At 41.1% G+C, this 288,358-nt stretch overlaps 4 protein-coding genes and 1 long non-coding RNA gene across 15 annotated transcripts; 2 read left to right on the top strand and 3 right to left on the bottom strand.

Annotated features, from left to right (window-relative positions):
• Nucleotides 1-88,402: 88,402 nt before the first annotated feature.
• On the bottom strand, nt 88,403-147,594 carry CLIC5 (chloride intracellular channel 5). 2 transcript variants are annotated; one of them, XM_041480991.1, is made up of 6 exons: nt 147,256-147,594; nt 120,847-120,956; nt 120,384-120,509; nt 118,936-119,042; nt 99,797-99,978; nt 88,403-97,563 (listed from the first exon to the last, which is right to left on the bottom strand). In XM_041480991.1, the coding sequence occupies exons 1-6, from the start codon at nt 147,316-147,318 to the stop codon at nt 97,396-97,398; spliced, it is 756 nt and encodes a 251-aa protein (XP_041336925.1). In that variant the 5' UTR covers nt 147,319-147,594; the 3' UTR covers nt 88,403-97,395. The 2 variants fall into 2 exon arrangements, with proteins under 2 accessions (XP_041336925.1, XP_041336926.1); XM_041480992.1 differs by lacking the exon at nt 147,256-147,594 and adding an exon at nt 139,926-140,059.
• Nucleotides 147,595-147,686: 92 nt separating this feature from the next.
• On the top strand, nt 147,687-159,304 carry LOC121360867. Of its 4 annotated transcripts, none has more exons than XR_005956259.1 (4): nt 147,687-147,919; nt 148,692-148,744; nt 149,285-149,452; nt 157,331-159,304. It is a non-coding gene; the product is annotated as an uncharacterized LOC121360867 (long non-coding RNA). The 4 variants fall into 4 exon arrangements; XR_005956261.1 differs by lacking the exon at nt 157,331-159,304 and adding an exon at nt 151,651-151,770; XR_005956258.1 differs by having other exon boundaries at nt 147,688-147,919; nt 149,372-149,452.
• Nucleotides 159,305-175,293: 15,989 nt separating this feature from the next.
• ENPP4 (ectonucleotide pyrophosphatase/phosphodiesterase 4) lies at nt 175,294-183,354 on the top strand. 4 transcript variants are annotated; one of them, XM_041480887.1, is made up of 4 exons: nt 175,294-175,465; nt 177,109-177,973; nt 178,908-179,078; nt 181,492-183,354. In XM_041480887.1, the coding sequence occupies exons 2-4, from the start codon at nt 177,151-177,153 to the stop codon at nt 181,854-181,856; spliced, it is 1,359 nt and encodes a 452-aa protein (XP_041336821.1). In that variant the 5' UTR covers nt 175,294-175,465; nt 177,109-177,150; the 3' UTR covers nt 181,857-183,354. The 4 variants fall into 4 exon arrangements, with proteins under 4 accessions (XP_041336821.1, XP_041336823.1, XP_041336824.1 ...); XM_041480889.1 differs by having other exon boundaries at nt 175,294-175,486; XM_041480890.1 differs by having other exon boundaries at nt 175,294-175,615.
• Nucleotides 183,355-185,110: 1,756 nt separating this feature from the next.
• ENPP5 (ectonucleotide pyrophosphatase/phosphodiesterase family member 5) lies at nt 185,111-197,081 on the bottom strand. Of its 3 annotated transcripts, XM_041480908.1 has the most exons (5): nt 196,965-197,029; nt 196,347-196,384; nt 194,257-195,126; nt 190,989-191,165; nt 185,111-189,640 (listed from the first exon to the last, which is right to left on the bottom strand). In XM_041480908.1, exons 3-5 carry the CDS (start codon nt 195,119-195,121, stop codon nt 189,270-189,272), a joined length of 1,413 nt encoding a protein of 470 aa, XP_041336842.1. In that variant the 5' UTR covers nt 195,122-195,126; nt 196,347-196,384; nt 196,965-197,029; the 3' UTR covers nt 185,111-189,269. The 3 variants fall into 3 exon arrangements, with proteins under 3 accessions (XP_041336842.1, XP_041336841.1, XP_041336843.1); XM_041480907.1 differs by lacking the exon at nt 196,347-196,384 and having other exon boundaries at nt 196,965-197,081; XM_041480909.1 differs by lacking the exon at nt 196,347-196,384 and having other exon boundaries at nt 196,973-197,025.
• Nucleotides 197,082-199,119: 2,038 nt separating this feature from the next.
• On the bottom strand, nt 199,120-283,978 carry RCAN2 (regulator of calcineurin 2). 2 transcript variants are annotated; one of them, XM_041480910.1, is made up of 5 exons: nt 283,916-283,978; nt 276,021-276,247; nt 215,287-215,460; nt 212,474-212,645; nt 199,120-205,535 (listed from the first exon to the last, which is right to left on the bottom strand). In XM_041480910.1, the coding sequence occupies exons 2-5, from the start codon at nt 276,243-276,245 to the stop codon at nt 205,375-205,377; spliced, it is 732 nt and encodes a 243-aa protein (XP_041336844.1). In that variant the 5' UTR covers nt 276,246-276,247; nt 283,916-283,978; the 3' UTR covers nt 199,120-205,374. The 2 variants fall into 2 exon arrangements, with proteins under 2 accessions (XP_041336844.1, XP_041336845.1); XM_041480911.1 differs by lacking the exons at nt 276,021-276,247; nt 283,916-283,978 and adding an exon at nt 240,602-240,877.
• Between the last annotated feature and the right edge of the window lie 4,380 nt (nt 283,979-288,358).

Below are 288,358 nucleotides of genomic sequence, written 5' to 3'. Positions count from 1 at the left end.
CCTGTAATCCAGGCACGAAGGCAGCAATCCACATGATCCGTATGGCTCCCTCTGAGTTAACTGCCTAAACTCATCATCAATGGACAATAAACCAGATCCTTCTAGATCATGGGTAGATTAAAAGTAAATTGAAAGAGCCAGGGAATAGGCAGAATCCCTGGCCTATGACTTTTCAGACTGATAAATTGTTAGTGTATAATGATGAATTACTTCTGTCCAGGCCACCTAGCATTGTACCAAGGAGCTTTTAGGCCTGGATCTTGGTGTGGATCAAGGATGTCCCAACAGACTGTTTGGATGTGGCCATCCCGCTCTGGATATGAGTTGAATTGTGCCATTGTGCCATCTTCCACTGGACTTGAGTTCTGTTTTATTTTTTCATATAGCAGCTGTGGAGACTTCACTCAATAATTTTAAATCCTCTTCTGCTTCTTTTTGATCACAGAACATGGAGAATAACATCTTGGTGATGCACAAGAAGTTAATGTCAGCTACAAGCTAAAGCATTCCTATGAGCACACATCTTCTCATAAGTGGGAATGAAGCTTGCTCATTTTACTTTTCATTCCACTAAGAAATGATAGAATGGAATGGCATGGAATAGAATGGAATAGAATAGAATAGAATAGAATAGAATAGAATAGAATAGAATAGAATAGAATAGAATATTTCAGTTAGAAGGGATCTACAGCAACCTTATAATCCAACTACCTGACAGAGGCATGTTCTTACCAGGTCCCCAGAATGCAGATTTATTCAAGAAAAGGTCAGCTAAAGTAAGATAAAATGTATAATGAAACAAAGCCACTTATGATAATGTCGAATCTTTTGATCACCTCCAAGCATGATCACTAAAAATAATGTTGCTGACATGCCGTATAGTTCATTCAGCTTGATGCAGAGCTGATGGAAGGGCCTACAACTGGTCTTGAGTCAGCTCTGGGTCATCATGAACCTAGTCCTGTTTCAGCAAAAGGAAAGTTGTACCAGTGGCAAATAAACCCTTTAAAGCTCTTCCCTTTGTGCTCACAAAGGAGAAAGGTAAATGTTATGGAACCATGGAATAAGGGGACTTGCCATAAGAGGAGACAAAACCTGAAGCACCCCCCCTAACCCCCCACCTGAAAAACTAGGACCAAGTTACATTTATTTCCAAATTCAACCAGAAATGGCATGAAGGACCATTTTAATGAATTCACAGGCTATTCCAAAGATGTTCTGTTTCCTTGGTAAAATAATTTAAGGTGCTTAACTGGTGGTAAGAAGCAAGAACACTTCAGGTGGCAGCACAAATGGTATTGGAAACCTCAGCTAATCCACATATCCCAGGAGGTTTTACCATCACTGCTTTACATTCATCAGTAGCATAAAATCAGTGTACACTGAAAGCAGAGTTCAGCTTCACATTTAAGAAGGGACTTGGGAAAGATTAGCAAATTCTACACTTATGAACATGGTTTCAGGAGCTGGTAAAATAACTGGAAGACAGCCATACACATGGCAGGGAAATAACCACAATACCATCATTGATGAAAGGATGGCTTGATAAGAGGAAGCTGCAGACATCATCATCATTAATTAAACACTGAAACTGGAAAGAGGAGGATTTTGTGGTTAAAGTATTGGACTCAAACTCAAGAGATCTGGGTTGCAGTGCTGGCAGAATAAATGTGGACAAGTGCCTTAACATCTTCTTTTACCATGTCTCCATCTGTAAAATGGGAGCAAACCATACTCCTTTCCTTTGCCGATTTAGAGAGGGATTTTTGCCCCTGGATTAGCCTGAAGCAGGCAGCAATGCACAATTCTCAGCATAGATGAAGGTTCCAGGTGCTAAAGCAATTCAAACTAATAATAAGAAATAACAGTACTGCTGATAGAAAGCTTTGCTTCCTTGAAAATTAGTTTTCAATTCATTTCTCCTAAGGAAGAAATTCTATATTTTTACATGCCAGAAGCTTTTTTTTTTTTTCCCCTCTATTTTAGTGCTCACTATGTGGGAGGTGAAAATAGAGTTCATAATGAGAACTTGATTCTGTGGGCTCCCAATGGGAGCATACAAGTTGCTGGGTAAGTGTCCTGCCTTATAACAACTTTTCCTGCTACTACAGCTGTAACTAAACTGGTAGAGCAGAAATAAGAACATGCAAAATAGGTAACAAGGCTATGTTTTATTTTTTTTAAGGCCTCTGGTGAATGGATGAGAAAATATCATGAGTTGCTTCTCATATAATACAGTTGCTAAATCAACATGAGACACTGTGGATTTCATGCATGAATTTCATGGAAAAGCATTATTCCACATATTTTCTGGAACATCTAAATCAAACATTATTTCTCCCCTAGTGCCCTTCCTTCAGAGTAATTTCATCTCTCTCTCAAACACCTTGAGCACTGGGAGATTAATTTTTGTCATCCCAGAAAACATGTTTTCCCTTCCTTTACAAACCTCCTCTCTTTTCCACATCTACCTGGCCACTAAAGCAGACAGAGCTTTGGTTGTTTGTGACCTTGCTTCATTTTATTGACCCCAAATATCTGGAGATAGTTCCTCAGCTGTAGAACCACATCTGTGTAATGCCTCCCTCTACTGGATTTATGGAGATGGCTAAGGCAGCTAATAAATGGTTGTGGGTCACTGATAGATTTGGGAGAAGATGCATTTCTGTGAACATTCAAAACTGATAGCTTGGTTTGCCTTGATTTTACAAGGATTAAAAGAATGTCGTGTATGCAGCTTGGCTAAAAGAGGGCTGAGGGAGATGTGATAGCTATCTACAGAAAGATGTGAGCATGCTGGAGTTTGCAGTTTACTAGAGTTTAAGTGATTAAATTAGGAAGGGCTGAACTTTGCTGAGTCTGGGGCAAGAAAAGCTCAAACATTTTTTTGAGCGAGTGGAGGATTTGGGAGAGTGGTTCACAGAACTGGTCTTGCTTTGCAAACTCCTCTTTCCACTTGTAATTTAAACGTTTGCTGGTTCCTTCCCCACTTTGAACTCAATTAAAAGAACATGTGTTTTTGCTGCAGACAAATCCATGATGTACAGTGAGGAGAGGAAAAAGAGCCATTTAAAAACTGTGCAGTAGCTCCACTGTGGTATTGACTGTTCTGTTCACCACAAGTGGTAAAAACTCTGGCATAAGACATGGATGACTGCAGATGTGAGTCAGAACTGATGGCATGCTTGTGGTCCACCTGTATGCAGCAGCATGAATCTCTGATTCCTACTGAAACTCCATGCCATACCATGATATTAACACTTCCTAATCTTTCCACTTCCCCTCTCCTTATGCTCCCTTTTTAATCATACCATCATGACAACTCCATTTCACTTTTTAAAAATTCCTCTTTATCTGGACCATCTGCCATTGTATCACCAAAGCTTTGAACACCCTGAACAGTCAGTGGGACTGAGTTCCTCAAACTGTGCTTGCGCCAGGAAGGATTTTCCAGCCAGGTTTAGCCAGCATCTCGAGGGCATGCCTGAAGGGAACTGGGAATGCCATCAAAATCAGCTCACGGTATCTACCAAGTGTGATGGAGGCATTCTTGTACATGATGGCTCTTTATAGCAGAATTGCCCTCCTCAAATGCAGAGATGTTATTTGGTCCTGGTTTAATCATTGGATAATGTTGAACTGTAGCAACGACTGCATCAACAGAGAGATCACAGGGAAATGACACTTTGCATGGAGCCAAATTATCCAGGATGCATCTGGCTGCATTAGTAATCTAAAGTGAGATCATAGTGCAAAAGAAATGTGGGGAAGAAGAAGAAATATCCTTTAGTGAGAGAGCTTAATAAAACTTACACTTAATCAAGAAAATACCTCTGTATGTGATGATGCCCACAAAATACAAAATTACTCCCATGCGAAAGGCCTTTGTTAGAATCCTTTAAAAACAACTTTCAGAAGTTTGGGCAGATAGGATTTCAACAAACAGAAAAACAAACTGTCAAGGGCTGCTGGTTACTGTGTTGGATTGGTAAAACAGAGCATCAGCTGCCGGCAGCCACAATTCCCCCATGTCTTACAACTTGCAGAGAGAAAAGGGTTGCAGAAGTTAAAACCGTGGCAGGTCTGGGATCTTGCTCTTGTTTTTTCTCATTTCTGGGTCTTAATCGTGTGCCCAAACAGAACAGACCCAGCAGTTCAGAAAGTCTGGCCAGTCCAGCCTGTGTCATTTTTCAGGTCACTTTGAGACACTGGTTGATCATTTATCACAACACATAAACAGCTTGAGGTACAAGGAAAAAAAAACTAAAATGAGTAAGTCAAGTTTTATAAAATATTCCCAAATCTTCTACTAAGATGTCTTCCTTTGATTGCAGTCTCTGGCAATTTCAGGGAACAGCCAGGGAGCCTGTGGGGGTATCCTTTTCCCTGCCTTACATAACTTCCTTGCTTCAGTCCCTTCAAAACACGTTCACGCCCTCGCTGGATCTATCCTTCATGCTGCAGAAGGAAATACCTCTGAAGGACTGCTGTCTTTGAAATACCTTCAGGGCCCATCTTCCCTTTTACAAACTAAGAGGATCTAGTAAGTTAAAATGATGTTAACAAAAGCAGCATTGTTTACAGGGGCCTGCTTTGCCAGGAGAAGGCATCGCTATCTGTGTCCCACTGTCAGAAAAATGCTGGGATTTGAGATCAGCTGGGGTGGATCTGGAGTAGACAGTGAGGTGAGAATGTGGATGAGAAGGGAAAAGGGAACACACTGAGAGTTTATTTCTGTGTTTACCAGAGGTAACTTTGTTAGATCAAATTTATAAAATGCTTCCTTTGTCTAAATTTGTGAGCAAATGTTATCCTAATAAAAATCACAGCTGAAAAAATCATCTTCAACTTCTGCAGGAAGGTCTTTAGCTTTCTCTCTGAAGTAACCTCCTCACCTTACCAAAGCAGCTGCAGATGACAGCAACATCCAGGCTTCCACTGACACTGCTTCCCAGGCTGCCTCTTTGCTTTGACCTTATTCCCAGCCCTGGTATATCAAGTACCCTACTCGGCAGAGCTGAAGACCTCCTAAAATCTCAGAAAAGGCTGCCTTCCCTTACCCCAGTCATGCAAAACTAGCCTTAATTCCAGTTTCTTCAGAAATTATTAATAAAAGACACATTCAGGGTCTAAAAACTTATTACCTGCTGTCCCTTTTCCCTGTACACTGCCCATAATGTACGCTCATGGTGGACATCCTATTTTGGACCATGGGGAAAGAACCTTCTTTCCCTGGGGAAAGAACCATATTTTTGGCTATTTATATTAAGGACTTGTTATATAGTAGCAACAGAGATCTTTTATCATGGCCTTGGCTCTCAATGACAAATTCCTTCACTGGCACCTGAAACCAGATGTGCTCTGCGCATCTGAACCACCCATATCTCCATTTCAGCTGCCTTTTACATGAACCAGCTGAGAATACAGATGGTTCAGATGAACTGAGATATTAAAACAGGCTTCAGGACGCCTAGATAGAGCAGAGACATGCGCTTCCATGCGTGTTGCATACTGATTATTGGCATCATGGTTCCATGTAAAGAAATCTAGAATAAGACAGCTAGGCACAGAGAAAAGACTGATTTTAGCACTGAGAACTGAGGCAAGAATTTACAAATTGAGTTTAAATTGTTAAATATTCATGAATAACCCTGTGACTCTCATCACTAAAAAAATCCATTCTGTCTGAAAAGAAAGGTAGGGTAGAAAATGTATTTTTGCATTATAAACTTTCTTCAATAGCATGTAAATGTGATAACAAGACAGATATTGATGTACTTTTGAGGTGTGTGTTTGTTTTTGTCTAACTTTCTGCCATCTAGAGCTGAGCAAACAGTGGAGTTGGTACACGCATTGCTGGGTTTTTCCTTGTGCAAATAACAATCATTTACTGGCAATGTCTGATGCATTATCTCATGTTTGCTGAAGTGGGCGAAACCAAGAGGAAACCAAGATGAATTGCTGGGAGAGCTCAGTGTTCCCCCATGGCACCAGCTACTGGCGTCCTGGCCATATCCAGATAACTGTGCCACTTTCTCTGGAAGTGTCCAAGGCTCCTATCCAAGGTTGGATAGGAGCTGAGCAACCTGATCTAGTGCAAGGTGTCCCTGCCCATGGCTGAGGGTTGGAACAAGATGATCTTTAAGGTCCCTTCCAACTCAAACCATTCTATTACTTTCCTACACAGATGACATCAACTTAATGACTCTGATTTAGGAATTTAAATTCTTATTGAGCAATGCACAAGGCAGAATTTGCCTCAGTTTACATTCCCAGGGCAATGTTCTTTCTGTAATATATGCAACAATTAAGATTTCTTTATCAATACAACTTAAGCATCCAAAAGAGGCCACAACGATGGTGAAGGCTCTAGAGGGGAAGCAGGATGAGGAGCAGCTGAGGTCAGTGGTTTGTCAGCCTGGAGAAGAGGAGGGAAGACCTCACTGGGGTCTTCAACATCCTCACAAGGGGCAGTGGAGGGACAGCACTGATCTCTCCACTCTCATGACCAATCACAGCACTTGAGGAAATGGCTGGCACTGAGTCAGGAGAGGTTTAGGTTGGATATTAGGAAGTTGTTCTTCACCTGGAGGGTGGCTGGGCACTGGAACAGGCTCCCCAGGGAAGTGGTCATGGCACCAACCCTGCTCAAGTTTTAGAAATGTTTGGAAAATTCTTTCAGGCACAATTCTCTCAGGCACATGGTGTGACTCGAGGTGTTCTGTGTGGGACAAGGAGTTGGACTCAATGATCCTGATGGATCCCTTCCAACTCTGTGATTCAATGAATTTACCAGCTAGATAGGGATCACTGTGCTGGCACAGTGGCAGGGATACATTGACCTTAAAGCTGTCACCTTTCCATAAAACATATTAAAAATTCAGTTTGGAAGGTACCTTCCCATTGACTCTGGGGCTTCAGGAACACACTCTGCAATCCCTTTTCTGATTGCAGACATCCTTTAGTCTGCGTTTGCTCTGCTTGGCAGTGATTTGTAATGTGATTATAATGTATATTTACACACACACCCTCTCAGCACTAACTGCCTGGCCACACTAGAAAACAATAAAAGCAGTCAATCCCCCTCCTTCTTGAAGTTTAATGCTGTGTGGTGAGTGAAAGACTCTTAAAAATTGTTTTATTAAGGGAGTAAATGGGAACCAGGAGGTGTCCAAATGTCAGTCACTTCACAAAAACAAACAAACAAAACCCAAACAAAAAAAAACCCCTAGTTGTTATTTTATCTAGTTGTTGTCTTATTTTCTTATTTTTTCTCATTTAGGAAAAAACCTCCATGTTGAAAATAGTCCTCCTCACAGGAAAACAGAGAAATAAATCTTCTCTTGTCAGTGCTCAGCCAGGAACTTATTGGTAATCAAGAACTAGGATATCAGATGGAGTTCAGTCAGAAAAGATCAAGAGTCAATGAGAGGAGAGGAGAGGAGAGGAGAGGAGAGGTGAAGTAGGCAGATGCTATGTGGGAGTGGATATGTATTTCTGGATATATGGGGCTCAGAAAGTCTTTGGTTCCTGGTTTGCAGAACTTTATCTTTTCCTTTGGTGGTAAGATGTCATTTGTATTAGTGGGGAAATGAACATCCAGTTTTTCCAGTATTACTGTTCCTTGGCTCAGTAGGCAGCAGCTTAAATACACATCAGGACAGCTTCAGAAGTAAGACCTGGAGTGGAAAGATCACCAAAGCCAGTGAGGTGCTAGACTGACTCAGGCTCAGGAAGGGCAGTTTTTATAACGTGGGGTTAATTCTAGGCCCAGTAGCAGTGGGAGCCACTGGTTGGCTTTTGTAGTCATGCAAGGACAGGTCACTGGTGAGGGTGACGTCCAGGGAGCTCTGTTCAGTCTCCCAGTATGCCACAGACACCTCCATGACAGGGCCAGATTATAGGTAGGCAGTTCTGTAAAAGTGAAGAAATCATCACTGGGCTTTGAAACGTCACCCAAATGGGTTTGACTCATCATTTCCTCTATTTTCAGCAGGAATTAGTGCTTAAATCTTCTTCAAGAAATTCTTCACTACCCTTAAAGTATGCCCACTGTGTTTCTGGGCTAGAGCCAGGCCATCTAAGTTAAGGGACATAAATTAGCATACTTGCTCTAGGTCACCTTCAGAAGGCAGTGAGGTCTTGGTGGCCTCCTTTCTGTGCTGACTGCAGGCCATGTCTGGCTCATTTAGACTCATCTGCCACCTAAGCTGCACATGCCAGGCAAGACAGAAGAGCCTGGACCTCATTTTCTTTAAAAGAACTCCACCTTCCAAGGGTACAGTAATGATGTACAAGATTAAGTCCTGAGGTCCTGGAGTGGTGGAGACTGAACAAGAACATGAGCTGAAATCACTGTTTAGGACTCAGTTGGCTAAGCCCACTTTTCATCATCTCCTGAGATGCCTGACATGCCCCTGAATCAGCACCCCCAAGGCTCTTTGACATGGATGGGGCCCTCGGTGCTCTGTGACACCTGAGGGCTCTCTGTGGCACTTTGCACGACCCAGCTGCTGCATCCTGGCTGCGGTGGGGACGAGGATTATGGATTTAATACACCCGCATGCTTATCCCCGTGTAAATCAGAAGCAACTCCACTGATTTCTTTGGCATCCAGCCCACCCAGCTCCTAATGGAGCCATTCATAAGAATCCCACTAACTTTCCATAGGGGAGTGTGGATGTGGCCCTTGCCTTGGGAGGTCGCAGTCAGCTCAGTGGGGTTATCCTGTGAACGGGAGGGAAGAATCAGCCCTCAGGCTTTTCCTTTCTAATTCTGAGCATGCTGCCAGGCTTAACCGTGTTAATAATTAACCCACAAGCCTGGAATTCCCTTCTCCTTCTATTCTGTGTGGCAGCCACCACCGAGAAACAAAAGGCAGCAAAAATGTAGGAGATCTGAGCTGGCTGCCCATGAGCACACCTCACAATCTGTGGGATCTAAACAAAGGGGGAGGCTAATTTCCTGTAGAAAACTGCAGGAAATCTTCTCCTCAACACAAATTTTCTGTCATAGGTGAGAAAAATGGGAAGTTTGCAAAACAACTGCATATTTGGATTTTATACCCTGCACACAAATTAACCTCTTTGAATAGGGTTACTCCATTATTATTATTATTTTTAGATATGTAGTTAAAGTTATGGTTAGCTTTATCCCCTCCTGTGTTATTGTTGTTATACCACATATTAATGTAGTGCTTCTGTAGCAGGGAGAAGTATGGCTGAATTACAGTAACATGCTACAAGCAGGAGGAAAGAGCTGTGGTTTGGCTGGTCCACTACTAGATATACACCAGCACATCTGGACAGGAGATCATGTGACAAGTAAGAAAGCCAGAAACATATCCTGGATACTATAAAAAATGGGTTCTGTTAAATTAAAAAGGCTTTAAATATTGGCTCAGCTGGTTTCTGTATAGCGTTTTTAGTAGTTTTGGAATGTGTTGCAAGATTTGTGATCATCAAGAATTTGATTAAATATTACAAATCCATTGTGCTGCTAGTTTGTTCTCATGGGCTCCATGTTTCTTGCCAGTTCTCCTGTACTCTTGTAATACAAGCCATGACTTCTGATTCTGGATGAGAACTTTGTGTCCTCAGAACAACTTCAGTGCAAAAAAAAAGAAAAAGAAAAGAGAAGAAACCAAACACACAGAGCACCACCAAAAAAAGTCACTGCTTTTGCATAACATTTTGGATGCTTACAAGGCTACAGTAGGTTTTCAACTCCTGCAGGATGCTAGACATGACTGCCTCTGGTTAAAAGCCAGTCTGTTGACTCATAGAAATTTGAATCCTCAGCCAGACCAGTTGCTAAATTTCACTCATGTCTATTCATGACCTGCTATGAAGTGCTGTTCTGCAAACATAGCTTTGTGGCTGTATGTGCCATCCTACCTTCTACCTAAATGACCTAAAAAATCCTGGATAGTCTTTGGTTTCAGGTCTGGACAAAGGTCATGTTCTTCTTCTTTCTTATGCATGGAAGCAACACTCTTACTGGAACAAATTGTGGTTCTCCAAGGAGCAATGTTCCAGCCATATTAATAAGTTATTGCTATGGCATCACAAAGAAAAACGTCATATCATCATGTAAATAAAGGGCTGGAAGGGATCACAGAATCATGAATCATAGAATGGTTTGGATTGGAAGGGATCTTTAAAGGTCATCTACTGCAATATCCCTGCCATGAGGGGCTCACCTTCCACTAGATCAGGTTGCTCTGAGCCCTTTCCAACCAGACCTTGAATGTTTCCAGGGATGGGGCATCCACCAACTCCAACACTGTGACAGTGTTTCCTGAATCTCTCTGTAAAAAAAATTCTTCTTTATACCTAATTTAGATTGACCTTCCTTCAGGGTGAAATCGTTATCCTTCGTCCTGTCACAACAGGCCCTGATAAAAGTTTGTCCCCGACTTTCTAAAAAGCCGACTTTAAGTACTGCAAGGCCACAAAAAGATCTCCCTGCTCCAGGCTGATCAACCCCAGCTCTCTCAGCCTGTCCTCCCAGATCTTAAGGGGTTATTGTGTCCAAGTTTATGTTCTGATATTATCTCCTAACCTGTGCAAGGCAAAAACAGGAAGCACAGGAGGCTGCTTGGCTAAAGCATAAGCCCTTGGAATCTCAAGCACAAGAAGTGGGAGTTGAACACAGGGGGCAGATTACCAGGATGAGTATATGGGAAGAGCAGAAATGCGTGAGGGAATAAACTCAGAGAAGCCAAAACACAAAATAGGATTAAAGTTTCAATAAACATAGAGTGTATGAAGAAATCATTCCAAAGATTCATCAGCAGTAAAAAGAGAACCAAGGAGAGCTGGCCTATTACCAGCAGAGGAAGAACTATTGTCAGATGAAGCTGACACAAGGATACATTTAACACCTTTTTCAATAAGTTTTCATTTAAAGACCTAAAATTATCAACATCATGAACAATGAATAGTTCCATGATTTATTTACTCTCAGATTGGTTGAGACTGATGAACTCTCGTCCAGGGTGCTGAGAGTGCAGCTCCACATCCCTTGAGTTTGGTTGGGGAATGCACTTTTATAGAAGATCTCCTAATCAGCTCTGTTTAATGTGCTCTGGTTTTCTTTACAGACAGGCTTAGACCTCAGAATGAAACTAAGCAGGAAGACACACTTTGGGAGTGTTAATTGGTAGCTGCTAACAGGCATGAAGTCCCTGGGACCAGACTAGAGCCAGTCTGAGGAAAAAAACAAATAAGCAGAGTGTGGTCACTAAGAGTAAATGTTTCTTAGGACTGATCGACTGCCCTTGCAGCACAATGCTTGCACAAACAGACACAGCCTGGAGGAACAGGGCAAAGCAGACTTACAAGTGTTAGCAATTATCTTTGACAAGCCTTTGGCGGAAAGGTGAAAAGCTGGAACTGGAAATAGTGTCCATTATAAAAAGAGGCAGAACAAGAAGCCAAGGAACCATAGGCAAGTAAGTTTATATTTTAGCCCCAGAAAAACTCTGGAATGAATGAGTGAACAAATTATTACACCTGGAAAATACTAAGGACATGAGTAGCAGCCAGTAAGACTTTGCCAAGAATAAACCAATCTAATATTCTTTGAAAAGAGGAAAACAGGTCTTTCTGTTTGGGGAAAGTTGAAGGGTTTCACAACTGATGCTTTTTCACTCGCCGTTCTCATAAGCAAACTAAAGATACACAGTTCAGGTGAAATTAGTTCAGATGAAAAACTGACCAAATTATTATATTCATTGAGTAGGTAGAAATCTGTGAAAATCAGAAGACACAGCTTGTCAAGAAGTTTTCACAGAGGTCAGTTCATGAAGTGGAGAGTAGATATATTAAATTTGTGGGGGACACAAGGTTGGAAGAGACCACAAAAACTTCTTGAAAGAACTACCATTCAGCACTACTATGATATTGTCCTTCTAGTCCTCTACTGGGAATTACCACCCCAGGAAATATTGGGGGACCAATTTTCTAGTTTATCCCACTACTCTCATTTAGCACAGCATAGAGACTCAAGGAGTCTTGTTTTTCTCCAGACTTGGGATGGTGCATAAAGAAGACCTCACAGCCCACAGATAACTGCCAAGAGAGTCATGATTCAATCATCCTGAAACCTCAACTCCATCCAAACGAGCACTTATGTCACTTGGTCAATAAACTTACATGGTTGGGGATTTTTTCTGATTCAGCTCTGCTCTCATTTAATCAAGGACAGAACTGAGGGCTGTGAACAACCAAGGTGCCAGCTGAAGAAAACAAGGTCTGGTGATGCTCTGCTTTGTTTCTAGATGGTCTTGTTTGAAAAGCAATGAGTAGGGCAGGGAAGGACACGTTGAGCAGCACATCTATCACGAGATTCCTACACGCGGTGTCTGAGACATTACGGTTACACGCTCCTTTGGGGAACCATCTCACACAGTGTGTGCGTTATGGTTTCTTTTAGGGAAGCTTATGGGAATCATTGAGCTTCATGTATTAGTCACAAAATGATTAATAAGGACCCAAAGGTTCACATGCACATACTTCCATGTTAATGAAGCCCTCATGCTTTATGCATGAAGCAGAACACAAAGCTCCGGAAATAGTTCTCTTCAACGTTCTTTCCAATGTTCCCATTTTTTATGCTATAATAGACATTGATTTATTTGAAATCAGCATAAAATATGTACCAGCTCAATAAACCCCAAAGAGGTTCTCAGACTTTTTTGAGTGTCCTCATCAGGCAATAAATCACAGAAGCAATAAAGTATGTTAAATAGCTTAACCAATCATGAAGTGCAGAGCCATCAAATGACTCATTTAAATACTTGTAGGACATTAACCAAATAAGAGATACTGGAGTCTTTAAACACATATTTCTTTCTCACACTTTCACAATAAGTATGGAGATAGGGCAGTGGAATTCTGGGCCATACATAAAAAAATTTAAAACAAAAAAATCTTTTTCTTATCTTTGTAAATGAGAACTGCTATACATTCTATTTACTTAGCATATATCTAGTTAAATTATTTTGTGGTGAACTACAGTATGTGAAAGCTTAAAAATTTTTGCTATATTTATCTTTGTCATATACTATAGAAAAAGGGAAGTAACCTTTTCACCTTCTTAAAATAGGGAAATTGCAGAGAAACAGAGGACAAAGAGCATTAGATCTATAAATGAGCCACCATTGGAATTTTTTTAGGGTCTACAAAACAAAATCCAGATTCTTGAGAGTGTTACTGTAAATCTAATGTTAGAAAGATATATATTCCCTTCAGAAATGTAGATTCTCCTTCTTACAGGAATGGGAGGCAGTTTGCAGGTTGACACCTAAATCTGGTCAGCTGAATCAGTGTAAAGACCTCGCTAACTCTGCCAACTAGAACTTAATGAACTATACCTGGAGCTTAGACAGCAACTTGCAGGTATTCATCCTCATTTGCAAGTCTTATTCTGAGCCTCCACCACCTCCTGGCAAACATGATACCTTCTAGAATCTTCTAGAACACCCCAAGGTCTTTGAGCAATGAACTTCATTCATGTGGTAGCCTAAAACTTGACTCTCACCAGCTGAGGGATTCCCTTCTTCTGGCTCTGTGGGGGCTTTGAAGTTTGAGTCAGGTCAGTGAGGGAGAAGGAAATAAGGCTGAAATTCTGCCTTGCAGTGTGGCTGTTTAGGGTCTATTTTAGTTTTAGTAACATTTTACATAGTCTGTAATGGAAATCCAAAGCTGAACCATCTCCTTTTTATGCAGAAAAGGTCTACAGGATATTCAGACAGAATTTCCTTCTCTTGCCCTCCCTCAGGTTTATTTCTCTTCTCATCAGACATGTACTTAAGAAATAATATATAAAACAAATATTTCTCATGTTTATGTTATATGAGTGTGTATTATAGGAAAATAAAACTATATCTATTCCTGTGTATACATGGGGCAGATCTGGCAGTAGGTGTTTCAAATGCATGTGCTAACCACCAGACAAGATCATCTCCCACCTACTTTGCCACTTCTGGATTCCTGAATTTGCTCTGCCTGGAGAGCCAGTTAGCTCAGTGAAGATGAGAGTCAGAAAATGAGCTTAACACTGGCACTGATGATCAGAGAGTTCAGGGCTCTGCACAGACTTGAGACATGAGCCAACATGATGGTGCAGATGCACTCAGGGAAGAGGATGGGTCAGCAGATACGTAGCACTCTGCAGGAAGAATAAAAAAAAAGGTCTGGGTTGAAAGCCAAGGAGAGGATTCAAATGTGGGGCTTTCCACACTAACCCCAAATGCACCAACCCAAGCATAATTATATTAAAGGAGGTCCTCCCTCATAATTTCTGTGATAGAGTAATGGTAAAGCTCATGATAAGCAGGTGAAAATAGGGGGAGTTTTTTGTAGTGTGCCTACTCATTGTCCCACAGACTGTTCAGCAGAGGGTTCTTTTGGGGTTGGAGGCTACAGTCTGTTCACCAGTACACCTAATATTATTCCTGGATTTTTGAGTCTCACCTTAAGCTTATTCACACTTCTGGCTTCTGTACAAGACTGCAACAATGAGTTCCTCTGCATAATTACATTTTTGATTAAAAAATACTTCTTTTTGATCTAAACCTGGAGACCGATGGTAGTATTCTCCACGGCCTATCTTCTACATAATGGAAAGCAAATATTTCTGCTTACTTTCTCCATAACCTTCAATTTCTACAAGCCTCTGTCAGCTGTCTCTTTTGCAGCTTCCCTTTTTGCAGATACCATATCATACATGCATATGACCATCACGGACCACTGTTCTCCTCACCTTTCCTGATCCCCTGCTGCAAGCAGATCTGCACAATTTTCAATAAATGAGCTCAAGGGACATGAGTAGAATTAAAATGTGACTTTTCTGATTTATATTGAGTCTTTGCTAACTAATTGTCTATGTCTATTTGCATTTTAGACTGCTGACACCTGTGCTCATATTTTCAAAGACTCCAGGAGCTTTCACTCCTGAGTTGACAATAGCCTGTCTAGAGCCTCTTATTGTTCATGAACACTAAAACCTGCTTTATTTTTCACCAGATGCCTTATTTCATCTACGAAAATCATATATTCAGATATAAAACTTAAGCCTCTTTCTTAAAAACTAATTTTTTTGCTTATTGCAGAATCAGGGTGCTTGGTTGGAAGCACACCTGAGCAGAGGTGTCCACTTGCTGCACATTTTGTATCCTGAGAGCATTGACAGGAGTTCTGTGTTGGCAGTAAGAAATCTGTGACACCTACCTGGAACTAACCTGTGTTACAAAGCTGCATAGTGAGTACAGAGTGCGTTCAACTGACTCTAGGATATGCTAGCACATGGGATGGGAGGGGGTAGTCATGTATGAGAGGATGAAGACAGGTTGGGGTAGTGTCAGAGAATCACAAAATATCTCTAGTTGGAAGGGTTCCATATGGATTAATTGCAGGAATAGCAGCAGCAGCATATCTTGAGTACAAATTCAAGTTTGATTAAAAATGCTCAGGAAGAAAGATGGAAGGAAGAAATGTGGTGAACCTCTGGTCTCTTCCTTACCTTGTACTTATCCCTGTTGCCTCATGAAACCGTGCTTCTTGTGTTTCCTTCCTCCCTTTTCAGAGCCCCCCACAGGCAGCTGCTTCCTCACTCCCTGCCAACTCTCACCCTGCCTAAATGACCCCTTGTCCAAACCCCTCACTTTCCCATCCCCTTTAAACTTACAGAGGTGTTTTTCCATAGGATCTGATCGAAATTAAGTACAGCCGTGCTTTGTTTGTGTGGGGTTGGTTGCCACATCCATTACAATCCACCGGCCCATCAACACTTTTCCACAAACCCTCTGGCCTCAGTCAGTTTCTTCCCAGCTGCTGATCCAGAACTGCTGCTGCACTTGGTGGGTTTGAATTCATGTCCTCTACCCCAAACTATCAATGTCCCTTTCTCCTCACCCCCAGGCCCTGAGGCACCATAACTGACAAAACCATACCTCTTGCCCTGGATCTCTCCATAGAAACAAAATCCCCCTTTTGCTCATTGTGATGGCTTGGAAAACCTGATCATGACTGCTTTTCTGAATAATCCTTCTGGAAGAGATAGAGGTATGAGGAAAAAAGGAATGCATCTGAAATTAGGCTTACAGGAGCATCAGGACAAATCCCTTGGCTCCTTGTGCATCACCTGATGAGACCAATGGTGAAGTCTCACAGTGCAACACAAAAAAAACCTGGGCCTGAGGCTCTGCTCGTGACTACTTCCCAAATCACAGTAGACCTTGGGCTAAACACCAGCTCTTTGGGCTGTAGATGGGCTGACTTAAAGTTAGGAGTAGGTACCTACTAAAGGTCTTTAGTGTTGGACTAAATGATCAGTGTAGACCTCTTCCAAAAGAATCATTCTATTCTATTCTATTATTCTATTCCATTCCATTCCATTCCATTTGTTTTGATTTGATTCTAAATGTTCCATTAAAGGCTTGCTTCAAATTCTCTGAAAATCTGTAGTCACTTCACCCTCAACTCCAGTCATGTTGGCAAACTTTAGTGCCTCACAGGCAAGGCAATATTACTAATTCTTAGCTTGGGGGAAATTTTCTTGGCACTTGCCATTCTTCTGTCCTTCCAAATGTCTCTTAAATTTTGGCTGAAGAATTATTTTCTTCCAGACATGGTTTTCTCTCTGATTGTGAGTGTCCATGCTTGTGTGTGTAGGAAACAGGATGAGTTATTGTGGCTTGATTTCTTAGCCAGATCACCAGCTCCATTTGCACAATCACTGTACATGTTTCCACAGGATTATACAATGCACTGGCCATTCCAAGTCGGCTGCAATATTTGGCATGTTGATGGTTGACTCCTCCTTTTTCCCAAACATCCCAGAGACTGGCTTCACTCCACTGAAGCCAGTGGAATTACAATAAAATAAAAAACAGTGTCGTGGAGCAGAAGAATCAAGCCCATCTGATGATATTTCTTTAACAATCCACTCACTTGGCAGAGTTCAGGTTCTGCCAAGTGACAGCTTGTAGATGGCTCATTACTACCACAACTTGACAAGTCAATACCCACTTCTCAATAGCAGCAACAGGATTTGACACGTACCTGTGGGCTTTTTTGATTTGATTTATCTAGTTTTGTGTGATAACAAGCCCAGAAGAGGAAAAAATATCTAGTTAACCTAAATATTATGTTACGGGTAAAATACAGCTTTACACATGCACTCTGGACACAAAAACCCAAAGCCTGTTCAAACCACCATGTTGCAGATGAGATTTACCACCTACTGAAACCTCTGGGCATGGAAAAGAGCACAGAAGAACCCATTCCAAGCTGGAAGAGTGCTGGGCTCCTGCTTCCTCTCCACACAGCCTTCATCTGATGGCAAGAAAATGAGTCTAATAGTACAGAGGGGGTTTAGCTGAGCAAACAAGCAGCACTTCAACATGGCTTTGTTGTGTTTACCAGTGCCAGGGCAATTTTCAAAAGCACTTCAAAACAGTAGGATGAGCCTCGGGTCAATGCAGCTGATTTCTGACAGATAACTTTTATGTCTCTCCCCTTTCCAGGGGAGGAGCTGCAGAGGGAGCCAGTGACAAAGAGCCAAAGTCTGTAAGGTTTTCCCAAGAGCATGGAACAAACGTAGGAAAACATGAAGGGGGAGACTATAATCAGGATCCAGAAGGATGCACTGTCCACGGCAGCAGCTCTGAACCTTCAACAAGACATTTTTTGAGCAAGGTTTTGGAATTTTGGTGGGCTCTGACCTGCAGTTTTCACTTCCAAAATAACTTGACTTTTCTAAAGTGGTAATTTCATTTTCATGATAATGTTAAACTCAAGCCACATGTGCTTTAATTTAAAGCAGGACTCAGGCAGTGGACCCTGCCAAGAAACAGTAGAGAAACATGCTTATTCTACTAGTTTGCTTGAGGCATTCAGCATTTTTGAATGCCTAGGCAGAAATATAGTTTTTAAATAAGCCAATCCCAGAGAGAGAGAGAGAAAAGGAGAGTGAGAGTAGAAGAGGGAGGGAGGGACAGAAGAAGATTGCAGTACATGTTTGCATTAAGCTTTCATTGCATTCACTGGTTAAATAAGAACTGATGAGCTGGTAACAGAGGAAATATTATTTATTACTTTCACTGGATTTTTTTTTTTTTTTACAGCAAAGGTGTTGTCCAGACCCCTTCTCTTTTTCAGACAAAAACTGGCTTGTTGAACTTCATCATAGCACTGACTATTAGATTGCTTTAAATACACTTTTGGTGGTTGCACAGCTCTTTCTACTAATTAAATCCCAGGGAAAAATATGTTTACAGGCCTTATGGTGGCATTCTTAGGATTATTTTAAAGTCTCCTGTGAGGTTCAGGAAAGCAACCTTGTCTTTTGTTTAGTAAGAAGAAAAGAGAGAGACAAAAAAAAAGAAAAGAGCCAAGAATGAGTGAACAGGGAATGTGAGAATTCCCTCACCCCCTCACCCCCAGAAAGCCAGATGACTGAGCTCTTGGACTTGGGGGCACTATGTGTGGGTGAGAAGCCAGCTTCTTCCCCCCACTAAAGTGACTTCTGACTCTTTTATTTGTCAGTAGAAAAAAAAAAAAATTCCCCAGGTCTCAAACTGCATCACCAAGGCAAGAAAGTGTTAATTTCCTGGTAGAGAAAATTGTACAGACCTGGGTGGATAAAGTCAAAGGTTGTGAGGTCAGATCTTGAATTTTAGTGTCTTCTGCTGGATCCTTTTCTTTGTCAGGCTGCCCTAATTTTATATGCTAACAAAAGAGGTGTAGGTGCTTCACATGAGGCACCAATGGTTGCAAAAAACCCATCAGTCCTGTCCCCAAACAAATTGATTGACTATTGTGAAAACATGTTTCATTTTATTGGCTTCCAGACACTTACGTTAGAGATGCTCTTGACTTGTGCCTCTTGGGGATTTTCCTTCATTGAAATGTGCACAGTTACAGGAATTGGGAGTGGCAATAACCACTGCTTTGTTACTGCCCCAGCTGTCTGTATCTACCCCACAGCGCCTTGGAACTGTGCAGATAACACAGAGCACTCCACAGAGGGATGGTAATTGGACACCTGTGCTGGCAGATGTTGGCCAAATATGCTCATTTTCAGCAGTCCCCTTCTGCTGGCCTTGACCTGACCCTTCCCTTCTGTGGCACAAGTAGGGCTTTAATCCCCAGTCAGGGTTTCTTTCTCTGCTTCCCTCAGCACTGTCCCCAGATGTCCTCAGTGGTTAAATTCTGAGCTTTCTGATCTGTGTTACAGTCCCTGTAGGTGCTCCTAAACTGAGACCCAGCTATTTCCAGCCAAGAAATCTTCCCAGTATGCCAGCTTCACAGTGCAGCATCACTTTTCTGTTCCCATAGTGTCCGCCCACGTCTGAAGTGGAAGTGGGGTCAGCATGGCAGATGTAGCAGGGTTCAGATAAAAGCCCTGACAGACTCCAGGTGCCTGCTGACATAATTAAAATAAACCCCACCCTCATAGGTAAAACCCCAGTGATCCACACTAGTCTGCTCAGGACAAGTTTTTTAAATCCCATGCAATAATAACTGATGTTCTCAAATAAAGTGCATTTTTTATCTCAAAGAAAATAAAAGGTGTTCTAACAAAGAATTTCTAATTTTGAAAGGCTCAAAGTTGCTTTTCAAACAATTCTTCCCTGGCCCTGGAACAGGCAGCCCTAAGACTGGTTGTTTTATGGTGAAATATCTTCAGTAAGAAGTATTTAGAAAAGGAACCACAATGCCTCAAGACAGACATGATTCAATGATTTCCCAAAACAGGGATTTTAAATAAATATTGCATTACATCTTTCTGGTTTTGTTTTGTTTTTATAAGCCATCAGTAACATACATGTAGCAGCTTCCAGGAAGGATGTGCAGGTAGTGAATTATCCATAAGAAATGACCAGGGGCTGAAAGCTCAAAGCTTCCCTCTTTCCTTGAATTACCTGGCTGGCAGGCTATAACAAACATACATGCCACCCACACACTGTTTTAAAAGAGCATTATTACGGTTGCAAATCAATTCTTAACTCAAAAATGAACCTTAAATCATTTTCCTTGTGTGTATGAATTATATAATTCTTTAATTAAATGAAAAGCTTGTATGTTTTCCACCACCTCATTCAGAGTGGATGGTGCTCTCCTAATTCAATATTTTGTTCTCTGCTTATTATCTGAGGTGTGACCCCAGGCCTTATTTACAGTAAAAATCTCATTCTGAAGAGAGAATTATTAATTTCCTTGTGGCTTCTCCTGTGGGGCTCATCACCACAGGATCCAAGGGACTCACAAACATTCACTCATCTCTTCCCAAAACAGAGTAGGGGATGCTGTCGTCCTTGCAGGTCTGTCAGAGAAGCAAAGCACAGGGGGATAGAAAATGGGATTTAGGGAGACACATGCCCTGATCTTGGCTGCAGTTGGGAATGACAGCTGCTGCTGCAGTCAGAATCCATGATCTTATCAGGTACATGGAAAATGAGAAATGCAAAGTTAATGACTTGTAGGAAGAGTTTGGCTTCAGTGACCAAAGATGGGTTAAGCAAACACCAGGATAAAAGTGAATCCAACTCAACTAATTTAAAGAAGAGACCATCCATTCTTGTCTTGCAGCCTTCATTTTCTAGTCTTCTCTCACCCTTTTCATGCTTTGAAAGGACTGAGAGCAGGAATGAAAATGTCTCCTTCATTCAGGATGTCAGGTGCCAGAGCAGACCCTCCTTGCACTGAGACAGAGGGCAGTGAGAAATGCAGGAAGTCCTTGAGCCAATAAAATCTGCATGAACACTACTTAGACACAAGAAACCAAATTGAAGTTGTGCAAACCTGTTAAAATTCAGTGATTCCTAATCTTTGCATCATCCTGCAGTTAACATTTACTGTTTTATTTCCTAGGTTTTTAAGAAGCCAATCTGAAAAAATCGACTTGGCCAAAGGAATTATGCTCCTGGCACCCACAAGGGCCATCAGCAGGGCTGGAGCCTCTCTAGCACCCTTTTGGACTTCTTCACTTGAGATAACAGAAGAATCAGGCAGAGGAAGACTTTGGGGAGGTTGCTTAATGTCTTTAAAACTGTGTGAATTGTGGTTTTCAAAAGCCTGAAACTTTGCCAGTTTTGGGCAGATTCTCACAGGGAATGGAAAAGACTCATCTCAACCATAGCAGCCAGCCAGCTGTAAAAGTTGAGACTCCCATTAGAAATCAAAGGCAATTGTGTCCACAATTTACTGCCAAAAAATAATTTACAAGTCTTCTTGCAAATGGCTGTTTCACCCTAAATTTCTCCAAAAACAAAACAAAAAAAATGAAAAAAACCCAAATAGAACAAAAAAAAAAAAAAAAATCAAATATAAACTAATACCAAAATGGAAAATTTTGGTCCCAACACAGAATCTTGGGCAAGACACAAATAATTGGAATTTAGAGTGTTTTAACAGTATTTGTTGTGCAATTATAAAAGTTATTGTGACAGAGAATGTTTGTAAGTTTTTCTTTCATCTGGAAAGAAGACATAACCTGAGAGGTGATATGTCACATATTTTACCTGTGCTTTGTTTGCTTGAAGCACTGCAGATGAATCAGAAAATGTGATGCATTTATCAGGTGGTTCAGTATCTCTTTTGACTTTGTGGTACTTTGACTTGTTAAAATGTTGAGAGGAGTACCTGCAACGAAAACCTCAGATCATTACTATATCTATTCCCATTCCCACTCCCACTCCTGGCTGAGACCTTGAGTCAGCCAATTCCTTCATGGTTTCTAGTAATTGGTTTAATTTTCAGAGGTGTGAAAAGATTTCAATTCCCTCACATTTGACTAGCACAACTAGAAAATCACATATCTTTGCTGCTCAAATACGAGCTGAGTTGCTGAACTGGAAACACTGTGACTGTAAATGCTTGATCTGTTTTTGAGATGTTCACGGCATTATCTTGTCTACACTGTGAAAAAGCCAATCAGGAATTTAAGTGCTTTTTGATGCCTGGCCAGGTAGCTCTACGGTAGGTCAGGGGCTCATCCATTGTTGGTTGTTGCCACTAGGATTCCTTTAAAGAGCAAGTGTCCCCTCCTGTAGGACACGCAGCAGGGATCAGTCCACGCACGCCCAGGTGCGGCACCTCCCTTACCCTGTCAGCCGCCTGCCAAAATCACCATACAAATGAGACCTACCCTGCACACAGCAGACACAGCAGGGAGCAGAGGAGTGCCAGGAGGTATTTGCAGGTGGAAAAGGTTAACATCTCCCTGTGGGGTCCTGTTGCTTGTTTCTGAACACGGTGCTCAATCCCAGCACAGGCTGGGGTGCCTCTGCTGGATTTCTCTGCAGCCAGAGGGGTGGCTTTCCCAAACCATTGTGCCGTGCCAGCATGGAAGTCACCTGGAAATGGCTTTGGAGCGAGTAGCTGGAGAGCCCCAGGTTGACCATGTGGGTATTACTTTCATTTACATTGTTCTCATACGCCAGCTGATTATTATTGGATGTGTAAAGCACGTTGTTAGCTGCAGCTGGCTGGTAATTGGGTGTGGTTAGAGAGCATTTTTAAAAGAAATCTTTTTGGTATTTTATGGCAGAAATGAGAATTTGTTACAAAATCCCTTTTTTTTTTATCTTGGTGAAAATAAAACACTCCCAAATTCAGATTAAACACATCAAGTGTTCTGAATATTTTCCCCATGATGCAGTTTGCCAAAGCATTTGAATCTTGAGCAGGAATGGGGTTTCTTTTGCCCCCACATTTTCAAGTTGAAGCCAAGAAAAAAAAAAAAAAAAAAAAAAAAAAAATTATTTTGCCCAGTACTATCGGGAGATCATTTAGATAGATGCTCTGTCAACAACATCCATAGAATTTAATCCCTAGGGTGTTATATCTGTGCTTCTCAAGCTCTGCTATATCATAGCTTGCAATATCCTTTGGAAAAAACATAGGTAGACCACTGAATTAATCAGGTTTACTTGATTTCTGCCCACTGGAACTGGAATAAACAAAACAAATACTAATGTCTAAACCAGAACAACTGCATGTCCCTCTGATGGATTGGGAAATCCAAGAAGTATGGTTTTTTAAAGCACGAACAATGGAGAGCTGACATTGCAAAAGGCCTGATAAATGATACTATATTGTTTTCTTTTCATTGCTTTCCACCATTGCCCACTTGCTTCAAGCCCTAAAGACTAGCTCCAGAAAAGGAAATCTTGATGTTAGTGAATGCAACATCTTCCAGTGGAGCTCGATGATTTATTTAGTCACTCTGTAATTAAAACCCCTCAATCTGGACGCCACGTTCTGTGAAGAGCCTTACTAGACTGTTAGATTATTTGTGAGGAGAATCATTCATGGTACTAAAGAGCAATCTTGTGCTAGCAGTGGAATATTTAAGTCATCTAGGCACCCAACAATTTGTTTCCCAGTCATCTGAATTGAATCTGCCAAGATGTGCTCCTGAAAAGTAATGGAATAAAATTTTAAAAAAGACCCCACTGTTTTAATACATGGTTCTAAGCAACCAATAAGATAGTCCATTTTCCCTACCTCTGAAATTCTTGCAAGTTCAGCTCTGTAAAGGTTAAATAATTGGTTTAACCTGATCCCTCTATGACTCTCCTCTACCTTGTGGGAAAACTCCTGTAAGCTTATTGTAAACATAATTATGCTGTGTGGGCTTTTCATTAATCTACCAAAAAACCACAAGATGACATGCATCAGACTGGTTTTTTTTCTCTTTCTGGAACTTGCCTCTACTTGCAGTTACAGCAAGATGCTTATTTGTATAGTCTGAGCTTTTTTGCAAATGTACCGTGAACTAAATCTTTGTTTTTTACATTCAGAGAATTAAACAGGAGTCATCCCAGGATTAATAATAATAAGTTTAATACAGACCCACCTCTGTAGCCATTGCACGATGGACACCAACCTCTCACCCTCCTGTTCCTGGGCTTTGTTGGCAAGTAAATTAGTAATATATGAGGTGACAATGTGAAATCCAAAGAGTGGGAGTTACTTTCAGCAATAATGCTGAGTGAACAGACACATTGCACAGTGCCTTGGTGGCAAGGCAGCCTACAGATTTACATGCAGTTTGCAAGCTCCCAGGTGAGGATCCTTTACCTTGCATGTGGCAGGCAGTTGCCTGCCTACACTGATGCCAAGAGACTCAAAATTGCTACCCCAGAGCCATCTGAGCACCCAGTCAAGGTTATTCTGCAGGGAAGCAATTGGGACATCTGGGAGCCATTGACTTTTCCACCTCCTAAGGACTTTTGGAAAGTACTTTCTGCTTTCTAAAGTATGTGATAAATATCTGGTGGCTCTTTGGGGATTTTGAGTGAAGATATTTGGAAAGGAATGGTTTATTGTACTGGGTTTGTGGTGGGTAACATGGACTTTTAGGGCATGTTCATTAAATATAGGTTAAATCCAAGACTATCCCAGTTTGCACATATCTATAGGCTAGTTGGGCTCTCTTCCTCTGCTTTCTCCTTTTTCTGTCAACCATGCAGCGTTATTCCAATGGCTCAATCTCTCCCACATTCCAACAGTTGCCTGTTGTAGAGTAGCTGATGAAAGACCAGAGCTGGAAATCACCCTGCAATGTAAGACACATTTCCCTTCACTGTCTTCATTTATTAGGGAAAAAACCCAAAAGATTGTAATACTTATTTGGTTGCCTAAAAGGATATTTGGAACACAAAAGGATAACATTAGAAAAAGAGCTTTAAATAGACCTGTTACATATGGCTTTAAACTGAAAAAGTGTAAATTTGGATGGGCTATTAGGAAGAAATTCTTTATTGTGAGAGTTGTGAGATACTGGCACAGGTTGGGCAGAGAAGCTGTGGATGCCTCATCCCTGGGAGTGTTCAAGACCAGGTTGGATGGACCTCTGAGTGGAAGGTGTCTCTTGCCAGAACAAATGGTTGGAACGAGATGAGCTTTAAGGTCCCTTCCATGTCAAACCATTCTAGGATTCTATGATTCTATAATGTACTGAAATAATGGGTACAGATCCTTTTTTGTCTCCAAAGAGGAGAATATCCATTACAAAGTGGGTTTGTCAGCATGGCCCCTCACAGACAGCAGGACTGCAGAATGGCTGTGCCTGAAGCAGCTCTGATGCCAAAGCAGCAAGGGGCTCCCTGAGGACAGCCCAGCACTTTCAGCACGCTTAGGGATCTAACAAAGGCACTGATTTCAAATCTGGGCTGGCTCCTCTCTGAGCCACTGTGCCTGCAAAAGCTGCAGGAAACCCCACAGCTGGTGTTCCTGGGGTGGGAGCAGGGACAGGAGCTCCCTTGCTCACAGCATCCAACAAGATGCATAATCCACATCAGCTGCTGGGGCTACATTAGCACAGATGCTGCTTCCAACCCTACATGACTGAGGTCTAGGTGAAAAGCAGAAAATAAACTCTAAAAATACTCCTTTTTTTAATCCCACATTTGAGATTCAGAGGTTGGGCTGCAGTTGATATTGAAACAACATCCAAATCATCATCTGTAGACAAATAAGGAGAACACACAGGCTTCCAGTCTGCCCATGCTGCTACAGCCCACGTGGATAAGGCAGACACAGAAAACTGTGCTCTTCAGGACCTTCCTCTGGAAATCAAGGTATTCAGGTCTCACATCACATCCTAAAACCAGGTAAATCTGTGGGCCAGAGTTGTTGAGTGGCAATTAAGAGTGCCTGTGAAACAGCATGAGAGGAAAAACTGCTGTTGTGGATTTGTTTTAGAAGAAATCCTGCCAAACCAAACTAAACTTTTTCTGGCACAGCAACACACCTTTTGGATAAGGGAGAAGCATAGATGTTTTATCTTGCCTCTAATAAGCTTTTGATATTGTTTTAAACACTATTCTTTGGATCAAGTCAAAGGGATAATAAATTGGAGAGGAGAAATTGCTGAGAAAATAAAGGCTGCCAATACTACACTCTCTCCCAAGAAATATGTCAAGAGCAGTAGTCTCCTGGGTTAATATTCAATCCCCTCATGAATTAAATGGTGATAGAGGAGAAAGAAAACTCATTAAGTACAAGGCTGATAAATTATACAGGCATCCAAAAGTGAATTCTGAGAGTATATTCTGGGAACAAAGTAGAATTGAAATAATGTTCACAAAATAAAGAAATGACTGGTAAAAAATAGGATGCTATCTGACAAGGACAGTAGGGAATCTTATTAATAAAATGTAATGTACTCATACTCTACTTGGTTTGGCTAAATTTAAATTTAATTACTCTGTGCAGTTTGAGAGAGATGTAGTCCAGATGGCAGAAGACACACAAAAGTCCAACAAGAACAGCAAAAAGGCTAGAAAAATGTGATATATAAGTGGAAGGAATTAGGATTATGTTGACTTTTTTTTTTTAGAAAGATTGCAGGCAGATATGATATCGTTCTTCACATATATGAAATTAAGAGTAAAGAGGAAGGGAATAAATCCTCACGTCCTAGTGCAGGTAGAACAAGAAGTAATAGGTTTAAATTGCAACAAGAAAGATTTAGGATAGCCTGTGGGAAAAAATGTAAACATAAATGTAATTAAGTACTGACATGGATTGTTTTGCAAGGCTGTGAAATCTCCAGTACAGGAGGTGATCAAGAACAGGTAAAACAAGCATTTGTTGAGAATAATACAGCCATCACTTACCTAAGGATGGCTTCCCACAAGAGACTAGATGACTTTCCAATATTCCTTCCATCCTTTTACAATTTTGAGAGGGGATTAAGATGTAATGTGTTAACAGTACTGTAAATATGGAGCAGAGCTCTAAGAATATCCTTATTTGTACCCCTAACATATGACTCGATTAAAATACTTCTTTTTCCACCATAGTCTTCCTTAACTTTTAATTGCTTATTCTCTAAGTTATTGTATTGTACTTCTAAGTATCTTTGATTCAAAAATTTCTCCTGTGCAGATTTTCATATAGCCAATTATATAGGTCAGTCAGCTATCAGCTAGGGTATAAAGTAACATGAGGGGGATAGCAGAAGATGATTGTCATTTCTTAAAATCCCCACTATCCTGAATAACAATTTTATATGAAGACTAAGGATTTCTGCTTTTCCTTCGCCTTTAAGACAGCTTTTCCATTAAAATATTCCAGTTAAGAACAATAGCTTTAGCTCCTGGATAGTACTGTTCATGCCTTTAATTGCATTGCTTAGTCCTTCAGTCTCTCATTTTAAAAATTCAACTTATTACATAGGGAACACTTGAAAATTTGATTGTGTTGGAACAGCAAAGTCTATATAATAAGTTTCAGAAGAAAGAAGATTCAACCCACAAGACAGGACAAAACCACGACAGAGTACCCCAGGATTTTTGCAGACATTGGCAGAAGTATAGAATGCAGAAGGCAATGCATTTTTATAATATTAAACAGGAAGTGACTTTAGTACTATATATATATATATTTATATTTTTATGTATAGATAGATAGATATAGATGATATAGATATAGATGTAGATTAGATCTAGATATAGATATAGATATAGATGATATAGATATGTCTTAGTTGAACATTGGTCTCTGACAATGTTCCTTGGATGAGCTGAATATGGTCCTTCTCTGTGTGATCTGGAGCTCATGCCATAAATTAAATTCCTCTCCTCTTGAGGACTGCTTGCATATTTGAGTAACTGCTTACTGTGCAAACAGAAAATGTCCTGCCCTGAGCAGTTATGAGGAGCGACTGTGAGGAGCAGGGTGGATGCCAAACACATTGCTCTGCAGATCTTTTCCCTGCTTTCTTTTCATTTTGGATGCAGTACTGGTAGATTATAGTTAGCATGGATTTTGAAACTAATTAAGTTTGACTGTTTATTATGTATCTAAAAAGGCAAATGTCTAATTTCCACTTTTTAATATTCTGATTTCATATTTTCCTTAGCGGAACGCTAGTGAAAGCACTTTAACTAGAAAGACTATGACACATCATCTCAAGAAATAAAGATAAGGGAGATTTTTTTTCCCCCACGTTTGCCGAACTTTTTTCCATACATTTCTTTGGATTGAAAAGCCTCATCTTTGGGACACATGCCACAAAGCAGAAGGATAAACCAAAATCTTCCTTGGCTGTTATTGCAGCATGTTGCCGGAATCCCCTATATCCTTTGGGACAGAGCAGAAAGTATTGAAACAACATTTCAAAGCAGATAAATCGTGCAGAGTGTACTACCCCAAAATGAACCTCACCTAGAGTGGCTTCCTAGACCTTAGAGGTGTTCAGTTGCTGTTTTTCATAAGCACCACTTTGATGCCCCCTGTTTCGCCTTAGGTATTGGCTGCAGATCCTGCTGGCTTTGGGATTGTGCTCTTAAGTCAGCACAGGCATTTTCCACTGACTTTGCTGGTTATGGGATCAGGCCCTATAAGAACATATCCCCCTTTGTAAGAATTTCATTAAACCAGTGCTCATGGGTCCAGACCATCTCACCTGACTCTCAAGCCTGCAAGGGTGATGTATGTAGGTAGTTAGGTCAGGCTCCCTGCTGCTGTCAGATTATTTCTCTTTTATAAATGATTCAGTAAACATTGAAGGAGAATACCTCCATTCAACACATCATAGAGGTAGGATGAACATACCTATGTAATACTTGTGCAACTGAAAACCCAGCTAGGAGCTGAGAGACATGGAATCAGAGTGGTTTGGGTTGGAAGGACCTTGTTCCAATCCCTACCATGGGCAAGGACATCTACTAGACCAGGCTGCTCAAAGGACCATTCAGCCTGGCCTGGAACACATCCAGGGATGGGGCAGCAATCACTACAGATGCTACTGTCTCTCTGAAGTAGACTTAGAGGAATTCTCTGGAGGAACTTGTAATGCTTTTGCTAGTCATGCAATATTTTATCATAGAAAGAAATGTTTCCCTAGTGCTGAATGCCTTTAAGATATGACAGCCCCTGTGATTTGTTAATATTTACTATTTTGATTAGTTTAATACTTTAACAGATACAAGGAGGACCAAGGGGGAAAATGACATCCCACCATGGCCAGAGATGAAAGATGCAGTAGTTTAAAATAAGAAATAACATCTCAGACCCATTGTCTTTAGCTTCTGTATTGCCTCTAAAGGCTTATCCTTTTGCAAAACCCTTGCCATAAATTAAATACCTTCTCCACCGGCTGTAAGGAGGAAAAGATGATTTTGAAAGCTGTTCTCCACTAGAAGTCATAGAGAAAATGTATATTCAAGCTGGACACAAAGTTGTATAGGATGGGGACCAGGAGCCAGGTACTTTGGGGCTGCAATATATTGATGCTGATCCTGTCATCTCTGTAATACATTGAACATTTTTGTGTTAGAGAAAGGAAGCCTCTCTTTTTTTAAATGCAAATGCTATAAAAATTAACTCTCATTTGTAATACTGACCCAGCACAGTTTTCTGATTAATAAAAAAAGTCCTGTCTTCCTCCAACATATTGATTGCTCTCAAGAGTAAAACAATTGAATACTCCCTTATCATCAGGAGTGAAGTCATCTAAATTTTGCTTAAGGATGCTCTTACTATTTGCCTCCAGATCCTTTGAACCAAAATTCTCCCTGGCTATTTATTCTTTGCCTAAAACAATGCCTCCTTCAATTCTTATGCTGATGTCATCTGAGGCATTCAGGATGTGCTTACAAAAACTGATGGATTAAACCTCACAATGACCCTGGAAAACAGAGAATTATTATATTTCTGACTTGGTAGAGTGGGGAATTGAGAAGGAGCAAAAAAAAAAACCTCTTTACCCAAAAGACAGCTACATACAGTCTTAGCAGTGGAAGGCCTTAGCAAACAGAGCCATTTTTTTGTTCTCTGGACTTCAAGTCCATTTTCTAGCAGTAATACAACACTTTCCCTCCCCTATGTAATACTTTCCCCTCTTCCTTCAAACATCTGTCCTTGAACCTCCTGCCTCGCTTAAATGCATTATAATCCTCAGTTTCAATATTTCAGTCAAGTCATCCCAAAAACAGACACTTTCAAGAGTAAATAATTCCATTTTGAATCATCCCCTTTTGTATGTGAGTCATTCTTCCCATGTATCATATTTGCAGTCAGATGCTTTGTGCTTTCCAGCTGAAAAGTACCTCTAGTCTCAGTAATTATTTAGGAATCAGTATCTGCTTGCTATATATTAGTGAGGGAAAGCTTCCAGATATTCTCAGAAGCTTTCTTGATTTTCATCACAGCCAATTCAATGGCAAATCTGATTTTTATTCATATAGAATAAGCATGTCAAGTTTTGAATCCCAGTACAGTCTTTACAGCAACCCTATACTATGTATTCAGCTTATCCCATGTTTCCATTGTCTTCAAAAAGCACTGGATCAGGGAGGGAGAGAGCTGAGATTTTGCAACAGGTTTTCATTAGCATAAATAGAGTGAGGTGCCTAACCTGAGGCAGTTTGCATGCACAAGTATCATGGCTATTCAAAACCCTTGGGCATTTGAAAGTCTCTTCCCAATGCCCAGTGCAGTAAAATAACCAGATCCACACCTACTTTGTGGGAAGTGTGTCTGGATGGGGTGGAAGTGCAAAGGGGAGTGTGTGCTGTAAACTCACATCTGAATTTGCTTCACAGCAGCTGCCCTGTGTAGAGAAGCCTCTGAATTTATAGCAAAGGCAAATAAAGGATATTCGCCACTCTGCTGTTTGCTGCAGCCATATTAGATTGGACATTGGAGTTCAAAATTAAGGTCTTGCCTTCCTGTTGGCAAAGTCTTGGCATAAATATGATACTTCCAGTGTCTGTGTGAAACAGTACGTCATGGTTCTTGCGATATTCTATGAAATTATTGTCCCATTCACATCTATGTCCTGCTTTCTGCCTTGTTTTGTTTTTAATCCCAGGAAGAGAATTCACTTAAAGCTTGAAGTTTTGGAAAAAGAATAAGAATTTATCAAACTCAGCAGAGGAAATGGATGCTTTTCCTGTAACCTAAAAGTTTATGTGGGATTTTGACAACTAGAGGGAAAATGATTTCTCTTTCCTTTAAGCCTGTCTCTCATCTCAGTAATTGAAGCTTCAAGGCTTTGGGCAGGCGAATAATGCCAGAGCCTATTGCAGGAGCACCCTGCAGTGACAGAAAGGACACTTGGCACACCCCTATCTCCTTCTCCATCCATGTTAATAGAGGATGCTCAGCTCAGGTTGGCCTTGGTGACTCAGCCCAGAAAATCCCCATCCCTGTTGTTGCATGTATAGGAAAGGCTGACTGATTAAATAATTCTTCTACACCATTTTCCAGGTCCTTTTGGAACAAATGAGACAGAAAGAAGCCCCAAGAATGCCTGAATTAAGAACAGCAAGGTTCAGTACTTGGTACCCATTTGGAGGGAGGGGAAAGTGAAAAAAGATAGCAGAGGCAGATATGCAAAAAGTTGCCTTTGGCATCAGGGAGTCAACAGATTATGAAATGTAGCTCGGGAGAAATGTGGGCAGAGGGAATTTGCTTTAGCTTATAGCTGGGATTAATTTGTGTTGTTGTGGTGTTCACACATCTGAGCCCCACGGACAGAAGTCTGCTTCTCTCCATGCCTCAGTAGTAACTACACAGTGTCCTGTAAATGTAAATGTCTAAGACAGGCTATAATGGTCTATTTGGTGTTTCTAGAGCCTGTTGTTATTTTGTCATGTGTTTGATACCTAGAGGTAATACCTGGAGCTGGTGCCACCTTAGTTCAGGTGAAAGAAGCACAGGGTAGGCTGAATCACGGAGCCAGTCCTTTCCCCTCGGCCAAGCACAGGTCAAGGATTTGCTGATCAACCACGATTTTTGGTTGATCCATTTTCAGCAAGTATCTTTTGCATCAGCAAGTCCTGCCTCTTCAAAAATTAAACTGCTTTGCAGAAGTGTGTCCCTTTTGGTCACAAATAGGTGAAGGTAACTGATGTCTATCCACTGCTCACACCTAGCTTGAGCTGCGCAAAAGCTGTGCTGAAATCCATGCTCTGCCCACTTCACAATTAAGATTTGAACCTGCACTTTCCTGTTTCTTTGGAAAGTTTCCTAGCTGTTTAATTGCTTTTTTCAAATTTTTTTCACCAAAGAGTTGTATCTGCTTAGATGGAGTTAGTGTCCTGCTGCTGAAGTGCCTGTGTACATGTTAATCCTCCTACAACAACAGCTGCTCACATGGCCAGCAGGAAACAAAAAAAGCACAAAAAAAATTAAAAGATTGAAGGACTTCATAAAAGTGACCCAATGAACTGTATGAATCCAGGCAGGTTCTTTAAGGTCTGGAGGGGAATTGAAATCTGCAGAAGAAACACTCTCCTGACAGCTGGGATCTCCCTGCAGACAGAGCGAAGGTGCAGGGTATGGATCTCATCAGAGACAGGTTTGTGCTCATTCATGCCTTGCCAGTTCTGCTCACTTTGATGATAAAATTCCTTCTCACTGCAATTTCAAGGAAATGGGGAGAAAACACACCAAATACTTTGGAAAATGTCACTAAGGCTTTTCGAACAATTTTGTGTTAAGGAGGCAATATTTTGTCTCTAAGGGGGATTTGCAGTGTTTCAACCAATACTAAATAGGAAGCTAAACCAACCTGTCACTGAAAGTAAAACGTTGACTTGTGTTGACATTTGAGCCAAAACTCATAACAGGCCTTGGGAAGAACAGCTAAGATCTCCTGCATCTGCTTCCTATCTGGAGGTAGAGGTTATTAACTTTGCTTTACTTTTGACTATGATAAAAAAAGAAAAAAAAATTAGCACCAAAAATATAAATAAGTTAAAAATCACAAGTCTCCTCATATTTATAGTGCCTCTCACAGAGAAGTAAACTCTTGATAAAACTGTTAATATTTCCACAGAATCACAATGCTCATTTTTTAAACCTTTATTAATCCCATTCAAAGAAAGAAAGAATTCAAAGTATTCCTATTGTTAAATGTGGTGAAGTGGAGAAATGCTAAGAATTCTGCTCCAGTAATATTCACTGTTTGCAACAGCTAAAATAACAACACCCAAACTCATGGACAAATCTGACATGGAGACAACTTTTCTGGCCCTGTAACTGATGATGCAGAGGATTGTAAAGTTCTGAGAGCTGCAAATGATACACATCAACTGTGTTGAGGAGACAACCTAGGAATATTAAAACCTGAAATACACATAACAAGTGACAAGGTAATCAGTCTTCCATAAAACTTAACACAGCTCTCCAAGGAAGAGCTGCAGTCTTTAGGAAAACATCTCTCTAAGACATCTGTCAGGGGAAAAAATAAAGAACAACTATTTCCATGAGATTTGTGAAGGTTAGAAAATACTGCGCTTCTACTAAGTCCTGGAATACATGACCACACAATGGTAATAAACTGTCTGTCTCAGAGCCTTAGTTTCCCAAACTCTGTTGGAGGTGACTGAGACTCATTTCTAAAGCTTTCAGCTGGGATGTTTTATTTAATGGGTTTTGTTGTGTGGGAACTGATCATCACCCTTGATATGATAAGGTCTGCCACTTAATTGGGAAATGGTTTGACTTAATGAATTTGAGCTCAGCCACTGCCAAGTGTTATCAGAGGGTGAAATCAATGTACCAAAAAGCCCCACCAAACATTGTGTTATGGAAATGGGTGGCGGGATCTGCCTGGATCAGATTCTGATGGACCTAATATGAGAATCACATGGTGAGGTTTTGTGGTTGGAATTATGCAGAGAGTCAGTCTAGGTGATCTGAATGGTGCCTCCTGGCCCCAGCAGGTATTAAACCAAGAGATGTTTTGATCTCTGTGTTGTTTAAAACTTATTTCTTGTGTCTGTTTTCACACTATGAGTGCAAGGCATCCACTTGCACTCATATTTGTGAGCTCTTAGCTCTCTAATCAAGATCCTGCAAATGTTGTCTTTGGGAATGGGGCTAAATATATTCAAAAATGTTTGCAGGAGCAGGCATTAATCAGAGCAACGCTTTCTAAAAGGACTGCATTTAATTAAATTAATTATGTTTCTTTGTATTTAATTAATTCCATGCTTCAGGGTTTCCACTGGAGGCCTAGAGAAGCCAGGAAGATTTTTTTCCCACCTTTGATGAACAACTTGGCCGCTGATTTTTGGTGTTTATTTTTTCCCTATTTTACTCAGATTCATCACAGACTGGCAGCACTCTGACATGGGACATGAGGTCAGGGCCACTGCTGCTTCCCTCTTGATTTCTTTTTGCTCCTGTGCTCAGGTTTAAACTGCTCATCAGTTGCAGGGCCAGAAAAATCTTCTCCATATCAGATTTGCAACAATTTTGCGCATTGAGTGGATTCCTTGGGCATTTTCACCTGGCCAGTGTCCTACATTTGAAAGTGCCAAAATCAGTGGTGATGATTTGAGCCTGTTCTGGTCTCATCATGTTCAATACTATAGTTTTAAGGTTGTTTTGCTTTCTCATGTCATAGATTTAATTTTTAACTTTTTTTTTTTTTTTTCTGAGAGTTTGGCAATGTAGCCAATGATGTTTGGATTTGTGCAGAGAAAAGGCCCTTGGGGGACCTCCCAGGCTTAAGCATGTGCTACATCTGCTCACAGAGGAGTAGATTCTGTTACCCAGGTGATGCTCTACAGTCTGATTTCCCTGAAATAGCTGAGCCTGGAGTCACAGCTTAAAATTGTTTTCATAATTCTTGGGGAAAATGCATCTAACAAAAGGCAAACTACACAAATGACAACTAACCACAAATTTAAAGAGATTCTAATGCTGGGCTCAATAAAGATAGGTGATATATTTAAAAAATTATAGGCTCCCATTACAGTTTATAGCAGCCACCATCCTGTTAAGGGCTTCAACACTGATCCATGGGGAAGAGCTGTCCCTTGCTGCAGAGGGAGAATTCAGAGCAGAGCCAAGGATGGAGGGAGGGATCTCCTCATGGCTGGCATGAAAACAAGCAGGAGACCAATTCTTGTTCTCCCCCCATGTGACAGGGCTGCATCTGAGTGCTTAGCTTGAAAGAAAACCTTATGATAAGAGCTGGGACAACGAGGTATCCAGGAATGGATAGGGATTTGTGGTGACCATAATTAATTAGAGCTGTGACAAACTACTTTGTTCAGAAGGAGCAAAGTTCACTGAACTTTGTTCAGTGTTGCAGTGGAATTAGAATACTGATAACAAAACAAGGCTTTATTTTTTATTTTTTTTTTTTTAGAAATAAAGCATGTTATTGACCGTAGGCTTTAAATCTTTAAATGTGGGGTTTCTACTTTGCTTTTAATCTGGTTTTTTGTTTTGTTTTGTTTTGTTGTTTTTTTTTTTTATTTGATGCACATCAACACAGAGATACATTCTTCAGAAAGTCCCAGAAGAAAGGTCAACACCCAAGACTACCTTTGATGTGAATAACACACAGATGGAATTGCAGAAATGCCTTAAAATCACTCTGTGTCTGTACAGGACAAAGCTTGGTTCCCACCGGGACAACTGAGACAAAAACCAATGCCCTCAGAGTGAGGAGCAGGGGCCTGCTGGAGCCTCAGGGCCCAGGCCAATGCTCTGGTTGTCCATGTAAGAGATGTAAGGAGAGATCAGCATAGCTCCTCAACAGTCCATCTTTCTGGGTTCTACTCTGTGGAAACCTTAATTAGCAGGCAGGTCTTGCTGTGAGTTAAGCCAAGACCAATGTCACTAGATTTTCCTTCTCAAAATCCTCTCACCCTCAGGTAGAGAGAGGATGACAGAAATGTTCTGACACAATTACTCTGTGGTTCAGCTCACAGACTGGGTTGGGATTGCAAATACTGTGATGAGGCTCAATGCAGAGTGTTCCAGGGCTTGCTTGAGATCAAAGGCTGTGTCATTTTTGTGCCAGAAATATTGGTCTGTGGGGGAAGGAAAATGATTGCTGTTAGTGCATCCTGTCAGGTGTGACTTGCAGGGTTTTTGTGTTCTTGGGGTTCCCTATTAAAAAAAAAAAATAATAAAATAAAAGAAATACTTTCCTGGCTCAAGTAAATTTTCTGCAATAGAGGTAAGCAGAAAGATTTTTTATCTCCTGAACCAAATTGTGGAATGAATTTCCCCAGGAATTAATGAACATTGCAAGTCTCCCTGTCCTCTGGTGAAATTCAAGGCATCTACCTCTGTGGTACCTCCTTCAAGACATGGGACTTGAAAATATTCCTTGGGAAAGCAAAATCCCCTGTGGCACACAGGTGTGTGCTGGGGAAGGAGTGACACGGAGCAGATGACAAACACCAGTCACATCTCTTGTGGGTTCCTGGAAGGTGGTCATGCATTGTGGTGAGGAGCCCAACACAAAAAACATTCAAACATACCATCCCAGGGTCTGCCAGCCCAGCACCGCCCCAGCTTTGTACCAAAGCCACAAGGGGATTCTGTCTCAGTAACAGGATGCCCTCTTACAGCCTCAGCACTTGTTGCTCTAAAACTCTAGAAGATTTTTGTTTGGTTGTTGCATTTTACTTTTTCCAATAAGTTTTAAAGGAAAAAAAAATATAAAAGAAATTCCTTCCCTTTAACAAAGCTATCTCCCTTTTTTTAGATTTGCAGCTGAGGAAGGGTGTGTTCAAGGAAGAGAATGCCAGTTTATTAGGAAAGCTTTTATTTAACAACAAAACTAACCAAACACCAACCAAAACAAAAGTCAACAAGCTCACGGGTAAACAGTCCAACACAACAAATCAGAAACTAAACAGTAACGTCAGTTTAAAAAAAAAAAAAAAAAGAAGTATTATAATTCTTAAGTAAAAGCTACAGATAGACCAAGCCAGACACCAAACTGATTTTATTATTCTTCTACTTTGGCATAAATAGGCAAATGTCAAAATACAGCATTTTGTCATTCGACAAAGTGAAATTCTAAATTGAATCAAGTTGAACAGAGAGATGACTGTAGTTTAGACAGGCACTCCCTCCCCTCCTGACACTGTGGGCCTGCTTGGCAGAATGCTCAGGTTTCAAATGAAAGAAATGTGTTGGAATAGAGCAAGTGATGAAAAAAATGTCCTTAACAGGAACTTCATTAATTAAAACCCAAAAGGCTGGCAAGCCTTGAGTTAATATCATGCAATGCTGAGGTAAAGGGTATATATTACTCAGATCTACAAGCCAGGTTTATCCCCTGCCCTGATTATCAAGACTGGTAGAGATTTCTACTGTAATTTAAACAGTATTCACTGCTGGAAAAGAAAAGAAAAGAAACACAACATCAATAAAACTGAGCATGTTGTACTTCTGCTAACCTTAGGGCAGTGTGCAGCTCTCATCATTTATAAAATTCTGGCTATCAGTGGGAGGGTGTTATGCTGGGGCACATCACCAGAGTATCTCTCAAAGTACCTAAAGTAGATTAGCCCCTAAAGCAGATTAGCCCCAGACTGGCTTCACAGCAGTTGTCATGGACTTGTTGACTTCTGGCATTTGAAAATCCACCTCAGAAAGGATCATGTCTCAGTTTGTCCATGAGTTTTGAGTTTCTCTTACCTTTCTACAACTCGAATGGACTCTAGGCTGGCCAAGAAGGTAGCTGGAGGGGGATCACCCAAGGGACTTTTGAGCATTTTTTTCTGGAAATAGCAGAAGAGATTTAAGGAAGAAGGGGTACAGCATTTCCTGAAGATCACAGAATCAATTAGGTTGGAAAAGACCTTTGAGATCATCAAGTCCAACCTATGACCAAAGAACACCTTGTCAACAGCTGTCAGATGTACCTTGTCTTCCATAAGTCCTATAAAGCAGATTTTAACTTCTGGTTTGGAGGGTTGCTCTGCCTGCCATAGTGTATAAGGTATTTTTCATCATAGGATCCTGTGTGAATATTCAGTTTGTCCCTGAATATTTATCAGAACTTTTTTCCATGGCACTCATTGCCCTCCAAGCTGTGTTTCTCTGGAAGTGTCATCAAAATATTTAATCCCCTTGCCAGTACAGAGCACAGAAAAATATTTACTCCTGTCAAGCAAAACAAGGAGAGAGTGACTGGAGGGGAGTTTAGACAAGAACCTTGACAAGACAGATGAAAAATAAAACCAAGAACAATTAAATAAGAACTCTGGGGTGAGATGGTTCAGGCTGTGTCTTGATGGAATCTGAAAGCAAAGAGATAGAGAGACTGTCTATAGAGGAAAGTCACATTCCTGGGCATTATGTAGTTCCATGAACCAGGCCTCATGTCTCCTTCTGCAACCTGTGTCACTTTTAGCCTAATTTCAGCATGTGGTGATAAGGAAATTTTGTGATAATGAAGCAGGAACAGTCATCTTTTCACCTGGGGAGTATTTATTCATTTCACTGAGTTGCTGTTCTGCTCACTGACAGAAACAGTGATCCAAAAGCAGGGAAATACCACATCTGACTGGGAAATATGAAATGGACATTTTTCACTGAGGACAATAGAAAGGAAATGGCAGGATTTAGGGTTAGCATCTTGCTCACTGTGCACTTCTTTGCAACAAGGCAAATTAAAGGATCAGTAGACCTTATGAGTCTCCCATCACAATGAGCATCTGTGGGATTAACAGAAGGTAGAAAAAGAAGAAAAAAAAATTAAAATTGCAATATTGCAAAGGAAACCATAAAAGAAACTGGTTTTCTGTCTTTCCTATTTGATATTGATTTTAAATTTTTAATTCAAATAAATTTAATGTAAATTTCACACATAAGAAAGGAGCATATTTTTAAACAAAACCCAAAGCACTTGGAAATTTCATCTTTTCATCATGAAATAACAGACCTTCTTTCTTTTCATTCTGCTGGCCAGTCCCAGCCCAAAACCCAGAGTCCAAAACCCACGCTCAATAAAGTATATGGAATAAAACAATACACGTTACAGTACCAAACAACTGGTAATAATCAGGCTATTGAAATCAGGGGAGTAAAAGAAAAGGAGTTGGACCCATTTGCCAGAGAAAAAGGAAAACATACCCAAGGCTATTGTAAAAACAAGAAAAAATGGCAATGAGAAAAATTTATTTCTTTAAACAGAAATTACTTACTAACTTAAAGGTCTCCTCAGGGCAGAGGAAACGGGCAGATGCCTCACTCAGGCTAGCAGCAGTTAGACATATTTGTCTCATTGACTTTCACCTCCACCTCTATGGCAGTCCCAGAAATCTCAGTGGAGCTGGACAAAACATCTCATGACTCCAAGTAAGTTCTCCATCCATTATTTTAGGCCATATGAATGTTTGCATCCAAATCTAAACACAACTTATAGCCTATGCCTATTTCTATTTAAAACTTCCCTTGACAATAGAGAGCAAAACAGATTTATTTTTCTGTTACTATTATTAGAAACAAGATAAGATTCCAGCTTTGACAGGTGAAGTTAAAGATTTCTGCATGGGATTAGATCACAAAATTCTGGAATATTTCCTGCATAACCTCCTAGTGACTTCATATTTAATGAAATTTTGAAAAATTGGAAGGCAAATCTCAAATTACTAGAAATGGCTTTCAGTGAGAAATTCAAACTCAGTTAAAATTCTTTGGTCCGTGGAGTTTATCATAAAGATAGTTGAGCAGTGATGCAACTAGAAATTTTCACTAGAAAAATCTGTGAAAATACTCTTAAGGTGGGAAGCCTCAGCATGCAATTGGTCTTTAATCAATCAGAGAAAGAGCTAAAGGGAATGGAAGCCCTAAAAATTACTAATAGAACTATGACAATGGAAGTGATTCTTCATAATAACAAACTACAAGGAAAGCAATGATATATTCACCTGAGGAACTTTTCAACAGTCTATAAAATTGTCAAAGATATATTTTCACGAATTCAATACTATGGCTTGATTGAACAAAAATTATTGGAGTATTTAGCCAGGCTAGTTTGGATAATCTGATAGATGCATCTCTATATTAAATGTCTTTTCATTACTTTTCTGGCTTTGAATCTGCTGACTAAATTAGTCTAGTGTGTCCCCAGTTCCAGCCTTGAACATCTATGAAGCCACAGACCTAATCTTTGCAGAATGAGCAGATGGTTGTGGTGCTTTGGCACAGCTGAGGGTGGTGAGGCACTGGAACAGGTTCATCAGAGAAGTTGTGGAGATGCCCCATCCCTGAAGTATTGAAGGCCAGGTTGAACAGGGCTTGGAGCAACCTGGTCTAGTGGAAGGTCCCTGTCCATGACAAGGGGCTGGAAATAAATGGTCTTTAACATCCCTTTTGACCCAAAAAAATCCTGTGATTCTATGGTTATGGTGTTAAAATTTGAAATAAGTTGCACGTGTCTAGTTTAAAAGTTGATGCAGGATTCGTACAGCTCATGTATGTGATGCCCCAAATGAGGTGAAAGGTGTTTCAGCTGCTGGAGAAGGCTGTTAATGCTGTCAGCCGGTGCAGATCTTCCCTCTGAACAGAAACGTGCAGAGCAAACTGCGATTTATCAGCATAAAAGAACTGCCAAGGGAGAAATTAAGATCTTCCCAGTGTCTCACATGGAGCCTTTGAAAAACTGTCTTCATAGTAGGAATATTAAGCAATCTGAGGAGACTGCCTTACAGTCATTCCCAGGCTTCTTTGTGAAGTAGCTGGCAGAAAGGATGGGAGGGAAACAGCAGAGAAAGGTAAAAGATAAAAGGAAAATTTTCAAGTGAAGTGTTCTACTTATTTAACTGACTAAAGTTCACCATCTGTGTAGAGCTGTGTTGAGAGCCAAGGAATTTGCATGTTACAGTGAACCATTTATGAAATACACAAGTACACATATAAATATATTGTAGTAAATTTTATTGTAGCTGGGGTTTTATTACCATTAAAAGACCCTATATACACTAATGTTCATAACTTTACATTGATCACTTGCTATAAGGAATCAGCATGTTTCTAAAAATTCTGAGGATTTCACAGAAAGTTTCTCAGGATTACATTTAACATAGTCTTAAGCATTTACTTGATGTTTTCATTTCACTTCCAAAATGGAGATTTTTTTTTTTTCACCTCTAAACACTCCCATTGCCCTGGTTTTTTTTTTTTTTTTTTTTTTTTCTTTTTTTTTTTTTTTTTTTTTTTTTGTTTTGTTTGTTTTTTTTTTTTTTTGTTTTTTTGTTTTTTTTTTTTTTTTGTGTATATTAGGATCAAACCAGGAAGAATATTGCAGGTGAAAATTTTTCACTTTTTTACACAAAGTGACCTCTATAATCCTTTCTGACACATAAATAAGAAAAATCCTCTCTAGGACAAGGTCACACGTGGTGCCTCTGTGGGTTTGCATGAAGAAATTCAGTTTCCAGCTTAACTTTGTTTATGTGAAAGGCTGCAGATTTGCAACAGTGAAGAATCTGGAGGATCAGCTGCTATATTCTAGTAGATCTTGGCACAAAATGAAGTTCTGAACACATCTGGTCACTTAGTGGCAGAGTGTGTGAGTAGAGAGAGAAACAAAAGAAGATGCCCAGAGGTATCTTGCTCCTGTGCATTCTCTTGCAGTATTTGTCAGTCCAGCAGCATGTACAGTTCTAAATTATTCTGCACTTTCAACATCCACTCAGTCTTCAGCTAAACTCTCTGCATCTCTTTAGGGAAATCATAGTCGTTCAGTGCTATGGAACTCAGTAATTTTTCTAACTTCTCCATAAAAATCAAGTAGATAAAACCTACAGAGCGGTCTCCCCTGGTCTTGCACTTTCAGTATGGAATGGATTTGGATCTTGATAAACTGATCAAAGTGGAGAAATGGTCTGAAAGAGCAAATATTAGCACATGCAAAATTCCAGATTGAAGGATGAATTCTGCACCAGGCAGGGTAAAGCAAGTGAAGGTTGCAGGAGCATGGACACTGCCATTACAACACTTACTGTTGTGCTAAGCAAAGGTACAAATCATAACAGAAAAAAAAGCCTAAACTGCCCAAAAAACTTCTAAAAATACATTTTTATAGCCGAATATTTGATGCAGGAAAAAGTGTACAAATGTATGCAAACAGATGTACTGTACTGGGTAAATTGTGGACACTCCCATTGAAAAACCTGGCTATGACTGACCAGTAACTTCAGAATCATTTGCAAAAATTGTTTAATAAGTAAGCACTAATATGAAATAATTCCAAGGGAATCCTGGATGTTAAAAAATGAGATAGGACTTATTGGTTACATATTTTTGTGAATTATTAGCCTGCAGTCTGCAAATAGCACATATATCTTATTAAAGAAACTAATTTTCCTAGAAAATAAGTCTTAGGATAGACCTGAACTGTAGTGAATATTCCAGATGTTCAAACTGATTTTATCTTCGTGAAAACAATTCCAGCCTCTATTTATTTTTTCAGCTATGCTGTTGCTACTGAACAAGAGAGCTCTGACTCCACGTGTTGTGTATTCACCCATTCAAAAATCAGATTATTGGCATTCCAGTCCCCTTAGTCTTTAGGCAATATCTCCAATGAAAAACTTCCCTATGAGGTGATGGAATATTAGATCAGACCTTGTGGTCATGATCAATCCATGAAATGAAGCCAAACACAAGGGAATTGTTTTTAAACATACATTGAACAAATCATCTGAGGGCATTGCAAACACTCAACAAAGGTGAAATCTGGAGAAGAAAATACATTGTTTTGCCTAAAATCAAGTGAAGCATCTCCACTTTATGGGCAGATGTGTGCACCTACACACACTTGCACGCATGCATAGAGCCAGGTACGTGCACACACATATCCATGTGCATATAAATAGTTTTATGGCAGGTGCCTCCAAATGGCAGTGTTCCCACAGAATCCCCAGTTCTGTTTCTTGGCATGGAAGCAGACTTCCCTGCCGTGTAAAGACATGCTGTTACGCTCTTATGAGTTTTAATTTTCTGGCTAATTGTTGACAGAAGATCATGAAATCTCAGGGCACCCAGTCAACCCTGAGACTGCAAGGGAAAGTGAGGAGCCCAGACACACTTAGCAGCTCTTAATAACTTGTTGAATCTGAACTTCTGTCAACTCTGGCCTTTATTCTTTCCCTAAATCTGCGCTTGGAGCTGTTTTCTGTGTTGAGACATCTTGGGAGCCAACAACCAGCATGAAAGGAAGGATTGCTCTGCCCATCCTTGTAATCCCCTCTCTACGGGAGAGGTGCAGACATCTAAATAAAGAAAATTACACTTTGTGTGTCACCAGGCTCCTCATCCATCATGCTGCTCAGCCAAAATGTGTGCTTATATGCCCCCAGTGAGCTATCTATGGGGGAACAGAAGAGAGAGCAGGAGGGATTGCTGTGTCTGCCTGGTTTCTAAGAAAGCAATGGACTCCCAGCCTAGGAAAAAAAAAAAAAAAAGTGTTCTGATTAGAACACCACAGCCCTTTCTGATTCATTGCCTTGGAGAAGTGAGAGCAGCTTTGGCATATACCCCTGCTATTGTGTGCCAGCTCTGAAAGAAGCCACACTGAGAAGCCTGGGGCTGTACACCATAAGCAAAAAAAAATAATCCACCGCAGTAATTGCTTCTTGTTAGTGCAGCTCAAACCCACAGACTGCAAAAGGTTAAGCTTTTGGTATAAAACTTAAATGGAGTCTGTCATGTTGTTCCCTCATAAATACAGTACTGTACTGTTTAGTTTGCTGCTTAAATCCTAATCTCACTGGTGCCTGGACCTTCTGCAGAAGTCTGAACATGAGAGAAGATTTCTGGTGTCAAATTAATTTTGACAATAGACATTTATTTTGTTTTGTTGGGGTTTTTTTGGTGGTGGTGTTGTTCTGGTTTATTATTGATTTTATTTTTTTTTTAATTTTATTAATGTTCTCACTCTCTTCACTGGAGTCAGCCTCCTACATGTGACATGCAGGAACACACACACATGAGTATGAACATGAAACAATATTGTGGCCACATGCCAAGGAGAAGGTCAGGTCCTCAGGCCATGAGCCCGTGGGTCTACATGTGAACACCTTCACTGTGGGAGCACACCTGAAAGGGTTGGAACAGGGCTCCAGGCTCTCTCTAGGGAGGCCCTGGAGGAGCCACAATCCCCTTGCCTGGGCTCTGAAGAGAAAGCAGATTTCTCAAGCATGGCTAACTCTGTCCCCAAAGCCTCTACGCACAATTAACTTGGGGAACTCGCCACCGCTAGACAGAATTGAAACCAAGGTGGCAGAGCTATTCAAAATATGGCTGCTGAAGAACACCATAGAAACATCCAGAAGTACCTTAGCTTGCATAAAAATATGTACATAGGGAAAGCAGCAGTGAATTTACATTCCTAACAGGCAAATTTCTGCAGTCTACACTCATTAACAAATTGCCTTAAAAGGCAGTGAAACAGTTAACCAAAGCGACATCTCCCTGCAGAAACTGTGCATAAAAATGTGCAAATGTTGTTTTCCTTCTCTGTATCAGCTTGTGTCCCCATGAACTGCTATAAATTATTCTGCAATACAGATTCTGAGTAGTACAGTTAAGCTCATCCCAGATAAGAAAGGTTTGTTGTTTGCAAAGATGTCATGGTTTTACCCACAGCAATAATGTATCTCTAGACACAGGAATCTCAGCCTGCTCGTGTGAATCCTCATGACTTGCTACAGTGGGAAAATATCAGAGTTAAAGATGGGTCAGAAATGTTGAGTGAGTGATCAGCAATTCAGTCCCCTGAACTAACCTCTGAAAATGCTTTTACCAAATTCAGGCCTGAAAAAAAGTTCATCTTGAGCCATTTCAGCATGACCTAAACTGTGCTGTTCAAGTTGTACAGACAGCAGGAAAGCATTTTGTAGCAATTTCTCTAATTAAAAAGTATTTTCATTCAACAGATTTCAAACAGATTCCATTTTTCTATGACAATTTTTGTGAAGCAACTCATTTAAGCACTTATCAGTATGAAAAACAGGATATAAAACCAACTTGGGAATGGAGATTTCTAAAAGCAATTATTTTGCTAATGGTTAAGACAAGAATTTTCATAATACTTTTAATTAAACATATGTTGTAAATAGTCAAATAAAACTAATAATATTGGCAATTGTGCACCCACAAAAATGTATCAGACAACTTCCCCTTCTTTAAAGCAAGCAATTTAAAGACATTTGTTCACCTGCTCTACTCTTTTGCTTGAAGCTATTAAACATTCAGTTACACTGATCTGAGATTGCGATCATGTCTGGTGTGATGAAATGTGTTAGATTAGATTTACTGACTGGAGCCTGGATCACAAGGGCTTCCTATTCCCTTCAGAATGAATCTGAAATTATTCCTTTAAAAATCATTTTATGAACCTCAAACGTAATTCAAGTCCCAGTTATAGGGTGTTTTACAAAAGCATATCTCAATGTCTATCTTCTGTCCTGACACCCCTTGTTAGATTCCTGCTCCACCAGCAGTTGCCCATTAAATTGGGTTCCTCAAGTGTGGTCCAAAGTGTCCTGATCATCTCTGTTGCTGGTCTCTGATTTGGTGGTGGTTGGTTCTGCCCCAGCTTCCTCACTCCTACCCTTCCCTTTGGTGTCTCCTCTCTCTTTTCATACCTGCGCTACCTCCCACAAATAGAACTCACCCCCATCTGCTTCTTTACCACCCCTGTTGGGTGCAGAGACTCTTGGGGAGCCAGGATTTGGCCAATTTTCCTCTTACCCAGTATATTTTCCTGTAATTTTGTTAGTCTTCTAACTAAATTTTTTTAGTTATTTCCAGACAACTCTGCACCACAATATTATCAAGCCCTTCAGTGCAGTTTTCCTCTGCCTCATTTTTGCCTCACCATCTCCACTTTGGAGTTCCATTCTTCTTAAACTTTCACCTAGTCAGATCTCACCAGTGCTTTTAAAGTTACAGCATCACCTTCCCCTGGTTTTTGGTGCCATTTCTTTCGCTCTCTTTCTGTCTCACAGCACTCTGCTTCCCTCTTTCTGATACAAACAGGGGCATATGTGTTCCTGCTTTAGCACTGGCAGCTCTACCCCACATGATGCCTTGTCAGATCCTGTCCTTCTTACCTCCAAATTTTTCACTTTCTTTTCAATTTTATTGCATTTCAATCATTGTTCTCCCACAGCACCTCCAGAGATACTGGTCAGGATTTAGGGTGCCAGCACATTTTGACTGCTGATTGTCACACTGAGCAGCAGTTGTCACCTCACCCCACCCCACCCTTGCTGTCCACAGCCACCTCTTGTTCCTCGCCTCACACCTACAAGACCTTGTTACCAACACTTGGAGAGTCACCAGGACCCACTGAGTCACCAGGAGAGCCCGTGTGTGACCCATTAGCCCTTGGCAAACACGGAGTAAGACATCTAAAGTGGGAACTTTATTAACACAGGGTCTGTATTTATACAGCTCCTAGTTGGGGACCTGACCCCAGAGTTCAGGTTCCCCAGGGGCTGAGGCACAATGACTAATAATAGCACTAATCCCACAAATATCCGCAAGGGAATGTTTTTGATTACAATACAGATGCTGATGTTTGAACACAGGGTTTCAAAATCTGCTTGCATTGTAATTTAAAAGAAATGGTTATGCTGTGGAGGGCCCTTTGACCCATCTATACCTGCTCCCAAAGTGATGTGAAATGCATCCCCTGCAGAAAGGCAGAACAATGAACCAATTAGACCCCCAAGACCCACAAAGGGTGAGTTATGTCCATAGAACACCTACATGTTATGAAAGTAGATTGCTGAAAAAAAGTACCCTAACTCTGTAACAGTCTCTTTGAACACAATATAAATGCTACTGTGGACCACAGGGGTTAATCCATTACAACAAGGCAATTAGATTTAGTGACTGTTTGGAAGATAAAAGCAGCGAGTCATAATCAATCCTGAGAACCCAGACATGATAAATTTCCATAATTTCCTCTTACTTCATAGATCTGAGCATGACAAAGCGAGTTAGGGTGGAGTGGTTACAGTCCCATGTCAGAAACGCAAGAGGAATTTTATTTTTATTAAACAAGTTACATGTGAAAAAGGAGTCTTTCTCTCACTCTCTTTCTGCAGTCCCATTCCAGATGGTGATACGTTTAGCCCTCAAATATTTTGACAATGCTTCTTTTTTGACAATGCTAAGCTTTGAATGTCAGTTTCTGGAGGAAGATGGGAACAAAAGGGGCTTCTTTCCTGGTTCTGCTACAGCCAGGGCACTTAAAATTGAAGGTCCTATTCACCATCTTCTGGTTAAATCCTGATCAGGACAGTTATACTCTGCTTGCAGCTTGTTTCACCCACCATGGCGGGTGGGAAAACACAATTCCAGTCTTGTCTGGAGGAGGGACAGAGTGTTATGCACACCCGGGTGCTTCCCAAGGCACACTTCAGTAGTGGAACTAACAATTTCTGCAACTGAGAGTCCAAATCCCCCAGTCATTGAGCAGTGGGCTGTCCATAGAACCAACACCTCAGGCCAGTGGGAAAGGCTGCCTCAAAGGAAAACCACCCTGGTAGGTTGAGTTGTGCAGGACAGATCAGCTAACCTAGCTGCAGGAGGATCCTGCCTCCCTGATCATGTCCTCCATCAGCTTCTGTGTTGGCCTAAATTAGGAAACTGAGGTTGGATGCCTGCTTGGTGTAACTCCACTGACCTCACTGTTTTGTGATACACCTGCAAAGGAAAAGATTTTGTTCTCACTGGGCATGGTATCAAGGCAATGCCCTTGAAGTGTTGATGTGGAGGGTCACTGCCCAGACTTTCTCTGGAGACTTGGGTTAGAGGAACAGGACTGCAAGTGCAAGGCACTGCCACCCTGCACAGCACAGCTCCTCCTGGCAACGCTGCAGGGGAGCTGGGATTTGATCACAGGCAGTGGGATTCATATCAGTTTTGGCTCTCCAAAAATTACCTAGGCAAGCCATTGAGACTCCTGAACTCTGGGGGAAAAGATCAGAGAGGGATTAGAATCATAGAAGCATTAGGTTGGGAAAGACCTTGAAGATCAGGAGTAGGCAGAGGTTACTGAGGAATAAAATCCCTAAATAGGAGAGATTAATAAATTGTGAAGGTGCTAGCCACAGAACACAATACACAACTTGTTTAGAAAAGAAATTTAACATTTAAAGAGCTAAGCAACTCTTTTAATCTCTAGCAAGCTAAAAGCAAAAAATTAGATAAGATACCTGAAAATGTTTGATACGTCCAACAGCTAGTTAGCAACCTACTCACCTTTCATCCTTTTTCTAAAAGAAAGCCCCAAATTAAGCAGGTTGGGCAGAACCCAGGCATTGTCCTGGCACCTTGTAAAGATGTAAGTTCAGAAAAACCACACAGGAATTCTCAGGAAAAAAAAAAAAAAAAGCTGTCCCTAGTGGGACAACCCTATTTTTTCCTAGGAGAATATCAGAGTTGTCTTCTTCAGTGAGCCCCCAGCTCAGCATCACAGGAGTTGCCAACCAAAAAGGTGACAGAACTCTAAGAGTAAATAAGCAGCATCCTCCTCCTGTCCCCACCCACCCATCAGACCCAGCATTGTGCATCTGCTGGCAACATTTGTGTTGGGAGAACAGGGATGAGCTGCCTCGCTGGCTGTGCTGTTGCTCAGTGACACATAATCCCCTGTTTGACAACTGGCCTGCATGTCTGTGGTGATGTGACCAGCTAACAGCAGTTCAAGCATTCCTCTACTGTGTGTAGCTTATTAGGCCTTTCAACATTTTTTCTTATTAATATAAGAATATGTGAGGAGGAAGAACATGGTACCAATTAAGTACAGCCATGAATTTTATGAACAGTATGCTGGAAACCACATTAATGACTTCATCAAGGCTAAGTGCACACATCAGCCCAGTGATATTTACTTCTTAAAATAAATGTAGAGCTCAGGAAAGACTCCCAGCTGACAGCCCTGAGGACCAAAGCAGCCTCCCAGCCACAGAAAAGACACAGTGAAAGCAGCAATGGGATATACCTCACTGCATTGCCATGCACTTGTGGGCCCCAAGCCCACGCAGAAGGGTCACCTCTAGACTGGCAGAATAATTCAATATTACATCCTTTGCTGCTTATCTGCACTTGGAAGAGGTTCCTGTTTACGCCAGCAGTAAGAGGATCTTTAGTGCTACAATAACCAGAGCCTGGATTCTCCTCTGAACTGCAGCAAAACAAATCAAATTACAGTTCTCCAAGAGTCAGCATCATTTCAATGCACCTCTTTGCCTGGTAGGAAGTAGAGGCTCTGAGCTGCCTGTGGATTTAATCTTTGTCGTCTATTTGCTATTTTTTCCTAATATATTCACACCTTTTTTCCCTTTGGGTTTGGGAGAAGTTTACCATAAATATCCCTAAACATTGCCTATTTTTGTTACTGTGGTTCCTTTCTTCAGCATATCCTTTGCCACACTGTCTAAAGATGACCAACTTTAAAAAAATATCTTATCCCATTCCTTACCATATTGGCCAGCAATGCCTCAGTGACTTTTACTCCAGGGCTACCTGTTGGGTTATTCTCATCCAGGGGGTGGCCAGTGCTCAGCCCTATCCCACTGGCTGATTTATTCCAGCTCCAGACATCAGACACTCCCACTGCATTGGTACACCTCAGGAGTGGAGTCTCAAACTATTCTAATGAATTTGAATGCAGAAAATTGGAGGTTTCTTAAAGACTTTGGGTTTTTTAATGGAAGAAGCCACTTTTAATGTAGTTTATGCAGCGAGAACAGTGAGGTCCAGATCTCCTGCAACAGCAACAAATATTTCAGACAACCCCAACCACAAAATTCATATCCAGTTCAGGATTTGAACATCGATGTACTTTGTTCTTGGTTGTGAAATTCAGCTCAGATTCTCATGGCAAATCATTTCTAAGGACAGTGTCAGAACTGGACCCAGGCCATTCAGTGCTGGGAACTGAATCACTGCACATAGAAAACTGGAAAATTGTCAAGTGAAGAGAAATATACTGAAAAAAATGTTAATGGACACCCCCTTCAGCAAAAGCTGTTACCTGGGTACTCCATGCATAACCCTTTAGGCTGCTTCACCCTATTTTTTTTAACTTTTATTCCAGTGCTGGTGAAATTTATCACATGTTGGTTTTGCACAGGTACTATTTCATGAGAGGATATTTGAGATAAAAAACAAAATCAAGTTTTACTATGTATTCTTCCTCATAGTGAAGGAACTAAAAAAATAAAGGAAATGGAAATAAAGTTCTTCCAAATACATGACAGAAAAGAATTTTTTAACAAACTGAATGATGAATCTGCAAAATTTGTTACTTTTACATAAGATTACCAAATACACCTGAGGACCTAAACAAATAATTGATTTTAAAGTAATCTTCTATATGATCAGAGCAGATTTATCCTGGAACAAAAGCCATCATTTAATTTCTCTATAAAGAAATTTATGGATTTTACTTTTATGGGTTTTAATGAAGTTAAGCAAGTGAGGAAATCGTTCTTCAGATAAATCCAAATAAATATCTTCTCTTCAATGGAATTGCCAAATCACAGAGCTGCTGGGTCTGGAAGGCACCTCTGAAGATTGCTCAATCCAAGTCCTTGCTCGGAGCAGGGTCACCTGCAGTGGGTTGCCCAAGACTCTTTCCAGGTGGGTTTTGGATATGTCCAGGGATGGAGATTCCACAATCTCCCTGGGAATCTTGATCCTGTGCATGGCCACTCTCCCAGTGGAAATGGTTTCTCTTATGTTTAAGTGGAATTTGCTGTGTTTCACTTTGTGCCCACTGTCCTTCCTTCATTTACTGGGCTCCATGAGATGAGACTGGCTCTGCCTTCTTTCCCCCTAGCCCCTTCAAACAATTTATACACAGTGGTACTCTTATTTTTCTGATCTAAATTCTATATCACACAGTCCTGAAAACACATATGTGTGTATATATATTGATTTAAAAATATAAATAATTACAGTTATGTGGCTGGCTTTAAAACTGCACATAGTCCTGATCATTTTATAGTTCCTCTTGTGTGCAAGCCTACACAGGATCAGAACATTTAAAATAACCAATCTGGATCCCAACAAGAAATATTCGTCTGACCTCAGGATGCCGGGCATCTCACAAACATAGCTAAGAATTATGTATGTCAGGAAACTTACGTGGAGAAAGATTAGAAATGGAAACTATGAATATTTAAGTGCCTCCTTGGGTTTTTTAATGTAAATTTCACTGAGGCCAATCTCTTCAGTCCATGTTTTTTTTAAATATTTCCATACTTCCCAAAGTATCTAAGGTATGTTAATAGCCAGCTTTTATGCAACACAAGCAAAACGACACCATTTCAACTTATCAGAGTTCCTGCTTAGCAAAAATGTCACCTTTACACAGTTTTTCACTTATTTTTGTTGAGAAGTTAAGTCTCTTCCTGCACCTTTTCTGAATTAAAAAAGGAAGGGCAAAGGTGGATGATGAAACGTGCTGTGAAACACAGTTATATATGAGGAACCAGGCATGTAATGTGTATTTTCATAACGTTCCCAGCAGCAGCCAAACTTCCACTTCAGAAGAGCTAGCCTTTCACATTTCTTTTTTTCTACGGGAAGGAAGATTTCCAGCACTGTGTTTAGTTTCCATATCACGCTTTTGCTGGAAATGTCCTCTTTCCATACAGTACCTCTGAGTCACGGCTCAACGGGAACGCTGACTATAATCTCCTCTTGACATTAAGATGTTGCTGAGCGACCAGAGGATATTTCAAGCAGTGGAATTCATGTTCAGCCACATGTTTGGGCTGACGACCAGTTAAACCTTGCTAGAGCAATATTTTTCTATGCCGTTAGTTTTTATACCAAACAAGGTCTGTAGTAACTGGATGCCCCAATTGAGCAAAGCTGTTTACAAGAAATAAATCACTCCTGGCATTAGGAAAACACAAAGCCCATGACTCTCAAGCAGAGCATCATTCAGATCTTTATTTCCCATAAACCTAACCCCCCCAACCATGTGCATTCTCCTACATGGTGACTTTGAGTTGTGGTCAGTGCATTTCCATAACACTTTATTACCATGCTTACCTATTCTTGCAGCCTTACTTAGATGCAAATGCATAAGACACAATTTTGCTGCTCAAAAAAAAGGTAAAAAAATGCAGGTGAAAAGGTAAAACATGAACACGTTAGAAGAAGTAGAACAAGAAAAAGAACATGAACAAGAACATGAACACCCCCGACATGTGGTAGAAATTGTATTTGCTTAGTAAACCAAACCTTAATTCTCATGCAAAACCCCCAATGATGCATGAGGACCAAAATTTGGGGCTGAAAACCGTGTGTGGCTGGTGCAAGCCCCTGAGTTTCAGGTCCTCTTTCCACCAGCCCACAGAGGATATGAGTTATTACAACTCCTGGCGCCGCTTTCCGCTCTGGAGGCTCCTGAGTTGCACCCTGACGTGTCAGGTAAGAAGGACCCATCTGACACTTGTGAGCCTCAGGCCTCTGTTGCAGACAAGCTTCCTCCAGGCAGAGGGGGAGTGCAATCCCTGGTGATGTGGAGCTCAGTTTTCAGACAGATTTCAGACCAGAAGGTGGTTGTTCTGTTCCATTTCTGGAGCAGCACCCTCAGTTTTATAAGCCCCAGGGAGCAGCTGCTGCCAGCAGGGAGCACTGAGCAAACGCTTGGAAGGAAAAAAGGAAACAGATCCCAGCAGGTTGCTTGCTTCCCTCTCAGAGGAAGGTGAAAGCGGAGTGCTGAACCAGAACTGGAAGTCAACCTCAAACCCACGAGATATCAACCCTGCCCATGGCCATTTTTGCATCAAAGTGTCAGTGACTGGGCACAACCACAAGGTCATCTCCATCCCTCTACCTTCCAGTGCAAGATCAGATCATACCCAAGAGGCTACAGAGGTTGATGCTCCTTGGAATAAATTTCTTTCCAAGCTGGAAGTTTCTCATCTCTGATAAAATTTATATTCAAACCTCTGCGTGATGCAAGTAGCTGTTAGTTCCCCTTTTACAATGTCAGGAAAACAGTACTTTTATTTTGGTGCCTGTAATCTCATCTCTCCAGACAGTTATCTTTCAGCATCAGAGCCTGCTTCTTCCTCTCTTTCTGTACAACACGTACCATAAGAAGACCTTGATTTTTGACTCAGACCTCTCATTTCCTCGCCATGGAACTGAAAAAAAAGTATCTTGAGACTTTAAACAAGTTCCCACACAACAGAATTTCACTTTTTATTTCCATATAGGTAGTAAAATGGTATCAAAAGCAAATAGTTACTGCTCAAATGTTAAGTATTTTACCTAAATTTTATGTATTATATGATTCATTATTTTATGTGCACTGCCTTTGTCTTGAAACATTTTTTCAAATGCCCTGGTGATTCTCATCCTATTTTACTCACCCCTTAAGATCATCAAGTCCAACCATTAACCCAGCAATGTCAAGTGCACTCCTAAATTATGTCCCTAAGCACAACATCTATAATAATAATTATAAAAGCTCTCATTTCTGCCAACAAATTAACAAAAATATTTGTCATTTAATCTCAAGTGCTTGCATGCAGAAATTTTGGTTACTGTAGGAAAGGTGATTGACTAGATATTAATGAAAGCACTTCTGATTCTAAAAATATGTCTTACATCCACATGAGAGACAATTTCCCGTATTGTTTTCAGGTACTCTGCTAATTTTAAACAATTTGCTAATTTTCCCATCCTGGAAATGGCTTTTTAAAGATGCACATTACAAGACAGGCCGAAGGATCCTGCTCAGAACAGCTACATTTATTAAAATTAATTAAATGGGGTCAAGCCCCTTTCTCTGGTCCTAGGAGGAGATGGCACAGCATAGGTCACATCCACATGTTCTCCTTCATTCCCAAAAATTCCAGTGTGTCATTTCCTACAGTGCTTCTCAGTAACACCATGAAGCAGCCAGCACAGGCCAGGTGAGTGACCAGGTGAGCACCTGGCACAGGGTGAGTTTCAGTGCAGAGGTTTAGCAAAGGTCAATTTTTGGCATTTTGGGGATTTGTGCTTGTTTACAGTATTGAATAAAATATAATTCTAGACTGATAACCCAGAGAGCCTCCTTTTCCATGCTTCAGCTAGGGACAGCCCCCTGTCCATCTCTGCACAGATGCAGAAAATCACATTTTTGGGCCAATTAATGGAAGCAGAGGTGAATGTTCCTGTCCCAGGCTCACTCCCATGAATGCAGGAGCTGGGCTCCCTGTGTGGGCGCAGGTTGAAGCTCGGTGGGCAGATTTCCAGGCTCGGTGGCGAGTGCAGCAGGTAGATCTCCTGAGACTCGTGACGGGAAACTCCATGGCTGTGAAGTGCTTTAAGATGCCTTTGAAGTCTCAGCTGTGAATAATCATAACATTTCCACAAAACTGACATAAATTCTATGGTGATTATACTGAGTTCATGTTGACTGTGGAGCCAGAGGTATAAAGCTGTGGCACCGAGTGGCAAGTGTGCTCATGAAACTGGATAGCCCTCACTGTAATTTGTAAAACTGGAGCGTGTGTTTGGCAGTTGGATAAAATTGGAACAGCTTAACTTTGTGTCATCAGTCCTAATAACATTAATAACACTTTTTTCCTAGATGGTAATTTTGGCCAATATTCCTCAAAGTATTTTACAAAGTGACAAGTAAAATTAACTCTAGTTTATAGGATAATAATTTGAGGCACAGAGAGGTGAAATTTCTGGCATTAGGACTCACAGTCAAAGATCTGAACACCCTGCACACCAGACTGCCTTCTTGGTGGTGCTAAATCCACATTTTGGACCAACAGATACTAAATTCATGTCTTTATATACTCCAATGCCCTTTCAATGTTTTATGTATGATATTTGTAGGTATATATCTTCTATGTGTGATATAAAGGATTCAGGCTAGTTGTGCTAAAGAGAAAACAATTAGTTGTTACTGGAATACTGCTTTGTGCCCAAAGCTGTGTGAGAGAGAAAAGCAGGAGAAAAGAAAGCAGGATAGATTTTTAAATGGAGCAGTATCACTTATGAGGGCAATTCACCTTTTTTAAACTGCTTAACCATCCCAAGAATTGTTGTTCTTCAGAGATAGTCAGATAGGGAACACATAGGCACAAACAATTTAGACAGATAAATTAAGAAAAGCAATTAGCAGGTAGGAAACACTCAACCAGCTCTACTCATCTTTTAAGCTCAAGTGCTGCCTTCACCCTCTCACACAGCAGTAAATAAGAACAGAGCCAGACACACCAGGTTTAAAGGTTCAAACATTACCTCCTCCCCTGCCCAACAAAGAAGAGAGATGTCCAAAATATTTCCAAAGCAAATTACGATGGAGCCAACCACAAGAACATCCTGCCATTTCACAGTGGCTGGTACCAAGCCAGTCTTGCTGTTTTCCCGGTGGAGTGGGGAGAAGAGTCGCAGCATGTTCTTCGACCTCAGCCCCGTCAGCCTTTTCCAGCCTCAGGAATCTCTGGATAATTGATGACCAGCTGGCCTCTGTGGCTATCTCGGTGATTAGCAGTGTACTTGCAGAAGGGTGAGAGCCATGCACTTTGGATCACCCTCCATCACAGGTCTCTTGTTGTGCTTGGCACCAAGAATTAGGATGGACTTGTCATCTGCACGGTACTGCTACACCATGAAAGACACCACTGGAAATCCAGGAGGACAACACCAGTGCTTTTTCTTACTTTCTGACAGCTTGGTTTTCTCCAGAGTTTTTCAAGACCTTTCTCTTGGCTTTCTTAAGAGTGGTTTCCAGTTCAAATGCCCCGTTTCTAGAGGGGACTTTTTAAAAAGAGGGAAATAAGCTTTTTACAGAGGCAGATAGTGACAGGAAATAGTTTTTAATTAAAAGAGAAGAGAATTAGATTAGATGTAAGAAAGAAATTTTTCTCTGTGAGGGTGGTGAGGCCCTGGCACAGGCTGCACAGAGAAGCTATGGATTCCCCATCCCTGGCAGTGTCCAAGGCCAGGTTGGATAGGACTTGGAGGGAGCAACCTGATCTAATGGAAAGTGCCCCTGCCCATGGCAGGGAGATTGAAACTGGATGATTTTTAAGGTCCCTTCCAAACCCAAACCATTCTGTGATTTTGTGATTATTTACAATGCCCTTCATGGCACAGATGTTGGGGCCAAGAGCCACAAAAAGTCTTGGGTGCTTAACTTCTCCTAATTATCCTTCTAAGATCCAAATCCCTGAATTACCTCCCACCTAACTTTGGAGGTGCCTCCAAGGCACCATCAGCTGTATTCCCTACATTTGCCACAAATCCTTCCTCCTGGCACTGCTAAAAAGAACACAGTCTAACATGTGTGTCATTTCTAAATGCTGCCAATCCCCTTTTAAGGGTACAGCTGTATCTATCCAGGAATCTACTCAACACGGGGAGGACAGGTGAATAAGGAAACTCTAGCTCTCCTTTAACACCCCTTGGTGTGGGATATGCCCTCTGTGACAGCACCGGGAAGGAGCTGGCAGAAGCACAGCCCCCTGCAGAACTACATGAGACCTTAGCCCCATGCTATTATTCAGACAACACTGTCTTATATATGGCTTTCATACCATTATGACACTTCTTTTATACATCTTCATAACTTTGTGAACTTTACAATTCAGGCTGAAATTTTACAAATGTGGTTCACCTGTTTACAAAACAGAGCCCAAGGAAAAAAAGTTCTGTTGTCTCACAGTATAAAACTCAACAGAACGCAAATAGGTGTTTCATTAAAAAATTCTCCTATCCCTCTTCTCCAGAGCAGGGATTTGGAATTCAGCAAGGGGCTTACCCTACTGTCAGAGACATGCCTTTTCCTGCGAAAACCTTCTCTGGTGAAATTACCCGGTGAAATTATCCTATGAAATAAGCCTTTGGGAACTCTGAGGTCGCACACACTCCACAGAGACTTTTTTTTCAAGTTTAACAGCTTTGGAGTTTCCTCCAGTCCTGAGCCAAATATGAGTTTCTAGATAATTTGCTGCTCTTGGCTGTGGAAGGGGTGCTGGTAATGCTGGGGGAGCACAGAGACAGGGGATGCTTCTCGTGTGCTCCCATTGCTCCTCCTGCTGGAGCTGAGCAGCATGAGGGAGGTTGCTGGGGAGGGAGATGGGAAAACACCAGCTGTGTGGGTATAACTAGGGCAAGGGAAAAGGTTTGTCCATTAAGACTTTTCCCACAATTACTGAAGTTGGCAATTTATATGATTTTTTAAAGGAAAAATGTACTTTCTGTGCAAGCTTTTTATGCTGTCAGCTGAATGAAAAGAAGTAATTCTAATTGCATGGGGAGATGTAAGCACAAGTGTTCCCAGCACCAAGAGCAGGGACCTCAGCAAGAAAGTAAATGGAGCCTCTTACACCTCTCTTTTCTGTCCCTGTAGTCCCTTGCTCCATTTCTCCACATCCTCTTGAGAGTCATGGGACTGCCACATTTGCATCTCCTGAGTCTTGAGACTTCTGATCCTGAGCACTGGATGAGACCAAGATGGTTTGGAAGAGATAGGATATGATAATTTCATTATAGAGTCACAGAATTGTATAGGTTGTAAAAAACCTCTAAGAACCTTGAATTCAACAATTAACCCAGCAATTCCAAGCTGACCACTAAACCACGTCACTGAGTCTACACATCTTTTAAATACCTGCATAGATCTTCTGCATGTGGAAAGAAAACTGAGACTGCAAAAGCTACCTAAACTGTGGCTTTTCCTAATTTCTTGCTTGCCTTTGAGACCTAAAGCTCTTGAAGAATAGAAAGATGTATTCATGTGTTTGTATGTAATATCCATTTTTCCCAGCTAATTTGTGTCTGGAATATCACAGACACCAGACTATCCAGTGCGAAAATGTACAATATCCTAGGTAAAAATGCTGTCAGAAATTGGCATTTGGCTATGGGCTGCAAAGCAGAGAAAAACCCCAAAAAGGAAATCAAGGAGAGTTTCATGAATCCAGTTGCTCAATAACTTAATGCACTTTTTCAAAGCCTCAGTGGTGGATTCCTGTCTCCAGGCTCTCTTGTGGTCAAGGAAGTGTGAGGAGCCACAAATGACAGCATGTTCTTGGCAGCAGTGTGCTGGCCTTGCAAGTCTTGCAGGACTCTGGTTCTTCAGGTCTTCAGGTTTTCATTCACCACAGAAGTAAAAAGGGCATGCACATGATTTTCTAAATTTTCTTTCCATCTCCTGTACTTCATGCACATCCTCTGGTTCATACGTGTGTGAGCCTGAGAATGAAAGAGGAAACTGACGGATTTATCTATTTCACATCACTTTTCAGTAATGTTATTAGATGGAAAATGAAAAAAAAGAGAAGAAAACCCATCAAGCAATGAAAAAGCATTTTTAGAAATGGAGACATTTCAGTAGACAGAACTGAAAAAACCTGTCTGAAATGTCATAAAATTTTATATGAATATAATTGAAATTTCTCAGCAAATCCTGAAGGGAACACACTTACTATACATAGTTGTATACATAGGGTAACAGATGGATGGATTCACTTTGAATTTCACTATTGTGGTTTTCTAGCTAAGTAGCTCTCACCACTAGAAGACACAATGTCTGAAGTCCTTCCTAATTGTGAAGGTAAAAGATTTTGTGTTGGACACCATATGAGATAGACTTGCCTGTTGAGATCCCTAGTGAAAGGAGGTGCTCAAAAATCACTCCTGGTAATTGGGAGAGGAATAAAGCACCATTGCCTCACCTCAAAAGCAGCTCCTCACCAGGCTGTGCAGGGCTGCTCTTTGAGTTACTGAGTAAGACAAGCTCTTCCACAGCTGTAGAATACCAAAGCTTCCTATAGAGCTTGTACAAAGAAAACAAGGTTAAACTGAAATAATACTCAAAGATCAAAGTGAAAACCCCATTCCTTTAAACCATGTCTTCCTAGACAGGGATACATAACTGAAGTTAAAACTTTCTTTGGGAGACAGAGAAATTCAAAACTTTGCTTTGGACAGTTGAAAAGTTTTATGAGCTTGGACACACAAGGTGCAGACAAGGAGCAAGGAAGGATAAACAAGAAGCGATGATAATCTTGAAATTTGACAAGAACATAGATGTGACTAGAGAAGAAATTTTTTAAGCTAAGAAAGTATATTGCTTAGGAATTCGAGTTTGTCATTACAGGCTGCTTTTTAGAACATGCAAGAATGTCAAGAACAACATGGATGTTCATGTCTTCAACATCATGAAGTCTTTTCCAGTTAATATTCCTCTAATTCTGGTATGTTACATGCACACATGTAAAACTACATTAAAAAGACACCAGTAAGGTAACAAAGCAGGCTTCAAAATGTTCATAGAAATTAGACTTTATTAGCTTTTCCTATCTTCTGCCCCTGCACACATGTGTATGAGGCAGCTAGCAGCATTATCATTGCCTGACTGCCATTTTCATTAGGAGCAATGGCATTGCAGCTGGACAGGACAGGCATGGGGACTAAATACCACGTCTTTCTATTCCAGACCTAAGTGATAATTGAAGGGTAAATTGACCTTTGCAGTGCATTACCAACAGCTGTTCTGGATGTGCTGCTGCCAAATCAGCTTTTTTCTGCTGGATGTTACAGTGAGATGGATTGAAGACCAGTTTTGGAGGTGGTACAGTGTATTTGTGCTGCACTTCCTTGCTGATAATGGTGGGACCAGAGATGTTTAATGATATAAAGAGACTGAAGAGATGCTGTAGACCTTTTAGCTAGTCTTTGATTTGGGTCTCCTTCAGCAGAGATCAGGCAGAGATCACCAGTTCTACCATGAGTGTGCTTTGGGACAGGTCAAGAAGGCCACTACGTCCATAACTTGTGTGAGTAAGAACACAGCTTTGCTCAACTGTCTGTAAGAAAATGCCTTCTAAAGTAGAACTTCTAATTTTTTTTTCTACCAGAAAGAGAGGAATTAATGAGATTACAGAAACTTGAAGGATTTACTAGTTTGCTGGGCAAAACCTTTGAAACGTTTAATCATGTATCAGTATTGTTTCAGTCAAAACAGTAAAGGTGCAATAGCAATTCTGGTACATCTCTATAAATCTTCTAAATTTGAATGTGTGTGAAGATTGCATTTATGGTTTCACAACCAGCTAGAATCTGTAATGCCTCAGAGGAACCACTTTGTTAAAGTGATGACTGCTCAGATGGCTGGTTATAATCTGAGTCAACACTTCCCCAGATACAGAGATGAAGAAGACATCATAGTAATTGTCAAAAATTTATGATCTCAGAATTAGTGGTTTAACTCCCCCTCTGCAGATATTAGCTCCTCTTTTTTGCAACTCTACTTCTGCACTCTGCTTCATTTGAGGCAAATTTAATAAGCAAATCCTCAATTTTTTTTTCTGCTCATTAATGTTCTTTGAGGAAAAAAAAATGCATATGGTTAGATAACTAAAGACTATGATAATTTACAGTGCCAGAAGGCAACATTTAGAACTTGATTGACACCCTTAATTCTGGCATTTATCAGCTTTTAAGTGCTTGATTCTACAGCTATATAAAGTTCTTTCAGGTTGGTTGGATTATTTATTTATTTACTTTTAAATGTAATATCCTAGGTATCAAAAAAAACATTTTCCCTTCCCCTGCATGGCTCATCAGGTGCCACCATGCCAACATTCACGTGGGAAGGACTGGGCTCCATTGACACAGACTGTGGACCAACCTCTATTAAAGATAAAAGAGAAAGCAGCAGTGAGACTAAACTGTCCTCTTCTACCAGAGTTATGTGGAGGTGAGAAAACTTCACCAGCAATTTTCACAGACATTTACTGACTTCAAAGGAATAATGAGCAATAGAAATGCTGGGAGTCATCCAGACTGCAGTGAGCACAAAACCAGGGCTCATTCCTTCTTCCCCTTCCTCTCTTATTTCTCCCAGTCTCCTTCCTACTTCTGAGTATACATAATCCCATACTTCTATGCTAGACAGACTCAAATACAGCTGCTCAACTCACAGCAGAAAAATATCAGGAGTCAATTTAAGCACGTGGGCATTTAACAATTCCCTGGATGGACAGATTGAAGAGCAGCAAGACAGACAAACAAATAGATAAAAGCTCCTAAACATGTAGCACAAGCAGAGGTATGCTTTTGTTTGAAAGGCAAAATATCTGATCTCAGATTTCATATTCTCAGTGTGTCCAAAAACTGCATTAAAAATATTTAGGAACGCATTACACTAAATTTACAAAATCTGGAGTCAGCACTTGTTCACACACATCAAAGCCCCATATAAACATGGGCACATTTGACTCCATTGTACAGATGTTAATGACTTTTTTTCTGTGGAGGTTTACTTTTTGGTCACTCATGTGGTGGGGAAGATAATTTTCAAGAAGCCCAGTAAGTAAATTCAGTAAGGCCCAAGGAAGTGGGTATTGTCATCTGTTAACTACCATGTTGAGCTTTGAAGTGAGGAGAAGCCACAGTGCTCACCACATGGCCATGGTTAATTTTGAGTGGTAATGTCTTCCTCCAGATGACATTATGTCAACCACTGTAATAATGTGCTCTCTCTAACTTTGAAGGGGTTTTTTTCTGATCAGTGCCTAGGATTTTATCGGAAGAGTCATGGACCTTAGGGGAACAATTGCCAAAAACTCATTGTGAAATTTTGCAGGATCAGATTACTGTGGTGGAGAGAGGGTGAGAGTCCAAGGCAACTTTAGACATATCTGTCTAACTCAGTTTATTTGATACAGGTTGTACAATTGCACAAAGCCTTATTTCCCTGTCAATAAGAAAATAATGTTGCTTAATAACAAGAAAATTATATGGTGTTATTTCAGCTCAACAGAATGAATCTTGTAGCAAAATCTTTTTTTTTGCCTTAAGATAGTATATTCTATTAATATGAAAGAATAGTGTAAAAAATGTTTGTGAGAAAGATGTTTAATAATGACTAAACATTTGTCAACTCTTTTTTACTTGGGTATCATGTACTGAAAAGACTAGCGCTCTAATACTTTATATTCTTTATCTTTTTATCCTTTGAGTAACTCCTTTTCAGTAAAAAGAAATTATCTTTCAGATCTGAAACAGTTATGAAATTAAATTAGCTGAATTAGATCCTCATTATCTCAATTAAAATATGATCCAGAGCTAATCAGGCCCCCTGTGTAGCATCCATTACTGCATTACTCTTACAGTACTACTTACCCATGATCAAACAGGAAAACCATGAGATGGCCAGAAACTGAATTTATGTCTCCAATACCTAACTCCAATGCCTTGACCACAAAATCATCATTCTCTTAAATTGGTTGCATTTGGTTTTGGTTATCCCAAACCTCATCAATGAGGTTTTGTACAAGCAGAAAAGCATCAGCATTGGGCTAAAAGTAGCAGCCAGTGGGAGTCTTCCAATCCTAATGGCTTCTGTGGGCTTGAATTGGTATTAATGAGGGCAGGACTTGCCCTTCTGCTACTTGGCCCACAAAAAGATTTCAGTATGCAGTGCTTGAGAGGTAGGGATAACGGGAAAAAGATGGCCAGGATATGGATTTGTGCACATCAGTAACTTGGTCTTTTTGTGCATTTCTTTTTCCGGGAGTTCAATCTCATGGTCAGTCATTCCTCAAACTTACCCATCTCTCATCACCTTCACTACTACAAGTGTTGCACATTGCTAAGAGTAATTCATGTGTCTCATCTTAGAGTCATGTCTTTCAGCCAAGGCCTGCATGAGACCCACATACAGAGGTTCTCCTCGAGCTCAGGTGGTTTGTGGGTGGGGAGAGAGTTTGGATTCCAGCCTAATTGCCTTCAAGACACATGCTCTGGCAATCTGAGGAATTAACAAATTTTAATTTAACAGATCTTGGTTTGCACCAAAAACTACCCGAGAGAGATTTTGGTAGGTTCATACTTATTTTTAATAACCAGAGAAGCTAAGAATTCCTGAAGATCAAAATTCATGTGCAAGTTTTCCAAGGCAGAAAAGTGAGATTATGCAGATAGCTGACTGAGGTGACTTAATTCATGGTAAAATTAAAGGAATGTACTAAAGTGATTCAATAAGCAAAGAATTTAGAAATAACATGTAATTGGGGCCACTCAGTAAGTTCAAATTGACCTGATTCTCTTTGGAACCAACATATTTGGTCTATAAAAATATCTTCTGAGATATATGAGGTACATAGGCTTTTGAAAGGTCAGTTGGGTGTGTTGTCATTCTCCTGCAACCATGAACTTTGCACAGTCTCAATAGCACAGAAGTAAAATGAATTAAGAAATTATTAGCTAAGAGATGTCAGAAATAGGAATGTCAACAGGAAATTAGTTTTTAATATGGTACACCCCCATGGCTCCTACAGAGGTTGGTATTGTGTCATGTCATCCAGTGCTTTGATCATTGTTCTGAGAACAAGTATAAATATTGCTGTTCATAAAGTTTTCAGACTGCACAAAGTTTTCCAGGTGGCTAAATAACAAATGAAGGCTGAGCCTCAATGCCGAATGAATTGGATCAGTCAGTAACCTCATCCCAGTCAAACAAGAGATGTTTTAGCAGGTACAAATGGAAGTATAGCTCCAGAAAAAAAGTGGTTCAAACAGTGCAAAAGATCTCCAGACCAGCAATGGACGCTTTTCCAGAAAATACAGATAGTTGCACTAAAGTTATGATTTGTCCATGCAAGATGTGGGTCAGAGCATTTCCAAATGTTATTATTATTTCCAAATGTTCAGTTTTAGATCACAAGAACCAAGTTAACATGACCACATGACTGCAGAGAAGGTGTAGATGACTGCAGAGAAGTACTCACTCTGGACTCTGTAATCACAGAGTCATAGTACCATGGAGTGGTTTGGGTTGAAAAGGCCCTCAAAGATCATCCAGACCAGCACCCTTTCCCTGGGCTGGGATATCTTCCACTAGAATAGATTGCTCAAAGCCCCATCCAGCCTGGCCTTGAATACCTACAATGATGGAACATCCATAGCTCCTCTGGGCAAGTCATTTCAGGGTCTCATCACCTTCACCACAAAGAATATTCTTCCTTATGTCCAATCTAAATCTCCCTTCTTTCAATTTAAAAGCATTGCCCCTTGTAGACACACTACAGGCACTGGTAATAAGTCTTTCTCCTGCATTCTTATTAGCCCTCTTTAGATACTGAGAGGACACAATAAGTTGGAGCCTTCTCTTCTCCCAGCTGAACTACCCCAGCTCTCTCAGGGGGAGATGCATTTTAAACCCATGATGTATCTCTTCCAAATATAGATAACAAAACCAGACTAGATTAAGCAATTCCCAAGGGATCTTATTTCTTTCCTTTGTTTATAGTAGATGCCTGGGTTAGCATCCTCAATGTTACTTTGTAAAGTTATACAAGGTAAATCCCACCTCAGGTGAGAACAAAGGAAACAATTCCCTCTAAGTCATGAGACATTAACATATCTTTTACTAAATTATACCTTCAGAACAGCATAAATCAGGAATAGCTCAATTCACTGTTAAAAAAATGAGAACTTATATTGGAAGATAGTTTGAGAAATGATGAAAGAGTCCAGTTTTCAAAAACAGTTTCCCAGTTTCACAGCGTGCTTTTTGAATCACAGACTGTGTACCCCTCATATTTCATTTGTATCATGATATTGCAGATTGAGTGAAACGGTGTTTTTGTGGTAGTAATGCCATCAGTTTTCTCTTAGAATCAATTCATCAAAGTAAATTTCAACAATAACGTCAATGTTTTCTGATTGGTGGAGAGTTCAGTGTGTCTTTATCACGAACTCAACCACATCTGTCCTTCAAGCAAGTCTGCTGACATTTCCAATGACGAGGAAGGGAGAATGGCAGGCCTGCTCACCCCTACGTGTCTGGCTTGCCTCCCTGATGTGACATCATTGCTCATACCCTACTCCAGCATAATCGAGCAGGTCAGTGGTTATTCCAAGCTTCACCCATTCCAGATTCCACCCTTAACCCTCCAAAACGAGTCTTTTATAGTTAAATGATTCACTTATTAGGTAAAATAAACACGAAAATAATGTCAAATTAAAATAAAGCAAAGTAGCATGAAGTTAAATTCAGACTGACACTGAGCAAACAGTCTGGCTGGAATCATTATACCCTTTTGGAAACAGGCACGGATATCGGAGCATGGATCCAATTAGTTTCAATTGGGAGGACCCTTCCTGTTCCTGTCTCCCTGAGCTTAAATCTCACCATTTAGATGTTATTTTAGAGCCAGGGACAACTGTCCTGCAGTTGCCATCTACAGGAACTCAAGAAACCTGCAAACTTTTTTCTGGGCTCAAGACAACAAAATACTGAAACAAAGCATGTCATTTATCCTTTGAAAAGATCTTTAAGATCTTCAAGAGGCCTGGGCTTCTATGAAAACTTGTAGAGAGAGCAAACCCAAGCCAGGCTCACCAAATGCAAGAACTGTCTTCGTGTCTGGAGCCAACAGAAGGGCCAACATACACAGACAAAAAACGAGGGGAAAGGGATGTGCAAGGGTTGCTCTGCAATTGTCTCAGAGAAGTGCTCTACCACTATTTCAGGCTGACTTTTATTAATTGTGATCCACAAGGGATTTATTTAGATGCACTACCAGACCACCTACAGCTGCTTCTTGGCTTTTCTGGTACTACCCCTTACCTCAGCCCAGCAGAGGCACAATGACACACAAAGTGATATGAAAGAGCAAGTCAGCAGCACTGGAGCAAGCTTGTGGCTGTAGGCAACTTTCTGCCTTTCAGACACAGCTACCTTGTTGAAGCTGTGGTATCACACAGGGAAAACACAAAACCACAAAATTAACTTGGTGGTGCCAAGTGAAAGTCAGAGAGGAACTTTTTACAAGGTAAGTAGTGATAGGACAAGGGGCAATGGCTTTAAACTGAAAGAGGGCAGAGTTAGATTGGATATTAAGAAGAAATTATTAATATGAGGGCGGTGGGGACCTGCCACAGGTTGCCGAGGCCAGCTGTGGCTGTCCCATCGCTGGAAGTGTTCAAGGCTGGGTTGGATGTCACTTGGAGCAACCTGGTCTGGTAGAAAGTATCCCTGTCCATGGCAGGAGGGTTGGAATTACACGATCTTTAAGGTCCCTTTTGATCCAAAAGTCCCTTTTGACCCATTCTGTGACTCTGTGATTCTGATTCCATGCCAGTTCAGGATATGTTGGACACAGGATTCTTTACTGAGCATGGCTGATGTTGGTAACACTCAAATACAAACCCCAGAAGAGGAAGGAAGCGCATTTCCCCAAACTGAGCTTCCTTCAGCTCAGTGAAACACCATTTTTCAGGCCCACATGGAAGAACAATTCCTGCCATCACTAGTAGATTTTACACCACTATGGAAACCATGCCCAGGGTGTGTATAGTGCAAGGCTTATCCTCACTTGTTTGCAAACATTCCACCACCCTGAGAACTGGCAGTTCCTGCCAACTATGTCACAAGAGGCAACATTTTAATATCCTGACCGAGCAGAACCCAGGAACATCTCAGCAGCTACCTGTCATAAGGCTGTGAGCACCAGAGATATGTGCAGCTCCTGATTTTGCATGCAGTGAGAATAAAAAAGAGTGTCAGGATGTAATTTCAAATATCTAAGTCTTTGTTTATGTTTTAGGAGGAAATATGGACATTGAAAGCCTTTTATCTTGTTCAAATTATTTGTAAAATCTGAAAGCAAATGGAGCCACAGTATTTCTGCTGTGGGCACACTCATATTTTTCTTCTGATTTTTGTGTATTTTGTGGCAAATAGTTTTCATCTCTTTCTCTCTGCTACACCTGGAATTACCAATGCACACAAGTGTGTTATCTACATACTCAAATTCCCTTTCAGCCCAATAAAAACCATACACGTATTTTTTATTAATACACCATTGAATTTGAAAATTGGGTAACAGTGATTAAAAAATAAAAATCAAAGTTGATATCACTATTTCTGCCAAGTCAGGGTGATCCAATCAAAACTTGGCATAATCAAGAAGTAAGAATTCATCCAAACATTCATTACAATCTTTAAAACAATCCTTCATCCAAAAAGCTGATACAGCATCAGTCATCACTCCCAAGAAGCATTAACAAAAGAGGTATAAGAAAAGGCAAAAGCAAGAAGTTCTTATTAAAAATCATGCAAATGGGGCAAGAAAAATCTTAACTTTATTTTTGCTATACTTGCCCCTCAATATGACAGCTGATGTTGTTTACTTAGGCTTGTGTATGTTCAGTATTCTCTGGATTGGGTCATCAGCTTTTCAGCAGGACACTTTACATCCTGGCAGCATGTCACAGCTCTGGCCATACAAATAAAAGCCATGTCTCACAATTCTTGAGAAATAAAACCAGTAAGATGGCACTGCTGTAGAATTTCTCTCTTTCTGTCCCTGGAGGACCTGATGACCTGTCTCAGCATTTGGCAGCTGCAGGTCAAAACTAAAGCATGAATGAAAAAAGTTGGGATGTAAGTTTGGCTGGGCATGAAAAAAGGCATGAAGATATTACAATCTGTGGATGTCACCAGTTACTATTTTATGTAATACAGCATTTTATCTCTTAGTAGTAAGAATGTCTTAGAAACAAACATTTAAGGCTATTTTCAGTGTCATCACACTGTGAGCAAGCTGAGTAGACCTATGGCAGTGTTAAGGTGTTCCCACTGACCTCACAGAAATCAGAGATTAATAAGAAATGCTTCTGGAAACACCATCTTGAAGACACTCATGAATAAAAACATTGTTCATCTTGTTCCCAGTAATGTATTTTTTTACATTTGTTGCCCAGAGAAGCTGTGGATGCTCCATCCATGGACGTGTCCAAGGCCAGGTTGGATGGGGCTTGGAGCAACCTGGGATAGTGGAAAATGGCCTGTCCATGGCAGGGGATTAGAACAAGATGGTCTTAAAAGTCCTCTCCAACCCAAAGCATCACAGATTCCATGATTCTGTGATTTCCACAGCCTTCCCTGGCACAAGGTGAAGTGCACAATTGGGAATCCCTCCTGATGTCTGCTTTGCAGCAAGAGATTGTGCCCATTCTGGCCCCTTGAATTTTGTAAACTGTGCAGTCTCAGCACACTGGCTACTGTTTTGTATATTAAATTGTTGGGGGGTGGTATCAATAAACAGCTGCATGGTCAAATTAGTACTGTTTACTGTCGAATTAACAAGGAAAGTGATACTTTCTGCTCTTTGTTTATAACCCTGCACAGTTGGCCCTGGCATCAGAAAGACTAAATGAAAATGGACAGCTCCCGATGGTAGATGGTCTCTGAGATCAAGCAGAAGGGAAATTTTGTTTGTCTTATAAGCTAAACAGTATCTTTTCAGGTTCATGTGCTCAGAATAACAGCTATTCAGCTGCACCAGCTGTTTTGTATTTCACTGCTAATTGTGTGTCTCATTCCTTGCAGGTCATTGTTTGATTGTTGATGTTCACTCAGGATAAAGGAACAGGAGTCCAGAGCACATATGTGTGCATGAGGTAGAAGAGTGGGAAGATGCTTAAATTCCTGGGTGAAAGTTGTGTACAGATGTAGGTTTTTGCTGTACTGGGCTTTAGAAGATAGACCCTGGCCTTTCAGCACACTCTCTGAGCTCTGCTTTTGGAAGGATGGTGTAAAACCGATGTCAAACACTTGTTTGCAAAAGTTATGCGATACTGCACCCACACTGAGGGTGTTTTACCTCAAAAAATGCCTCAAAAATCTACAAACAGACTTCGAGTCTAAAGAAATCTGAACTTTTCAGTCAAAATATAAATTTTGAACAGAACTGAATCATTGCTTTTATTAAAATATCTACTTTAATAGGGAAAACTTAATTTATTCCAGCTGACCCTCTCTTTAGGTGTGGTCTACACTATTTTGAATCATGAAGATGCTACCTCTTCACACTGCTTCTTGCCATTCACTCACTCTTCTGCCTTTTCTTCCCTCATCTTGCCAGTTACTAAAATTTCTCTTATAATCGTTTATTTTCTATACTCCCTTCACTCAGACAGAAATATGGAAAGGCTGTCATCACATAGCAAAATAAAAAAAAAATTGCCATGAAAAACAGGCACAACCTTTGTTTATTATAGATTTCCCCTTAATTTTACATTATTTCCCTTATTGTCACTTCAAGACAGGTTTTTGCAAGACACTTGCTGTTGGTGTACCCTTCTCTTTAATCCAATAGTAATTCTGCCATGTGTTTACAAGTGTATAGTTATGAGAGCTGTGTGGCCAGCTCCTAGAGCTGTATTTCTTGTCAGAGGAGACAAAACTTGGAGACAATATACAGACTGTTTGCATCCTTCTGTTAAATGCTCTGAAACTATGTGAATGAGTGTGGCATAAATGCTTGGATGCATTAAACCCAAAATGCAGCTCTTCTCTGTCTCCAGTTAAAAGGCTTTTGTGGTGATATCATGTTGATAAGAACTTTGAAATGCTATAAATAGGTAGATAGGATCTCTGAAGAATGTGTTTGAGGTCATTCTAACTCATCTATCTCAAGAAAAAAATTTACTGCAGGCAACATTTGCAGATCACATAAAGTTTGGCAAACAGCTAAAACAGTAAGAGGGGTCATTGTTCCAGAGGGGCAGATCAGTGCCACAGTTAGGCATGAAGGGTGGGATGAACCACATCCAAAGTGCTTTCAGGACACAGTCAGACCTGTGCTGGGCATCTGACCTGTGTTTTAGTCACTGCAGGTTTCATCCCAACAGTCAGTGAGGTTCATCTGGCTGTAGGCACCCACATCTGGTCAGAGGTTCTTTGCCCAAGGTTCCACTATCCAGAGCAATAAGGTTTTGACTATAGTGGGAGTCAAGACAAACAGTTCACTGGTGGATATTTGACATATGCAGACACCTGAAATGATGAGTTAAGGTGGCATCTAAGTAACTTCCCTATGTTCCCTGTGTTAGAGATGGAGGATAGAGAAGTGTTCCTCATTCCACCCTAAGAGGCAACTGTAAAGTAACAGGTAGGATGTCATACTCCACTAATTCTAAGGAAACCTACTTGAGTGATTTACACAATCCACACAGCTTTAGAGAACTTAAATTCAATGGGATGAGAGAGAGGGAATGGAGAAAAGGGATGGGGGGAGAGAGAGGGGAAGGAAGGAAGAAAAAGATTTTTTGTTAGAAAACAGCATCCTGTATTAAGATTATGGTGATCTTTACTGGCATTTTTAAAGAACAAATGTGCTATAAAGCAAGATATCAGGATCCTATGAATTGAATTTTTTCCTGTGCTTTCATCTGGATGTTTAATGACATACTTCTGAACCAAAAGACTCTGTAACATTATTCCTTCAGTATAACACTTCACAAATGACTAAACTTCAGAGATAACTGAAGTTATTTCTGAATGTTTCTGGACATTTTTAGGCTGATGAAAATGTGGAAACACACAGCAAAAGGTGCCCAAATAATATATAACATACCTCTGTTATGCCTTGAACATGGTGTCTACTTTATTTTACTCTAACAGCATTTCTGTTATGTGATGCCAACTAACGCAGGGCAACTGCGAAGTCAAAGAGGATAAAGGAAATCACTTTTTCAAATCTGTGCCAGACTCTTTCAAAAGACAACTAGGAATGTAGCAAAAGTGATCAAAGGCAAAAGAGCCTGCCAGGCTTTATTTACTCTCTACTCTCTGTCTGTTGGGGATTGACATTTTTTATATTTTTGTTTCTTTTTTAAAAACAATAGTTTAGACAAATGTGTCTAGACTGATGGTAGAGCAAATGTGACATTAATTATGGATTCTTACACAGTGGCTCAGCTTATGTGGGCAGTTGCCAGTTCCCAGGGAAACAAGAATTGCCAGGCTGCCAAACTGGAAATAGCTGCTCATCTTACCATGGCCTCATCTCAGTGTGTGACTGGTATCAGATGTTTCAGAAGAGGCTGCTGGCACATGGACCTGGGCAGCTGCAGGGCAGCAGAACCAAAAATGTGCTGCCATAGTCCAGGTGTTAATGGAGAGGAGCCTACAAGGAGATTGATTTGTTCTCACAGCTCTTCAGAAGATACTTCAGATTCCATCATGTGCCAGGTGAAAACCAATTTGGCTTGGAGCAGATTTTTGTGCAAATGTGGTGAGGCTTTTGTTTGCACCCCAACCAGGTCCATTTAGTGAAATCCCTGAATCTGATCAGGATTGGTTTGCTCAGGCTTGGCCACACAACAACAGGAACCCAGGCATTAGGCAATATTACAGATCTTTTGCAACAGTGGAAAACATATTCCTTGCTGGGGACATCTTCCATTTTGGGAAGACTTTTGTGCTATTCTGATTCCATTCCATTGGTGGCTCTGAATAAATGTGCTGTCAGCTAAAAAGCTAATGTCTGTCATGTCTCAGTTGCTTCCAGGTGATGGTTCTGATATTAAAGTATATAATAATAATAACAATTTTAAAGTGAAATCCTTGTGTTTTGCTCTGCTGAAAATCATACTATTTCTGCTTTTCTCACCCTCAGGACATCAGATCTCCCTGCATGACAACCCTTCTCTTTGTGACCATCAGCAAAATACAGAATTACAGAATCATAGAAGGCCTTGGGCTGGAAGGGAACTTAGACACCATTCAGTTCTGAGCCCCTGCCATGGACAGGAGCACATTCCACTATCCCAGGCTGCCCCAAGCCCCATTCAACCTGGCCTTGAACACTTCCAGGGATGGAGCATTTACAGCTTCCCTGGGAACCTCCTACAGAGCCTCACCAAACTCAGAATTTCTTCCTAATATCTAATCTAAACATACCTTTCTTCAGCTTAAAGCCATTTTCCCTTGTCCTATCACTCCATGCCCTTGTGAAAGTCCCTCTCCAGCTCTCTTCTAGGCTCCTTCAGGTACTGGAAGAGGTTCTAATGTTTCTGTGGAGCTTTCCCTTCTCCAGGCTGAACAGCCCCAAGCTCTCAGCTTCTCTTCATAGAAGAGGTGCTCCAGCCCTGTGATCAATTTAATGGCATCTTCTGGATTCATTCCAAGAGGTTCCCATTCCCCTTGTGCTGAGGGCTCCAGAACTGGATGCAGGACACCAGGTGGAGTCTCACAAGAACAGACTGGGAGATCAACAGGCTTTTATGCTAAGATGACCAATTGCCATATTAAATGTGCTCATTCTTAAGAAATGGTTAGTGACAAGCATAATTCTTGGGAAAAAAATCGGATCCTGTAGCCTCCTTTCAGCCAAACACATAACTTTTCTCCTGGCATTCAATATTTCTTTCTTATTGAGCTGATTCCTTACAGATCTTCCAGCTAATTCATGTTGATCACTGATGAGCCACCACATATATTCTGACTTCTTGTGGAGCACACAGCAAGATATAAACACATTGTAATAACAGAACAATCTCATTTAGTGTGGAACATATTGCTGACCATACTCAGTTTATGCTTAAAAGTCTGAGTTGTATTAGCGTCCCAGACCACGCTGTTAGCTTCGACACAAGTTTATAGGTAATGTGTTATCAAGAAAGTTATTTTTTAATATTTGAGCATATGAATGGATCTTAAATATAAAATAATAAAAAAAAAAAAAGAAAGAAAACAATAGGTAAAATTTTCTGCCTTTAAACAAAGACTCGGCATAATAGTTTTTAGAACTTGCCTGTGACACAACCTGTTATTGGTTTGCCCATATTAAAAACTTCCTGGCTCTATATTTAATCAAAAATAGCTCTGACTGGCAGAAGTGCTGAAGGTTGTAACCTTCTGGTTATCCACAGAACTAGAATAACAAGGGCAGCAGGGCAACATCTCCTCACCCTGCCTCTTCACGCTGTCTCTGTTCTCCCAGAGGGTCCAACTCTTCCCACTCAGTGTAGGGCTGTTTTGCTGAGTCTGACACCAAAACTGTGTGACTGAGTTTCCTGCAGGGATGCCAGGGATGAAACCAGAGTCAATGTGTAGCCACAAAGAATCCCTTAAAACTTAAGACTCAGAAAAATGACTCAGACTGGCTGAGGAAGCCAATTCATACAGATAAGTACTCTCTGCAGCACTTGGGCTAGGGTGAAAGAGGTGGGTGAAAACTCCTGCCCTGTTATTAAAAAAGCAATTTCCCTGAATTCTCCCTGCATTGAATTCTCCATTGCCTTAAGTGATCTGCTGGTAAAAGTGCAGCAGTCAGCTCCTCTGGTGCCAGAACCACAGGGGCTGGGCATCGCAGAGCACCGCGCGCGCTCTGCAGACAGCGCGCTTCCCAAAACTTTTAATTCCATGCTTCTTGAGAGGTGTAAATACAAGGCCACTGAAAGTAGGTTGGGTGGGGATGGACCATACTCTTCCCTTCTGTGTGTATTCAACACAGAGAAGGAAAGGCTATGGGGAGATCCTGTTGGAGCTTTTCTGTCCTTAAAGGGAGCCTAAAAAAAGAGGGAGTCTGGGTTTTTAATTGGAAAGATAGAGGACAAGGGGGAATGGCTTTAAACTAAAAGAAAAGAGATTTGGATTAAATGTTAGGAAGATGATCTTTACTCTGAGGGTGGTGAGGCCCTGGCACAGGTTGCCCAGAGAAGCTGTGGCTGCCCCATCCCTGGAAGAGTTCAAGGCCAGGTTGGACAGGGCTTGGAGCAACCTGGGATAGTGGAAGGTGTCCCTGCTACCTCATCTTTAATATCTGTTGATGTTCATTCTGAACATCAGTTCATGGTTCTTTTTTCCCTAACACACACAGAAAATTAGGATGCACAAACTTCTGTTGGAGGATCCATAGTGCAAAGGCACTAAGTGCATTAAAAGCATTTATTTCATAAAAATAACAGGCTAGTGCCTGGTGTGGAAGGAGCTATCAAGAAGGATAGGAAGTAGGTAGGACCTTCTGGGTAGAGCAAGATCTAACAAATGACAGTAAAAGACACTGAATGACATTTTGATCTTCCTAAGTAACCAAATTCCCCTAAGTGACCAAATCCCCATAAGTCCACATTTGGACTGACATCGTCCACCTTCCAAATTTTTTTTCAATTTCTAGGAGAATATTCATTTTCCATTACATCTTGAGCAAAGAAAAAATCCTTTTTCAGCTGAATGCATAAGTAAAAACATCACATGGATTATGGAAATGAAATATCTGCCATGCTGTTCCCACTGTGCACGGTTATATTCATTTACTAAAACTTGTTCAGCTTCTGCCAGTAGTCAAATACTTACCTTCAGTGCACAAGAGGAGAACAGTGACTTTCCATCTACCTCCATTTACGTTTCCTTAAACATGTAAATTTAAGTAGGTGTTATTTTCCCATGGATATTTCATCAGTGAAGAAGCTGGAGATATATTCTAGATATTCTGTAGTTAAGTACTTGTTTTATTAATGTTTTCCTGTGCCTCAGGATCCTTATTCTTAAGCATTACTGCATCCTGAAGTATTATCAACACAAGGTACTACAGTAAAATTAATCAGCTCTATTTATTTAGCAAATTCCAAAAAAGAAGTGATATTCAATATTAGCAAATGTGCATGTAAGTCTAATTTGAATTTTCAAGAATGCCCTAAAGGACTAGAATACTGCAAAATAGTGGACTGGGTGTTGTTTGAAAGGGAATTAAGAAATGTTTTTTTTATTTTCCCTTTGATTTTAAACCATTTTTTTACAGGCTTATATAACTTTCTGGTCATTTCCGTGGTTTTGTTCATTCCTAGTTTTTTGTGTTGAATAAGGCCTATGTTTTGGGCTAGCTTATTTTGCTTTTCCATTTCCAGTATTTTTTCATTGAATTGGTCACTTGTCATAGAAAGTGCTTATCTTTCCCCATCCTTACTGTGATTAAAAAATGGCTATGAGACAGCTGACAATAGGCATTTTCCTACCTTTGTTTTTTTTTTTATATAATTGGTCTTTTGGAACAGAAAATCCCTTAAAATATATAGGATGCAACCTTGAGTGGGTTTTTTCTTTTTATTTTATGAAAATTTGGTTTCTTCATGGGAGTGAGTCTGAGGCTGTTGCTATGAATTATATGCTCCCAAAGATTTTGAACACTCACTGTCAAATTCCAGGATTTACTATTAATATTTTTGACTACTTCCTGCCCCATAAATGACTGTTCCTGATACAGAATGGCTCATATTTGGGATGAACACCACACGTGCAAGACTGAACACTCGTGAAATATACACATTCCCTGTGAAAACAGAGGCAAAGGCACAACAGAGAACAGCAGGGGGAAGGGAATATTATTTAAGTTGTGAGAGGGAAGAGAAGAGCCAAAACACAACAAAAGGAACCTCTTGGATGGCGAGTCCCAGGGGAGGAAGGTGTGAAGGCTGCGTGTGGGATCCCACCAGCATCAATGGGGTACTGATGGCCCAGGCTCAAGGCCCACTGAGCCCCTTGGAAATCCCTCCTGTGCTGGATCCCTGCCCTCTCTCCTTGACCCCCAGCCTTGTAGCTCTTGTCCCAGGCCTTCTTTGCTGACTTTTTTGCTCAGCTAGCTCAGCTCATTAAAGTAACAGAAGATACATCCAACAAAAAAGTGTGGAAATTAGCCATTTCCTGCCATTTTACAGTGGTAGCTCAGCTCACACAGACATTGGATATGGAGTGGAGCCACCCAAGTGAAGATAAAGGACTGCAGGATCCTGGTGCTTGGCTGTCCCATGGATTCCCACCCCACTACCAAAAAAAATCTGCCAATAGTTGTTTGTGATGGATATATGGTTAAATATTTTACTTTATTTTGAACACAAACACACTGATGGCACCTATACTAGTATGTAAACATGGGAGCAATTCTTCCCTGGATGTCCATGTTCACACTGCTAAATTCTCCCCAAAAAGTGGGAAGCTGCATCTGAACAGCTGCTGGAAACAGTCTAAGCTCTCTGTTAGCTCCCAGCTCACAACTGGGCCCTGCTGGGATCAGGCCAGAAGCATGTTGGGGAAAATTTGGGCAATTCAACAGCAGAGACAACAAAGGGGCTGCACATGAAATGCTCCCTGGCACTGGTTAATCTGTCAAAATAGGTGAAGATGCTGTGTCTCTCATTTAAAAAATATAAACAAACAAACAAAGCAAACAAGAAACAAACAAACAAAAAAAAACCATCAACAGCACCAGCAACATAAAAATATGGATCAACCAAACCCACTACTGCTTCTCAAGACACTGTGGGCTCCATCCACATTTTGCTTTCAGAATCCCTCCTAACAGGATGCCTTAAGTCAACAAGGTATTTACTCACTAATTTGTTCTGTATTTATCCCAGGATTGAGTGACCAATCTGTTGTTGATTTCCTGCCCTTCATGAGAGTTTTGTTCCATCTCCCCATCTCCCCTTTGTATCAGATGATGCTGCCATACAAACATTGCCCAAACACTCCCAGCATGTGCACCGTAAGTTGTCATTTATTGAGTTCTGAGCTCAGGACTTATTTTTAATGCATATTCAGGGTGTGGGGCAAGGAGAGAAAAGGGAAAATTTACAGAGTGAATTTATTTCTTTTTCTGCACTAGAACTAGTCCATATTAATTCCAGTTGTGCTGATGAAAGAAAAATTTTTCTTGGTACTGCCCAGAAGGCTCTTGTAGACTACAGACTATTCCCCTTCTTGGTTGCAGACCAACACAACCTCACAGAACACAGAGCTCTCTCTTCACAGCTTTCATCTGGCTCAGCCCTGATTTGCAGAGATATCAATAAGAGCTTTTCTCCAGGCTCCAGTGGGGCATGTCTACGGCTCTTGCCCGGTTTGCTTCCTACTCTTCACATTTTGCTGGCAGCTGCTTCTGCCCCTGGAGGGACAAATGTGTTCTCAGTTATCTCCTAATCACTGGCCTATGGCACTGCAATGAGAGGAAGTTTTGGGGGACAGGAGCAGAATTTGTGCCTTTCAGGGGGGTGTTTCAGTCAGTGGAAGCACAGATACTCCTGGGGGCTGGCTGTAACAGCTGCTGACTGCCCAATCCAGCAAAGCGTGCAAGCCCAGTACTTCAGTTCAGGCCACCCCTTCCCCCATTTGTGTCCACCTGAGATAATTCTCACTTGACTCCATCCATCATAAAGCTAAATGTCTAGTCCTGAGATGGTCCTCTGGAAAATAACAGAGCCTTCCTTACTAGGGGGATGTGTCTACAACAAGAAAGGCAAACAGATTTGTGGGGGTGCTCATCTTACATCACTGGTGGCAGATACACCTTGGTCTGAGGCAGCCAGTGTTAGATGAGGACAAGCCCACCCCAGGGTTTTGGTGTGAGCCCTCATCTCAGCAGGGTCACACCAAGGAGTGCTTGGCTCTGCAGAGGCCACACACAGCCCTTACTGGTATGGTAGTTCCTAAAGATAAATAAAAACCTCAGTTCCCCTCCCCTTCCACATCTCCCTCAACTAAGTGAATCCCATGATTCATAGAATCATTCACATTGGTAAAGACATCTAAGATCATTAAATCCATCCACTAACCCAGCCCTGCCGAACCACCTCTATAAGCACCACACCTACATGTCTTTTAAACCCCTCCAGCACTGGTGACTCCACCTTCCCCAGCCAGGCTGTTCCAGGGCTTGATAACAAAGTAGTACAAATAAATTAGCAGACTGGTGATTCATGGGTGCAAAGTTTCTAAGACAGTTTAACATCTTTCTGATTGAAGTTTTTTGCAGAGTGGGATACCACTGTCCTGGTGGGAGACATCCAGTTCTGCTGGCTGAATTAATTGGAAAATCTGTCCCAGCCTGTAGGTACCAAATGGCAAGAAGTTCAGCTCCTGGATCTTTAGAAAACCCAGGCCTTTGCATTTCAAACAGTTTCTTGTTTATCTCATCCACAGCTGTCACCTCTTGCAGTCCTACAGGGAGTCAGAAGCAATTCAGTGCTAGAAAGTAGTAAATAAAGAAATACAGAGAATTGCAAAGAAAGGACCAGCAGGCCTTATTTTCAGAGCTCGTCTTCACTGGTTCTGCAGACATGGCATCAATTTGCAGCTCTCTGAGACCCAACACTTGCTACTCACAAAGTTGGCTAACCACCTGCTCCTCTCAGCCACTGCATGTGTGCAACCCACACAGCCAAGAGGTTTTTACTACAAAATGCAGCAGCTCCTGGTTTGTACCACTCCAGACTGCCCTTCTGAGAAGCCACACAGCTCCTCAGGATGCTCCTGATGGCAAACACCAGGAAGGGGTTGACCACTGGGTACCACCACCAAACCACGGCCCAGCTGGAGAGGCAGCTGCAGAAACCCAGCTTCACCCAGGTGGGGCTGGACACGCAGGGTCAGCATCAGTCTGAGCCCAGAGCTGGGCTCCTCCCTGCCTAGAGAGCATGTGGGCATGCACCACATTTTTAAAACAAGGAGAGAATGCTTTGGAACTGGCATCTGCACCACTGCCTTCAGTGCCCACAACTATGCTTGCACAAATATATGAGGGGTATCAAGAATTTTATAATGATACTCCCTCACCCATGGTTCCAGTTAAAACCACTGTAATAAACAAAACATACAGAGCACATCACTGGCACCAGAGGCTATAATTTTCTCTGAGCAGAAATATTACCAAAAAGAAAAAGAAAAAAGAAAAAATGCAGGATTTCATCCAATTTAGGAAGAAATCTCTGCAGACCTTTCATTAAACTTCTCAACTGTTATTAAAGGAAAGTCAGTAGCCAAAAATTCTTTGATGATGACATTGAATCATTTGATGACAGAGTATTTTGGGAAAGGCTACAGATGCAGATCACTGGTAAAAACATTGGGTCCCAGGAAGAATAATCTTTCAAATGTCACAATACTTTCTCTTTTGTGGGGGAACACTTTTAACCCTCTTTTAAAGTGAGCTCCACATTTTCTCTGAAATCTTTTGGTCTTGTAGCTATGAGGAAAACAATATGTGACATCTTTCCTTCTGAAGCTGCAAAGATCGTGAGTGATGGCAAAGAGAAAGCAAGTACCAAACAAGCAATCTTGGTACTGCAGGACGTGAAACATGAAACTCTCAAGCATGCTGGGAGCAAAGGTGTTTACTTTCTTCTTTTCCTGTTTAAGACATTTCATAAAGTCACATGGAAAACATGGACTACATAGTGAACAATTCATCACCACATGACTTCTCATTACTCAAAATTCTGTTGTCTATATATTTTATGTTTCAAATATTCCAAATTATTTATTTTTCACTAATTTTTAGCACCCAGCTGTGGGCACTTTAAAGAAAGTACTTTTGAAGGTGGTGGTCAGTGCTGGTCAGAGGATGAAGTTATCTGAAGGTGCTTCTCTTGCTGTGTCACTACTGTCCAGTGATACTGACCTTTTACATGATCTTGTCTTTTTTTTTTTTTTTCATTTGTATGAAATTCTAAATTCTGTGGAAATGCTCCCACTCAGTAAACCAAATGAGCACCTCTTCAAGCACATATTAAACTCTATCCCAGCTCAACAGACCATGTAACTCCTTGACTTCAATCATGGATTTATGGATAAGTGTGTGCTCATGCATTTTTTCAGGTGGGAGTCAAAGAAACAAAGGATGTGATCAGAGCTGTGTCTGGCCAGCTTTGATCACCTGCAAAGCAAAGCTATGGGCTACCTGTGCCCACCCCTCTGAGGCCAAAACAGTGATCATTTGCCACAGAGTCATAGAATAAGTGTTTGTGTTGGAAAAGACCTCACAGGTCATTGAGTCCAACCACTAACCCAACATTGCCAAGGCTACCACAAAACCATGTCCCCAGGTGACACATCTATACAACTTTTAAATACCTCCAGGAATGGTTATTCCACCACTGCCCTGGGCAGCCTGTTCCAATGTTTCACAACCCTTTCTGTGAAGAAAATTTTCCTAATATCCAATCTAAACTGCCCCTGAAACAACTTTCCATTTCCCCTTATTTTCTTGCTTGTTATTTGGGTGAAGAGACCAACACCCACCTCCACAATCTCTTTTCACATGGCTACAGAGAGCAAGAAGGTTCCCCCTGAGCCCTCTTTTCTCCAGGCTGAGTCCCCCCAGCTGCTCCTCATCAGACCTGTGCTCCAGACCCTTCCCCAGCTCCATTCCCTTCCCTGGACACGCTCCAGCCCCTCAACATCTTTCTGGTCAGGACTTGCCCCAAACTGAACCCAGGGTTCAAGGTGTGGTCTCACAGCACTGAGGGACAGTCACTTTCCTGATCCTGGTGGACACACTATTGCTGAGATACAAATGAAGATGTTCACCCAGTCCCCAAGCAGGTGGCAATGACTATCAGCCAAACATAGCCCATTTTGGTGCCCTGGAAGGAACAATTCATTTTGAGATGCTATTTCACTTAAAAATGTAATTTAATTTCCAAATGCTGAATTTCAATGAGGTATTTAACTTTGGTATCCTGGTTAGTTAATGAAGATTAACTGTTTTGGTGGGGTTTTGCATGTGGATCCAAACCAGAAATTTTATTTGGAAAATTTTGAAGGGATTACGTTTTTTAGTGAGAATTTTCTTTGGGGTGAAAAATGTTTTTCATCTGGGATGCACATTGCTCAGAAGATGCTTTAACTGAGAGACACACACAAAAGTTCTATGAGCTGCGCATTCAAATTTTTGGGAAGTGATGACAGCATTTAGCTGTTCCCCTGGGAGCTCAAGTCACCTGTGCAGCAGGAGGTTCCTGACTAGGTCTCTGCAGGTGGTGAACCATGCTCAGGGAAGACATCAGGATTTCCCTGGCCTTGTTACGGAGTGGGTAAAAGCAGGAGAGGAGCGGACCTGTGATGTCCATCCCTTTGGCTGTGTGTTGGTTTGGGCTGGGACAGAGTTAATTTTCTTCACAGTAGCTGGGGTGGGGCTGTGTTTTGGGTTTGTGCTGGAAACAGTGCTGACAACAGGGAGCTGTTTTTGTTATTGTTGGGCAAGGTTTAGACAACACCAAGGCCTTTTCTGCTCCTCAACCCATCCCTCCAGTGAGGAGACTGGGGGTGCACAAGGAATTGTGAGAGGACACAGCTGGAACAGCTGACCCCAACTGACCCAAGGGATATCCCAGATCATAAGGTATCCTGTTTCAAAAGAAAGAAGGAAGGGAGGATGTTTGGAATGATGGCATTTGTCTCCTCAAGTCACTGTTACATGTGATGGAGGCCTGCTTTCCTGGGGTGGCTGAACACCTGCCTGCCCATGGGAAGCGGTTGATGGATCCCTTGGTTTGTTTTGTTTGTGTGCATGGGTTTTGCTCTACCAATTAAACTGTCTTTTTCTTAACCCACACATTTTCTCACTTTTACCCTTCTGATTCTCTCTCCCACCCCACTGGGGGATTGAGCAAACGCCTGCATGGTGCTCAGTGGCTGGCTGGGAAACCTCCACAGGCTGCTGCAGGGGTGGTGGCACCAAAGGGATAAGGGCTTCTTGGTCAGTATTATTTATCTATTGCATTATTTAGCCCCAATGCATGGTGGAGCTCAACCCTCTGCATGAGATGGGAGGTCAAGAACTAAAAGGGAACATGGCACAGGGAGATGGGGCAAACAGCAGGAAGGAAGAAATAGTAATGAAATTATCATGGTTATTCAGTGTCTGGTGTCCTACATGTTCCCAGAAATAATGGAGCACTTGGAGACTCAGGAGGGTTTCAGAGCTGGTTTCAGATGGTCTGGCTATTTTTTCCTGCAGAACCAGCAAATGGCAAAAAGGCCCTAAGGAAACATCATTCTCTTTGGCTCTGTGTCTTCCTAACCCATTGTCCCTGGGTTTGCCTTACCACAGCCACCACTTGTTCCTCTCTTCTTACTTTCTGTGCAGGAGAAAACTCTCCTGTGAGCCAGGAATGGGAAGGGAGTGATTGTCCTGCTCTTCATACAGTGTCTGGGAGACAAACAATTAACTTGACTGTTTGAGTGATGACTGAACATCTCTGGACAATCTCTCTGCAAATGGAGGCTCCAGTATGAAATCTTCCTTTCATTTGGAGTGAAATCCTCATTTCATTTAGATTGCAAATGCATGTGAGTAGCACAATGGCTTCAAGAACTTACTATATTATTTGCATATAGTGCCATATATTTTCATTATTTTATTGCTATTACTATGACAGGATGTCAGGCTGGGTGGAAAACCTTTTCCAAATCTTGCTGGCTTTACCTGCTGATTATTTGTCACCATCCCTTATGCTTCTCTGTAGTTTTTTAAGAGGAGGGGATTAACCAAATGCTCTGCCATCACCTCCTGACAGAGCCAGGCAGGTTCTCACTGCTCACCCAAACTACTCTGGATAAACACCATCACTGAATTGAGTGCTCAGGCAACCCCTTAACCATGGAGAAAGTTGTGAATGTTGTAGCAAATACCTGGGACAAGGACATTTTCCAGCAGCTCAGTATTTGCTTGGCAAGCCAACCTCCATGGTGTTGGTTACAGTCCCCAGGGCTTCTGTAAGTAAAACAAGACCAATGAACTGGGCAGAGAGAGGAGTGTTTGTGGAGGACCTCTGCCCTCTGCACTGCCCAGGGTGGTTGGTGCCACCGAGGTCCCACCTGGCCACTGTGACTCGTGGCACTGGGAAACGCAGTCAGTTTCATTCAGGTTGTGTCTCTCCCAGAAAAAAGCAAATTGTAAAAGTACATTAAAATGTGATTTGTTGAATGGTGACCAACATAACAAGCCACCCCAGATGGCTGCTGTTCCCAAGCCTTCCCTTCCTGACAGGCAGCAGGAACTGATAAAGCCATAATTGCCCCTTCCACTTCAGAGAGCTTCATGGGGAGGGGTGGAGAGAAAGCAGCCTCTGTTCTACCTGGTGGGCACAGGACTCCTGTGCAAAGCAGATCTTTGGGTGAAACTGGTACAAGGGTGTAGAGAAAACTTGTACTTTAATCAACAAGTGTCACAGATATTTATAACACCTGTAGATACTGTGTTCCCTCTACCCTTCCCAGCCCTGGTGCTGCTGGTCTGTCAGGTGCTGGTGGAGAGGATGGATCAGAGCTCCATGTTGCTCCTCCACGGCAGACATGAGCAATCAGTGGTTTGGCTGCCAGAGGAGCCCTGGAATCAGGCTGGTCTCCTAGGAAACAATGGCATTGTTGCCACTGGAATAAACATCCTGGTGGGCCATTTGTGTTTATCTGGTATTTCCATTCTCTGCTGATTAACCCAGCCAAGTGAGGTCTTCATGTGGTAATTACAGCACAGCTCATTTGTGTGTGTTTTACAATGGTGTTGATATAATCCCACTAGAGCACCCCAAGCATGTGCAAGGAGTTCCCACCAGAAATCCAAATAACGCCCCAGCACTGCTGACAGCTTAATAACATGACAAAGTTCAGTCTCGCTGGATGTCAGGGACAGGAATGCAGCTCAGGCTGCTCTGACCTGGAGCTTTCAAAATACTGTACAGTTGAGGCTGAGTGTTTGACAAATAACCTTTTCTTTGCCTGCTCAAATCCATCAGACGCTACCAGGTGCCATGGAGAGGCCACATGCCACTGTTAAAATGTTAAATTGAGTGGCACAGCCATCGAAAGCTCTGAGGAGGGACATTTATCTTTATTATTATTGTTATTAATAATGCAGATATTGCTGTGCGTTGCATTCCAAGGTATTTTTGCAGCACTAAATCATCCAAACGCCCATCGACGGCCCTGATAAATCACACTACAAACCAAAATTCAATACAGCTGTCAGCCCAGACCCTAGGCAAAATCTCAGCGAGCTTAATTATGAAGTTCAGGCAGAGACTTGAGCCTGCTTGCAAGGGGACAAGGGGCAGCCTGGCACTGGGACGAGGGGCAGGCTGGCATTGCCACTCCAGGAGCTCAGGAAAGGCTGCAATAGCCCTCTCCTCCCACTCCACAGCATCCCAGCACTGCCACAAGCAGCAAGGTGGGGATAGCTGCTCATGGCAACACCTCTCATTGTTCTCCTCTTTCTGCTCTTTCTATGCTGCTTTACTTCTGATTTATTTTAATGTATTTCTCTTTGTATTATTTTTATGTTTCTTTTTGCTCCTCTCCTTTCCTTCCATCCCTCCCCTCTCCACCATCACTTGCCTTCTGTCTCACCATCCCTCTCTTGCTCTCTCCCTCTTCTTCCCCTCCTGACCCCCCCATCAAAGCAAGGAAACCGTAACCCAAAGGAAGAACAAGAGTTGAACCTGTGCCAACACAATGGGCCAAGAGGCTACATATGGAACCAGCAAATCACAGAGCCATGAAGGATGTTAGTGATTTAAAGTTATGTATATTGAAGTCTGGATCTTAAAATGAATCCATAATAGTAGAGGTAACTAATGGAGAGACTTAACTGACAGCAAGCAGAGTTTTTTTCTTTAACATTGTTATGTTCCCACAAACTCCTCTTTTCCTGTCCCCACCCTTCCCCTGCTCCCCTTTCTGATTAGTTCAACATCCATGCTGACAATGAAAAGCTAAAGCTGCTGCTTTATGAATAAAGATTTTACCCTATACACCATAAATATGAGTGCTGGTTGCAGAGCAAGGGATCCAACTGACTCCAACATCTGTGGGACTCTCCCTGGGGAATCATGCCAGTGGCAAGGATGGGGAATATTCCCAGTAGAGCAGGAAGACAGACAGCACAACCCTGTGTGTGTGATAAATAACCTTCTGAGGACTTGGGATTCAGCAGAGAGGTGGTGCCAAAGCCAGCTGGTCCTGTGGTGGCTCAAATCCCAGCTGCACTGATTTTCTGCCATCATTAAGGATGACAAGGGAAAACCCAGAACTAAAATGCTGCTCAAAGGGAAGGATGTCACTGCACATGTGTGCATGTGCATAATATGGATAGGTGTGCACATGTGCACAAAGCATTTTACAAAGCACAACTACAGCAAAACATTGCAAAGTCACTCCAGAGTCAGGAAAGATCAAACACTGCTCATCTGCCCCAAATTTGCTACTTTTCATACGCAAGCTTCATGGTGGCACTGGGACCTGAGGCAACAGCTGAGGGGCAGGAACTTCTGAGCAGCCACAGCTGCAAGTGGAACTGTAACCCAAATACCTGCCTATAGTACTTAGTGGATATACATATAAAAATTTATACATTTTTATATATAAATACATAAATATGCATGTGTATCTTGGCTCAGGCCATCTAGTACCCTCCCAAACTAACCTTTGAAATCAGCTGGAAGCTCATTTGTCCAGGGGGTGTTTCTAACAAGCCAATTGCAGGCAGCTATTCAGTAGAGGAGGGTAAACCAGTATGGACAGGAGCCAGTTCATGCCAGTTTGCCCCAGAGACTGGGAATGATCCCAGTACATTGAGTTTATTGAGTACAGCAGTTCCCTGAAAGCACAGCACAGTGTGAAAATCACATCTTTAATAGGTGAAACAGAGCATCTGAAGTGAAAACTCATCTCTGAAGTTTTCAATCTTGCTTCCCCACACTGTGAAACACCATCCTGTGCCCCTTGGGGACAGAGGAAGTGATCTGGTGAATGTTTGTGAAGCAGTCACAAACAACGCTGCTGCAGAAAGCACATGATACCATGACTGTTTTAAAGAGCTTCCTAACAGGCTGAGCAATAAAGAATAAAGAAGGCCCAGCACCACTCTGTGCCAAGAAAACAAATTGCATCACCCATTCAGGGCACTGACGGGGCAGGAGCTGTGCAGGATGTGGTGCAGGAGCTGATGAAAGCTGGTACCACAACCCGTCCACACCAGGAGCTGGATGAGGATTACACAGGCGACCTGAACTCCAGCAGGTTCTTCAAAGTCCTTCCCTTGGCACCAATAATGTTCTTTAATGTTGTTTTAACAAAGGATTGAGGGAAGGGGGACTTCTTGCAATAAGTTCTTTCTCACACTGTGGCTTTCAGTGCAAGGGAATCAGAAGAAAACCCCTCTGTTATCTCTGCTCTAAAATTCAGAAGCATAAGGGTTACAAGGCTTACGTATACACTAAAGAAAACACCCTTTCTTCTTGTTTTTGGCAGTTTAGACTATTCAAACTGCTGCACCTTCTTCCCTATGGCATTAAATTTCCCCTTTACATTCTGCAATGCTGATTTAGGGGGAAACTTAAAGAGATTAAAGTCCCTGGGGTGTACACACAACACTCAAGAGAGAAGGGTTTTGTTTCCCTCTAGCTGCTGAACAACAGGGAGGGTTGGAAATTGGCCACCAGCCACTGGCATGGCCATGCTGGCTTCTGGGATGGTGGAGGAGCCAGTTCCAGTCCTGCTGAGGAGTGACCAGACTGTGGGTTTTCCTTTTCCTCCAGGCTCCTCCAGAGAAAGGCTAGATCCTGTCAACGGAGGCTGAATATTGGCCAGATTGTGGGGCATGTGGGTATAGCCTATATTTATTTTTTTTAAAGTATATATTTGTTTGATGTTTTGCAAGCATCTGCTTAAGATTTCTGTGCTTATCTAACAGAAGGAAAGAGGCCATTCTTCCCAAAGCCAATTCAGTGCAAGAAAATGTCATAACACTGCTGGGCCCCTTCGTTTCATCCTTCGCCAGAGGGACTCCATAGTTCCTCTGCTGCTCCTTGGAAAGCCAAGAAGCAAAGGCTGGCAATTAAAGGCATCTGCTGGGCTCATGAAAGGAAAGGCATGCATGAGATATGAAGGATGGATGACACCTGAAATGTCTAAACTCTTGCCTGGCGCAGACTGGACTGATTGCTGTATGTCGAGCAGGACGTGTGGAGTGTTATGTCAGGTAGTCAGATAAAAAAGAAAACCCAAACTAAACCCTCCTTGACAAAGCTTCCCCCCACCCCATTGCTGAAGGAAGAGGTGCCAGCAGCTCCGTGCAGCCCATCAGGGCTCTATTTTTTACACAGCAAGCAGGGAGAGACAGCAGTACAAATCCTTGTCAGAGAGAGCGATTACCTGGGTAGAAGTGAATTTTCAGAGTCTGAATGACCAAAAAAATGACCAGCAGCAGTGAGACATTGCTGTGGAAAGGGGAAAGCTTTGGCTTTGCTCAGAGCAAATGCATAAGGAATGATAAAATAAAGACAGGAAAAGTCATAAGTGATCCAGGTTGTTACTCACCCCATTTTTCATCATTCAGATCCGCAATCACAATCACTTATGCACAGAGACCACTTATTTTACACAGTGCCTAATGGATCTGATGCACTCAGTTTTACTGCTGTCAAACATCACCCAGGACAGTGTTCAGAGAGCCTTAGACCTGTGTTAGGTTTGTTTGTACAATGAGAGGGGACAGAGTTATAGGAAATAATTTCTAATTAAATAAACTACAAAACCACCAACCAGTGTCAAACATTTTTTGTGTATGGTCAGTAGGTCAAACCTCAAGGGTTGGGGCTCCTGGCAGCCCTGTGTGAATTATTCAGTACTGATCACTGTCAGATACTCATCAGGATGGAGCAGTCTCACATCTGTGGTTCTGGCATGACAGTGACATGATGGAGCTGTACAAGGTGTGTGTTTTTACAGCAGTGTCCCCCATCAGCCACAGCAGTGCATGGCAACCCTCAGCAGCTGAGTGACTGAAGAGCAAAGCTGAACTTCCATTCAGGACTGGCTACAAATTAAACAAAAATAAAGTAGTAATTAATTCTTTGATACGTCTGATGGAGAGTTTTGCAGATTCCCTGGTTTTCTTTCATGCTTTCACGACTGGAGAGAAAGGGAAAGATCACATCTGCTATGAAGGTACACCTGGGTGTTTGCACATTTAGGGCTCAGTCCAAAAGCAATCAGCCAAGGCCCTGGATTTGTACAGTGCTGGACAAGTGAAATGGTATTTCAGCACTAGTTTGAGCAGAAACATTAGGCTGGCACTTACCACCTTGGGCCTGGAGAATTTGAAACAGATGCCCATTTTTATATCACACACCACAGCAAAAGAGATGTGGTACCAGAGCAATGCAGGACTAGAGAGTTCTGACCCATTGGGTACAATGTTTGGTGTTTGGGACCAGAAGAGAAGTTGATATGTAAATTCAGAGAAATCTTGCTTGTTCCTCTCAGCTGCAGCTGTTGGATGATGAATTCAGATGGAATGTGATTCCCTATCATTTGCTATGAGAGGGATTCTGAGCTTCTGTATCTAAAGCACCTCTGGAACTGGTTTGCTTTGGGGAAGCTAAATTTAAATTTCTGTGCTGGAATTCAATTTCCAATACTTCACATTTGTGCATTGTAATCCCAGAAAGGACACCCTGGAGCCAAGGCACCCAGCCCTCCTGTGGCTGTGTCTAATCTCTCACAATTTCTTTCACAGCAGAAACAATATAAGAAATGAGGCAAATGGAAACCTACTTCCTCATGGACTTTCTCTCAGCCCTGGTATTTCAGGACTGCTTGACTAGGACATTGCTTCCAAAGTTTTGTACTTAACAACACTTATGGATCTATTCTTCAGGAGGTTGAACCCCATACTCATTTTGATCTGCACAGCATCATCCAGTAAAGGGCTCCAAAGTTTAATTACACACTGTGTAAAAAGGCTTTTCTTTCTGACTGCTTTAAACTTGATGCTTGATTATTTCATTAGGAGCACATAATCTCTGATATGAGAAATAGTGAATGGTCACCCCCCATTTCACTCCCCCATTATTTTATAGATGTAAATTATAACCCCACCAGTTCTCATATCCCAGTCTTAGAGCAAGGGATGACTACAGCTGTATTCAAGCTCTGAGCACACATTTGGTTTTTTGCAGGCAAAGAAAAGTTGCCTGTTTAAAAAAAAAAAAAGATTAACAAAATTAAACAAAGTTCCGCAATAACCCAATGAGAAAATAAACCACTTTTATTCAAATTATAAGGTGTTAATAACTCTTGGAATATAATTATAAACAGCTCCAATTCAGGAAGGTTGGTTTCTTCATTTAACATATACTCATTTGAAGGATACAAAAGAAGTATTTGCTTATATATTCAAGAGCTTAAAATGAAACAATGAGCAGATACTTTTTTGTGTTTAAAAATTAAATTTAACTCTTTCTTCAATAATAAAATATACTACCTATTATACAAAAAGGACAGTATTTTATTCACAGTTGACAGAGTCTCACAATCATAATATTAAACGTGAACTGCAATGACATTTTAATTATATTTTTCCTATTATTACAGATTATGAGGGTTAGAGCAGCACACAAAAGACCGTAATCAGGGTCTTGTCATGTAAAGAGCTGCACATGCAGAGAACAAATACAGAGTTCCTACTGGAAGAGGTTGCACTCTAATCTAAAATTGCACATTAAGAGAGGATGTTCCTTGACTGAAAAACACAAGTACACAAAGGGATCCTGGCTTGCTTTCTTATCTGATGGAGACCTCTGGATACACAGTTACTTTTCACTCTCAGACACTATAAAATAGTTGTTTACAAATAAATTACTTTCCTTTGAAGCTCACCAGGTCTGAGTTTAAAGGTAATTCCTCATTTCTCCACATGAGTTTCAGATCTTGCATTTAGCCCAGTACTTCAGGAGGGAGCCCTGAAGCCATCACCCATTTCTGTCATTAATGACATTTTGGAGGAGAAAATCCAGTCATGTGAACTTGGATCTTGACCAGTTGCTAAAAATTTAAGTGTCCTTTCAAATGATACCTTTTTTGCCTGTATGATGCCCTGAAGAAGTATCATGTCTGATCATCATGTCATGGTTCACTGCCCAAATTGTGCCTTTGAATATCAGTACAGGTCTAAGCAATTATAGGTCCACTGGGGCAGAGGTTGCTCACACACTGATAGGAAACTTGTCCAAATATCTATTAAGACTTCCAGACTGGCTCCTGCTATCCTCTCTCATTGGGCTCCCCTTCCTCTCTTTCAACCTCAGACCTCCTCAAAGTAACCAGAATTGTGCTCCAAATGAGTCAGGATTTGAAAACTAGTAGGTTTTGGAGAGGAAAAAGCACTTCTGCTCACCCCCAAACCTTACTATGCAACTTGGTTTTGATCTTCAGGCTTTAGAACTGAAAACGGGGTTGCAAAAAAAAAAATTTGATTGATAACAAAATCATAATTTTCTAGGAAATACACAGCAGGACCCTTCATAAAAAAAAAAAAAAAAAAAAAAAAAAAAAAAAAAAAAGAGAAACAGGGGGTTACCATCATAGCTCTGAGGGTTTGCACAGATGAGGACCTGTTCTCCAGGAGCCAAACCAAGCAGCTGTTGGGAATTTGTTCATTGCCTCTGAGAACACAGTCAGGAGTAAAAGCTGTCAGGTTTGCACCAGGAAAGAGGGTTGGGTTGGGGAGTGGGGTTTTTCATCCCAAATTCTTACAGTCAATAATGCCCAGCAATTTCCATCACTAAATAACACAACATACTCCTGGTTTCTTTGAAACACAAGGCTTAGAAACACGACAGCATTGGAAATGAGGAGCGAGGCAGCTCGGTGCACTTAAGGGAACATTTTTAAGCCATTTAGCAGGAGTTTATTGCTCCAGCACTGGAGGCTTTGAGCATTCAAGCACGACAGGGTGTGCATTGTTGTGCCAGAAGTGCCCGCCCTGGGTGTGTGTGGTGTGGGGCAAGGGGCCAAGGGCCGTGTTTAAACGCACCCGCACGAGAAACGCGATTTAGGCAGAACAAAGCACACTCCTGTTGTGCCTCCCCGTGATTATAAAATAGATCTGTGTCATTATAAATAGAAAATGACTGGTGACAAAGATGCTGCTTTGACTCACTTCTGAGGCCAAGCTCCTTCGCTGCGGTTCCTGATGTCAGACCAATTTAGCGGCTGCGCTGCAGGCGAACGTGTCTGGTTTGGGGTTAGCCAGTCCACATCTCATGATGGCTTAATCTCATTTTAAAACAGCAGGGGATTCACTGGGGTCCTTTGCAAGCATCACTCCCTCACCCAAGGACGGCTCTGAATGCCTTCAAACACGCTGCGCCCACTGCAAGGCTCGGATTGCTAAATACCAAATTACCTTGCCCTCCAAGGGACTGCCAGACTTTCGGGGTCTGTGAAGTTGAGATTCTACTTCCACACAACTAATGGTGTGGTTCTTGTTTATTCCAGTGGGAACCAAATCAAAGACACAGAAATAATAGCGCTGTTTCAAAAGTGTAAGTTTTCCTCCTTATGCCACTTTCTATCCCAACAAATTTCACAGCATTATTAAATTAAATAATGCAGATAAATACTCTGAATATATATATATTATATATATATGTATGCATGTATATATAGTTTTTATGTTGTGCAATAGATAATTAAAAAAAAAAAAAAAAACAAACACAAACCCCAAAAAAACAAAAGCAGAAACTAGAACTGAAACCTCTGTTGCAGTATCTGGAATATTCTGTTCATTTACTCCTAAGCATGCTCCTTAAAAAAACCTGCAATCTTTCTGCTTCAATAATTTAATCAGAATCCCACTTGCATTTGTATTTTATATCACAGTTTATTCCCAAAACTGGAGATAACCTCTCATTTCCTGAAAGCTCTTAAAAACTTTCTTAATGAAAGAGAAATCTGCTGTTTGCAAATTCTACTTACTTATTGCTAACTTCCAAACTAAAGTAGTTAATTTAATGAAGGAGGTAAAAAAAAAGGAGTGAAAAAGACTAATTTGGTGCCCGTAGCCATTTCCCAAATTCTTCAGAGTTTATAGACCTAGAGAGACAGGGAAAGAGCAACTTCTCAGCAGTGCAGAAGAATAGGCCAAAATGACCCTGAGAAACCCAAGCAATTCTGGGAATTAAAGGATGTTCACTCCTGTTATGGTTCTACACTGCAAACTGCTTTTAGGGCTCCCAGTAGTACCCATTAGCAATAGCCAAGCTTTTCTGTTTTAATTTAATTTAATTTAATTTCCACCAACAAATTCCACCCTGTGGTGAGAATTGACAGTATCATGTTGAGAACCATTAAAGCATATTTGAATTGTTTTCACTCCATGTATACATAAAAAAAAAAAAAAAAAAAAAATTCCCCCACCCTTCTTAGTTTTCTTTAGACAAGCCACTTCATAATAAGAGTGAGGCAGACACAATGGAGGCATCGTTGTGCTGCGGGATACCAGCCCAGGGAGTGTGGCTGGAGATACAGCAGAACATGCCTTGGCACTACACTGCCAGCAGAGCCTGGGCCCTGCTCCACTCTGAACCCCCCTGGGACCAGCCCAGAGCCTGGCAGCACTGCTCATGTCCTGCAGTTACCACCTGGCGTCCTTCTTCTGCACTAAGAACCTCTACACCACTCTTTTCTGCCTGAGTGTTCTCCGTTCTCTCTGTACTCGAAACATCTTCATGCCTATGCCACCTTTGGCTTTACTGGGAATTCCTATTGGGAATTCCCCCACTGGGAATTCTGCCACCAGATTTCAAAGGGAAGAGAATAATAATGCCCTTCATTAATATAGGCTTTTCTGTCATGGCTTTTAGGCCCCTCTCCAGGCAGGCGGGCAGGCAGGCAAGCACATGTTTAACATTAAACACATCAGTAGTCCCTATTCACATGCTGCAAGCTAGAAATGCTCATTAGTGCTGGATCGTGGCTCCAGCTGAGCTCTAACACTTCAGCCAGGGAGGCAGGCTGGAGGAAAGGCGGCCCTCAAACCTTTCACCATGGCTGCACCATCACTGGTGGAGCAGTTTTGGCTCCTCCAGAGGGTGGTGGGTCCCCTTGGCAGCAGAGGCAGGACCCGCTGAGCTGTGACAATGCCACCATTCAGAGCTGCTCAGCCGATGAGCACAGCTCAAATCCACCACATGCAAACGCATCCTTGGGAGTGCTTTCAGGATTAGCATCCCTCCAGTGAATGGTGAAAGGGGAATGAGCTGGGGCAACAGGGGAATAAGATGATTGCTTTGGTCTCTGAGAGGCTGCTGAGTCCTGCCTGGGGAATGCCTGAGGGGGTCACACGGGATTCTTCGGGCTTTTATGTCACGTGTTAAAAAATGGACATTTCAAGCTTTGGAAAACAGAACTGGATGGGGATTGTGGGCTTTTCTGGGGCCGAGTCTTGCTGGACTGTGGGACAAGGAACTAAAGCAGCTTAACGCTCTCTGCTTTCCCTGAATGTGAGCTGGAAGGGGAGAAAAGGGACCAGGACTCCTCTTTTCACTGCTGAGCACTGAGTGGGCTGTCCCAGTTCAGTGTCCAAGCTAGCACAGCCCTCCTGAAAGGAGGAAATGGGAAATCTGTGACTCAGAGGGAACATGTCTACTACCTGAGAGAAACCCCCAGGCAAAGCCACCTTCAACACGCTGCCTTGCTCCTGTCTGTGCTGAAATTCAATGTCCAGACTAAACAGTTACTTAACTCTTGCTTAAAGGATCCCAGATGAAAGGACACAATTTTAAAAATTATTTTAATGCTGTTTTCTCAAAAAAAAAAAAAAAATCATTACCTCCTTCAACTTCTCAACAAGTATAAACCTCACAGCTTTCCTGCCTCCTCTGGAATTACTAAGTCATTGCAGACATCAAAATTAATGAAGAGATGAAAGATTCAGCAGAGAGGCAAAATCTTACTGGAAAAATAGTTCTTAATATCAAAAACAATTCAAGAAAAATGAATACTTTAGAAAAGTAATAAACAAAGGCAAATTTCCTGATGCTTAAAAGAATACACATGAAGGAGGACACAAGACCTAGGGATTATTTTTTTCATTAAAACACCAATTTTTTTTTTTTTTTTAATAATGCTTCCATGTGCTTCTGCTTTTACAGGAGTGTGATTTCCACTGGCTAAATTTTTGCAATACTTTTGACTCAGCTGATTAGCCAAACTCAGGTGGTGCAGACAGGGGGCTTCATCCCACCAGGTAGAAGGGCTACATTAAAACACAGTTTCCCCTGTGCCCATCCACAAGAATCCTGCTACTTATCACTGAGGAAATGGTTATGGCTAACTTGGAGCTGAATTTGAGCACAGACAAGAGAGGGAGAAAGATGCTTAGGGGTTAAAATAAAATAAATATATATTGAAAATAAATAGTATGTGCAATTCAGCTGAACTTTCTTGTAGGAAACAAAATTGTCTATTTTCTTTGTGCTGTAGACTGTCATTTGCCCTGGCAGTGGCTTTTCAGCTGATGCAACCAGAGGAGTAACCTGCAGTTCTATATTCCACACCAGACCTGATAAAGCAGTATCATTACGTGATTTCTATAGGAAAAAATGTTTCTTAGAAACCCTGGTTTAAATAGACTTTAAAGAGATACTCTTTAGTCCTACCTGTGCTGCAAAATGACCTCTTGGCAATTCAAAGAGTTCTAGCAGAGAATAAGGGTAACTAATCTATGGGATCCTCAGGAACTCCCATAGCACTGCTAATAGAAGAAAAATCAATATTCATTCCAGTATGAATGGAGTGTTGGATTGAGTGAGCAGAGAGCTTTGAAATAAATATCTAAGAAATGTTTGGATGAAATGGACATCTTCACAGACATTTGGTCTGCATTTCTGAAATGTAGATGATTAAATCCACATTGTTGGCTTCTTCCCTCTCTGCACTATGTCTTTCTTTACATCTTACAAAAAAATTTATGAACAAAGTTATTGTAAATCTGCAATGTCTGTCTTGTCACTTAGATTCTTTTCAGAAATGCTGCCTTGCCAATGTAGATATACAATCCTGTATGATTAATATTTATTACTTATAATTCTAAATACAATGGAAGGTCACCAAAAATACTCTGCCTAAAAGAGTCTGGAGCCCTTTACAATCTCATTGGTGATGGATCCTGAGCCTTGAGAACTGAGCTCAAAATCTTAGCAAAACACTTTTCTAAGCAGGATTTCCAGTATTTCCTGCTTCTGGCAATGGACAAAGCCAAGAAGCACAAAGGTGAGTGAAAGTTACACATCTGAAAACATGAGCTTGGATTTCAAACCCAAACAAAGGTCAGGGAATGCCTGAACCTGTCCATGATCTTGGATCAGCCTATAATAGAGTTATGAGCAAAATGCAAAGTTAGGATGCAGAGTGAGAATTGAATTCAGGCAGAAATGGCACCACGGCTGAAAACTGCTCAATTTTCCTCCAACTTCTCATATCCATAAGTATATTTTATCTAGATATTTTGGAATACCATATGAAAAGTGAATATATTTAAGGATATTTTATTGCAATTTATTAAAAGGAAATTAGCCTGGAGACTTTTAGATTTTATTATGAAATCTTAAAAAGTTTTTAAGAGCATGCAAATCATCTCAGAAAAAGCTCATCATTGCATTTATAGACAATTTGCTTTTTGATATGAGCCCAACCATTTTTAAACATTTTTTTCTAAAAAATAGATGCAATTTGAGGTCACTGAAATCAGCTGATTGTGATTTGGCCCTCTTCTAAGAAGAACAGAGAGAAACATATAAGAGAATTTCAGAACTATGAGATTTAGCAAAATGGAGAAGATTCTGAGATGAAAATCAGGGCAGATCCTGGTTTACCTGCCTGAGATCTGCTGCATGTTTGGACAGTCTTCTTTTAGAACATAAATATAATAAGCAGAGAGCAAGAATCTGCATCTGTGTCTGTGTCTTTTATTCCAATATTTACAGAAACTGTGAATAAGGAAAGCTACTGACTGAAGTGCAAACCTGGGAAAAGGCAAATGAGAAAAATGTAGTTTATGTTGATTGACAGGATCATACTGAGAGTAAAAAATCCCCAGGACCACTGATCACATAGAAGACTTTTCTCTAGGAACAAACTTGCAGAGCTTTGCTAATAACACTTTCCTAAACTGACCAAGCCATCCTGACCCAAGTGTTGAGTGAAAACAAAAACCAGAAAGACAGAAAGAAAGGATCGAGTCAATTAAGATAAATAAATAAATAAATAATTGCCAGAATTAAAAAAAAAAAAAAATCACAATAATTCCAATCTCATGAAGAAATGTTTTTAACAAGCCACATGTGCTTGTGCAGATACTTCTAATCTCACCAGATTTTTTCTGGCTGCTATTAGTGTTCTCTGAGCCAGCTGATTTCTCAGCAATATTTTAAGGAGTGCAAGCCTTTGCCCTCCAGTCTAGCCACTGCTGAAATAGCCCATTCTAGGAGAAGACTTGGGAGTTCATGGATTTTCTTCCAAGGTTTTGAAAGTTCAGAACAAATTGACCATTGCATGTGAAACAACAGTCAACCACAAACTCCCTTCAGAGAGCAACATTCTGCTCCCAGCTGGGTTAGTGTGAAAAGTGGAATTATCCCACTAAAGCAAAAGGATGGTTTCAGATTGTCATCAGCATCACACGGCAGAGCCTGGCTTTCGATGTTGTTCCACTTTCCCAGCTCTCTGGCTGCAGACAAGTCTGCTTGGTCACAGCTCACCAGGTTGGGGTTCCCCTCAAATCAGTGCAGTTTTAGCAGCTCTGACCAAAAGGAGAGCCACAAGAAGTTACAGCTCAGCTTTATTTTATCTTTTAAAACAGCAGTAAATCCCTCCACAAACTGAAACCCACAAACCATGTGCTCTCCTGCATGTACTGGAGCACATGAGTTTCAAGTGAAAGAGCTGTCATTCTGAATTTGCTGAGGAAACATGCAAATAATCACCAGTGTAAAGCAGATGTGCCAGGCAGGCACTGCAGACAGAGCAAAATAATCACTTTTAGGAAAAAATGCCTAATACAGAACTGTGGAACCTGAATGGGTAAGGCCTGGATGAGTGGGACTGAGGCACCATGCATGGATTTCTGCTAGCACACTTGCTGAATTCCTGGCTGGAAACATGCCTCTCGCTGTGCCAGCCTGCCCTCTCTGAGGCTCTCACAGCAAACTCCTCCTGGGCTGAGATGATGAGCATCTGAGAGTGACCCATCTGGAGCCCAAGGCAACGAAAGCGCTTCCCCTGCCTGGAATCCGTGTGCAGCGACAGCTTCCCACTGCTGATCCAAGTTTCCCAAGATAGCAATTATAAAGGAACTGGCAACCATACAGTCAAGACGACAATATCCTGCGTGGTTTGCTTTGCTGTGCCAATTCCCTCTGTGGGTGCTGGAGTCAATCTGCTGCCCCTGTTATTGCTGTGTCTGTCTCTCTACCAACCAGCAGATTCACTGGGCATTTTGGCACAGGCCCTGCTCTTCCAAGGGCTGCCTGCTCAATTGCTCTTTCACTCTCTTGCTTTAAACATTTGGATCCAACAACACCATGCAAATTTTATGCAGAGTAGCATCTGCAAGTCTGACATATTCACTCAGGCTTCCCCCTCTTGAGCCAAGTTAAAAATAAATACCCTATAAACTCCTGGGCCTGCTAAGACAGAAGATGCATTCAGAGAGTTTATTTAGATATAACTGCTAAGAGCATTTCTGTTTTAGGGTCAAACTCTTATTTTTTCCCCCTCTCTCTCCTGAATTTTGTCCATACCTCAAGGATCTTAATAGAATTGAAGGGAAAAGTGTCCTTGAAATAACCTAGAGAGGAACCAGTTCTATGTGTTCCTAACTCTCTTACCTGAAATTTCAGCTATTTTTAAAACTCTAAAGGATGCAGGTCATGATGTACCCCCAACACAGAACAAGAAACTAGTCAAGCGGACTCATTTCCAATACTGATTGCAAATAATACTAGTTGAGCTAGATCTTGGGTTAGACTTCAAAGGGTGTCCACCCCCATCCCCCACCCCTCCCCCCACTACAGCTGCCTTCCCTTTTGGCCAGGGAGAGGCAGATTTGTCCCTGCCCAATACACCTGGAACATGTGAAGTCATAAAGATGCCAACCAGACAGCATAACGATAAAGAACATCTTAAGGCAACAAGGAGCAGAGTCTGTAAAAGGGGATACTGAGCCATGGCTGGGGGCAGTTAGGACTTGCTGAGCCTCTTGGCCACATCTGCGTAGGCTTGCTCGATTTCTTTGTCTGCTGCACAGGTGTTGGTGAACTCATCCCTGCTGTACGCGTTCTTCAGGTACCGCCACAGCCCCGTCATCTCCGCCGGGAACTCGAAGTTGCGGTATTTCTTTGCAACAATCTAAAGCAAAGAAAAAGCACCTGAAAAAATCCATCTCACAGGGGATGCATCTCCTTCTTAGGGACCTTCTTGCTCTCTTCTGTCATATAATTAATAGCCAATGAGAGGAATGTTTGGAGAATCAGTGATTTACCATAGAAAAGTCTGAGAAGTGACTGCTGGTTGTCCCCTATCATGCAAGGCTGCTGCTTGGCCTAAGGATACTCTAAAGCTACAACCTGGCTACTGTTAACAAAGTTCAATTTTTATGGTACTTGAAGTGCATTGATTTTACTATATTGGGGTTTTGGGGTTTTTTTTTTGACAAGTCCTGAGTACATCACTTAAAGCTCAGACACCACATAAGAAGAGGCTGAAATAAAGAGCAAGACAGATTTAAAAGAAATGCATTAGTAATGATTATAACGTTTTTATATTAATTACTATATGTAACATTATTTTTATATATGGTATTATATTTTTAATATATGTAATACATTTTGCCTGGTAAATGGTGTGAGAGGATATAACCACCTACAGCTGTTGGAAGGCTGGATCCGTGTTCATGAAAACGAAAAATTCAGGGTGGTATGGGCACCATGATTAGGAAACCAAGATGATTTAGCATATATTAGAAACAGGAGCATTGGGATAAACTGAGAGAAAATGGTTATTTCAAGACTTGCTAGACTAGGAAATTGTCTATCAAGGCAAATTTTCGATTTCTAAAAACACTCATGCCCTTATTCAGGAAAATACTTAAGTGCATACTTAATTTTAAGCACCTGTACAGTCCCATTGAAGTCAATGGGATTAATCTGCACTTAAAGCTAGTTAGTTGGTTAAGTACCTTGCTGAATTGGGATATTTCAGTTTCCCTGTAGGAATATACCATATAGAATAAGCTTGTGGTGACAGAGTGAACTATCTGATAGGAAAGGATGGATTAGCTAATTTAATGAGTGCTTCCAATCTCTAATTTTTCTGACAGTATAAAATTGTTCCTGGGCATAAATTACATACATATGTGCCACAGAGTTCCCCTTTATTTTTAAAGCACATGGTAGAGCTGTTTTCCATCTCAGATTTCTTAGGACAGTCATGTGCTCAGAAACTACTGCGATTTGTTTCTATTACCAGGATCCACTTGGTATATGCAAGTCCAAATCCTGTCCTAAACTGCATTTAATTAAGCATTCTTGCCTTCCATGAGCTTCACACGCATATGGGGAAGATAAAGCCTGCTGGGCAGCTTAAGTCAACATTTTTAAAATTTCCAGCACACATCTTCCATCAGATGAAAAAATAATTCACCCTTCTATCTGTTAAATACTTTTCAGGCAATATCCTATGGCTACGCTTGTCTGAGAAAAATTTTAATTCTCTTTTTACATCTTTCATTTCATCCCTAGGAGACAAGAACCAGTGAGGGGCCACACATTCATTTTGCATTGTCTGACTCCAATGTTGCCAATGAAGACAAGCCAGAATAAGCGCTAAACCTGTGAGGATATTATCACATCTCTTACCTGGTGACTTATGTTAAAAAAAAATTTTTAAATTTTTTTTCCTTTTTGCATGTGTGCAGTCAGCTCCCAGGCTCAGTTTATGTTTTGGCTCACAGAGCCAAATTAGATGCATGACTTGGCTTTAATTCCTAGCTCACTCGCTTGCCAAGGTCTGCCAGGTACTTGCGTTATTCTAAAGCAACATGTCATCTGATAAATTAAATAAATGCAACATTTAGAAGTCAAGATGATGTACATGATTTGCATTATACCAACAACCATAGTACATCTTAAATCCCGGACCTTGGCAATGACTTTGATTTGTTAACATCTCTGTGTGAAATACCAGATGGAATAAAAATTCCCCAAAGAGATGGACTGCAGCTCTTAAGTTACAAATGGGTGGGAACTGACTAAAGTTTTGACATGTTTCTTAAGGGCATTAGGAACTAATTAATACAAAAGACTGCTGCTACTTGCAGCAGAGTAAAAATAAAGAAACAATACATCTAGAACTCAGTACTGTCTTCACCACTAATAAGTGATGGGACAGCTTTCCCATGAACTATGTATAAAGTTCCTTTATTTAACCTGTAGGAAACACTGAAGAGCAAACTGTGTTTCAAACTGCTCTTCTAGGCCTGAAGAACTCTGCTGAAATACATGTTAGCTTTGGCACTCAGCTGTCAGAGCAAGGCACATCATGTCAGATAAGGCTTCTTTGACCATCTCACGACATCTTTTACCTTGACAACATGGAGTTTGGGCAGAAGGTTGCAGTCAGCAAGTGTCAGGTCATCTCCATCCAGAAACTTGCGTTTAGACACTTTTTCCTCTTCTGTGCTGTCTGCATCAATCTCCTCTGGCAGGGGAGTTCTCAGGTAGTCATCCAGCTTCTTCAGAGCTTTCACTAAGCCCCTTTCAAGAGCTTTGCCAAAAAAACCAAAGAATAAGTGATTAGGGCAGAATAAGTATTGTTTATAAATGCTCATTATCAATGGCTATGGTAGTGTCTAGAAAAAAAGCCAAGAACCAATTTATTCGTTGTTAATTTGTGCTCCAAAGCCGACAGGATCCAATGGCAAAGTAGCCCAGCAAAGTATATCTGCCTGAGGATAAAGCTCATCCTGCAGGGGGAAAAGGGACACAGGGACCTTGCTGTACCATGTCTTCTCCTGACAAACAACAAAAGCAGTGAAAGAGATCACAGAAGGAAAAAACAGCTTGTCAAGATGATACACCAAAAAAAACCATACTGCCTATGATATTTCTTCTGGTCTGTTGAAAGCCATCACACAGGAACTGGAACCCTGTACACTGCTCCTTCATTTTTCTAACAGCTGCATAGGACTGCAATGAAGCAGAATTTTCTAGCATTACTTCAGCTCTATCAAGTCTTAATTTTACGTCTTTCAACACCCTTGCAGAGTAATTAAAGGCAATAGCAGTAATTCCAAAGATGCTAACCAGAGCTCCACAGAGCTGAAAGATATGCTACAAATGAGATGAGATATTAGCCAGTGTTAAAATTCCCATTTAACTCTGATTCAACCTGGTTGCAAACACTCTTTTTGAGAGATCTCAAATAGTGTCACAATGGAGACTCCAGACCTCTTAGTTCAGTTACTGAAGATCATGTCTCACACTTCTGCTGGCTCCAACAAATGCCAGTGTTCAAATGCCACCTAGACCTCTACAGCAGAGTGCAAATTTTTCACCCAGGCAAGGAATTTGTGGTTTTATGCTTCATTGTCAGGACAATAGAAAAGATTGCTTGCAATTGCAAGTGCAATTTGCACTTACAGAAAGCTGGATAACTCTCTGCATTACTCAAACTGCAAACACTCAGGGTAAAGAAGGGTCTTTGGTGTTTCTGTCTGAAGGGTGAAAAGCATGATGGAGTCCTGGTCCCCCACAAGTGCCCCAAAGTGCTAAAGCAACATAAATAAGAAACAGCAAGAATTTACAATGTGAAAAAATAACAACATGACCCACAGGCTTAAGGCCAGAATTTCAGCTGGTGAAAATTACCTGCAGTGATTTATACCTACTGCAGATGTGGCCTGGAGTCAGTATTAATGGCCTAATACTGTAAAATCTGGTATCTCTGAGTAACTTACTGCCACTGAACTTAGGGGAGAGTTACTCAGGTGGTATAGCACTACTAGGCCTATGGAGGTAAGTACAAGGACCAATGGATTCAAACTGAAATAGGGGAAATTCGGTTAACTATATGCAAGAAATTCTTTATGGTTTCCCAGAGAAACTGTGGCCCCATCCCTGGCAGTGTTCAAGGCCAGGGTGGACAGGGCTTGGAGCAACCTGGGATAGTAGGAGGTGTCCACAGCAGGGGGTTTGCAATTAGATGGTCTTTAAGGTCTTTTCCAACCCAAACCTTCTATGATTCCATGGTCCTAAATATATTTATGTACCACAAGAGACACTCGAAAGGGCTGCAGCAATCGCCCTTCACAGAGAGCCTTGCTGGCACAGGTAACTCCACAGGCTCTGTTGTCAGCTGCCCCTGTGCTTTTGGCACAGAGAGAAAGGCAGCACGTCCAGGGCTACTGAGAGAGCAGGACCTGAACTCCACAGAACATGATTTCCCTGCTGCCCTAACATCCATTAAACCTGTGCCAGCAGTGGAAGTCAGATTAAGCCGCTTGATGCCTTGCTCCCACTGAAGTCTCTTGGCCCAGCACCAGGGAACCATACCAGCTCTTTTGTGGCTGACTCTGAGACACAGTGGCAAACCCTGGCTTAATTGATTGACTGGAGAAATTACTGTGATCCAACTGAAAACACCCCCACAAACATAGCAGGGAGGGAAGGAATTTTATTTCTGAAAGCAGAGCATCTAAAGCGACTGAAGTGCTGCCATCCATAAAAGAAAAGTGTTGCCATCTTTCATTTAATCAATTCAAATTGAATTTTGACACTGACATTCTGCTGTCAGATGCTGGCAGTGGTGCCTTTAATCGCCTGCAGCTGTCCTGCCTCACAACTTCCACAGGAGGGTAGGAACTGTGGAGTGTGGCAGCACTCAAAGGATTTAGCAATCTCTTTTTGGTTTGACCTGTAATACCTGTTGAATAGACAGTTCTGCTTCTCTTGGTCAGCCTCAGACTGTGTCCTCTTCCAGTGTGTTCATGTAGAGACAGTGGATTTGAATTCCTGTGATTTCATTCAGTTTTGTTCATCTGGGTTTTAGAGAACTGGCTCAACACTGACCACTTTCCAGTATTCCCCTTCACCCAGCAGGATTTTGGTTCTCCAAGTCATCTGAGCAATATTCCAGTGTCAGGAGGGTGTTTGATGCTTTGTGCTAGCCCATGGGGTCAGTCAGGTGTGTGCACAGAGACAGCAGCAGCAGGTGAGGTGTGTTTATGTAACTCTTCTGGAACTTATTAGGTTTTGGGGGTTTTTTTGCTCTCATTGCTCTATCAAAGTGCGTCATGGCTGTCCCAAAAACAATGCCTGGAGTGCAGCCTGTTTGTGACAGCAAGAAAAACAACTGTCTGAATTCATAGTTGGCTCTTGCATACGGCAGCTTTAGGCCAGAAATAAGTGTGTATGTTCAGGGCTCAATACATCTGTGACCTAATTCACAGGCTCTGCTGGAGCCCACAGGATGCTGACACCTCACATTGAAATCACCACAGAATCAGGACCATCTTATATCCTGACAGGCAAGAACTGAACAACTACTTGTGACACCAATGACCCCATTTTTTTAATCAAAACTTTTCTTAGTAAACTAGATCTTAGATCCTAGTAAAGTTCTCAGAACAGCCTGGAAAATAGGAAAATAAAGAATAAGAGAGAAGTGCTCTCCTTCCAATTAAATAGGGAAAAAAATTTTAAAAACTAAGAGAATTAAAATCCAAATTTTGCCATATCAAATGGATTTTAGGTGCACAGGGTCAGATTTTTAAAGCCTGTTGCTGATTTCCAAGGCATTTTTTGAAATCCATATGCAAATATCCATGCTGCAAATCCTACTTTCTAGGTGCCCTAACACACTCAGATCTATCTGTAGGATTTGAAATCTTATGTTCCTTGAGAAGGTACTCAGGGAAATCCCCACTCAAAGTAGGAGGATGTGTAAAAGAATCTAATTTACTCTCTTGCCTGGTAGATATTTAAGCATTATGTGAAAGGTGAAAAATTGTGAATGGAGACCAGGAAATGATCTCTTCAGAACAGCTCTGAATGTTCTGGGACTCTTTCTGAGCAAAGAACTGTCTGGGTTCACACTACTGACCAAACTCAGCTTGGATTAATTCCTTAAACGTGGACTTAATTCCAAACTTCCCCTACTATGGCTATTGCATGAAAAGCTGGATGACTCTCTACATTGTCTCCACTGAGAACATAAGGGAAAGGATGCACTCACCAAGGCAGGGGCCATGTGAACGCCAGTCAGCACCAGACTGGATGAAGACATTTAAAAAGATGTGAAGATCTAAAAAGTTACTAATTCCCCATTTGTGAGAGTACCACCCACAGTGAATTTCAGAAGTGGCTAAGCACCTAATTCCCTTGGCAACTTGTCCTCTGGGAAACATCATTAAAGAACTAAACAGCTTTGCTGATAACAGCTAATGGGTGGGATTAATCTTCCCTGACGTGAGTAAAATTAAAAGAATAGGTTTGAATTAAACACCCTGAGAACTTCCTCTCTGCTCAGTGGAGTTTTCTCTTCTACACTTGGTTTTGGTGACCCCTAAATGAGCTGTGGGGAGAACTTCTGAAGTGTCTAATCACACCCTTGCATTGTCTTGGTAATGTCAGGGTGGAGGATTCAATATTACAACACCAAGTAGAGGCAGGCTGTGGCTCTGTGCTGCTTTTGAAATTTCTACCTCCAACTGCTTCCCCACCCTGCAGACTTTTAGTAGGAACTTAGAGATCCCAAATGTGATCAGCTCTGAGAGAGGAGCCCTGTCATCAGCTTATCCATGCTACAGCTGAAATGTCTGAACTCCTGGAAATCATTTTTCTGGACAGTGGAATCACCAAGCACCAAGGCACCAGCATCATATTGCCTTCACTGGGATATATTTAATATAACCTCGAATTCCAAGAAATTCTACCCATGTATAGACAAAATCCATGGTGGAACCATCTCTCTCAGCCTTCTCTACTTCATTCTGGGCTACTTATGTAGCCAAAGACAACTTCTAGCAATGACAGTTTTGCCCTGTCATCCCACCAATAATAAACAATAATATTAGTAAAAAAACCCTCGCGAGCTTTTTGTGATTTTTCTTCTCCCTTCAAAACTAGGATTTTAAACAACTTTACTTAAGAATTCTGAGTTAGAAGCCAGAAAAATAGCACTTTCCAACCTCAAAGCAACCACAGAACACTTAATGAATGTATTACCATCTGTCAAATGCACAGGGTGAGGTTCAATTTAGCTGATGATACCTAATTCACATTGACGTTCTGTTTTCAGCAGAAGGTTACTTGATGTTGAACAATGAGATTAACAAATTCTGACATGCACAGAAATACAAATAATGTAACAAAAGTTAATAATGGGCAAAACTGTGCTCTCGGTTACACTGGCATAAAAGAGGAGTAACTGCATTGTCAACAAGCTATTCCATATTTACTCCAGTTCAACCAAGAACAGACTTTGGCTCTGTTACTCAACTCTTCAAGCAAAAACTTCCTTAAACTATTACCCTGTGCAACTATTTCCAAGGGATGGAGAGAAACCCTTGTGCCTTGAAGTACTTATACTACATCTGAACAAAACATTGGAAAATGTAATGCATGGAGCGATCCTGCAAGTCAAGCAGAGGGCCAGATGACAAAGATTCATTAATAGGTACTCAGGGTGAAATTTTGGCCATCCTGAAGCTCATGGAAGTTTTGCTGTTGACTTCAGTGGGATTAGGATTTCTCCAGAAGCTTTTAAAGCCAAAAGAGACTATTTTAATCAGTTAATCTGACCCTGAAATAATACCAGCCATAAAACTTCCAGCGTCATCAGTCGTTTCCACCTCTGCTTTCTGTGGGTCAAATGAGGCTGAAGCAAAATGGAAAGTAACTAGAAAGTAGTAAAAGAAAAACGGTTTGGAAAAAGTAAAACTGATTCAGACTGCCCACACCCACAGCATTTGCAGAGGTCAGGCGAGGACTCTTTTTCCCCTTCCTTGAACTCCAAATATTTCCTTCCTTGTTTAATGTTGGGACAAGGAGAAATAGCAAAGCAGACAAAGCACATAAACACCGATCTCTGTGGCCTGAACGAGCCACTGCAAGGCAAATCATTCCATCTTAAAATAGTAGCCTAAGAAAAGCTGAATTACCACCAGAGAAGCCTCAATCTCACTTTCTCTATCTCTCTCACTCTCTGTCATAGGCAGACTGGCTACCTAAATTTAAAATAGCTAAAATGAGGTGAGATGACTCCTTTTTTATGTGCTTGTGTGGAACCTCTTGCAGGATAAGGATTTCACTTGATAGTTATTATGGAAAAAGTTTCAAAGCATAGAGGGCACAATCAGAGTAATAAGAACAACAGATTTTTTTTAAAAACTGAACATAAAAACTATTTGATTTATGTGAAAAGGGAGCAAAAATAGTTAATTTTTTAAACAAACTTTAAGCAAAAAAAGATGCAAGATTTCTAAACAAACACGAAAACAAGGAAGTCATATTTGGGGATGGTTGGTTAAGTAAGTCTTGCCTAGACATCCAATAATTTTTGCATCACTTTTTAAATGGTGACAATCTTCAAAATTAACATAAAATTTCCAAATTATAAGGAGAATAACCTTCTGCTTCAAACAGTTTAACAGAAAATACTTTTACTTTCCAAAGCAAGTTATTATTCACAAAATTCCACCCACATTTGCCAATAAATCAGTTTACTCACACCACCCATGGCATATTTATTAAATAAACCTTTTGTCACAAAACATTTTCTCGAAGTCAAGGACAAGTATGTGTGGTGCTCTTTCCAAGTGATTATCAACAAGGCTTCAAAGTGGCTGAAGCCCAGCAACATCTTGTCTTTTGTAGCCAACATCTGAAACTACCTGAGGCTGATCTCAGCACAACTGCAAGGCTCTTAATTGTCAAGCCCAGGCAAGTACAACAAACCATGATCCATGTACAAAAATGAACGATTCCTGCTGCTACCCTGGATCACTGATTGATGTTTTCCCTTTTTACTGCTTTCTTCCACTGCCCTCCTGTAAGATTTATCCTGTAACACACGCAAATGAACTTGGTGAAATACCAATGAGGGAAAAGGGGGAACAGTACATAAATATTCACAGTCTCAATCAAACCATCTGAGATTTATTCCTCCTTTAAAAAAACAAACCACCTTTCCTGATCACTTCCAGATTCACAGTTTGATATTATATGAGACCCAATACTGTTTTCTGGTAGGAGAAAGGAACAAGCTAAGAAACAGCAATTTAAGGTAAGAAAATAATATCATTCCACTAGTCTGACAGTCTGATTAAAAACTAAAGATTCATATTTTCACTCTCTTTTTTTTTCCATCCTGTCCTCTTTTTTTATTTTTTTTTTCCCCAGGCTGGTTCAACAGAGTATTGTAACTTTAATCTGCATAGATTAATTCTTCTCCATGGAGGAGCTGTGACTGCAATACACGTGACTCTGCACTCTATATTGAACAATTTATCGTCCCCCCCTGTGATTTCAATAAAACCCTCGAGATCTGATTGCTGCCTTGACTTCTTCTGTTCAGCCCTTTAAGAGTCAGGTGTTGTCCAAGCTGGTTCTGTAGGTTCCCTCTCTGCTCAGAGGGACTGAGCATCTCCAGAGGGCAATTCCATCCAACTGCCTGAGACACCTGATTCAAACCTGAGTGACTCACTGCGCACATGCCCTTCTTGCTGCATGAATTACAGATGAAACCTAAAGGACTAGCTCAGACTAGACACCTCACTTTCAGGGAGGTGAAGTCAGGCGAGACGAATCCTACTCTTTGAATATAATTTCACAGTTCACCCAAGTGATCTAGGATAATACCTCCAATTTTTTTTAAAGTTACTTAAATATTAGGGTTTACTCCCCACAGGGCAAATACATTGCCTATTTGAGCATTGCAGCATCCTTTCCAGGCATGTTTCTGCCTCATAAAATCCCCAGCTCTGAGCAGCAAATGAGTGGGAGGTCACTGGGAGAGCCATTGGAAACGCAGAGGAGGATGAAGGTTGTGTGCTCCCATGCATCCAAGGCATTTAGATGCCTAAGTCTGGGCCAAAGGGAGTTTCTGGGGTGATTCAGCTCTCCTATTAAAGATGTTCTACTCCAGATAAATAATTCAATATTCACTGGAAAAGAGACTTGTGCATGTTCCCACAATAAAGGTGAATGCCCACACAGCCATATGAACAAGCTGTGATCTCTCTGTCTCTGCCCACTTAATGAATCAACAAATACCTTGTGCACCCAGAAGAGAAATAAAGTAGTGTCTCTTACTCCTCAAATCCACTCTTTCCTGGTTTGGGGTTGTTTTAGGGGACAGGGGCTCATGTTCATCCTCCAGACAAGTCAGAGCTGGGACTTGAAAAGGGGTTTTTTACTCCCAGTCAGTGCTGGGGTGAGCAAACACCAGGAATGGGGTGAGTCACAAAAACACAGGGGCACACATGGAAACAGACACACAAGTCTGGTCATAAATCACCTTTCAGACATGGTCTGAGGCAGGCATAAACAGGGACACATTTTCCATACATGTAGGTACATATATGTTGTTCTGTGTATTTGCAGTGAGAGAAATGGAGGTGCTAAGCCCCAGCAACACTTCCCCCAGAACTCAGAGGAACATGGAGCTGACACAGCTGAGGGATACCCCAAGCACCCTCAGAAACCCGGACACATCAAAAATCTGTTGATTTGCTTATGGGTACAATTTCCCTTGCCTGATTTCTAATTGTTAGGTAATTAGTCTGACCTAATTGTTCAAGGTAGCAATAAAAGAAAGCCACCTCCAAAGGAAATTCTCCCAACTTTAAGAAAAATCAAAATGCCCTTTAGAAATGTCTCTCTCCATTGATCAGAAATAGGGCTTTTGAATGACTAATATATAACTTTTTGACAGATTTAAGTGAAATGATCCCAACCTTATCATCTCTTTTCCCTTCTCACCCATCTACAGACTGATGATGTGGATTCATTGATTGATTGATTGATTAGAGCTTCACCCAAAAAGTTTGGGATATTTTGACAGTCATGTCTCAAAACCTCCATAGAAGGAATGAGAAAGACTAAAAGCTCAATTCCTTTTGCTACCTTTTCCTAAAACAGAGAGGCACCTTTTCCTAAAACAGAGAGCAATGATCCAAGGATTTAGAGGTTACCTGGATTTAGGAGACCTGAGTTTCTTCTTCTCAAGTTTTCTATATGGCCTTGTAAAAATAATTTAAATCATTTGCCTTGCCACGTCCTATATCCAATATAAAAATAAAAATACTCTTTGGCCATAAACTTTACATTAGTAAAGCAGTAATGCTCCAGCTGTGGAAATATGTTTCAGGTTAGACACGACAAACAGTAAATATAACAAAAAGAACAGGCATCTTGGCATCCTTCTATTTTTGTGATACCATCTGTCCTACTCCCAAATTAAACCTAGCAAAGCAGGTGAATCAATAACACCTTAAATAGTAAGTTAGACATGTTTTTCAAGCATCTAGAAAGACTGTTTTGACTTGTTTCTATTTTTTTACAGAAAACTCAGGTTTCCTCCCTCTCTTTTCTTATCCAGTGTTACTATGGAGGCAAGAAATAAATGGAATACTTGTAACATTATCATGAAGAATGCTGTCAGAGCACCTTCAAATGCTGTTTTTTAAGAAGAAAAGCCAGGTGTTCAAATAACACCAAAGAAAAGCTTCACTCCCAAGTCTCTTAGGAGTCCAAGTGACCCTGAGGGCAGGAAGCAAGTGAATGTAAAACTAGTGGCCTACAAGTGCCCCAGGAAGAACAGCACTGAATCTGCATTTCACAAATCATCGTGACCCTGCAGCAGCACGTAAGTGACAAGCATCATTTCTAGGGCATGTCCCCAAGGGCCTAATCCTGACCTCTGCCACGTTAGTCTTGTGCAGGTGTCCCTAAAGCAACTGCAGACAGCAGCAGCTGATTTGCATCAGGAATTTGGAAAAAAAAAATAAAATAAAAGCCCTGCAGATTTTAAACACACATTATTTTATAGTGTGAGGTTATCCTACCACTATCTCAATTTTTAAGTGTGTTCACTCAGAGTTTAAACTTTTGTTCTACTACTGAAGAGCAAATAAGACAATTCTGGGACTAACAAAGGAAAACTAACTTCATGTATCTGCGTTCAGGTAAGAGAAAAGTGAGATTTTGGTAGCGAGCACAGCTGGGCTTTAGCAGCAGTGCTCTGGGGACCCCTTGTGTTCCAAGACTTAAGTGAAGAAATTTGTTCCTGTACAAGCTGATGGTGCTTGAATCTTTAATACTAATTTCTTCCAATTCCAGGCATGTTGAAGAATGAAGTCTGCTTCTGTTTACACCAGCATAATCCCAACTGCATTCCACTGTTTTCAACTATGTTGTCTTTAATTCCAGCATCAATGAAGACACATGAGAGGCAGACAAAGCAATGCCTAGCTAGCAGCACCTGAGGATGAAATTTTAAAGCTATTAAATTCCCAAACCCCTTCGTTCACATGGAAAAATCTCAGTCTCAAATAGATTTATTTATTGTTTCCAGAATTTTCTGTGTTCAATTTTCCAGAATTTTTGTGTTCAAGAATTGTTACTGAGACACAAAAAGCCATGAGACGATGAGATTTGCAAATGAGTCACGTCTTAATTCCTTCCTTCCCATTGTTTCTCTGCTTTTGAGATTTTTTTTTTGTTTGTTTCAAGCCCCTTGAAATGACTTAGGGATCATCGTGATTATGCCTCAACCTCCCTGAAAGGAGCAGAAGCAAAATCAGTTATAATTAAGTCTGGATGTATGAAAACAATCCAAGAATTAGTAGGGAGGTCACATTGCCTCTGTTGCAACTGAACTGTTGAGTCAATTATTAAAAACATTTTTTCCAGTTCTGGTGTCCCCAATTAAAAAAAGGAAAAAGGCACTGGGAATTCCAGCAAGAGGTCAAAGGAAAACAGTAAGACAGTGCTCAAGGACTGGAAAAAAGCCCCAAAGACACTTCGGTGCACCAAGGACACTTCAGTTTCTCCTGTTCTCTGCTCAATCAAACCAAATCATTTTAAGGATGGAATGTTAACATGTTTGCTCAATGGGCTAAACTCACTGGGATGTGATTTGTAGGAGATGACAGTAAATAACACAAAGATCCTTCTGGCCTCAAAGTCCATGAAATTCGGATTACTTTTTTCTGCAATCAGAAAAACCAGGATATTTTTACAAGAATTATTTCTCTAATTCCCATTTTGTCACCTCATTTCTAGCAGTATTTTCAAGCTGAAAGCCAATGACTTAAGATATATCTAATAAAGAAACTTAGTAACATTGATTTTCATTTACATCTCATTGTTCTTTCCCCTGTTATTTTATGAAGAACATTTGCATGCATTAAACAAATAATAATTGAAAAAAATTCTTTAAAAATCTGCTTAAGGAAAAACAAAACCTGGGTCAATTCTTTTCCCTTTGAAGTCATCAACAGTTTTGCACACTGACTTCCAGGAGCCAGTCACTGGGCTATCTACCATGTGATAGCTTGCAATGGCTAAATGCAAACCTGTGAACAATCCTGCCAGGATATCAAGACCAGTTGGGTGTTGAAACCCAAACATTTGGTTATATAAGATTCGGACACTGAACTGAGCAAGCCCATAACTTCACCTAAGTCTTTGCTGTGGGGAACCCACTTAAGATACACCAAGTCTATCACAACAAAGGGAGTCACCCACCAGGGCAAAACCATAGAGCAATGAAGTTAAAACTCAATTCTAAATAATAATGCAATTTAGGCCTCCCATTCCAGCAGCAAGGCTCTTAATTCCTCCCAGGACTGCTGCTGCCAGATTGCTCTAATCCACTTCCAGCTGTGCTACTGCTCCTGTGTGCGAGCATGGGAGCTCGGCTGGGAAACAGAACAAAGCATCCCAGTAAAGCCAGCAGCACTTGGAGGAATATTCCAACACACAGGGGAAATAATTCCCTCTTAAAGGAGAGTGTCTGCCAACTACTGTTCCCATTGCAAGTGTTTCACTCTAGGCCTGGCCGTGCATACAGGCCCTGACTCAGCAAAGGCTTGAGAAAGTGCCTTAATTTCATCATGTCATTAACCTTGTTGACTTCAGCATGTTCTATAACTTTAAATTATATAAATACATATATTCTTTCTTTTTTCTCTCTCTCCTCCTCCCTGTGGTATGCTCTGTCTTCAAAGTTGCTTCAGCACAGACATGTCAGAAAATTTTGTCTGTTAGTAAATGTATTTAATGCAAATATTTACTATTCCCAAAATGGCTGCATCTAAGAATGTTAACCAGGCATACCAAGTCCTTTGCCTTGGAGAGCCTGCAGTCTGATCACATCTGGACTTACAGAAAATGTTCCTTTTGTGTTGTTTTCAAATAATGTTTTTCACATTTCCATCAGGAAATCTTTGTTCCTCAATTAGCAAGGTATTAGAAGATGGAAAATTCAGAAATATTCCCTTGTAAGGTGCATATTTCTCAGATTAAGGTGATGGTGTGTTATCATTTTAGAAAACTGAAAACCTCTTCCTTTTAATGACATAACATTTCAGTTCTCAGTTTTGGAAGGTCAAAAGATATTGGTCCTTAAAGCTGTCACTCGTACCAGACAGAATATTGATGGCTCTGGGCCTCCAGCCAGCACGATTTTGAGAACTTTAAAAGAAGTTATTTCTCAAGAAAATTTATTTTGCAAACTGCTGTTCCTGGGCATTTCAGACTTTGATTACTGGGCAGAAAGCAGATAAAGCAATTTGGGACAGGTGATAAATGCAACTTGCAGCACTTCTTAACAAGTTAGCACAAAGCTACACCACAGTTTTAGTGATCTTTATATGTGTGTTTTTATAAGGAGACAGAGTGAACAGTTTTATTAGCATATCATGAGTGAGTTATGTGGGTCATCCCAAATGAATGGCAATAAAAGCTTTATATCACACTCACCAACATGTATTTGGTACTTTATGTGCCACAAATGTTGCAGAAAAGCTATTTTACATATGTTTTAAAGACTGGGTATTTTTTATATTAGGGCTGGTTTTGTAAAGCTGCCAAGCACTTTAGCTACCATGAGCCCAACATTATTCAGCTCATGGGGAGTAATAAAAACTTGTTTAAAACGTTCTGAAATAGCTTTTCTTTTTTTTTTTTTTTTTTTTTTTTTTTTTTTTTTTGTGCTTCAAAAGGCCAAAATTAAAGAATCATGGAATCAGCATGGAATAATGGAATGGCCTGAGTTGGAAAGGACGTTAAAAGTCATCTATTTCCAACCTCCCTGCCAGGGACAGAGACACCTTCCACTAGAAGAACTGTCATCCTGACAAGTTCCATCACTAGGGAAGTCCTTTTCTCTAAAACAATTTTAAAAGCTCTTTCTAGTCCTTCCTGGTTGTATGCCAGAGAAAACTTGGTACTGTCACTGTCACACCACAGGACAAATTGTGGCTTGTTGTGGGCCTTGGACCGATGTGGGGTTTGTAGTGGAAAATAGAAATTCTTCAACTAAAGAGAAAGAATAAAAAACATAATGGCAAGTTGATACACAGACATCACACACGTATTTATATTTTTACCTATATATTAATATGGCACCTTGAAAATCTGTTCAAACACCATAAAGCGTAATGTTGGTCCCAAATTAGAGTCTGATCCAAGATCCCTGTCACAGGAAACCTTCCATCAATACAAGAGCATTCAAAGAGATTTTTAAACTTGCTCTGGCAAACTCAAGAGCAGCTTTGCCAGGAATTTTGCTGGGCACAGGGTGAAGCCTTCAGGCATGGAGCAGATCAGAAGGACCAATGACTCAGGAGAAGCCATATCACAGTAACAGCTGTATTATGACCCCTTTGGCTGAGAGAAGCCAGGCTGGAAGGAAGAGGGGTGACTCCCTGCCCTTCCCCACCATGGGTGGAGACGCTCTGGGGAGATGTTTTGCTCTCCTGCTGCTGGAGCCAGACCACACCACGCTTGTCAGGACGCCCCAGGCTGCCCCAGCACATCAAGAAGCTCCTGCCCCTGGCTCAGGTGCCACAGAGGGTCTGACCATGCAGTTGGTATTACTGTGAATATTCTAAGCTGGGTTTGGAGTGAACAGATTTTCTGCTTATGACAAGAGGCATGTGATGGTTTCTAGGAAGGATCAGTGTGCACAATTCAGCCTGTGCACACACCTGTGCTATGGGTCTGACCCTCTGCTTAGCAGGAGTAACTCCACAGTGTAAAACTGATGTAGGGCAGTTTCAATTCCAGGCCTGTGCGTGTGTGTGCATTTCTAGTGCACGTGTACATACAGAGCACACTGAGAGAGACATTTCCCACCTCACGCACCAAACCACAAAGTGTGATGGAGCTACTGAAAGAGGTGAACAGCACTTAATCACATGTGAGTTAATGATTTAAATGTGCTTTTATTTTTGGCCTCTTGATGTAAATCCAAACCAGACAAGCAGAGTCCTCTGGTCAGACGGCTGGAAATTCCTCTGCACGAAATCATGTTGGTGGTCTCCAACTCAGCGCCTTCTGAGGAGCCGTACAGTGAAATATCCTTCCGTACCACTAATGAATGCGCCCACCCACACTGGAGCTGGTGCCCCCGAAGAACTCAATTCAAGAACAACTTTTTAAACTCCTACATGAAATCAAAGGGCTCATTCTGCGAGCCAAAGAACTCACAATTTTAGGCGGGACAGTTAATGGGTGGTTACCCCAGGTTGTCCCCTTGGTTTGCAGCACACAGTCTCGTAAGTAAAAATAACAAGCAGGATGCTGACTGTGTACACAGCATTCCAGTTAATTAGATTTCATCCTCCTCCAATGAATACATAAATTGTTGCTTCCCTGGTGACCGTACAGAGCATGAGTGACTTGCCCAGCATCAACCAGAGGAACCAAAGTAAACACACAAGACCTCAGTTTACTTTCCTGTGCTCAGACAAGACTTCATTCTCGATACTAAACAATCACTAAGCAATCAAAGACTCTCAAAGTGGCCATGAAAACTTGAGCAAGAGCACCCAAGAAATAATTTTCAAGACTACTGCACTGATCCCAAGGACTCCTGTCTATGTGTGAATGAGCCCTGGCCATTTGAGGCACAAGGGGTGAAGCCTGGTGACAACAGCCAGAGAACTGAATAATCTGGTGGTGCTACTGAAACACAGATCTAATCCCACAATGTGGAGATGACTCCTTCAAACAGGCCTGTTATAAAATTATCAAGTGGCACAGGGGGTGGAAGGAATCAAGTTCTGATTGAACTGACTTGAAATAATAAATGCACACACTTTCTTTAAACACAGCTTGCCACATCCTGAGAATCTGGAATCAATTCCTTCCCTTTCAAGAAGCTTAAAAGTGGTGGGACTTTGATATGGCATGAGCATGTTTGCTTCTGGGCTTACAGCCCTCGCCAGCCTGTTCCAAAACTTTCAACGTTTTTATATTATAAGACAGAAAAGTTAGGAAAACAAAGATGGAAAAAAAAGAATCATAAATTCAGGGAACTATTAAATCAGGGCAGCCTTGCTGCCAAATACCTTTGGTAAGTAAATGAATCATGATCACTAACATATTGCCATGTAAACTTACAGGAGAAGGTTATCACCTGCTTCTGTGCCAGGCATAAAACATAATGGTGTGTGGCTGATGAAGTACTGCATGAATCCAGAAAAAAAAAATCACTATTTTTCTCTGTAATGTTAAAGCATTTTTACTTCAAAGTAAATTTAACTCATCCAGAAAAAACATAATTTTTTCCATGAAAACTTTGTCAAAATTGATAGATTACTATGAAACACTTCTCTTTTGGCAATGTTCCATTTGTGAGAGGAAACTGTCTTGATAGAAAGAACCCTGTTTTGGTAAGGGGATGTTTCCGCCCTGATTGCAAAGCTGCTTGTGCAGAGCTGCTTTATACATTCATATGTTTGCCAGCAGAGGGTGTCCCAATCTCAGAAACAGACCTACAAATGTATCCTTTCATCTGTTCACTCACATACAGGACTCAGACACACACTAAAACAAGGATTTACCAACCTCTTGTTGTCCTCACTGACTTTTCCACTATCAGGGGGAAAAAAAAATCATTTAGCTATGTAAAGGCTGTGCTAGCAGTGCCATCCCAGGACAGGAAATACCACAGTGGCACGGCCAGCAGTGGCATCACCTGAAGTGTGACATTTCTCCATGGCCCTGCCTGCAAACTCTGCTAAGAGGGACAGCAGCTTGGACTTCTCTTCGGTGTGCACCAGATTCCCATCAACTCTCACATCCAGTACCCTCATGCTGCACAAATATTATTAATTATCCCAACCACTTTGTGTCACTTTTCCACAGAGCCAGGCTGGGGTGAGAGCTCACGTTGCACACACCACGGGACTTCTCCTAAACAAGCATCCTATCAGGAATGGTCACGCATAATGACACCTAACCCACACTTCTCACAGCCAGAGACAGGCTGATACCACAAATTCCCAGCCTGATATCCCACATGTTACTGAATTCACTTCCCTGACTCCTGAGTTAAGAGAACATAATTTAAGCAACTTGATGTTTGGTGCTTTAGCCACCTTGCTGTCCTGCCCCCCGGACTCTATTGCCAATTAAAAGAAATGAAAACTATTGTTTATATAGCAATCTGGGTTCTATAATCTATTTTTAGTTTACTAACAACTCTTCTTCTATTTGTGTTTTGATCACATGCAACTGATGTTCCAGCCACTGGTGTTGCTTTCCAGATTAACCGGAGCACTGGAATCAGCCAGAGCTAGGAACAGATATAGAGGATGACTGTGAGACACATATAACCTCTGTCTCAGACCTGGGAGCTACAGAAACATTTATGATAATCACAAGCAGCAATCTCTGTTCTTTTTGGGTCTCACCTGCTCAAGTGGAGACAGGGAAAGGGACTTCACCTAAGTAAATATATTTTATGTTTATAAATATGGGGTTTTTTTTGTCACAGAACTATATACAACTACTTCTGCTGTTATATAGGAAAAATAACTATATAAATATGAATATGAATAGAAATAGAAATAGAATACAATACCAACATAATATTAAAATACATAAAAATGAATGTATAAAATTTATTTAACATATAAATATAATGGACTATAATATTAATACAATATAAAAACTATTTATTTAAATAGAAAGCCTCAAGCTGTACTAGGGGAAGGCCAGGCTGGACATCAAGAAGAATTTAGTCAGTGAGAGGGTTGCTAAGCATTGGAATGGGCTTTCCAGGGAGGTGCTGGAGTCACCATCCCTGGAAGTATTCAAGAAGTGGAAGTATTCAAGATGTGGCACTCAATGCTATGGTTTAATTGACAGGGTTGTGACCAGACTGGATTTGATGATTTCAACGTCTTTTCCAGATTCCCAATTTCCAAACTCCAGGTCTTTGGGATTCTGTGATTCTATTCTATTATTTTTAATAATGCAGCAGGACCTGCTGTAAAATTATATGCACCAGATGAGAACTAGAGCCCCAGATCCCTTTTGAATCAGTGTTGCAATTTTACAAAAATTTACAAAATACGAATCAAAAATAAATATGTTCATTATGAAATATGTACACAGTGTTGCTCTCCTTTCCTCTTTGCACAAAGTATTTTTACTGTTCAAGAAATGTAAGACAACTACTTTTTGACTAACTCATTCTCCTCCATCCAAATCAGCCTTCAGAAAAACTGCTGTTGTTCAGATGAACCAGACAGAAGGTGAATAAAACATCCCTGGGATTAGGGAGAAACTATTCTTCCTTAGCCCTTGAAAAGTGACAGTCAATTACTCTGCTGAAATTGAGGTCTGCACTGACAGTCCCAGGGACCTTACTTCATTGACAGAAAGAACATAGTTATAGATAGAAGGATCCAGTTCTGCTCTGCCCATGTCTGCTTTATTCTCCTTGCAGTGCAGCACTCCAGCTACAATAAAATTAAGCTAAAAGCTTTTCTCTACTTTGAAGAGGAAAGTTGAGCATCAGTACATTCAGAGACTGCAGTGTCTGGGTAAGACAGGAGCAGGAACCAGGTAACAAAAATGAAGTGAGGATGTTTGCAGGGAGCAAAGATTGTGTCTCTCCTGCAGCTTAACAGCTCGTGTCTCTAAAACTTTGTGTGCTTAATTGTCATTTACAAGAGTACCTAAACCAAGAGCTTGTTATGCAGAACTAGGGAAAGCTCTCTGTAATCACACTGCAGCTTCTGAAAATGTGGAGTGCTTTGTGAGGTTAGATTCCTTATCTCACCATAGTGGATATCAGACCTTGAATTCCAGCTCTGCTGATTGCCAGATGCAGACACCTCTAGGATGACCATTTATTCCTGGCTGGAGATGCCAGCCCTTGTGAGCCCAGGGACTTGAATATTGCAGTCACTGGGAAGCAAGAGTTGGGACTGTGCATGTGGGTTAGCACAGCTGAAGATTTGCAGTTGCACAGCAGACCATAAAATTTCCTTGTAAATGGCCAGGATATTTTACTTTCATTGTTACATATATTTAGTCTAACTCTTAATTTATCTTCCTTTTACAACTTCCTATAAAGGTTAGCTGAGCATCCCATTAGCATTAGTCAAAAAACCCCCAAGTTTTTAGCATCACTGAGAAGCAAAGCACTATAATTATTTCCTTCTGTTAACAACACAAAAAATATTACAGAGGAGATTGTTATCTGACATAAATCATCATTTACCCACTTTTATCTCATGGGTCAGCCCCAGGCAATTAAATATAATTGCACAGATGAAGTGTGTGGCAGAGCTGGAACCTGCAAAATCTAGTGTTTTCTGAATGATGGGATATAAGCCCATGGTATTCAACATGCTAACTTATGTCTCTGTGAAAGCAGTAATACAAGGGAGGAGGTACATCAGTGAATGACTGCAAATATTGTACTAGATCATCTCAAGGGATAGGGATGTGTAAATCCACAGCTTTATGGAGCAACAGGAGTTCAGACTTGCTGGAGTTTTGCCTCTCTGAGGGGAAAGGAATGTCGAGAACAGCAATTTCATTAAGAAGACAGTGTGGGATGCATATAAACATGAATGGCATCTGGCTTCTGGGGGACTCTTTCTTTTCATAAACAAATGTGAAGGAAAATCTGGAGCTTACAGAGTGCAATTACATTTCTTGAATTCACTTCTGTCTTTTAATTATTTTATATGGACTGTCTCGATATAACTCGGTTTATACGAGCAAATTAGCTGTAACAGCATAACATAATCATAAGATAAGGGGGCCAAGAGCCTGATGGCAACCTCTAATAAAGCATGAGTGCTCTCACAGGTTTGGGTCCAGCCAACACACACTCCTCTAAGCAGTGCTGGGGCAGAGGAGGAGGTAGCACAGGCCACCAGTCTCTTCCAGTAAGCAGCTGGGGATCCCGTTCTGGTGAGAAAACTGGACTGAATGGACAGGAGTCATGCCATGGCTGTTGGTAAAGGGGCTACCAAACACTCTGTGGCTCTTTTATTTAGTTAATTTAGTAGTTAATTCAACTGTGGACATGTGAGTTGAGTCTACCTAACCAGCCACCTGGAGCTGATCAGCAGCAGTGCCTGATGTCATCTGAACAAAGTTTACAAAAAATGATGAGAGAATGGCAAAATTCTCCCACTTCTAAGCACACAAACTCCCTGTCACACTTGGCAATGGTCATACTCACCAGCATTATCCTGCTGCTTGGTGTTTTTGATGTATGCAGAAAATTTGGAAAATATATCGATGCCAGCAGTGTTTGATTCCCGGTGCTTAGCAGCCAGCTTGGGGTACCTGAACAGGCAAAAGCAGTGGGGAGAGCAACATCTCGTTACCAGCATCACAGCCATGGCTACAAATGTAATTTACAAGAAGAGAGAAAAACCTCCTGTGTGAAGAACTGTAATTAACACTCATTATCTCAAAACAACAGCCTGGCAAGACCCTCTTAACCCTATCTATTATCTGTCTGTCGAGGCAGGCATGTGGGGAGTTACACAGGGATGGTGTCAAGACAAAGGTAACTGCACTCATGCTTTATGCTTTATGTAACCACAATCCAAAATTGGCCTTAAATCAGAAGGATACAAAAATTTCCAGAAAGGTGTAGGGGAGTTTGGCAGCCAGATCCCTCCATTATGAATGGCAGTCGTGTCTAATCCTCTACTCTGAAAATGTACTGCAGGATGGAATAGCAAAGGGTTTTTGGATTAGCCAGGTGAAGGAACATAAATGTTCCAGTCACTGCATCACTTTTTACAGACATTTGGTGCACGGGAATATATTGATTTGAAAGATAAACACAAACTAATGACTCCTACTGACTTCAGTGGTTTTGGAGCAGAGTATAGAAAATTTAAATGCCTGATCTCTTGCCTCAGGACTGGCCTGTAGCTCCTGATTCACTTGGAGGTAAAATGCTCCATAAGGAACCAAGCCAAATTTGATGGATTCATAGATTCTAAGGTCCAACTCACAAGCCAACTATTTATTTTTTCCATTATCCTTGTATTAAGTCCAAAATGTTTAACTTAGTAAGGCATATCTGGTAAATCTAAACCTTTCATTGGTAGCTTTTTCATACTAAAAAAATACGGGTCTTACTCCTAATCTGAATTAGTTTAGTTATAACTTCCAGTTATGGGCTCTTGTCATTTCTTGACTAGAATAATGAGCACTTTTTTGCCTCCCGAGCCTCTCGTCCTCTGTAATCAGCTTCCCTTCCAACCTTCCTAAAACACCATACAGCTCAGAAACCTCTAGTTTTTCACTGTAAAATGCTTTTCCTGGCACAGATATTTTGTGTGGCAATTCTCAGCATCCATTCCAAGTTATTTTTAGCTTTGCAAAATGTGGCCACCAGACCCCTACAATTTTTTTCTAGTACTGGTCTCCTTAATTCTGCATACAAGGGCATCCTGAAATGTGTACAGAGAAAACATTCTGCAGTTATTAGTCACATAAGTAACCTTCACACATGGAAGTCATCTCACTGAAGCCAGCAAGTTTCATAAATAAATATTACTCCTGTAAGTAAAGGTTGTAGGAAGCAGTGCTTTTTAGGAACTCTTCTTAGGACATCCTTCATTCCTAGGAAATGGAATATTGACTGAAAAAAATATCCGAAGGTCTTACTTTGGAGGTGCAAGAATCTCTTCCAAGAATTCCTCAATCTTGTTAACATCTGTCTTAACTTCTCCATTAAATGTCAGGAAAGGTGGGTGGGTCCCAGGAGCCAGATTGTGCAGGTCAGCTGGCTTTCTGCAAGCAGAGAAAAAGTCATGAAATCACTAATCTTTATGGTCGGGTAGTTGCACAGATATTTATAGTTCCTACAAAATCAGTCTGCATTTTTTTTTTCCTCTCCAGTAATTTGTGGTTGGAAGACTTTGAAACTACCCCAAGCACCCTGTTTAATATAAAAACATTCCACAAGTGAGAAAAAAATAAAAACAGCCAAACCTGAATCCCAACTATTTTGTTGTGCACCACAGGCTCTCTAGGCCAGATAAAAATCTGATTTAACTTGGAGAGGTCTTTCTATAGTGCAAACACTGGGTCATACACCTATTTTCAATTAAACAGAACAATTTTTTACCTTTTCAGATCAACAGTGGTGACATTGAACACAACTCCTTTGAGCCACAGGATCATGAAGAGACGCTGGGAGAATGGGCAGTTCCCAATGCTTTCTCCATCTATACCAGCCTGGGAGGGGGAAAGGAAAATGGATTTCAGATTTGTTACTCATTTACCTCCCTCAAGATGGAAAACTGGATGGTGAAAGAAAAATGAGCATTTTAAAAATAACCAGCAGTGCTTGTTATTTAATACAGTTTATCATCAACACAAGAATGGTGTTGCTGCAGGTTTCAGCTTTTGTCAGGAGCTCAAGGATGCCACATGGAGCCTCTCCTGAGAACACCTCTAAGGAGATGTGTCCCTTGCTGATGGCAAGCAACACCCAGGGTGTTCTTTCAACTACTCTCATCCCTACAGGACTGCCTGTCCCATGGACAGGGTGGACATGCTCAGGACCTGATTTCTGCTTTATTTAAGTCTGTAGGCTGCCGTTTATATCAGCTCAATATCTGCTTCACTGTTTTACTATCTAAAACATGTACTTTAGAGTTAAACCCAAAAACTCTGGACACTGACTCATTCTTGTTCACATCAACAACTGCCTCAGACACAAACAGCCAGGTCCAGACAGATATCTCCATCTGAATCCTTCTGAGGTTCCAGGCAGGCTTCAGCCACCACATTCAGTCTGTTCCTATCTCTAGTATCTAATGAATTGCCTACAAACCACTACACAACAACACAAAACTGCTAGTGTTAGCATTGAGGAACAGCCTATTTTTTTCCTCCAAAAATTTATGGTCCTTAGCCATGCAAATTCTAGCTTTGAGCCGTGGAGGGATACAAATAACACCAGCTGAACTGAGCCAAAGCTGCAGCCAAGGACAACATCCTTCTACAATAATCATCCTTGTGGCCAAAGCTTTCAGGATGATAATTGTTTTGATAGATTTCCATTTTAATTTGTGGTACCATTGTGTTTAAAAGATTCTTATAATCCTGGTGAAGCAACCAACCTTCCGCTGTTGACCCGCATGGATTGCATAACTGTATTTTAAGCACAGTGTGTGTCCGAAAATGGCTGATGAAAGAGCTAAGCAGATAAATGCCCTTTTCCTTTGGAGACAATATTACTTATTATAATTACAATTATTATATTACTCTGTTGGCTGTCATAAATTTTCTCTTATTAATATTCAAGCTGTGAGGTAGCATTTCTCTGTCTTAAAAAATGAATCCCTTCTAATTATTGCAGCTCTGTGAAACATCCCCAGCACAACTAGAAACATTTTGAGACATGTCCAGTTGGTACAAATTCAGGTCTTGCCTGTGAAATGTTCAGCCAAAAGATTTTCTTGTGAACATCAAGAGTCTTTCTCATGTCTTGAATGCAACTTCTGACAGTTCTGGGTTTAAAAACAAATTCCACATTTCCTGTCACCAAACTGTTTGGAGAGTGTGAATTCAAGGCTTGGAGACAACCTGACATGAAGTTCAGAGCTGTGTAAAGAGATTTGATCTGGGTTCAGATTCAGTTTCAAGCACTCAGACTCTAGAGGTACTTGGATATAGGGGGGAACAGTCTGCTTGCAGTTTTACTTGAAATTAGGGATCTGCAATATGTCTGGCACATGGCATATGCAAGGACCAACAAACAATGTGGGTGAAAGAGTGGTAGAGCATGAGGATGAGTAAGAAAGGATGCATCTTCATCTACCTGAGGTCTGAGAAGCCTGGTTTTACAAAATTTCATTAATTTAATCATTAGCTCTGTTCTGCAAATATCATGGCAACAGCAACAATGTCACCATGGGAATACCAGGGACCACCATATGCATGCCATAATTACTGCAAAGTTCCATTTTTTGATTTGGACTTTGGTTGTTAAACCTTTGCCAGGAGCTTTTGACTTCTTACACTTCCTGAAAAGAGGCAAATGCTATGGGAGAAAACAGCAATATGACACCAAACTTCCCCTTGATATTTTCGCCATCTTAATCATAAATCACAATTTAATCTTTTTCAGGAAAGACACAGGAACACAATTTCCCTGCTCTCTCCATTTGTTTTTTCTCATACAAAGATTAAGGATTATCCAGACTTGCATCTTCTTATATGTTCTCTGTCCTTCAAGGGAATGGTGAAAAACCATCTCCAGACCAGAGGACTGAAGGAGGGACAAAGCAGGTGAATCACACAATCATAGATTCAGCTGAATCACAGAATCTGCTGAGTTGGAAGGGACCCACAAGGATCACTGAGTCCCACTCAGCAAAGGACATCCCCAAGAGTTACACCATGTGCCTGGAAGAATGATAATGACAAGGGAGAAACAGAAGTGATGGGTTGTGTGGGGCTAAGGGATGTAGAAGTCATAGGGAAAATGAAGAGAGAATGATAATGACACGAGAGAAACAGAAGTGAGGGTTGTGTGGGGCTAAGGGATGTAGAAGTCATAGGGAAAATGAAGATGATGTGAAATCTGGAAGAAATAAGATTGACTTGGTGATCAAAAATAAAGTTAATTGTGTAGGTCAAATGAGGCCTCCAACAGCCCCAAATGGTCAAAATTCCTTCTCAACACTTCCAAAGCAATGGGAAACATTTATTGCCAGAGACACATTGGGAATAGGCAGAGGAAATTCCAAAAACAAAAGATAAACTAAAGAAAAAGTACAGTATGATCTCTGTTCAAAGCTCTGGGATCTGGAAGCCAGGCTCATGATTTGGGTGGAGACTGACTCATGGGTTTTGATCTCATGTGACTCGCATAACTGAAAATGCTACCACAAATCACAAGGCTAACTGGTGACAGAGGAGGGAACAGAATCAAAATCTCCCCAGCAACACAATTTATCTATTATTTTCAGCTCTTTTTCTGTGGAAATTATAGGCAAGGCTCTGTCGGTTTTGTGAGTCCTTTCTCATTGCCTCTAACAGCAGTCAGTAATTCAACGTTCAGTACGCAGAAAGAGCAAAACCTTAGTAGGTAACAACTTCAAAAGCTTATCAGAGAGTTTTGAGATCCCTTGTGAAGTCTATTAACTACCAGGAGGAGATGAGAAAGAAAACTTCCCAGGCTTAGTCACTCTCAGCTTCAAAGAAAAAAGCTTTCTTAAAGCACCCCAGTAGTGCCTAAATAAAAATCTGTTACCTATTTGTCCAAGAGTAAGGGCTCAGAAAGGCAGGAATTAAATAATACCTTCATCAAGATCAAGAACTCAAGCAGTGGATGGAAAGAAAAGAACATACAATTGACAAGCTGGAGAACCACCATTTATCCCTGCTGTTTTTCACAAAAGCTTTCTCATGCAGCTTCCCTGAAACACAGTAAAAGTGATGAAGTACTTATAAAATGGAGCAAGTTGGTGACATATGCACTCTCTCTGCCACTAACATTGGATATTTCTGATACAATGATTGCAGCTAAGGACAGTCTGACAATTCTGAATAAAAGACTGCAGCTAGGGACAGATTTGAGGCTTTGTGGGCACTAGGATAAAGGAGATGGAGTTGTTAAAGTGCACTCCCAGCTGAGAAGAGCCTCACCTGAAAAGGCAAATTCCCATAGTGACTGTGGAAAAGTATAATAGATTTGAGGATTTGTTGGGTGAGACTTTTTGGCCCATCACTACTCACCCCACTGAAGTCTAACTGAGGTGCCCAAGAGAAGGTCTCCTGTGTGAGCAAGGCCAAGACGCACATCTGAAAGATGAATCTGTCCACCTTTCACTTCGACTGAATCCACTGAGTGTCTTAGTTTTAACTGGGATGAATATAGACTCCAGCAACAGAAAAGTCTGGAGTTTGTGGAGACAGAATTGCTAGAGTCTTAGTTTCTCCATCTTGGAAACAGCACTTTCTGCTTCCATTGCTTCCCACAAACATAATTTATCAGTCTACCTACTCAAAAAGTATGCCTTTCTACTTAGTCTCCAGCTGTTTCTGTCCTTCACACCAAGTGATGCAAGGTCCTGCCCTCTGTGGAACTCAGTGTAATCACATCAGGAAAAGCCTCCTGTCAGACCAGCTGCTTCCCTCTATCTGAGTAATGGCAAGAATGAGCAAAATGTTCTCCTTTATTAATTATAAGGTGCTCCTCCTTAAACAGTTCAGCTATTTTTAGTGAATTAATTAAACCTTACAAACATTTGTGTGCATGCGTGGGGGCTGCATGAACTCATTATCAATTGAAAAAATTTAGGTGGTTTCAGGAGGGAGAAAAAATAGTCTCAGTGATTTTATGACCTTGTATCAAGTATTTTTTGTGAAGTCATGGAGTATCAAAAGCCTCCAACCACTGCACAGCACAGCTGAACAATGTGAACAAGGAGCTCTTCTCAAGTTCAAGCTAATACTTTGCTACAAATGAAATAACTGGAATAAATTTCCTCGCATATTCCAAAAAACACACCAACTTGTACATGCAATACACACAGACAACTGTATATTATTTTAACTAACCTTAAGGGAGGAAAAAATACAAGTTCCAGTTTTTCCCAAAATACAGAACTTCAGAGAAATACACCATCATTAATAATGACTAAGCATCTAGCTTAAAAATGGCAGCACTGGAAAGAATTGCATATTGCAAAGCACTGTGGTTTTTCCGGGCAAATAATGTATTTGGGCCTATCTATCCTCCTTCTCCTTTCATTTTTCACTGCATTGAGGTCACTCTGCACGTGGTCCAGGGGTCTGTTAGACTGTGGTGTAAAGCAAGGAGATATTTTTGACTACATTAAAACACACTTTTTTCCAAAAGGATTTTAACAAGCTAACAAAAATAAGCAGACTAATTCACCTAAATGTTTCCCAGTAAAGATTAAGGAGGGATTTGATTTCATCATCCCTACAATCAAACTCAAGGCTCACATTACACATGGTTACATCCTCTCTGTTTTACAACTGGGAAAGCTCCTGCCTTTTGACACTTACTCTCCTTACACTCAGAACCCAAAAGGGAAGTGAAAATCCTATTGGAAACGCAAAGCAGGCCAGGAAATATCCTATTTATTGTGCAATTAAGAAAAAAAAAAATCTGTCTTAGTAATTATACCACACACACAATAGCACAAATCTCCATTGTAGGGAAAAAACCATGGGTTGCAACATGAGATCAGACATGCCAAGGTATTGCTTTAGTAAGGGTTATTTTTTTTTTCCATTTTCTTGTTTTTTTTTGTTTTTTTTTGTTTTTTTCCTTCTCAACTTCTCATCCAAATGCAAAAGCCAGTGAGCTTTCTGGAGTGCCACCAACCAAGAGGCAAGCTAAGAACTGTACATTCATAAAGCAGCACTGGTAGGTCTTAGGTAAGAACTAAATCTTGTCTCACAAGCCCTGTGTATCACAGGACACTTGTTGACTGTGGCTCTGATTTAGGAAAGCATTTAAGCATGTGCTGAAATACATCCCAATTCAGAGGAAGTATATGCTTGACTTTAAGCATGTTCTTAAGTCCTGTTGATTTCAATAGGACTTAAGCACATACTTAAGCACTTTCCTGAACAGGGGCCAATGAAAACAATAATAAATTTGCTGTGCAGCATTTCAACTTCATTGGGCTTTTCCTGAGATTTCATCTTGCTAGGAGAAGCTGTGGGCAGCAGCTTTCCAAAGGAGGGCAAGATAGAGCAGGAATATATCCCTAAGCACACACACATGGAAATGGACCATGTGCATATATGTCAAACAAAAATAGAGCACTTGCCTGAAGGGCTGTCAGGGTAGTAAGAAAACAAAAAGGAAGTGGTGAGACTCTTTAGCCAGCTCCCCAAAAGCCAGCCAAAATGCTGTCCAAGTTTGGCATTACAGACAGACATATATTTTAGACGCACATAAGCTGGACTGGTCTGTGCTGCTGGCCAGTTTGAGGGGAGCTGGCTTCTCACACTGGGTTCCAAGCAGCTGAGCAGCACAGCAGGGCTGAGCATCTCCAAGGAGCTGCCACTGCACTCTCAGATCTCTGCAGCTCTGGAAGAGATGCATTTGTACTCTTGAGACATTCATGCCCGTGGGCATCATGCAGTTAGGACATGACAAATATTATTTATAGGTTTGGTAAATCATGATTTTTCAACTTTTTATATCCACATGGAGGGCAGCATGGGCAGGAAGGGATCAGTCCTATAGGTTGGCTTCATCCAGAGAATCCTTTCATGATGGCTTAGGGTATTCACAGCTAAAGATCAGATTTATCTGCCACATCAGCTGAGGTCCTGGCAGCAGAGCAGCTGCATGCACAGGGATCAACCTGCACAAATAGGTCTCAGTTTCCTCAAGGGCTTTGTGGAGCCACTGGCCACTGCATTTGCTCTTGCATGAAACAATTTTTGCTCTGAAATAAACCTTGTGACGTCTGAGAACTCCAATCAGTCATGTGCAGTTTAGATTTATAAAACTACAGACTAGACATGGGTGAATGGTCTGATCACAGGGAAAGGATTCCATGCTATTCCATCACCTCCTCTGCTTTCTTCTAATGTTCCATGACTTGACAAATATGAGTAAAGTAGAAGAGCACGGACTAGTCTGACACCCTGGAACATGATATTATCTGTATTTGTAGATCTGTTACTTCACTTTGCATGTGGCCAACATAATGAGAATTTAATATCAGACAAACAGAAGTAGTGGGAACTATAACAAAACTTCCTACACCAAATATATATATACATGCATAAAGTTTGGTACCAAAATTTTCTTTTTCCAAGAGACCATATTCCAGCTTGCTCTGCTGTGAGGAACTTCTGAACACCAAGACTTACTTTTAGAGGGTGATGTTTAAGGGAAAAGCCCCCAAAAGAGTGAGAGTCACTAAGAACACCAGCAGTACTGTAGAAAGAAATCACATAGAGCATGTATTTATATTCTTTTAATGTCAGCAAAATACAAGCTAAAGGATGGGTGCTAAATGCAGGCTGACATTTTCAGAGTGGCTAACAGTTTTAGATCTTGTGAGACAATTTGAAGGCAGCTGACTTCTCACAAGTATCAACTCTCTACACTTGGCAAATCATGCCACAAGCAACCCAAAATGAAAAGCTGATTTTAAAAGCCTCAGTAAGAGGGAAGTATCACTGTGAGTTTCTTGAGCAACTACACAAAAAATTCAGAGCGTTTCAAAATAAAATCTCCATTGGAAGAATATTCTTTGAGGAACTCACTTGGAATTTGACAAATACCTGATGGAGATGCATGAAAGCTTTGGCCATATCACCTTGGGGAATACACCTGGAGTTGTGGTCTTTGGCCAGCCTCCAAGGACAGGAAAGGTGCTGGGACCACACAAAGCTCGGAGGTCACAACACGCAGCTCAGCAGGACTCACAGGGCTCCTGGCTGCCCAGCAGCCCACCCAGCAGACAAAATTTCGTTTTAAAATTACTATTGCAGTTTCCCTCCTCACAGAAAACCCACCACAGCCTCTGTTCAGTAACGCTGTGAATGTTTTAAAATGAGTTTTTTAGACTTAGCGCAATTCAGAGCAAAATCTTGAAATTCTTCATAACCAGAAATTGCCATTCTCATCATAGTTCTTGATAGCAGACTGGACACAAAGTTCCTGTGTTTCAGAACATAGTGGACTGAAAATACAGATGTTTCATTCTTGGCTTGATGGACAAGCAACAATCATCCTTTACACTGCTTCCTGAGCCTTTTCCAATTTAATAAAGCAATTGTGCTCCCAGCACACACCAGGATCCTGGAACAGGATTCTGGGTACCCACATCAGCCAGTGGATGCAACCTCAGAAAACAGCTTTGAAAAGCTTTGCTTTTTGGGGACTCATCAACAATTCACTGTGAGTGAGACATCACAGGAACAAGAAAATAACTCAAGAAATGTCAGATATATAAGTTTAACATATAGAAAGATGTCAGAACAAATGAGTAACAGTAACTCACAAGTGAATGTGGAAATCTGAAGTTGATAAGAAAAGACAATATGGACATATCAGGAACAAATAACATTAATTAACTCAAGTAAATTTTGTTCTCTGCCAGATTTCCCAGCACTTTGGGTAGAAAAGAAGAAGCAGATATCTAGAGCTGACCTCTGTAAGGTCAATGGCATCAGATCCAGACCATATTTTCATTAACAAAATAGGGAAACTAGACCTGTATGAAACCTCTGCAAAGTGCTTGTACAAGTGGTTGAAAAAATACTTATGGAGCAGCAGTAATCGAGTTTTCTGTTAGCGCATAAACACATAAGAAATAGAGGTACCATAAAGGTCTGTGACAAGATGAGTCATATTTAATGTTTCCATTAGCAAAATGGAGGAAGGAACAGACAGAACCTTACAAAATTTCCTGCCAACAACAAGCACAGAGAGGTTACTGGGATTTCCCAGGAGAGAAGTAGACTCAAAGTGATGCTAAGAGGTTGGAACTAAGTGTCTGAAATCACTTAAATGAAATTCAGCAAAGTAAACCTCAAGGTGTAAGATGTGAGAAAAACAAAATGTGATGTACAAAATGCAGGATGGGGAATAGCTGGTGAGGGAAAAGTGAAGGAGGTTTTACGTAAATCACAATGTGAATCATCAGTCTGTGCCTCTACAGGAAACAGCAGCAAGTTAATGAGATGTACACATGTTGCTCTACTACAACATAACAGCTTCCTCAAGAATGCATAAGACTGCTTCACAAAGAGGATGATGATCCATTGTTGTTCATGCCCACAGAGGATGGGATTAAGTATTTAGCTCAATTTGCAACAATAAAGATTTAGGAGGGGAAAAAAATGAGTGTAATTATAGGCCTAATGAAACACAAGCAGGCTTTCTAAGGAGATTGTGTAATCTGCATTTAGTGGAGACTTTGAAGAAACCAAAAGAAGCTGGTAAAACTGGTCTGGATTTATTTCATCCTGCTGCAGAGCATAGAGGAGGCATAGAATGTTTTAAAAATCCTTTTAAACAGTATATATTAGTGGCTCTGACAATAAAGCTGCTCCTGCTGCCAGTGCTGGATCCTTGGTGGCACAGATTTTTGCCTCCCTCTGACCTGCACAGGATGAAATCTGGCCCCAGTGAAATCAATGGCAATTTTGCCTGTGACTTTGAAAGTACCAGAATTTCACTCAGAGGTTTCATGGCCAGAGGGGACAATTATCATAATCTTTCCTGACCTTTTGCATCATACAAACATAGATTTTGCTCAGCCTGTGGCCAACATCTTGTGGCTGAACTATAACATATGTTTTGGAAGGGTTTTTGGGAGAGGCACAGGCCTCACATAGAGTGGTAGTAAAATCCCCTCTAGTGTTGCCTGTTTGCATTGCAGGGAGAAGCTTCTGCTCCCAAGGAAGTCAACTTCCCTTTTCTGGGGTTTTCCAAAAGGTACCTAATTTGTCACATCAGTTAGACATGCAATCCATTTTTCTTATCTATCAGTTGCATTTATGCACGTGGGTTCAAGCACTGGAAGGAACCTTAGTGACAGGATTTGGAGAGTCAGGACACAGCAGTATTTAGAAAATTCTCACGATTTTAGTAAAATTCAATAGAGATGCTGAAGCATCAGCTACTGCTGGTTGTTTTGGATACAATGGAGTATCTCATAGGAAGAAGTAAGGGTTTTGAACAAGAAAGTCACAAATCCAAATTTTTTAAGGCAAATAAAGTTAGAATCATAGTGGTTTGGGCTGGAAGGGTCCTTAAAGATCATCTATTTCCAACCTCTCTGTCATGGGCAGGGACACCTTCCACCAGACCAGGTTGCTCCAAGCCCCATCCAACCCAGCCTTGGACACTTCCAGGGATGGGGCAGCCAAACTTGTCTGGGCAACCCCTACCAGGGCCTCACCACCCTCACTGGGAAGAGTTTCTTCCTAATATCCAATCTAAACCTGCTTCCTTTCAGTTTGATGCCATTTCCCCTTGTCCTGTTACTCCAGGCTCTTGTAAATATTTTCTATCCATCTTTCTCATTGGCTCCCTTTAGGTACTGGAAGGATCTTGTCCTGCAAGATTTTGATACCAGTGCCTGTTCAGCTCTGCATATCCATAATGCAGCTCCTTTATTTTGGAAGCTTAAGCCTGCAGGATCTTGTTAGGGTTTTTGGCTTTAGGTGCCACACCCATTAATGGGTTATATTCTAATGGAGTAGGTGGTGGATGCCCCATCCCTGGAAACGTTCAAGGTCAGGCTGGACAAGGCTGTCAGCAAACTGATCTAGTTAAAGATGTTCCTAATTACTGAGGAAAATCAAACTATATGACCTTTAAAATGTCCCTTCCAACTCAAATATTCTATGATTCAGTGATACTGTACCTTATTTAATTCCATAACCATCAATATTCACACAAAATATTCCCACTACATTTTCCACTGACTTCAGTGAAAGCAGAGTCATACTTCGGATTCACTAGTTTCTTCCTAATAAATTATTAAAACCACAAGTGCCCTGAAGAAAGAATTTGTGAATAACTCTTATCAAGCTATTCACAAAGCACCAGTTTTAATACTTTCAGATATTGATGATTCTATATCCTGAGAGCTAATTAGATACCCCAAAAAATCATTTCCCCTTGGGGAAGATGCAGAAAATAAAACGAGAGATAGATCAGTGTCAACAGGTGTCATAGGCAATGCAAATTCTAGCCAAATTATTCCTGTTTCTAGTGGAGATCAGGTGCAAATCAGGTGTTTCTCCAAAACAAGATCTGTGCAGAGTTCCCATTACAGCACCAGAATCCTGCATGCATTTTTTTCTTGTAAGAATTAAATCTGCCACATCTGGAATTTGGATGTCTGTTAAAAATCTCTGAGCCAGGGGTATTAATCTGGCCACACAGTATATCCTGCAAATGCTGGTGAACAGCAGCCAAATTTCCATGCCTCTAAGCAGCGTATCAGACTAACAAATAATAACAGCAGCCAGGTGCTGAAAGTCAACGCTGAACCTGAAATAAGATCCAGGGCTGAATTATTTATTGAAATTCCGTTACTTTATTTGCAGTCTTAGGAAAGAGAGTCACTTGCAGGCACTGCAAATAAAGGTCTGGATGGTGGGTGTTGCTGATAAGGGTATTTACCATATCAGCTGATCCCACAAAGTGTCCTGGGGGTCTCATTTTGTACCTTACTAACATCATAAAAACACTGAATGGGTTAAAAGAGCAATTGGCAGCCCTCAGGAGGTGCCCCAGAGTGGGCAGGACTGGGCCTTCTTCTCTCCTTTTTCATCTCCAAAGTTGACAGCCCTGCAGAGGGCAGGGAGCAGCTCCATCCCGAGATGTGATGGGTGTTTCTGTCTTCCACGGAAAGCAGATCAAACTGTGCTGCAAAGCACCAGCAAACCACAGGCCCAAAGCAGTCTTGGGTTTGATGTTTGCACCATGTGTGACTTTCAAGCACAACCCACAATCACTCCAATAAACTAACTGTCAATACAATATTACTGGTATTTGGACCAAGCCTTAATACCCTGAGAATTAAAAAATAAAATGCCTTATAAATAAATTTTCTGGTTTCCAGGTACTCACAGAGAAATAATTACTGAGTTTAGTATTGAGAGGATTTTTTTTTTACTTTTCATATTTTGTTCCTTGCTGTATTTGTTCATCTGATCATCTACACAGACATGCAGTCATATTTAGACATTAGAGGGGTGGTGCACTACAAGGCAGTCTTTTCTGATGCCACTCCCTCTGAATATTTCCTTAAACAAGAAAAGGAGAGCAAGTTCTGAGTTTATAAGTGAAAATACCTGCAGTGAAAACAAGAGTCTAAGACATACACACAAACAGCAAGTAAATGTTCCTTGGGATCCACCTAAAAGCAAAACAATTTGTGTGTTCAATATCAAATGATGGAGAAAATAAACAGGGTGCTTTCCAAAAGCTACTGAGAAATTTTGACTAAGACTGTGTATTAGTAAAAGTAGAATTTAGAAATATTTTTTTGCAGTATGGACTTCTGAATTTAATGTATGATATATATTGCAAACAGAAAAGAACAGATCACAGAGAGAAATCTGGAACACGTTTCTTGTTTGCTCAGTATCCCACTACAGGATGATTTCTTAAATTCCTTTGCACGTACTGTTTGGGCCAGTTTGAAATGCTTTAAAAAGAAACAGTTTTGATAATTTCCTCAAAACAAATTTTTACCTGATGCTCAGAGTGAATTTCCTCTGATTTCATTTTATCCTGTACACAGCATGAAAAACAAAAGCAACCAAACCCAAAACCAAAGCTTAATTAAGTTTAATTCAATGCTACTCATCAAAATAATCAACTGCACTTTCCCTAGCACCTCTTCACCTCTTACTGTCCTTTTGTTTCTAGGATCTTTGATGATGCTGTTAATTCCAAATACCATCTTTTTATTTTTTTATCACTCCTAAGTCCCTCGTGCCCCAAGTGGAGCACCCTCCAAAAGGACGAGCAGCGACTCCAGCATGGCTGTACAGCAGAGCTCTTCTCCAGCCTGTTCTTTCCTCCCACAGCTTTCTCAGAAGCAATCAGAAGACTTCTTCCCAAAATGTCTCTTGCTTGCACTCTTCCCCCCACAAGAAAATAATCACTTTGTTGATTTTATTTCATTTCATTTTTATGCCCCTCACCTTTCAGCCATATTCCCCATTCCCTGGCATCACCACTGATTTGCTGACAGCAGCCCTGAGATCTGTCCCCAGCTCCCATCCCTTTCTCTGACTCTCCACTCTGCTTCTCTGCCATTGTCACCCAGCTGCTTTATTCAAATTAAACAAATCCTTTGTGATATGGTGGAAATGGAGTGTGACACAAGGGCCATGCTCCCTAAATCTCCTCATCCATTTATTGTTAAATTCACAAGAAGGTGCCACCTTCTCTGGAGACAATCCAGGTTAATCAGGTAATTGAGAAACCAGGATTTGGCAAGAGAATTTCTGAACATTTTCTATACATTTGTGTACAGCTGGGCCTAATTCCCTGAAATACCTGAATAAGATCTGAAAAACAAGCTATTCTTTTTAATCTTTACTTGCAATTCTCTCTAAAATGGAGTTTTTCTTCCCTCCCCCTATTATTGTAAAATGTCAAGCACACACGGGTGGTCTTCAAAAAATAACAAGTAAGAGAAATCCTATAATTTCACACTTCCATTGAAATGCTAAACATCTGTTAGCACAAAATCTCTCTTTCTGGCAGAATGGCACAAGGTGATTAGCACTAATGCTGCACTCACTTTCAAAGATCCTGTATATGGCTTAAAATAAAAGTTAAATAAATATTCAAATAATTTTTAGTAAGTTTAAAAATTAATAATCCTTGGTGCCCAGAGTGAAAGAGATGTCATGGGACTAATTATAACTTTATGAAGATTATAATATTTATATAACTTTATTTAAAAATATGTAACTTTCTATAAAAGTTATATAACTTCTCCAAAGTTCCCATCTTGGCCACATCCTTCCCCAGCTCTTCAAGGTTGAACCTGAGGAGTTGTCTACAGTCAGCATTTCTAAGAAAGATTATTACTCTTGAATCATCTGTTTTGAGATAAACTCTGAATCATGAGGGCATTGAGCAGAGATTCAGCTCAGTGAGAGAACGGGGTGTTCCCCCAAGCACAGGCCAGAGGACTGCTGGTGCCAGCGAGCCAGGATGGGCAGGGGATACTCCCCACTCTGAAACAAGTCTTCCCACATCCACGTTCACCTGCCTTTAGCAGAGACTGCTAGAAGAAGACTTATGGAGTGTTTAGAGAAACATGTAATGGAAGATTTGTAAACATGGAATTGAAGTATGTAATAGAAGATTACACTCGTGCACTCTGAGGAGCTCCTTGTGGCTCCCTCCTGGACCAGGCTGAGGACAGAGGGCTTAATGCAGAGGAAAGATCATTTTTGAACCTCAAGCAAGACCCAGTCTTGGATCTAGTCTGGATCTAGAGCTTAATTGTGAGACTCAGAGATATTGTTATTAAAAAAAAAAAAACCCAAAAACAAAAAATCAAATTTAGCTCCTTTCGGTACAAGAAAGAAAATAGAGTTCCTTGTCAAACTGCATGGATGAATTAACACTTAGAATGAAAAGTGAATTAAAATGAACCAAATTCTAATTGAAGACTGAAAATAGACTTAATAATGAAGGGCATTGTTGCACTGAATCCTGTTGGCATGTCCTGGGCATTTAAAAGAACTAAGCACAGAAAAACAACTAAAACTGCCATTCTGAGAGAACCTAGAACCTGCAAGAATATTCCATTATTCAATCCCTCTTCATTCAGGAAGAGCTTTTTAAAAAATACAGTAAATAAAATAAACAAGCAAAACAGGTCTCCAGTTGCACACTGAATCAGCAGCCATGGCTCATCACAAAACACAGGGCAGTGAAAGAAAATAATTTCCCCCCATGATATGCATTTGCATCTGTTTGAAGTTGCCCATTCAGCAGCTAAAAGCAAAAGGAAAGCAGTAACACAACGTGCCTGTTGACCCACACAAATTGAGTCACAATCTAGAAAAACACCAGCAACAATAGCAATGATCCATCGGGGCTGGATTCTCTGATTTCCACTTGTTTGGGACAATACACAGGTACAGGCAAGCACCAGCAGGCAGAACAACAGCTACATGCCCTGGATGTTAAGATTCAGGGGGTTTATTTGGGTGTTAAAATGTCATGAAGAGGACAAGATTGGCAATCCATACAGAGAAGCACCAGCCCAACCTGAAAATTAATTCAGTATTTTGTCAGGAGTCAATCCATGAATATTGGGTAGCTTTTACAGTCACTCAGTAAAGGGAAAAGAGGGGAAATTTTATCTGGACATGCTACTGGACTACACAGATATGAAAATGGATGTTGGGGCAAACATTTCATAGGGAATGAAGCCAAGGTACAGGGTTGTGGCATGACTTAGGCAACAACAGACAGAAAGAGAATTCCACTCTTGTATCTCCCAGTTTAGTTCTTCCTCATCTCATCTTCAAGGTCTGACCTGTACTGGCACATCAATCATCAGCTCAGCCTTTGGAGGCCCTTTCAAAGTCTGGCCCTTGCATAACCAGGCAGGTAAGATAAGCAATCCCATATTTAACCAGCACCTGAATTAATCACATTCCATTATCACACCCAGGACACGTAAGCAGCCTCTCAGCATCATTTCTGTCCGACTAGCCTCAACCAAATTTGTGCTGCCATTCAGAGGCACAGAAAGCAAAGATTCTAGCTCTGTTCTGTTTTGTCAAAACCTCCTCCATAGTAATACCCTGCTGGTTTGCAAACTTTCTGGTGTGTTTATTCCTTTCTTGTCCCTTGCTATGTGTGCTTCATGACAGCATATCTAGTCTTGGTCTGAAGCACAGGCAGACAGGGTATGACTTCTTTGGTGGTTCATTGCAACCTTACTATTAAGCCTACTCCTACTCTGACTACATTTGACCTTAACTATTAATGTGTTGCCCAGAGAAGATGTGAATTCCCCATCCCTGGAAGGGATCAAGGCCAGGTTGGATGGGGCTTGGAGCAACATGGTCTAGCAGAAGGTGTCCCTGTCCATGGCAAAAGGATTAGAAATAGACAGTCTGTAATTCCATTCCAACTCAAACCATTCTGTGGTTCTTGTTAAGAAGTACCATTCTTGTTATATTTCTTACCACTGTACTAAAAAGACCCTGCAGATACATTTAATACTGCAGTCAAGTGATATTTGCTCTTTTAATTAAATGAGAAAGGCAGCCTTCAGGATGGCAATCTTAAGCAATTTTTAAGCCTTAAAATTATTCTTTTCTACTTCTTTTTGAATGTCCTAACACACATAAACTCTGTGTGCTTTTTAAGATAGCCAGTCGAAAGATAATCTAAACTTTGACCCCGCCCTACTAATAGCAGTGGCAAAAAGAGAAAGTAAAAATGCATAGCTGTGATTAGTATGATTTGTGTGTTTGTTATTGGGCTATTTACTGTGAATTACTGAGACTGAGTGGCACAGGAACACTGAATCATGCTAAGTGCTGTACAAAACCCAAAGGACACAAGACCTATTGACTAAAGGACAGAGCACAGGATCAAGGTGAAGTTCTTGCTGGCCCTCCTTGCACAAGGCAATGACTTCTCAGCTTCTGCACCTGTAAAGTACTGACCATGACTGTACAATGCTTTGGAAATGCCATAAAAAGGCATCTGTATTTATTTTTTACCTCAGGGAATGGATTTTGCAAAGAAAGTCATGTTCAGAGGTGTCTGCCAAAGCACAGACCAGCCTGCACAGCCTCCTTTGCAGAACTGGGATCTAAGGATGCTGAATTGCTATCAGCATCTAGGAAGTTTGGAGAATTTCTAGTATCACCCTGTGTTTTACTACCAAGAATTTAAAAAAAACAGAACCCAAAACTCACCAAAAAAATCGATCTTCTGAACATTTAAAACTGATGCTAAACAGTCTTTTCTGAATACAGACAGTTGCTGAACTCAGCTGTCAGATTTCTGGGATGGAGCACACGAGGATTGGCTCCTCATACTTTGAACTCCACTGGGAGCCTGCAGCAGCACAGTCTCTTTAGAGGTGATGAGCCCTTCTCCAAGAAGTAAAGCAGTACACTTATGTCCTTACCTGCAGCAGAAGTTATGAAAAATACTATGTCTGCTTTAGCATCTTCCTGGTTAAGAGAAACAGTAACTAAAGCCATACCTAAATCAAGCAAATTTCCTCTGTGCATAAACCCCATTCCCAGAATCACGAACAGGTTTTAACACCTGAGATACTGGTGAACAGTGACCTGAGTCAGATGTTTTTCTTAGACCAGAAGAAACAAAAAAAAATTTGCCAGGGAAGTTGTGGATGCTTCGTTCCTGAAAGTTTTAAAGGTTAGGCTGGGAGAAGGCTCTGAGCAACCTGGTATTGTAGGTGTACTTGCCCTTGTATGGCAGGGGAGTGGGAATTACAGAATTACATGATCTTTAGGGTCCCTTCCAACTCAAACCATTCTATGTTTCCATGAAATGCAAGAGAAGCAACAGAAATAGTTAAGAAATTGCTTCTTTACAGCAGGATTTACATAAAGAAGGGGGGGGGGGGGAATTACTACTGCCATATAATATCCTTGCAAGTTTTATAGAATTTAAAGTAAATGAAAATCAGTTTCAGCCTTGAATATTAGGCCTTGAGCATTTTAATTACCTTTTGCAGCAAGCACATACAGGTGAATGCCATGGGCTTGTCATCTGCACTGCACACAAAATTAGCATCTATCAAGATGAGGATTTAGAAGAACAAATTGTCACTATCTGAGCACCTTTATCCTCCTTAATAGAATGTCCTTCACACCAGAGCAGCTATAGCAGGGACAGTTTCAACTCCTACTGTCCTACAGATGCATTAATACAACACAACCCTCCTGAAATGCATTTCAATTAGTGCTTTATTTCAGTTGTATGAAGGGTTGCCAGAAATACATAAAAAGGAGCTCTTTTAATTTCTTTTGGAAATCAAATGCACAGGGGGAAAAACTGGAGAAGCCCTTGAGCTCCAGATATACAATACCTCTTAAGAAGTAACCAGGCTGCTTTGGGGACCAGCATGGAAATCATGGGAATTACAAGACTGGTAAAAATTTATGAGTCTGTTTGTGTGTGAGAACAAGCAGGAAAGGCAGAGAAGATGCAACACATGTGCACAGACTTGGCACCAGAGAAGGACTGGTATCAGCATTTTTTCAAGGTGAGGAGAGCCTGAAAAACTTGCCTTAGGTCACTGAAGGAAGCAGAAAAGCACAAAAGTAAAGAAATCCTGTGAAGAATTTGGGTCAAAACCTGGAAATATTACTGAGCTTAACATGTAAAATTCACATCGCAGGATCTTTTCAGTTTGATTAGAAATATATAAAAATATATAAAATAATATAAAAATATATAAAATATATAAAATAATAAAAATCAGAGGGTTTGAATGATTGGAGTTTTGCTGTTGCTTCCTATTAAGATGGAGTGTGGAAGTGCTCATTTGTTCATAGACTGGAAAGTAAAAAAAAAAAAAAATCTTGATTTGGATTTTGACAACACTGGGGCAATCTTAACATGGCAAAGCTTTGCTATGATGGGTTAGAGAACTGCAACTCAGGGGTTTTGTGATCCAATCTCTTTTCTGAGCACATCTCCTCCTATGACACTGTACCCACGGCATTTCTGTGGTGCATCAGAGTCACTGAATCAAAGAATGTGCTGAATCATGGAAGATCACTTCAACCAGTGAACACCATCATTAATAAAATATAGATACATACAGAAGAGTAAAATCATAAACATTCAAAAAATACGTCATTAAATTATTCTTGAGAGGGATAGAATAATATTCATTTACAAAGAATCTTTAAATTTAGAAGAATCAGAGAAAAAAATCCTATCAACTCATCATTCTACATTTATGTGTGTACTGACAATCAAGTTATGTAACAAACAGCAATGACATGTTGTAAATGCAATCAGTTAGATTAAGTTCCACCCTTAGGTATTATTAGATAAAATTACTGGCTTTGGAACTGCAAAACACAGCTGGATGCACTTTGAATTACTTCTGTTCCACTGTAATAATTTCCAAGTCTTAAGTTTAATATAAAAATCATGCCACGAATACATGATGCTGATTAAATTCCTCAGATATACAAAAACCAGATTTTTTAAACTCATAGCCCCAGATGTCCTGCTACCCCATCTAGATGAATTTTACTGCATGTCAGCAACACAGAAGTGCAAAAAAATTGGGAGAACAAGAGACAAGGAAGGAAAGGGAATAAGGAAATTGCCACATGAAATTTTACTATGTCAAACAAATCACTTCAAGCTATTTACAAAGTACCTACTGTAGCACTTTAGGTACCAGCTCTCATTTCCTACATCATGTAAGATTTATAGACTGAATCCAGCACAAAACCAAGCCCTTCCTTATCCCAACTGATTCTCCCTGACTTTAAGTCAACCTTAGCTTAAAAAAAAGTTTATCACTGAAACCTTCTATTATTCATGTACAAAAGTAACACTTAAAGGCACAGCCCTTTAACATCTGCCTAACTCTGTTAAAAAGGAGTAATTTGAAAACATCTACCAGAGCTCCTAGCTGAATAATGGAAATACTACTAACAAAATAATGTTTCTCTTACCTCTGCAGCACTGCTGGGATTATTTTGCTCATATCTGCCACATTTTGAAGAATTATGTGCCACACAAGAACTACATGATATTGTTACTGTGATGATCAATGTGCTCTCCTACACAATCCTTACACAGCCTTCCATTAAACTCTATTTGACACAGGCAGGTGGATTTGATCCCAACATTAAATCCTGGAGCACAGGCAGACGCACTTCCTGCTGGCTCTCCTGGAAAGGCTCCCTGTGTATTTTTGGGATGTTATGTCAAATGATCCCGGTGACATTTGCTGTTCTGGATTAGCCTCAGCAGAGCCACGTATTGCCAATAAAAGTTTCCTGAGGACACTGGAGCTTCACGGTCATTGCTGAACCACGACACAGCAACCTGTGAGCCTGACGGGATGGGAGCTGCTAGAGAAGGAAAAAGAGAAACCTGCAGCTAAACACAGAGCACCCAGGGCACACTGGTGGCTAATTCTAAGTACCAGCAATAATGAGTATCACCCGTTCTTCATGGTTAAATTAAAACACAGTGTTTACCCAGTTTGACTGTGTGGCTCAGAAAAGCCGGAAAAAAGGAAGGAGCTAGCAAGTGGAGTTTAAACAAGATCTCAAATACACTTAGGCAGGCCTAATTCTGCTGCCACTGAACTCAGTACTACAAAACTGACTTGCTTTTGTGGCCATAACCCAAGCTGAATGTTTCTGAATTCTTATTTATTCAAATGGATCCCATTTATAGAAAGTATGCATATTCAACAAAGCATTGAAATATGTTTCATTTTAATCAGATGTTTTGATCACAAGCACCATGTATATCAATGCTATCAAGTTTAATAAAAAGCAAGTAGTCACAGCTGTTTAGAGAGGAAAACCCCCAAACCATGGCAGATCAGGGCATCATTCACCTTTAACCACAAACTAAGGATGAGACCATGAACTGAGGCAGGAGACACAGCTGAAAATCCCTTCTTAACTTGAGAACCAGTTTCCCAGGCAATCCTAACAACATTCCAGACTAGGTTCAAGGTGGCTGGGATAGTGAATATATCCCTGCCAAGTCACTTTATAAACTTGGCCTGCTGAAACAATTTACTGCCTGTCTCTAATATTCCCACCAACGAGGCCCTTGTCTTGACGCAAAACAAAACCTCCAAATGCTCAGAGACAAAACAGACACACAGACACACAGACGCTGGGTTGTATAACTCAGGCTAAAGCTTCTTTAATGTATTGTTTTTCTTCATCACAAGGAAAAACAAGCAACTTGTAATTTTAAAACATTTGCTAGGTGGTTATGTGGCAATTTATTCAATTATTTTTAAGATGTAATTTTAAAGCAAAATCAATTCTTGCCAAGATGGATGTTTTTCCTCTGACTATTTTTTAAATTATTTTATTGAAAATGCTTAATAAAAATAAAACAAAAAAATCAGAGGAGCAATGGTCAGTCCAGACAGCATTTCCCTGATTCAAGCAGGTCAGAAGTGGAGTTGTTACTGATTTGTCACTCTGGTCACTCCTGATTTGATCTTAGCAGAACCACTACATTGAAATACTCGAGTCTCCCTGCAAGGAACTTTCAAAGCTCAATTACAGATGTTTAAACAAACCTAGTAAAATTATTTTCCTCCCTGGTGTCCAGACTACTGGTAGACCTTGTAAATTTTGTAACCTCAATACCAAAGCACAAGGCCAGGATGCTGGAGGAGGAGACTCAGGCTGCTGATCAGGCACTGCCTCACCAAAAGCAGTTTGAAGAGACACAAGCCATGGTGCCCATCACCTGCTTGGCAGATCCAAAAGGTAAAAATTCAAGATACACAGTAAACCCTGTGCTCTCACCACTTCCAGGGTGACAGCTGAAAGGTGTCAGAGACTGCACACATTGTACACATCTGCTTTGTAGGGTGGTTGTGGCTTTTCAAAATGTGAGAGGCTTGGCAACAAAAAAATGTTATGGTCAGTCTTGGAGCACCAGACAGGTCGGACCAGATGTTTCAGTGTCATTATTCTTCCTTGTGCTTTTTTTATCTTTGTTATTTCCTTTTTATCTAGAAAGTTTAGCTAAACACAGGAATGATTTTGTATCAAAGCCAAGCTGAGCTCATAATACCCAGGAAATAACACACACTTCTCAAGAAACAGAAATGAACTTAGAACCCTCCAGGTATGATTCTGATTTCTAACCATCAACAAAAAAAAAACTTTTTGAGGGCAGTCTATGAATCAAATACACTGCAGAGTCTGTCTTGTTATAAAGTGTTAAAAGGTTCCTATCAAGTTCTCTTTCCCTGTTTGCAAAGCCAGTACTGGTTGTGATAACCCTGAAATTCTGAAACTGAAATCAGTTTTCTTATCAGAGTGGCTCTGTCATATTAAAACCACAAAAGCCTTAACAGTGGGGAATGATTTCTTGTAACAGGTTAACACTTTTATTTATATCTTCCTTTAAGGCTATGTGCCAACACTTCACCAGAATCCAAACCAAGGCTCGTTTGAAATCACCTTTCAAACAGAAAAAACTTTTAAAAAATACAGAAAATGCACTCCCAAAAAAAAAAAAAAAAAAAATAAAAAAGGAACCAAAAGCAAAACAAAACCCCACCCAACTTGCTCCTCCCTGAGATAATTTCTGGGATAATTGTGTCCACAAGAAGGGCAGCAACACCTTCCTGAGAGCAGCAGCCCCTGGGGCTTTGATGGAGCACACTGCTGTTGATGACTCTCTGTCCTGGCAGCCAGGCTCTCTGACTGACCCATTCACTTGGAACAGTAAGCTTGGTACAAAATTCTGCCATCACTTTTAGACACAATCCTAACGGGCCCAGTCAGCTTCCCCAGGAAGATGGGGACATGTTTAATGTCTGAAGTAGAGACTGTGGATGTCCAAGGACTCTGAGGTCTCCTTTGATTTCTACACTTGCAGCACCTTCACATTTTCCCTAGAAGGGTGTTCAGTGTGACTGTGGGTGAACACTGAGAAGTAAAGCCTTGCACATTTTAAGCAAAAGCTCTTGCTCACCTAATCCTAGAATGGTTTGGGCTGCAAGGGACCTTAAAGTTCATGTCATTCCAACTCTCCTGCCAAGGGCAGGGACACCTTCTACAACACCAGGCTGCTCAGAGCTCCAGCCAGCCTGGTCTTGAACACTGTCAGGGATTCACAACTTCGGGCAACCTGTCCCAGGACCACCCTTATATACACAATTTCTTCCTAACATCTAATATAAACCTATAACTTTATATATAAAGCTATAGGTATATACAAAAACCCTATAAGTTTATATATAAAGGTATAGGTTTAAATATAAACCTCTAGCTTAAAGCCATCCCCTTTTTATCCTATTTGTCCTTGTGGAAGGTCTCTATCCCCTTTAGGTACTGGAAGGTTTTCAAAGGTTTTCCTGGAGCTTTCTCTTCTCCAAGCTGTTTTCATAGCAGAGGTGTTCCAGCCCTCTGATCCAATTGGTGCCCTCTTCTGGACTCATTCCTGTGGGTTCACATCTTCTTTCTGCTGAGGAGCCCAGAGGTGGATGCAGCAGTGCAGGTGGGGTCTCAGAGGAGTGGAGTAGAGGGGCAGAATCACCTCCCTCGACTGACTGGTCCCTCTGATTTGGGTTCAGCCCAGGACACCAATGAACATACCCACAATATTAATCCATCAGTGCCACAACAATGACTCCTTCTAGAAGCAGCTGCCTGCCAGCTTACCACACATTCTCCTACCACCACGATATCACCATCTTTTCACTATCAGAAATACGGGTTAGGATATATCTTGTTATAGAGTGTTTCTAAAGCAGGAGGATTTTTTAGATGAAATGTAGTTTGGTTCACTTGTGGATTTGTTTGCTTTCCAAACTGCTGAGCAATGCAGTCCTCTTTGCATCATGTTTTGTTTTCCATGGGTACAATGTATCTCCCTTCAAATTAACTTTTCATATTAGGCACTACTCTAATCCTGAAAGGCAAGGAATGCACATCCAAACACCTGTTTCCATTGCAAACAGAAAGAAGCCACAAAGTCCTGTGGTCCTCCCTTATGGGCTTTAATTGTATTACTTCACGTAATAGGAGCACTATTTCAATTTTGTCATTATGTTCATGCATACAGGTGCAAGATTGCCAGGAAAAGCTAAATATATCTTCCAGCAGGGTGTCACTGTCGTTTATACAGAAGCAATTTGCTTCTCCAGCACGCAGAGGATTGAAATCAGCCTGACTTACAACAAGCTGGGTTAAGCACAGAGCAAGCACTACCTCCTGACGTTCCCTTGCTGCTGCTGCCAGCGTCTCGCGACACCACGCATCAAACCCTTCTCTGTGGCAGCCTCCTCCAATTCCCTGTCAAACAAGTTTAGAGAGGGAATTGCTGCTGCAGAGTTTCAGCATTCAGCAAAGGCCTGCTCACACAAGCCGCACATCTGATCAAGGCAGCACCACCTCCCTGGCAGACCTCCCCGCTCCCACCATCGCTCTCCTGGCGTCCTGCCCCAGATTTGGGGGGGTTTGCTCTCAAACACTTGCTCACAAAAAAATACCTCACAGATCCAGGTTAGGGCACCGTTAGAAAACAAGCGAAATCAATGGGGATGATAACAAATAGGTGTGATAACCACTTAACCTGTCCCTGCCACAGCAGCTCAGCTGTGTGCTGGCGGTGCCCAGGCTGTGTGCGCAGCTCCTGAGCCAGCCTGCATTGGGTTACAGAGCAGCTCTTTTGGTTACAACCCCGCTCCCTGCTTGTCTGTCTGAGGCTCCTGCTCTCCTGGTTGACAAACAGCAAAGGGAAATAGAGCAATTGCGTAACACCTTTCTTTTTTTTTAACCTGAGACAGAAAATGCTTTTATTGGGGACACTGTGGCTGGTGAAAAACAGCCCTTTCTGGTTTTTTTGGGCTGGAGGAAGATACAGTTTCTACCAGGCCACATCTACTGCCCTACATTTTCTGCCTTATCGCTGCTTTTCTGTGTGCTCCTTCAGGGATGCAGGACAGAACTCTTTTCCTTGGGTGAAGCATCACCTCTATAAAACTGAAATGGGGAATTGCTCATTGATCCCAACATCCCCCGCCGTTAGAGCTTGCCTCAAGCATGGTTCAGTACATTTACATTTGCCACTGGTCCCAGTATCTCACAGTCCTCCAGAAGGTACCACTTTTCTGTTCTTTCCTGCCTTAAAACAGGCAGAGTAAGTCTCTCCTTTGCAGTGTCTCCTGGATCAGCCTTCCTGTTTACCTCCCCTTACTAATATTCTATTCTTTGCAGTCACCCTCCAGAAAAGTTTGCATCTCTTCATTATTCTTTTATAGTCTCATATTTTTCAGCTTTCAGCTTGTCTCTCCTTTGGATATTCTCTTTTTATTTTTGAACTTCTGAGGTGTATAATTTAATACTCTGGTCACATGCTTTACTATAGAGCCTTTTAAACTTTTAATTAAATTAATGGCACCCTTCCAAAACATCAAGAACTGCAATTTTTCAACCTAAATGGAAAGTCTCCAGGAAGATACCAATTAATTCTTCTGTTCCAGCTCTGAGTTTTATGTGAGTCTCTATGCAATTCTATAATATGCATTATGCAGGAAGTCACATTACTAAAAATGTTCTTTCTGAAGTTATAAATCTTCAGGTGGTGGCATGGCTTGGTTTAATGCAGTGCTCATTTTCCCTGCTATCTTATGGATCCACAGCTTCACACAATGAATCTGGGCAATGACCTTCACTTTAACAGCTGATGCAGTCAAGGAACCACATATCACAAACATCCATGTCAGCCTCAGTGAAATACTGCAAGCACTAAAACAAATCAGTAGCTACAGATTTCCATCCCAGCACATATTTGACTGATGACAGAGTACTAAACAACATCACAAACCCATTTTTTAGTCCATAAACATCTCCATTAAACATAATTTGGTAGAAACAACTTGTAAGAGGTGAAGTGTCTGGTTGTATGGACTCATGCTGGTCCATTTTAGTACATTAAGCTCTCTGTAAAAAGTATGTACTGGGCTCTTATGAACCTGAAATTCTTGTCAAATCTGTTTGCTATGGAAAAAGACCTCACTGCTGGCTCAGTCACAGCACCTGCACCTGAACTGACTGGTTTTGGAAGATGTGTGAAGAGGCTGTGTATACACATCATGGATGTGGCTGACATTTCAACTTACAGCCCAAAATATCCATCAGGGAGTACAAAGCAATTACATACTCTCATCTTGACAGAAGGGAGGGGTTGGAATTTGCTTTCCTAATCATTCAGGGCTCTGTTTGCTAAGGGTCTGAGATAACTCCCACATATTAATAATAATCCAATGGATTTACAGGAATGGATTAGGCTCAGAGAGACCAAACACCTGTAAGTGTTCCAGGCCAGACTGGACGAGATTTTAAGCAACATGGTCTAGTGGAAGATGACTCTGCCTGTGGCAGGGGGATTGGAACAAGATGATCTTTGAGGTCCCTTCCAAACCAAGCCAGTCCATGATTTTACACGGGCATAGGGGATCTCAGCCTCAGTGTGTCTAGAGGCCTTAAAACACTCTGAACATCAAAAAAATCTGAGCTCTTCACTGAGACAGAGTTTGCATGAAGTTTGCTATTAATAAGGTTGTATGTGTCACAGGTTGCAACCATGCCACTGATTTTAATGGTAAGGTTTTCACAGCCCAAGACCAACAGTCATACACAACTTCAAACATTCTGAAACCCTGCCACACAAAAGCTGTAGTAATTTTTCTATATTTTCATCAAGTTGCTTTCTGCTCTCAGTTACCCTTCTATAAAATCAGTATGAGCTTCAGTCTGAGGAAACTGACAGTAAAAACTGATTAAGTTTTTACTAGTTTAAGAAAAAAAAAAGGAAGTATTGCAGTATATAATCAGAAGACTGACAGCTTATCTCAAACCTTATTGTTTTATGGTCCATAAGCATTTCAGACCTGCCAGCCTCTGCTGAGGAACCAAACCCTGGTACCCCCCAGCTCTTCCCAAAAATGGAAAAGAAAGTCAGGATTCAGAGAGCAAAACCTGAAGCCTACAGCCTCAAGTCTAAAGTTAGGACACAGTACATTGCAGGCAGCAGGCTAAGAATAACAGAACAAACTCACGGGGAGAGAATTAACAATAAAACACAGGAACTCTGCCTCTCCCTCCACAACATTACCTAATTCTAATGTCACGAAGAAGAAAGCAGAGTGAGTGTGTGTGCAGGAGATAACAGGCTGTCACAGCACCGCTTCCACTCGGCGCCAGAAAATTAAAGTTTGATTATTCGGTAGAAGCCGAGCCGATCTGAGAGTCACACCAGTGTCCAGTTCACAGCGCAACTTACCTTCACAAAGAGCTCAATTTCAGGGTCCTTCCCTTCCCCATTAGCAGCAACAGAGTCTGTCATTTTTCACCCCCAAGGCTACCGGCTGATCTCTTGATATTAAGTGGCAAAAGGAGGTTTCAACTGCACGGCGTGTGAGTTTCCCTTCTGAACCGCTCCCACAAAGCTGTTAAAACATCACTTGTAATGATAAAGCTCGGAAGCAAGTAAACAAGTTTGCAGGCAATTAAATTAATAATTAAGAAAAGGCAGGCAGCAGAGGAGCAGTCCCTGTTACGGCAGCTCTTCAGAGCAACAAGTGCTGCTGTGCTCTGGTACAGTATCCTCATCTGTCAGAGCTGCAGCCCTCGCTGCCTGCCCAAAATAGCCCAGAGCATAAAAAAACAGAGGGTGGGGTTAAACTCATAGGGGAGGAGACAAGCTCCTGGTACCTACGGCAGGATCAGTCTCTGAACAAATAATTCTGCTCTTCCCTGTTTTCAGCGTTTCTGTGGTTCCCTCCCTCATTCTACAGCTGGGAGCACCAGGGACAGGGAAGAAGGAACTCCTGCAGCCGGGCCGGTTTCGTTGCTTTAAGCAACAGTGATGTTTTTTCTGCTTTTCTGAAGGGTGTTTGTCCTGCCTCTAGCTGTTCAAAGTCCTAATATTGTTATTGCTAAGAAAGGTAAGAGAAAAGGAGCCAGTGCACTGCTGTTGGATCAGTCAAGGAATGGGAAGAAAAGCAGAGCTTTGCCTCAGCAGCCCCCGCCATGTGTGGGGTACAGAAGCCAAAACTGAGTGCTCGGGTGAGAGAAGCACCTGTGATGTGACCACTGCTGATGGAGCTCAGGAGCAGAGGAACGGCAATGTTTGGGTCCCTTAACTATTTCTCAGCATGTCCCTCGGGGTGCTGGTTGTAGAGGGGGGACAGAAGGGCCATGATTTGCTGGGTGGAGCATGGGAGAACAGTTCCAAGGGCCTCAGCCTGCTGCTGACATGCTGCTGTCATCCCTACTCCCCTTCCTTCACCCTGCATTCCTGGCGTGACTCAGAGGGCACTGCACAGCAGCCCTGAGCATGAGGTGGCACCTATAGAAAGTCCTGACGCAGCCAAAAGGCACGAAGGGAGGGAGTGTTGGCACAGGAGGGGACAGCAGGCACAGGTGAAGGGGTCAATGGCACCTCCTCCTCATCCCCATCCCTGCCTGGAGGGACTTTGTGTCCTCCTGCCCTCAGGAAGTCTCTTCCTACACTTCTGCCCCAACCCTGTTTCGGGACTGCCAAAGCTCTGGCTCACAGGTTGTTGGCAGCTCACGCTGCCAGACATGAGCAGTTTTACTTCCCCTTCTGACACAGAGATGCCTTTTGGGGAGGGTTTTCACATGATCAAACACTCGCCTTTCCTGATAGTGCTCTTAGCTGTGTGCTTCTGTGATGACCTCCAGTTCTCTCTGTAGGCATTTGACACAGCTCCAGAGCAGTCACAGCCAACACCTCCATGGCCCTTTGGGTAAGTTCCATGGGAATTTTCCCACAACAGCTGCTTCATGTGCACTACATGAAGGACTGAAATGGTTAACAAGTAAATCTCATTATGCTGTTGCAACTGTAATTACAACATAATCATCATTATAATTACTGTAAAAGTATGCTTATGGTTTTTAGATCTAATTAGCACTCATTCAAATAACTAGAAGGTTAACTATAAGAGAATTAAGTGTTATTACTCCTTTGATTTCAAATTTTTACATGTAATTTTTGGACTAGGCACATTAATTACCAAACATTTAGAGTAGAATTTATTCCTAAGCCTACCGGCAAGTTTCCAAGGGCATGGGCTAAGTGTACTTACATGTGGCAGAAAGAATCATTGCATTGTAATTATGCATTACAGTTATAAAAGTCTGCCAAAAACTTAAGAGTAATCATCGTATCTCTGAAACGCATCCCTAAACAATGCATTATTAACTATACAGTTATAAGTTTTTGGGATTTGCAGAAAAGTTGTTTTGCTCTAGCACCTCGTGGTGACATAATTTCTCTTTAATAGGGGTTCTTGGAAACAATAGGAAATGGATCATCTTGACTGAGGTTACCTGTAGCTCCAGCCTCACTGAAAAACATTGTTTTGATATAGGCAAGTGGTTTGAACAAGTTATATCCCAGGACCATTGGCTCTGGAAGAGAAGATACTGCCAGCTATGAGCACAGTAATAAGGTAATGCTGCTAATGCTAAACCAAAGGGTAGAAATAAAATCAGCTTTCCAAACATCAGCACTTACAAGTTGTGATGTATTACAAGTTGTGACCTATTTAGATGTCTATTTTAGAATGAAAAAATATGTCCTAGAAGTGTCTAATTTTTTCCACTGAGCCCAGGGTAATGAGATAAGCATGTAAAGGTCAGACAAATCCTGCAGTAATTTTTAAGCAGAAGAGAGCTATGGCTTTAGAGCCTGATTCATGTGCCATCCCTCACTCCAGTAGTTGTGTGTGCCTTGCACTTCTGAAAGTCAAACTCTAGATGTAGCAATTTCAGTAGACACCCAACGTGTTAAGACATTCAAATCCTTCCCTCCCAATTACTGTCTGGGTTTAGTGGTGTGTTATAATTAGTAATTAGTTTGCAGATGAAGATTATTGTGCTGAGGCTCAGCAAAGCAGAAGGGAAACTTTGCAATACAAAGGAGCAAAGGTGCCCTGCAGCCATTTCCATCCTAACCCAGATACAAACTGCTGCAGGGACGGGCCAGATCCCACCTGGCTCAGGGTGTTCTGGGCAGTGCTGCCACTGGAAGCTGCCTTCCCCATCTGCTTCTACCTCACCCCCTGCCCCAGGACCTGATATGGGGTGCTCAGAGGCTACAGAAGTTGAGGAGTAAATACCACACATCTGATGTTCCAGCTGTGCTTTTAGGTATCCATGGAAAGAATAAGCCAGCCCACCTAAAAAAAAAAAAAAAAAAAAACAAAAAAAACAAAAACCTCTGCTTTACAAAAATACCCCCATGGAATCCCTAGAATAGACCAAACATAACAGACAACATAACTTGTTCATATAATGCTGATTTTTTTGAAAAAGAGATTCTGGAAGCTGAATTTAGGATAAACATTGTAGAAGGCAGTGAGTAGGAGTAAAAATATATATATCTATATATCTATATGCACTGCTTTAGGAATCTATTCATGCATTTACTGCTTTTCTGTCATATAAAACTGACTTATCACTTACATCTGGGTGGAACCTTTATGACTATAATGGTTTTTAGTGTCTACACAGCTCTTTTGTATGTTATGAAATCAGCTCTTTCTTCAGCCAAATTAAGGGTAAGATACTGATAAATAATTAGTACACTCTCATTTTACTGCAAAGAATGAGTCACTTAGTTTGGCCTATCATTTTCTCACAAGTCAGAAGTAGCAGAGGCTTTGAGTTACACACAAGAACATTAGACACTGAATTATGAACTCCTCATAAGCCAAGTCATTATAGTTTGAGGTTTATGAGATATAGAAATGAATATGAGCACATCATCCCATTAATAAAAGAAGAGGACGGCTTTAGAAAAGGAACAGCCACGTCCCTATGTAAGACTCTATTGTAGGTGAACCCTGGTGCACTATCAGCTTTCACAGGCCTGATCCAGGCTTCACTTCCAGCAAAGATTTGTCCCGAGGGGGTGAAGCAGAGGCCAAGCATCCAGAATGAAACTCTATCAGTTCTCCAGCACACTGCTACCTTACCAAGAAGGATCAGAGCACAAGGCACATCCATCCCCCAGTGCTTCCATCCAGCTCCTTCCATCAGAGCAGGTTTTGCACGTTTTGAACGACACAGACAACATTTTTCATTGTGATGAAAAGATGTAAAAGCTTGGTGCAGCTGCAGTAAATGCTGTAAATGGTATTAAGGGCTATGATTTTACCAGGGAATTATTTAACTACTTAGTTGTCTAAAAACCCCACACCTAAGCAGCAGTCAGGGTAGTTTGAATGGGTTATGGAAACATCTCTTCCAGAGACAGTTCTGAATTACTGGCAACTTCCAATTGCATTTATTGGATGCTAGTAGTTTTGATATGCAACACATGTAACAAGTTAACAACTGCAAGGAATCAATCCTGTAATTTTTATTTTCTTTTGAGTTACAATGTGTCACCATCAACTTCTTGTCTGAAATTCAGAAAAATCAAAATATTTGTCTCAGATATCTGAGGCCAGACAGCAGGTCTGTTCCCTTCCCCAAATGTATAAGACATGCAAGGACAAACAAAGCTCTTCTCATCAGCCTCATGCCAGCACTCGGTGACCAGATACTTTTCCTTGACTGTAAAGATGTACAGTACCTCAAAATGTGTTGGTTTGATGGAAAAACTGTGATTTTGTTCCTTTTTGTAAATTTTCCCACACTCAAGGTAATGGAAGAAAAGACATCAAGAGATACAAAAACAGCTATGCAGCCTGGATGTTCCAATAAATGGGATGGAAAAGCCTAAACCAGAAAACTTTGCACTCTATTAGCTGGCCAGTTTGAGGTAACACCCTCCATACCCACCCCCAGATATTATGAATCCATCACAGCCATGAGCTACAGCAACTTTCCTTTATCTTTTTATTAAAAAGCATTCTTTCAGCTCTAAAATTATCTTGCTGAAACTCTTCTGTTTAACAGAATGAATCAGTTCAGACTGGAGTTTTGCAAAGTTCTAGTCCAAAACCATGGAATTATTTTTATATATAATTATGTTTTCACATGGATAGAGCATCAAACTTTGCTGTAACATTAATAAGCATTAACACCTTCAAGAGAGAACCTGAAGAGAAAAACTGAACCTGCTGTTCAGTGTGAAGAGGGATTGCATTATGGATTATGATCTCAGTGCTCACATAAAGACAGACTTAGGTACCCATCTGTAAGGAAGTGACTTTGAAAAGGTACAAAAGCATCTCCTGATGCTGCATTCAGTACAGAGGCTTCTAGAGGGCAGTGGTTTATTTCACTATCATTCCAAAACGGACATGTCAATTAAAAACAAAAGATACTTCCAACCAGGACTGAGACTGCTCTGGAAAGTGGTATTGTAGGAGATACAATGGAGAGCATGACAGATTGTCCCAAACTGTGAGCCATATGGATAATGCAGCTGATAAAAGGAGAAATGTGGAAATCCTCAGCCCTTGCTTTTCAAAATGAATTCTCCATGCTATCAAGTGTGGTGAAGAAAAACAGCACCAGGTTATTGTCATGTACCCATTGATGTTGACTCACTACTGTCATAGAACTAAAATTACATTATTTTACTTCCAAACAGAGTAAGTAATGCCTATTCCTGTCTTACTTTACAGGAACTCATCATGCAAGTCCCTATTTAGATTATTTCTATTCACTTCTTTGTATGCTTCTTATCATAAATTAATTAAGATTTGAAGTACGAACATGCAAACTAGGATTAAATCCCCCCCCAAACAAAAGATCAGCACACAATACACTACTTTAATCCTGATTTATGAATTATTATTTACAGAAATTGTTCAAAATGGCATGTACAACTCATGCACATCTCAGGCTAGGCTTCAATTGCTCCCAGGAATTAAGGCTCAAAGAATGCACAGTTGCTGCTGATTTCACTGGACACATTTGTGTTTCACACTGTTGTTTAGCAAACAATTTGGCTGAGAGCTGAAATTACTTTCTGTGTTCTGATGCACATTATTTCTAAAAGTTGAAGCCTTCAGCAGCTCAGTTTGAAATTAGCCATGACTCAGGCTAGTCCCCATGGGTTCACACACTGGCAGCAGTACCTGCATGGCAGGTTTTGTGCATGGATCTGCACTGTGGGTTTCAAGAATCCTCTGCAGTGTAGGTACTGTTTGGCTTAAGAAAAGGGCCTCTGGATTTTTTCTCCCTGATAAACTCACACTGGATCAGTGTGAAATAGCAGGGCTCAACATCCTTACGTCCCTCTGTGGCAGCAAAGTTTAACCTCTGCAATGGTGATGCCTCTGGTCAGTGGCAGTGCTGCTAGCCTCGGTTAATGCAGTTGGCTGACCTTGAACCTCGCAGTGAACTGAAGAACCCTTCCATTCTCCTTAATAAATTGCCTTCATTCATTTTTCATCTCACCTTTTGGTACTTCTGTGATAAACTTTCCACAAAGTTTGCCAGCTCACTCGCCTTAGTGCATCACCTCAAGCTGTTATTAAATGAATGGTGGGTTCTTTGTTCTTTTTTTTCTTCTTAAGAACTTGAAAGTAAGAGTTCAACATCTTGCAGCACCTAAAGCTGACTTGGTGATACTCCATTTTAGGTTTGGTTGTTTTTTTGGTTTTTTTTTTGCTTGAGGACCCCTTTCACTGCAGAGTTAATGCAAACAACCAGGATGAATTGAAGCAAGGTGGTGAGTTAAACACAGATGTGAACTTCTCTTCTGCAAATACTCTTTTACATTAGCAGATTTTTGCTGATAACCATCACATTAACAGATTTTTGCTGGTGACCAGCAAACCCAGCTCATTAGGACTTCAAAGAACATATCCCACATCCTTAAGTGAAAGATGGTTGTGGTAATTCTTGAAAAGGTGGTTGGCTTAAGACCAAGAGTAAATTTTTAGTGAAATTCAGCACTGAGCACAGTCTAAATAACAGTGGTGCCTTGTTGAAGTCTGTCAGAACTGGGAATACTGGGCAGTCTAACTAGAAAGACATAAGGGGTTTTTTTTGCCTCTTAAGTGGAAGATTTTCCAAAAAATTTCCATCTTTTGCCAAAATCACAAATTTTCACAGAGCATGTAGCAGGTATCACTTTTATAAGAAAACTGTGGACCCTTGGCCAGTGGCTGCAATACCTGGGAGAAATCTCACCACCAAAATGTCAAAGCCCAGTTTGTCTTTGCAGTGTCACTGCTCTGACACAACTCTGATGCAATTCTGTAGAAAATGGACTTAGGTTTTCCTGTGAGGCCTACATCAGCTGGAAAAGTTCTAATGAGATATGGACCCCTTTACTCATTATTAGCAAATTCTACCCATTTCTAGCCAAGCAGCAAGTCAGAGTTGATACCAGACTAATTAATAAATATATATATAAAGGTATTTCATGATGTTGAGGGAAACTAAATTCCCCTGCAGAGGGTGGCAGCAAACCGAGACTCTCCAGTTAAGCCTTGCCTAGAGGTTCATGCAGAAAATTGACCTTCAGAAAAGAAAAGCAGAGTTCAGAAGGGTGGAGCTGTGAGTGTTGTGAGGTTTGACTCCTCTCAGCTCTGCATCTCGACTAGGTGGATGTCACTGTGAGGGAGTTTCTATCATCTCTGACTGTGCTGGGTCTCCTGACCAGAAAAAGATGACTTTAGGGTACAGAATTATCAAACCAACACACTCTGCAATTCTCTTATATGCCATGAGAGTTCTAGCAATTAAACAACAAATTAAAAGGTAATTGATAGCCCTTTTTAGAGAACTAAGTATATAGAATCAAAACTGAAAGTAAGTTAGCCAGGTCATCTATCACTTTCCCAAGATATTATAAACCTTGCACTTTATTATTGTAAACCAGAAAAAAAAAATTAAAATGCTGTAATGAAAATGAAGGGGAATCTTCACATAAAAACAAAAATTCATAGTGCAAAGCTTCATAAAATCAAAGAGGAGGACTCAGAGTCACTGGAAGTAATACATGTGGGAATAGTTTATTATTGATAGGGCTGATAGTGACACTGATTTTTAATGCTTCCTAATTCTTTTCCCATTTACACCCTGTTTTCAAGTCAAAGAAACTTTTGCCAGACTTTAGAAAGGGAACTTTTCAACACTGGTGTCTTCTTTAGTTATCCAAAGGACTTCAGACACCCAAAGATTTATCTTGCAATGCACTCAGCTGCTGAACTCACTGATTCCCCAGGCAACATCCTAAAACAAAAGCTTGAAAGTGAACAAAAATGCAAGGAAATTACCTAATTTCCCCAGAATCAACAGCAAGCTAAGAATAGACTCCTGAACTCCTCAATGTCAGCTTAGTCAAACCATTGTCAAATGAAAATACATTTGTTTTCCCAAGTGTTCAGAACTCCATTGTCATGGAGTACGCTCTCCATACAGGTGATTATGTGAATATATACACAAGTACAACATTCTTGTACACAGTATTCTACAGGACACATTTCCAAAGACATTCCACCAGCCCACCTGTCACGCTCTGCCTGGAAAATCTGCTTGGAAAATCTGGCCTTCAGTCTGTTTTGGGTTTTTTGTTTTTTGTTTTTTTTAATTAATATAAAACGTACTTGGTTCCCATCCCCATGAGTCACACAGTGCAGTCTTGACAAGTTAATTGTTAAGTGGAGTTAGGCAGCAGGGTGTTCTTTGGTCACATCCTTGCAGGGACTTGGAGAGCACGCTCTCCTGCCTGGCTGGCAGTCCAGCAGGGAATGCCAGGCTGGCGGAGCTGCCGGCCGGCCTTTTGTAGCGGGGCTATTTTTAGCTGTTATCAGCCACGGGTGTGGGGCCAATCCGCGCCTGGAGCCGCACAGAAACTCTGCCCTGGCCAAACTTCACTCACTGCAATCTCCCGGGGGGGGCAAGTGAGTGAATTTGCTGCGCTGAAGTTGGGCTGTTCTTTATACGGGCTCCTGCAAGGCGCCAGCGCTCCAAGGAAGCGCGTTAGGAGCATGAGCAAGTTACTGATTCAACAGATAAGCATCCTGCCTATATTTGGTGAAAATGAGTGAATTTGAGGTGCCTCATGAAGTCCAATAAGTGATGCAATCATTCAGTATGATGTACATATAAATCAATCTGCGGTGTTTTTATAAAGGAGGTGATTTTTATGTCACCGTGTAACTATGTACTGTGTAACTGGAAACTACTTACTGTGATTATTTACAAATCCATAACTACTTACTGTGATTATTTACAAACCCAGCTCACCAAAGAAAGGGAAGACAGATTGGTGCCTCTTCAAAACGGGCCACGTGGTATAATAGACTTTTAATACTGGGCCTTTGTCCAGCTTATTCTTTTAGTAACTTTTCATGGAAATACGACCTTGTAGTGACTTTAGGCTTTGAGAAATTATTTGAAATGGTGAGAAAAATGTGTATTAAAATGAGGAAGAATTTCTGATGACATTAAGAAAAATGAAAATATTATAAGTTTAAATTAGTTCTCCTAGTATTTCTGTTTACTGAGGACTTGCCAGTATTATTTGGGCACCTCACTGGCCATTTCTGGCTAACAGAGACCCTCTTGCAATGAGGGGCCATCCTAAGTATCAGTGTTATAGCTAAGGATTAACATATTTATATACCAAGTATAAATGTGGGCAAATAAAAAGCACTTCTGCTGGTCAGATATTTAATCAATTAGATTTTAAAATGAATCCAAAAATATTACAAATACCTGTGAGCAGAGGTCTGAAGAGTGATTAAATACCTATATTTTCAGATGCAAAGCTTCCACTCCTTCCATTTGCTTCTCAACCAGCCTTCAAATTACAGGGACACAGTGTTGAGATCTCCCAAAGCACAGCAACATAGATATTTCACCTCAAATAGAATTTGTTTACTCAATCATAGGTATCTTAAAACAGGAGGTTATTAAAAGAATCTTTTTGTTGCTTGTTTAGTTTAGCTCTAAAAGCAGAAGCAACCTGAGACAAGATGCAGCTGTGGGAAAAAAAAAAAAAAAAAAAGGTACCTTTATAGAAAGAAAATAGGTGCAGAAGAGGATTACTATGACAACTGGCAGAAATGGAGACAAAAAGGAGTGGCTGGTTTGGCACCAAAACATCTGAGGTTGTCTAAGCCTAAACTGATTTTTAAAAGAGCCAAATGCATGAATGACTACTAATGGACCATGCTGGCACAAGAACAAGGATGTTTTAGCTGCACATAAATAAAGGTAATTTGGAAATTAAAGTGTCAAACCTTTAGAGCAGTGACATTATGAAACAGATTTCCAAAATTAATAATAATAGTAATAGTTTCTAAATAGACTTTTATTTCTTTATGAATGAAGTATTGCATGGTGAGGCTGTAACAGAATACTCAATTTCATGTCCAAAAAATCACATCCAGTCCTATGAATTTCTTTTTCAGATTACCTAGAATCCCCAGAGAAACTATCTTGGTCAGTGTGCAGATTTCTGCCTTTCTGTGCCTCATCTTTTATAAATATATAAGCAGGAAGATAATCATTTTTATCTCAGAAGATGTGTTCTCGAGTTTTACTTCATTAACACCTGCATGGAGCCTGCAACAGAAAATCAATTCACTTTTAAATCAAAATCCTGGTTTCAAACACTGTTGGATGTACTGAAACCAGACCTGTACACTGACAAATTCACTTCCCAGCTATCCCTGAGCACGTCATTGGAACGTCATCAATGTCACTGATGTCTTGCATTATCAACGATGTACCAACAGTACAAGTTCTCCTACAATTGTTTCATTAATTGATATGAAAAAGATCATCTAGAGATCTAAATATAAAAATCATACCTGCAGATGACAAATAAATGACTCATTTTACAGTGACACACTTCCTCCTTTTCTTGTGCTACAGAAGGCAGTTTCATACAGGTTCATAACATTTTCCACAAAAACAGTGGTAAATATTTTTTATATTGCCACAAATACATAAAAATATTTATATGTCTCTTTTCAGCCACAAACAAAGTTACGAGAAGACATTGAATAATTCTAAATGAACTAGTAAATACAGTGGCACAGTGAAAAATTTCCATTCAAGGCAGGGTCTTATGACCCAAAGAAACAAAAAAATTTTCTTTTCCCAATTAAAATCTTAAGCTGTGTTTGAAGCAGTATCTAGGAATTCAAATTCAGTATGTTCAGTTAGCTTTTCTCTTCTACTGTGGTGTCTGAAATAAAATGTCATTTTAAAACAAATACAGCTGAAAGACACATATATGGGGGATTGCTGTTAAAAAAAAGGATAAGACTTGACTGAAGTTAAAGGAAGAGTGCTGGATTTCAGTCTTGGAAAGATGATTAAATGTATTAGATAAATTTATCTGGCTAATTTAGTCAGTAAGTGAACAGCAGAAGTGTTCAACATCACATTGTTTGATCACTATTGCAATTCAGTTGTTGCTGAGTGGGGACACTGAAACAGAAAGGGAAATTAAATAGTCTGAAAAAAGAAATTAATCAATCCAACGTTTGTTTCCAGATGTCCATTACCAGAATTCACTTCTAGTCTAATCTAGTCATCCAAGATTTGTGTTTAAACTGTCACTGGTGGTATTCAGTTTATTAAACCTCAGGTGGCCAGGCCATTGTTTTCAGTGAAAGTTTATGGCTTGATGCAGTTGCCTAAGCCTAGATATCCAGCAGCATTTGGAAGGATAGCTGAGGAAATCCATAAACATATGTGAGACAGGATCTGTGGGACACTCCAGAGGCCAGGAAAGAAGCCTTTAGACATCTAAACCAGCAGGGGATGCCCGTGGCTGGAAAACTGAATTAGGTCCCGCTCCATGCAATGAACAGAGTCGACCTGTCAAGGAACCTCCCTCTACAGGTGGTGCTTGCACTTGGCCACAGGAATTAACATCACATTATGCTAGTTCAGATATTTTTTGTTGCAAAAAGAGCCTAGACACCCTGCAGAGGTATAGTTAATGGCTTACACAAGCCCCTTCAGTGGGATGAGCCAAATCCAATCCTTGATATCTAAAGAAAACAAAGAGCAGAGCAGAAATGCTGCTTTCCTTTTGCAGACTCCAAAATAGTTGACATATTATCATCACCTGTTCCTCTGCAGGGATTATGCATTGTTTTGCAATTGTAAAATCTTAGTCTCAGTAGAGCTGCTCTTTAGGTACTTCTAAAATAACCAATTCGGAATCATACAAATTGCTCTGTTTTGGACAAGATCCATTTAACAGGTGACAATACTGCTACACAGATAAGTTTTCAAGGCCAGCAAGAAGTAATCAGTTTACAAATCCAAACATTTTTCACTCCAAAAATGTAGGTGCTGAGATGTTTCAAAAGAAAAAACCAGTCCATGCTGGGATAAGAGCCTTGTTTTCAGAACATCAAAGAGGGTATCACAAGATGAAATATATATGAGGAAAAATAAATGAGTAAATAAATCCTGTTTTAATTTTCTCTCGGTGTGACCTGCATTATTTACACTGTGTTTGCCATTGCTGCAATCACTGTGCAGGGACAATTTCCTAGGTCTGTATTTTGAAGCTGTTGCTACGCTGTTGTATCCGGACACCGCTGTGGCCAGAGCCGCGCACTGAGGGGGGCACGGGAGCGCCAGCTCAAAATGGATTCACAGATCTTTCCACAAATGCCTGAGTGAGGCACAGACTCAATAAGGGTTGGAAGCAAGACCTTTTACCCTTTGTATCCAAAAGATTAAGCAAACTGCTGTGCCCTGCTGCTGAAACACATGTTCTGCTTGTGACTGATAGTTGGGGGACTGGGTGTTATCTGTAGCAGAACGGCCGTCACTAATCTTTTCACACACACACACACATAGAGTAATTTGGCTAGGCATAAATCCAGCTGTGAAGAGACCCACAGTACGGTTTTCCTCCTCAGAAATAAGGATTATTAGCTATTAGGTTTATATGTGAAGACTTCAGAGACTACCAGTCTGCTGGGTGGAGGAGGGAGCCATAAAGCCACGCTGGGTCTGCACAGTGGTGTGGAGGTGTTAGAGGTGTATCCCTATTGTCTGAGCTAGCAGAGCAAGAGCACTGGTGAGGGTGTCCTTCACACTGGATTTATGTCAGAGCACTTCTCTGACTCCCAAACCATGCTGTTTTCAGTGAGGGGTGATCAGAGTCTCATCACACCACTAAGAGAAAGCTAAATGCTCCACAAGTCAAATGGCAGCTGCAAACTGTGCAGTGCTACTGTATTACACCTGCTTGCAAATGGGCAAGTCTGTTACTGAAGCATTTATTGGGAAAACACCAGGGCTGGAGGAAACATATAAATATTAAAGGATTCAAAAATACATTAAAATAGAGCAAATAAAGTGTTCTGACTAGAAAGTTGGATAAATGATGAATTAAAGAGGTGCTTGCTGTAGTAATTTTTATTAGCACTGCTATTTGCACTATCTGTACCGCCAAACTGGAGCCCAAGAATTATATAAATTAACTGGAGAAAGACTGGAAAAGGTCATAAATGACCCCTAAAACAAAACAAAAAAAAAACCAAACAAACAAACAAAAAAAAAAAACCACAAAAAAAACCCCAAAACAAAACAAAAAAAATCACAACACACCAAACCACTCAACCTGTAGAAGTGATCACTCAAACTTGAAGGCAAGCTGAAGGACTTGTTTAGTTCAAGAAAGCAAAGACTGAATGAAATTTGATTTGTACCTTCTCTATACATAAAGGTCTTGTCTATTAAAAAGAAAAATAGCATAATTCAGAGCCATAGAATTTTACTAAAGGAAAATATTGTCTCAGGACAATAATTAAGCATTGACAGAGACTAATTGGTGTAGGTGCTGAATGGGCATCACTGAATGTTCCCAAAGAAGCATCTGTTAGGAGAGTCTAGATAAGACTGAGAGCAGGACACATCACTTGGTATTCCAAAATTGTCTTTCTATGCTTAATTGTACTTGTAACCTATCTCAAGCTATTTGCAGGAATAAACAACCATTTCATTTTAATTATCAAAACAGGTATCACGTTAGGATATTGGCTCCCCATGAGTCATTTCCTGCTGTGTACATGTCAACTTCAGCATCTTGGTCTGTAAATCTGCCAAGACTGGAAGATTCTGAAAATAGTTCTTGGATCTTTTCCTTTCTCAGGTTGCTCAGTTAACACTATTTAAAAGGTGGATTATGAATCACTCAACCTTTTTCTAAGCTTATTATTAGGACCAAAATAATAGTTTCTTACTTCCATTAGATTTATTATTTATAATATTTTTACAGGCTAAAATGTTATAAAAAGAGACCAAAATAATAGTTGCTTACTTCCATTAGATTTATTATTTAGATTTATAATATTTTTACAGGCTAAAATGTTATAAAAAGACAAACTCCTATAATTTTGTGTACATATGGACAGTTACAGCTGACACCTGGCTTCAGTCTGAATTTACCTTTCTACCTGCAAACCTTTGTGCAGAAGTTATGGCTGAACACCAGCCTCATGTGCTGTATTGGAGTCAATCAGAAGACAAACTGGTTTCCATTGCTAGGAGGTATCTGGACACCCAGTTATGCTTATAAATATCTAACAGCCCAAATACAGCTGTTTTCCTCTGTAGATTATGAGTGTAGTAAGAAATGCTCAGTTCTGCTCAGCAAAATCAGTTTAACCACTAACTTCTGACTGGACATCCATGTGGTTCTGCTCTCTTCAAATTATACATACTTAAAGTTACATTTGTCCTGTGACTTCATATTCTGACCAATTAATACATATTCCTAAACAGAATTTTCTCAACAGATACCAGAATGCTTCATAAAACAAGAGAAAAGCAAGAAGATAAACAAGAGAAAACATTAGGAAGAAGTGTGATTTTCCCAGTGACACAATGAGTCTCACTGTCCCTGTGAGGAACATGGTCTGTCTTTCACAACAGCTCAGCTCAGCTTGGGGAGTCAGTAGGAAACTAGCACAGAGTTAGTTGTGCCACCAAGTTGGAGTCCTCCGACTTTCCTGACTTGGAAATCAGAGAACTTCAGAGTCACAGAATTGGTAAGGTTTGAAAAGACATTTAAGATCAAGTCCAACTGTCAACCAGCACCACTACCATGTTAACCATTAAACCAGGTCCTCAAGTGCCACATCCACATGTTTTTGGATGCCCAGGGATGGTGACTCCACTTCCCTGAGCAACCTGTTCCAGTACCTGACAACCCTCTCCATGAAAAAAAAAAAAAAATTCCTAATATCCAACCTAAACCTCCACTGGCACAACTGGAAGAATTTTCTCTCATCCTGTCACTCATTAAGTGGGAACAGAGACCAACCCCTACTTGGCCCCACCCTCCTTTCAGGGAGTTTGGAAAGCAAGAGCCCCCCAGCTCCCTCAGCTGCTCCTCATCAGACCTGTGCTCCAGACCCTTCCCCAGCTCTGCTCCCTTCTCTGGACATGCTCCAGCCCCTCAATTTATTTTTTGCCATGAAGGGCCCAGAAATGAGCCCAGGATTTGAGGTGTGACCTCAGCCATGCCCAGCACAGGGGACAGTCACTGCCCTGGCCCTGCTGCCACACCATGGCTGGCACAGCCCAGGTGCCTTTGGCCTTCTTGCCCACCTGGGCACAGCTGGCTCAGGTTCAGCTGCTGTCACCAGCACCCCCAGGTTCTTTTCCAGCTTTCCAACCACTCTTCTCACAGCCTGTAGCACTGCAGTTGTTGTGACCCAAGTGCAGGACTCAGCACTTCAAATGAGGGAGTGGGAAACATCTTGTTGGAAAAACAAAAATGTCCTTTATTTTCCAGCTCCCAACTTAGTGAAATTTTACAGAAGGGTACCATAATTACAAACAGAAACAGCTAAATGCATAGGTTCTGATTCTTAAATATAAGCACTGGTATCCACTAAAAGGACAGGAGGCACAAATTTAGATACACAGAATTCCATTTAAAACATTGTTTTACCATTAAGGGTAGGATATTAGAATGGTTGCACAGAGAAGTTGTGGTTTCTTCATCTTTGGAAATATTGAAAACCAAACATGACCCTGAGCAAGCTGTAGTAGGTGATCCTGCTCTGAGGAAGGAGTTGGACAAGAGATGCTCTCCAGCATCCATAACTCTTACTCCAGTGCAGTGATCCAACAGGTGCAGGCTGATGATGCTAAACCAGAGTATAACATTGGTATTTCTGCCTAACACAAGGTGTTTATTGCTTAGGGTAAAGAATTACCTTCCTCCTTTTGGGAGCCATGTTCCTATGGTACAAATGAGTACAGAGAGGCTATAATCTGCAGTCAGTCTCAGGTCATCAAAAAAAAACCAGAAAGGCAATAATTTTCTTCTGAAAAGAATATTGGAGGACTGGTGTTTAAATAACAACTTAAGGTTCAGGAAAACAAAAAAGTTAAAATTTTCAAAGAAACCCAAACCTTCAGAACAAAGATCCTGCTCAATGGGAAAATACAGTGTACAGGTGAGAGGGCTGGACCTTGGAGCTGTGATTGGGTCAGGCTGTCCTGTGCACTCAGTAACACAGCCTGTGTGCCAGTCATATTTCTGTTCAAATTGCAAAGGCTTTTGTATGAATAAATTACAGAGTTATTGAAAAGGCATTAAGGTGGCTGTGACAAGCCTGGACGTGCTGGATTCACACAAACAGATTCATGTTGTTACATGCTGCATTCTGCTGTTAAAGGCACAGGGAATTCCTTTTTTACCTTATGGCACATCCTGAAATAGCCCACTGACATGACATAGTTACCAAGCATTGATAATCAGTGAAAAATAAGTTAAAGTAATGTAAACATTTTCTTTGTTTCTAAGGAATGGACTACTGTAAACATTATCCATCCAGCTGCACTGTGAATTAGATACCATTTAATCTTCCCACTTTTTGTGGTGTTCAGTCTTCTGACACTCATGTTTCCAGTCATTCACAGAGATTTATTAGGTCCACAAGCAAAGGGAGGCATAAATAGTGGCAGAACTGTCATGATCACTATTGTCCTACAGCACCAGGTCCTGCTGTCACTGTTAGTGTGTGCAGAAAAGTGCAAACCCAGATGAACCCAATTTCAGAGCAACACTGGCCTCAGGTGGACTAGAGACCATGTGAGAAGGGAACCATCTATGAGTAATATTTATTGACACAACTGAGATATTTGTTCCATGTGCCAGAAGCCACAGACCTCAGAGATTTAACTACTCTTGTTATATATTATTCTGTGACCTTCCATTTTACAGGCTGACTTTTGCTATCTAGATAGTTAAAGAGAGCAAAGCTGGATCTGCACTCCATGGAGTTACTGCTTTATTACCTTGATACCAGAAAGATAGAAAATCAAAAAGCCAAAAACTAAGCATCATCATGTTCTCAAGGAGTAAAACAGTGTAACAGAAGTTCAGTCACCTACCCAGCAGTACTCAGTGCTCTGCCCACTGGGCACAGCATGGATCACCTGAGAGCCTCATGTCTCAACCTTTCAGCCAGGTAGGGACATCTTGGGGCTCAAGGACATCTCAAAGACACCAGGCAGTCACGTTTCCAAAGTGAAGAGAGCACAGTTTGCCTTTCCCTCTGGAGTAGCTGATAAGAACCTTTATGGGATAATCAACTACTCTGCACAACAAAAGCAAGGAAAAGGACTTCCTCAGACCTTGTCCCTTGACACCTCCATTCAAAATACCTCTCTTCTCACTTTTTCAAATTAACCCAAACAACTCTGCTTGAATGAGAACATCTGCACACATTTCTTATTTTATCCATAGAAAAAGAAGACATTATTTTGAAACAAGAGGAATGTGAAAGAAAAAGGAAAGTAGACAGATTATTTTAAAGCCCAAGTACAGGTTGCTAACACCATGTAGTTGCTAACTAACAAAATGTACTCAATTGCTGCAACTTTTAACACGGGACTACATGCAGAAGTGTAAAATAGAACTAACGTCACAGCTCTTACTTGGACCATATAGCCAAAATATTTTTAGTAATGACCATGATCCAGTAACAGAAATAGGACAGGTGCTGTTTCAGGGAGTCATTTAACCAAATAATGACTGCTGAAAACACTTTTCATTATGTGTTGTGACAAAATCTCTTCTCCAGCTTCCAAAGCCCCCATGTAACTGAGAAACAGATTTTGATTATATTATTTATGTTGAAAACTGACAAATTGCATGAGGCTTCTCTTGAAATAACAGAACATTATAATCATGGTATAGTGTTCCATTCAAGGTACACAAGTTCTTGAACATTTTTATATAGTTAAAAAGAAGGAACTGTCTGGCCTATGTTTCAGCCTAATAAATGTTGAGAAAGGTAAAATACAAGTGTGTTTATGAAGGGAATCATAGTGTTTATTCAAGAACACAGGTGTTTACAGTTTTGAAGCCTAAGTAATCCTTTATAAGGCGACAGAAGGTGTGAAAGCCCTCTCAGTAATTTATACCTAATTGGAAATTAATGACAATACATGTTTAAATTGTCACAGAAATACCTAAATCTATATATTGAAAGAAAGAAGAACTTCTTTCAGGGATGAGCATTATTTAAACAATATATTCAGTTTTCTTCATAGCATTCACAGCTATTACTTCTGAGCTCTCAGCTACTAGATAGTGAAGTGCAGGGGTAGCTGAACTAGCCCAACTAAGTAGTAGCAGCCTAGCTGTAACAGCAGAGAGATTTCCCAGAATAAATGAATTGCAGCAACAATCAGAATACCTGCACCCTACTTCCACTTGAATGAAGAAATCCCAGGCACTTCCACACAACACAAATCACCTCTTTCTCTGCTTAAAGATGCAAGAGGTAATGAAGAGATTGGCTCGCTGCAGCAGAGTTGGAAGCAAAGCAGTGGGTAGCTGTGTTTCACTGATTTGGAGGAAACACATATTAATTTGGGGTTTAAAAGTCTGGTATGCTTAGGAGCACCCAGGTTCTTACCTTTACAAAAACAGAAATCTCAAAATCTTCCTGAAAGTTGTTTGTTTCTCCAAAGTTACTGTTAAGGGGAAACTTCAGGGAAGTTGAAGAGTTGGTAAAAGTGCTCTGTCTCTGACGAAACTGGAAATCTGAAGGAAAATGCAGGTTGCTCTCAAACATTGTGCCCTCTACATCTTTATCTTCCAGAGCTGGGCTCATCAGATCCATCTGCTGCTGTGGGTAGTCTTCTTCAGCACCATGGTGAGATGAAGAATCATCTTCTCCATCACTTCCATGCTGAGAGGCCACAGAATTATTACAGCTATCTTCTGAGTTCTCCTTACTACCTTCCATGTTTTCTGGGGTATTAGTGATGGAAAAAGGGGATGCTGAATCTTCATGGACGTGATCAAAAAGATCACCCCCTTTATTTTCCTCAGAATCTGAAACCTCAGAGACAGTGGTGTCGTTAGCATTTTGATTGATGTCAGTGAAGATTGGATCTTCCATGGCTGCTGGCTGGTGAGCTTTGCCTGCCTGCTGGTACCTTACAGATTACAATTAAAGTGAGATGTTGACAGACAAGGCTCCTCAGGAGGAAGCAGGGTCTGTGGTGTACTTTCTGAATGCTCAGCTACACATGGCAGATCTCCAACAATCATTTACTGAGAGCCTTGAATCAACAACTGCACTTCCACCGAAGTAAAAGGCTGTCTCACTTTTAACCCCTTTGTTGATCTGACTCCTGGGAACTGTATCTCAGGAGCTGTAATCAGCTGTTCCTCCAGATGTTGCCTGGATAAGTATAGCAAAAACCAGCTGAAGAACCTATCAGTACTAGAAAGCTACAGTAAAAAAATCAGTATTCTTACATAGGAAGTCGAAAATAGTTCTACTGAAAATCTTATCTAAGTAAAGAGGTAGAAATGCAGACTTTGCCCACTCACTCATATTTTCACAAAATCTGAGTGAGTTTTTTCACAAAAACTTCAAGGAAAAGCAAGGCAAAGCTGCCTCAATAATACAAGCAATCATCTACAACATTTTAGTGGTTACTTACAAAATCATCAACAACTGAAGATCATTTATGAAGAAACTACAAAAAAATATAAAGAAAGAGGTAAATTTTACCTCTTTCCAACATTGCCTCTCATTCACTTTGGGGGCCACACATTTCACATTTATCATTGTCCTCCTCTGATCTATAAACTAGGGCCAAAACTGTAAAAGCTCTCATGAGCTGCCCTGGGAATAGGAAAAGAAAACAATGAAGAAGTATTAATCATTATTACATATATATAATGCATAAATTAATTATAAACACATTTCAGTTATGTATCTCCATGTTCTAAGACATACACTGTAGAAATCTAGTTTGCCACCTTGTGTATGCAGTTCCTTTTCTCTAATGAACGGACAGACACTCCAAACTGCACAGAACCTAAAGTGGGTGAATACTGCCAGCTTTAGCAAAGAATTAACTGCCCTTATAGAGACAGATACACATTCCAGAGCAACTGAATTCAACAGAGCTGAAACTTCTGGAAGATCCAAACCTGCAGTTATCAGATTATTATAAAGTCACCAATCTATTAAAGTCATGAGAACTTCAAGCCTTATTGACTAAAGACTTTTGATCTCCATGTTTACTGCATCTGGATTACATAGATTATTACATGAATTCTTATAAACTAATTATATTTAATCTTTTGGAGTTGAGTTAAAAGGAAAATGAAGGTGTTTTCCTCCTGACCCATTCTTGTAACTTCCTGAGTGGTAACTGCCACAGCCAGGTTATATTTCTTAAAGAAATAAAGAAGAGAAGTGAAAGAGAAAGATGGTAATTCAAGCCATTCCAGGCAGAACAAGAAGGGAACACAAGCTGTTCCACAGCGTAGGATAGCAGGTGCAGCCTGCCTGGGATTTATGACTCTAGTTAACTGACATTACTCTTATGTTAAGAAGTTTAGAGTACTACTAAAGTTAAATATCAAAAACAAAGCAATATTTCATCTTACTTAAACTTAGGGCTCCTAGATAACCAGAATAGTGCTAAGATCATGGTCACAACCAAGTTTAATTGCTGTGATTGTACAGTACAAAGATGCAGGTAAGTATCAGAGATCAATGACATCTCTTAGCTCACGAGGGCATTTCTGGCCTGCTGCAACTCAAGGACTTCAAGGATACATTACCCATTACCAAGGCCTAATTTCAACTCTTATTACCCCCACATTCCTGCCTGACACAAGTGGTCCATCACCAAACAGGACAAAGCACATCTCTTTACATTAGCTGTATGGAACTCAGCCACAATTCCTCACTAAATCCTGGAAATCCTAACTCAGAGATCCTGAAATGTGTGCTGTGTAATCTGTCTTGCAACTTCTAGCACTCAAGACCAAGGTTAATGATAAGACCGATTTAAAATCATGAACTTAAATTATTGAATTTCCAGAAACTTCAGAAAACAATAAAACAGCTGGTAAGTTTTATAAATTCAACTTATTTTAGGACTACTTTTCACTTCTAAGAAAACACTTGGATTTCTTCATATTTTGTAGAAAGACAAACGTATTTCTGCCTGGGTCTGTTCAGCTTGCTCTCAGCATGACTTTGATCAGCAACTCCCACTGATCTTCAACCCCTTCTTGCAGAGTGCTTGCAGGATTAAACTCGCTGGGATCATAAAAACTCTCTCCTTAATAACTTGCCTGGCAAACAGTTTGAGGGGAAAAAAAAGAACATAGAAATATGCATGACACAAAACAAAGAACAAAGTCCAGTTGTAGTCCAGTCCATGCCTTTTTTTTTTTCCCTCCACCAAGACAACATTTGCAGGATGCAGCAGCACCTGCTGGAGGGTTTAAAATATCACAAGTAAAACAAGGAGTAAGAGCACAAGGTGAGTGTAATTTAAAAATAAATTACATGATGTGGGTTTCTTTATTGTGAGTTTTCCAAGTTCTTTCCTCTGCCACCCTCCAAGAGCAATGAAAAGTATCATTAAGTGTCCAGTGAAATGGGACTTCTCTCCTGTACAGAAGTGAGAGGGAAGAGGTTGTATGGGGCAGGAAAGCAAAAAAAAAGGTCTCAGCACAACTAAAGCCCGCTGAGTAACAGTCCCACCCTAAAGACATGAGAGTGCAAGATTACAAAACAGAGATCACCATTTTCATCCATTCCCTAAATTCCTCTGCTCCCAAATCTAGAAGGTGTTGAGTTAATGTGGAAGTTAGTAACACAATACCTTCTTCTGCTAACTCTGCAATCCAGGTTGTGTCACTGACCATCTGGATCCATGTGAGCCATTGGGAACGCTGGTCAGTGGCTCTGCAGAAACACAAAGAAGCACAAAAAACATCAGCAGGAAAGTTCATGAAAGGACAAAGAACATGAGCTATAGAACTCCTTATTTTCAAGAGAAGCTTGTTTTTTACTTTATGACTGAATTTCTGATTCTGCTTCAACTTTAATCTTTTTAAAGGAAGACATACCAGAATCAACATGACTACAAGTCCACTTAGCATACTTAGACACAAGTTACAGTTTTGTTAGTGTTCAGCACCTGGAATAAGGAAATCACTGATTCTTTCTACAGTCCAGTGGGCAGTGATGAGAATCTCAAAGTACATCATAGAAAAAAGATGGAAATAATTATATCAAAAGGAGAATGAAGATGGTCTTTAATACAGCCCAGTTATCAGAGCTCCCTACAATAGATGTGTCTGTTTAGAAAGCAAGGCATACATCTACATTTAGAAGCCCACAAATGGACATCAAAACTGAGGCTAGGAACCCAGATCACTGCCTGGCTCACTCTGCAGAGACACACAAAGCTCAGTTCAGCAGCTCAAACATACAGAGACATTTACTGGTATTTAAGTTGTTTGCTTAGAGCAACTTGATTTATCTGAAGGATAAGGGTAATGGCACACTCAGGCTGCTGAAGCTACTACTGAAACTTCAGCAGCTCACCCTGAAACCCCAACAGAAATCAGCACCTCCACCTTGCACTTATTTTAAAATGACAAGTAGAAGACTGACTTGTAAACAAATTCCTGCATTGCTATCAGTTATCCCTCACCTCCAGAGTGGAAGAGAAGGGTGGGAAGAATGAAGAGTAACATGAATATCACATTCCTAAAGAGAATACCTCACATATTCTCAGAGATTAATATCAGAGGCAAAACCCCACATTACACTGTTTAGTATGGATTCCCAAGACTTCTACCTGGGTACACCTTTACTTAAGAAATAATTTGCACATATTTTAGACATTCCATAATATTGTAAACTTCAACTCATCCATCAGTGCTGCAAATAGCTTCAGTGGTTCACAGCCCTGTTTAGAAATAGCAACCTGCTTTTACAGGAGTTTCTCTGGTAATTTCCAGTTGGATATTCCTATAATTTTAATGGTTTAATAAAAGAGTCCTTCGGTTTTATTTGTTCTCAGTGAAGATACTTGCACAATTTAAGCTAAGAGCCTCATAAACTAAAGAAATTAAGGCCCTTCAGTTGCTTGCTCTAAAGTACCTTTTTCCAGACAAAGAGATGAAAAAAAAATCCCAAATGGTTAAAACACTCAGAGTTCTTGGAAACACCTGAACCTGAAAACTGAATGATGGTAAACAAAGTTTACTGTCCCTCAAAAACTGACAGATCTTAGCATCCCACAGGATGCTTCATTTGCACTTAAGTGCACTCAATGAAAATAATGAATTTTCCTGGCCATTCAGGATGTTGGTTTTACACCAACACCAACACAACAAACAAACAAACAAAAAACCATTTAAAAAAAGAAAAAAAACCACCAAAACCCAACAACTTTTTTCCTTCATAAATATTCAAAATATCCAAAGCTTTGCAACATGTAGTTCAAGGACATTATCAAAACTACACTGTGAGCTCTAGGAGACAGACTGGTCATGGTTTACAGATATACTAGAAGGGACTTGCAATAAATTCATACCACTTTGTTTTCACTCCTGGCTGCACTCAACACCTGGAGGAAATCAACCACAAACAAACTCCTGCACTATTTCCAGTCTCAGCTTTTACTTGTGTTGCTAGCAGCACCTCATCTCTACACAGTTCATCAACAGTAATCCTCTATCCACTGCCAATCCTGCACTAAACAGCACAAGGACAAGACTTTATCCCACATTTTGTTCCTTTATCTGTATTCTATTTGTACTGCAGTAAGGAAAACAAACACACCAAAGAATTATTTCAGAAGACAGTGGTTTGGTAAATGTTCAGGATGACACATTTCACACAGGAGTCAGCACATCCTTGAAGCAGGCATCCAGAAATCCATCTGTTGTTCTGATAAAAGTGATCTGGATTCTGCAGTCTTGAGGGGCTGGTTCACAAATCCAGGACCCCACTGTAGTAATGGTGATTCACCTTCACCCAGATTTCCTTGGCTGCTGGCTGTATAAAAGGCATATTTAAAGCAAACACACCCATAAATTTTGCTCTGCATATGACAGACATTTCTCCACTTGGAACCAGACAAACAATAGAAAGTCACTTTGCACAGGACACTCAATTCTCATTTTATCAATAGCTTTTAGTTGTTAAAAATACCAGGAGTCATTGTGAACATACATTTGAAAACCTGCTTTACCTGCTGCAACACCTAATTGTTCCGAATTTAGATGTTTCAAAGCCCTTTATTTTTGGTCTTCCTGCTAATTTTGTAAAACTCTACTTGATTTTGTTTTTAAATCCATGTTTAGAAACTCCATTGGAATACCTGAGAGCCTAAGAAATGCCAGCATTTTATCTGCCTAACTGCTCCAAGAAAAACATTTTTGTTTGCCTTTAAAATCTGGCATAATTTCAACAACCTTGTTTATCTCTGAAACCAAGCACCCTTGAAAAGCTCAGCAACCCAGTTTCAAGCCTGTTTGCAGTGGAGGCTCTGGTAACTGAAATAAAGAAGGCAGAGACACTACAGTCCTCTGTATCACCCTGTCCTACAGCCTTAGGGATCTCCTTCCACATAGTTTGAGAAACAGAAAGGTTAAGAGCCCTTTTTCTTTATAGCCTCCATACAAGCAATGCTTTGGATTAAATGGGCACTAAAAGCTTAAGGTCTAATAAAGTTTAACAGCTGTTACTTACCCAGCTCTTTTTATGGTTTCGTGAAACATCTATTTTTATCTCAGTTTTATAAAGACGCATCAAAACACAGTAAATAACAGGTTAAATGACAGATTAAAAAAACTACTGAGCAAAAATGGGAAAATGGTGACAGAGGTCTCCATCACATGGATAAAATTAAAAATAAAATTGGAAGTACAGGAAATATTTCTTGTTCAAGAAAGTGTGCAATACAGGGCAGGGACATCTTCCACTATGCCCATGTTGCTACAAGCCCCCTCCAACCTGACCTTGGACAATTCCAGGAATGGGGCACCCACAGCTTCTCTGGACAACCTGTGCCAGGGCCTCACCACCCTCACAAGAAAGACTTTTTTTTCCTAATACCCAATCTAATCTTACTCTCTTTCAGTTTGAAGCCACTCCCTCTTGTCTTGTCACTCCATGCTCTTGTAAAAAGTCCCTCTCCATCTTTCTTGTAGGCACCCTTCAGGTGCTGGAGGGCCACAGTTAGGCCACCCCTAAGCCTTCTCTTCTCCAGGCTGAACAATCCAAATTAAATTAGTCCAAGTTTAATCCCAAATTTAATTAATACAAATAAATTCAGTTGTTTCACCTCTACAACACTGCCAACAAGAGGGTATGTTTTCTCATCTAAGCATTGTACTAAACCTAGCAATCCCTGAGAATATTTTGAGGTTGCCTGCTCTTTTCTTCCTGGCATTGACTAATGTTTTTTTGAGCTGCACATTCTCAAGTGTACTCTTGCAGTAAATCTGGACAGCTTTGGCAGCATGCAGTGCTTAGAACTGCAGCTTCTAAAGGCAAATGTGGGCTAAAATACAACAGAGAGATCAAGGTGAAGAAAGACAAACATCTCAGTAGTGCTCAGTTTTACTCCTCTTGATGTAAGTATACATGTAACTCATCATTTCTTGTAGGCAAACACTGTAAATGGAACCAAGAGCTGTATTAAACACATTAGATAGATATTGGCTAGACCAGCTCAGAGTTCAGGGCTGCTGCGGTGTGCTGCCTGTATGATGTGTCAAACTGGGCACAACACATTAGGCTGGGCTCGTGAATAAGTGAACACTGCAAATGGTTTTCAAAGCATGTGGGCAAGGGTAAACAAGAGATTACTCACACCTTTCAGGACTGAGTAGCTGAGTGAGTATGCTGCAAAAGTAGGCTGGCAAAAGAGCCTCAGTGCTTAAAAGTTGTCTGCATCTGTACATAAAGTTTTTAACAAGAACTCAATTGTAACTTAATGAAATTGGTCAAAATATTGCACCTGGACCTCTAGTTCACTCTGTGTAAACAATATTTTTAAGGCAATACAACAAAGTAATTTATAAAGGATGTATCCCTCCTCCACATGATCAGCTGCCATGTGTATACTTACAAAGCTGAATTTGTGTAATCAAAAAGAGACTCAGAAAAAAAAAAAAAACACAAGGACCTTGACTTGAACTTGACACATAACACCTGAGTAGCTGGAGATGTTTGTTTTTTTTTTCCCCTCTTTTACAGGCCTGTGTTTTGCCACACCTGCTGCATTTATGGAAATCAAGGTGAATCAGGGGTGTGTCTCTTTGTTCAGCCTATTGTAGTACATTTTAGAGCCACTCCACAGCTGGCACACACAGGTAGCAAAACCTGCCTAACTCATACATATGTGAAAGCCATTAGGAAGATACAAGCTGAAATCTACACCGCCTGCAGAATAAACATCTAGCAGGGTACACAGAATGAAATTCAGATCCATTTCAATCAGTCATGAAGCCATAAGCATGTCTTTTTCTCAGTTTTTAGGATGAAATTTAAAATAGTGATGATTTGTGCTCTGTGCTATTAAAGGATGCTTCATTTCTCTGTTTAGACAGGGCTGGTCTCATTGTTTTTCAGCACCAGTAACTTGACAGGTTTTACAGAATTACTAATCCCTTCTCATAATAAAAAGGAAAACCATGGGAATGTAAACTATTTGCCTTAATTTATGAAGCAAACTTACACCAGGACCCAAAACAAATCTCAACTCATTGTAGCACATACTGCTGCAGTGGCACCCAGAGTACATTCAGCAACACCTGACCATCTCCTGCCTGTATTCTGAGTTTTAGGGTAAACAATTTTTTTTTTTTTTTTTCCCCATAAGAGACCACAAAAAGGTGATGTTCGTGAAAGAATATGAACAGCCAGCTTACAGAGCTGGATGACCAAAAGGGAGATGGAGTCATGGAGGAGTCGTGCTGACAAGCACCTCTGCCTCGAAGAGGTGACAGCCTGGGGCTGCCGGGCACCTGCAGAGGAGGCAGGAGGCAGGTTATGGGCGTGCTGGGAAAACACAGGGACACTCCCCAGGACGTGTCCCATCGCTGCCTCACCTCACGGTGCCCTTCTGCAACAATGGGAAGCCCAGCAAACAGCCCTAAAGTGAGCTGCATCCCGGTCCGGGGTACAACACATCCCTGACAAACCCCTGAGCTCCCCAGAAACACCGCATTGCTCTGCTCGGGAGGGCTTCATCCCACAGCCGCCATGGCTGCCCTCAGCGCTGCCTCCTTCATCCCGGTGTGTGGCAGCAGGGCCAGGGCAGTGACTGTCCCCTGTGCTGGGCATGGCTGAGGTCACCTCCAGGGCTGTGTGCAGTTCTGGCCCCTCAGTTCAGGAAGGACATTGAGGGGCTGGAGCGTGTCCAGGGAAGGGAACGGAGCTGGGGAAGGGTCTGGAGCACAGGTTTGATGAGGAGCAGCTGAGGGAGCTGGGAAAGGGGCTCAGCCTGGAGAAAAGGAGGCTCAGGGGGGATATTCTGGCTCTGCACAGCTCCCTGACAAGGGGGGACAGCCAGGTGGGGTCGGGTTCTGCCCCCAGGGAACAAGGACAGGACAAGAGGTCATAAGTCTCAAGCTGCACCACGGCAGGTTTTTAGTTGGACATTAAGAATAATTACTTCACAAAATGGGTACTCCAACAGTTAGACATTAGAATGGGCTGACGAGGGAAGCGGTGGAGTCACCGTCCCTGGAGGTGTTTAAGAAAAGACTACACGCGGCACTGAGAGACATGGTCTAGCTGACAAAGTGGTGATCGGCCAGAGGTTAAACTCGATAATCTCAGAGCTCTTTTCCATCTAAATGACCCTGGGACACTGGAAGTTCTCCACTGCCCCCGTACTCCTATCGCAGCCCTCACGGCCTCCTCACAACCCCTCACTTCCCGCCCCCCCCACCCTGTTCATCCCAGCCCCCCGCGCCGCAGCCAATCGGATCTCCCGCCAGCGGGCCCGCAACCAATCACAGCGGGCGGAGGCCGCCCTCACCGACGAGCTCCCGCGCCCCCCCTCAAGGCCTGTCAGTTGCCGGTTGGGGCTGCGCGGGCGGCGGGTGCGCAGGCGCTGAACCCCCACCCCCGCTGCCCCGGGTCACCTCCGGTGCCGCCCGCGCGTCCCGGCCCGAGCAGAGCCGGAGCGGGACCTCACGGTGGGGCCCCGGCGGGGACCGGGCTGTCCCGCCGCGGGAGGCCGTGGGGACGGTGAGCCCGGTCTGAGTGCGGGTGAGGGACAGGCGCGGGGGAAACCGACCCGGAGCGCCCGGTTGGTCGGCGGTGCCGCGTGTGTGCGCTTTGCAGGCGGGATAACCTCCGTTCTGACCGAGCCGAGCGACTCCAAAACCTGGCCGGGAGGTTCGGGGGCAGGTGGTATTTCACAGCTGGGTTGCTTTGCTGGGTTTGCCTGGGGCAGAGTTAATTTTTGGTTGGAACATGCCACTCGTGTATAAAAACACGCTGCGGCTTTGCCTCTTGCTGCGCTGTGGAAAACTCTGGCTGTGCTTTTGAAGCACCTGACAGCATCGAAGGGGGGATCTCGCCGCCGCGTTGCGCTTCCCGTTTCTTTTCTCCTTTTTCTTCTTTAAAAGGCGCGTGTCCTCCAACTCCTCGGTGCTCAGAGATGCCTTAATGCTGTTTTTGACAATCCTTGTAACTTTTGTATCTTCTGCAGGCAATTTAATTGTTGGAGAGTGGGGCGGGTGGTGGCTTCCCGTGCTTTGAATTCCCGTCACTGTTAAAGCTGCAGCTAACATTAAAGCGCCTTACGCCTTGAAAATAAACCTGCCGTTTTAAGGAGTTTGCAGGAAAGGGTTGATGTTAAAAATGTTGGGAAGGCAGCTGCTGTGCCTCCTAGAATCACAGTTTGTTTGCACATAAAGGAAGATAAAGGATAAAAGAAATATAAATGGAAAAATTACTGGAACGGGGCTCTTCTTGAGAAGCAAATACACTGCCTGACAACATTGCAGAAGGTTTTGTGAAACCTGGAGCTTCACTTCCTCTTTTTTAAAGACTGAGAGCATCGTTCTGTAGCTTCCTAAACAAAGTGCTTAAGTCACACGTAATACATTAAGGGAGGGTCAAAGCTTACAGATTGTACCTGGCACTCATAATCATTAATTCCTTGCTGAGAAATACTTACCTCAGAGCTAAGGCTATTAATTTTGGGGTTTTTTTTATAGAGAGAAAAGTGTGGTATAAGAAGGACAGGTTTAAATGCTGTTATGGTAGATGTAGAGCAGATTAGAAGGAAAGGAGAAGCTACTCCTGGCAGTTCTGTGTATGGAATGAGCAGTGAGTAAATGGGACTGTTGAAAGGCTGAAAAGTCTTCCAGCAAATCTGCAGGGTGGAAACCATAAAAGGAAAACTGAGATGAAAAAGGAAAACTACAATTATAGTAGGAAAAAGGCTTCTGACATGAACACTGATGTGTAATAAGAATTTAGGGCTGCAGAGGACTCTTAAATGTGGGTCTGGAGCTGTTCAAGTGCTTGTGCCTGTGCTTGAACATAAGGAAAAATACTGATTTTCTGTCATGGAATGGAGAATTGGAATAGGACACACACAACAATGGAGTAACTGATCAAAAGAAAACAATTCTTCCTTTAATTTAGTCTTCAGTGGAAAAAAATCTCACTGCACATTTGTTTTAATATATGAAAAACTGTGACAATATGTAAGAAACCTCTGAAGTCAGTAGGGAAATCCACTGTTGACTTGAGTGGTTGTTTAGACTGGGTGTTTTGAAATTACCCCCTGGAAGGAAGATGTATATAATGTATAGCTAGTTAAACTGGTCACAGTAGAATTGTTCTGGTTACATGCCTTGTCTGTTTAAATTTTTCAGGTGCATCTGATTACCTGCTGGAAGCACTTCAAAGTCTCCACAATGAGCTCGATGTTGATGTTATGTTTTGCTGGAATCCTCCTTTGTTGTGCTTGCTCAGCTGGTGACTCGGTACCCAAGTTGCTCCTCGTGTCCTTTGATGGCTTCAGGGCTGATTACTTGGAAACCTACAAACTTCCTCATCTCCAGGAGTTCATTGAGGATGGTGTGCTTGTAAAAGAAGTCATGAATGTTTTTATCACCAAGACCTTCCCAAACCATTACACCATAGTGACAGGTTTATATGAGGAAAGCCATGGCATTGTGGCTAATGACATGTATGATGCAGATGCCAAGAAAAATTTTTCACAGTTCAACGATTCAGATCCCTTCTGGTGGAATGATGCAGTTCCAATTTGGGTAACAAATCAACAGCAGGGAAAGGGAGCAAGTGCTGCTGCAATGTGGCCCGGTAGTGATGTAAAAATCAATGACATGACCCCTCATTTCTTTATGAAATACAACTTCTCTGTGACGTTTGAGGAGAGAGTGGAGAGAATTGTGGAGTGGCTGAACAGCTCTGACCCAGTGGTCAATTTTGCTGTGCTCTACTGGGAAGAACCGGATGCAAGCGGGCACAAGTACGGCCCAGGCGACACCAAGAACATGCACAGAGTGCTGGAAGAAGTGGATAAACATGTTGGTTTCCTTATGAACAAACTGAAGGCATCGGGCCTGTGGGACACTGTAAATGTCATAATAACAAGTGACCATGGAATGGCCTCCTGTTCTGCAGAGAGGCTGATTGTCCTGGATGAATGCCTCGGGCGCAATTACTACACCCTGATAGACAGGACTCCTGTTGCTGCAGTGCTGCCAAGGCAGAGTATGTGTGGCTTTGGTTATTTTTTAAGGCATGTACTGAGAATTAAGTCTTGCTTATCTTGCCTCTAAAAAGTGCAGAGTATGCTAGACTGTTCTAATCTTTTGCAAAACTTATGGAGCTCATGTTGCAAAACTTTGACATGAGGAGTAAGCTAAAGAATGATGATTTATTTTTATTTGGAAGTTTGTTTTGGCAATCAGTGGGACAAGGAGAGTTTCTTGTCAAATTGCTGTGACTGATAAGGATCACCCTGCTACAGGTGGTTGAGAAAGTAGGTAGGTACTTAGTTTGCCTGCTCACTTAGTCTATGCAGCTGTGATTCACAGTGAGCATGAAATAAACCCATGTGTTTATTCAGAGTTAAAAACATCATTGTGTAAATTTCCAAGAATCTAGTCCGAACTTTGATCATTTTACCATTTCTGTTTTTGGGAGTGAAACCTAAGATTTTATACCATGAATTCCATTTTTGTCTTGGAGTAGTCCCCAGCAGGCATGTCTGAAATCATGACATTGCTGGCCTCTCTGTGGCCAGACTAATGAACAAAGTGATTCCTACAGTAAAAAAAAAAAAAAAAATTACCGCATTGGATAAAATAGTGACTGCTTGAGGGGTTGAGGGGATGATTGAGTTCTTTGAAAGCGAACTTTCTCTTGAGTTCTCTGCCTGAATTTTGCCCTTCAAGCCTAGATGGTAAGTTGAGTTGTAGGTCCAAACCCACATCTGGGAGGTGTCTGATTTAAAATTAAAACAAATTTTGAAATTCACCTCAACCATTGCAACATTTCATAAGGGTCATGAAAAAAATCCTTTTCTATGTGTTTTTTAAAAAATAATTACTTTGAAATAATGGATCTTGGGTTTAATGACAGATAATTGTAGTAAGCAGGAGTTAATTTCCAGCTGTTTCATGTGCAATATTTTCCTTGGCAGACAAAGAAGATGTATATAACTTACTCAAAAATTGCAGCAGTCACATGAAGGTTTATCTGAAAGAAGAAATTCCAGACAGATTCCATTATCGCCATCACAAGAGAATCCAGCCCATAATTCTGGTTGCAGATGAAGGCTGGACAATTGTACAGAACGAGTCCCTCTCCAAGTGTAAGTGTGTGTTCCTCTGTGGTTTGTGTGGGTAAACTGCCTTGTTTCTGTTCCAGCCAGCTGCAGGATGGTTCTCATTTAGCAAGGGAAGTCCTGGCACTGTGCAGGTAGAGGAATAGTGCAGGTTTAGGAATAGTGCAGCATTTTCTAGAACATTCTCAGCCTGAGCCTGGAGTGTTTAACAGATGAGGAGGTGATGGGGAATATTCTGTTGGCTAAAACACTTTGTCATGTTTGACTTAATAGTCTGAGTTATCTTAGGCAGGTTAGCAGGCTGTCTCAAGCTTTCCCTGGAGTGTGGTTTTTATTGTATATAAAATACATATGTAGGGGTGCATAAATCAAAGCCTGCAACACACACTTAATGTTACAGTACATGTTCTAGGGAATGAAAATAAATGGCAGGAAATACTAAAAATAGTAGGAACACAGCAGCATGTTTGAAAGACAAAACTCAACAGGTGTCACTTCTCAGTGTCTTGCTAAGCTGTGCACTTTCTTCCTGCTAGAATGTCGAATTACACATACATATATATGTTTTTGTATGTGTGTGTATATTTCCAGGTGTTCCACACGCAGGGTTTTTTTTTTTTTGGCAGGCAAGAGGCGTGGATAATTTACAGAAAAAATGCAACAGTCACATGAAAGTGACTCTCAAAGAAGAATTTCCAGATAGATTTCCTTGTTTTAATAGTATGAAAATTCAACCTGTAATTCTGGTTGCAGATGAAGGCTCAGTGTGTGTATGTATATGTGTGTTCAGAAAGTGATTGGACAGATTCTTGGTAGGAAAATCCATTAATAGAAATTGAATACAAAAGTACCAACTTCTGGCAAGTTCCTGAACAGCCAACAGCTCGAGCTGGTTGGTAGGTCAGGGATATCCCTCCTGGATACTTCCCTGTACAACTGCTGTTAGACACAGGGTGTTGAGTGGTGTAAAAGCCTGGTTACACCCAGTGGGCTGATCTTACTGTCTGCCCTTTGCAGAATTGAGTTCAGGTTTTTTCATTATTTGTACAGAAGTACTGCTTTTAATGCAGGATGCATTTATATTTTAATTTCTGCATGGATTTGCTACAATTATCTTCAATTTGGCAACACGTAGCAAAGGTGTTCTCTGATCAGAGTTCTCTTTTTCTTGTTTCTGCTTAGATTCAATTTCATGTACCTAAAAATAGTTAGTAAGCGAATATTTATAAGGAACAGCATTGTATCAGTTAAAGTAAATCTCATTTCAAATCAGTTTTATTTGTGAAGGCTTCCCAGAATCAGGCAGGGGAGGCTTTAGCCTAAAATCCGGTTTAAGGTTTATTGTCTTCGTGGACAAAGTGGCAGCAGAGTGATTGCCAAGTGTACCAGTAACTCCACATACCAGAATCCTACTTCAGAGGTGAAAAACTAGGAACTTAATTGGAGAGGGAACTTGGAGTAGCTCTGTTCAGAACAAACAAGTAGTAAAAGGCAGGGAAAACAATCTAGAAACATGAGTCAAAACAAACAAGATGTGGTAACAAACAAAATGGTGGAAAACATGAAAAAAGGCTAGTGAAAGCTCACTGAAGTGGTGAGTGTGACATAATCAGTTGGAATCTGGATGTTTTGCATCAGAAGCTTCAGGGATGCACCCAAGGAAACAGTTCTCAGGGATATTCCTCCACTGTTACTAAGAAATTGATTCAAATGCAGTCTACTCAAATACTGTGCTGTGAGAGACTTCTGGCACCTTGGACAGGTTTTTCAGGAATGCTATTAGGAAATTTGACAATAGCTGCTCTTCAGCTATTTATAGTCCATCTTAAAAATCTACCACATGTGCAATTCCCCTGACCTTATAGCCACAAAGGTTTTGCTGTGAGCCTGCCAGAGGCACAGTGATCCTTTGTCTTTTGGTTTTGACTCTCTGGGTATCCCTTCAGCTGAAGTACTTTATCTGATAAGCATGAATTGAGGGTATTTAATGTGTTCAAACGGAACACTATCAAGGGAAAGGTGCCTGATTTTTAATAAGTGCACTCTGCAAGGAGAGATGACTTTCCAAAATCTAGTAAAAGGAGGAGGAGTAAAAATTTGCATTCTCTCCTACTGTGAGTCATTGTGGAATGGCAACCCCCTTTTCATCTTTGGCATGAAGAATGGCAAGGGGAACACTGGAAATGTTAAGCACTGAAAGGAAAAGAGGTTAATAGGAGGAGAGCCATGGGGACAGGCCAGTATGGAAAAAGACTTGTGGGGTTTGGGGGAAGAGGGAAGGAACTCTGGCTTCCCCATATGGTTGATCCAACAACTGCTTTTATGTAGTGCATTAACCTTTGGTTAGCACACGTGCTTTGGGGGTGGGGGAGATGGGGAGGGGAGCAGTGGCTCTGCAGCAGAGGCTGTGACAGTAACTGTGTGCTCTGCCCCACTGCAGTGGGGGACCACGGCTACGACAACGCCCTGCCCAGCATGCACCCCTTCCTGGCCGCGCGCGGTCCCGCTTTCCGGCGCGGCTCCAGCCACGGCCGCCTGGACAACGTGGACATCTACCCCATGATGTGCCACGTGCTGGGGCTCGCCCCGCGGCCGCACAACGGCACCTTCGCCAACACCAAGTGCCTGCTGGCTGACCAGTGGTGCATCAGTGTCCCTGAGGCCATCGGGATCGTCATCGGGGTTTTCATGGTCCTCAGCACTTTTACCTGCATCATCATCATCTCCAAGAACAGAGTGGCTCCCTCCCGGCCCTTTGCCCGGCTCCAGTTACAGAGCGATGACGATGATCCTTTGATTGGATAGCGCGGAGGGAGCCTCGCCTCGCTTCCTATGTTGTGATTTCAGGAAAACAGTTTCAATTTGCACTGGATGGCATTCTTTGTTTAATGCACTTTATCTGTGTAAAATACTGTACAGCCCGACCCTGCTGATTTGTGTGACTAGTGTAATATAAAAATATTTTCATAACCATATAGTGAACAGGTGGCTTTTTACTGGAAGAGATGCTTAACAAAATAAGGATGTTTAGTTTTTCATTCAAGCCTCTGAAGGCTTTCAGAAGGAGACTCCAGAGTGTGACTAGCCAGGATAGACAAAGGGAATTTTAATATTTGTAAATCATAATTGCTTTTTTGTATTAAATTAATATTGACTACTTTTAGTGTTCTTGCACCTGTGTTGGAAAGAAAAACTTTATTGAGAGTTAGGAGCTAGTTTTGTTTAGAGAGTGTATTCTGGTGTGCCCTTAAATTTGGGGAAAGGGAAGATCCAAGACTTCTGTTTCTACCCTAAGTCAACAATGTGACAAGAAATTTCTGAGAAAGAAAATAGAAGTCAGTGATTAAAGAACTGGTGCATATCTCTTCTATTTTGAGCAATAAACTATGTGGTTCATCCCATACAAGCCTAGGCAGGTAGCTCTGATATTTCTGGATATGTGTCTCTGGATGACTTAGATCCAGAGGTCCAGCTGGGATGGCACTACTGCCTTATCTCGAGAAAGTCAGTTTAACTTGGGAGTCTTTGAATTTGAATTACCCAGTTTCATCAGCTGTAGTGCAAAATCACTGCTCCTGAACCCTATCAAAAATTTCTCAGGAGTAAATTCTGCTGAAGGTCATCTCGAGATAAAGGTGGTTCTGCCCTGTGTACGAGGTCATAATTGTCTCTTGAAGGCTGTTATGCTAAAAAGCAAAAACTGAAAGTTTGGTGTGCATGTCATCAAGCAAGGATTTCAAACTCATATTTTAAGCCTTGGAAATTTAAAGGAAGAAGTTAGCAGATCTTAACTTAAAAAATAAATTCTCTATAATGCTTGAGGTACAAAGATGCAAATTCCTGCTGAAGACTAGAGCTAACTGTTCTCTTAATTGAAACTCTTGATTCTTCGTTAATGGTTATCTAGTAACTTGCTATTAAAAAATAGTTTAATTGAGAAATCCTTAAATGGTACCTTATCTTTCAGTGAGATTAAATTGTTACTGCTAATCCAAAAAGAGAACTACAGTTATCAAGTCCTTTTCCTACAAGTCTGATGGCTTTAAAAAATAAAGTGACAGAGGTACCTGGTAGCAATGGGGTTTCTCTTTCACACCTTCAGATTCATTGCAGTTTGATGTTGGCCACAGCCTTTTAGTGATCCAACAAGGAAGGAGCAGGAACTTTGGAGGGAAAGGGTTACTTTGAACTGCCCACTGGAAAAAATAAACTTGAGTTTTACAAATGTGTGGAAGTTTTAGTAATGTGTGTCTTCCTCTCTAGGGATTCCATTGTACTTGATTAAAAACAATCCAAAACCTAACCACTTCTGCCTTTTTTTTTTTTTTTCAAACTTCTCATTATTACTTACTATGATTAATTAATCTGAACTTGAAAGAGTTCAGATTAATTGAAAAAGACTCAGGCCCCTTGAAAAATCTGTGCTGTTACTGATAGAGTACTGGATTTTAGCCTGTTGCTAATCTAGAGCAGTAGCTGGACTGAACACAGAGTCACTTCCTCATCCTGCCATATTTTAATTAATTAATTACATGCACCAAGAGGTCATGTTAATGAGTAACTACAAAGGGAATGTGTTGCAGGGTAGAACCTAGGCTTAGATATGCTGTAAAAGGGAGGATGCTTCAATTCCTATGTTGGAGAGAGTTTTGTTAGGTTCTGGTAATTCTTCTAATCCAGAGTAGGGTCCTCAGAGGGTCAGTCAGAATAACTGGAGGTGCTGTGCATCACCTGTATTTGGAAAGGCTTGACTGAGTTTACCTTTCTGGCAAACATGCTGTCCTTTACTTGTCAGTTCTGGGTTCTTTTCTAGAAGCTAAAACTGATTAGGACAGTATTTTCTCCACTCTGTTCTTCCCCCCAGCAGCTGTTACACAGCAAGTGGTCGATGTGCTCTCAGTTCCTCTGTGCATCCCCTCCCAGGCAGGTGGCAAAGTTACCAGCAAAGCTCTGGTGACCAGAACTGTAAATGCTGACTGAAGCAGGATGGCAGAACTCTGACCTGAAAGAGGAATGCTGCTGCAGCTGGGGAAATCAAGGTCTAAATGCATTTCTCCTCCTAGCTCTAAGGCAGCCCCTTCTGATGAGAACTGCTACAGGCACTGAGCTGCTGTGAAACCAGCGAGTGGCTGTGTCTGGTGAGAATCCTTATCACCCTCTGTTCCTCCTCCCTTTAGCAGGAAGATGAGACAGTGCTACTGTCTCATCTGTGGAAAGTGTTTAAAGAGGAAATGTAAGTGTTAAGTAAGATAAACTATATTCCAGTTGCACTGCTGATTATTTTCATTTCCAAAGAAGTGGCATAGTCTGTAAAGATGCTGAGTGTTCTTCCTGGCACAAAGGGTTTCACAGTGGCTCTTGTACATCCAGTTTCGTACAGATCATGTACAAATCAAGAGAACATAGAAAAAATACCTTCCTGTCTTTAAGACATGAAATTGATTTATTTAAGGATGATTATTCTTAACAACAGAGCCTTAAACATGACAAAACATTTCCACTGTCTCATTGTGGTTCGTGTGAAGTACTTCTCATGAAAGCCAGTGGCTGATTTCTTTTGGGCAGCTAGTTCAGAACAAGAACAGCAAAGCTGTGGCTTGTGCTTCCTCAAGGCTGTGATAAAGGGACAGTAGTTTGTGACAACATTTCATGACTTGCTAAAATAGACACAACTCAGCAGTGATCACACAGGGCAGGTTAATTCAAGGGAAGTTCCTAACCCTTAACTGGTTTTGCAGTTTAGAGGGGAATAGGGGATATTTAGTGACACTTTCAGCACTGAAGGCGGATGTTTTGTTACATTAACTGCCTCCATACAGGAACTCTCCACACTGGGAGAGTTCCTAATCCAAAACCAAACCAAAACCAGCCCTAAACCAAACCCCTCTGGGGTTCTGTGCTTTTTGGGCATTGGCATCGCAGAAACAGTTCCAGAATTGAGCTGATTTCACCTGACTACAGCTCTGAAACACTGCTTTCAGTAAGTTGCTGCCTACACACTGCCTGTGAAAATAAACCAACTTTGTGTACCTCCAAGGACCAGACCACAGGGACAGATGTTTGCTGTAACATGGTAGCATCTTTTATTGCAAAAAAACAGTAATAGAGGTTTGTTAATAGGATTCAGATTAAGATTTCATTATGGAAAGGCTGATACCACTATTGACTTTATAATTTTCATGTGCTTGCAACAATTTTTGTAGTTTACTATCTAATAAATGCTATATCACCTTTACTGTAGGGGAAACATGCCATGAAAGGTTTATACAGCAGCATAGATATGGCCAACACAGCATCCATGGCATTATTTAAGCAGGGAAGAAGACTGGGAAGTAAGCCTGTTAAATTTCCATTTTACAAAACAACAGGACCCAAGCACTGCACATTTGTCCCTTCCCCACATGCAGGTCAAAATTGTGCTGTTCACACTTCTGACAGAGTTCAGGGGAGCAGGGGGGTTGAAATGAGCTGATCTTTAAGGTCCCCTCCAACCCAAACTATTCTATGATTGTATGAAAAGTCAGTTTGTACAACATTTCATCTTACAACAGACTTGGCAGTTCTGGGTTAATGGTTGGACTTTTCCAACCTAAGTGATTTAATGAATCTGATTTTTCTGCTTTTAATTTTTTTTTTTTTGAGACTGCATTTCTTGTAGCAGTATTACTGCAGCTCTTGACCAAGAAAGTCTGGAAGATTTTTTTTTTAATTTTTAGTAAAAGATTTTTAATTTTTTTTTTCATTTTTAATAAAAGAAACTGGATTCCCACTATTGGTAACTGATAGCTGTTTTTTTCCATATATGGCAGCAAGTACGAAACAAGAAGTCTCTTACATAAGAACTGTGACCTAAAATTCAAAACTTCTATCACACTTCCTGTTATTTTTAACAAAGGCATACACTTTTCAGAGTCCAAGGAATATTTGGGATGCATACAAATTGAAACCATTCTCCCCCAGTCATCCCCCAGTTCAAGTTTGTTTTCCAGAAGTGTTTTAAATGAAGCCAGCACTCCATGCTTGACAGCATTATAGCAAAGATGTCTCTTAACTTCAGCATTTCCAAACAAGAAGAAACAAAGAAAACATTTGACACCTGTATGCTTCACAGATCAGTAATGAAACACATCATGCATCATTCTTGTTTTCCAAGTTTAAGTTACAAGCAGTACACTGTGTACTCGAATTCTCTTTTCAATGAACTTGTTTGTACATCATAGAAAGTATAATACACACAGAAACCAAATCCCACATCCCCCCCCACCCAAAAAGGTGTCTGACAAAATGTCACATCAGAGAAAAAGTTGCTACTTTTCTCCAGTGGCATAATCTGTGCTTTCAGTTTCATTAAGCTCACACCCAGTAACTTAAAACAATTGGGTAAATGTCCTAACAAGGAACTACCCAAGAGGAACATGCTAATACACCTAAGAATAAAGGAAATATTTGACCCTAATCTGAAATACCCAAATGCTACAAGATTCCCTTCTTTTTTTTTTTTTTACAAAAGTTTGCTTTGCCCTCCTCAAAGAAGGGTCTCACAGTGCAATACAGAACAATGACATCAACAATTCTCACATTTGTGTCCCCAGCCTATTCTGATATTATTGTTACCAAACCCTTTGTTGGAGGAAACCTACTGCTCTGTCCTTGTTGCATATTTGGGCAGGTAAATATAAGTCCCAAATGACTGATCAACACTGACAAACTTTGCCTCCTCCTTAAAATCGAGGTCACTTCGCCTGATGATAGAACTACACTTGCCACAATTAAAGTGGAGTTCAAGGAAAAGCTCTGAGATGACAACCCAGTTATTGTTACATCTGCCATGATCACTTCTATGAAATTACTGCAATAAGAATTTCTACTAAAATAACATGCTCCAAAGTGCAGAATCTAGAGGTGAGGGTTGTGGCGTTATGACAATTGTCACTGTTACTGCCTTATCAAAGCCTGAAGATCTTCCTTTAAACATACAATATGGTTGTGCTACAATTCATTTTTAAGCTGCAAATAGGCAAGAAAAGGTAGACTGTGCATCAGTGCATCAGTTTGCTGTGTGCCATCCACTTTTTGGAAGGTGGGTAGAGAAGGGATCGGTAACAACTCAGAGGTTTGGGGTTTGTGCTCAGACTTCCCTGGTCTCTGAAAACTGCTGTGAACAGTTCCTGGTGTCGTGGTTCAGCTGGAGCCCCTGCAGCACTCAGATTTGCCAGCAAATTCAACTTCAGGCACAGCTAAGGGCCAGCTGCACTAAGAATCAGCCTTACAGACATTTTCCTTCAGTGTTTTCTAAGAAAATGGCAATGCAGGAAAGCAAGGCAGTTCACAGCACAGTAGCAGCACAGAGTCAGCTGGAGTTCACAGGATTTCATATACATCCCCCAAATCAAGGGCTGTCTTCCAACAGACCTGCATTTTTCCTGCCTTCCTAAAGCTACTACTACAGCTGAACTTTCAGCATAACCCTTAAGTTGGGCTATTTCATTGCCTTCCCTCTGAAGCATTCGCTGCACCCAAATGTGGCCTCTGGAAATGCCCACATCTGCCTGCAAGACAGCATGGTGCTAAGCAAGTGTCCCTGGCATCACAGAGGAACACAACAGATCTTCACTAAGTCTGGAATTTAGCCCAGCAAAAGGAATTTTGTACCCCAGCCCTCCCCTTGCAGTACTGACTGTCATGCCCTTGGTTTGGCAGAGCACATCCAAAGCCGAGGTGTTCCCATCCTTGCCCTCTGCTGGGGGCTGTGGATACAGACATAAACTGCATTCAAAAATATCCAGTCTGCTACTTCTGCACTAATTTTGAAAGTTTCTTTCTCCTTCAGGCATTGTACTCAGCAACAAAGTGCTGAGAAATACTATCATCATCTCACAGGGAGAAGGGGAGAAGTCTGACAATAGACAACTTTTCTCACTTCAGAACATTTTTCATACAAAATTTAGTCAGCAGATTCTCACCATTTAAGTGAGCTCACAAAAAAGACCTCACAGCTACACTAGCAAGAAGATTTATTTCCACATAAAATGAGAATATGTACTTTTCTTGATTCAGAATTAATATTTTTCCCTGACAGAGGTTTTCCTCTGGAAAATTAAACTCCAGTCTTACACCTTTCTTTTATTACTGAAGTGTGCTTTTTCAGACTGAAGAACATTTATGGCTTAAGATTTATACCTCTGCCCCTTAAACAGCATGTGTAATCCTGATCATCACATTCCAAGGCTTACCCAGACAGAGCAGATAAAACACAGCTCACAAGTCAAACTCAGAATCTCCAGTAGCAGACCAGGGACAAGCCTAACAACACTCTGAAACCAGCCTGAGCATCCTTGTTCCTTAACTTATTCACCTCCCTTAGTACCACAGAAATAGAAAATACTCCATTTGGATATACAGGTGTGGTGCTTGTACATGTCTTTATCCTGCCAGCTGCATGGAACTCCTAGAAAATTCAGTGCAGTGTACAGGAAATCTAAAAAAGTAAAGACTTACATTTACCTGAAATCATATCTGAAGTGGTAAAAACCTTTATTTACTTAAGTTTTAAGCATCAAGCAGTTTAATGCTGATTGCTAAAGGCAATACCACTTAAGATTTGTATTTTGGGGCTACAGTTAACACAGTAATTTGAAGAAATATATGTAACTCTAAACTTATGACACCTAGCACTGCATGACCTTACAGAATAATCATGTTCTTTCCTGCAGAATTTAACTCACCAAGTTATCTGTAATGGTGATCTGTGCAAAAGCTTCCTTGGGCAGGGAAAAAAAATACTAACAAAGAAGTTTAGTAACATTCAGTCACTTGTTAAAAAAGAGACTCAAAAAAACCCTCAAAGAATAAAACAAAAAAAGAGGGTGAGAAATGAAATCATCATCTAATAGTCTGTGAAGTGCACCCCAGTTGATGTTATTTCCCTAAAAATAGCCATAATAAGGTATTTGAAGTCTATTGTCACTACAGGTCTACATACACACAGAGCTTCCCAGGTTTACCCAGGATATCTTCCAGCCCTGGAAGATGAAGTGGCTGCAGTGTGAAACAGGAACATGCTCTCTCTCCATCCCTGGTCTGTACATGCCCCAGAGTACCAATGGATCAGCATCCATCTCCTTTCACTCCACATATTCATGCTAATCCACCTCCATTGTTTATTTTCTTTGTATAGGCTTATTTTAAGCCTCAAACAGGAAATAATCCCAGCTGTTATTAATCTTGCAGCAGCGGCTGGGCAGCTTCTGTGGGTCGGATTTGCATGGAGTTTGCTTGGGCAAGGACAAAATGCTTAACAAAAACTGCAGTAAAAACCAAAACAAGCAAGCTGCCCAGGAAGACTCCTACCACAGTGGAGTAGGAATCTGTTCTACGGGCTCCAGGAACTTTCTCAGCAAGTATATCCTTCACAGCATTGAAGGAACCATTGTTGGGCAGTGGGCTGATGCCAAGCAGATGGCACAGTAAGGGGTACAAGTCCGTAGCATTCATGAATTGCTTGGTGGCATTCTTTCTGAAAGCAGGCCCAACTGCCAAAAAAATGGGATGCATTTCTGGTACAGTGTTGTCATATCCATGATTACCAACTAGAAATAAAAGATAGATAAAGGTCAATATTCCAAAGTTGCAAAACAATCATTGAACATTTTTCTAGAATTAGCAGAATGCAGAAAAGGCACAGCATCCTTAGAGAGGATTGTTTTGACTGACAGCACAAATTGACAGTCTCCTAGCAAATACCAAATCTCAGAACTACAAAGAGAAAATACCTAAAAACCCACAACAGAGAGCACTATTTAACAAAGAGGGAAAACAAAGTGAGCTCATTTGGCAACAACAGCATTGTCAGTGGCACACTGTGTACACCCACACTTCCTTGATTTTCCTCAGGGAAAAACTCCAACTTTGCAACTGGTCCAGATCTCTTAGAGAAAATTAAAAAAAAACAACAAAAAAAAACCCAACATGTAGAGTCAGACTGTCCATGTGACTCCAAGGAGACACTTTGACATTTTGTCCAATTTTGTGCACCATCAACTCCTCAACAAGGAAGAACTCACTGGTGGGTGTCCAGCACCCATTCCTAACAGGGGCATTAAAAACTGGGAACATGTCAAACATACAGGCACAAGAAGGTGCTCTCATCAGCTACTGAAAATCTTGCTAAGTCTTGCTGATAACACTCTTCAGGTTCATAACCAGCAGCAAAGTTCAAAAGGTTCTCAATTACAAATGTAAGAACTGACCATATAACACCTGTATTTTAGGTTTCCAAGAAGTTACAGTTCACTGTCGCCATGCTATCGATAATAAATCTCAAAACTGCAAAGTGAGGAACTTCAAAGTGTTGGGGGTTTTATTCCTCCAAATCACCTAGAATGCATTTTTTTCATCCAAGGCAAACAAAAATCACAGGTGTGCAGTAACACAATATCCAAAGACTCTTTGTAGCAACAGAAAGAGGTTACTCTAAGTGTAGCATCCAGACAAAGTGAGAACTTTCAGAAAATGTTCTTGTACCTTTCAACCCAACCCTTCTCCAGTAAATAAGTAAAACATGACAAAATACCCCTATTCACCCTCTACTCAACATATTCAGTCACAACTTTCTTTTTCAATCTCTCAGGAAGTGCTTGTTGGTTTGCTACATCCTGAAAGACCTCAAGTATGGGGCCACTAAAACATGTGATTGATCTTATCTCAGCAAGTTTAGTGTTTAAAGAAACAGTAAGTGCAGATGCTCCTCCCCTAACACTAGAGTGCTTCCCATCCCATCAGGGGAAAAAATTAAAAATTTCACACACTTTAGATTTCCTTCCCAGCCTTAAAAAAAAATTAAAATGAACAGTGGCTGCTGATACTAGGAGAGAAAGTACCACATAAGGTCCCTGCCTTAGAAAATACAGCAAAACACTGTAAAGACAGAATACTTACGTAGAAAACCATCAGTCTTGTTTTGTACAATTTCCCATCCTTTATCAGCCACTGCTAAGATGGGCTGAATTTTACTGTTGTGTTTGTAATGAAATCTGTCAGGAATCTGCTCCTTTTTATATACAGTCATGTTGGGATGAGCGTTGGCCAAAGCTTCATATACTTCATCCAGTTTGCCTTCAAACAAACAAAAGAGACAAAAGACAAAAATTAAACATATCAGTGTGTTTGCTGAACTCATCAGTAGTTAAAATACAGCTGAAAGAAGAGGGCAAAATGCACTTCCCCACAAGTGAATTGTAACTGTAAGAGACAACAGTGTGTGCACAGAAGTTCCTGTGAGAAACCCAGAGCCTCAGTCACAGTAAGATCCCCCTCAGCACCAGACTTCACAGCCTGTTCCCAAGCAATAACTGCTTTGCTAATTTTAGAAAAATCCCTCATTTCTCAGTTACCAGAATGTAAGCCTCTCACAGGAATGAATTAGGAAGCATTCAGTTGTCTCCTGGAAAACGAACCAAACACTTCTAGCTTTGTGCAATGCCTGAAAGCAAGAAGACACCTCCTAAACCTGTTTGTGAGGTAATGGTTTCATTTAGGCCATATCCTGTCACCTAGCTGGATGTGACAAGTGACACTTTTCATCTATTTTAAAGCAGTTTGTTGCTTTCTTTTATTATTCAAAAACAGCCAACAGCATGAGCTACTCCTCTGTATTCCCAGTGCCTGCTCCTTTCCCTTCCCTAGTCACAGTGAGCACAACCCTCAAAAGCTCTATTGACACTGAATAAATAAGCATTTTCCACTCTCAATTCTTTATTTGCTTATTTCCAGTTTCTGAGCTTGCCTTTCCAGTAAAAGCCACTGAAGAGCCACAACCAGTTGGTCAAGCTGGCTGGAACACCAGTGCACAAAATGCAGGAACCAGAACAAACAGCCAGGAACACAAAAGCAAGTGCAGGAACTGACATCTGACCAAATCCTCCACTTAAGGTCAGATTCCTGTTGAGAGCCATGGAGTGCACACAACAGACTCCTGTGACACACCAAACCCTCAGCTCTCTGACTTAGGTAAGTATTTGTGTGACACATGCAGCTGAATTGCACAGTGTGTCTGCAGGCCCCTTTCAGACTGCCATTTCCAGTATACATGGAGTTTTGAATAGATATCAATGAAAAAAATCTGGGAGAAAGTGGCCAATGTTTCTAAAGAAACCATTTTCCTTTTCCCCCTCAGTTCCTAGAATCCTGTATAGAAATTCTGAAGGAAAATACATTAATATATACATTCTGAAGGAAACACATTAATGTTTCTTATGTCAAACTGGCACCAAAAAAAAAAAAAAAGAATCACTAAATTAAGAAACAAAACAAAGGTCAAGATGAGACAGCAAAAGCAAAGATATCAGAGATAGTTACAGCAACAAGAAGACGGACTCTAATGCAGCATTTCTAGGACTATATTAGTAATAAAGTGAATTTTGCTATGCCAGCTTTCTATATGGGATGGCAGGGAGGAGAAGCCCCAGACATAGCAAATTTGATTTTACCCTAATGATTTGAATTAATATATTTATATTAAATGCAAAAAAAAGGCCAGCATCACCAGCTATGGTACAGGTACAGCTTCTTTGTGAACATCTAATTAGTTCCCCACACACACAAATACACCAGCATTGTTAAATAATGGCTTTAATCCATCTCTTGGGGAAGCAATAGACAGCCAAACAGTTAAAATAAATTGCTGCATTTTTAAGCATTCAAACTTTTCCTCAATCTCACTGAGTTTCACTATTCCCTTGGTTTAAGAAAGACAAATTGAATAGCAGGTGAAGAATCAGTGTTATGTACTTAAGCACATATTAGTTCATACCTGAACTGACAGTGAAACTCATTGGTTTATAACAAAAATCACATCTGGTACCACTGAAGGAAAGAATTTTAGCTGTGCTCAAAACTAATTCTTGTTTATTGGTAGTGTAATAAATACCTGAATCTCTGGGCAAAATCAAATCCAAGCTGTTTCTGAAATCCACTGAAATGGCTTTTTTATTGTTCTGTCATCTAATTGCAGCAGAGACACTGTTTCTTTTCAGCATTTAGCAGACAGGAGAATCAAGTTACGCATCTTAAAGTTCTCCTTTACTGCATTAGGGAGGTGTCAGCACTGAAGTTTACTTTTACAGCTTCTTTATTTGCTAATGAGAACATCTTGGGCAACCCGTTTGCCTCTGTGGGGATGAAGCTTCCAAACTTGGCTCTTTTATCACCACAGAGAGAAAAAGCAACCAGCTACAGGGCCTGACTGTGCTCAGGCAGCAGAGACCTCAGTTTGGGCATACTCACATTTGAATCTGGAGTATTCTTCAAATTAAAAATGACAAGACACATTTGTTCATGCTTTAATTGAGTGACTTACAGGTCACTTAATTCTGCAAAATACTCTCCCTGCTTAGGCATTAAATACAGAGTGCTATCTATCCATTACTGATGCAAATGTTACACAATTCTTTAAAAACACCTTTCCAGAAGGTCACCTTGAAATTCAACTTCCAAATTAGCACTCTTTTTGTGTGGGCAGGGGTGTTATTTTCCAGGTTTACACTTTTGCACCAAATAGTTTACAATACTTGGTCATCAAAATAAAAAGCAGATGCATTAGTGACATTAAACATACACCTGACACCTCAAGCAACCCTTAGATGACTGCAAGCAGATTTCAGATTTTGATTCCAACGTTGTTCTTGCCCATCTTAATAAAAATGGTATAAATGTAACAGGCTGGCTGTTCAGCATGACGGGGAAAAAACTCAAGTGAACTACAATAGCTGGCAGCCAATCAAATAGCCAACAGAGGCTTTCTTTTTATCAAAGATCCCCATCTGTTCTCAGTTTACTGTTTGAGTTAGAAATATAATTCTTCCACTATGGTTTAGCATCTTGATGAAAAGCAAGATATGTAACATTCAGGTGTTATCCACCTAGAGCGCCATTCAGCCTTGATAATGCCATTAGATTATCTTACTTCTCACAAGGACTAAAGGATCTTTGGCAATATTAGTCAACAGCAAACAGATTTGCTCCCTTTTCTTTTCTGAAAGTTAATCCAGGCTTTTGACAGAGCCCAGAAAAAGAACAAAGGGATCCTGGAAGTACTCCTTGTTCAAGGCTGGTGTCCTACTGCCATCAGTGCTGCTACCACCAACTCAGTCTATAAAGTTTGGATACTCAAGTACCTCCTCAGGAACGTTACTGCTGTAGCTCCTACCTTCTTTTGGCAAAATGGCTACTGTGGGGGAGTGGTCGATGACTTTATAGAGCTCTCTGCTCACGTACTGATCAAGCTCGATGAGCCTTTCTGAGGACGACTGTGACATTCCGTGATCACTTGTGACTATGACATTTATCACATCCCACAGCTTTGCTTTCTTCAGTTCAGAAATGAGATATCCCAGTTTTCTGTCGATGTCACTGATTATCGTTCCCATGAGTGGGTTTTCTGGGCCTAGAAGGTGTCCCGTCTCATCAGGCTGTTCCCAGTACAGGAGACCAAAGTTGATGGGTTCTTCTGATGTAAACCACTCAATGAGCTTTGCTATCCTGTCTTCAAAGGGAACAGATTCATTGTAGGGCATGTAATGTGTAGGCAAAACTCCATGTATCTTCACATCTGTTCCAGGCCACATAGCAGCACCAGATTTGTGTCCTTCCCTCTGGTTCGTCACCCATATTGGACTGGCCTCTTCCCAGAACTTGGAGTTGTGGGTGTTCATTTTGTTCAGGGAGAAGGTTTCGTTCAGGACAGGGTCATACATCTCGTTAGCGACGATGCCGTGGCTCTCAGCATAGAGCCCGGTCACCAGGGTGTAGTGGTTGGGGTACGTCTTGGTGATGAACACGTTCGTCACCTGCCTGACGTGCACCCCGTTCTCCATGGCATAGTGAAAATTGGGAGTGGGCACTCTGTAGATGTAATCCCACCGGAACCCATCGAACGACACCAGCAGCACCCTGGGCTGGGCTGGCTGGAGAGACAGTGCACTTGGAAGAGAGAGCAAGAAAATTCCCAGGACTTTCCAATAACTGCTCATGGCTATTCTGGAAGGTACCTGTCCCCTCTTCTGAGGCAACATGGCATCTGTTGAGCAGAGGCAGAAGTTGTCAAAGTCATAACTTAGTTTTAAGAATGAGTGGTTAAAATATTCCTTATGTATTTATATACTCTAAGATACATTTTACAAAAGCATGCAGTGACAGGACAAGGGGGAATGGCCTCAAACTACCAGAAGGCAGGGTTAGATTAGATATTAGGAAGAGATTATTTACTGTGAGGGAGGTGAGGCCCTGGAACAGGTCCAGAGAAGCTGTGGCTCCCCATGCACAGAAGTGCTCAAGGCCAGGCTGGACAGAGCTCTGAGCAAGCTGGTCTGGTGGAAGGTGTCCCTGTCCATGGCAGGGGGTTGGAACAAGATCACATTTAAGATCCCTCCCAACACAAACCATTCTGTGATTCTAATTCTGATCATGACTCAAGGATTTTGACTCCTCCTAGCTATGACAGGAATTCCTCATCTAACAGCACTTATTATGTCCTTATCTGACTAAATACGACACATAATTTCACATTGTATTGGCTTGTGCTCCCCTGCCCCAGTTTCCTCCTGTTCTTCCCAAACAAATCCTTGTTCAAAACTCAGATATCTACTCAAAGCAAGATCTCTGTAAGAACCCTCACACAGAACTTCCCCGTCTGCAACTGACCTAAAATTTCATGCTAATATTCCTCACTTTTTGTTCAAGAGCATAATTTAACCACAAAACCAGATATTGCTCAATCCATCCCTGCATATGGGCAGTAGCAATATTCCTTAGAGTTCCCTTTAGGTTCCCATTTTTCAGCAATCCTCTGGGACTCAATCACCACTGAAATTCAGCTGGAAAACAGTGAATTTGCAACCAATAATCCTATCTTAATACTCAGAGTACATAAATATCCTAATGAATATAAGAAGTTATGGTATAACAAGCATCTGAACACCTTTGCAACAATGGAATGGCTGCCCCATCCCTGGAAGTGTCCAAGGCCAGGTTGGACAGGGCTTGGAACAGCCTGGGCTGGTGAAAGGTGTCCCTGTCCATGGCAGGGGGTTGGAATGAGATGAGCTTTAAGGTCCCTTCCAACCCACACCATTATGTGATTATAGAATTCTGCAACTTGCAGGCAGTCAAATGTTACACCAAACTTGTGTGTCTCTCGAAATTAAAATCCAGGCCTTGAGTTCTGCTAAGAACAAACTGACATTCCAGAGACTTAATTCCCCTTTCGGCAAACAACACAGACCAAAGGCTACGGATTACCTCAGATCCACCTGATGGGGGATTTCTTCCAGCTGAACCTGAAGGACGAAGGGACAACACAATGTTGTGTTCATTGGAATCCCAGCTGCCAAATTAGACATAGCCCATAAATTCCCCTTCTGGGGAGGGACAAATATGGATTGAACACCTCTCAAGTGAAATCAAGTCTCTGCTTCTGAATTTTACATGACTAATGATCTCAGCATGATCTCTAATTCTATTATTCTAATTCCTTAACTGCATGCTCCTAATAAATAATAAATGACGGCTGGTTTGTTTTTTTTCCCAAGGCCTTCTCACACTGCTCTTCCGCGGACACAGCCTCTGCAGGAGGCCGGACCCGGGTCTCTGCAGAACTCGGCACCAGAGAACTCTGGGCACCCGAGGGGCTCTGGGGGGACGAACCCACGGGCCTGCCAAGGGCAGGAGCTGCCACACGGACACACGGACGGACAAGACAGACAGAGAAGCGCCCCGGGCCCCGCTCGGCGGCCGCCGGAGCCCAGCACACGCGAATGCCGAGCCCAGGCCGCCATTCCCCACACGCAGCGCCCGCACCGCCACCAGCCCGGGCCGGAGGAGGCCGGGCCCCCCCGAGCCCGGAGCCGCCGCCGTTACCTGAGGGCCCGAGGGGCCGCGGAGCAGCGGGTCCGGTCCGGCCCGGCCCCGCCCGGGAGCGGCCCCGGCGCCGTCACTCAGAGCGTGCGGGGCGGGACGGCGCGGGGCGGGCCCGGCGGGAGGGGGACACGGAATTACGGAATTAATTGCGGAGTTACGGAGGCGCGGCGTTTTTTGGGTCGGGAGAGAGCTCTGAGATTACAGATCCAGCCTTTGACCGAGCACCACCGCGTCAGCTGAACCGCGGCCCTCAGTGCCATGTCCGGTCTTTCCTTGAACACCTCCAAGGACGGTGGCTCCACGGCCTTCCTCGGCAGCCTGTTCCAGTGTCTGATCATCATTCCTGTGAGGACGTTCTTCCTAATGTCCAGCCGAAACCTCCCCTGGCTCAGTTTGAGGCCGTGTCCTCTTGTCCTGTCCTTGTTCCCTGGGAGCAGAACCCGACCCCACCTGGCTGTCCCTCCTGTCAGGGAGCTGTGCAGAGCCAGAATATTCCCCCTGAGCCTCCTTTTCTCCAGGCTGAGCCCCTTTCCCAGCTCCCTCAGCTGCTCCTCATCAGACCTGTGCTCCAGACCCTTCCCCAGCTCCGTTCCCTTCCCTGGACACGCTCCAGCCCCTCAATGTCCTTCCTGAACTGAGGGGCCAGAACTGCACACAGCCCTGGAGGTGACCTCAGCCATGCCCAGCACAGGGGACAGTCACTGCCCTGGCCCTGCTGCCACACCATGGCTGGCACAGCCCAGGTGCCTTTGGCCTTCTTGCCCACCTGGGCACAGCTGGCTCAGGTTCAGCCAGTGTCACCAGCAGCCCGAGGTCACGGGTGAGGTGACCTCGGGTGGCGTTCCCTGGTACAGCCCTTGCCCAGATGTCACAAGGGTTGTAAGGGCGTTACTGCGTGTCATAGAGCTTGGGCAGGGCTGGCTCGGCTGACTGTAAAACAAGGAGTAAAATTTATTCTCTGGATATCTGGAAGTGCTTCTTCAGTTAGAAATAATAATAATTTTTAAATTGTCTTTGATTCTGCTGTTTTTCTATCAGCCTTTTTTTTTCTCCTCTTGTTTTCTGAGGCTCTAAATTTTCCATTTGCTTCCCAGAAGATGCTTTTCCCCACCTTTTGATGTCCAGACCCACAGCTATGCCTGGAATGAAAATGAATTTATCCTTCACCATCTCACTAGAATCTAAACTGCTGAACTGGACAAAAATCCAAGCTAGGTTTCCCACCTTTCCTGGTTGAGGATCTGTGTTAAATATTTGAGTCCAAAGTTCATGTCCTGTGTATGTACACAAACCCCACCCCAATTCATGGCAGTGTACAAAACTATTATCCTCTTATTGGTGGATGGGAACACAGAATCATAGCATTGTCAAGGCTGGAAGAGACCTTGAGGATCAACAAGTCCAACCATATAGAATCATAGAATCAAACATGATGCTTATTAATCACTTTACAGATGACACTATCTAGTGAATAAATAAATAAATCTATTTTGATATATTTGTATATATTTATAGTTCAAATTTTATATTTTTATATTTATATACATATACATGATATCTTACTCCTCTTCACCCTACCACCAAGGATTGTACTAGGGAACAAGGCTCTTCTAATTGTTTTCTTAATGTCTCCTTTCCCCCTCCTTCATTGCTGCTGTCCTGTTACAGGTGTGAGGCTGAGCTAGTCCAAGCCTGGAGAATCACATTGCTGCTGTGCCTGGTAGAACCTGTGTGGATGTTGCTGTTCTGCACCTGTAGGACAAAGCTCATCATCTGGTTCCTGGCCATGAACCCCACCAGAAACTTTGGAGAAAGGGAAAAAAGGAAAGGGTTGTTATAAAACTGCACCTGTGTATATTGAAATCTCTTGCTGGGTGTCCCTCAACAGCAATGTGCTGTCCCATGCTGTTACTCATTAGCTAGAAAAAACTGTGCTCACATTTACTGTTGGTTCAGGTTTGATTTTGGGCTCTCACAGAGATCCAGAGGTGTTGGGAGCTGCCTCTGCAGTGGCTGGGATCAGTCACTAGAGGGTACAGGTGCACCTGGATTTAAGGAACATCATGAATAGCTGAAATTATATTTGCCTTGGATGCCAGAAGTGGCTCAGCTGCTTAACACTGATATAAAATGAAGGCAAAGCACGGACAAGGAATTTGCTAATTCCACCAAAATGTTTAATACCATAATAGATTTTCATTGAAGTACAGCGCTAATGTGAATATTTGTACAAAATATGTGGTTAAAAATAGTATTGATTTATAATATATACAGATATGTCACATCTGTGTCAGAAATGCAGACACTCGAATGAAACCATGAGCAATGCTTTTAAATCTACAACAACATACACGAAATATTTCTGCAGCTACCCACAGTAGGACAACTTGCCAAACTGACACTTAAGGATCCACCAGTCCTTACAGATGGCATTTCTGTCAGAAGTTTCTGTACAAGAACTCTGCTCTAAAATGGATTCAAAACATTTACCTTCATTAACCCAACAGTGAAGAGAACACATCTGTGTGACACTAATGTAGACACAACTTTCTCGCACTAGATATAAGATCAGTTACAATAATTTGTTAAAAGAAGGCTGATTTTCTGGTGAGAATCATAGAGAAGTTTAATCTTTCTTGCTGGATATTCTTAATGTTGTGAGTGAGCCCCAGATTCAAATGGGTGCTTAATACAGCTCTCGGGTACATGACTATGCATCCTGAAGTCTGTTTTAAGGTTCTGAATATCTTCATTTTTCATTAACTTCAAGGCTGCTCACACTTCATAGCTTTCCCAGCCTTACTCCAGCAAGAACCTCCCTAACAAATGTCCCTATTTAAGCTTTGTAGCTGCGGCATCAGGACACAATCCTATATTAAGACGACTCTTGCTGCAGCCCCAGAATCTGTGTAGTTACTGAACAAAATGACAGAAGGGGAGAGAGAATTCAGGCTGGTTTTTTTAAGCTTTCTGAGCATCTCTGCAGTAGGCACTTTCAGGGTTCCTGCTGTTCCATCCAGAGTGCCGCTGCTGTTCTGCTTCTAACAGTGCTGGCTTCTCTCCCCTCCAAACCAAAGCAAATATACTCCACACTTCAAATAGACCTGTGGGAAAGAGCTTTTACAGCACTTCCTCCCTTGTCCTTTTACCCCCGAATGCTGCAGTCTACATGTATTCAAAAAAAGAGCACAGCTACTGTTATAAAAACATCTCTTTTTAAGAGGAGCCTAGAATATTGAAAGGTGCTGTACTCCCCCAGAAGATGGGTTAAACCAGGAAAAGCAGTGTTGGGGTTTTTGCTAGTGTAACTCCTTAGTCAAGAGCATTGCATGATGCTGAGCATAAATGAGGGTCTGGCTAGGACTTTAATCCATAGCTGGTTTTGTTTTTTGATAAACCAGAATTAAAAGCAATTTCTTAGGCAAAAGGGAATCAAGGAAATGCGAAAGTATTTCTCTCACACTAGTATGTGAGAGAAAGCCTGAAACGGCAAAAAGTTGAGTGCTGAGGTGTTTGCCACTAAAGAAGGACCAAAAATAAATTCAGTGAATATTCTTTAGAGGATCTGAAAGCACTGTGACTGTGATCAGCCTGGTCCTCTGGGCACAGCTCTCTGCCATCCCCAGCTCTGTGTCCAGTGCCAAGCACGGTGGAAGAGCCACAGCCGGCATGTCGCAAACACAGCATTTCAGTCGGGTGGATGAAGAAACTCACTGTGGTGGGGGAAACTCTTTGTGCTCAAAGTGAAGAATAAACTAGGCCTCCTGCCTTTCACCTCTAAAAGAGGTGAAAAGAACCCCAGAATAAGTTCATTAGTAGTTTTTCTGATTAAAACACAGAGGTTAAGGCCTGTCCTTTTCAAAGGAATTAAGGAGCTCAGAGTTTACTTCTCCAGTGAGACTTCTTAGATGGATCTAATTTTGAGAATCATGAACAATCATCCTTTGAGAAATGAAGCTTTTTATGCCAGGCACACAGAAAAACAAGTCATTTTTTCAAATCCAGATTTGAGCAATTCAATATCAGAATTTCACAGGACAGTTATCAGCAAACTCATCTCCCAGTTCCCAGTCTTTTGCAAGACCCAGCACAAACTGATGCAAGAGACAACAATTCGTTTCAATTTTTATAATAATGAATGCTAACAGAACTCTTTCCCCAGCCTGGCTGGCAGCTGGATGCCATGTTCCTTGTCCAAGCACTCATGGCCACAGCATCACCCATGATTATAAAAGCACAGTGAGAACCACATCAGGGGTCTGGGGTGTGCCGAGCTTTTGCTCATCAGGGACTGCACTGCAGGTTTTTTTTGTGTACACCGAGCCAAATCCACAGCAAGCCAGAGCAAGTTCACATGACTGTGAAACTGCAGCAGCTTAAAATGGAACATGGCATATCCTGCCAACACGAAGGCTGCTTTCCCCTTAATTGCTACTGAAACAGAGTTCGGCCTATGTCACACGTTTAAGCTTTTTCAGTTCTACCAGGGGTATACACCACACTACTCAGTTTATTGATATAGTTGAACTCTTTAAATGTTGCTTTTCCAAACACCAGTGCAAGCAGAACACAAAAATACTGTTTGCCATATTTATTATTTTAAACGAAGCTCTGAATTATACAAGTGTAAAAGTGGTTAATTAGGCAGTAGCTTTTTAATACTCCTATAAAATATGACTAAAGAGAATATTTCAAAAGTTATGTACAATACAATGGAAAAGCTCATGGCATCTGTGACAGTGCTCAGACATACCACTGGAATTGAATCCTTCCAGGAGTTCAGTCCATTCCTCAATACAAACAACAATCTGTATTTTTGCTGAAAGCTTTTACAATGTTGCTGACTGGGACAGAGCAGGGGAAAAGACCAAAATAAAATCAACCCACCCCTCTCACCCAATTTAGGATCAAATTAGTGCTACAAAATTTAAGCATGGGGAGAATTTTTATAACCTTTACAGTGGCTATGGCTGTGGTCTTGCTATGGTTGAGGAAGGGGTGCTCTTGCCATATTTTCATGGCTGAAAACAAAGTTCACTGGAGTGTGTCTGTGTATGTTAGAAGGGGGGAGTTTGCACACCTTGTCTTAATTACAAAAATCAAGGCCACAAAGATTACTTGTTTTCTTCCAAAAGAGCAGATTCTAAAACACTTTTTCTCCATGCACTGGAAATGTTTTCATGCTTTAGACTGTAGTGAGGAAGTCATTAAAATGTCAGTTTCATTTCTGAAGAGGTCAGAAAGGACAAGTAGGCAGCAGGCAACAGAAGCAGCAGCTGTACTCCCCTCATTTCCTTCTTTTAATTTCCAAAGACCAGCAGGAGCCGTGTCCACCCTTCAGAGGCCCCAGGGCATCACCTCCAGCCGCTCCCTCCAGCTCCTGCTTTGGGGAGGAAATTAAAAGGATGTGGGCTGTGCCACTGTGCCTCAGGAGCCACAGTGTAACACTGAGGCTTCATTCTTCCAGGGTTCCAGCAGGAGAGAACCCCTGACACCCTGTGAGAAATGCAAGTCAGAGTGGCTGACCTCAGAAAAGCTACAGAAAAGCAAATTCCCACTCAAATGAGATGGGGCTCTGCCTGTGATTTACTGAATAGGACAATTCCCCTTCCAGATAGTCAGCATTTTTTGAAAGAAGCATTCTTTCCATGTCAGGCAAGAACCAGCCTTTAGTAAAACACCAGCTTCTCTCAAGAGTCACAAATGCTGGTACTTTGATGATAGGGACATTATTCCATAATACATGAAACACTTTTTTTTTTTTTTTTTTTTTTTTTGATGATGATCATTATTTTATCACATACAGGTGATATATAAGCTTTGACCATAGAGGCTGCTTTGAATTTTCAGGTTTGTAATTGTGTTTCTATTTCAATGCTTCAAGCAATGAGCCATGTCCTGCTGCCTCCTGGGTAGTACCACACAGCTTTCCAAAGCATGGAGTAGTCACTGAATGGGGCCTCGTTTTAAATCTGTTTGAAAATGCACTTTGAGGAAAGAACATTTAAGGTCCAGTGCTTTAATCTGCAGTGTAGTTTTACATCATTTGAGGCCAAAGTACTTAGTTAGAACTTAGTACAGAACCATATTTATCCAAAGTTTCAGGACATGGATACAAGGACAAGGTTTGGCCTTCTATAGTCTTGCCTGTAAAAAAATCCATTAATAATGATATCTGATCATTTACGTGTTTAAATCTTACTGGGCTGTTTATACTGGCCTAAACCAAACCCCATGGACATCAGCGCTGGGTGTATTCTCAAAAAAGCCAGTGGTGTTACTCCTGGAATATCTTTTGTGGCCCAAGATGGTGTTTTCAACAGGATACATTCCTAGGCCTGTGAGTGACAATTTGTTTCCTTAAATCAATTTAAAATGCATCACTGGGAAAATAATTGCCATGGCATCTCTAAGGAGTTACTTTAAGGAAACTTTACACGGATATCATGAAGATACTAAAGCCCCATTTTCTATTCCGTCTCTGCTGTATTTAATGAGCAGTATTCTATCAGTGCAACAGCACACGACGATGCCCATAATGCAGTAACAATTACCACATTATGGAAATATGCTGAGTGCTGAGCAAAAAACTGCATCTCATCAGGAATACCAGGGGGGCCTGTGGTGGTCAGAGGCTGAACTATGTGAGAATGACAAGTCCTCATTCCCAGATGTCTTCACCATGCAGGCTGGGAATGCCATCTCCTGTCCTCACTGACAGAGCAACACGCCTGTTGTCCTGGAAGTGCTGCCAAGCCAAGACCCTGCAAGGGGGACTTGACTCTGCTGAAGCTTTGTAGCATTGCTGCTAATTAAAGGTGTGATGGAACCCTCCTTCAGAAACCAGATCATTAGATTTCACAACAAAAATCTTGATTACACAACCTAAGCTGACTTTTCAGATCCTAGAATAAGCTTCCAAGATGTATTTACTTATTTTAAGCTGTAAAGGATTTTAAACCATGGAGGCTCACTGTGCCATTTTATAGTCACTTTGGGGAGTACAGCTGCAGCTAATTAGCTTAAAAATCCCACCATACCTTACATACGCTCAGTTTCTGCAGTATTAATTTCAGTGGAACTACTCATGTGCATAAATTAAGCGCATGCTTAAATATATGCAAAATCTGAGCTCAAATGTCTAGAAAATATGTTCTCAAAATGACAAGTACGCCTTAAAAAAATAAATCATCATGGAAGGTCTGCCAGACAGGGAATCCGGGATCTGTCTGCTGTCAGCCATGATGCAAACACAGAACAGTTTTTGTAACCCAGTATATATTGCAAGTGAAAGAAACATGCAGGATGGGGTGAAAAAAGGGGATTCAGTTGCATGCAGTCTAATTTCAAGTGTGTAATTATGGTCCTGTTTTCTTTGGCCTAAAAAAGAAAAAATAAAATCAACTAACTTCTGCTCACCTCCACAAATCCAAACTGCATACAGCTCAAAAAGGGTTTTGAAGCACAGGACATGGGAAAGGAAAAGGGCTGAATATTAGAGATGTGCAAGTAATTACCGACAATTTCAGGGCTATTCACCACACCACTAGGAAAGCATTCAGCCTGTAATGTTACTGGAACGTTCAGCTATGACAGAGAGCAAGGAATCCCATCTTACATGAGCAGTCAGTCAGTTCCTCTTCCTCAGACCCGAAGAGAAGCACCACTTATCCCTTGATAGAAGATGAAGTGACAATCCCTATTGATATTCTGGCTCCCTTCTCCAGAGAGGACTGAGCAGACCCCCCAGCAGCTGCTGCCTCTCCCCTCAGCCCAGAGAGCTCCATCTCAGATCCCTGCCACCATTTCAGACCACCGTTCTCTACAGCTATTGCTGGAAGAGGGTTTTCTGTTGTTTCTGAGAATGTTGCAAAGATAGTATTCCTTACAGAAAATTCCAGGGGGGTGCAAAGGCCACCAAGCTGCTAGTAGAGTAAAAACAACACATCTACCCCCCTTTAAAAAAAAAAAAAAGGGAAAAGGGAAAAGACTGTTGGGAAGTGAGGAGGGCAGAGGAGCAGGCTGCTTGATGAAGGGCAGTAGCAATCCTGGGAGCTTGAATATCAAGACTGATATTGGCTTAATTCCCACCCAAACTATCTCTGGTAATGGCGTTTCAGCATGCAAACTACAGCTGTGAAAAGATCCTCAGACTCAAACCAACCCTTGTTTCCTCAGCCTTGTTTTGTCCTTTCCAGCTAGATCTATCACTTGGTGTGTGATATGGTTACAGGTACAAAGATCTTTTTCCTAGCCCTTTTGTTACAGAGGCTTGATTACTGTGAAGGGGTTTCAATGACCTTAATGTCCCGGTGCTCAGAAGGCAAAGGCTGCCTTTCAACAGAACAAAGCAAACAAAAACCAAGAGCTGTGTTGGAGGAGAGAGAAGTGCTGCTTCTGCCGGAGAGGCTCAGTTAGATACAGGCGGCGGCACACCGGGGCGTCGAGTTTGAATGATTTTTGGCTTTGGAGAATTCTTTGGGTCCTCATCTTCTTCCATGTCGCTGTCACAAACGTGCACTACCACACTGGGAGTGGACTCTGTTCCTGCGTGCAGCTCATACTTCTCTCCTGGAAGCAGAGAAAAGCGATCACATCAAAAGGTGGCAATCTGAGTAGCAACACAGCCCTTGGCACTGCTGGACTGCAGAATACTCCACATCTGGGCAGGGAGCTGAGTGGGTGCTGCTCCTAAATACAGGTGAGCACCAGCACGGCTGGACTCTGTCAGCTGCCACAACACATCCTTGGGATCCTGCCCCAGGAGGCAGTTGGATCACAGGTCTGTAAGGCACCATAAAATACACACATCCTCGTGTCTATAATGGGCTTTGGTACTAATATTGGTGGCCAATGGCACTGAAATAAATCCCCCAAGCAGGGAGAAGAAGGAGAAAGAACACAGAAGTTCATGGTTAAAAAGATGAACTGGAACCCATCCTATCCAACCTTTGGTCTGAAGTTATTTCACACATGTTGGGTTGGGGTTATTCTTTATTTTTGCTGTGGCTTTCCTTCAGGCCCGTTTAAAGCCCAGTTGTTGTTCTTAAGACAGATTTCAACACTTAATCTAATTTCTCCAGAAATAAATTCCCCCATATCTCTACTGCAGACAGATTTTGAGTTTCAAAGCTCTTTAGCTGAGGCTATAACAAATTTTGTCTCTACAGATGAGATTACAGAGCAGTCTATAAATGCTCACTAGAGCAGGCTGAACGCCTAAACAGTACACATATTTTCTAACTATCTACATTCCTTATTTAAGTCTCAACACAGTACTCCTCTGAGGAAGATGAACATGGCTTTTCTTTTTCCACAGAAAATATTCTGAATTTGGAAGGAACTCACAAGGATCATGGAGTCCAACTATTAAGAGACTGGCCCATATGGGCTTGGGTGGCTGCCTACAAAGGTCCACAAGCAAAGAATCAGACATAGGGCTTTGAGTCCTGAATTCAGCCTGCTGGCACTAAATGTATTCTGGATTTTACATGGGATACAAGTAGGTATTGGTAATTAAATTGCAAGAAATTAATTTAAGACTTTAAAAAAAAAAAAAAAAAAAAAAAAAAACACCATTGCCTGCAAAATCTTCTGAGATGAGGAAGGTGAGGCCCCAGCAAACCCAGCTGGCCTGTTTGTGGTGCAGTGGCTCCTAAATGCTGCACCACTGGCAAAACCCAGCAGTGCCACGTGTTTTACCATGGAAGCAAACAGCAGTTCCTGCCTCAAAGCACTTGTGGCTTGCTTGTGGTACTAATTTGGAGTCTTATTTGTTTGCCACTTTGTGGCAGAATAATTCATGTGAAGAAGGGGTTTCAGGTTTGACCCAGCATTAGCACATGCAGTTCTGGGACTGTGCTCACATGCTGTTTGTGCTGACAAATTCCTGGTCCAAATAAGCCTGGGTGGCTTGAGACTAGAGGACACACTGTATTTTTGCCTAAAAGCAAGGAGGCAACTAGTGAATAATAGCTATAAGCCAGACATCTTGCTGTGAGAAATATTTTACTGCTGTGATACCATTAATGTTGACATTTAACTGCTCTATTTTTGGCAACCTTTCCTCTGAATCCAAATCGAGCAAAGCATTACAGGTCTTGCTGATAGGCTAAGATATAAAAAGAGAAATAGCTTGGTTGTGCTGCATTGAGGAATTATATGGTTTTTCTTTGCCCATTTTCCCTGCGGGCCTCAGCTAATTTCTCAGCTCTGGGCTGACGTCAATGCCGGCAGGCAGCAGCAGGGCTGCATCGGTCACTGTCACCGCGGGCAGCTCCGCAGTGCCGGCCTGGGCTCCTACAGCAGCACCGCCCAGGAAATCACATTCGCTGCCCTCTTAAAGGTAATAATCCCAGTTCAAATGCCACATTCTTTTACTGCTCAAATCCCTCACAGAAGGACTCTTTCTGCTGAAAAAGAACAGTGAAAAAAGTACAGATGCAGGGAAAAATATTCAGATGCCTCTGGCACAAGTGACTGCAGCAGCAATTAATGTCACTTTGCAAACCAAAATGTGATGCACTCAAAAATTATGTTTTTAAGGCATACAGTTATTTCTGAGCATAAATGAGTTGCAGACTCTGTTCTGTAAGCAAAGAGCACAAAACCTTTTCATGGCTGAGTTAAGAACAGGACAACAATAACTCTGGGACTTTTGTACAACCATATCTTGTTCCAAACGTAGTCACTGTTTGCAGAAAAACATTAAGGTGATAAGCACAAAATAATCCAGAGGATACAGGCAGATTAGCCCTTCCATTCTGCTGCTTCCCTGTTTCTGTGTTTTTTAATTTTCTCTTAAACACCTTTTCCAGCATTAAAAAAAAAAAATAAAAATTAATGAGCTAAGCCTGCAGCAGTTCAGCTGCTGAAGCAACGGTTGAGTCACTGGAGTGACAAGACCTAGGTTGTCCCAAGCTATGAATAGCAAGTTGAATTAACATAGGTAAGACTCACCAATTCCTGTAATACTACCCAAGCACTTGTCCAGTGACCTCATTCAGCTGTCTCTGACATGGCCTCCTCTGTGTTCCCAGGCCCTACAATGATCCATGCTCCTGCTTCTCCTGCTTGTCTGGAGAACTTGTACAGGCTAGCTAAACCAAAGGATTCTTGGGGAACAGGGGTCTTTCTCCTCCAGCTGTCTTTGACCTATCAATCCTGTAATAATAGATTTAAACCTCTACATAAGCTAACAGTGGCAACTCACATAAATTTACTCAGAAAATTATCATAAAATTTATCAAATATACTCTGCCCTTCAGGAAAGAATTCAGCTGTGGCACATCCACTATATCGATTTGTCAATAAAACTTTCTGATATGCCTCTGAAAGCAGCAGTGATGTTCCTCTCTAACCATTTGCTCTGCATAAGAAAAACAGTAAGAATTTGAAGTTTTCTCCCTTAACAATGAGCACAGCTGCTTTTATGTCACTGGGCCCTACTTTTTGTGACCACATGAGCCAGGAGTAAACCCACAGCCTTGCGTGACGCAAGAAAGATGAACACAGAAGCAACTTATGATACTTCAGAATTAAAAATAATAGTATAGGATTTTATATCCCTTTGTGAGTCAATACTGTCACCTTTCCTTGATGGTGCAGTTCCTGTCTAACAGGGCCCTTTTGTCCAGTAAAGACCATGCTCATACATGTAAAGAATAATGTAAAAATGCTGATGATAACATGTAGCTACCTCATCCCTAATTCATCCTCATGAGGAAAGGTTAATGAGTTCAGAGCTGCCCATTTCATGTAAATGTGGCATTAGCATAATGAAAATACCTTCCACTTTCAGTCCCTTCATCCAAATGCCTTACAAATAACAGGATGCAAATAACAGGAGGTTCTTAGTATGGGTGCATGTTTGTGACAGAAGAGCTACAGGCCATCCCACAAAATACCTCCATAAAACACCTCTACAGCACCAATCTGCCATAGCAAAGTGGAGGAGCTGCTCCCTGGAAGCCCTTTATTGATGCTGCAGGAGCTGGGCACCCTCCTCTCCCAAACAGAGGAAAAGTTTTCTTTTCATCCAGCAGCTCTCCTGTACCCTGCCCCTGGTAAGAGAAGGGAAGGGCAAAAGCACCCACAGAACAGCAGGGAGAGGAAGGACAGAGATGAAAAGTTTCATCTATCACCATTTGTTTGCCCCTTCATTCCCTTTTAATCCTCCCTGGGAGTCATATGAAGTATTTAGTATTTCCTTTGACTCAGTGATGACAAACACGAGAGTTTGAAAACACTTGGGCACAGAAAATCTGCCTTGTGAGATGGTTTGAAATCCCTGTGCATGGCATTTCCTGGGCGAAGTCCTGCTCTCACCTGTTTTCTCCTTCCCTAGGGCAGGGTGAGCCAAACCCAGGGCAGAGCAGGCGCTGAGGCTGGCAAGGAGAAGTCAGGGTGGCACCTGGGATCCTGGGGAAAGACACTCTGGAGTGCAGAGTTAGAAATGAGGGGGTACAGGGCAATCTGTTGTGAAGAATGAGGCAGTGGGGGAAGGTTGGGGAGTGGACAGAGAGAGGGAGGGACAGCTTTCCAGAAAAGAAAGAGCATCTTCTAGTGCCAAGAGGATAGTTTGCAAATCACTGCACTAATAAATGGCAAACAGCTGCCTGTCCTTTGAGAGGAACAGCTCTGCTGTAGACACAGGCTGGACCTGGAGACTCCCTCTCCCTCCACTTTGCAAAGGTTTCTCATATTAAATATGTTTGCAATGTGGGGTGGTTGTTTGATTGTTTGCCTGTCAGGTCCAGGTTGTATCCTCACCTGGCCTAACCTGGAGCTAGCTTTTTCCTGCAGGTATGCCTGCAACCTGCCAAGCTGTTCTGTAGTCCAGGCCCTGATGTCTGCACATCTTTATTAGCATTTGAAACTACTGGAAGTTGTCTTGACAGTGGAAGTATTTTCCATCAAACTGATTAACAATTGCTCTCCTTTATTTGCAATATATTGAAAAGATTGTAGGCTGGTGGTCAGCACCAGGCACAGTCATGGTTCCTGGCTCTGACTGATGTACAGCACTCTGTTCATGCCTCATTTAAAGCCTAATTTCTGCATCTGTAGAAAGTGAGAATACACATCAATCATCCAGGAACTTAATTAAATATGCCATGATCTTCCCTACGGAGTAAATGCACCCTCACTGATCTCAATTCCATGTGAAGGGACCAAAACCAGCTTTCTTTTGAGCACAAAAAGAAATCTGTTCCATTAGATCTCCAAGATGCCAGCCTGTCACTGCTGCAGCTAAAACACCTGTCCAAAACTGCTAGCACGTGGCAAATCTGTTAACTCACTTCCAGTATGCTCCTTACACTCTGGAGCAAATCTCCCAACATTTTGCACCCAGGGATGGTTTTAGTCTCTAATTTTGTGGCTATGATGATTATGGCACCATACTGTGACAGATGACCTGGATTCAGGGAATGGGAAAGGAGCATGGGTCTGTGTCCAGGTGGTACATCTAGCATTTCCAGTGAAGTAGGACAATAAAACTCACGTTAAGCTGAGGGCATACAAAGACACTGTTCACTATTTAGAAGCGCTAATGAGTTTTCCTGATTCTCAGATGTTTATTATACCAAATCAGTCCATTTAATGCAGCAAAGATTCCTTACAAGATAAAGATATGGAAGTCAGATTCTAAAACTCTCAGCTCTGTAAACAACTGTGCCAAGCGAGTATTTTTCGACAGCTGATAAGCTGTTATATTTTTAAATTGTGTTTTTGAATGAAAAAAATCTCTTCTCTGAGGCTACCAATGCTGTTTGATGTCCAGCAGTTTCACTGCTGCAATACTGAGAAATGAGTGTTAGTGGGATTTGTTTTTCAATGAAATTCTAAACATAGTAAATGCACAACTGAGAACAGCAACACTATTTTAAACCCGCCGCTGCAGTTAACTAAAATTGATCCCTCTAACAAGTGCTAAAAATAGAAAGAAGAGAGCACACAATGGCTTTTCATATTGCTCCCTGCAGGCTCCTTAAATCCGGATGAATTTGACCTTCACGCAAAGCTGTCCCAGAGTGTGGGACAATGAGTGATATTTCACATTCCAGTGCTCCAGAACAGGAATTGATTTATTACCCAGCTAGCTTGGGAATTCGTTTACATGTTTCCATTTATAACACTGCTGCATCAAAGGGGAAAAAAAAAAAAAGAGGTTTTTGTTTTTTCTTTTATTCAGCATTTTAGAAGCAAAATATCACTCCTGGAAATAATAATATGCAATATCGTATGAAGTCTTCCCCCAACTGCCTTTTTCTACTGCCTTTTTCCTGCTGAAGGGAAACAAACCATAGGAATCTCCCGATATATATTTTCCTCTTGTGAGAGATCCCATCTGAAAAAGACAGAAGATAATCCTGCAAACCTTGTGAATCACAAAACATCCTTCTGCACCCCATGCACTCCAGCTCTGAGTTCCTTCGGTGCAGTTGCACAAAAGCCCCAGTGATTAGATGTCTGCAACTGGAAGCTGCTCTCAGAATGAGCAAGGAGTATTCCCAGTACAGCTGGGGAGAAAACAATTCTCTCATCCCACAAGAATTTCAAAAATAAACTGCTAAATTTTCATGAGCTCACCCCCACAATTGTTATTAGATTGGATCTGAAATGTTTTATTTCGGTATGAAGATAATTTAATTGGCTATTTTTTCCTTGTGGCTTATGAACATAAATTAGATTAATTTGTAAATGATACTGCTTGGACCTGAAACTGGAACCTTTCTCATTTTGAAAATTCTAAAACAGGATGCTTTAACAGCTTTGAAAAAAACTATTTGTAAAGATGGCTTAATTAAATCAAAAGTAACCCTCTCCTATGTAAAACTTTGGTTTCATCAGATGAGCATTTTCCAAGGGAAAGCATTGCTTGAAAATCCCAGCTAGCTTCAACTCCTGGCATTAGCTGAAGATGGGAAGGCAGAAGAAAGCCTGGATGCATTATCCATTGACATTTATCTTGTGCTAAGGGAGGCTACACCTTATCCTATTCCTCCTGCATAGTTTTCAGCAGGAAATGAACATTCATAACAGAGCAATCCCACCAGGGCTGGGGAACAGTAGTTATCTCTCAACAAACAACATGAGAGATTCTCCACTCCAGTGAACGTGCACTTCTTCAAGGGAGAAATCTGCACCTTGGAATGCAGAACTGAGCAGATGTTGTGTACAGCAAAAACTCCTCACATCCACAGCCAAACATTTGTCCAGTCCCCACCTAAACCATCAGCTGTGTCACCTAGGCACGAACCCCAGCACAATAAATGGTGTAAGAAAAGCTTTGATCAGCTCTCACAAGCTGCAGATAACACACAATTCTGTGCCTACACATGGCAAAACTCATTCTGAAGGAAAGAACCAGGTGACATCCATCAACTGAAATACAAATTTTAATGCAACTTCCAGCTCTCTGCCAACTCCCTCTACAGTTATTATCTACACTGGTATTTCTTGTCTGCTTTTCCTGACACGTTTTCACCCAAGGACCACAAGCTTACCTGGTCCAAGCTTAGAAACTGCATAAAGGAGGTCGTAGTTGATGACAGGTGTTGCATCATCTATTGGTTGCCACCCTACAGGTGGGGAGGCTGGAGGCGAGATGAGAAACTGTTTTGCAGGCTGTGGTGGTGCCAAATGAAGCTTGTCTCCATCTGTCTCAGAGGTCTGAATCTTTAAAGCATAACAAAGACACTGTTTAGTACAGGAAAGAATCACAGAATGGTTTGGGTTGGAAAGGACCTTTAAAGGTCATCTCCTCCAACCCTCCTGCCTTGCTCAGAGCCCCATCTAACCTGGCCTTGAAATTGTCCATGGATGGGGTATCCACAACTCTGGGCAACCTGTGCCTGTGTTTCACCACTCCTACTGCAAAAGACTTGTTCCTTACATCCAGCCTAAAACAACCTTCCTTTAGTTTAAAGCTATTTTCCCCCTGTCCTATTGCAACAGGCCCTGCTAAAAGGTCCATTCCCATCTTTCTTGTAAGGCCCCTTTAAGTACTGAAAATCCACAGTGAAGTTTCCCTGGAGCCTTTTCTTCTCCAGGCTGAAAACGCCCAGTTCTCAGCCTGTTTCCACAGCAGAGGGGCTCCAGCCCTCTGAGCATCTTTGTGGCTTCCTCTGGCCTCACTCCAACAGGTCCATGCCTTTCCTGCATTTGGGAACCCAGTGCTGGACATAGGACCCCAGGTGGGATCTCACTGGACCAGAATCATGTCCCTCAGCCTGCTGGTCACACTATGGGTGTTGCAGCCCAGGATATTTGGGGTGCCAGGGCACATTGCCAGCTCTTGTCCAGCTTTTCATCCCCACAGGATGGCTAAATGGAATGACTGCTCAAATCATACCCTTCTCATCCCAAATGCCACCCAGGCAGGGTTTCAGCATCAGTCTCAGAAGAGAAGGCCTGGAGATGAATTTCATCTCAGCCTTTCAGATGGTGCCTCTGCAGTAAATGTGCAGTGTGGGGCTGTGACACCAGCAAAGCTACAATGTCTGTGCCTCTTGTGTACGTTCTTTCAGGAAAAATGCAGAGCTTTGGTAGCCCCAGCTGCTAGCTCAGAGAGTTTTGAGGCTGTAAAGGCAGTGTTGTGATCTGGTCTAAATGCCTAAATAAAAAGTGACATCACACAAGTAACTCCTGCACCAAGGCCTTGAAAGTAACTTCAGAAAGATTTCTACAGATTTTATTTCTTTAGTTGAAGTGGAAAAGGCATCTATGATGTTCCTTAGTAGTTTGCAAGTGAGTGTCCTTATTTTATTTCCATCTTAAATTACCTAATTAAATTACTTTAATTCCTGGTCTTTTCTAGTATGTTAAAGAAGCCTTGACGTAAATAAATTGTAGTGCAGCCATACCTGAGCAAGGTTACAACCAGTTCGAGCACAGAAGCAATAAACTCTACTTCCATGCCAGCAAACATGGGGTTTGCAAAGAACCAGTCTGAAACTCTCAACTCCATGTTCCCCAGAACTTGTAGGTCTGGAAGTGGTTATTCAGCCTGGCTGAGGCCAGACACTGCTCCAGACACTGCTGCTTCCACATCTGCACTCCCTGAACACGACTAATAAGCTCTTGTAAGACTACATGTACTGGAGAGCATAGTGCAGGTACCAGAATGGCTCTGCAGGAAATCAGCTTAGATAGGGAGACTAATCATTATTGTGCACATTTTTCTTTTTGTTGTTATCCCAAGTCTTCAATTAGCCTCCTGAATACAGTTAGAATGAAACCATTCTCAGATCTGCCTAACTGCAGGTTTTGAAGCCTTTCAGAAAAAAAATTCAGAGCCAGATTTAGGAGATCAGGGCATAAAAAATGGGATTGAGGCAGATTCTTAACACCTAAATCCAGCTGTAAGACCTTCTGAGCTCATCTAACTCGTTAAGAACTATGTTTTTTTTCACAGCTGTAGCTTCCCATCTTCCTGTGGTTCTGCTCCTGCCTAGGCTCAAAACAGCTCCTATTCTGACCAGGATGAAGAGGGTCATAATTTAACATTATGGGTTTGCTTGATACCTTGAAATGAGCCAGCCTTTATCCTCAGACCTCTGAAGGGCCAAGCTGGCAGCTCAAAGCACACCTACATTGCTTGTAAACAGTAGTGGGTATCTCACAAGCCACAGTGACCTCATCAATTTATTAAACTGCATTCAGAAGAGGTGGTGGTTGGGTTCTCAACCTCCTTCAACTTTCTCTATCCTGGCTAGGGCCCAGCCTGCTGTGGGAGATGTATGTTCTTTCTACCTTGGGTAAGGAGAATTGAACACCCACCTGACAGCTCCAATAGATGGATATAATTACCTACAGCCCCAGGCTGGGAGTGTTTTACTTCCCCTACCTTCTTCCTTTGACTTGGACTCAATAAATTCCTTTTAGAGAATTCAGTATTTGTAATTCATATATTCTGTAACTAAAAGCCAAAAAGGCAGGAGGAAGCCTGATTGTGGCTCAGGGTTGCAGCCAAATATGTAATCCAGCCCCACCTTTTTTATTCACTTGGATTCTTGACATTAGCACTTTCTTATGGTTAGTTAAGAGAGTTACCCACAGACAACAATCAGTGTTTAAATCAGCTCTGAGATACATAATTCTGTGTGTTGAATGAGCAACTTTAGTCCTAAGTGGTCCTTTAAATTTACTGCAGACCTTCAGGGCAGAAGCAGCTCAGTCAACACAAGGAGGTTTAAGTAGTCTTCTATCAGAGAGAGAGGGCATGGGAGAAACCTTTATTACTTTTATTCAGTGTTAGAGCATAGCTTTTAAAGAAATATTGTGCAGTAACACAGAAGTAGATTCCAGATTTCATTACCTGTGCAAAATACAACTTTAACTTCTTCCCTCTGAACTGTGTTTCATGCAGCTCTATTCTGGCACGAGCAGCTGATTTGGGACTGCTGAAATTTATCCGCACACGCCTGAAGCTTTTGAACAGCTGGAATGTCACGCAGTCATCATAGGCACGGAACAAACCTTCAAATTTTTCCTGCAAAGCAAAAAGAAATAATGCTGAAGATTAACTTTGTGCTCTGTCACATCAGTCTGAGTCAAACAACAATGTGAAACTTGACAGTTGTTTAAGCAGGAGGTTTCAACCTGTGGCCTTTAGGGACAGGTGTCCATAGACAAATAAAGGCTCTGTGAAAAGAAATTAAGGAAAGCAGTGGTCTGGTAGTGCTGAACTCTGCAAAGGGTTTAGGGGAAGAGGTCTTCAAATTGAGAACCCAGCAGCTATTGAACTTCTCTTAAAAGTTGAGCAAACCTATGACAGTGACATATGAAATGAAGCTGAAAGGGCACATGACTGAAAACACCAGACAACAGTGGGCTCATCTGCACAGAAGCAACCATTGTGCTGAATTACAGTGGAGTCAGCAGACAAAGGCTGCAGCTGAGGCTTATATCCACATCAGCACTGCAGGCTCATTTTGTATTGTATGATATGTTTTTTCTGGATGTTTTGTCATTTAAGTACTTAAGAGAATACACACTTGTTCTTTGAGAGGTCGTGCAGCATCTGAAAACAAATTGGACAACTGAAAACAGTGATCTGTTTGAAAGAGAAACTGCAGGTTTCAAAGTGTTTAGCTGTAGAAACATGCTCAAAAGCTCATGGCAAAAATAGGGATATTTTAGCATTGCAAAACAAAGGTCTACCACATCCATGGACTTGAAGATGAACAGAAATTCTGTTCATTCTTCTAGTCTGAGTCTTGGAAGCTCAGACTCCATGATTTCTCTGCAAGCTGTGAGCACACAGAGGACTAAGTTCCACACCATCAAATAAACCCAATGTCCTTAAATCAATTCTGACACTTGCACAAGTCTTTTCATTCACAAAAGCATAGATTCATAAAATGCTAAAGCTGAAGGGGGGCAGTTATTATTTAGTCCAGCCTTCATGTTTACTGAGATTTCAGAGTGCCATCCATTGAGTCACACATCAAATCCGAGTATTTTAGCTACTGCAGTCAAGACTTGAAGTTTTGTAAGATAGAGAATCAGCCAGACCAAAGCCCCTGCTTTTAGAAGTGCTTTATTCTGAAAAAAAAAAAACCAAAAAAACACTGGTAAGATGATTTGCCACACCATTTCATATACACTGAGAGCTGTTATGTCAGGGGTTTGTATAATTACAATAACCTAATGTATATTGGCAGTAACGTGATGTTGATGCCCCATCCCTGGAAATGTTCAAGACAAGGTTGGATGAGGCTTCAAGCAACCTGGTGCAGTGGAAGGTGTCCCTCCCCATGAAGGGGAATTGGAATGAGATTATCTTTAATGTTCTTTCCAATTCAAACCATTTCAGGATTCTGTTTTCTTGCTATCTCTGCAAGTCCTTACATTTTTCCATGTTTTAAAATATTTCTTTGCTTCTCATCCAGAAAAACAATTTCTTTTTCCTTACAGTGGATAACTGGTACAGACTACAGAAGACAAAAAAGAAAATGCAATTTATATAATCTCATCAATACTTCAGTTCTCATCTATTGAGCTTACCAGCAAAACAAAGAATTCAGAACTTCTCAGAAAAATTCATCCAGAAGCACAGTGCAGCTGCACCAGGGAGCACTACCAGCACCGTGGGAGTAACTACTGTCAGAGTGAGACATTTGTTAAGGAGTTAACAGGGAACAGCTCAGTTCCACAGCCAGGGCTGTGACAGCACAGCGCATGTGCCCGATCTCCTTTCATTCACTGCCAGCTCTGTGGTCTTCCTCCCCATAACTGATATTCCATTGCTGGCACCCTTTCAAAGGAACCTCCCTATGGTCTATTAAGCTTTTATGATTTTCATTTCATTCTGCCTGACCTCACTCACCTCTTCCTCTCACTGCAGGAGATACTTTGGAGGAATGAAAAAAGAAAAAGAAAAAAGGGAGGTGAGAGCTCTGTGGTTTGGCAGAGGGTGACTAAAGACATGCACCAATCCCCAAAACAGTTGAAGTGCATAGGTTTGTACAAGCAGGTCTAGTCTTACCACCCCATGTTCAGTTACACTTTTTATCTGCTTCGCTTATATTTTTGAAAAATTCCATTTTCCTGTGCAGAAGCCTACATCCAGTGGCATTTGTATAAAGGTCAGCCAAAAGCAGCAGTCATCTCAGTCCTATCCTGACTGGAATTTTGATGTTACAACCTTCACAATGACCAGGGATAAAGGGCTGGGGGAAGGGAGAGAAAGGGACAGGGGCCCAATGCCTGTGTAGAGTAGGACTCACACAGCATTCAGAAACATAGTCAAAATAAAAAATAAAGTGACTAATTAAAGCTTATGTCTTCATGTTGTCTTTATTACCTACTTCAAATCTCTTCAGTGCATTTTAAAAATGAAATAAAGGAATTTAAATTCATATTAGTGGGGGACCTGGCGGTGCTGGGTTAACAGTTAATCCTAAAGGTCTTCAACGTAAACTATTCTATGATTCTGTCAGAGATAGAAAGGTGTATATATATATATATATGTATGTATGTATGTATAGAATGATCAAGACATTATAACAGAAGTCTCATAAGTCAAAAATTAGCAGCAAGGTGAACATTTCCCAGTAGTAGCTCTCAGTTTCCCTACAAGTCAATAATAAAATTCATCATATTAAAAAAAGTTTCACCAAGAGCGGAAGGAACCATGCATGGACTAGTCTGGACACTGGGAAGTATCTATTCCTACTGACTATTTATTAATAAAGAGTTGCTCCCTGTCTGGATGCAGCAGTCAGGGCTGTGTGCTTGCCCCCTCTGTAACACAACACTGAGCCCAGATCTTGGTGAGGGACCTAACACAACATTAGGGAAGACACAATTTCAAAGGTGGGTGCAAGAACAGTGAGCACAAGGAATGTGCTGGGCACATTCCTGGGCTACACTGAGACTCACTCTGATTAGGCACTGAAAGGAATAGATGGAGAACTGCAAAAAAGCTGATTAAGTCCTGGATGCCACTGCCACACTGGGAGAACTTTAAAGCACTATGGACTTTATTCTGCTTGCTTTTCAATTTTATACCAGCACAGCTTTAGAGACCCAGCCTTGATTAATGCTCCTGAAAATGCTGTGGGGAGGAGGGAAATCAAACCCTCTACTTGATATTATTAAAGGGCAGTCTATCCACAGTGGGGACACTTCCATTGCACTGACTGAAACTGCAACTCCCATTAAAAAGATTCATACATCTGGATTTTTTAATGTTTTCAGCTGATAATAATAATGACCTCAGCAGAGGTCATTAATCATCAAGTGAAGTTAATGGCCCTCAGCTGCATTTTGAGCCATCCCCACTCCTCCAAGCTTGATATCAATTCCCAGGAAAAGCCTTATGCCTTAATTGCTATTGCCTGTGACTTCTAATATCTGCTGAATGCACTTATCTGGATAAAAGTCTTTCAGAGTCATTCCAATCTATAAGAAAATTTATCATATACATTTTAAAGACTAAGCAAATTTTTTTCCTTTCAAGTTTTGTGGATAAATTATTCAAGACTCATAATCTTCTCAATTCGAGACTTTTAAAGTGCTTTTAGGATTCAGTACTTTTAAATGCTTTTAGAAAGTAAGTCTTTGAACTTTCAGAGCACTTTGAAATTTGTGGGGAAAAAAAGGAAACATCCAAAGTTAAGCAGCAGTGTTGCTATTCTTAAAAAGTCAAAATGTAGAAAGTCATGAGTTACACATTTATTTCTGGGATTTTGAAGAGTCTTCATCCATCCCAAGTATGTCTCAATGAGACCCAATTAATGCTCTGGAAGATGTGAGCAACCTTCACTTCACCAAGTTCCCACTTCTCCCTCCTGTGCCCCGTGCCCTCTCTTCATCTCGTTATTCCTTTGCCCAGCACTGGGCACCTTTCCCCAGTTCCTTCCTGTCACCTTCTGTCAGCTCCCATCACTCAGTGCCTCTAGCATTTTCCAAAGTTCTTTTCTGTTTGTTTTCTAAATTAACGAAATTAGCACAAAGTAGGAGCATACTAATTAAAGCTGCTGATTACCCCAGCTTGATGGTTATCATTTAGGACAGCCAATGCTGAGAACAAACAGAGCAGCATGCAAGGAAGAAATGAGCACTGGAGTGACAGACAGGAGCTAAAAGCCTCTGAGGACAAGGACAAACTTATGCCCTCCTTGAATAAAAACTATTTCTAGCACTAAATGGGAGCTCATATGGGACCAAGACCCTGCAAGTCACATGGTGACAGTGATGAGTGAAATGCAGCCATAGGGAGGTAAACAAGATGCTGGGTATATTTGGAAAAGTATTTCCAGTACAGCAAGGAGAGTATTAACAGCATTGTATGGAGCACTATAGCAGCTCATTAAAAATGCAGGGTTTGTTGCCTGTATCCTAAGCAGATTAGTGGGAATAGATCCAGATAAAGGTTACAGGGAGGTGCTGGAATGAGTCCAGAGAAGAACAACAGAGCTGGAGAAGGGTCTGGAGCACAGGTCTGATGAGGAGCAGCTGAGGGAGCTGGGAAAGGGGCTCAGCCTGGAGAAAAGGAGGCTCAGGGGGGATAGCCTTACTCTGCACAGTTGTCTGACAGGAGGGTACAGCCAGGTGAGGGCTGGGCTCTGCTACCAGGGAACAAGAAACAGGACAAGAGGACATGGCCTCAAGCTGAGCCAGGGGACATTTAGGCTGGACATTAGGAACAATTTCTTCACTGAAAGGGTTGACAGGCATTGGAACAGACTGGCCTGGCAATTGGTGGAATAACCATCCCTGGGAGTGCTCAAAAGGCAGGTGGATGTGGCACTTGGGGACATGGATTAGTGGTCATCACAGCAGTGCTGTGTTAATGGTTGAATATGATGATCTTACAGGTCATTTCCATCTTTAGCCATTCCATAATTCTATGAATTAACAACTTACTGAATAAGAAACTGAAATGCTTGGCTTATTTAGCAAAACAAAACAAAGCCTGAGAGGAGATGGAACCGTCATCAGTAATTTACCAGTACTGTTCAGAGCAAGGACAAATCACACTATATGGCATAAATCTAGAAGACTACATTGGCATAAAACACGTGGAAACAGTTGGCATAAATAGGTTTAGTCTAGAAGTTAAAGAAGGTTTCAAACATCAGAGTAATGATCCAGAAACAACGTTCCAATTACAGCAGTGGCAGCAAATTATTTTTTTAAGATTGAATTTGGTTAGTTCATGTGAGGGACTATGACAAAGTATCGACACAATGAGCATTGTAAAACATGACAGCCATAATTAGCAAGTGAATTGGGTTCTGACACAGCAAGTTCCTGTGATTTATTTCCAAACATTTCTTTCATGAATAGCTCCACTGGTATTGTGTTCATTCAGGACAAAAGCCAAGGCCTAATTCAAATCAATGGAAGCCTTTCCACAGACATCAGCGAGCTTTGGATTAGAGCCCTAGAACTCAGAACCCAAATTACATTTTATTATTCAGTGTGTTTACACTCATTATCGCCCTTGCTACACATTTGATTTAGGATATGGTTGTGATTTGGAACTTTAGCCAAATGCTTTTCCTAGAGTTTTGCAAGCAAATAAAGAAAGCATTTTTCCTATTTTAATTTTTCCCATTCATTCATGTAAAAGATACTCCAAGGAACAAACCACAATAGGGAAAGGGATATAATTCACAATTATGAAATTAGTTTTTCCTGAAATTAGTTTTGTACTGGATATAAACATCCATGTAAGACATAAACTCCTATCTCAGAGTTGAATATATTCTGTTTCCAGACAAGCCATGCTGGTTGCAACCCTACAAAGCTCTCATGAGGCACAAGAAAAAAGACAGAATCTGGTAAACTGTGGAAGCTGTGCACTGAAGAGTCTTGTAGAAAAACAACCTAAGAACAGATTAACTTCCTGTTTATAGCAAAGAGGATGGGCACACCAGTTACTTCGAGAGGGATAAAGGAGTCACTAAGGTGACACACATTTAACACAAATACTAAAACAAAAGCCTAGAAAATATGTGCTGAAGTGATTATGTCAATACCACGTGAAGGGTATTGTAGTGACCCAGCCTGGGTGTGTGGCTCTGCTCATCCACGATTAAGGAAGATGGAGGCAAGATGGAAGAGCAACAAAAGACTGCAAAGATGATCAGAGAAGATGAGAACCTGTCACAGGAGGTAAAGGTAAATGATATCCATCCCTGGAAATATTCAAGGCCAGGCTGGACAGGGACCTGAGCAACCTGGTGTAGTAGAAGGTGTCCCTGCCCATGGCAGGGGCTGGAATGAGATGGTCCCTTCCAGGTCAAACCATTCTGGGATTCTGGGATCTGGCCTTGGGAAACAGAATCTGAAGTATGAGGTGTTTCCTGCTGCATCTGTCTGTAAGGAAATCAATAAATAACATGAAGGGAAAGAGACTAACAGAATAAAAATAACCAACAGTGTTGATATTAAACAAAGACTGCCTGTTAAAAGATTTAAATTGAGGTAGTTATTTATCACTAGACCTGTAACATATCAAAATGCCACTGGCCCAGAAATAGAAACAATCCTATTTGCTTTGATGAAAAGGGTAAGAAGGTAAGATTAGAGAAGAGCACTATGCATTTCTGTGGTTCTCAAAGACAAAAGAAGAGGAAAGACTAAAGGAAAACAAAAGGGGATCCTGATTTGTCTAATGAACACTTGAAAGAACTGGGTTCATCTGAAGTGCTTTTAACAATTATTTAATGATCCACACAAAATAAGCAAGCAGCTTGATACAACTCACATGTGAAAATTCCTTAAAAGCAAGAACTCCTAAAAGTAGCCAGTGTAAGCAACAGCCTCTTCAAATTCTCCGCTTCTAAAAAGATGAAACTCATTGGGAAATCCTGGTAGTGCATATGAAAAACCACTATTGATTCTCAGGTAAAATTCCAAGAGTGCTATAAAGAGAGGAAATATTTTAAACCAGTGATGATAAATGAAGAATTCCTATGGGCTTGTCCTACTGCCTTTAAGTAATGGTAGGAGAATACAATACAAATTTACCATTTAGAGATCCCCTTAAGGCAAAGGTCTCCAGATTGTAGCTTTTTATTTCACCTTTCACTGTAGGTAGCTGTAGCTGAGAGTGTGGGATCTTCCTACTCCCTCCTTACAAGTGAGGGAGGGTATTATTTGAATATTCACCCTGAGTATTGCTGTCTGAACGTTGTTTTGCAGAAAATTTCTTCTGTTACCAAAGGAAATCTCTCAACTGGCAACAGGAACGGAAAAATGTGTCTTTCCACCCATCATTCACCAGAGTATATTTTAAAAGGACATTTCTTCATGTGAGACAATTTGAAAGGGGGGAAAACCAGGGAACAGTGGCTATTTTGTCAGATAATCACAATCACAAAGTACTCTGCAATGACCTCCTGGTTTACTGTATTATCTAAAATGTGCTCCTTACCTTGGAACTCAGTGCACAGCCCTGCTCATTTCTTCATTAAGTTGGATTAGAGCATTAAGATAGAGCTGGAAAGAGCTTGGGTTTACTTACATTAAACATGGCAGTAATTAGCATATTCCAAAATTGAACAATTCTCTCAGTACATGAACAGACCAATCCAGTTTGTTACCCCAGTCCATTCAGTTTGTTGTTCTATGCTTGGCTTTCTCCTGTTTTCAAGAGGTGAAGGTCAGGTAAATTGTGAATCAGAGATGAGACAGTAAAGCCAAAAAAATTTTTAATGCTGGGCTTCAAGATGGGGGGCATTACAAAAAGCATTAAATCTTGCTCTCTCCAGTAAAATGAAGATTGATTTGCCTGCACTACTGCAATCCTGATAAAGGGGAGCCTAATACCTTTAAGCTTTATTGTGCAAAGAATGCACAGTTTGTATTTCAGAAGTGATGCTCAATGGCCTCGTTGCCCTGCAATTTGCAGTGAACCAACCCTAAAGAGGAGCACACTGGCAACAAAACGCAGCCCTGGCCCATGGCTCACTCATCCTGCTGTGTTATCCTTCCACACCAGGGCTGTTCACAGGCATCTGCATAGAACTTTTATATCCTGAAGGATGCATTGAGTGTTCTGCCCTCCACATAGTGCCAAAATCACTCTGACAGCAGAAATATTTGATGTAATGCTTACTGTTTACAGATCCTGTCTTGTTCCAGAGAGGGACTTTGAGAAAGTCTAACAGACATTACAGAGTGTTGTAAAGTCATTTGTAACTCGTCATCTCTCAAAGAGCCCTGATGGCAAAAGTAGGTCAGGAGCTGGAAGAAGTTTGCTGGTCCTAAGGCAGGAGGAGGCATCCATCCCTCTCCAGCCCTCCTGCATTACCTGCCCACCACGGCATGAGAGCACAGCGAACATCCTGGTGAACAGAACAACAGAGATGTCTCTCTTGAAAAATCAGCTGAACCAAATAAATTTTCCTTTTTCTTCCAGCTCATCAGCACAACAGAAGGTACAGAGATAATATCTGCCCCAAAGCTTAATGGGAATGCATTCACATTTCTGAAGAGGCTGACAAATGTCAGGGGCACAGAATTTTGCTGCGTTGCCTCTTCTGTTTTTAACCAGCTCACATCCCTGTTTACCTCAATGTGACGCACATTCCTCCTGCTTAGCTCCACTGATCTGGAAACCAAAGGCTCCTTCAAGATGAAATAAATTGTTCCTGTGGCAATGCCAAGGGGCTGATTTAATATAGTTTGGAGAGTACTCAATTCAATTTCACACCCAACGATTGAGCTAAAAGAAAAATCCACACTTTACATTTCTTCTTTATAGGAACACTGTTATTTTACTGTATCATCAGCCACAGCTTTTCTGAGTGCACCATATTTGAAGTCCTCCAGTTCCAGATGCTGTATGAGCTCTCTGAAATGCTGGAAGTGCTCTTTCAAACCAGCTGGCAAAGTGCACATTCTATGACCAGCTCCATTAGTTTCAAACCCAGTGCTGCGGAGTGCTGTGTAGAGACATCATTCTTTGTTCCATGAAAAGCTACATTTGATTCCAGTGCTGGCTACCATTATTGTGCAACATCACATAATAATTGACTTTTATTTTTCTCTTTTGCATTGTATTTGTCAGTGGGGAAAAAAAATCAAAACTTGAACAGATTTGTGGAAGATTTAATGCAATTGTTTTCCAAATAGCAGCCAAACATTTTGCCTTGAGAATGGTAAAAATAATGCTAAGAACAAAGACGTGAAGAAAATATTCAGACTGTCCTGAAAAAACAGCCTATTTCTGTTTGCTTTAAGATTTCAAACAATAACTGAGTAGATAATGTATGTAGTGAACTCGAAGGAGCTCATCTACATTGGATTTAAGAATGTTCATAGCACAATACCAGCTATCACTTTTGTGTTGTTCCTGTTGTTAAGCCCAACAATTAATTGGTAGCAAAAGGAACAAATTACTGTGTATATGTTTCTAAAGTTCTTATTATCTTAATTTAGCACACAGAATAAGGAAGAAAAACAACCTTAATTAGTTTTTACCAAAAGCTGCTACATTTATGTTAATAAGGAACATTCCAGGAGCAGATCTCTGCAGCAAAACAGTTGGTGCTGAGGACTTTCTGATCAGGTGCCACAGACTGAATGCCCATTAGCAGTTGGAGCATATCAGGCATGCTACTAGAGTGCATTTTCTATATAAATTTCATCTGAAAGGCATCCAGTTCATGAACTGCTCTGTGATGTGAACAAAAAGCACAGTTAATGAAGAGCAACAGGAAAGTTGCCTCATGAGAATGCCCAGCTCAGACTCAAAATGCTAATGTAGATACAAGCCTGTATCCCTCATAAAAACAGTTAGCTGGCATTCCAGGAGAAGAATAAAACAGGCCCACAACCAAACTGAAGTGCTAGAGCCAATAATAAATAAAGGACTGGTGGTCAAACCTGTGCACAAAACTAGGACTGAAATTATTTATTATGAGAACCTGTGTGAAAATTATTCATAGAACTACAGAATGGTTTGGGTTGGAAGGGACCTTAAAGCTCACCTAGTTCCAAACGCCTGCCATGGGCAGGGACACCTTCCACTAAACCGGGTTGCTCCAAGCCCTGTCCCACATGGCCTTGGACACTTCCAGGGATGGGGCAGCCACAGCTTCTCTGGACAACCTGTGCCAGGGCCTCACCACCCTCACACCAAAGAATTTCTTCCTATTAACTGTATAAACTTTGATATTGTAAGAAAAGCTACATAAATATCCATCTTATTATGACACTATTTTTCATTGGCAACTGCAATTTCATGTCCTTAAGCCTCCTGAGGCCACCCCACTGTCCTGTTTGTGTGGTGACACTGAGGCCAGGACAGACCCACAGCCACAGAGGGAAACCACAAGCTCATGGGAAACCATGGGAGTAGAACCAGAGTTTTCATAACTCATTCTGAATCACTTTATTTCTACACAATCCCCAACTGGAGTATAGAAACCTCAGCCTCTTAAAAATCTGTTACTGAGGCTGTGGAAGTGTCAGGGGACACCTCTGTTGCTGTGATGCAGAATCAGGACGTCAGTGTGCAAAATGCTAAATGCAAGGAAGAACTACAATAAAGGCAACACCAAGAGCTGAGAAACTGTGCCTTATTTATAGTCTTGGAGATGCAATGTTGTAAAACAACCATAAAATGCACACTACTTATTCCCTGACACTGTCAACCCAGTTAAACTAGAAAAATAAACAAGAACAAGCCATGGGACAGTTTAAACTAATAAAATGCTTGCATTGCCCATTCCTGATTTACTGTTTTGCCTACAGTGATCAACATTTATAGCATTTCAGCTGCTCTCATCAGTCATGGGGAATGCTTTCTCCCTCTCCTCTCCTCTCCTCTCCTCTAACACTGCAAACTGCACGAATAGGACTAAAAATACAGTTTCAACTTGTCTGGATTTAGAAAGGACACTGAAAATTTTGAAAGTGACTATGAAGCAAAAAAACCTCAAGTAGGAGAGCAGAATAGAATCTAATATCATGCAGCTCCATAAATGTTACTTAACTGATGAAAAAAGGTACAAGGGGAACTCCTGACCCCCAATGCACATCCTCTCATCATCATCCTCTACTTTGCAGCCCACAGTCAGTGACCCCCCAGTCACAACCAGTTTCACTGTGACCACTGTCTCATGCTCTGCTTGTGCTGTTTGACTGTTCCTTGCTCTTCCCAGTCTGTCCCAACCATCTGTCATTCCCTGTCTTACACTTCATTTGCAAATTACTCGAGTAGGTCTGTTGTCTGTACATCTGAGCAGCTCCTAGGAGCTGCAGCATCTGAGACTGGAGTCTCTTTGTACAGTGAGGATAAACCAAGGATGGGAATACTTTGCCTCCAGTCAAGTGGCTGAGTGGAGTCTTTAGCAAACTGACATCAACTACAAGTAAATGGCATTTCAGAATTAATGGCATAAACAGAAGTATCAGAGATAAACATGTAAGGAAGTGGTAAAAAGAAAACTAAAGACAATGTCATCAGCGGGCTGGAAGGGCAGGAAACGTCCTGTTTACAAATGTGACAAATTGGGGGATATTGACATCACATTGATATATATCATGTATATATACACAAGGAGTGCAGGAGGTGAGGGAGGGGATTCTGCCCCTATTCTGCATCCACCATTGAGGACCCCACTGCAGAAAGGACAAGGACCTGATGGAGCAGGTCCAGAGGAGGCCACATGCTCAGTGGAATGGAGCACATCTCCTTCAGTAGCTTGACAGTGAAAATCCATGTTCATCATCAATTCTTTATGCATATTTTCTTTTTAACCTAACTTGCTCCTTGTAGTCCTTCCTTCACTAATTGTTTACGAGAGAACAATTGTACTTGATGCATTTATTTGAACAGATATTTTTTTTTTTTTTTTTTTTTCTTTTTTTTTTTTTGTTTTATTATTACATAGGATATAGACTTTCCCCACATCAGGAATTGTGCTAAAATATAAAGGCAGCAGCGTAAATAAATAAATAAATAAATATGTATGCATAAATTTCAGTATTTCAGTTTAGAAAAAGGAATAACTACAGATAACAGTCTGTTCCTCCTAACTTCAAACGGCAAAACTTGCACAGACTAAAATGTTAATGTTCACACATTGCATTGAAAGAGTTATAAAAGACTGCAAGTTTCTCATTCTCCAACATCCACTGATTTAGTGCCCTCAGAGGAGGCTCAAATGAGCTATAATCTGCTGGGTATAATTCCTCTTAATGCTGTTATCAGTCTGAAAAGTTTAACTGTGAATTTGATTTTGCAGATCATGGCAGAGAATGAATGGAAACCATCTGCATAAACAAAGATAATACACTCTTCCCTCCATGCTGCTTCTAGATTGTCATTGGAACCCCCAGTTCAGCAGTGACCTACAAAAAAAACTGAAGATGCTTTCCAGTTTGAATAAACTTCAGTGGGAAAAAAAAAAAAAAAGTGCTTGAAACATTTTTACACTTGGAGAGGTTGTCTTCTTCCCCATCAGAGGTCCAGTCTTTAGAGGACACCAGGATCTCAAGCTGCACAGATGCTGAAATACCAAGGGAACTCCACACAATGGTTTATCTGCCTATTAAAAAATATTTCAACAGCATATTTTAATTTCCAGCATACACCACAATACTTTATTTGCCTCTAGAACTTTACAGTGTTACAGTACCTCATGACATCAAGAATTTAGCACACATCAGAAAACTGGGCTTGTGCAGGCCAGGAAAGAGGATTTGTGTGGACTTAGTAAGCAGATTCCAGCACGCAAAAAGGCTGAGATGACATACAGGTTCTGTACTGGGTACAGAAGGGTAGAAAAATAAGCAGTTTTCCATCTGACTCAACAGCACTAGTACCATCCACTTCCAGACAGCACAGGGAATTTCAGTCTTACAGTGATATAATTGTTTTATTAGGCAGATGGAAGGAACCCCGGGGTGAAAAAGCAAATATTCCTGACCAAACTGCTCCCATGTAATTTTTCAACCAACTGGAAAATTTCCAGTTGGCACGAATTCTGTTTAGAAACAAGAATTGGAAAGTAGACTAATCCTATCTTAGAGCTAAAACTAGCACTGCTCTTCATCAAAACCATTTTCATTTCCTGATGTGAAAAATATATCAGTAACAGCATGATATTAAAAAGATACTGGACTGGGATTATGAAACTGAAGCTGCTATGCACAGGTCCAGAGCAATTGGTGAGAAGGAACGAGCCCTGTGACTGGCAAGCAGGGTTGTAACAAATGGAGATGTTCTCCTTTTTATGAACAAGTTTTTTACAAATAAGTAGGACACAAAAATAATCAGCATCCCATAGTTTTTTGCCCTGTGGCACTGTTTCACACTGGCTCTGTGTTGCATTTGCCCTGCAAATGCCCTTGTGCCAGTCTGGAACGCTGGAGACAAACGTGCAGAACCAGAGAACGTCCAGAGCTGGACGGGACTCACAAGGATGACCAAAGTCCAACTCCTGGCCCTGCACAGGACACCCCAACAATGCCACCCCGTGCCTGAGAGTGTTTTCCAAACATGCCTTGAGCTCTGTCAGCCTTGGGGCTGTGACCATTCCCTGGGGAGCCCACTCAGTGCCCAGTCACCCTCTGGGGAATCCCACCTAAGCCTCCCATATGCAGACTCAAGGAGTCTGGCTTTGAGGTGCAAATAGATTCCAATTGACAGGAGAAGAAGTGGGATGCCAAATCTGGTGGAAACAGTCGTTCAAAATAAAGAGAAGCCACCTATTACTTGTGGAGGTTACATCTTCAGAGCTCAGAGGATGTCCCAGACCACTCAGCTTGATGCATCGACTGTGCCTGCATCCAGCTGCAATCACTGCATTGCAGAAGCAGTATCAGTTGTAGCCCCAAAACCAGAATTTATACTTTTGAATTGAAATTGAAATTGTGTATTTAATCAGTATGGGATATTAGTATTAAATTAAGAAGGGTAAATTATCAACTAAAAGTGAATACATTCATGCTCAGCATAGTCCAGACTTTCTCCAAGGGATACTCAAACCAGAAACACAATAGAACTGGATTTGCTACGTAAAAACTTCGAATTGAATGGAAAACCGTAGGGGGGAATAAACCAATGAGGGTACCTTCATACAAGTAAGTGGTCCCAACTGAAAGAGGTCAGGGTTAGATTGGGTATCAGGAAGAAATTCTTCCCTGTGAGGGTGGTGAGGCCCTGGCACAGGGTGCCCAGAGATGCTGTGGCTGCTCCATCCCTGGGAGCGTTCAAAACCAGGTGGGACAGGGCTTGGAGCAACCTGGGACAGGGGAAGGTGTCCCTGCCATGGCAGAGGGTGGGACTGGATAATCTTTAAGGTCCATTGCAATCCAAACCAGGCTGTGATTTGGTAATTTTATGATTCTAAAACAGAGTAATTAAATAGGTACCAACCTGCAGCATTATCATCTATGCCTCATTTTACACACAAGTGTACACTCCTATTATACCATCATTTTACCATACTTATATGAACTACTTATTCCCAAAGTAAATTCCCCTTATCCAAGACCTTTTCTTTATAGAATTGTTACTCCTTTGCTCTGCTTCTATTTCACTATACAACATATAAACTATAAAACTGTATAAGCAGGAATTTTACACAGAGACAATGACATGAAAAAATATTCTATGCTGTATTCCAGGATGCAGCATGCATTGAGTAAACTCTTGTTTCGTGACTACTACTATATGCCATACAGTAGTATACTGTGTGTATACTCCTTCCCAAAAAATATCACCACTTTGGGAGTAAGGATTGCAGGCAGCTTGTTTACATCACTACAGTATTTCAACAGTGTCAGTCTAACAATTTGCTACAAAAACATGAAGCAGACACCCAAACATATTTCGTCTTTATTCACTTATTTTCAAAAAATCAGGCAAAACCACATCACCTTCCAAGCCTCTAAAATTTTAAGTACACTAATAATTTACTTCTGTCTAACATAAGTAGCATGCTCATTTCTGCTATGGCCCAGCATTTGGCTTTGCTCCCAGCTGTCTTGATTAATAAGAATTTTTTTTAGCTCAACAACTCTCAAATTCTGGTTCAAGGACTGGCAGCCGCCTGCAGAAAGCTGGCTGGTCACACAGCCCTGCAGTTCCTCTCGTGGAATCAGCTGTTTCTAAAGATAAAGGTACTACTTTTCACACGTCAGTGGTTTCCTTCTTAGGCTCTGTAAACAAGGAAGCAACATGAAATCTCCTTTCTAGACAAGAAAATGTGCATCTGAAAGTTCTAACCAGTCTCACCAGAGACAAACAGCACATCTGCAACAGCAAACTTGGGCTGGAGCACCTCTCCTGTGAGGAAAGGCTGGGAGAGTTGGGGCTCTTCAGCCTGGAGAAGAAAAGGCTTTAGGAGTTCTGAGGTTTATAGCAGCCTTGGGATACTTAAAAAAGATAAGATTGAGAAAGACTTATAAGAAAGACAGACTTTTACCAGGGCCTGTAGTGGCAGACAAGGAGAAATGGGTTTAAACTAAAGAGGGCAGGTTAAGATTGGACTTAAGGTAGAAATTCTTCCCTGGAAGTGTTGAAGGCCAGGTTGGATGGGGCTTGGAGAAACCTGGGGTAGTGGAAGGTGTCCCTGCCCATGGCAGAGGTGGAACCAAATGATATTTGAAGGTCCCTTCTAACCCAAACCATTCAGTGAATCCACATTTGTTTTGCTGACAGAAGTGTGATACTGCTGCTAATTATCCACTGCTATTCACTAGAACTCAAGAGATTTGCATCACACAACTGTTTAGTCATGAGAATGTCTTTATACAGCTGTGACTGATTTATTTCTTCTTGCACTAAATTTCATCCTGTTGTTTAAGCAAGGGCTGTTCAGAATTTTGACCCTGCCCTACCAAGACAGTATCATTCACACTTTTTTTTGAGGCTTTTCCCTTTTGATTACTGTCATTATCCTCAACCTGCTTTCAGGAAGGAACATGTGAGCTCATCCACTTCAATGGTTTCACCATTTGAGAATGAACTGGTTCTGGTTTAGACATTCTGTAAACAACTATGCACCCACCTTATGGAAATTATATTTGGAGTGTAGATTACTTATGGAAATGACTTGAACACTGTGAAAGCTTTAGTCAAAATATCTAAACTCCACATCTCCTTTGTCCCACTTATCCCATAGCCCTGTCAAACAAGGAAGGCACATTGATTTGACATGACTTGCTCAGCACAACCCAGGCCTAGTTACTTCCAAAGTATTTCCAAACTTATTTCCAAAATTTGAGTCAGATAAAAATATCTGTAATTGTCCAGGTCTTTCTTCTCTCCCCCTTTTAAACACAAATGTTATTTTTTTTTAACTCCCACCCTCAGCAGTCTCTTTGTAACCTATGAATTCCTAAAGATAATTTCAAACAGTAAAAAATTATTTCAGCTGCATCCTAAAGCATACTTAGGTAGATTTTAACAGCTCCTGTACACTTAAATATCTGTCTTACCCCTGCATTTTTAGCAGTTTTTTCTCTGCTCTGACCACTAATTGCTATTTCTATTAATTTAAGTAATTATCTGTGTTATTATATAACATAAATGAATTCAGTTACACCATAACCCTCCCCACGTTATGTATCTTGCTATTAATGGATTTACACATTGTTTTCCTCTTATTTTTTATCTATCACAAGACTGCCCTTGTTCTTATTTAAAACCTCTGATAATGGAAGTGTATTTTGTGATTTTGCACACTTGATTTTCACATTATATTTAAATCCTTAAACTGCTCTAAAGCAAAAGGAGTATCTGATCTAGCCCTAACAGTCTCTCATTGCGTGTCTCATCTGTCCTTTGCATCAGGATAGATAATCTCCATTATGCATTCAAAAGTGCCTCCTTAGCTGCTAATTCTCATGTTCTTCTTGGTCTCTCAGATAATCTTCTTAGGAGACACTATTTACTAGCTCCATAAGGTCACTGAAAATGACTTTTCAGAAAAATGATTTTCCTCTGACTTCAGACTTTATTTCAAAAGCTAACTTCAAAATAATTTTCACCAACAGTACTTGCCATTATTAATTTCTTCAATTGCTAAAATCAAAACTGAAAATCAAATAAAATTACCTACCTCCATTGGCTAAAAAAACTGCACCCAGAACAGTCTCTTAATTTGATATATGTTTTACTGTTTCACCTACTGGTTGGATATTTCCAACAGTTTAAAAATTACTGTTAATTTGTTTCTAGTATCATCTACCACACTGAACAAAAACAAGGGAAAACACAAAATTCCTTCTTGCATTCCAGGAGAATGAAGCAGAAAGATAGAGGAGGTGGGAATCAAATATATTTTAAAAAGAATTTTTTTTTTTGGGTAAGGTTTCCAAATTCTTTTCTGTCCCATACGTGCATATGTAGCTTAGTCTAGTCATGTTCAATAGTTTAATTCCTTGTGGGACATTTAACAGCAAAAAGTTTTGAGGAAGGAGCTGAAAGCAGAGTGGCAGCACCCCAGAGTGCCCATTCACAAAGGGATTTTGTTACCTGGAGGTGGGATGGAAGCCTGTGGAAGATACTTTCAGTAAAGCAGAAAGCTTTACTGTCAAGATTAATTTAACTAAGGTTTCAATGGTGCTTAACACCTGCTTGATGAAAGCTTTGTCACAAAATCCTCCTTTTTTTTTAGACTATCAATGAGTTTTTCCAGCATCTTGTATCATCTTTTGCCCTTAAATCATTCCACTACAGCACAAGAAGTCAAAGTCACCTGCTCTCACCTTGGTCTTCCATTATTTCTCTTTTTTTCATGAGCTCTCCTTCCATCCCAGCTCCCCTGCTGCTGTCACCCCCGCAGACACCAGTCCTGCCACCATCTGCCACCACCTGCCCCAGTCTCCACAGGAGTTTTCTCCACTCTTGATCTTTCCCAACAGAGGAACTTCATCAGAGTGACTTCCCTCCTCACAGTCCCCATGCTCCCCCTCCTCATTTTGGCCACATTTTGAATAACCAACTGATTTCCTCCACCTATGATCTGCCCCTCAGAGATATTTGCTTCTCTTAAAAAAATGTTCTTCTCTGAGGGAGAAAGGCCATTTCTGCTGGTGTGTTGCTTTTGGTTTTGTTTTTCTATCAGCAGTAGGAAATAAAACAATAACCCCCAAACAAAACAAAATATACACCACCCTACCACCAACACCTGTGGTACACCACAACACCACCAAAATTTGCTTTGTGGTTAAAACAAATTTGCCAGTATAGATGTAATATTCAGACAATTCAAAAGTTTTTATTCTTAGTGGTTTAGTTATAGGTTTTCTCGAAGAAGTGTGGACAAGTAGCCAAAACTGAATGAACCTTGTCACTAGGCACAGGGATACAGAGCAAAGGATGATGAAATTTGAGGATGGCAATGTTTGAGTAAAATTTGTACAGCAAATAAAACAATCATCTTATCTTCTCCATATATAGAATTTCTTTTATTGAGAGGATTAGCAGGTTTTTTACCATTTTACCATTATTTGTTCATCTGCCTCACACCAGCACATCTGACCTACATGAATAAAAGGACAAGTGAGATTTCAGCAAAGCGGCTTCTCTCTGCCAGTGCAGCAGAAGTCCTGCTGCATGATTCAGCTCTCTGGATGCCTCCACCTTTTAATGGCAATCATATCCCTCACTCATATCACAGAGATATGAGAGATCCCTCATATCTCTCTGCAGAAACAGAGAGATTCCTCTGCAAGTGACAAATTGAGCTGCAGAAATTCTGCTGCACAGCTGCCTGTTGCTACTGGTCAGAGCTCAGTGGGTTCATTGGGTTTCTCAGCTCAGGGACTATTACTTCAACAGGTTGAGCTACCTGGTGCTGCAAAACTGGAGGCTCTTCCATGCTCCTGATAAATATGAAGCCATCCTGTAAAATAAAGTCAGTCTTTCTGTCTGCCAGAATCTAATGCAGATTCTGAAAAGCAGCACGTTTGGACTAATGAAAAATAAGACAACAAACAAACACACACACCCCAACAAAAACAAACCACAAAAACCCCCACCAAAAAAAACAACCAAAATCAGCTACTAACTCAGCAAAGCTCCTTGGTCTCTGGAAAATGCCTAGAGCTCAATGACATTTGAGACTGAACATCTAAGAACATGATTCATAAAAACAAGAATTATTAATTACACCAGCTCTGCATGCCAAATCCAGTTTCCTAATCAGAGAACTTACTTCCTGGTGCCTTAGTGTTCCATCTGCAAACAAGAACAGTTGTTAGGAAAAAAGTTAGGAACTTTTTACCTATAACATCACCTTGAGGTTTTCCAGCAACTCCAAGTGTACAGAAGAGAAGGTGCCATGGAGATGCTGCTGCAGCATCCAGCTCTACACAGACCCATCCAGCTCTACACAGACCCATCCAGCTCTACACAGACCCATCCAGCTGTTTTCCCACCCTGCAAGGACAGTGGAGCTGTTTGCTCCATCACAACTGCTACAACCAAATGCTTCTCCTTGATTCAGCACCAACAGAAATTCCATGGGGGGACAGTTAAAGGCATCACAAGGACACTGATGTTGTGACAAGGCAGACTGTGCTTCCAGGAATGGACATAGACAAAGCAGAAATCGGCCAGAATCCTAGATGGAAAACACAGGCTGGAGCCAAACTCCACGGCTGCATGTGCTTTTTCGAGGCATTGCCAATTAGGAAAGGGAGAAGTCTCCCCTGGGGGAAATTTTAATTCTGTTGGCCTTTAGAAGGAGAAGGTGCTTATTGAAAATCATATTAGTGGGGGAACTCTTCAGGAAGGACTCATGCACACAATGCTGGTGACACTATAAATATGTGCATGGAAAGCACACAGTTTTCCAGCAAGTGGCCACTGACTGGAGGCTTTGCTTGGCCGGTTTCTGGTCCTTGGCAGCCTGTGTGTTAGCCAAGTGTTTGACAAACTGTGGTACAATTTCCTCAGTGTCTTTTTGCCAAGGAAGAATTCTCTGCTCAAGACCACACTGTCACGGTTGTTTGCACTCTAGCATATTAGGCAGCATCTTCCAAAGCAAACAGGCTGTTTAGCACTTGAATGATCAAAATAGAGTAGATTATTTAAGGCTCTGGTAAAATCACCCCTAGAAAATATTAAAGGAAGACCTCTCCAACCACAAAGCATGTTCATTGTCTATGAGCAAAACAAAACCCCAAAACTTAGTAAAAATTACTAAAAAATTAGTAAATATACATAAAGGGTTGAGCAAAAAAATTACTATAAATTTCTAAAAAATTACTAAAGATATATAAAAGGTTGGTGCAGACCTCTGCCTCAGAACCTGCAACTCTGCTCAGTATCAAATCTTAGTCATGGTAAGCAGCAGCAAACAGCAGCAGTAAAATTTGAGACAAAAGAGTGCACATATACAGCACCTTCAGAGGAAAATGAGACTGGATCACTGCAGACCTGAAAATAACGTGTCCTTGATAATTTTTTTTTTTTTTTGAGAAGAAGTAAAAGGACTTGAGTGCTTTATCTTTCTAGGTTCTTCTGAGAATTTTAATTTAATTCTAAAATTTTAATAATTTAAGTAATTATTTAATGAAAAATCAGTATCACACATGTATCCATATTACAAGTATGTCAATCCACAGCTGCACTGATTAATTTTTCAAATCTGCTTAAGAAAATCACCATCTCTTCAGTGCTCCTCACAAAGGCTGGACCATTTGTCAGTAGAATTACAAGCTCCATCTTATCTTATTACCTGCCTGGGATTAATTCTGCACCTTCTACCAACATATTCTAATTGTTATTTATTTTCATTTGACAAATTACTCATTGTCCAGCTATCCTTATGAAAGGGAAGTATCTTCATGTGACTTCCAACAGAAAGCAGGAGCAGAGAGAATACAAAACCCTCTGACTTGCTTTGCTGTTCCCTGTTAGCATTAAAAGGATGAAGAAGGAGAAGCAGAAGGTTTGCCATATTCAGAGGTGTGTAAACACCTGCAGCTTAGCAGCACCCCCTTCGTCTGAGGCAAGGGAAAAGCAAGTACAAATAAGTGAAGAACAGCCTAAAGAGCATATTATGACCATTAGAAGTCTTACCATTCTATAATTTATTTGGGAACTTCCCTAAAGAGTCCAGCTGCCTTCACATAAGGGTGTTAGAAGAGAGAAAGCCCAACCTGTGACTGCAACTGGGAGCACCTCAGTGTGCAGCAGCACTGGCTGCACAAGCCCCAGCTTTGCTGTCAGAGTCTCTCTGTGCTGACCCTGAAGCCAAGAGCAGGGTCAGTGTCCTGGAAACAGCACTACAGCATTTGGAAAGCTCCTCTCCATTACCTGCTCCAGATCAACACAGACAGTAAGCAGAGATCAAAAGACACACAAGTCAGTCTATTTCTCCAGAACTCTTGGATTGTGCAGATTTCACAGACTCAGCCTTATTTGCAATTAGAAAGAACTACCAACTACAGAAAATGCCAAGAGAAGGTACAGAGCAGGCCTTTCGAGCCATCAGGGTATTTTTGGCAGTCATGCCGTTGTTTGGTTCCCTCCTTATAGCCCGTCTGTGGTGTCTCATGACTGTGCAACAGACTCTTCCCACGGATCAAGCTCACATGGCTAAGGAGAAGGATGTAAAGGCAGAAACCCAGAAACTTTCCCAGCAAGTCATGCTTCCTGCCACTGGACAGCTGGCATCATCCACAGGGGCAGCAACACTTCTCCCCCTTTCTCCAGTTTTCTTCACTTGACTCTGGCCTTAGAGCACTTAAACTTTAAACCTCAGAACATCTTTGTGAATGAGCTACTTAGACAAGTGGAGAATTGAAGTGGAGAGCAAAAACCACAAGCATCTAGTGGTTTTGCCCTTTAGACCTCAGAAGTTTAGACTGCTAAACCTCTAAAAGGCAACTGCAGGACAGTGACTGAACCTCCAACCCATCCATCCCAAACTATTCCCATTAGCAGGGTGCTCACTGGAGCGTTTGAACTGAGTAATGAATTTACAGATTGAAAGAGATCCTGATCCAATTGGGATGAATCCTCCAAAGCAACAGTCCAAACAGTGAAATTATTCCTATTATTGCCCTTTGCTGCCTGGCTCATGCACACATTGGGTTTTTTTTCCCTGTGTTAAGATAATGGTTCCATCCAAATTACATTACTGTCTTCAGGATGTGATTCATCTGGATCATTAGTACTTCTTCTCTCTTACAGTAGTGCCAAGTTGCCCCAGTCCTACCTTGTTTCCAAATGGTCTGTGTAAACAAAAATGAGGAGAGAATATGTAGAATTAATCATATAAAAGCACATTGCTTAGAGTAAGAAATACAAGTTTAGATTCTCTTCCACTGTTTCAGTGATGTCTGGGATTCCTCTATTAGAAATAAACAAGATATTCATTAACTAATTGCTTATGTAACAAAGATCATTACAGGAAATTATCATCTAGAGGCACTGAAAGAATCTTAATTATCCAGGTGAACTTCAAAGCAGAGCTGCACTTTGTGATTTCTCTGGCTGCCTTCTCAACTTTTCTAGCTCCTGATCTACAGTCAGTAGCATGTTGATTAGCCTGACCCAATTTCTGGATTAGAAAAGACAACTCAAAGCAGCAGCTGATCAGAAGTGAAGGGCTTGTTGGATGGGTTCATGGGTGCCAAACCCACAGTGTCAGTGTTGGGGGCCAGCTGCCACTGCCAAGGTACCCATACAAGCCTTTGTTCATTGAAAGGATGAGCAGCTTCAAATGCAGCAAGCAAAAAGCTTTGCCTTCAGTACTAAATAACTGCTCCAGAGGCCAAATGGAAACAGAGTGTTTCCAAGCCTGCCAGGTGCTAAGAGCATAATGCCTACAGAAAAAGGTCTCCAGAGGTGGAAAAGCAGCAATAAGCTGGAGAGCTCCCTCTGCTCCAAGTCCTGTGACCAAAGCCAGCTTTGTACAAGAATTCCCCAGCTCTGAGGGACGGATGCTCTTGAGAAGTGTCAGCTTCCAAGAGTCCCCATTGCCACCTGCTGTGGGAACTGCTGCTCCAGAACCCCAGCACTCAAAGCTCTGCTACTGCAGTCCTGGCAGGCTCCTTATACCTCCTCCCAGCCTGCAGCTGCAGCCAACACATGCTGCAAAGTGCAGAGCAACGGCTCCGTGTTGTCAACATCCTTCTCCCAAACCTCATGGGAGAACAACGGCTCAGTAACATCAGCATCCTCCCAAACCTCATAGGAGAACAATGGCTCGGTAACATCAGCATCCTTCTCTCAAGCCTCATGGGAGAACAATGGCTCAGTAACACCAGCATCCTTCTCCCAAACCTCATGGGAGAACAATGGCTCAGTAACACCAGCATCCCCCTCCCAAGCCTCATGTCAATTTTAAACCTAAATTGAAATAAAAGTGAGATATGCTGTAAGCATATCCCAAACCCTGAACACAACTCTTACTGACATCAGAAAACTATTCTACATGACTAACAGCTCATCTTATCAAATCTCACCAACACCACACTTATTCTAAGATCTTCAATATCTGTTCTACCACTGAGTGAACATTCCCTTCATACAGGGAGAATTATTCCCTGCAATAAAACCTTCTATTGGAGAAGTGACAATAGCCTGGACTACAGCTGTCAATGCTACCTGTGCCTTCAGGCTGACCCACAAAAGGACTGGGGGGTACTCCCAGGGTGAGTGGAGAAGACAGGAATTCTGCACTTGCTTTTGCTCTTCAACTTCCACACCCATCTCTTCTCAGCAACAGCCTCCTTCATTTTAACCCTTAAATCTGTACCTCATCCTATCAAAGTCAACTTTTCTATGCGGTGACCACACTGTCACCAAAAAAACCTCACTTTGAAGTGAACCCTTTTGCACACCAAGAGAAAAGAAAAAAAGCCATACTGTTTTTTTCCCTGCAATTCTCCTGGAAGTGAGCAAGCAGCAGTAGGTATCTCCAGCTTTACATTATCAGCAGCAGTGAAACTTTCACAAAAAGGATTTAATAAGCAGATAAACATTTTACTACTTCAAAATAATACAAGAAACATGTCCCAATGCAGGCAAGACTCCTCATCTGAATCATTCCTCTGAATTACTCACTTTTTCATCTCTAAATTCACTATTCAACTGTTAAGAAAAAGCTTCTTAAATTAAGAAGAATCTCTTGATGCCAACACAAAAGCATGTGTATAAGGTATAAATGATCTCACACATTAACAGACTAACAGGCAAATAAAAATCATCAGAGCCTCTTGCAAATCAAAGTAGTTTTATTTACAGTGGCTTCAATGTTTGACTCAGAACCAAACATAACCGCGGTTCAAAATTTGACCTCCAATTTGTAAATCCTTTTTACCCTGTTCCAGGCTTTCAATATTAAGAACCATCAGATTAGAAACTAATTTTGTCTGTACCTTTGTCCTTTATAAACTGCTGAATATCACTGTATTACATCTATGAGCTCTTTCAGATGATCTGTGAAAAGCATACTTAGAATTCCTCTTTCAAACTTAATTTGCAGTGATTTTCTTGCAGTAATATGAGAATAAATGAAAAAGATAATTGATTTCAACAGTAAGCAATTACACACAATGACTTTTCTACAGCAGTTGTCTAATTAAGAGACTATGAGCACTGCATATCAAGCCTTAGATTTAAGCATTGTTTTTCAGGTATGCATATGATATGCAAGATGCATAACTTTTTGTGTTCTCTTACACTGCAGATGCACAAAGATACTTACTACAAACTTTTAGCCCTTCACAAAAAAATTTATGTTTGCATATTTGATTTGAAAATGAATGAAAGAAACAGCTACTGTTCAACTGAGTAAAGATATCTGAAGGTTATCAACATCAATAAATAACATTTATGGCAAGGCTGATCTAAAAAGTGATACTGGACTAAAAATAACTTGACAAAATTAACAATGAAAGATTTTTTTATGAATATGAAACATGCATATGCACAGATGTCAGTTATATAACATCTTCTTACATCATTAAAGAGTAAACACCAGGCTATTCTTTCAGCTCATCAGAACACAGTAAAAAGCAGACACATTTCCTTTCCCATATTTCTCTCCCCTAATTAACAGATTTTTTAAACTGCGTTTCTTTTACTACCGCAGCAGAATCTCATCTGCCCCTTACTGTCAATTGCTACATACAAATGCCTATTGCTCCCAAAGGCTTTTCTAAGAAGCAACAAAAGGATTGCAGGCGCATACCTTAACCTCTTGGCTGGCAAAAACCTCCACATCAACCCCACAGGCAACCAGAGTGGAAACATCACAGTCCATGCTACGGGCTGGCATCCCCCGCCTTTGTACACAGAGTTAGGCAAGCTCAGAGTCACAAACGATGCAAGAAAACAACAAAAGAATTAAAAAAAAAAAAAATCTTCAGTACTGCAATTGAACAGTCCAAGATTCAGTTTCAGCGCTGGCAATGCCTGCAAGCCTCCAACACGAGCTCTGTGCACTTAAAGTGAGTTGCTGGTTGCCTGTCCCCCGTACACCCACCAACTGAGCAGGCACAGCATAGTAACAGCGCTATTCCATCTCTCATGGCAATGACATCACCACAAAGACTGACATAAGCTAAATCTATTTTTTCAACCCTTTTATCTCTAGGCAGCACAGTGGATCAAATTGAACATGATTATGTGCTAAATCTGAACTCGGACTAAATCAATTCAAGCAGCATTCACTGTCAACTGAGTCATAGCTGTTGTTTCAGCTGAGTGCTTATGGTGGAAAAAAAAAAAAAAAAAAGAAAAAGCGATCGCCTGACACTGAAAGCTCCACTCCGAGTGTAAATTAACCCAGCATTTAAAGCCACTAATCTCAAGGTAACATTTGTTAATTTACTATACTTGAAAATCTACAGCAGAGCACTAATAAAAAAACCCCTCAAATCAACAAAATCTCAGCACTCTGCTTTTAATAGCACTAAGTCCTCTTTTTTAATAAAGCGCACTCTACAGCCCCACACATGGGATTAGAGAACATCTTGTCCTGTCACCAGCAGTGATCAACACACTGCAAATTTGATGCCAGTGGTTTGCATCCACGTTGCACTGTGACTCATCCCCAGGAAGATCAGAGGCATGTCTGTGTGTGATTTGGAAGTCAATACCCCTTCAAAGAACAGAACATGAAAATTTCCCTGAAATTTGGACTTCAAACTAGGCAAACTTTACACCACCCATCCTAAGGGTTAACCCTTCACAAATAGAAATGTATTCAACAAAAGAAACAAGTAGAAGTGAAGACGCTTTACACCTGCTGACTCAGTGATCTGTTTATTCTTTGCAAGTTTTATCATTTTTTTAATTATAGAAATAAAATATCTACATGTGTGGGACTTCTAAAGTGATATTTATCCCAGACTGGCACCATTATCTTTCCTCTACCATTTCATTCTTGTGATCCATAAATTACTATTAATTGTTGTAGGCCTAGAATTGGCATTTATGGATACGTCAGATTAATAAGGATAATTAAATATTTAACTACTGGTATGAACCTAGGAGCTGCTTATGGCTCAGTGTAAGAGACTGCTCTGCTTAGCTCCACTTCACTCACAGATAAACTCCTAATTATACTAACATTAGGTGTTAGGAGCAAATTCTTTACTGTGAGAGGGCAGTGACATTAGATGCTGACACAGAGGAGCCAATATCTCTTATCAGAGCATTCTTTTTCAAGTTCTAGTAAATAATTTTCCCACTTTTCAAATTGCATTTATAGCAACCTCCCCAGCAGTAATCACAAACTAAGACCCACAGCCAGGACAAAAACCTATCCCAGCACTAAATATTTTTCAAACCCAGACTCTACAGACCAACAGAAATGGATAGGGCAGCAGAAGGCAGAAAATGAATCAATATTGTTTGTCATGATTATCAATTGCTTTGTGCACTGGTCACTTAATCACTGTCAAATTTTTTTCATAAACCACAGGAAACCACTTTTTAGAAAGAATTTGAAGTTAACATTTTTGTGAGTGTTTATAGAACCTTTTATTCGTATATTTGAATATAATATGTATGTGCTAACAGAGAAAAAAAGCCATAAAGGCCTGATTGAAGTTGTAGGCAGACAGCAAGGGAAAAATCATGGCATCAGAAAAGTGAGAAGCCAGTAAGTGCTACCAAAGAGCTGGAAGGAAACACTGAAAGCAAAGATAAGTCATGTGTCTGAGTCTTATGAAAGTTTTAACAGTGATGGACCAACAGGATGGAAACAAAACAAGCATTTGGGAAAGGAAAAGATCAAGAGCCAGATGATGATGGTCTCTAAGGTCCATAAAGGCATCCAGACTGGAGTGAGGGCGATGCCTGGCCTGAGTGTGGATCCACAGCAGTGATGGAAAAATGATCTTACATTATAGAGCTACACTAGATAGTTGTGGAATTATTTTTAACTTTCTTCTTCTTTAAAAACTGTCACCTATCAATTTCAATAGCCTTAATCATATGAAAACTGGCACCTGATGTGCAAACTGACCTGTTCCACTTCATGATTATTCCTGCACTTCCACTGCTCATCTCCTTTCAAAAGAGAATCACTGCAATTTTTCCACTTCATCTGAATAAGGAAACCTTACTGAGATTACAATTACTTTCATTTCTTGCTTTTTCTTGCCTATTCCAAAGTATAACCTAATTTTTCCCCTTAAAAATCACTCTAGCTCACTAGGGTATTTTAGTGAGCTCTTTACAAAGATAACCTAGTTGGTTTTGCCTCTTGAAAACAAAGATTACCTAACAGAAGAACTCTACAAAGCTTTTGAGTACACCAGCTAATATCTTTCAATATATGTCATATTCTATTTGTTAATGCTCACTTCTCATTTGAAATCAAGACATATTCCTATGTGAATGTTTTTTTTTCAGGGCACTTCACAATTCCTTGTAGTTTCACCTAATGTTAATGAAAAATTTATTATTGAATACTTTAAAATTGGTTAATATTGACTTATTTCTCCAATTCATGAGACTTGCTTTTCATCCAAATTTAAAGAAAAAAGCATTTCAATTTCTTTCAAAAAATTTCTTAACTCTGTCTCTAGATGGTCTTGCTAGTTTCAGTTCACCAAACTCCCAAGAAAAAATGAAGCCATGTTTCATGAATATTTTAAAGTATTATATTTAATAAATAGAAATATATATAGATGGTCCTGCACTTCAGCATTGTACTGATACTCAGTAGGTTCTCCAGATCACAAACTGGTACCAGTATGTAACTCTACTGCCATCCCTCACCAATTTTATATGGAGTTTAAGACCATGACCATAAATTCTGAGAACAGAAAGTGAAGAGTTTTGAACAGTTATTCAGAAGCTTAATTTGTTTCAATGTTTGTCCATAGCAACAGTTTTGCATGGAATTCAAGGGGCCCTGCTCACTACTGTGAATATCTCAGGGGGCTGAATTTAGGAGCAATTAAGGTTCATATGTAAAATCAGGCTGAGCATGGAAATACCAAGTTTTCACAGTTACATGCATAGAGATCAGACAGGTTCTAGAACTCAGAGCAATATTCCAGGTTATTGTTCCTTCACAAGCACCACAGTAGCACCACTAGACTCTGATGATTAACACTTGATGATCAGGTCTTATATTTTCATCAGCTTTTATATTTTCATTTCCTCAACCAGAAGGAAAATAAAAGCTATGCTATTCCAGCCAGGAATCTTGCATTCTGGATCTGTACAGTTCCTGGGACAACACAGCCTTTGCTCCTGTGTGTGGAGTTGTTTTCCTCCTGTAGTTCCAGCTGTGTCTCAGCTTAACACACATGAGCAGCACCACAGATTTAAGATTTTCAAGCTCAACTCTCAAGTCATTAAAACAACTACTGCAAAATCTTGACCCTCCTTTTGCAAGCAAACTACTACTGATTTAGCCTTAGGGCGACTTCACTGGCTCTGGACCTCACAGTAACATCAACCACATGGTAACCAAAACCAGCAGCTAAATTCAGATCCTGACTTTTTTGCTTTATAGATGAAGCTTGTGATTGTTATCACTGGTACTAGAGGGGTTATTTCTGTAGCAGCTCTGCTTGCAGGTGCAAACCTTACTAGGTCAATGTACAAATCCAGAAAAATAAAAAGGAGGCCTCCATCAATGACCCTTTGAGGGCTGAATGGAACACTGGGAATGGATTCACATTATGGCTGATTGAAGTGCTTTTAATGATGTGCATCTCTATTGATCTTGTTCAGCCTACCACACAAGTAAACAGCATTTAAACCATGCTCCTACCTGTCAGTAGTAACACACTTTTACAAATATAATTCCATTTTTAATTGGATTATAAGTGATAAATACTTTCAAAACCACATAAAAATTTAGAAATGTAAAAGACAGCCCTGAAAAAAAAGACAACAGAAAAAGAAGACAGTTCTTTGCCTACAGCAGAAGATAAAAAGGCCAACCACAAACATTCTTCAGGAGCAAAGTTAGCTCCTTCAAAGAGGCGTTTCACAAGAACATAAAGAAAATAGAACACTGAAGACTGGGCAGAGTTCAGCTCACCCATAGAAAGAATTATTTATTTTTTTTTAATACAGTGAGCATTGGCTTGTGCTAAGGTCAATCACCCCCAAAACAATGGAAGCACCAGACAAATCCAGCCAGAGGAACACACCAGCAAACTGCATAGCCATCAAACTGCTTGGAAATGTATATTTTAAATAGAATATTTAACTATCATTTTCAGTAAATAAGAAACATTAAACGACCCAACAGCTACAAACCCACTGATTTTCCCATGATGAGTCTGACCCCCAAGTTAAAGTTTCTACAAATCTTAAATTGGCATCAATCGTGGCAAAAAAAAGGACTCCAATTCACCACTTCTCATAATAAATCATCATTCCTATGAAGATTTTAAAGACACAGAATCTTGACCAGACAATAAAAGTTCAATTAAATTTAGAAAATCCTAAATGGGTAAGTTCCTCTTACATGCAGAGACTTTTGATTTTAGAAAATGCCTTGGCTGGCTTTGCTTTCAGGAAAGGTAGCTTTTCTGTATTTTAAGTGATATTTTGCTTTTCTGTAGGCAATAATTTTCTGTTAGTCATGCTTCTAGGTCTTGGAATCTGAGGGCATCCAAGAAAATAAAACAAATCATCAGCATTATGAAGGATTTCTCCCTCTTTAATAAAGATAATACCAAACAACTCAAAGGCCTGCACATGGTGGGAGAATACTTCAGTGACTGCATAAACAACTGTGTCAGTCAGGCAGCATCACTCTGCTGTCTCATTTAGCTACACACAAACTGCAACTGTGAGTCAGAGCTGCTCAATTATTTCAACGTGGCTGTACCATTCATAGTCCTTCGCTTCCAAGTAAATTCAGGGAGGTGTGAGGGGGTGGAAATCTCTGCGTGTGTCTTCTGTCAACTCAGAATGGTTACAAATCCTTTTCTGTGCCAGATCCACACATGAAAACAACTGTTATGGTCCCAAATTGCAAACCTCTCTCTCTGGTAAAATAAACTGCTGCAGTTCAGGAGTCAGGACATCCTTGATTCATCTGGTGAACCCATGACCCCCTACAGAATACATAACACACACATGAATCCCTGGCAACAGAAGAAGATCATAACCCTGCAGTGTAAGCTGAATTTATTTGCAGCCTAGCTACACAGGATCATTGATAAATTGCATAGGTTTCAAATCAAGAGAACTAAACATAGATCCCCACATGCTGGTATACACATTGCCAGTATAAGCAACAGATTTGGGAATTAATTTCATGGCTCCAGCATGGATAGCTAATGCAATGGGAGATGCCTCAGGGTATCCAAAACACACATACAGGCTTGACAGACACGATCCAGGACCTCTGGAACATGCCCCTCCTCTGAACCATCAGCCAGCGGCCCCAAGAGGTTCTTTAAGATATTTAAATTAGCACTTATTATTTGGGCAACCGTTCAACACACTCCCTGTTCAATGTACTCCACGGACTATTAGAGTGGGATTTTGCTGATCAATCACTTGCTGTGTAGTTTAGGATGGACTGAATTTCTCTCCAGACTCTGACTGCTAATGAGATTTCCAGCAACTACAACAGAAACATAAGCATCTAGCATATATGTTCATATGTATGAACTGATGCTGTAATTTAAGTGCTAATCCATAACTGAATTCTACACATAAAGTTATCACTGTTCTTGCTGTTGATTACTCCAACAGCAAGATAGGAATGGTGATACCTGCTCTGTCAATGCATCCAGTATTAATGAGCACATGTAAAACAGATTTTTATGCTGTCTTTAATTTTATAAAAGTAATAATGACCGAAGACTACAAAACAGGTGAAGTCCTTACATATGTTTATTCTTGCAGTAGTTGAAAACAGAATTAAAACCAGGTCCCATAAGGAGTCTGTACAAAATTCACACACACAGAGGATGCCAGGCCAGTGCTCTGACAGCTGCAGGAAACTGAAATCCCAAGCACCTCCCTCAGTTCCCAGTGGGAAGATGGAGGTGCTCAGGGGCTGTCACAGGAACAAGACACTGAAGAAATGGATTCAATTCTTCACAAGAACTAACTTTGTGACCTTGGATGAAGAGCATGCAGGAAGCTTTGTGTTTTATTTAGATTTTAAGTGTAATCTGGGCAGGACAAGGACTCTCCATTACTATTTGTTATCTAATGGATGATGCCAGTTGGAATAGGTCTGTAATGCTCCTGCCTAAAACGGTGATTTGCAGTTATCCACAAGCTCTGTTAACAGCTTCAAAATGTATTTTAAAATAACTTCCATTTACCTTTACTTGTCTCAGACTAGCAAGGGTATTTAACATGCCTGTATGTTTTCCTTGTCATTTCAGATGCTTCATCACAGCAAAATGCCCTTGAAAGAAGAGCCTGGAATACCAATGCTCACTGCTGTGAGAGAGACCAACCTTATCTCTCAACTGCAGCTCTGCACAGGACACGCAGGTGAGAGATTTAATGGCTGTGCTGAGAGAAAACAGCCTTTACTGCCAAGCTAGCAAAAGCAGCCCAGTTCAAACGGGGAAAAAAAAAAGGAGAGAGAGAAAAAAGCCCACTGTCAAACAGCATGCAGTCAGACAGCAAATAATGAAGCAATGAATAATAGATTTCTTACGTAATTGCTATTTTATCCTGATATTATAGGGTGGGATTTATTTTGCTGCAATGCTTTAAAACAAATAGTCTCTTCTATTACCCCACAGATTAAACTGCAGACAAAAAAAAGGTGTTGATACTTAAAATTTGCCATATACAAATATTACTTCTTGTCTTCATTACAAGGGACACTATTGTCTATTTCAATAAATTCTCTGCTATTACTGTTTTATTTATGTTCGAAAGACAGATGGAGATTAGATACAATGAGACCTAAAAGTCAGGTATAAAGATTCCAATAGCTCTAAAGTGAAATAAGAATACTGTTAAGGAAGTTTTTTCCCCCTGGAGTATGAACATGATGACCAGGGAAAAAAAAAAAAAAAAAAAAAAGAAACCTGAGTAATTCTAAGATATTAGTGCACTTGTAATGGATTTATAAAATAGATTTATCCTAGTTTCGTCTTACAAGACTGATTGACTGATTTCATTGATTTCACAAACAGAAGGAAGAGACTGCAATGGGCCATTTCAGAGCCTGTATCTTATCTGAAGACAGATCAGATTTAGTTTCCCCCCTTTTCCTCTCCCTAAAACCCACACTTATTTTCCTAACCTGAATTCAAGAAACAGTCTTCCATTGACCCAGCCCAGGAAAGGACCAGAACTAGTTCTGTTCCTATGTTTTGAACTGTCAGTTTATTCAGCATCTCCATATTTTTATGAAGTGTGATACTGTTCTAAAGAGACATCAACAAAAATAAAACAATTTAAAAATTAAAGCAGAACTAGTTCCTATACAGGCATTTAATATTTGAGGTATCAGTGTGGTTTCAGAAGGTATTTAAAACAGGTTCAAACCATTTAGATATTCTATAACGTTGGTCTACTCTCTAATATAAAAGAGCTTGACACTGCATTGTCAATATTAAATTGACAGTAATTAAATAGCAAATACATTAAAGTACAAGTGAGTGACAGAAAATTGATCTTATTTCAAAGCAACTGATCTATATTTAAACAGACAGCTTCCTTCTGAAACATGGAGCTTCAAACAACGAACCCAGATGCATGATATTCCCCAAACCAAGGCATCTTCCAGTAGCAGAACATTTCCATACAAAAATTCCAACTCATTCTGCTTTTGATAGAAAAGTAGAAAAGGAAAAAAGGTTTAGGAAAGCCAAAGGCAGAAGGGGGAGAACCCAAATATTGGGTCCAAATAACCTACAGCAAGTTCAGCTGTTACCTTAGAATAGGGTTTTATTTGTAGGTGGTTTATTTGGTTGTTTTTTTGGGGTTTTTTTGGTTCATTTTACTTTAAGTAATTCAGTTTTAATCAGAAGCCCTTGTCAAAACTGGAGAAATCAGAAATAACTGTTTCTGTGAAGTTCTGTGAAGTTTCTTGTTTTCTTGGAAACAAGACTTTCTCATCCTCTACTTTTTTATTCTTCCATAGCTTCTTATAATCTTCTGGTCACTTCACACCTATCCAAACCCAGTTTATGAACTTGTTTAACTTTGGGAATATGCTGGCTAATTTTCTGTAGATTTCACATTAAGTGGCTACACATATTTGGGACCTAGAACTGATTCCTAAACCACACCTGAAGGTGACTAAGTCTGCCAGGAACACTCTAAGCTTGGTTTTGAGACCCAGTAGCACACAACAGTCCACACCTGTGCTGGTATTGTTGGCCATGTTTAAGATCTTTTAGCTGCCTCCACTCCCAGCCACACTTAATCAATCAATACTCTCTAGAGCCTAATGGACCTGTTTAAATTTTTTTTTGACTGTATTAAAACATTCCAATTGCAAAGGTCAAAACCCCATATAATCACTGGATCTCAGAAACTGTAAAGTAAAACTTTCATGAAGTCATAACTTCAGTCCCACAGCAACTTCCTTTGACTTGTGCATGTCCAGATGCAGACCTGACAATCTGATGGGAGTTGTACTCTGTAGCCCAGTCCATCTACCTTTGTCCAACATAGATTTAAACATACAAATGAGGGAAGTCTTCAACAGAAATGGTAGTTAAAATTATCTGTTAGTACACAGTGACTTTACCTCCTACTCATTTCTGCATTCCTAATCATGACCACTTGTGCCCTAGTTAATTCTGCTCTGAGTTTTGCTCACAACCTTATCATAGCTGCCTTCACCTCACCATCAGGCAATGTATATTTAGTTATGTTTGTACTTCTTCACAAGTAAGCTCATTAAATTATCTGAGAATATTTATTGGTGATTTAACTTTAATTTGCTAATTATTTTTGCACTCTGTTAACACAATTTCACAGTAATATTATATTCTGGTTACATGAATCAATTCACAGAAGTTATGGATACAACTCCAATTAAAAGCTTATCACCTAGCTATAGGCCACTTAATTTTCTCTTTAATCATTTCAATTAGAATAATGCAAATAAGCTATGAATGGAGAGTGCTGGCACTGAAGCACTCAAAAATTTCAACCATGAAAGAGTTAATCCAATAGCCTCATTTTTTATACAGTGCAGAGTATCTCAGTTAAGGGGGAAAAAGTGTCTGACTAAAAAACTCCAGTTCTCTCCACCTTGTGCCTTTGATGTGAGGTGCTCCATACTAATGTTTACCATAAAATACGAATTTGTTTCAACACTTTCTTTTTCCTTGCAGCAAGCAGAGCTTACTGTAGAAAGCTGATTGCTTCCTCATTGTTGAAAAGACAAAAAATATTTAAGTATTAATTATTATGAATTTTTAAAGTAGTATCTATGCATTTTAGTCATAAACTGAGATTTTACAGTCAGAACTTCATATTCGTCCTTCAACTTGAGATAGACAAGCAAAATCCTACTTTGGTTCACTTGAGATCCCACCAACTATGTTACAATTTTCTCAGGCCATGGACATAAATTTAGGCTCTTACAATTCAGGATAATTTAGGATATTACAACACATAGCAAGAGGCACCTTGGCTCTACCACCTGCTCCCTCAAAGGATCACTTGGAACTGCTTTGTTTCATTCCATGGTCCTGGCTTCATTGAGTTGAACAAGAAGAAATTCATGCTCCAAAATGTGTGTAACACTGGAAGGTCACAACTCTTTAAATTAGCACTTAAAGGAGTGCTAAAGAGAATTCTAACATTGGATGATATCCAGTGATAGCAACCCCTTCTCATGGCAAGGACAAGCCCTGCAGCTGATGCAGGAATTTAGACTAGGAATAAATCTTCAGCGTGTCTGAAGCATGTTTGTGTTTCTGGGACACATGAAGGCAACTGGAGACAGTCATGGATCAAGAAATATTCCTTGAAGGTAACTGAACTACAGCTTGAAGAATAGTGTCTTATCTTTTGGACAGACCAACTGAAAGAGTTACTATTTTCTGTTCTGTTGATGTCCTTGTAAATCTTAAAAATGTGATGGCAATGTCTGGTTGCCATTTACAAAGTATTTTACATACATCAATAAGGCAGCCAGATTTCTGAAGGGACACGGACTGGGCCATATACAGTGATCAGATTTCAAAAATGACCAATTTGCCAATAAAATAATTCCTGTATCAAGTTGCAGATTGCCTCAGGGCAGTCTGCTATGTTAGACTGTACTAATAGAAGCCCACTGAAGCCTTCAAGGCATCACATTCACTGCAGTGATGGACATAACATATAAAACTTGCACATAAAAAGCCCCTTGCTAAGCACCAAAAGACTGCCATCAGTCTGCCAAGGCTACAGCCAAGGGAGTGCAGTGGTCATGGACCAGGGGCACTGTGCAGCCACAGGAGCTTACACTGAGCCCACCCTGGCAGCAACACAAACCCACAGGGACTGAAACCATACTCACTGATAAAGACACATATTCTGGCATCCCTAAAGTCAGTGCCTTGTTTCTGCAAAGTAAAGGTGGATGGCAGACAGACAGGTTTCTATATTAACATCCACTTACACGTAGAGTTAGTTACAAAGCTGTGAAATAAATGTTCAAAAGCTATTAAATATCAGAGGATCATAGGAGGGACCTTTAAAGGTCATCTTCCCCACCCCCCCTGCAATGAGCAATCTGTCGAATCTGACCTTGGCTATTTCCAGGTATGGGGCATTTTGAAAGCACAGATTACAAAAGCTTTTCTGGAAGACAGAGTAGTTACCAATACAAAATCATGCCATGGAAACTATTCAAGGCACTGCTAGGATTTTTTAAACATCAATTTAAGTCTAGAAAAAAATTATTAAAATTGTAATGGCCCACTTCTTTGACTTTTCCTCTAATGCCTTTGAGCCATTCCCCAGTTACAACTGCTGTATTTCAATTTGTTAATTAAATTCTTCCGTTTATCAGGATAAACACAAAATAATTATTTTTGCTGGATTATTTACTACTATACAAATTTCTGAAGTAAAACATTTATGCAAGCTTAATACTCAAAACCAACATCAGTTCCTCTGCCCCTAAAATGTAGGCAGAATTACAGGTTAAGAAGTATTTTAGCAGTACTTCTAGAGGAAAAGGTGATGAAAGGAACATTTTTTCAAAGCAAAATTTTAAAAGGCAGAAAAAGAACCCAGACGTATTTTTCTATTGTTTAGAAGTCATTATTCTCAAACAGTGATTGTATAATCCACAGGACAGCTGCATGCTGCAACCAACAGAATATTTTTTAATATGCAATAATTTTCTGTCCATAATTCTTTGCATGTAATAATGATGGAGAATTCAGTTATACAGAATTTGCTTTGTCTGGAATTGAAGCATTACTTCCTTTGGTGAATGGGAAGCCAGAGTCACTGGTATTTACAACAAGGATTTGTTAAGTAACAGAACACTGCAGAACTTACGTAAATAAAAGTGGCCTGAAGTCCGTGCAGTTTTAAATTCAAAGGAAAAGAACAAACAGATCCCAGACAGAGATTTCAGTCTTCAAAATGGCAGATAACAGAGAAGCAAACCCAAGCTTCTTTCTTTCCACTATCTCAGACCTCCATTTATCAATGTACAGAATCTGCTGCAATCTGGAAAACAACTCAAAGTGGGTGAACTAGAAAAAGAGACTCCTGTGTTCCCTCTACATCCTGTTTTTGCAGAATAAAGTTTTCTAACCATTTAACCTTGTCTCTTAAATTAATTTTGAGATCTCATGATTTGAATGCTTTCTTGCTTTAGTGCATTGTTTACAAATTCTAAAAAAAACATCTGAAACTTTCACCTCAAATCAAAAGCAGGGGTTAGGACAACCTTAAATTTCATCAACCCGGGGTTGTGTCACCAACTCATAAAACCCCATGACTGGACAAACACAAATACAGCTTTCTTAAATACAGGCAGAAATGTGGTAGGTAAGCACAGGCCTGCACAAATTCAACAGACATTTGGAAGATTTTTGAAAGAGATCATTGCAATCCATACAACTGAATTCTAAAAAAAAAAGCAGCAGAAGTTTAAAGTTGGACTCTTCCTGAAGAGAATTTTTAATAGATTTTTGTCTAGTATGGTTTATCTCAGATAAATGAATGGAGGATCACATATAATACATAATTTCAAACAGAAAATTGCTACCCCTTTTGGGGGTTCTCTCCCAAATTTGCCCTGAACCAGGACACGCAGAGAAGGCAGGACTGGTGCAGAACAAAGTGCAGAAGGGAGAACACTCCTTTCAGTGCCAGCAGCAGAAGTACCAATCCATGAGAAGGTTGTGAATATCTCCTATTGAATTGTATTTTTAGCAGCAATTTTATCTGTCATATTCATGACAACCCACGCGTGACCCATGACAACTCACGAACAGGTCAGCACTCACAAATCCACCGATGGCTCAAAGTCTTCAAAGCATGAAAGATCAAGATTGGGACCAAAAGCTGACCAGGACCAACAACCCAGATAAGAGAACATAATTAGCATTTGGAAAAAGCCACTGCATTCCCAGGTTTCAGGAGCAGAATACTTCCAGGTAAAGAAAGACAAGTGATTATGTCACTTCACAACATCTTGGCACAATTTAAAGAGAAAGAGAGAAAAGATGACTGTGGCATAGAAAGTGAATAACTCCTGTGATTGAAGAACAAGCTCCAAGATGTCTGTGGGAATGTTAACAGGACAGGATGATTGGCACTGCTGTGGGAAAGAAAAAGAGAGGAGTGATTTAAAGGATTTTTAAGTGTGGGAGGGAATAAATGCAGAGCAAAGAAGGCGATAAATTTGAAACGGAAATGTAAAACAGCAGCATGAATACGTAAGAGCAATTGCGTTGGAGAGGGGAAAAAAGAATCCTGAGCACATTCCTATCTCACATCATTTTACATCTTCCAATCCATCAGAATCACGGGCACAGTGATTCACAGGGAAGATGCTTAACAGCGATGCTGAATAATGAAATAGCCTGGGAGAAAGTGTGGGATTTGTGACACCCAAGTGCGTGGTCAGCTCAGCTCAGAGGCTCCGCTGGTCAAATACATTCCTGCAGCCACGGAACCAGACAGAGAACAGTTCTTGAAGTTTGCTGAGCACAGATAAACTTAGATTGATTGTCTGGGCCTGCCACCTGGAACCAGGGCAGAGGTGTTTGCGACACACTCAGCATAAAAGAACAAAAAAAGGCATCAGAAAAGGAACAAGCATTTGGTTGAAGTCATTCAAGTCTTTACATTGCCAGCAAAGCACACGTAAGTGAACACTAAACCAGGCCAACTGGATGTAAGCAGCCAGGTAAGAATTGGGAAGCTGAATCAACTCCAGCTTTTGTACTGATGACTCAAGTTGGGAGAAAAAAAGCAATGATCCAGGACAACTTAAAGAAGATTCCTAGCAAAAAAGCCAACGAAGCACAAATAACAGTGGGTTATGTCTACCATTAAAACGGGAATGCAGTTTCAAACCCAGATCTAACAGGAGCTTGTTATAACCTAAACTAAGAACACACTAGAAGCTATTTTACTTCCAGAGAGTTTGATGTTAATTTGGGTAAAAACTTCAAGAAGTGCTAGTCAAGAAAGTGCTCAAATTTGTGTAATAAAGTCTGTGATAAAATGATTCTAAGGAGTGTTAAATCAGTATGAGCAATTGATCATTTTAAGTTAAGTGGTCTGCAGTGCAAGGGCAAAGAGGAGCCAGGAGTAGTCTGATACCAACACATCAACACTCCTGAATGTACCAAGAAAATTCTCCTTTACAAAGAGCTTTTATAGGAATGTGTGGCATGAAGTTGTGACTTTTTTATAAAGGAAGGAAGATGAGTAAGAATCAGGGAATAGCTGCAGCTGAAGGGCAAGTCTGGAGATCATTTAGTCCAACACCCTGCTCTGTGCAGGGTCAAACCAGAGCAGGTTGCTCAGGGGCACGCTCAGTCAGGATTCAAATATTTCCGAAGACTGAGTTCACAGTCTGTCTAGGCAAACTGTGCTAACACTTGATCACCTTACCATAAAAAGAAGGCTTTATTGTAATTTTTTTTTTATGTTTAAATTGATTTTCCATTTTTTCAGTTTGTGTCCAGTGTATTTCTTTTCACTGAACACCACTGAGAAGAGTCTGGATTCAGCTTATTCACTCTTCTACAGGAGATGCTTACACACAGCACTGGCCCTAGCAGCAACCCTAGGGGTGCACCACCAATGTCTGACCTCCAGATGGACCTTGTGCTGCTGATCTCAACCATTTTATCTCATCAGCTGAGCCACTTTTCAATCCTCCTGTTGTGGTTTAACGTAGTTTAGTTTTTAGTTAAGGAAAAAATCCATGAGCTACAGAAGTGATTCTCTTTAAGGACCTTGGCAGCTTCCTTTGGAACTGACAGAACCAATCAGCTGGCTAGTTTTGAATCTTGACATCCTGTTAAACCACTTCAGAGAGCTGAATAAGCCTCTATGAAATCACATTTAAAGACAAACAAACCCCAGGAAAAACTCTCTTGCTTCCTGCCTTTCTCTTGAGTGAAAGACAAGGAAAGGGTGAAGACACATAGAGAACACAACATGGAGACACCAAGGTCAGTGAAAAAGGAGTCAAACACCAGATGGGAGAAGAATGAGGAGATGCCTTAGTCTTGGGCTGAAATCCTCTTGTAAGGCTATGGTGAAGACAGAATTGATACATCAGACTCTTTTTCACAGAATGCACTGGGGGCATGTAGCGTTCTAACTACAACCATGAACAGAGGCACCAGTGTTGAAGCAAGCAGATGTTGAAGCAGCTGCGATCCAGTGAGAAGCTTGAACTGAGAGAGACGAGAAACCCTGCTCCAGGGATAGAAGAAAACCTCTGTTCCCAGAGATAAAAGAAGAGAACTTCTGTTTCTATACTAGAGCAGTTCATCCTTAAAACTGCACCCACTAAGGTGAAATGACCCATGGTGGTAGTTGTGGGAAGAGTGGGAGAGACTTCACGATTGCAGATTTCTGGGCAGCTGCTATTTGTCAAAATTAAAACCATGAGAGAACTGTTTCTTGAGGAAAGGTCTGATGGCATGGCAAGGGAGACTCCTCTCCCTAAGTGAACTTAAGAAAGATTATTTTACATGTGGTAAACTGATTGAAAATACCAAATTTTGTCTCTTTATATTTTCAGAGAGGAAAGGAAGAAGAGTTGGGGAACTACAACCATGAACAGAGGCACCAGTGTTGAAGCAAGCAGATGTTGAAGCAGCTGCGATCCAGTGAGAAGCTTGAACTGAGAGAGACGAGAAACCCTGCTCCAGGGATAGAAGAAAACCTCTGTTCCCAGAGATAAAAGAAGAGAACTTCTGTTTCTATACTAGAGCAGTTCATCCTTAAAACTGCACCCACTAAGGTGAAATGACCCATGGTGGTAGTTGTGGGAAGAGTGGGAGAGACTTCACGATTGCAGATTTCTGGGCAGCTGCTATTTGTCAAAATTAAAACCATGAGAGAACTGTTTCTTGAGGAAAGGTCTGATGGCATGGCAAGGGAGACTCCTCTCCCTAAGTGAACTTAAGAAAGATTATTTTACATGTGGTAAACTGATTGAAAATACCAAATTTTGTCTCTTTGTATTATCAGAGAGGAAAGGAAGAAGAGTTGGGGGGAGGAGAAGTATTCTGGAACTTCTGTTTCTATACTAGAGCAGTTCATCCTTAAAACTGCACCCACTAAGGTGAAATGACCCATGGTGGTAGTTGTGGGAAGAGTGGGAGAGACTTCACGATTGCAGATTTCTGGGCAGCTGCTATTTGTCAAAATTAAAACCATGAGAGAACTGTTTCTTGAGGAAAGGTCTGATGGCATGGCAAGGGAGACTCCTCTCCCTAAGTGAACTTAAGAAAGATTATTTTACATGTGGTAAACTGATTGAAAATACCAAATTTTGTCTCTTTGTATTATCAGAGAGGAAAGGAAGAAGAGTTGGGGGGAGGAGAAGTATTCTGAAGGTTTATTCTGATTTCTTATTATTTTTCTTTTAGTTCTGTAAATAAAGTTTTCTTTATACCCTTTAAAGTTTTGAGTCTGCAATGTTCTCCTCCTAATCCTTATCTTGCAGCAGAAAATGAGTAATTAATTCTAGTGAGTGCACTGGCATTTGGCCAGCACTAGACCCACTACACCTCCTGTCTACTCATCTAGTACCTACTTCAGTAGTTTGTGCATGGGGATGGTACAGGGGGCAGTGCCAAGAGACCTAAAGTCAGGATAAAAAGTATCTACTGCTCTGCCTTCATCCATTGGTGTCATCACTTAGTACAGACAATCATCAGGTTCATCAGGCATGACTTTCCACATACTTAACATTTCACACTATAATTTAAGAAATGAACCAAACCCTACATTTAATATTTTTTCCATTATTTGCCCCTCTGTTCCCTCTGCTCTTTATTGTCTCTCTCCACATCTGAAATTCAGCTAAGCACACCCTGGCACGGCCACAGATGGCTATTCAGTAGCTTCACAACACAGACGTGTAAAGATCAGAATACAATCAGAAAACAATGGTAATGTACTCATTCACTCCCAAAAATTTATTTTTCTTTTAAAATGTTTGAGAGAGTTTACATGACTTAGGCTCATCCTGTATATGGCCCCAGGAATAAATTTTAAGTCTCCATAAGCAGGTAAGAAAAATCTCAACTACCATACATTTCACACACACAACAGTACTTTATAGGTGCGGCTATATTTGCATTTAGTTCAGACCAGGATTGTGCTTTTGAAGCAAACCTCCTGACAACCCTCACCTATCACACTTTGTTCCACACCACTGCTCAGGCTGAGTGTGCAAATTGGATTTCTTGGAACAAAACTGAAGTGGAAGAGGCATTCCAGGCATGCTCAGTCCAGAGAACACAGACTAGGTTAAAAAGTAGTCTGAAATACCACATCCACACACAAGTACGACAAACCCACTGTGGCAAGATCTCAGCCCAGAGACAGTTTCCTTTAAAAGAAGTTGTCAGAAAGTAAGAACTTCAGCACAGGGCATTTGACCACTATGTGGAAAAAAAATAAATTTAATCAATGCAAGAAAGATAAGGTTGGTGTCAGAATGCTGATCTAGTTTCCACTTCTTCCCAGTCATGCAGGAAGGAACACTGAGCATGAGAACTTCTGATTTGTAGTAACAACAATGCACAGAAAGGCCAGGAGTATGTCCAAATAAAAGTAGGATTTAAGAGGCCTGCAACCACCCACACTCCGTCTATGGCAGGTTATACAAAAGGAAACTCTACATTTGCCAATCAGACATGAAAAAGGCTGGCACCAGACTCAGTGAAATCAGTTTTCCTCAGTAGATGTCAGTCCTCACATGGAAGGATTAAATGCTTTACAAAACCCTAAGAGAAACAAAGCACAAAGAAATGACTGACTTTGCTGAACAACCTTCAGAAGTCAAAGAACAAAGAAACAGACATGCACCTAAACCCACATCACTTTCCAGGATACTCCAATAAACTGCCATGTAAACATATGTCGAACAGGGCAGCAGAATAATCTACCTTGGAAGAGACCTCTGGAGGTCATCTGGTACAACATCCTACTCAAGGCACAGGAGCTTCAAGATCAAATCAGATTTCTCAGGGCCCTGTTTAGCCAACTTCCAAGAAAATCTTCCAAGGATGGAGGTTCCTCAGCCTCCTTTAGCAGCTTGATTCAGTGCTTACCCATTGTGAAAACTTGTAAGTTTTAAGGTGGGAAATTCTGATGGGGTTTATTTGCTGCCTTCATTTGCTGCCTTCTTTCCTTTCCTTTCCTTTTCCTTTCATGGTGCACGTGCAATAAAAGCCTGGCTGTCTCTTCTCCACACTCATTTGGCGGCAGAGGACAATTAGGTCCCTCCAGAGTCTTATTCTTCTCCTTTAGGCTGAACAAACCCAGCCCCACACACAGGCTGTCCTCATTATATGCTCCCCTTCAGAGCCCCTCTCCAGCTTGTCTACACCTTTTATCTGTGTACAGAAGCCCAAAACAGGACATGTTATCCTAGATGTTGCTTCACCAGTAACTAAAATAAATCACCTCCTTCAGCTGCTGGCTCTGCTCCTGCTGACGCAGCACACGAGGCTGTTACCTGTGACTGCAGACTGGAATCTCAACATGTTAAAATACAGAAGCCTCACGGTGAGAAAATAGAAATGAAACACAGCTGGAAGCAAATTTACCCCTGTCTGCTGCATCCTCAGAGATAGAAGGGATACCCTGTGGGGGGCTTTCCATCCAGCAATAAAGTGGCCTCTGGCACTGCAGGAAACTCAACGTGTTCTCTGATTCCCTGGGAAGTCCCTCTGCAGTTTGTGCTTCTGTCTTACCAAAACTGTTACACTGCAGGTCTCTTCCTCTTCACCTTTCTCCTCCCCTGCTACTTCCTGCTCTGGAAGCCAGCTTCTTCCAGAGCTGAGCTGCTCCCAAGGAAGAAACAACATCTTTGACTGTTCAGCAGCTCAGGTTTCAGGGTCCAGTAGCTCATAGAAGGCAAACTGAGCTCTGTAAATCACTCTCAGACATTTAAAAAAAAAAAAAAAAAAAAAGGAAAAAAAAAAAAAAAACCAAAACCAAACCACAGACAGAAGAAATAATACACTAATACTAAGCATTCAAATATTACGTAAATATCACCTATTTCTTAAGCACTTTAAAGAGCTTTGACTAAGACCGACATCTAAATCCTGACCCAATGATCTTGTTTGTGAATTGAGGAAGTATGGGCTGCATGAGCAGGCTTTTAAAATGAGTTGAGAACTTGCTGAACTGACAGGCTAGAACACTAATTATCAAGTGCTCAACATCCATTTGACAAAAAATAACAGGTGAATATCACAAGGGTCAGTATCAGGGCACAGACTGCTCAGTATCTTCCTAAGCACTTTGGACAACAAGGCAAATTGCAAATGTGCTGAAAAAAAAAATTCACTTGAAGGATAATACAGACTTCATCTCCCCAGAGACTGTGGAGTAACATGGAGGTTTTCAAGAGCTGATGAAAAAAAGGTCAGAGTTGACCTCAACTAGTGTTGGCAACAGTCCTAACCTTGGAGGCAGAGGCTGGACCAGATGGCCTCCAGAGATCCTTTCCAACCCATGTCTCTGTGGTCCTGTGAAGACACAATGCAGGAACTTAATCGTTCAGGACAGCAATAGTGATTTGGGGAACAAACAGTCCCAGTGAGGAAAAAGCATACCTTAGCCTGACATATAGATGCACCAAATAAAACACTTCCCGTTCTACTCAGGGACATGTTACCACTCTCAGACTCAAAAAGAAGTGTGTTGGTTTCAGACCTTCTCATTACACGTTTTTAATTATAATGTACATAAGGAAAAGCAGGGAGATCTGCTTACTTGTAGACTCAAAAAACCTGAAGTAGAGAGAGAAGTTAAATTCAAAGTCAAATAATACAATATACTTTGTATTGCCGAGAGCTTAGAGAAGGGTCTCTCTTTTGTCTGACAAATCTGTCAACTCCTCCTTGACTGCCACTTAAATATCACTATAAGCACATTTTAAATACCTCACTACATCTAACCAAACTTTCAATTACAATATAATTCATCACAATTACTTCTGAGCACATAAAGCCATCCTTTACCTAGTTGGCCTATAGGATCTTTCATCATTGCCAAGAGAAATAAGATGCAAACAGGGTTGAATTGCAGTTTGAGAAAACTGTTTTGCAAATAAAACAGTAACTCTAACAGTGATGAGCTGACTCTCTACCTAAAAAATTTCTTGTGCCCAGTCTGAGCTGCTTAAACTGCTCCAGTAACACATTTGTTTGAAATCAGACTTCTTACTGCTGTAAGCACGTAAGCAGACTTCTTACTGCTGTTCCTAAAATTACCTGGCTGTTCTACTAGTCCAAGAAAATCACAGTGAGCTTCCATATCAGAATTATTGTCCTGAAGGTTGTACACACACTATATGCATATCCACATGCAACACAGAAAAACAAACAGCAAAAAAATTCAACTGGTAGGAAGGTTTCTTATCTGCTCTTACATATTCAAAATACAGAAAAAAGTAATAATCACACTCAGTTTATGCGGACATATTATGCTAATTTTTTTCTACACACAGCAAAAACGTTTTTAATTATTACCTTAGAGCAGGAAGTTCATAATTAAATGTTCTGGCTTAGGATTAACTGAAAAGTCCAAGTTGCATAAATGACATGATATCACCAAGATTACTTAAGGTATTAAGGGACATGAGTCATATCTACGTAAAAAAAAAACCAAACCTGTTCCTGGCATCTCTAGTGTTACAGTATTCATTTTGGTCGTGTTTATTCCTCTAGAGTCTAGGACATTATATTAGGTGCTGAACTAACATGCATCACAGTCCTAACACACTTAAGATAACCAATAACCACATCAAAGAGATCAGTCCCATTCATAAGACTTGAAAATTATTTTTTTCCTTATGTTTTATGCATTTAAAACTACTGATGTATTCAAATATTTCAGGAAGCATTCTCTTCAGTCCATTCATTAACTACCTTTTCACATTAGAAGGTAACTGTACCCATTAGGCACCAATTAGCTCTGCTAAGTATTTCTGTGCATATCTGGAGGACATTCCTCCTCCCCCACAAAGATAAGAATACCAAAGACTTCTCCCCGCCCCTTAGCAGTCAAGTGGAGAAGGCACAAGCGATATATTCTTAAATTAGAAGATTCAAAGTTAAAAGTAGAGCTTTTTATCAAGTTATTTTTACCAAAAACAGTCTCCTTAGCAAGGCTGTGCTATGAAAAGCACAAGTACTCAATCTTCTCATTTAGCTCAAAAAACACTGTAAATGTATTTAAATAATTTACTACTACATATTTCAGCTGTTCCCATTCATCTAAATCAGGATGAAACTTGATCCATCTTATGCATTACCTTGCTTTCAAATAATCCTATATACTTCAGTAGGGTTTTGCCAAATAAGACAATAAATATGCATAAACATGGATCAGATTTTAATCTTCTTAATGCAGCAGTACTTCTCCTCCTCTACCAAAAAGAAAAAAAAATTATGAGGGGCTCCCTGTAACAGCCAGGCTTAGGTGCCTTAAATCATTCCTGGAATACATTTGCTCTGTACAAGTGCCTGACAAGAGGATGTATTCAGGTGGTCTCTTCTGCTGGGTAAGAAGCAAAAGGATGAATGAAAATGGCCTCAAGTTGCTCCAGAAAAGGTTTGGATTGCATATTAGGAAACATTTCTTCACTGGAAGGGTTGCTAGGCATTGGAACAGGCTGCCCAGGGAATTGGTGGAATCACCCTCCCTAGAAGTGTTCAAAAGGAAGGTGGATGTGGCATTTGGGGACACGGATTAGTGGTGCCCGTGCCAGTGCTGGGTTAATGGTTGGACTCCATGATCCCAGAGGTCTTTCCCAACCTAAATGACTCTGTGATTGCATTTATCCCAACAACATCCTGCTACTTTAGGTAGAATTGTAATGGTGTCCTGGTCAGGAGAGAAAGATAAACCTGTACACAATTTGGGACCCAAGTCCTAAACAGACCAATAGTCATTTGGTTGTGCTTCCTCTCCACAGCATGGAAAGCAAAGCTGCTCCATGACTGAGGATTAGCTGGAATCTCACATTATAGTTCTGGAGCCCTTGCCAGAACAAGATTTGATTTACAGCAGCCCATGAGAACAGCATTACATATGTTATATTTATTAGGATTGAATTCCTTCTCAATAGATGATCACCAACATTCAGTTAAGTGACTCAAAGCAATAAATCTATTTTACGTTTTAAAGAAAACGATGACAAACAAGACAAAAGAGAAGTTGCCTTTAAAACCAATTTAATCAGTGGGCTCTAAACTACTCTAAACTAAATTGTTCTCCTCCAGTTTGCCCCTTCTCTCAGCTTTGTTACTAAATCAGGTGTAACCACCTATTTACACCACTTTACCTGGTAGTGCTGCTGGTATGGTCACAAAGGACAACAGAACCTATTTTACCGGGTTTCCAAGCAAGCACAGCACAGAAATTATTTCAGTCTGATTACCTAGCTATATACAGCATACCATAGATGGAATAAATGCATGGCATGAGGAAAGACTGCAAAAATGTTGAAAATAAAATGCTAGAAGCCGAGTTCAGGTGCTGAGCCACAATACAATGAGGCAATTAAGATCTAGGTCCACCACAGGGAAAAAGAAATCTGATAGTAATAATAATTCCTCTGTAAAACTATTTTGCAGGGCTGAAATGAAACTGAAACACATTTAGGGTGAGCACTGTTGTTCTAACTCCACAAAACCAGCAAGGATTAAAATGTGCATTTTGTATTTAATATTCCAGTGGTGGGGTATTTAAAACTACATTCCTGAGCATATATTATCTTTCCCTCTTCCAACAGCATGCGCTGTGTGGTGCAGGGACAAGTCAGCAGATGGCACCCACGAACCAGAGCACGCACACCCTGATGGCCCTTAGTTCACACACATGGGCTGGGTTATTCACAAAAACTTGGGATTTCTTTCTGTACCAGCCAGGATTTTCCCTTACACCGTGTAAATGGTCTAAGTTTGCATAAATCAAGTTCACCTTCACTACCAAGGTGACTTGCTGCATGATATTCAGATTCAAGGAGACATCAGAAAGAAGTGGAATGGTGCTTTTCACTTTCATAATTTATATCTCAAACTCCACAGTATCAGTCTTTTTACTCCAGTTTACATCAGTTTCTCTGCAAGAATGACAGTTGCAAATACTCCCTTTCACCTTGCCAAACATACACCTAAGATACAACCTCAAAAAATAAAAAAATCAACATACAGGTGGCAACTTCAGTCAAAGCTAGAAGGCATTAAAAAGAACCTAAAATTCTCTTAAAAATCAGTATCACAATACTGCCAGAACTCATGTTTTTTAGGTCTGGGGTTAACAGCAGTCCTTATGCTACAAGAATGTGGATAAAAGGTAGCTGAAGGTCCTCAATAACAAAATAAGGTAGGGAGGGCATTAACTGCTAATGTGGAAGAAAAAGCAAGACAGGTACTAGATATCTGAAAGAGACTGGACTACCCAGAAACTCTATACTGCATATTTGCAGTACATAAACCACATAAAATTCTAAAAACGTCACTGTCTTTACATGATTTTCACCTTATCAAGAATTTTCTGAAAATCCAGTGCCTGTTATTGTTCTCATTCAAACTCCATGACTGCTTCTGCCCTTCAGTTATACCACTAGAAAGTAGTTGGTTTTTACACAAAACTAATTCTCATACCAAATGCAGATCTGTGCAACACTTTTTTTTTTCCTTCTTCCTCCTGTGAGAGAAAGAACAGGCTGGAAAAATACAGGGTTGTGCTGGGAATGGAAGACATGGAAAAATCTCATCTTCACTCAAGCTACTGATAAGGTGTACATCCATCTCTTTCTGTTTCAAGACTGACAAATATCAGATAAGGATTTAATTCTCAGGCCTGAAGTAAACACATGGAATACAGACACGAAGCTTGGACCAGCTATTTTAAGCAGTTGCTTGTGTTGTCACCACACGGCATCAATCACATCATACATTTTAGATCAACAGAAAGACTGGGATGCAGCAGGGTTCTGAATAGATAATCAGAACTGTGCTTCACTACATGACAGCTCCACCAAAAAAATTCTCAAAATCTAAATACATGCACAGGACAAACTGCATCTACTATATATAGGTCAAAAAAAAAAAAGCAGGGAGTCAGAAAAACTTTCATTCAGAACTGTAAGAGTGATGGATTAAGACAATAAAACAATTTCTTTGGGAAATACTTATTAAAAGGTATAAGCTTTTTTATTTAAATAATTTGAAATTGGAATATAAAAACAGAAAGACAGATTATATTCCTAAGAAACACTTCTATACCATTTATGCTGTGTGTTTCTCCCTCTTAACTGTGAGGGAAATAAGAGCAAATCACAGGAGCAGCTGCATCACAGAGCACAGAGCAGGTAGAAGGGACACCAGGTAAAGAAATACCTGAAAGGAAGATTTGTAGTTAAAGATGCAATAGATAAAGGGATTTCCACAAGGACACAGAAAGGAAGGATTCTGTGATATATTTCCACAGCTCCTGTTGGCAGCAGCAGACTTTAAAGGAATTTGGAAGTGTCTGTGACCAAATCCCTCAAGTCAGACAGTTTGAAGCAGCCCTGCACATTTATTCAGAGGAACAGGATCACCAGTATGTAAGAACTGAATGGGTCCAGAAGTTGCTCATTTAAGCATCTAATATTATATATCCCAAACTGGGTCTCTGCTTGTTAAGGAAACATTCCTGGGAGAATCCACACAGAAGCTTTGCAAAGACAAAAAAGTGAAAGCAAGCAGTGCCAACTTGTTGACGTACATAGAAAATGTTTGATATCACATAGGAGCAGCCTCTGAGCTATGTCAGTGCTCTCAGCCTGTACATGGCCCTGTCCCAGGAACTCAAACAAAACCACGTAAAAATAACTCCAGTCCCTAAACCAGCAGAAGGCTGATTCAGATGGCCCTGTGGCTCAATGCAACACAACCTCAGCCATGTGAAATACTCATTCCCTTCTCTTCAAGACTGCTGGCATTTCAGCCTGAGTGAACTGACTTTGCTTTCAATCAGGGATACCACAAAATGCAGCTGTTTAACAAAAAACAAAACAAAACCAAAAAAGGAAAAAGAAAAAAAAATCACCAAAAGCTTAAAGAAGAAATAGAAAAAAATAATCAGCATCCAAAAGAGTAATGAAGAATAAAAATGGAAGAAACATGGGTTTCTTGACTTTATCATGGCTTTTGTAAGTCAGCCCATGGTACATGTCAGTCTGATATTGAGGCCTTAACACAGGGGACATCTCCCCCCATTCAGGGCTGGTAGCTCATTTCCTCAGCATCTTCTGAAGTTCCCAGCTTGTTCTTCCCTTGTAAGGCAGCCACACACTGGAAACACAGGGATGAAACCATCAGATTTCTCCCCAGTGGTGGTTCCAGTAAACAAAAATGGAACCTTTCTATAGTCTGCATGCTGCAGTTTTACAATGCTTTTTACACTCACCACAAGGCCAGGTAAAGCCAACACACAGACTTGAGTCCACCCTGCAGCAGTGCAAGAGTTGCTTTCATTACCCTCTTGCTGGAGATACTGTACATTTTTTTCCCATTTTACTGTCATCTTAACTTCCAGCTCATTAGTCCCTATCACATGGAAGGCTTCTCTTATCCCTCTGAGACAAACACATCACATCTACCATATCTGCAATGCCTCTGCTTCTGGATTAAGTTTCAAAGCCCAGTACAAAAGTTATGTAACTTAAGCAGGGTAGAGTGTCCAGAAAATGCAATCGAATTAGAAGAAAACAACCTAAAAGTAATCACATTAAACCGAGACAATTTTAAAAAGTACATTCACACACACTACGCAGGAAACTGAGAACTCAAGCAAAATCCTCACTGGTGGAATGGTATCAGCAGATCTTGTTGCCCTGGGATTGGACCTGAGAACAAAACCATGGAGAAACCTTTGCACCACTGCAGCGAATGCTAAAATTTCCATCAGCTGGAAAAGAATCAAGAATTTTCTTCTGGCACAGAAGAAAACATATTTTCAAATGCCCAGAAGTAATTGATAATTTGTATCACCTTGATCAACTATGATCTCTCACCTTTGTGCTCAAATCTGTTGCAGATTGTTAATTAATACTACAATCTTAAAGCTGCCATTTCTCCCTTCTCCACCCTGTATTTTCTCACACCACCTTCCCATATCCCTCATTTTCTAAGACAATATTCCTCACCAAGCAGTATTTTTTTATCCAGCTCTATTAACCATTAGTTTATTAATTGCATTTAACTCTTGCACAGTGTTAATATATATTTTGTATGAAATATTTGAGAAATTCCCTTAAATAAGTGGAAATTACAGATGTAAATTTACTGTTTTGAATGTGATTAAACTATAAGGTTGCTTCTGTAAATGCAGTATCTTTGTGCACTGCTAATGAAGGCTGACCTTCATTTAGCAGCCTTTTCCTTGGGCCAGAAAACTGATATCAGAACTTGTGGTTGGATTAGGACCTCTGATGCTATTAAAATAAAGAACAGCTGCTGCCCTAACCACATTAGAATGGCTTTACTGCACTTTTTGATTACTATCAGCTAGAAAAACAGGATTTTTGTTGACTTCAGAGCGACAGTTTGCTGGAGGGAGAAGGGCAAAACTGTGTTTGATTATTAGCAGATATTTGCTGATAAGAACTACTTAGTGGAACAAACCAAAGACTCTTCTATAAATTACATAAAGGCAGCTTTTCCCTTTGGGAGCTGTAGCTCTTGCTTGTGTCAGCAGATACCAGAAGGGTTGACTTCTTCCTTTAATATGCAATATGCCAGAGTTAGTTTCAATGAGGCCCAAGGAAGCGCCTGCAGAGTTCATGGCTGTGCTTTATTCCAAGTGTGACCTGCTATCTTACCATCTTGGCTTTTATTGCTTTATAAAAACATGCCATGACTTAGATTGCCAGACAAGAAAAAAAGAAAGGGAAAAAAACCCAAACAGGAGTAACACTGCTCAAGAATAGCAAGTATCACCAGTTACAATAAATCTTATCATCCTAAAAAAAATATATCCTGCCATCATCCTGGAGAAGAAAGGCTGAATATTCTGTGCTCATGCAGTCAAACTCTAGTATTTTCAAGAAAGGTAATCAGAAGGAAAACTCTATCAACACCAAAACTCAGTCAGCAGAAGTCCCTGGCTGAACCCCTGTTCCAGCTAACCCTGGTGAAGTTCAGAGGAAAGCCACACCAGCCTCAGTGTTCCAGGCCAGATCCAACTTCCTCAAAGATCAAAAGGCATTTGAGTCCAGGAATTTAGTTCAACCTATTACAGGAGACAGACAACTGCCAAGTGGAATCTTAACCTAAATTTGTACAGTGTTTAGGGATATCTAAATCAGACCTACCCACAAGTTAATCCTACAGCGGCTGTTGTGCTGCAGAAAGGAGTAATTAAGAGGATGATTTTTTACTGACTTGCACACAAGACCTTGCAATTCCCTGTGGCTCCCAGAGCCTCTTTACACGTCATAACAGAAGGCCCTCATAAACCTTGGCATGGATTTACTAACACCTTTGTTAAAATGTCTCATTATTCAAAAGTATGTATTTTAGTAGAACTGGTAAGAAAATTATATTCCTGAAAAAAAAAAAAAGGAAATACCCTCAATGGTCCTTTCCCAGGAAAGATTTCCCACCCATCCTGGTTTGAGATAACACATTCCCTCTAGACTGCAGAGTAGAACACAGCCACAGAAAACCAACACTAGAAGAATTTTTCCATCATTGCTCTTAAGGAAAAAAGTACGTTTCCAAATTTAAAAAGCAGACAGTAACTGCTGCCTTGTGTGTTCTGGAAAGAACATTAATCAGGTTATTTTTGTAATTTACAAACAACTAGTATAGCTAAATGCTTTGAAGCACAACATCAGATTTCAGCTGCAAGGAATACAGGCCTACCTTTAACCCAGTTGGTCTTTTGCCAGGCACGTTCTCCCATTGAAACAGGGGCATTTGTGCTACCAAGAACACTGTGCATGGATGGGAAAATAACCTCAAGTACTGTAACAATTATTAGACAGCATCCACATGACAGACAGTGGCCTTTCAGGCCCAGAAATACTTGTTACTAACTTTTTGGTTGGTTGAGGAGTTTTTTTGTTTCAAAAGAAAACAACACCAGCAGCATCACAAAACCACCAAACCACATCTTCAGAGCAGAATATCGATGCAATTGAGGAATATTCAGAGCTGGGTAATTCCTGCATGCTAACAGCATAATCTCCAGAACAACCCAAGAGAAGATGGAAGGAATGCCTAAACTACACTGACAACTCCTTACAGCTCCTTTGGAAATTCTGGAGATCACCTCAGAGGAAATTACCATCAGACCCTATATACATACATAAATGCAAGTTGTCTTGTTAAGAGCTACAAGAGTAGCCTTAAATCATCTCCTTATAAATATGCATTGACATTCTGAATATGCAAAACATACCAATCAAAATTAACTCATTTTCTGCCTCTGAACCACAATGAATACTCAACAGATCCCAAATGTCAGTGAAGGTGAATTTCCCTACTTCCCCTTCTCCAGAAAAACCTCAGCTCCTTGTGGTTACTGTTGCTTGAGACCTAAGGAGTTCCAGACTGAGATGCTTTGTGGATCTTACTGACAGTGACGTTTAGAGAGTGCACATGCTACAATACATCCAACTTCATGAAGTTACTGCTTTTCTTATCAGAGCTCCTCAATAGAACTCACACCTGACCTGTGAGCAAAGCACAGGAACAACAGCTACAGGAAGAGCTGTGACACCACATCCCATTCCATGTGCCAACACAGAGCTGGATAACGAGGTCCAGCAGCTCGTTACCCTTTTACCATGGTGTAAAAGGGAGGTTTATGAATGACAAATAGAGAATTGTAGAATAGTTTGGGTTGGAAGTGATCTAAAAAGATGATCTAGTTCCAGTCCCTGCCATGGGCAGGAACACCTTCCACTATACCAGGCTCTCCAAGCTCCAACCAAGCTGGCCTGGAACGCTTCCAGGGATGGGGCATTCACGTCTCTTGGTAACCTGGGTCTCATCACTCTCACAGTAAAGAATTTCTTCTTAATATCTAATGTAAGCCTACCCTCCCTTTGGCTTAAGGCCATTTTGAGGCTAAATATCAACAGCTACTTTCAGTTGTAAAGAGAATGTGCATAATGAGGCTGAAAAAAATCAGGCTTACCACTCCAGTAGTGAGATGGAATATCAGATGCAGAGCATGGAAGATCACAGGTGTTTTCAGACAAAACACTGTATTGCTCAGAGATGGTTCATAGGAAAAGTATTTTAAATTAGTTACAGAAAAAAAATGCAATAGAAAATGAACTTCTGAGTGCATATTTCTTAAAGCAAGAACAGCCTCCCAAAGCTTTATTTTAGTGCTTCCAAAAGTGCATACAAAAAAAGCAGTGCTTGGCTGTCTGCAAACAAGCACCCAGGGAAAAGTGCAAAATAGGATTCCCAGGGGGCAGCTGTGATTCATGAAGGACACTGCTCCTGCAGCCACTCTTTGCAAGCTCTCTGGATTTTCATTTTATTAGATGCACAGACAGAGCATAGTAAAGAAACACTTCCATTTTCACAGAATGGCAGGGAATAACACTCATCCCATTTATAAAGCAGGACAAAGAAAAGTAGGTAGATTCCACAGCATGAGGCACACTCTGCTTCAAGCGGCAGCTTCTGATAATGTTATCATATCAACCACCACCAACCTTAAAAGGTAGAAAAACTGAAAGTAAAACAAAGCAACAGCAAGTGTACCAGGAAGGCAAAGTGAAGCCTGCATTCCTTTCCAGCCTTGGAGCCTGACTTCATCTTAGCTAGGGTGACCTTCCACTGGGTCCAGCCTTGAATACTAATATTAGACTAAAAAGAAGTGTGCCACCCTCTAAATATAATGATGACTCAACACCTAGAGGCTTCAGTGACGTAATATGAACAAAGAGATTCTGACTTCACAATCTAGATGCTTAAAACTCAAGTCAAAAGGAACAGATTTTCCTTCCCCTGCAGACACAAATCCTGCTTAGAGCCTCCCAGAGCATCATCTTGAATTAGCCTGTAGGAAAAGGGAACTGAAGTAACATTTCACACATGGCAGCAGACACACTGGCTCCACTTTGTTTAAAAGGAGCACTGAACAGACACATTTCAATTATCTGCTTCAGTCAAAGCATCAGCAGAAAGTTTCAGTTCCAGAATTAACATACAAAAGTTAAAGACAACACAGCACACCAGTGAGCAGTCCAGTGTATTTCACTGAACCTTAAAAATAAAAATAGGTGTATGAAAAGGGGCTTTGTTTTTGTAAGTACGAAGGGGAAAAAGACTTTACAAGTAAGGTTACAAAGAGCTCTTAAAGCATCATCCTTGGACAAATATTTCGGCACCCACCTGAGGGAACCTCAAATATTTTTCAGAATCCAAGTTCAATAATACATCTTAAAAAAAACGTCAGAGGAAGTCTAACAGAGGCTTCTGCAGCAAGAGCAAGCAATCATCCAATATATGTAAATAAAGTTGTAATGTGAAAGAATCCCTCATGAAAATAGTAATTGTTTTCATAGTAAAGTCTTTCTATTAAAATAGGATTATCTTTTCCATTGGCTTGTTAGTTTGACTTTTCTCCTTCCTGCCCCACCCCACCTCCATTAAGCTCACAGTTGAGAGAATGCATTTTTAATCACCTTCATTCCCCCGTCTTGCATTCCCACACTGGCCCTCTGCATCAGAAGAATTAATACACACTTCACAGAATCACAGATTGAGGAGGTTGGAAAGGACCTCTGGAGATCATCTTTTCCAACCCACCCATGGCTCAAGCAGGGCCAGATTGAGCTCAGCTACCCAGGACCACGTCCAGACAGCTTCAGAGTATCTCCATGGAGAGAGAGACTGCACCACCTCCCTGGGCACCCTGTGGTATCACTGCCACAGTAAAAATCATTTCCGGATGTTCAGAGGGAACCTCCTGTGTTTCAGCTGATGCCCATGGCCCCTGCTCCTGGCACTTGGCACCACTGAAAAGAGTCTGGATCAGCCCTGTTTGCACCCTGTCTTCAGGGGTTCACATACACTTCTCAGATCCACCTGAGCCTTCTCCAGCTCAACAGGCACAGCTCCCTTGGCCTTTTTTCAGAGCACACAGGCTCCCATCCCTTCATCTCTGTGACCTCCCTCCAGTATGTCTACATCTTCCTCATGCTGGAAATTCCAGAACTGGAAACATTTGAGCAGTATTTTCTCATGCAGAAATAACAATAGTATCTCCTATTGGCTTAGATTACATTGGCAAGAAAAAGCACTTGGTGGGCTTTGGCTATCACTGCCTAGGTAGCTTCACCATAAATAAAATGCTCAGAAACTGATGAATCATTCTTTATCTGAAATAAAACCATCAAGTTTAATCGGTGCACCTTTCAATTTGAGCCAAAAGAATGGTAAATAAAGGAGCATGCAACTTCTAAAACGCTTGAGGAAACACATCCTTCCCTCATAAAAACATACTCTAATAATGAATATTACTAGCTTTGTGTAAGCATCTCCTGAGGCACTACAGCATCTGAAGAAACCATCATAAGAGACAAAGATGCTTCACTTTGACAGTGTGTTTACCAGCCCCAGCCTGAAGGAAGTTCCAGTCACAGAACAGAATGGTTGATTTTACAAAACAGTGATACATGCATAACAAAAGCACAACAAAAGAGTTACCAGTCAGAGTTTAAGGGCTATGGGTAGCAATTAATTGCTGAAACACTCTAATGCCCACCCTCAGGAGTTATCAGTCATGGCCTTTGGCTCACCAACACAGCTGCTTTATCAGGAAAGCTAAAAGGAGCAGCACCTCCCATTCAGTCACACTACGAGCCAAAAATAAGTCTCAATTTTGCCATATCTTGCTCACACATAAATAGTCCCATCAATATGATAAAACCCAGGGTTAAAGGCATAATTTTATTTTTTGCTTCTTTATAGTAAGACTTCCATGACCCAAACAAGTCAGTGCTGTACACTCCAAAACACCAAATTAATCTGCCCCTACCATTAACAGCTTTATGCCAATACAAATGATCAGAACACAGGACAGTGACAGGAGCAAAACTGAATGTGATCCCAGCTTAGCAACAGATTATCCTGTTGGATAATCTTCTCCACACCTTCGCTGGATTTTAGGAATTAAAACGCTCTGTATTTTGAGCACACTGTAAAGAAGGTACAATTTCATTTTGCATAGGAGGAAGGCTGTCCATGATGGGAGTGGAGATAAGCAAAGCCATCTCCCCTCAGCTGTAGCAAGCTGCTATCCTTCTGAAGCTGCTAGAACATCCTGCACAAATCCTTAAATGCCCATAGTATCAACTCAGTTATCTGGGGCATTCTTCTGATCCAAGCACACATTTCTTTCAAGGAACACACCTGGAAGGTAGGGAAATATTTTTTGACCAGATGCTCTGTTACTGAAGCAAGATCAGTAATAGGTAGCATTAATCTATATTCCCCTTTTCTTCAGTGTTTCTGGGCAGTCAGTTCCAAGCAGCTTCCTTGCATGGCAACTTCATCTTCACATCCCAGAGTCCACAACTCTTCAGGCTCAGGATAGGAGACCTCAGGGTGCCAGCCAGGAGAAAACCCAAGCCTGTGTCTTTCCCTGCAAAGGACATGGCCTTCAGCTGCCAGAATTCGTCACCTTCAGAGAATGAACATCCAAACTCAGGCTCCCTGCAGGTGCCATCATTGCTTTTGACAGGAGACCAAATCCCTTCTAAGAGGGATTGTAGACACACAGCACTGGTGAAAGGGTATTTCTGACACAGGACTCAGAACAAACCAAATCAGCTTATCCCCAGCACAGGTGTACGTGCTGCCAGTAGCTGCTGCAAGTCCACATTCCAGCACAATCTGGAATTTACCCTGTATCTGATACAAAGGAGTTAAATGCCTTCAAATTAAAACCTGTCTTTAGTGAGTGTATTGCTTAGATATTAGTGTGTTAGAAGTTTGAACTTGACATTTCAGCCCCTTGGACACCTCGATAATGTAACTTTAGAACTGACAGAGTAACTTCTTTACTTTAATGCTGTTCCATGCTAAAGCCACTCAGAACATTCCACACCAAATCAAACCATTACAACGAGGGCCTTCTCTGGCTTCCTTTACTAGCTAACTTGTAACTTCCAATGACAGCTTCATTTTACTCCTAAAAGTGCAGGTCAAAAGTAAAAGCAAAAAAGCTTTACTTTCTGCAGAATGAACACCACAATTAAACAATTTTAGATCTAACCATTACTGCAGTACATACTTTTTAGAAGCTTAGTGTACCATTACATATACTTTGGATCAAGATATAATTGAAGATATGATTGTTAGCACCATCTATGAATAGTGATCATGTGAGATTTTAAAATTTAGCTTAGCAACTTGACAATATTTTTATTTGGAATTCATGTGTGCTCTTATCTTGCAGCAACAGTTATTAATAGAAAGGATTATGGATATTAATCATCTTGGAACACAAGACCATGTTCTACAGGAATAATAAAAACCATCATCAACTCCCCAGGTTCTTGGATTTAATGAGAAATCTGAAGGTAATCCCATCTTGTTAAATAGAGACTTAGAGGAGTAACCACTTACCTGCACACAGAGCTTCAACCCACAGCACGCACAGGGCGTTTACAGACCCGCACGTGGCACAGAACATCCACCTCCACAACCCAGCTGCTATTCTTAAGACACATCCTTAAGTCCTGCAAGTCTTTGGGGATTGCTATCCCACATACTTACATAATCACCCATTCCATTTTCTAACTAAGCCATCAGCTAAATACCAGAATGCAGCTCTCAAAAGGGAAAGCTCAGGAGCAAGTGGGGATAGAATCTCTGCAGGGTAAAGAGAGAGATTCTCTTCTTCCAGGTGGGCTTCTGTTTCCTCCCTTTAAAACTGGACTTTCAGACCCCTTTAACTTCAGTCAAGTTCATTACCAGATGGTGAGAAAATTCTGGAAAATGGCAGAATGTAAATGCAAGATGCTTATTAGCAAAAGGCCTGTTCAATAGAATAGGGAACTATTTTTCAAAATTGCAATTTAAAGTGTAGAATTTGTAATATATAAATGCCCATTTTAAAGCTCATATTGCAGCACTAATCTATATTACTCAAACATACACAAGCCATTATTACAGAAGACAAAAATGCCTAAAAAAAGTAAACCCAAATAATTCCACTTGTACAGCCTCACCAGACATCACTTTCAGTACCTTTAACAGGGAGCCTGTATCCTTAGAAATCTTGTTTTATTCCTCTTTTATCTGGAAATCCCCCCATTAAAAGTCTTTGTCCATTCTGGCCAGCTCTAGTCCCAGTGATTTTGTAGTTATATCTGGGTACCTCAGACAGTTTCAAGCAAAACCCACTGTACCACTGTCATCTTGTTTCTGAATTGCAAATTCTGAACAGGACACTCAAGCAGCTTGAGATGTGCCTATAACAATTAGCTCAGACTCATTTCATCACACAATAAAGCTCCAAGCCGTCAGATTTATATTCTTGAAGTCTCAGACAGAAATAATACTAGACTAAGAAACAGGAACTGAATGCTTCTTACAAGAGTTGTTTTTTTTGGTTATTGTTATTATCTTAAGACCATGTTGTTCTCAACATTGTTTTAGATTAATTGCAGAGTTCAAGATATTTTCATGAAGATTCTCATGTGTTTTTATCTAGAAAATCTGAAGTGAATGACAGGGAGAACACAGTAGTACAGATAACTTAAAACATGCCAGACCTTATCTCTCTTCTCTGCAAGTACATGAAAGGAGGTTGGAGTGAGGCAGGTGGTGGTCTTGTATCCAAATTAGCATCAGTAAGACATAAGGAAAAGGTCTCAAGGCATGCCAGGGGAGGTTTAGCTAGGATATTAGGAAAAAATTATCCACCAAAAGGGTTGTCAGCATTGGAACAGGCTGCCTAGAGAAGGGGTTGAGTCACCAGCCCTGGAGAGGTTTAAAAGATGTGTACATGTGGTACTTGGGGACACAGTTTAGTGTGACTTGGCAATGGCTGGGCTAATGGTTGAACACAATCTTAAAGGTCTTTGCCAACCTAAGGATTCTCTAATTCTGTGAGAAAATACAGAAAGGCAGCCTCCCATCTCAGTGATCTGTGATCAGCAAGCAGGAGCAGCAATCATGTATTTGACTTTGCTGTTCCCACCATCCCCGCAGCCAAGGTTGCCATGAATACACAAACCTCCATTTCAGTATTCTGCAAATCTCAACAAAAGAAAAACATTTTATTTTTTGTTGACCTCAGCTGACAAAATGGCTTTTAAGCTCTTGAAATAAATGTCAAAGCAGAATGCTGCTGTTACCTTAGAAAGAAGTCATATTTGTGATCAAGTTTCTTTGCATGAAACTGATCAAACTGTTTCACTGGTAGCAATAAACAGATATAAAGCATAGGTTTCTCTTACAGGGAAAATCTGGAAACAGACACTGTACCTTACTGTCCTCATCCTCAAACACAGACTGGTGAACATTACAGGCGAAGAGAGAATTTGGGAGATCGTTGAAATCAATTATTTCATGAAAATCTTCCTCTGCAAAACATCTCTTCAGGCCGTTGTCTCCATTGATAGAGTAGAGTAGGAACTGTCCTCCATCCTCCGGGATGCAGCCGTACTGGCCAAGGCCCCGCATTCCAAAGAAGTAAGAATCTCCCCTCATCCCTGGCAGCACAGAGAACATCACACAGTTACACAATGTATTTAAACATTCCACACCCACAAGGTAACCCAGAGATTCTTAAGTCTGGGGGCTCCATTTGTAGAAAGTAAATTTCACACTATTTCAAGGCAACAGCTGGCCTCTGACACAGGGCACTGAGACCAGTCTCACCAAGGTTCAAACTTCATTTATTAGCACAGAAAAGGCCTAAACATACCAGTACAAGCTTCTGAACACAAGCAGAAGAGACATTACTTAAGGGCCCCTTGCCCTGTGAGAAAACACTGTGCTGTATTTGAGTTTAAGAGAACCATGTTTGTTACTGGGAAGGCTGCTGGTGCTTTTGAGTCTGCAGGCAGCTCAGGAAACATAATGCTCAGGATAAGAAGAACCTTGAAAATAACTTTGAAATTTAAACCAGGCTTCAAGAAAAAAAAAAAAAAACCCAAAAAAAAAAAAAAAAAACCAACAAAACAAAAGACCCTTATGGAAAGGAGCATGAACACAGCATCATCAAAAAACCAGTACAACCAAGATACATCTCTGCTTTAAAGAACACAGCCAATTTTTTCTACAGTTTAAGTACAGAACTTAGGCTGGTTTTCAAAGCCCATTAGCAATTTCTTTGTATCTTAATCACACTAGGAAGCAAATAAAGTTAAGGGAAGAGTGAGCTCAAGATGACTTTCAGCACTTTTAGGAAAGTCCTGCTGATTTTGGAGCCTTTATCCCAAATGCATTAGTATAGAAAGGTAATTTTAAGGCACACAAAATGAGCCCATACATTAAATGGTATCACTACTGTTGTTATGAGAGAAAGCTTCATGCCAGCCAAGGGGAGTAAGTCAAGGTCCAATTAATGATCAGTGTGTTAATTAGTATTAAATCTGGTATTTAGCAGTCCTTAGTAGACATCAACCTATTGCATCTAGAAAGCCCCAGTAAGTTAACTAGAAGTTTACTGGATAATAATCTATTCCCTTCTATTTGTGTCTTTCAATAACAATATGCAATCATTAGCTCCTTTTCCTCCTAGCACAAGCATTTAGAGAGTTACATAAACCCAGTGTGCTCATCTGTTCTGCTCTGCCCTTGCTCTCTTGCATACTTGCTATTCTCTATAAATAGCTGTAAATATTAGCTCAAACACACTATATAGAACTGCTGTCCAAAATTAAACCATATGGGTTTATTACACTTAATCTCAGTAAAGCTAAGTTATGGAGCTAATTTGCCATGGCTGTGCCTTTCATATAACCTCTGCTCTGAAATGAGATTTGGATGATGACAGCGCAAATCATTCCATAACATAAGGTTATGGAAATATCAGTAATTGTTATTGCTGGAGTCTCAGGGCTAATGACAGAAGTTCTCAAGTACACCAGCTGAAGCCATGCTCAAAAGTACTGTGCTAACCTGAGGATGGGTTTTCAGGCTGTCAAACACATACTTTGCTTTCAGCAGCTCAGCCCAATACTAGCACAACTACCTCCAACTAATTTCAGTTTAGAAATTAAATTCTCATTGGAAAAAGGAAGCCTGAACAAATGGCAGAAGAGATGGCTACAAGTTCAGCAGTACACGTTCGTGTAGGAGAGCTCACCCTCACAGCAACATTGCCTCTGGTATTTGAACCAACTCACTTCAGCTTTGTGTTACTGCACATTTCATGGTAAACACATCCAGGGAAATACTGCAAAGAAATCCTCACAGCAGCCAGAAACTTCACATCAGAATGCAGTATTTTCTCTAGCAAAAAGCTTTAATAAATCATCTCCTCCAAAAACAATCATCTCTAAGCATGTTTGTCATCATGTCTAGCCTGTGTCATTAGGTTTATGGAAATGAATCTCAAGCCCAGTGTGTTACAAAACACAATTTACATGACAGAGCAGACTTGTGCCAGGCTGTGGGAAGAATTTCATTCACAACAGGCAAACAATTTGCAGCCAGGGAAGACACTGACCATCTGAGAATTACACTGGACATGCTAAAGTTGTAGGAATCTGGATTATAATGTTAAAGCAAACAAGTTTCATACCTCCTTTCCCAAGGCATAACAAAGCTAACTGTGGAGAGAAGCAAAGAATCTCAATCTATTGACAGAAGTCAGAAAAGTATATAGACTTTCTCATTAAACAGTTGTTTATTTTTCTCTCCTGGGAGAGCCATATTATAATAAAGTACTACATAGGAAAGCTGTTAAGTTAGGAATTCAGCAAAACCACTATGACAAACAACAAAACAGACCAGGATTTTAAGTTATAACCATGAACGTCAGGATTTTAACCAATAACAAAAGGAACACATACTGCAGCAGCCAGGATGAGAAATAAATATTTACATCATGTGGCAGCAGTCTTTCTCTGCTAGAGCTCTTGGATAAGAAAAGCTTGATTCTTTTTTTTTCCAGCCAATTATTGAGACCCAGTGGGACTTGGGTATTGGCCAAGTCTTTTTAAGAAAGTCATGGTCTCACAGGCTTTTGGCCAGCTTTTCTCCCAGACTTGCAGGTAGGTGTCTGTGCCTGCACAGGCATCTTTTACTCTTAAGATGCACCCAGAGTTCTGATTAGTGTTCCCTCCACTAGCAGGTTAACTTATACCTGATTCCTAAATCCTCTGCCCAATTTATGATGGGATGGTTAAGAACACCTGTATGGAGTAACTGCTGTTTCACAGATTCTCCTTTGCCATGCACTGCACCATAGAAAGCACAGCACAGCACCACAGTTAAAACAGAAACCTCACTAAGAAAATACATACATGTTCCCAAGAGAAATAAACTGCCTGTGAGCCTGAGCTCAACAATAATCAGAGGGGACAAACATACTTGAATCAACATTTGTTAGCAGACTTCCATCAGAAGTTATCCACAGGCATAAGATGGAAAGCTTACATTTTTCTGTATTATGAATAATGTTACACATACAAAAATTTACATGTGTATATATATATATATATAAATCATAACTACATATCCTTTATTATGTCTGTCAAACCTTAAGGCTCAGGTATCATATTGTTGGTACTGTTTTGTGGCTTCTTTGAAATTACTTAGAAATTACTTAGCCTTAGACTTCAGGCAGTCCTCTGACAAAAAAAAAAAAAAAAAATTCTCTTTCCAATTATTCAACTAATTTAGAATAAAAGAACTTACATTTCAAATCCCTTAAAACAATTAACTCCAAGTCATGTATCATCCATGAACTGGATCTCCATATAAAATCAGCCCAATTAAAAGTAAACTTTTCTGTTATGATAATACAATCACTGGATCACATTCCCATTTATGTTAAAGCTCCTTTCCACAGCTTCTCACAAAGTAAGTTAACTTCATCCCCTTAGGATCCTTTTTATATTTAAAAAAAAAAAAAAAAAAAACCAAAACCCAGAAAAAACCAACGATCAACAAAACCCTACATAACAGTAAACTGCACTTACCTTCCTTTTAAAATGCAATGAGTTTAGATAAAGTTATGCATTTGTTTCTCCTCTCCCAAATCAGATTTTACAAATATTTGAGATACCAGAAGTTGCCATACAGGATTAAAAAAAAGTGGCAATGGCATTAAAAAAAATATATACACGAATATAGGCACTATCTAGAACCAGTATTGATGCTAAAATATCCAAAATCTTACCTGGGATAACAGCAAACTCTGTCAGGATTGCTCCCCTGAAAAGTCTGAGACACTGAGGCAGATTCAAACCTGGGGCAAACAACTTCATGTAACCCCCAGATAAAGCTGAGCACTTGCCACACCCATTTATTCCCTTTATTTAAAGCACACCTGAATGTTATCTGTGTTATTTCTGAATTTGGTGTAAGGTTTGGACCCTCAACTTTAATACATCCCACGGAATGAGAACCTCAAGAGTGCTGCACTTTTAACCCTTGGAGAACCACAGCAGCCACTTTCCTCCCAGACCCTTCACTTCACTTCACTCTGACGTGGGTTACTTCAAATTTCTCCTCCCGTGCTCCAGGTGTGCAAAGGTTTCTAATTTGGGATGGCTCCAAACACAAGGCAAACACCCTTCCCACTGGCACAGATCAGGTCGTGGCAGTGTTCAGCACTGGAGACGCTGTGACCAAAATCCCTGTAGAGATTCCAAGTGGGAGCTCTGTGTTCATTCTGTTACCTCACTATTTTTAGACACAGTACACCTCTAATTAAAATTAACAGAGGCCAGCAGAAAATTATATTCACTGGAAAACAGCAGTAGCTCACTGAAGTTTCTCTTTGAAAACTTACACTTATTTAGAAGAGTAAAGATGTACATCTTCTCATGAAGTCAGATCCCTGCAGAGCCAAAACCTTCAGCAGAAATTGTATTGAATGAAGACAATTTGAGGACATGAAGTGTCTGAATGGACCAATGCCTTCTATGTCACTGAGCATTTATTGATTTATCCACTGTTTTTATGGAAACTAATAAGGCATTTCCTTGGTGAACATTTCCCTGTCTTTAGAGTTTTTAAAAAGAATCCCTGAGGAACATCAAGAAACAGGCACATATCTCTTGAAATCGCTAAGAAACTTAACTTTTTTTTATTAAACACTGCTTGCCATGACAAACAACATGACTAAAAATAGAATAAAGCAAACAAAACGTTACAAATAGAAGCTTTAAATATAATCACTATCAACTAGAAGTATTATTGAGTCCTGAGTGCAAACCTGGAAACCGTAATCTGCAGGAATTAAGGAAATTTGGAGAAAAAAACAAAGCAAGAAAAGTTGCAGTTGCTTTTGTAGAAGGGTCTAGGAGAAGTGTAGGGATTCCATCTTGGCTCTCACTGGAAAAAAAAAAGCCCCAAAAAAGCAATTTTTACCATAATTCAAAGGCAGGGAAAAGGCAGGAGGGGGGAAATCAAACCCAGTGAATAAGATTTTACTGAAAGAATAATTTTTTACTTAAAATATTCACTGACTTTACAGTAGCAGAGACACCAATTTCAGTGGTGTCAGCCTAGGGTTGCATCTCCTGCTGAATCCAACTGGCCCCACACGGAAGGCTCTGTCAGAAAGCACAAATGTATCAGGGAAGGTCACAAAGTAACTTACTGGAATTTCATTCCACTCTGCACAATGAACGCTGGAGATGAGCATTATTTTTAATGGTGCTAACTCTTCACTGTGGAAAGCTCCTATGGACTTAAATAGAGGCTTTTTACTTAATTAGAAAGAGCAGAACTGGACCTCACATGACAGGATTAATGAACCTTTGCAGCCTCAAAAGCAACAAGGACTGTAGTGACCCCCTGCCACAGCCTTCACCCTGATCTCCCACCTGGGCAAATTCCCTTACAGGAATCCAAATTACCAGTACAGGGCAGTCCACTCACATTTGAGCTCCAGTTTGGTTAGCACCACACAAAAATAGTGCCAATCTCCACTCTTCCTCTTACAAAAGTGGCAGATATAAGAAAGAGGATTTTAATTTATTTTTTTTTTCTAAATGCTAACTGGTGCAAATCCCAAATGTTCTAATCCTTTCCATTGACATTCTAGCCGCATTAAATTTAGCTGAGACTTGGGAACTATTTTTGGAAGCTTTTAACATCCAAAGGGACTATTCAGTTTTATTCCTCTAAAGCAGGACTGGTCAGCTCAAGCAGCCCAAGACATGCACATCACACTGAAGGTTCAGCTGTGCCTCCCACGCCAGGGATGTATCCTGAGACCACAGAGGGACTCTGGCATTGCCTTGCTGAGCATCTGCATCTCCAGCACGGGAGAAAACGATCCAGGAGGCACTGGTGAACCCAGCCAAGCCAAAATTCCAGTGCCACTGCACAACAGGAAGGCGATACTTTGGAGCAGCCAATGCCAGGTGTGAAGATTCCCTGTGCTGTTCTTAAAGTTAAGAAGCTGAGCTTCAATCAGCTGGGCACTACAGTAACCATGGCAACATTAAGGTATTCAAAGAAAAAAAGAAAAAAAAGACCAAAAAACCCTCCCCAAACACAAAGAAACCAGAACAAGCCTCCTGATCACCTTCACTTGGCCTCTATGCTAATCTATTTAAAGCAAGCCCGTTTCATAAGGGGCACACAGCATTAGAGCGTCACCGGCCCTCAGCCAGAGCTGTCACCTCACACAGGGGTCAGTGGAACACTCGCTCACGGCTCAAGCAGCGCTCCAGCTTGGAACCTGAAACTCAGAACTGCGCCCCAAATCTCACCCAGAACCACCTGCAGCAGGAGCCATTCACCAGGCTTAACTCTTAGAAGACAGGACACAATGATGGCTTGGAACAACATTTCAAAGTTTCCTCCTCTAAAAGGATCTTCTGCTAGCACAATCAAGTAATTTATAAATTATTTAATTAATTACTCCAATGCAAGGACAAACCAAGCCACCGAATCTGGACACAAACTACAGTACTTGAAAGGGGACAGACAAACTGAATCACACACCTGACAACTTCTCAGAAGTTTAAGGAGGATAGAACAGATACTGCTGTGACAGGTACCAAAGACTAGTTAACAGAGATGATCATCTACAGAAAATCTTCTTCTGTCCCTGTTTACTGAGATGTGTTAGCATTTTTCTGTAATGCTTTATATTCTCACAGTACTCAGACTTTCCTCTGTACAAGGATGATGGGCAATCATATAATTTAGCTTCACTGCAAGATAAATGCAGCAGTTTCTTTACACTAATATGCATTTTCATAGAATAGGAATTTTTCTTTTCATCAGGGCAGCCACTCTAACTAGCTAAAAGATCAAACCACTTCCAAAACTTGAAAGCCAAAGACAGAAGCTGGTGTAAAGTATAACCCCTGATTAAACTACAATTCTCATTTATATGATTTCTTTCAGCTGCATAAACTTATTATACATGCGTTTTTAGGAACCTTCATTAAATTTCAAACTCAAGAAATAAAGGAGCACAATATTTTAAAGAGGCACAAAAGAATATAGGAGAGGTGAGGGGAAAAAAAAACCAAACCAGCAAGTTTGGAGAGCTATCTATTACATAACCATCAAACTACATTGGCTTGGGATCACTGAATCACAGAATGGTTTGGGTTGGAAGGGATATTAAAAACCACCTCGTTCCAACCCCCTGCCATGGGCAGGAACACCTTCCACTATCCCAGGTTGCTCCAAGCCCCATGCAAGCCGGCCTTGGGCACTTCCAGGGATGGGGTATTCACATCTTCTCTGGGCAACCTCTGCCAGTGCCTCACCGGCCTCACAGTGAAGAACTTATTCCTAATATTGAATCTAAACCAACCTTCCTTCACTTCCAAGCCATGCCCCCTCGGCTACAGCAGCCAAGTGTAAAGCATCCCGAGGAAAGCCTCCCTCTCAGGGCTCCCGGCGCAGCCCTGCCCGGAGCTGCCCAGTCCGGGTCCCCATCGCTGCGACCCCGACCTGCTCCCAGCACGGCCGCAAACCCCTTCCCACTTCCCCATCCCTCCTCACAAGCTCCTCCGCACCCCACCGGGGCAGACACCGGCCCCAGCCCCAATCCCTCCCGAGGGGCGGCCGCGGGCTCGCCGCGCATCCCCCGAGAGCCGCGGGTGGAAGGAGCCCCGAGGGCAGCGCGGCGCCGGGGCAGGACCGCGGGGCGGTTGCATAACCCAGGTCTGCCGGACAGCGCTGCGGCCCCGGCGGGGAAGGAGCCCCTGGGGAGGCGGCCGTGCCCTTACCTGCGGCTCGCTCGCCCTTCCCTGCCCGCCCGGAGTCCGCCTCACTCCGCGCCCAACGCTCCCTCAGAGCGCCCCGCGCCGCGCCCGCCAAGGTGGAGGACGGGGCGGCCCAATCAGCAACGCCTCCGTCGAAACAGGCAGGAGGCTTCGCCAATGAGAATGCGAGAAGCGTGTTGGTCCCGCCTCCCACACCCCAGGCCACGCCCCCAGCTCTCACGGCGACCCTCCGGGAATCGGCGACCGGGGGGGCCCGTGAGGGGACAGGGGACACAGGAGAGGGCACGGGGACAGATGAGTGGGGCCAGGCGAGCCGGGCAGGGGATGTGTGGGCACGAGGGATGACCGAGGCCAAGTGGCAGGTGTGTGGGGACAGGCGGGAGGGACACAGGACAGGTGAGTGGCACAGGGCAGAGAGGGGACGCAGGTGACCAGGGCGGGAGCCCATGGCGCCCCAGCACACAGGGAGAGATAGGAACCTGGCAGCGTTTGTATTCTCCTGGCAAAGCTGCCAGGAGTGGGGTGGGATGGGATGGCTTGGCTTAGGGTAGGGGAGAGGTGGGGTCAGATGGGATGGGGTAGGGACATACAGGATGGGCTGGAGTGGGAGTGAAGGGGGGTGGGATGGGTGGAGTAAGGTAAGGTAGGGAAGAGGTGGGATTGAGTGGAGTGGAGTGGAGTGGAATGGAATGGAATGGAATGGAATGGAAGTGAGGAGAGATGGGGTGGGATGGGATGGGATAGGATAGGAGTGAGAAGGGGTGATGGGATAAGCTAGGGAGAGGTGGGGTGGGATGGACATCCTCACAGTGCCAGGGCACCTCGCCGCGGTTTTAGTGACAGCCCTCAGGCCCTCCTGTGGTGATGTTGCAGGGTGCTAATTACTCTGGAGGATGGAGCTCCCAAGACCGTGTTCCCCTCTGACCATCAACACCCAAACTGTCCTTTGGAGTGAGCTCCATCTGGGATGGAGCCAGATCTTCAGGCTAACAGGTGAATCAGGGGTAACTTCCCACTACAGATGATGCCAGACCAGAAGAAGAATTTGTAGGGCTCTAAAGGAAAGTCACGTTTACAATAGAAAAAGGCTGATGCTGGTCATGATTTTAAAAAGAAGAGAAAGCCCTCAGATGCCCCCAAGGCGTGTTTTATTAAAAGAAGGGCTATTTTCTCTCCTCCAGCTGCACATCCGAGGCTAACACTGATTTTCTGTGGTCTCTTCTCTTTGGAATGTAATACAAAGGGATTTAATCAATAGGGTGCTACAGAAATGTAAATAGGTTTTTGTAAAGATGGCTTTGAAAATCTATAGAATGTAATGAAGAACTAGAAGACTCCCATGTAATTATTAAATACCCTATAAAAATCTATGTATAGGAATAATTCTCCATTAGTTAAAAGATATATAAAAAGATGTATGCCATTTATAGCAGCACTTTACAATAATAGCAGAAAATAAATAGTGTGAAGAATGAAATCAATAGTGTATCCCACCTCATCTCTGCAGGCAGCAAAGAGCAATGCACTGGAGATTGCTGTACTTGCAACAGAGGAGTTTCTTCCTGGTCCCTTAACTAAGGATTGACTTATGCTTTGATACCTTTCAGGGTTTCTGCTTCAGTTCTACTTTTATTTTTAAATGTATAATAGGTAACTTTTAATAGTAATTATTATTTTCATTGATTTGCCCTTGTGTGTAAAATATTGATCTCTGACCATGATCTTATTGCTTTAGGCATTATGCAGAACAGTAAGCAAGCTATGGAACCACAGATGTCACTATATAAACTAATCAGGTTTTAAATCAAATTATCTGCTTGTTGGTTTTTGTTTTGGGAATTAAACCTGGTAGGATATTTTCCTTTGTCTCCATTTTTGTATGTTCCCTTTGCATGATGTGTTATTTTAATATTCTGAGTAGGAAGATCATCCACTGGGCTTTTTCTGTCCTGTGTTTTACGTTATACAATTTCCTTGTGTCTTCTTATCTCCATCCTCTTAACTGTATCTTGTGTATCTGTCTCAATTTTTATTAATTTTCATATTGGGAAGGATGTTTCCATTGTGATGAAGCTGCCCTAGCATATGTTTTCCTTGTGGTAAAATAGGAATCTTTGCAGTTTTGAAAGCAAGTTAACCAACCCATGCTCAGGAAAAATCAGGAAAGCCAAGGTCAGCACTTTGGGTTTATATGCATCCAGGCACTACTGCTAAGATGAAGGGGGAAAACCCCTAAATTACACTGATTACAGTGAAATGGCCTACAAAGTAGATAATTATAAGAATGGCAGCAATTGCAGGATTTTAATACCCTTGTTATAAGAATTAAAGATTTCTATTAGGAAATAATATGTTATTTAGACATGGAAAAATGGCATTGCAAAAATAATAGGAAAAGAGCAATTGAGAGAAAGTCCTTTGTGGAGTCCCACCCTTCACCCCAGAGCTGTTCAGGCCATGCACCCTGTGCCTCTTAAAGGCTGTGGCCATCTTCCCACAACCCAAGCAGTTGCAGAGTGCCAAAACCTGGAGGAAGCTGTAATTCTGGAAAGGATACCAAAGGAGGTGATAAAACAGCTGCTGCTTGCAGGATCCACAAGCAGTGCTGTGAGCTCATCCCACAGAACTGAGTGGGAGTTTGTTACTGATATCCCAGAGCACAGGCTTAGCCCGTCTCCTCCAAATCCTGAGCTGCTCATTATCTTCAGCCTGCACCTGCTTCCCATCTCCAGATTTAATCTGTAAGCAAAAGTGGCCTCTCAAGTGTGCTGAAGCAGACGCTGGGAATTTCAACACAACTGAAGCACTGTAACCAAAAGATTTTGCCCCCGGACAGTCACCTTGATTTCTGATCATCAAAATACAAACCCTGGCTAAGTCCTGCAGCCTGTACAGATGTTCTGGTAACAAATTCTCCTTTTTCAGAAGAAACAAGTAAGTAATGCCTGAAAATCTGTAGATGCTGAAGAAGTCAATGCTTCATCTTTTACATTTCTGCTTACTGGGATAATCCCAAATTCTTTGGCCAGATATGGATTATGATTTCTTGCAAATGGCTGAGTCTGGAGATTAGAATGGATAAAGCAAGTCAAATTAATGTTGACTCTGTCAGCATTATAATCTCAATTGTTACTTTTTTAGAACAGAAAAAACACAGTTGGATCCATCTAGCTTTGTCTTTTGTCTCCAGCAGCCAAGACTGGATGCTTAGTAAATCAGTGTAAAAATAGGCTCTATGTTCTCCTATTTACCTTATAATATTCCAGCAACTATAGAAGTAGGGATTTCTGGAACTCATTGTTGAATCCAAGTTACTCCACTTAGTAGCTACCAGTGGTCCTGCTCTCTAGGAGTTTTTAATTGTTATTTAACCCATTTGTGATTTTTGCTTTCCACAGTGTGCTGTGACAGGATGGTTCTTCACTGTGTAAAAACAATTTCAAGTCTTATCCCTGTTTAAGTGTTCCTTTGTTATAGAGGCAGTAAATTTATTGTTTATACCTTCTCACCATCGTTATAGGACAAGGTAGATTGACTTAAGATGAAGGAAGAGGGCAGGTTTAGATTAGATATTAGAAAGAAATTGTTCCCTGTGAAGCTGTAGAAGCTGTGGCACAGGTTGCCCAGAGAAGCTGTAGATTCTCCATCCCTGGAAGTGTTCAAGGCCAGTCTGGGGCAACCTGGTCTAGTGGAAGGTGTCCCTGCCCATGGCAGGGGTTGGAACAAGATGATCTTATAGCTTCCTTCCAAACTATTCTGTGATTACTTTCTAGCCTTTAATTGGATTTTCCTTCAGCTCTCCCTTTTTAAATTTTATGTGGTTTTCTCTGTTTTCACTGGGAGACTTTTTCACCATCCTCTCTAGCCTATCTAATTTTACAAGAAAACACTACTTTGAAACTGATTCTGCTAAAATGACTGTTGAATTTTGCTGGGTCTGGAATAGACAAGAGCTGGCCAAGCCTAGTCTGGCCAAGGGACTTTGAATAACTCTGAGCATCTGGGCTAAAGAGTCCTATTGACTCTGGGGATCTCTTCATCATCAAAGGGGGAAGCTACTGATTCTTAACATTCAGTTTCCCTTTTTGACCACTTCCTAGCCCCACACTGACATTTCCAGAGGGCGTTCCACTTCCGTCTCCAGATCTCCTGCAGTGCTGGAAGCAGTGTCTGTGTGTGTGTGGTTGGGGTTATTTTTCCCCTGTGCATTGCTTTACACTTATCACTGCTGAGCTTTGTCTGCTGGTTTATCACCCAGTCACTCAGGGCAGTGAGACAACATTGCCTCGACACCTCTCCAGTGTCTGTGTGTGCTCAGCAACTGCAGAGCAGCTTAGCTGCAACATATTACAGAGAAAAGCAAAAATGTGCAAAGCAAACGCTGTCTCTTCTTGCTTTTTATCTACAGAGCATTCTACATTGTTCTGGGTACGGGAATAATAATTG

Source organism: Pyrgilauda ruficollis, unplaced genomic scaffold (assembly GCF_017590135.1).
Source record: "Pyrgilauda ruficollis isolate IOZ18807 unplaced genomic scaffold, ASM1759013v1 scaffold54, whole genome shotgun sequence".
Lineage (NCBI taxonomy): Eukaryota > Metazoa > Chordata > Aves > Passeriformes > Passeridae > Pyrgilauda > Pyrgilauda ruficollis.
The sequence above is the reverse complement of the archived record's forward strand: the minus strand, read 5'-3'. Positions and strand labels throughout refer to the sequence as shown.

Excerpts from the sequence above, each read along its gene's own strand:
- CLIC5 (XM_041480991.1), bottom strand. The coding sequence starts at position 147,318 with ATGACAGACTCTGTTGCTGCTAATGGGGAAGGGAAGGACCCTGAAATT. Across the intron at positions 119,043-120,383 it reads GAGATTCTTGCACCTCCAAA|GTACCCCAAGCTGGCTGCTA; the intron begins GTAAGACCTTCG and ends TTGCCTGTTCAG. Across the intron at positions 99,979-118,935 it reads CAAGCAGCAGGATAATGCTG|CTCTTGAAAGGGGCTTAGTG; the intron begins GTGAGTATGACC and ends TTTTTGGCAAAG.
- ENPP4 (XM_041480887.1), top strand. The coding sequence starts at position 177,151 with ATGAGCTCGATGTTGATGTTATGTTTTGCTGGAATCCTCCTTTGTTGT. Across the intron at positions 177,974-178,907 it reads TGCAGTGCTGCCAAGGCAGA|ACAAAGAAGATGTATATAAC; the intron begins GTATGTGTGGCT and ends TTTCCTTGGCAG. Across the intron at positions 179,079-181,491 it reads GAACGAGTCCCTCTCCAAGT|TGGGGGACCACGGCTACGAC; the intron begins GTAAGTGTGTGT and ends GCCCCACTGCAG.
- ENPP5 (XM_041480907.1), bottom strand. The coding sequence starts at position 195,121 with ATGTTGCCTCAGAAGAGGGGACAGGTACCTTCCAGAATAGCCATGAGC. Across the intron at positions 191,166-194,256 it reads AGCCATTTTGCCAAAAGAAG|GCAAACTGGATGAAGTATAT; the intron begins GTAGGAGCTACA and ends GTTTGTTTGAAG. Across the intron at positions 189,641-190,988 it reads CAAGACTGATGGTTTTCTAC|TTGGTAATCATGGATATGAC; the intron begins GTAAGTATTCTG and ends TTTTATTTCTAG.
- RCAN2 (XM_041480910.1), bottom strand. The coding sequence starts at position 276,245 with ATGAGGGGAGATTCTTACTTCTTTGGAATGCGGGGCCTTGGCCAGTAC. Across the intron at positions 215,461-276,020 it reads TTGAGGATGAGGACAGTAAG|GAAAAATTTGAAGGTTTGTT; the intron begins GTACAGTGTCTG and ends TTTGCTTTGCAG. Across the intron at positions 205,536-212,473 it reads AGTTTCTAAGCTTGGACCAG|GAGAGAAGTATGAGCTGCAC; the intron begins GTAAGCTTGTGG and ends CTCTGCTTCCAG.